We start from the raw sequence: 232360 nt of genomic DNA on the forward strand, positions 1-232360 counted from the left end.
AGTTTGTTGTATGGAAGGAAATCCAGCAAAGTATTAACTCTGTACTAAGTACAAACCAATTCTATGTATTGTGTTACTTATTGGTATTGATTATTGTTAGTTTTGTTGACGACTAGATTGTAGTGCAAATTTTCAATGTGTGGAAAAAACTATTCACACCTCTGTTTATATGGCAGTTTAGTAGAAGCACGCACCTTTCATTCAACACACAATCCAACAGTGTGTGTTACATGTGCGTTACATGATGGTTTTGTTAGCTACGACGCCATCCAATATATGGCAAACACGGTGGGAGAATATTTTGGTGGGACAATATTTATCAGGTGTGAGTCTATTGGAGGGCAGAATCCCCAATAATGAAAATATATAATTGTATCATCAACACTAGCAGTACAAATAATCCGAAATGCCTTTCTGCTAATCTGCTAATATCAACGCACCCCCTAGCCATGGCCAATCTGCGTTGTTTACACAAACATCCCTATAAACCCCATGCTGGGAAATACGTTTACCGAAAAAGGCGTTATGAGGTTCTGCACTGCATTCTTGTATTGGATTTACTTTAATGGCATTGTTGTTAGCAATTCACAAAAAAAAGTGAAAGAGAAAGAAAACATGATTTGTGCAGGCAGAGCCCCATAGGCCATGCTATACCAGTTAGCACGCCCGACGCCCACCGATGACAGAGTGGATAGGCTCGCACCATCGTCCCGCCCTTCTACCTATTTTTGAGATAGGCAGTTCTGTCAGGGTGTAAATAGTTTTTAAGTCTGAACCAAATTAGGCTGTTATATTGGATACTTCTCTCATTTAGCTGGAGGTTGCTGCAATCCTTCGTTGGTCCGTTGGTTCCGACGATCGTTCCCGTATCCGCGTTTCCTCGGCCATTACGTTGTTTACATTGCATTGTTGCTCGTGGTAGTGGCGGGTTAAATATGAAAACAAGGATAGGGAGAGAAGAAATGTTAGTGATTGTAACATGCTTTATTGCAGTATTGGCCTACACTGAAGTCATACAAAATTCGCTCTTTGGATTCCCACGATAACAATCCCTGAAACTGATTATGAACCACATAAAATTTATCCGATAGAGCAAAAATCTTAATGTTTCAATGTAGGACAATCCAGCTTTATTGCATGTGAGAAGTTCTTGATGATATTCTCACAACGGCCATTCAGAATGGATCGACGAATGTAGATAAAAGATCATTATGATAAAATTAACGCGACGACATGTTAGTTAGCTCAAAAAGATTATTGTATTTGCAACTGATAATATAAATAGTTAAGCTAAGGGTCGGTTATTGTATATAATGTTATATATATGGAGAAGTATACTGCCCATAAACACATAATTGTCCCATGTGAATAGGAAATCCAGCAGACATGGGACTGATATGCTTTTATGGGCAGTATAGCACGAACGCGAAGTAATGAGCTTCCACTCCATCTTCAAGTGCTCCCCACAAGCCCAACACTTCATTCTGGCACTTTAGAACGTCCATGTTGTAACTTGTTCACACAAGAAATCTGCCTCTGTTCTGCCGAGTTGGCAGAACGCGCCCGTACCCCATTCTGAACCAAAGGACAGGATTCAACTAATATCATGGTACCTTAACTACAAATACAAAAGCTACTTCTATGTTATTTCCACTACTACGCTCACGTGTTGGTGTGGATGCAAGGTAGTGCAAAAATGTTTAGAGATTGAAATAAGTTATAAATTACAGCATTCTGTTCAAAAATATTATATTATTTTATAAAAGACAGTAAAGAATGAAACATTTCAGTAACAACAGCGCCATTAGTTTTCTAATTATTATACATATATCAGTAATACTTCTCTAATTCCGCTACAACCTTACTAGATAACGCAATATTGTAAAATGCCGTAAATCAGCACATTTTGGAATATTTCTCAAACATTGGAAATTATTGTTTATGATGTTTTTAATTGCAATTATGAGTATACAAAAAACAAATAGCGGTATGGGCATCGGATTTAGGCGATGCGCTGAATTAGGGCAACCCACAGTATTGGTCTTATACCAAGGTAAGTATTACTACGTTGTTAGTAAACCTAATATAAAAGTCTATTTTCAATGTGTGAGACACAGAGACCACCCGCACCCACTCTTGCGCCTCCTGGACTATTGAAAACGACTTGTGTATATTGAACTAATACTACTATTAGAAATAGTGCTACTGATGAAGGTGATCGTTAGTTTCCCAGTCTTGTTGTGTGATTTGAGTGTTAGTAGAGACTGGTAGTAGGCCCTGCCGGTCCCTCCAGCATTACGCGTACACGGTGCTCCAATTACCGTTATTATCAAATAAAATATACCATTCAAACGGCAGTCAGCAGTTGATTCCTAACGTTGTTCTGCACCTCTGGCCCGATTTTGAAAAAAATCCTTAGGCAGAATTTTGAGTTACGCCCTTTTGAAGTTTATATGATAGAAATCACTGAAAATATGCCATTTTTACTTGTTTAAACAAAGAGATGATACAAAAAATGTAGTTTTGATTTTTTATCTGGTTTTATATATTGAAAAACATTTTCATAAAAAAAAATCTAGACCGACATTTGGAAAGGGCCAATGCTATGATAAGTTATTACTTATCAACCAATAAACGAACAATTATATCTAACAATCTAACGCCTGAAAGTGATTTTGGGAAATTGTCCAAAGCATTCAAATATGAATGAATAATTCTTGGACAGGATATGCAGATACGCCCTTTTGAAGTGTATAGAAATAATATTGCATGGTGAATCCCGTTTCATCTATAATCAACGGTTAGGTGCATACATAATCATTATACCTCTGCGGTTGTTCTTATTTCATTTAATTCAGCAAGTTGCACAAAATTTACACGTACACATATTGTCTAGATTGACATTATAAAAGGGCCAAAGTATAATTGAAATATATACACATCAAAATAGCTGAACATCAAAGTTGATCGCAACATTCGAACATTACATATCTGTATCTACATAATTCTATATTCTATATTCTATTCAATTCTATTTAATTCTCTTCTATTCTAATCTGTTCTATTCTATTCAATTTTACTCTACTTATATTTATTGTATTCTGATCCACCCTACTTGTTCTTATACATATTTTTACAAATGCCAATGTTGTAATCAAAAACTGCGCGCAAAAGAATTGAACGATACACTGTCGATGTTTGTTCGGCTTTATAGCGCAGACAGGTCTGTGAAACAGCGTTATGCACAGCGTTATCCGACGCCAGCTCATTATGTCAGCCTAGTCCTCGACCAGTTGCATTGCAGAAGTCTTTTACATTAAACATGGTGATATATTTCGAAGATTTTGTCAGACTCTGCTCTTCCCAGCTCTCGACAAACTTGTTCAAATTACCTTTAAAACGAGGATCCAGCTCAAATGAAAATCATTTAATACAAAAAGCTTAAATTCCTTAAAATACATAAAAACTATCATATATAAGTTGAAACCCTTGTGAAATAATAATTAAAATCTTCATTTTTATGGATCATATGAGAAGCACGCATTAGGAGTCAGAATCTGTGCATAGCATTTTTTTACAGAGCTGGGAGCGCTAAAAAGCCGTACAAATATCGAAAGAGTACCGTTCAAATCTTTTGCGCGCAGTTGGTAATTTGTACAGTGTCTATTTGTAAAAATATGTATAAGAACAAGTAGGATTGATCAGAGTAGAATAAATTTAAGTAGAGTATAATTGAATAGAATAGAACAGATTAGAATAGAAATATATATGTATGAATATATAATATAGATAAAGATAAGTGATGTTCGAGTGTTCCGGTCAACTTTGATACAGTCATTGTTCAGCTATATTGAAATGTGTATATTTCAATTATACTTTTATCCTTTTTCAATGTCAGTATAGACAACATGTGTACGTGTAAATTTGGAATCGTTCAAATGTTACGTAACGAGGAGGTTCGGTAGTGTTACGGTTCATACATTTTCCATACAAAAGCTGTAACGTGGGGGAGGAAAGGAGGTCTCAAATTGGAAAATTCTGCGTTACATTTGAATACAATTTGAATCATTCCATCTATGCAACTTGCTAAATTGAATGAAATAAGAACAACCGCAAATGTGTAATGATTATGTATGCACCTAGCTAACCGTTGATTACAGATGGAGCAGAATCCACCATATCCCATATTCCATATTCTTTCCATACATTTCAAAAGGGCGTATCTGCATATCCTGTCCAAGAATTTTTCATACAAATTTGAATGCTTTGGACAATTTCCTAAAATAACTAAAAGGCGTTAATTTGGTAGATATCATTTTTCGTGTATTGGCTTATTAGTAATAATCAAACAAAACATTGGCCCTTTTCAAATGTCGGTCGAGAAAAATTTTAGAAAAATTTATTTTTCAATATCTAAAACCATATAAAAAATTAAAACTACAAAATTTTATTATAATCTCTTTGTTTAAACAAGTTAAAGTGGCATATTTCGTGTGATTTCCATCATATAAACTTCAAAAGGGCGTAACTCAAAATTCTGCCTAAGGATTTTTTTTAAAATCGGCCCAGAGGTGCAGAACAACGTCAGGAATCAACTGCTGACTGCCGTTTGAATGGTATATTTTATTTGATAATAACGGTGATTGGAGCACCGTGCGTAGTTATCTGGTGTTAGATCATGCGACAGTAACTAAACTCATGCTGAAGGTGTGATAAATCAAGTGTAAAATATATTTAAGCATTGCAACACATGTCATTATATAACTTAAACTGCTAGATTAACTTACATTTTATAAGTTATAATTACGATTAATTATCGCGATCAATAAACATTAGAGTAATTTCACAATATCAACAATATGTAATGCCAACTTGATTAATCACCGTCAATCCCATCACCCAAGGGCAGGGACAAATAATCCGAAATGCCTTTCACTATTAAATTACGCAAAATAACTTCACCGAAGTAATGGTATAGTCAAACGTTTAAACAGTTTAATGTTCACTATCGCAAAATCGTCGTTTGAGATAGAGATTACTGCTTGGATTGGGTATCGTCCTGTTGCCCCTATAGCTGCTAACTGTTGAGACCAATCCGCCACACAGTTCCCGCTGTTGGTTGGTCGTCAGTCCTCGTTTCCGAAGCTGAATGCCAAAGCACCTGCTGGGCTGCATCACAGTGGTTTGAATTCAACTATGTTACTTCCGTGTTGGCTGCATTGATACTCCGCTTGTGCCCGAACATTTGGGTCTACCCGTTAGGTGTCCGTTGTTTGCTCTGTCGACACATATGGGGCACTTAGCGATTTGCTCACAATCGCTTGCCCTATGGCATTCGCTGCCGCATTTTCTGCACATTCTGTACTTCTGTCGGGACTATTGCAATTCCACGAAACACTTCAAGCAAAAATCAGGAGGCTGTTGTATGCTCAGTCGGCAAACCGACCAGCCTCCCTTGAGGTGTGTATGCCCAAGATCTTCGCTTTGTTGGCCTCTGCAACCGGCAGCCTGATCGCCGCCACCTGGGTGCCCTGCGGGTCTTTTCTAAGATGGATGGCCTTACGGGCTACGTCGATGTCACACTGCTCTTTGAGGGCAGCCGAAACCTCCGCGGCATCGGTGATTTCATGCAGATTTTTACATTGGAGAGTCGATTCTGTAGTCAGGGATCTTCGTCGCCAACTACTTCTTGTGCCAATTGCTTATAAACTGCACCCTTATCAAAGACAAATTAAAGACCCCTCATGTCCCTTGCAGTCGCTCAAAATTTTATGGCTCATAAGGTAATCTAGAATACCGTTCAAAGTGTACTACGATCTGTCAAACTTGGGTACCTTTTGCACTACCGAGGGACCAAATGCAGTACTAGAAGTGGTACCCAATCTGAGCCCGAGTGGGACGGACCTGCCCTTATCCTTGGCGTCCTTCTTTAAGTCTAGGATCATTTCACCAATCCAAGTCCGCCTTATACTCCGCACATCGGCGACCAATGGCAATAGCTTCTCCGTGCTTCGCATCGCCTTCAGAATCTCGGCGATTTGATAACGAGGACCTCGCTCAAATTCCTACGTTTCGCTGTTTCCGGTTTAACATTCTCCTTGGGCTCCGTTTTCGGTTTTCTCCTTTCTTTCTTTTTTCCAACTCGTATCCACGGGTTGCTATTGCTTTGAGCCCGTTGTTGTTGTGGAAACACTGCCTGGTTCGGGCTATCCCGTGGCCTTCTTTTCTTGGCTTACTTGGTTTTCGTGAGGGCCGATCAACGACGGCCAAATGTATACCTTACGACAAATCCTTGATATGTTCCGGGAATACAACTTGTAGACTCTGTCGGCGTAAGACAATCACCAATCCCTGGATCCGCCCCTGTACGGGCGAAACAGCGAGAACACCATTATCATCGGGCAACACTACTTCGCTCGTTCCGTTCGTAGCTGGGTAGAGAGAGAAATCATTACCAGTCTTTTTTCGACCGCGCCAGTGTAAAGAAGTGCGAATAAAGTTACGTTTCTTTTGTTAGTTTGAATACCGCGTGTTTTAGATCAGCCGTAATATCCGATTGCCCACTGTCCTCCCACAGACTCACCATCTGTTCATTGAATTCAAGGCGGCGTACGATTCAGTAAAGAGAAATGAGTTATGCATGGCAGATAATGGTAGAACACGGTTTTCCGGCGAAACTGATTCGTGCAACGTTGAATGGATCGTAATCAAGTGTGCGGGTTGCGGATGAGACTTCAACCTCCTTCGCAACCTTAGATGGATTGAAGCAAGGAGATGCGCTTTCGATCATTTTGTTCAACATTGCTCTTGAAGGAGCTATTAGGAGAGCGGGTGTGCAAAGAAGCGATCCCATCGTCACCCGGTCGCATATGCTCCTGGGTTTTGCGGACGATATCGATATAATCGGAATTGATCGTCGAGCCGTAGAAGAGGCATTCGTGCTTTTTTAAAAGGGAGACAGCGAGGATTGGACTTACCGTCAACACCAGCAAAACAAAGTACATGATCGCTGGTAGACAGCGTAGTTCCAATCGTGACGTTGGTAGTGAAGTGGTGAAAAATTTGAAGTAGTGGAAGAATTTGTGTATCTTGGTACTTTAGTGACGTGCGATAATGATGTTACCCGCTAGGTGAAAAAGCGCCTTGCAGCTGCGAATAGGACTTTTTACGGGCTCCGTAACCAGCTTAAGTCCCGTAGCCTGCAGACGAAAACAAAATTCGCGCTATATAGGACACTAATCCTTCCGGTTGCATCAATACGGCCATGAATCTTGGACGTTAAAAGAGGTCGACCGGAAAGCGTTTGGAGTTTTTGAGCGTAAAGTGCTGCGAACAATACTCGGCGGTAAACAAGAAAATGGCATCTGGCGGCGTCGCATGAATCATGAGTTGTATCAAGTATATAAAGAAGTGGATATTATCAAGCTCATAAAACATGGTAGGTTGCGTTGGGCTGGTCACATGGTACGAATGCCGGAAGAACGACAAGCAAAAATAATATTAAGTAGTGAACCCGGACGAGGCCGTCGGCTTCGTGGTAGACCGCGCACAGGTTGGCTTTTTGCAGATGAAGAGGACTTAAGGGCACTTAACGTTCTTCTGAGTTCCTCCTAGAATTCTACCGTTCCTCCAGCGATTCCTCGAATTTCCTCCAGAAATTTCTCCGAGCTCCTAGGAATATCTTTGGAGCATTTCCTCCAGGATTCTCTCCATGGTTCCATCAGGAATATCTCCGGAGTTTCTTTAAAAATTATTCCTCCGGCAATTCCTTCGAAGTCCTTGCAGGAACTTCTTTGAAAGTCCTTCAAGAATTTATTCCGAATTCCTCATGGAATTTCTTCGGATTTCCTCCAGGGTCTCCTGGCTTTTTCCCGGAATTTCTCCAGGAGTTCTTCAGACTTCTAGTAATACCTCGGAAATACTCCGGATTTCCACTACAAATACCTTACGATTGTCTTCGAAAAATTCCCTACATTTCCTAACAAAATTCCTCACAAAATTCTCAAGATTTTTTCCGGGAATTTCTTACAGATTTTCTCCAGAGTTCCTCGTGTAATTCCTCCGGAGTTCCTCTAGGATTTTTCTTAAGTTCTTCCGGAAATTCTTCCTAATTTTCTCCGGAAATTTCTCTGGATTTCATCCAGCAATTTCTCGGAACTACTTCTAAATTTCCTCCAGGAATTCTTACAGAGTTCTTCCAGAAATTTATCTAGCGTTTGCTCTGGATTTCATCCTGTAATTCCTGAAAATCCTCTTCCGGGGATCCATCGGGAATTCTTTCGAATATCCTCATAGCTTCTCCAGGAATTTCTCCGGAGTTCCTCTAGGATTTTTCTACAAAGTCTACAAGTCCTACAAGTTCTACAAGTCCTTGCAGGAACTTCTTTGAAAGTCCTTCAAGAATTTATTCCGAATTCCTCATGGAATTTCTTCGGATTTCCTCCAGGGTCTCCTGGCTTTTTCCCGGAATTTCTCCAGGAGTTCTTCAGACTTCTAGTAATACCTCGGAAATACTCCGGATTTCCACTACAAATACCTTACGATTGTCTTCGAAAAATTCCCTACATTTCCTAACAAAATTCCTCACAAAATTCTCAAGATTTTTTCCGGGAATTTCTTACAGATTTTCTCCAGAGTTCCTCGTGTAATTCCTCCGGAGTTCCTCTAGGATTTTTCTTAAGTTCTTCCGGAAATTCTTCCTAATTTTCTCCGGAAATTTCTCTGGATTTCATCCAGCAATTTCTCGTGACTACTTCTAAATTTCCACCAGGAATTCTTACAGAAATTTATCTAGCGTTTGCTCTGGATTTCATCCTGTAATTCCTGAAAATCCTCTTCCGGGGATCCATCGGGAATTCTTTCGAATATCCTCATAGCTTCTCCAGGAATTTCTCCGGAGTTCCTCAAGCAATAATCCCGGAGTTCCACCAGAAACGCCTCCGGAGTTCTTTCAGTAACGCATCCGGAGTTTCTCCAGGAATTCCTTTGGAGTTTCTCTAGGATCAGAGTTCCTCCTGGAATTCCTTCAGAGTTCCTCTGGGAATTCTTTCGGAGCTTCACCGGTAATTCCTCCTGTGTTCCTCCTCCGGAGTTCTTTCAGCAATTCTTCTAGTTTTTATATGGCATTTGCTCCGAAGTTTCTCCAACGCTCCACCAGGAATCTTTTTGGATTTCCTTCGTAGTTGCTTTTGGAATTTTTCCGTGGTTTTTCAGGAATTCCTCCAGAGTTCCACGAGGATTTTTTTTTCGGTTTTCCCCCATGAATTTCTTCGCAATTCTTCCACAGTTCTTTCAGCAATTGCTCCGGAGTTTCTCGAGGGATGCCTTCAGAGTTGCCTCGGACATTCCTCCAAGAATATTTTCAGAGTTCCTCTTGCATTTCTCCCAGACTGCCTCTGGATATCCTCCAGAGTTCCTGCGAGAAATCCTCGGAGCTTCTTCAGGAGTTCCTTCGGAGATTCTCCAGGAATATTTTTGAGGTTTTTATTCTTCTAGCAATTCTTTAAAGAAAATTGCCTGGAGTTCTTTTGAATATGCTCCAGAAATTTCTGCAGAGTTCTTCAGGTATTTCTCCGAAGTTTATCAAAAAAATATTCAGAAAATCCTTTGGAGTTCCCCTAGGATTTTTTTTTAGAGGTCCTCCAAGAATTTCCTCAGAGTTTCTCATGAATTTTCTTAGGAGTTTTTCCGGAAAATCCTTTGGAGCTCCACCGATAATTCCTTCAAATTTCCGCCATTGTTCCTCCAGGAATTTTATCGCATTTTTTTAGGAGTTCTTCAGGGTTTCTCCAGTAATTCATCAGAAATATTCCGGAGTCTCCTAGGAATTCTTCTGGAGTTACTCCGAGAATTTTCCTAGATCCTGCGAGAAATCCTCCTGAGTTCCTCCTCGCCACAATTCCAGAAGAGTCCTAGAATTTCTTCGGAATTCCTTCAGAGTTCCTACTGGAAACCCTCCGGATTTCCTCCAGGAATTCCTTTCTTCCAGAAATTCTCCTTGATTCCATCAAGCAATTCGTCAAGCCCCTGCACTTTCGTCTCTGCTGCCCCGGTAGTACATCGTAAAGCGCCACGTAAAGGTGATCTATCTGTTTTACGGATTATGCATGGGCGGCCTAAAATGGACTCAAGAGCAACGTTTCTGAGAAAAGGCCCAATACCTCTTGAGCCCCCTATTGTTTAGTGCTTGCAACTAATATCGGATGCGGCATTTTTTTTAAAGATGTAGGTATATGAATTCAATTTAAAGTTGTTTAGTTCAAATGGCAGTAGTTACATTAATCAATGGCATTTATTGAGGACTGGTCAAACAAAAATCACACGTATCACTTACCGTAATACAGGATCATATAGCATACACGCCCCACAATGAATTTTCTTTCAAACATTAAAATCATTTAGGATAGTTTCTTTCGATGTCCACTACACGTTGAGATGGTATGGGTGCAGTCCAAGCGGGACTACGATTCGGGAGTCTTCCTAGCTGCAGCGGCATTCTGGAAATTCTCCAGGATACACTTCTCCCTTTTCGTGATGGTTATGTTCGGACTCGGGTACTAATTCGGCGCGCCTGCCACTGTTTCTTATCCTTTCCAGGTATTTCTCTATTCGGCTTCGGATTTATTTCTGCTTTCGGAGTGATTTTTGAAGCAACAGTATTGGCCGGAGTTTCGTCACTTTTATCGGTGAGCACAATCAAGTCGTCCTTGACGTGAGCGAGATTCGGTGTCGCTGAACTTAGGAGAGACTTTCCATGGCCTGCTTTCTCTGACTTCTTTTCGTTTTCGAATATCGGAGTCCTTCCATACACGAATGCTTTTTGTTGTCGGCAGTAATTGACGAGTGCCTTCCAATTGGCATCGTTTTGCAATGTGTAGCCATCCCCAATGATGATCATTAAAGCTCTGGCTCGGGTAATCGTAACGTTCAGGCGCTTGGCGTTTGTTAAGAATCCAAGATGTTTGCTGCGCGATCGCACGGTGGACATGATAATGATTGCCTTTTCACGCCCCTGGTACTGCTCGGCCGATCCAATCTCAATGTCTTCCCACCCGCGGGCTATACACAGTGTTCTCAAGTGCAATATCTGGGAAGCGTACGGCGAAATTAGACCGATATCGCATTGCCGTACCTGGCGTCCGTTGATTCCGTGATGCAAAATGTCAGTTAGATAACAAAGAACGAGCTCACCTTCTACGACGTTGAACAAACTGGTACTGTTTTCATGTTGTTGCATGTTTCCGAAAATGGAGTGAAAGATGAGGGGACATTTTGGATTCGGCAGACGATGCCATCCCAAGGCCCAGTTGGTCAGTTCTGGAGAGGCTTTTGCACGTAGTTGACCAGCGTAAAATGTTTTGTTCGGGAAATTCAGCAACATAGAGTGAGATCGAAAGTTATCACGAAGCTGCGTTATATACCGGTTGTTGTATTCCTTAGTGGTTCGATTCATCTCGTATAAATCCAGCTTCATGATACGTTCCAGTAGGGACACGTTATGGTTGGTCTGCTTCAAATAGTTATGCTGGATTACAGGACCCAACTGCTTAGGATCCCCGGCAAGCACAATACTGGCGTGAATTTCATCGCCACAAGTGGCGAGCCCTCCAATGGGCACCAAAGATGATATTTCCTTGGCGCTGCCACATTCATCAACAATCACGTAACGGAAATGTTTTGCCCTAATGTTGGCCTGGACCAAACGACCCGCAGTGGCCAAAGTGGTCACCACAATCCGAGCCAAGTAGATATCCTGGTAGTATGGTAAATCGTACTTCTTGTCGGCCATGTTGGAGATCTGCAGTATGTTCTCGTCGATATCGTTCACTGTGCGGATACTACTCCGAGAAAAGTATCGGAAAACGTGCTTCTCGGGAACGACGTTCAGTATACGACTGGTTATTTCGTTGGCAGCGAAGTTTGACGGTGCCACCACTAGCATGTTTGCTTCCGGGTGCAGCTTGTATATTTGACCGATGACTTCCACAAGCGTGGAAGATTTTCCGGTTCCCGGCGGGCCAAAAAGCACATACGGAGCAGGGAAGGACGTGCGGTTGACTATGTTCCGAACGGCCACCATCTGCTCCTCGTTGGTCGAAATGCCAATGTTGATCCACTGGAACCTGAAATGATCGAATTCGTGTGTGAAACTATTATTTAAAATAAATCCCAGATAATCGTAATACCAATATATACAGTGGCCCAATTTCTTATTCGTACAGGATACTGTTTTCACATCAAATAAGTAAAAAACTGTGAAATGATGTATTGAATTTAAAATACTTTATCCACATTGAAGGTCATAGGTGTCATCTATTATTTGCCAATCACAAACTGTTTCCATTTACGTTCATCTTTGGATTAATGAAAAAGTATTGAATTGATGTCTAAAATTCACCCAATACTCCACTGCACTGTGACGTCACGCATCAATTTTGACAGGTACTGGTCCTGTTGTTTACAGTTTGGACTTAGTACTTTTTTCGAATCATTCTTAATTTCGTGAAAGTTTGCTGCGAGGAGAGGTCAAATCCACTGCTGATACCCACGGATCGTATTATTCTATCTTCCTACCGTGAAAAATCGTCACCATCAGCATGCTGGTGATAGAAATGCGAAGATGAAAAAATGATGGAAAAAACGACTAAGTCCGAAACGTAAACAACAGGACCAACAGCTGTCAAATAAGTGAGGTTAGGCTCGTCATATGCAGCGCTCTATTCCATATTCGTACACCTATCAAAATTCAAGCGTATAACATTAAAAACTAAATTTAAAAGCTCTAATTGATTGCTGAAGTGCTTTATTATGATGTTCAAATGTAGTAAAGTTAGCGGACATATATAAAATTTAGGTAAAATTATGAGAAATGCCAGTTTTCTAATTATTTTTGCTTTAAAATCCAATAATTCGAACAAGAACTTTCATTCTATTAATTATATTCGTGAGCTCTGATAGAAATATAGTTAAAATGTAAACAGTTTACAGAAATCATAAAGTGATTTTATCCCTTTTGAGTTCAGAAAATTGTTTTGCCATAACTTCAAAACTCTTCTAAAATGATATTTTTAATCAATGTAAACCAAATTTCCATTCTAAACAACAGGTAGATATTCATTTTGAACTTGTCTGTAAAAAGAATTTGAATAACGAACTTCGTTTTACACTAAAGTACCCTAAACTACACTGTACATATCTCCACATATTGATGGTATGGGAATATTCAATTATCTTTGAATTTCGAATTTCAAATTATATTCAAAATAGCACCCTATTTTGCAATTTATTGATTTTATAAGGAAAATACAAAATAACTTGAACGAGCAGAGAGCATTGATATACATATAAAAAAAAAACATTTGTGTTGCGGTTATGGCAATAATATTTATTCTATATATCTCTATAAACATGTTTGGTAGTGAAATGTAAATTTAATATAATAATTACGCAATGTTTTGATAGGAACATTACCTATGGATTATGTATATCGATTAAGGAGCCAAATTGAGAGAAGTTTACTAAAATTTTTGGTTTTGGATTTGTTATAATTGTTATATTACCTAAGATCCAAAAGTATAAGTTGTCGATATACACTCCTAGCTACTCTAAAACTGATTATATATTTTTGAAACTTGTGAAATATTCGCAGTAATCATTCTTGAAAAAAAAAGGTAAGTTATTGTTCGACTTACCGAAAATTTTACCAAAAAACATGGAAAAAGTGGTATTTTTCTTAAATTTACTTAAGTTTCAAATATGTCCGCTTATAAATTTTCCAAATGTACTCTACTACATCTGAACAATACAACGAAGAACTTAAGCAATCATCTAGTCCATTTAAAATTAGTTTTAAATGTTGTATATTTCTTTTTTGTTATGTGTACGAATATGAAATTGAGTCAATTATAGACACAAACTCAATACTTTTCCATTATTCCAAAGATTTAAGGTGAAGGTTCATTGAGCACGTAAACATAATGTTGCCACCCACTCGAGCCACCCGCTAAAGCACCCTCTCGAGCCACCCAACAAGGCGGAGCACAATGTTATGTGCGTCGGCCAAAAATAAATCATCATGTTTCATGTATACCTCCACCAACAAAATTATGTAGGTAATGTTACTTGCACACGTTTCATACAAAGGTATTATTGTCGATTTGAATTCATCAACAACTTCATAAAAACTCAAAATCACAATTTATTTCATTTGGTCGTGAAAACATGTTTTTTGACCAAAATTAGAAGCATTTTTCACACCATGCGTGTGTTGTTTACTATTTTTGGCAGTTTTCTCCTCTCTTCTCTCGGAAAAAGTTGCCATCAGTATGCATTTGAATTCTACAGTCAATTGTACTGAATAATATCTTATATTCATTTTTGCTGTTAAATTGCGTTGTACATTGTTTTTCTCACGCATAAAAATTTTTTGCAACACTTGTGACATTGTACACCTTTTGAGTATTATGAAATTGTAAAATACGTGGTTGTAGCAAGTGTATGAATATCCAAACCTGGGAGGGAGAAACCAATACAAAATTTCTGTACGTCATAGTGAGCCGGGATTCCGCTGTCACGAACTGTCACTGTGAGCCCAGATCTTAAACATTGGACTAACATGAAAAAAGCGCGTAACTGATTAAAACACATTTTCGCATTTCATCAAAAGTGACAAAAATTGAATGAAAATCAATTCATGCACATAATGCAAGTAATGTCACGTGAGCACCTTCCAACTGATTGAATATAAAGTATTGAAAAACGCATGGTTTTACTTTTTCCAATAAAAATTAATATTTGGTGCATAGAAAACTGTGGCCCTTTTTCCATGTTTGTCAGGAAAGATCGAAAGTACACTACACTCAAAATAATCCAAACGTCATTGTTACGTGAAAACATACGTGATTTTTTTCCATCGCACTTTTCACGTAGCTCTTACGTTAATCATAGGTAGCCCAGAATGAACGCATGAACTTTTGAACTTCGTCCATTCCACCGTCGCTGAACGTAAGAGCTACGTGGATTTTCCGGTAGCCTTTACGAAGCGTTTCAATAGGACCTAGATGGTTTTGCATTAAATTTAACTGTAATAAAGACCAATCTTATTTCTAATAGGCTTTGGAAGAAATCTAATTCCCAATTGGAAAATGTAAACAAACTTAAAAGATTGTGATATTTTTTATTGTCAATCTGAGCATTTTGATTCCTGTTCGTTTCCCCAATGTTGTAAGTTTGGTCTGTCTTGTTGTAGCCTTCGCGTGCTATAATTGATAGACGTTATAAATCACGTATAAAATATGAAGTAATGCACGGATTCTTCGGTATTCAAAGCATATTTACCTTGAAATCAATCTTACACAGGGTTTAAAGCAGCAGCAGCTTCTGAAGTTCTTCTAAAATCAAGCGGGCGCCATCTTAGGATTTGAGCTCAACACCGAATGTACGTACACTATGCAGATGTCAAAATGAACTCAGGCACCTACGTGAATTCCACGTAAGCGCGATAGGTAACCTCAGTAAACATTACCGAGTCACTATTTGATGGTTATGAATGGTTTAGTGATCTTTATCTTAGTCAGGTGAAGTGGAGGTAAAATGAATTTGGAATGATCTACGTGATTTTTCACGTAGCAATGACGTTTGGATTTTTTTGAGTGTACAAAAGAAAACTAGCGATTTTTCCCAAGCCTGCCTTGATTGTTGTTGGCAAGCTGGAGTTATCTTGCAGTTCAAACAAACTTTGTTTTATATTTCGTGTGTAGTATCGGTGCCTCCCTCCCAGATCCAAACCATTCTAATTGCAAACATAAAAACTGGCATCACTTCCAATCAGTGAGAGCGGCGCATCCGAATCACAAACAATGTTGGCTCAGTGAATTCGCGTTCCGGTGCTGTTTTCGAGCACCAATTGACTAATATAAGTGATTTATTGCTCCCAGGAGCATTGTGCGTGAATAATCAAAGTGTTTCAAGTATCGCATTAGATTTTTGAATTGCTACGGTGAGTAGAAATACGATTAAAAGTGAGTTTTAGAACGGCATGCGAGGCGGAGTATATGGCGCTCTCCCGGAGCGTTCAAGAAGCCATGTGGTGGAGCAATCTTCGGTCGGAATTCACCGACGTTGGACCGGTTCCGATGTTCTGCGACAACCAGTCAGCAATCAGCATCGCAGGCAACGGATCCTATAATCCCAGGACGAAGCATGTTAGCATCCGCTATCATTTCGTGCACGAGAGTTTAGAGAACGGCGTGGTCAAACTTGGCTACACGCCCACATCGAGCCAACCGGCAGATGGATTCACCAAACCGCTGGCTACACCAAACCAGCAGAAGTTTTGCCATTTTATAGGCGTCGCAGATTAGGGAGGAGTGATGTGTAGTAACCCGCGACTTATGTTAGCTACGCAATCAGATCCTTAGCTACGCCGTTAACCTTAGCAACCTAAGCTTGTTATTTGAAATAAATATTCATTAGTCTTCCAACCTTCGAACCAGAAGCACCTATTTTATTCATGCTCTGCTAGACAAACAATATCTTGGTGCGTGAAGAAGAAGTGATTCGGAAGTGCGTGGTATTTTACAACACAAATCACAGCAATAACAACGTATTTGCATTTAAAAACTGGTGATTTGTGAAAAACATATTATGGAATGCTTTCAGTTAAGAAACCACCGCTCTACAATAAGGTTAGTAACTTCAAATAATCATTTTTTGTGATCGCTCTCCAAAACACTGAGAGAAGTGTGGAATGAGGGAGCGGAAAGCGAAGGGGGAAGTAAGGTGCCATATTAGAGGCCATTTTGGTACTCATGGGGATATGTCCTTAAGCAAATGAATACAGTTTGTCATTGCCAAACAATAGATGACACCTATAACCTTCATTATTGATAAAGTATATCGAAGTCCATGCACCATTTAATAGTTTTATACCAACTTGATATGAAAACAGTGCCCCGTACGAAAATGAAATTGAGTCACTGTAGCTTGTTTCAGTACAATCAATACTCAATAAATGATAAAATCAAAATCGTTCACATTTGTAATTGCTCGTTTTTGCTTCGATGCGTATAGCAGATATTTAAAACATTACCGATTGTTTTTTTTTTTCAAAATTCATGATGATTTTCAGTACGTTTATGAAGTAACATCGAGAGACCGTTTTATTTGACCAACGTAGACTTTGTTGCAATGAGGACAACTGATTTTGTAAACGCCAGCCTTGTTCAGTATGTTAACCGGATCATTGGTAGAGCCTAACGAAGTCTTATAAAGGATCGCTACTGCACTGAGAAAAACCTACCCGTCAAGGTCGTGTGTTTTACTTACAGATTTGCGCAATAAGAAAAACCACATGACTCTTGACATGACATGACGTGAGAGTATGTTGTGAAAAATGAAGCAATTAGGTGCAGCCGTCTTTGAGTAATGAGCATTTAGGCAAGGTTTTTTTTAATGACAGGCTTACCGATCTAAGCAGTCAGTGGGTGCGCGGTGTGGTTAGCTGCGGGAAAGGTGAAAGCGACAGCTGGCGGGTTTGTGTACACTGTTTTTCACTCTGCCGTTTCTATGGGATTGTTGGGGAATGTCCACTTCAACAAGCATAAATACAGTGAAGCGAAAATTTTCTCCAGCATTGATGAGCATTTTTGTCGCCGAAGTTCCACCGATGAAAGAACATCCTGAATTCATCGGCGGAACCGATGAAATGGCGGAATGGGAAATTTGACATATTGGACTAACCCGCTTCTAGATACCTCGCATTCAAGTTTCTGGTACCAAGCTGGCCAAATAAAGATCTTGTAAACTTCAAAAAATATTATATGGTAAATTTCAGATATCTCCAAGAATATTTAATCGATTTGTATGATTTTTTCACAATAGCTTTTTATTACCTGGCATTGTATGGTCCACATTTTTTTTATAAATTGACCGAAAACAAAATGGCCGCAAAGACATTTTATATGAAGATTGTCGGTCTCCCAAGGAACATATGAATATCTTCAAAACCATATCACCAATTATTAATATCAACACAGATTCTTGAACTAGAAAAGTTTTTTGATAACTTGTGAAAAAATGGTGCAAAAATAATGAGAAACAAAAAGGTTATCGCGATTTGATTATTTTCTTTTTTGCTTTTTTATCTTTGGCGACTTTCAATAGATACCGATCTGGTTTTTTCGCTGCTGGTTTTTGTTCGTGGTGAAATTGCAAAAAGCTTAACGTTCAAGGATGGAAAAAAATCGCCTCTTAACAACATAGTATTTGAATGGTCTAAGAGGGCCGTCGCTCTTGCAGAAGCTCATCACGCGCGCATAGTAAGGATCTGAGAGAGACTCGCAAAGAGGAAAAATATCAACGTCATATGCAGCCCAGATTCCCCTCTCCCGAAACGTCAAATGCAGCCCACCGTTTTTATGGCTGAAAAAGTGAAAAGTATTGTGTTCAAAGTAAACTGTTATTAAAAACCTCAGTCGGCGGAGCAGTTTTTTCCATAGTTGCTGATAAATCTAAGCAGAAGATTAATTATTTCTATAGAAATTATAATGTCTGCTACGTTTGCTGGCATGAAATTCCACTCAAACGGCTATTTATGATTCGATGTGATGCAAACTCAATCATTTTTTGCTGAGAGGTTCATGTGAGGATTTGAACAGCATGCGCATAATTGGTATAAACACAAAGTGGAATAAGAAAAAAACTCAGCAATCACAGAAAAAGAAGACCGTCTTCGCGAGTCTCGTCTCAGGTAAGGATATATGGAGCATCCGATCCACTGATTGTCGCGGGACAAACCGTTTGTCGGATGTTGTTACAAGTCGCGATTAACATGAATCAGAACGCGTTCGCGTCATAATTTTTCTCCCACACCATATCCGATTGACTTTCGGATCAGAAATGGCATACCAAAGGGCAGATCGTGGAATACAAATTAAAAAATCCTCCAAAAGTTATGACTTTGGTTTGCGAACAATTGATCGTTAGCAAACATGCCGAGCGATTCATTTTTCGCGGAGGGGAGTTTGTTGTTTGACTTGACGACTAATGGTTTATCGTTGTTGCTATGCTCGCAACCGCGATGCATCATTTATTTTGTCATGATCACTAGATTTCCATCCTTGTTAACGTTTAACGCTCCGTCATAGTAATCATCGTCATCATCGAAACTTCAAGAGCAGTTTTTTTTCTGTTCAGAACTAAAAATCATCCGATGAAAATGGCTGTTCACTGTGTTTCGGTTGGAGAACAGAATACAATGAACACATTTTCCTATAAATTTTCTTTTCCGAAATCAATGACGGATCCTGCCCCCTTAATCCTGTCTAGTTTGGGAAGTGGCTACGATTAGGATAGCTCATATCAATCTCCAGCATAAAAAACAGCAACGATCACAGCAGACTAATGCAATGCAATGGTACAGCCCAAGTGGCGCTAGTTCAAGAACCTTACTTTCGTAAGGGGAACTTCTATCTAGGTAACCATGTGGACGCAGTTTTTGCTACTTTCAACAAACTTGAAATGGTAAACTCGCGCTCCATGCCCCGCGCGTGCGTGCTCGTTAATAACGCAATCGTTGCTACACTCATTTCTGAGTTAACTACCAGAGATGTTTGTGCTGTCACAATCGATGTTTCTGTTGGTGACCTCAATAGGAAATACGTCTATTGTTCGGTATATTGGTCCGCTGATTGTGGACAGTCATCATCACAGCTTAGATATCAATTTGAGCGGCTCCAGTAGTCTGATGGAATACTTAAGTAGTACAAACCTTGGATTACTTAACAACGGCAATCGCCCAACCTTTATATGGTACATATCTACTAGAGAAGAAGTGTTAGACATAACGCTCTGCTCGAATAGAATCAGTCACGAGTTGACGAATTGACAGACTTTGCGTTTTAGGAATCCCCGGTCAACAAACTGGGAACTTTATATTGAATTGGTTGCGACCAAATTTCATGTATATTCTCCGTCCATTGAAAATCCAAGTGATTTAGATGATGCCGTTGATACTACAACATCCTATACTATGGAAGCTTTTGAAGAAGCATGTCCCCTGCGGTCTGTGAAGACTACAAGAGGGAGCCCATGGTGGAATTCCGATCGGACTAGTCTCAGGAAACAATGTAGGAGTTGGAACAGACGCCGTTCAGATGGATCAGAGTCGCTCAAGTTGGCTCGCAAGGCTCACAAGAAGGCTCTTCGTTCTGCTGAACTATCCGGCTGGAAAACCCTTTGTACAAATGTATTGAAAGCTTGATGTTTGCTGTTTGAAGGTTTATTGAAGAATGAAGAAAGTATGACGATTACAGCTATTTATATCCTAAGATAGGTGGTTAACTGTTGCTTTGATTAGCAACTGCTACTATGATCTACACCGCTTCTGAGTTGCTTATTTCTAAACCTAATTTTCTTCGTAAAAAGGCAGGTTTGCTACTGACAAGAAAAGGAATCGCCTATCTCGATGCGTGGAAAATTTCTTCCAAGAAATGGTCCAGAAAATCACATTTTTCTGAATGCAGTACGCAGTTGAGAAGAAATGTCATTTCAATAATGGGAAATCACATGACATGTCTGCCTCTGATTTTAATTTTCTAACTGAACAATTGAATCTAATGATTGATGCAATGTTCAAAGCCACCACTATGACTGAAGCAGTCCAAGTAGGGAAAAAGCACCAATTTTCGACCCAGCACTAATTTTCGACCCATTCATACGATTTTGGCCTACTTTGTATGGAAATCCGAAAATTGGCACATAATTCTTGTGGGTCGAAAATTAGTGCTTTTCCCCTAGGTGTAAAATTTACAAATCAAATTGTTATTGGATTACGTTTTTCTAATGGATCCAAATAATAATTTAAATATTTTAAATTGGAATGCTCGTTCTCTGAATGGTAAAGAGGACGAGCTGTTCAATTTTCTTACAGTTAATAACGTGCATATAGCAGTTATTACCGAAACTTATTTGAAACCTGGATCTAAACTCAAAAGAGATCCTAACTTTTTTGTTTATCGTAATGATCGACTTGATGGGGCATGTGGGGGAGTTGCAATCATCATTCATAGGCGTATAAAACATCAACTGTTTTCATCATTTGAAACTAAAACTTTTGAAACTTTAGTTGTTTCTGTTGAAACACAGTTAGGTAAATAAACTTTCATAGCTGCCTATTTGCCTTTTCAATGCTCTGGACAGCAAGTTAATTTGCTCCAAACTGACTTGCGAAAATTGACTCGCAATAAGTCAAAATTTTTTTTATTTGTTGAGTGCTCTTCAGGATATTTCTCAATTCAATACCCTGATAGCCCTACATGTTTTTCCTCTTCTAGAAATCCATCTACGATTGAGTTGGTCTTAACCAACTCTAGTCATCTTTGTAGCCAACTGATTACTCATGCTGATTTTGATTCTGATCATGTCCCTGTTACATTTCAAATATCCCAAGAAGCGATTCTCAATCCTATCAGCTCCACTTTCAATTATTTACGAGCCGACTGGAATATATATATAAAACGTATGTTGACTCTAATCTTGATGTTAACATTTCTTTAGAAACTAAACTTGATATTGACAATGCTCTTGAAACTTTAACAAATTCCATTGTTGAAGCCCGGAGCATTGCAATTCCAAAATGTGAAGTAAAATTTGAATCCGTGATTATAGACGATGATCTTAAACTCTTGATCCGTCTTAAAAACGTGAGGAGTAATTTAGGACTTACTAGTCCAATTGAAAATCAAGTTACTCAGGACTTCAAAAATATTCTCAATTAAGAGAACGTTTTCGAAAATGCCTGGGAGACTGATTTGGAAGAAGTGAGAACTGTTATTAAAAAAATCAAAAATATGAAAGCTCCTGGCGATGATGGAATTTTCTACATCCTCATCAAGAAACTTCCAGAAAGTAGCTTATCATTTTTAGTTGATATATTTAACAAATGTTTTCAATTAGCATATTTTCCTAACAAAATGAAAAATGCTAAGGTTGTTCCAATTTTAAAACCAGACAAAAATCTTGCAGAAGCTTCTAGCTATCATCCAATCAGTTTGCTTTCTTCCATCAGTAAACTTTTTGAAAAGGTTATTTTGAACAGAATGATGGCCCACATCAATGAAAATTCAATTTTTGCCAATGAACAGTTCGGATTCCGCCATGGACATTCGACCACTCATCAACTTTTACGTGTAACAAATTTGATCCGTTCCAACAAATCTGAAGGCTATTGAAGGTCTTGCTCTTCTAGACATAGAAAAAGCATTCGACAGTGTTTGGCATGAAGGTTTGATTGTAAAATTAAAAAACTTTAATTTTCCAACATACATTGTTAGAATAATTCAAAGTTATCTGTCAAATCGTACACTTCAGGTTAATTATCAGAACTCCAGATCTGAAAGACTTCCTGTTAAAACTGGTGTTCCTCAAGGCAGCATTTTGGGACCAATATTATACAATATTTTCACATCTGACTTACCTGAGTTACCTCAGGCATGTCAAAAATTTTTGCTTGCGGACACTGAAAAAAATCCACACGCTTGATCCGTGTGTTTAAAATTATGGATCGATTCATGAACGTCTATGTCGATTTTTTGTGATTTTCTTACAAACTTCGTGTGTATTACACATTCAATTCTTCAGTTTTGCTTCATGGACTGATTCATCAACCGACAACATGAATTTCATAGTTTTCCACATAAGTTCCTAAAGCTTTCCATTTCAAATTCGTATGCGTCAACGTATGGGTGCTATGGATCATCACCCAACACGGATTCAGTGTGTTTAACTTATGATTATCTTGTGTCATGATCATCACGTTCAAGTTGGTCGATTTGAAATCGATGAGCTTGCTGTCGATTTCCGTGTTCCAAATTTCTAAATTATTAGTGATTAACCCATAGCGAACTAAATTGCGGATGGACCTCGTGTCGAACGACAGTCATCATCATGTTCCAAAGAGAAGAGGAAAATTCTGAAGCTGAAAGTGTTAGAGGAAAATTTGTGGATTAGTTTTTCTTTCTATTAGTGAAGATGTCCGAGTGAATATGAGGAGTTCATTCTAATTTTCTATAAATAAAATGCATTACTTCCAGCGTTGGATATAATGTATGGTGTTAGAGAAAAATCGGATTCCACTAACAGATTTTCCTAGCTTTCAGCTTCGAATAAAATGAATATGCTAATCCTTACGGTACAGATGACAGGCTTCGTCCTTTGGCGGAGAGGTCTGTGTCATCCACTGAGAAAAATCTACACGCCAAGGTCGTGTGTTTTACTTATAGATTTGCGCAATTAGGAAAACCACATGACTTGAGTGTGGTAGCCATATGGATTTCGTCATTGACTTCACGGTATAATAACATGTGTATCAACATTAGGTTGTCATGAGAAACAAACATGAATGTCTAAATATTAAATCATGAAAACCAAATGATTTGCTTATTGAATTCGAAATGTAGTGGCTTTAGATAGTCATGTGTGATAGAATATGAATGTCATGAGACTAAAAGAAGAAATTTGATATAAGAAATCTTGCTTCCCAAATTATGGATTTGCGGCGCCCCGCTTGCTGATTCAGTTGTTTGAAAAAAAAAATAAACATTCAAGTGAGCTTGCGACAAGCAGAAGTCAATGACGAAATCCATATGGCTACCACACTCAAGTCATGTGGTTTTCCTAATTGCGCAAAACTATAAGTAAAACACACGACCTTGGCGTGTAGATTTTTCTCAGTGGATGACACAGACCTCTCCGCCAAAGGACGAAGCCTGTCATCTGTACCGTAAGGATGCCATTCACCGCTCATTGAATTATTTTGAAAAATCTGAACAAATTTTCACAATAAAAGTCATCAGTATATATTAGTATACCAAAATGGATTGTGTCAGAATGGAATCCATATAATTTTATATTATATACTATTTATAAAAAATAAGGTTAGGCTTTTTAAGGCGGTAATCATGAGTTGAACAATGATTTTATTATGGCAGATCGAAAAATGCTTCTTAGCTGCCACGGTTCAATATGTTGTCGTACTATAGTACAAAGATATCAAGCAGCTAAAGAAAGTAAATCAATTCCAACTAGTGGTGTACATAGGGCATCATACTTAGGATGAGCGGTGAAAGGCACCCTACACATGTATCATTGGCATACATGTTATTCAGCACCATTATATGTGATTCACATTTCAACTTTTTTCCTACAAAAACAAAAGTTTTATCTTACGTCTAGCGCAAAAAGTTGCGAAAAATATCGAAAAACCGATTTTTGACAGAAATTAACGTGTTGAAATGCTGTTAAATGAGCGGTGAATGGCGTCCTTACGGTAGTCGATTGCAAAAAAGTTTGGATATTTTTTCTTCATACTTGCAAAAATGGAAGATTTCTCCTAATGCTTCCAAAACTCAACTAATAATATTCCAACATAAACCAAAAGCTCTTTATTTGAAACCTTCAAGTAGACATGTTGTCACGATGAGAGGGGTTCCAATAAATTGGTAAGATGAAGTTAAGTATCTAGGGCTCATGCTAGATAAGAATTTAACTTTCAAAAATCACATTGAGGGCATTCAAGCCAAATGTAATAAATATGTAAAATGTCTCTATCCCCCTATTAATAGAAAATCAAAACTTTGTCTTAAGAACAAGCTTTTGATATTCAAAACAAATTTTCAGACCAGCCATGTTGTATGCTGTACCAATATGGACTAGCTGTTGTAATACCAGGAAGAAAGCTCTGCAGAGAATTCAAAATAAAATTTTGAAAATGATTCTGAGACTTCCTCCCTGGTATAGTACCAATGAGTTACATAGAATATCCAATGTTGAAACATTGGAACAAATGTCAAATAAAATTATAAATAATTTCAGGCAAAAATCGTTACAATCTTCTATTGCCACGATTAATGCGTTATATGTTTAGGTTAAGTTAGCTTAAGTATATATAAAGCGTTTTTTTTCTCTTATAAGCAGGTGAAATCAACTCACCTGTAAACAATCTGAACTGCTACGACAAATGAAATGTAATATGTTGTTAACAAAATGTTAATAAAATCTTAAATTTGTTTTACCAAATTAGGATGATAGTGTTGTCTAATAACACAGAACACCTAGATATAAGAAATGAATGTAATGCTTGTAATGATACTAATAGAAATTAAAAAAAAATATCATTCCAAATGGAGCTCTCTGTAGGAAATTTCTTGACCCATTCAGTCAAGGAATTTCTTTACTCTCAAGAAAAGTAAAGAAATTCCTTGACTGAATGGGTCAAGAAATATCCTACAGAGAGCTCCATTTGAAATGTTTTTATTTTTAATTTTTTTTTAGTATCATTCCAAGCATTACATTCATTTCTTATTTCTAGGTGTTCTGTGTTATTAGACAACAGCATAACTTAGCTTAAAGCCTGATTTGCTACTAAAAAGGAATCGCAAAAGAAATATCTCGCCGATTTCTTGCACAAATTTTCTACAGCGACTCCCATTTGAACTGACATTGCTTTTCAACTGCGTACTACGATCAGAAAAAACCGCATTCTTGATCGATTCCTTGCGGAAATTTACCATGCATCAAGATAGGCCGAGAAATTACTTGTCAGCAGCGAATCAGGCTTAAAGCTAAGTATGCTGTTTCGCTCAAGAAAAGTAAAGAAATTCCTTGACTGAAAGGGTCAAGAAATTTCCTACAGAGAGCCCCCTTTGAAGTGACATTTCTTCTCAACTGCGTACTGCGATCAGAAAAAAGTGATTTTCTTGACCATTTCTTGGGAGAAATTTTCCACGCATCGAGATAGGCGATTCCTTTTCTTGTCAGTAGCAAACCGGCCTTAAGGCCGAGAATGGTTGGGCCGCTAGTGAGTTCGTCAGTATATCTGCTTCTTGTTGATCGGTGAGAGTGTATACTAACTGGATTCGTCCTGCTGTCACGGCATCTCGAATAAAATGGAATTTTACGTCGATATGTTTCGCTCTCTTTGTTTCCTCTTTCTGGTCCATTGCTATGGTGCCTTGGTTGTCCTCAAAAATCGGATCAGGGTAAATCAGTTTCACTTCTCCGAGGTCACCCATCAATCCGCTCAGCCAAATGGATTCACTGTTGCTGTGTAGTTTCCGGCTTATAGAATAGAACTACGGATGACCTGTTCCGGTGGTAAGAGTCCACCAAACAGGGTAACCCCAATTCAAGGTGTGAAGCGAAAAACCGTGCTGAGGAATGAATGGTCGAGGGGGTGCTAAAGATGTTCGGCCATTAACGGAGCCTGTGGGCACCTGCGCACCCCTCACAGTAATTTGTCCCTTACCGCGTGGTGGACCTTTTTTCCCGTGCTACTCGTGGGATCCAAAATGAGTACAATTTCAAATCAAAATAGCAGTAGTAGTGCAGGTAGTAGCAGTAGTAGGGAAGCGAACCCCTTCGCAAGAAGTGGGTTAGCTAGGTCTCCGTTGAGGAGAGCGGAAGCAGGATGAGGCAGCAGTGCACGTAGTGCCAGTGCTGGATACCATATTTCATCCCCGGCCAACGCATCGGGTGAGGTTATGGATGGAGCGTGGTTGATGAGGGCCATCAATAGAAGTAGAGATGGCTTTCTGTTAGCAGAGCGTATAATAAAAACTACTTGTCGCTACGGGTAGTAACAGTGGAATGAAAATTTATTAATCTTATTCATTTACAGGTTGCTGTGATTGCATATCAAGAATTTGAATTTCAGCTGATTGCTTCGATTGTGCTGTTTCGGTATCTCAACACTCCTCGAAACGCCCAGGAAGCCCACCAGCCGTGGTTCGATGTTTCATCAGCTTGATTTTGTTCAACGGTTTGGTGAGCATGTCCGCAACCATATTCTCCGACGGACAGTAGACTACGGTCAGCACACCTTGTTGAACTAGGTCCTTGATAAACTGGTATTTGGTGTCTACATGTTTGGATCGTCGTTCCAGTCGCTCCGACTCTAGTTATCGGATCGCACTTTGATTGTCCTCGTAGAGCAGAATTTTCTTCACGGGTTCACGCACGTCATCCATCAGTTTCCGGATCCAAAGCGATTCCTGACCAACTTCAGCAGCAGCAATGAACTCGGCTTCTGTCGACGACAATGCAACACAGGTTTGCTTTCACGCTGCCCAACTAATCGCACCACCGCCAAAAGTGAGGATGAAGCCGCTGTTGGATTTTCGGTCACGATGGTCTCCAGCCCAATCCGCGTCCACGAAAGCCTTCAGGTCAACAGTGTTGCCACCCAAGTTCAACCGGAAATGCTTCGTTGCTAACAGGTAACGCATCGTGCGCTTCGCTTCAGTCCAATCGACGGCATCCGGAGCGCTCACCTTCCGTCCAAGCAACGACACACTGATTGCTACATCTGGTCTCGTGTTGACTGCTATGTAGAGCAAACCACCAACTAAGCTAGAAATCGAAACGTTATTTGGTAACTTATTGGTTTCCTCCTCCTTTGCTTGTAGATAGCCCGGGTCCATCGGAATGAGTGATGGCTTCGCCATGTCAAGCCCGAATCGCGACGCAAGTCGCTGGATGTAGCACTGCAGATTTAGCGAAAATCGTCCATCGCTTGAACACTCCACTTGTATGCCAAGATACTGCCGTACGTCACCAAGGGGCATCATGTTGAACGGCAACGATTGCAGAATATCTTCATATTCCTCCTGACTTCCACAAACGATGAGCATGTCGTCCACATATAAGAGGATGAACACTTGCTTGTTTCCCCTAGTACGTAGGTACAGGCACGCGTCGGCGGTTGACTGTTGAAATCCGAGCTTCTTCAATCTGCTGTCGATCGTCTGATTCCAAATTCGTCCGGACTGCTTCAAGCCATAGATGCTTTTCTTCAGATGGCACACCTCACCAGATGCACCCGTCTCGTATCCTTTCGGTTGGCGCATGTACACAGTCTCGCTTAGAGTGCCGTACAAATAGGCCGTTTTTATGTCGACGTGCTTTACTAGAAGATTACGACGAGTGGCAATAGTAAGCAATGTTCGGAATGTTACCTGTTTTGCCACCGGGGCGAATACTTGGTCGTAGTCAGTGCCAAACTTCTGACTAAAGCCTTGCGCTACCAGTCTCGCCTTGTAACGCGTTACTTGTCCATGCTCGTCTAGCTTCCGCTTGTACAACCACTTGGAACCAACGGCCTTTCGTCCTTCCGGGAGAGCTTCAACGGTCCAGGTCGAATTCTTACGATGTGATTGCATCTCCTCCTCCATTGCTGCTATCCATGATTTACTTTCCGGACTATTCACCGCTTCATCGTAGGTGGTTGGTTCAGCAACTAGGGCCATGTTGCTTGTTTCACAGTACCGCCGAGGAGCGACACCCTTATTAGACCGCTCGGATCTCCGTACGATGGTTTCATTCAGGTCTTCCTGAACGGACTCGTTGCAAGAATCGAAATCGGTCGCAACCGACATTCCGTCCTCACTCTCTTCATCTTCAGGATCACTTGTTGTTGCTTCTACGGACTCTTGATGCACTGCTGCCATGGGTGGCAACGGGTGTAGGATGTCTTCGTATGACTCTTCCTCCAGATTTGGAACGTCGGTACCTGGTTGGACCAACTCCTCCTCAACGAATCTGACGTCTCGACTTATGATCAACTTGTTAGTGGCCCTATCGATGAACCGGTATTGTTGAAAATAACATTTCAATCTCACTGCATTGCAATACAGTGAAGAAAGAAATGTAGATAATAACAATTTGCCATTCATCAAATCACATATGGTCATCCGACATGTGGAACGAAGCTTAGGAAATTGTATCCAATAAAGTTGTTTTTCCTATTGCGTTCAATATTGCATGAAAAGCTTTCAAGGGGAACTTGGAGCTTTGCATTATTTAGGCAGTCATTAGATGAAAAATAGACGTGTGCTATAGTCAATATAAATGTGTGCAATAGGATGCGAACGTGAAACAAGAAATACGCATGTAAATATGATAGTGTATCGATAGAGTAGAATACTTACTGATAATGACCTGATGAGATTATGTTCAATAAAATTATCCTTAAACCGTGAAGTAAATCGAAGTGTTTTTCATTTGATTGAATTATGCACAACAGGTATGCCTTGTGGTTATTGGAATAGCCGACGAACGTCATTTCCTTCGCTTTGTCCTGTAGTTTGCTTCGCTTTTCCTTTAACACATGGACGAACGCTTTGCACCCAAACACCTTCAGATGTGATACGTTCGGTTTGCGTCCCCACCAGAGCTCATACGGCGTCGTCTCCACCGCACGAGAAGGAAGATGGTTCTGCAGATACACGGCCGTACAGCTAGCATCGGCCCAAAATATTGACGGCATCTTGGCATCCATCAGCATGCACCGACACATTTCGATAACGTATCGATTCCGGCGTTCCGCAACTCCATTTTGTTGTGGCGAATATCCAGCAGTAAACTCGGTATGGATTCCATGCTTGCGGTAGAACTTCATCAGCGCTTCGCTCGAATACTCCCCTCCCCTGTCAGACCTGATGCGCTTGGGAAATTTTCCAAACTGCGTGTGGACGTAATTGCAGTACTCCTCGATGCGATCGACGACCTCGGATTTTTTCTTCAAAAAATAAATCGTACAGTAGCGACTGTGGTCATCTACAAAAGTTATAAAATAACGATTTCCACTCACCGAGGGTGTTTCCAGCGGTCCATACACGTCCGAGTGGATGAGGTCTAACGGCATGCTCGTCTTCTTTTCGGTGGTCTTGGGGAAGGGAATTCGAGCTTGCTTTCCTCGCAGGCAGCATTCGCAACCTTCACGTATCCCGCAGTCGGCCACCGCCATTCCATCGACCAGCTTCTTCTTCATAAGCACATCCAACGCTTCCGGATCACGATGTCCAAACCGACGATGCCACGTGTGTTGGCAATCTCGCTTGTGAGATGTAGTCACCTTCGATGCTATCGCTTGCTCCGGTTTGTTGAGTCGATATAGGCCATTGCGCTTTGTTGCTATGGCGACCTCGTTGCCGTTGACAATGATTTTGCCTTTTACACCGTCAAATCGTACTTCCGCTTTTCGGGTGGTCATAGTAATCTCTGACAAAAGATTTGCTGACAGTTGCGGCACAAACATCACGTGGTGCAGCCGTATTTGATTCGTCCTTCCAGAACCGTCCACACATTCCATCACGCCGGTTCCAACCAGCTACAGCCACTATGCGGCCGTCGGCCAACTCCACCTCACCTGATGCTGGTTCCATTTCGTCGAAGCATCCTCTCGCACCAGAATCGATGATCCAATCGTCCGTTATGGATCCGTTTCCAATGGTCAGCGCATACATACCTCCGTCACGGGCAACTTTTGCATTTTGCTTCTTCGGTCCGCGTGGGTCTTTCTGTAGCTTGCAGTCACGTTGCTTTCGACCGGCAGCTTTCAGCGCCGATCCCCCAGATGAATTCCGGTTTTGCTTGCTTACCTCGTCCAGCAGCTTCTCTCGGATGAGGTTCACCGTGAGGGCATCATCGGCACGTGTCTCCAAGGCAGTAGTCAACGCGTTAAATGATTTTGGCAACCCTCGCAGAATGAAGGCCACCATGGTGTCTTCTCCCAGGTCCTTTGCTGCACTGCACAGTTTCGTGTACAGGTCCTCCATTTTCGTGAGATAGTCGTCCATATCCTCACCTTCCGTGTACCGGGTCACGCCGAACTGGTTTTCTTCCAGCAGTAGCAAAATCGTTGCACGTGATTTTTCGTCACCTTCGTTCCATTTTGCCAAGGCTGCCGCAGCTCCTTCCGCTTGATCTCCATCTACTGCCGGGGGGTCGTTCTTGACGTAGGTCCACAGACTTTCCCGGATCAGGAGCGCTTCAGTGCGGAGCTTCCAGGCTTCGTAATTCGAGTTGTTGAGCTTCGTGGAATTCTTCAGATCCATCCTATCGCAGGAGTGGCTCCAATCGTCGAACTTCTGGAAACTTCTTGAAAAAAAAACGACACGGTGCTAAAGGCTCATAACCTGTTAGCAGAGCGTATAATAAAAACTACTTGTCGCTACGGGTAGTAACAGTGGAATGAAAATGTATTAATCTTATTCATTTACAGGTTGCTGTGATTGCATATCAAGAATTTGAATTTCAGCTGATTGCTTCGATTGTGCTGTTTCGGTATCTCAACACTCTCTGCGATGGAAGTGGCTGCACAGCAGCTTGACTCCATCATTGACTTTGCGTCCTCGAAATCTAACATCAGCAAGGACCTCAAGCAGGCCCTGTTCAGACTTCGTAAGTCGATGTTGGCGGCCAAGCAGAACCATGCTGAATCCATGGCGGCTGTGGCAGCGGCAGAACCCGTGGAATTGAAGGTGTCGAAGTCTACCCAGACGGAGTCCTTCGTTTTCGCGGGTAGCCCCAAAAGTGCGGAAGCGAATGCTTACAACAAGCAATCGCAGAAGCGTGCGAGGCAGCCGTCAAGGGAGGAGCTACCCGGCGGCGCTCGCAAGGCCAGGCGAATATTAACCCCGAAAGTCGGCAGAAGTGCCGGAAAATCGGACCCCAGCCAGGCGTCCCGGAAAGCCGAGAAGGGTGGGCCCGAAAAGGCTGGCCCCTCATGGAGTGATGGGAACAGGGGGTTGCGACCTTTGAGAAGTCCTCAATCACCACAGGTTAGGGCGGATCAGGGGGGACGCCCCCTGGACAACCGTAGAGAGAAAGAAGAAGAAAAAGAAGCAGGAAGTGCAGGAGCGCAGGGACACCAGGCCAAAGAAAGGTAGGAGGGTAGGTGCCAAGCGCGAAAAGGGTGATGCGACAATCATTAAGACGGAAGAGTCCAAGTACTCGGAAGTCCTGAAGGCGATGCGCAGTGATGCGAAGCTCGCAGATCTAGGAGCCGATGTACGCAGTGTCAGACGCACTCGTACATGTGAAATGATCTTCGAGCTTAAGCGCGACAAGGAGCGCAAGGGCGCCGCCTACAAAAGTTTGGCGGAAGAGGTCCTTGGCGAGGGTGTCGAGGTGAGGGCTCTAACGCAGTCAGTGACTCTGAAGGTGATGAACCTTGACGAGATCACCAACGCAGAAGAGCTCGTCACGGCACTGCGGCAACAGTGCGAGATTCAGGTGCCCACCGCTGCCGTTCAGCTACGGAAAGGGCCGGCAGGTACTTAGTAGGTAGGTGGCCTTAGTACACCTACCTGTGGCGGACGCAAATAAGTCCGCTAAGGGCCCATTCACAAATTTCATAACGCTGGAGGGGGTGGGTGGGTGTCCTTGGCGTGTTACAGCTCATACAAAATTTGTTGAAAACTCATATAAAAAGCGTGGTGTCTAAAATTGTCATTTTTGGCGTTATGAAATTTGTGAATAAACCCTAAGGTAGGTAAGATCAAGGTTGGTTGGTCAGTATGCTCACTGAACATACACGAGCAACCGGTGATCTGCTTTAGGTGTAGGAAACCAGGACACAAGTCCTGGGGCTGTAAAGGCCCTGATAGGACCAAGTTGTGTAGGCGTTGTGGTGAGGAAGGTCATAAGGCACTAGGCTGCAAGAACCCTCCCAAGTGCTTGATTTGTTCCGGGAAGTCCGTGAACAACAAGCATCCAACGGGAGGCTCAAGGTGCCCGACCTTCAAAAGAGCCATAAACGAAAAGTCACAGTGGAGGTAACGCAGCTGAACCTGAACCATTGTGACGCAGCTCAGCAACTGCTGTATCAGTCAGTTGCTGAGTGGGGGACGGATATCGCCATCATATAGGACTCATACCGAGTACGCGCCGGCAACAGCAACTGGGTCGTGGATGGATCCGGAAAAATGCGGCGATACCCCGTCCAGGAGTTGGTGTCTACTACCTACGAGGGCTTCGTGATCGCCAAGGTAAACGGGGTCCTCTTCTGTAGCTGCTATGCGCCTCCGAGTTGGTCGACCGAGCGGTTCACGCAGATGCTGGACTGTATGACGATCGTGCTGACAGGGCGAAGGCCAGTAGTAATAGCGGGTGACTTCAATGCCTGGGCCGTGGAATGGGGAAGCCGTATCACGAACCAGCGCAAATCCTGCTATAGGCACTGGCCGTGCTAGATGTCGATCTGGCTAATGTTGATACCAAAAGTACCTTTAGCCGAAAAGGAGCGGAGTCGATTATCGACGTTACTTTTTGTAGTCCTGGCCTAACGAGTAGTTCGAACTGGAGGGTAGACAATGCCTACACACACAGCGACCACCTGGCGGTTCGCTACAGTATCGACTACAACAACAGCAAGCAGCGTGTAGAGGAAGCGGCTAGGTCAAGGCCAAGCCCTCGTAGGTGGAAGACATCGTACTTCAATGACGAAGTACTTAGAGAGGCGCTCCGTCGTGAGCGTAACCTACTCGGTCTAAGCGGGGACGAACTGGTAGCGGTGCTTTCGCGTGCATGCGATGTGACCATGCCTAGGAAAGTCCACCCTAGAAATGGGAGACCACCGACGTACTGGTGGACTCAAGCAATTGCGAACCTGCGCCCTTCCTGCCTACGGGACAGGAGGCGGATGCAGCGAGCACGTACCGAGCAGGAGCGTGAAGAACGACGGGCGGTGTTCACCGCTGCCAAAATCGCGCTGAAGTCCAAGATAAGGGCAAGCAAAAAGGCCTGCTTTGAGGGACTCTGTCAGACTGCCAACGCGAATCCGTGGGGCGATGCCTACAGAATCGTTATGGCGAAGACAAGAGGTGCAATGGCTCCTACAGAGCAATCTCCAGAGATGCTGGAGGGGATCATCGAGGAACTCTTTCCGCGCCACAACCCTAGCCCATGGCCTCCTTTTGTAGGACTGCCGGGGATTGGGGCTGGCGATGAGGAACCTTGTAGGCATTGCAAAATCCCTAAGTATGGGGAAGGCACCAGGTCCGGACGGAGTTCCAAACCTGGCCCTCAAAGTCGCAATCTTGGAGGCTCCCGGTATGTTCAGATCTGCTATACAGATATGCCTGGACGAGGGAGTATTTCCAGATGTGTGGAAGAGGCAGAGCCTGGTACTATTGCCAAAGGCGGGAAAACCACCCGGTGACCCGTCGGCGTATAGACCAATATGCTTGATTGACACGACGGGGAAGGTGCTCGAGAAGATCATCCTCAACAGACTGTTGAGGTACACTGAGGGTGTAAATGGTCTCTCAAGCAACCAGTTCGGCTTCCGGAAAGGGAAGTCCACCGTAGACGCTATTCTGACGGTTAAGAAAACCGCTGAGATAGCACTCCAGCGTAAGAGGAGGGGGATTCACTACTGCGCAGTAGTGACTCTGGATGTAAGGAACGCATTTAATAGTGCCAGCTGGGCGGCTATTGCTGATGCGCTCCTGCGTCTGGGGATACCCGAGTACCTGTACAAGATTCTCGGAAGTTACTTCCAGAATCGGGTATTAGTTTATGACACAGAGGTGGGTCGGAAGTGCTTTCACATAACCTCAGGAGTCCCGCAAGGTTCCATCCTGGGTCCGGTGTTATGGAATGTCATGTACGACGAGTTGTTGAGATTGAAATTCCCAGCGGGTGTGGTCATCGTTGGCTTTGCCGACGATATTACGCTGGCGGTCTATGGCGAAATGATCGAAGAAGTGGAATTGACTGCAGCCCACTCGATCGCAATTGTGGAGGAGTGGATGAGCTCCAGGAAACTGGAATTGGCTCACCACAAAACTGAGGCGGTTGTTGTCAACAATCGAAAGTCGGTGCAGCAAGCGGTGATCAGTGTAGGCGACTGCACGATCACTTCGAAGCGCTCCGTCAAACACTTGGGGGTGATGATCGACGATAAGCTTACCTTCGGTAGCCACGTTGATTATGCCTGCAAGAGAGCCTCCACAGCTATTGTGGCACTGTCCCGGATGATGTCCAATAGCTCTGCGGTGTACGCCAGTAAGCGTAAGCTTCTGGCCAGTGTCGCCTCGTCCATACTGAGGTATGGTGGCCCGGCTTTAAGTACCGATAGCTACCGTAGCAAGCTAGAGAGTACTTATAGGCTAATGTGCCTGAGGGTTGCGAGCGCGTACCGTACTGTGTCACACGATGCACTCTGCGTCATCACCGGTATGGTGCCTATTGGTATCCTTATCATGGAAGACATAGAGTGCTTCGAAAGGCGCGGCACAAGAGGCATACGCAGGACTGCCAGACTGGCCTCTATGGCCAAATGGCAGCGTGCGTGGGACAGTTGCACCAAGGTAGTGTGGACTCACAGGTTGATTCCGAGGTTAGATATCTGGGTCAATAGGCGCCATGGGGAACTAACATTCCACCTGACACAGGTCCTTTCGGGCCATGGTTGCTTTAGACAGTATCTACACCGTTTCGGTCATGCGGGTTCTCCCGAATGTCCAGTTTGTGCAGGTTTAGAGAAAACAGCGGAACACGTTTTGTTCGTGTGCCCGGGTTTTCGCACAATGCGTGACCGCATGTTTGCCACATGCGGTCGGGACACGACTCCGGACAATTTGGTTCAGAGGATGTGTGAAGACGAGTTTGGCCGTTTATCGGCTATCACCCATATCGTCTCGGAACTACAAAGGAGGTGGCGAGTGGACTCGAGGAGTGGCTAGTGCAGACGCTAAACAACAGGTGGTCCAAGGGTTCGCGGTCGGCTACGTAGGTCATACCGGTGCCCTACGGTCGAAATCGACCCCTACAGCGATTGAGTGGCCGCGGGGAGAATATCCTGGTAGCGCTACTGTCGTGGCGCCGGGGCAGGTGGAGGTCCCTTCGTCAGCAATCCCAGCTGGTGCTAGCTGATAGGGAAGGCATTTGAGTTCATCAATCATGTTTTGAAAAAAGCTACTTGCAAGCAGTTTTGCTACCGGGTATATTCCCTGATCCTGGCGTGATATTACTGTAAAGTTTATCCCGAATGGAGGACGTGCGTCGTATGAGGAAGCAGAGTTTTAGACCAATCAGTCTTAACTCTTTTCTTCTGAAATGTCTGGAACGCATTGTCGATCATCACATCCGTGAACATTTCTCTTCATGTGAATCAACTTGTTTAACAATCTGGAAAGTCCACTGTGACTCTTTTGCACAAAGTTGTATACGATATCGAGAAAGCACTCGCTTATTTAGTTGTGACCAGTGCTGTAAACATTCGACACTTTGCGCGACGTTCGTTTCGTTGCCATGGTCAGCAGTCACAGCACGAGCGGTAGAATGAACGTCGACAAACACAAAAAAGTGTCAATTGAATGTCGTCTGATATGATGAAATTTGCATAAATCATTAGTTTTGCAAAGAATACAGACATCGGATCATAAACAACATGGATAGTTTGATCTTGTCTGTTATGTCGAATGTGACACACATAAAGTGAAAGCAGAACAAAAACAAACAAAACCATAACGCTTCCAAGCGAAGCTATCGTGGTCAGTGGCATTCAATTGACATTTTTCTTTTCGACATTCGTTTGATCGCTCGTGTTGTGAATGTTTAAGGGAAGCGCTACCGAATATCAGCGAAAACGTGTCGACTACCGTGATTGCTTACAACACTGGTTGTGACTCCGATTATGGAACTTCGTATCACCTAATATGTAACTGTCCAGTTTTCGCACAACTGCGATTACGATTACTTGGTAAACACTCTTTAAGTGAAACTGAATTCAGAAGCCTGAATCTTCAGGACATTCTGTTATTCTTAACCCGCTGTGGTAATGAGCTGTAGGCTCTCTTTATGCTCAAGCCTTTTACAGTGCCCTTTCTAGGGCGTTGTTCGAATCCATTATGATATGGAACAACATGCTCTCATTGGGGAGGTCCCGTAGCTCCGAGGTTACGCTTTTGCTTCGCAAGCGGAAGGTCATGGGTTCGATTCCCAATCCCCCCACACAAAAAAAACTCCGTCCAGCCACCAGAAGACGCCGCACGAAGGACCGCGTTTGGGGAACACATCCATCCTTCGTCAGTATCGGATGGTGACTGAGACACACTGACCCTCTTTGTAGGCTGTTGCCTCATTAGACACATAAACATGGCAAAATGAACCACCGCACACCAATGGACTTCGATATGGATATGGATTGGACCAACGACAGCACTCTCCTCTACCTGCTCGGTATGAGAGAAATAGCAATAAGAACTATAAATAGATTCTGTATATGATACTCGGCATAGTAGTGGCCAAGTGCACGGAGTGCCTAACAAATAAAAGTAAGGAAAAAAACATGCTCTCATTGCGCTTATGCGATTTTCCCTTTTCAATAGACCCCTCTCCTATTTTCTGCCATCTTTCCCTTCCCTTTCCTCTCCCATCGGGTAGATGATGAAATAGGCTCAAATACGACGATAGTACAAAATCTCCCAACTGCTGGGAAACGCGTCTTTGAAGCCGGCCTTCTGATACCAAACGTCGACTGGAAGAATCGGAGCTCTAAGCGATGCAGCTGCTGTTCTCAAGAAACGGGACAGTCTTATCAGAAGTTCAACGCACCTCGTGAAATCTTCATGACGTGAGCCATTAGGTACTGATGTAAGGTGTTGTTTAAAATGCGGAAGCAAGATTACGGCAAACACCAGAATGACGCAGAAAATGCCACAGTACATAGTAATAATAGAGTACAAAAGCAAATCAGTAAAACTTACGATGTGATCTCATCCATTGTGTCTCGCTGCGCAGAATCGCCTCTGGTTGGAAACAGTATTTTCTCCTTCTGGCACTCAGCCAAACGATCAAGTGCCTGTTGTTCAAGTTGAAACGTTGAATTGTTGGGTGAAAACCTGATTCTTATAACGTTTTCGATAGGTAACGTATCGTCTAGCAAAAACAAGATTCCAGACGGCTCCACACACTCTACTGTGCCCGTATATTGCGTGAGCTTGTCATCGTTCATGACGTCTACTTCAACGATTTGATCTTCGCTGATCAACATTGGACGGTTTTCGAACTGATTCATCTGAAAAGGGGTAATTTGGATTACTCTATTGCTTTGCAATTAACAGCATTTGTAAACATACCGAGAGAACATACAAAATCTGCACATCATGAGGGCCATCCTTTCGTTTCTTAACTTTCTTTATCCGCTGTAGCTTCGGTCTTTCAATCGAGTAGCTATTATATTCACACCTCAAGTGTTCGACTTCGATACGGTTTAGCATATTAAGTTGCTTAGCATAGTTGTCCCTGTTGAGTGACGATGGATTCTTGGCTTCATTCAAACGACGCAATACGTCATATTCTGCGGGTCCATAGGCAGCATTTTGAAGTTTGTAATTGTTCTCATGTAAGGTACGGATCGAAGTTGGAATCCGATAGTGGGGAAGATTTGCCAATTTTAGCGGTGTCCTGAAAATATTATTGGTATTGTTATTGGTAACAAAAATGACATTTTTGCGTGTCTCAAAGATCAAATTATGAGTCCTTTGTAGATTTGGAGTTGCTGTATTTGATGCCGTTTTCAGAAATGTTCCAACACGTCACAATTTTTAGCCACATGTCGCCAAAGTTGTATAAAACACTGTTTTCATTGATGTATAAATGAAATTTAAAGTATGATGTCTCAAACTTTTTTGTGATCTTCTCAACCAAGCATGCAGTATATGACTTCAACTTTTATTTCAGATATAATTTGGTTGAAATTGCACGATTAAATATAAATTGAATCGATTTTTCCAACATGCTTGCAGTCTCCATACAAAATTCTTCGTTTCTCTTATATGGCAAAATACAATAATTTTCGAAGCCATCAAAAAATAACTTTTGATTATTACGGAAGTATTACGAACTTTGATGATAATAATTGTTGTACAAATATATTTTGAATTAAAAATTTGAATTTTGAGTACTTGTTGAAAATTCTTTGAATTTGTTTAGGCCAGCCTTCTCCGCCACACGAACTGCTCTAGTAGCGATTAATGATGCTATTGAGGGTTCAAAGGGAAGATGTCCGGCTTCAACGCAGCTAGATAGAGTTGACGAACTTGGAAGGAGTCCAGATGTCATACGAATCGAAGAATTATATACTGGGCCGAGAATTCGAATCAAGTTTTCGAAACCAGCATAAGAGAACTCGATCCCATATAATAATTTGCTGCAGATAAGCGCATTTGCAACGAGTTGTTGTGCATGACGGTTACTACACGTGTATCTGCTGCTATTCGTTGTTACCAGTTGAACACGACTCTTCACTTCTTGTTTTATTCTTTGGAAGTGTTGACAGAAATTTAAATTACGATCTAGTGACACTCCAATAAGTGCTTTACGGAATTTAATAGCGTTATCATTCATTTTCACTGGCTTCAGCATTGGATTGTGACGAATAGCAATAACAATGAATTATTTCACGCTGACTGGGCCGGTGATGCTTGGAGATTTTGCATCTTGTAGTCCAAAACTTGTCAAAAGTTTTTGGATGTACGCCTTCTGATTCAATGACACACCATCTTGCGAACGTATTACATGGATGCCAAAAAATGTGTTATATCTCCCAATGAAGTGACTATTCAAATGCTTGAAAATGGCCTCATGCTCCTTCTCGGACTCGCAAACAATGATTAGATCGTCCACATATACAGCAATGAAAGACATCGTACCATCATCATTGTGATTCGAATACAAACACGGATCGCTTTCAGAGGGCTCCAAGTTTTCGTAAAACTGAATCGAGCTTCTTGTTCCAAATATTTGCGGCTTGCTTCAATCCATATATTCCTTTCTGAAGATGACACACCAGACTTGGATCTTCATAATCACAACCAGGAGGTAGTTTCATATAGACAGTTTCCTGGAGTTCTCCGTTTAGGTAAGCCGTCTACACGTCCACGTGTTTGATTAGCATATTCCTTTGGTGAGCCACAGACAGCATAGTTTTAAACGTAGTTTGCTTCACCACGGGGGCAAAAACTTCATCGTAATCTGTTCCAAATTTTTGTGTAAAGCCTTGTGCCACCAATCTTGCCTTATAACGAACAACTTTCCAAATTTCATCTATCTTCCTTTTAAAAATCCATTTACAGCCGATTGCTTTACGACCATGTGGCAGGGATACAATATTTCAAGTGCAGTTTTATTTGTGCGACTGCAACTCCTCCTCAACCGCAGCTCTCCAAAGTTCGCTTTCCGGACTTGCTAGCGCTTCTTTGATTGTGCGTGGTTCAGGGATATTCTTCTTTATCATATCAGAAACTTCACAATAACGTGTGGGTGGTATTCCCTTCGTGCTTCTCTCCGAACGCCTTATATTCTCAGGTGGTGTTGGTAGGGTTACTAGTTCATCTTCCGTATCGATTCCTTGACTACAGTCCAGATTCGATTCATCCGACGTTGATTGATTATCTTCCGTTTCTTCAATCTTGATTACCTTCATCAATACTCAGATCGTTTGAAATACTTGGCTCTAGAATTGATTCGTACTCCACTAAGATGGAAGGCTTCGAAGAAATTTCTAACGATTTTCCTTCATTCACAAATCGTACATCTCTACTGTGTTAGACTTTGTTGGTTGCCAGATCCACGAAGCGGTATGCTTTTTGATTAAGGTACCGTGGGGCAAGTGGGTAATGAATTTCGCATAGTTGGGATTCTTCAAATTTTCGAGAGCTTAAATTAAAATTAAATTAAATCGTGACTCCCACGAAATATAAGCAGTATACTGAAATTGATTTTTATGTAAAATTGAAGAAAAAAGCACAGAAAAAGTTTTTGAAAAATGTCTCCTTACTTCTCATTTGCCCCACAGGTGGGGCAAGTGAAAAGTTTATCGTTTTGAACAATAAATCCAAAAACTAACAGTTACATTCACGATTTCTACTACCTTTAACATTTGTTAAGGCGTCCCAATGAACAATAAAATAAGTAACATGTAAACAAAGAAAACTTTTTTCTTGTTACTTGAATTTCCTTCTGTTCAGATATGTTTGTTGAAATGATTCGACAACATTTTTAACTGCAACATTTCCAATGTTAGTTCTTACATGATGGGACAGCAATTGCATTTCTGCTCTGTAGAATTTCCACCGCTCGTTGTTTGTTTTTAAGAAAATCGGATATGACGTCGGTTAACTCTTCAAGAGAAATCAAATGGAATCCTTCAAAAAAGTATTCAGAAACTGTTTTTATGTGGATACCTATTCTTCATTTTTTATGTTATGAACTAGCTTTACAAAGACATTCCACGAGATTTCCGTGCGTTCTCTTAAATTGAAACTTTTCAAACAACATCTTCCTTTTAATCGGTTGTCTGAAGTAAACATATTAATATTGTAATATTTGGCAATCTAATTTTTAAAAAAGTTCCATGATTTGGCCATGATAATAGCATTTAACGCTTCGAGTATAGTGTTTCTTGAATTATCAGCATGTTCTGTTGTTCTATGATAATTGCGAAACTTGTATACTTATAGCTACCTAAAGAGAAAACACAAATTCAATATCTATTGAGAAACTTTTCACTTGCCCCACGTGATTAGAAAATTTACGGTGTTTCAAATTAGTTATTTTTAGGTCTATGTCAAATTAATTCTAAAACTTTTTTTATTGCAGTTTAAAACTGTCAGAGGAGACAACTTAGAAGTGGTACTGAAAATTATTTTCCGCAACTTTTTTTCACTGAGAATATTAAAATAAGATTGCACACCGCCAACTCGTTACAGAGTGATAGTTGACAGGTTAACAATATTTCACTCTACTATGCAATAATGGCTGAAAATCTCAGAAATCTCTAACCTATCGTAATGTTCTCAATGGCCTCAAAGGTTTACGCATGAGCTTAAAACGTTAATTCACATATTCAGTAGAATATATCAATTATTTTCTCTTACCCCATTTACCCACTTGCCCCGCGGTACCTTATTAGAATATCCTACAAACGTAAGCTTCATTCCTTTTGGCTCCAGCTTAGTCCTCTTCTGGTCAGGAATATGGACGAACGCACTGCTCCCGAATATATGCAAATATTTCAAATCCGGCTTCTTCTTATACCAGGCTTCATATGGTGTTCTTGCAGTAGCTCTAGTTGGCAACAAATTTTGGATATGCGAGGCGGTATTGATAGCTTCTGCCCAGTATGTATTATCCATACCAGCATCGATTAGCATACATCGCGCCATTTCGACTAGACTTCGATTCTTACGTTCCGCATTTTGCTGAGGACTGTAGTCTGCTGTATTTTGCGGAATGATTCCCTTTTGGCGGTACAATATGTCGAGGTTGCTTGACTTATATTCTCCGCCGCAATCGGATCAAATGATAGGAGGTGTTTTTTTCCGAAACGTGTTTCAACTATCCGGATGTATTCCTCCATTCTTTCTGCAACTTCCGATTTCTTTCGAAGAAAATACACGGTACAGTATCGGGTAAAATAGTCTATAATCGTCATAATTATCGGGCGCCTCCTGGTGTGACGGTATTCAAAGGTATGCACGAGTTCCAACATTTTCGATTATTGGGGGCCAGCTTGTTTTGGGATAGGCAATCGCGTCATCTTACCCTCCAGGCAACACTCGCAGTCGGCGTCAACTTCACATTTCCGAATTGGAATACCAGTTACGAATGGCTCCTTCGTTTCGATGCCCCAGAATTCGATGGCATTTATGAATACAATTTTCGACATGCTTCGCTGACATAGCGGTTATCGATTGGCTGTTGTTCAATGTTTGCAGTTGATATGGGCCTGACTTCATCACTGCAATGGCGGCAACGTGTCCATGGTTCAAAACTTTGCATTTTTCTCCAGTGAAAATCACATCGGCATTCTTCTCATTTAGTTTACCGACTGATACCAGATTTGCGTCCAACTTCGGAACGTGGAGAACATCGGTGATTGTTACTTGCGTTTCACGGTTGTCTACAGTACATTGCAGTGTTCCAGAGCTTTTTCCAGCAACACTAACTTCACTGCCATCGGCTAACGTGACGGTTATCCCTGAGCATGTTTTATATTGCTTGAAAAAACGTTTTTCTGCGCACATGTGTGTACTGAATCTATGACAAAAGGTCGAAAGACAAAAGGTCGAAAGGACAAAAGGTCGAAGAACAAAAAAGAAAGGACAAAAGGTCGAAAACCTTTTTTCAAAGGAAAAATTTCCCACCATGCAAATCGTTTTCGACCTTTTGTCCTTTCGACCTTTTGTCTTTCGACCTTTTGTTCATAAACCGTGTGTACTTGTACCATAATCAATGACCCAGGAGTTCATCGTAGTTGGCTTGTTACGTACCGTGAAACAGAACATTGAACTTTCTTCTTCTTTCACAGTTCTTGCTTTAGGTTTGAACTTCCTGCGGGATTCTTCTACCTTTCGATAGGATTGCAGTCGACAGTCTTTCTTGACGCGACCAGGTTTTCCACAGTTATGGCAAAGAATCTGCTTCTTCGAGGATTCGACGCGCAATAAAGATTTTCCCCATGACGGATATTTTCTACGCTTCATGGAATCGTCCATCAATTAGCTCTTCACCAAATCCATAGTTAACACGCCATCTGAGCGACTCTCAAGAGCCGTTGTGAGAGTGTCGTATGATTCAGGTAGACTCCTCAATACCATCACGACCATCAACTGAGAATCTAGTTTCTGGCCAGCGTTTGATAGGCGAGAGAAGAGCCGTTCCAATTCTTGGAGATGTTGTTCCATGTCGTCATCATCCCGGAACTGTAACTGGCAAATCCGCTTCAATAACGTAACCCGAGATTCCCGAATTTTTCTCGAAGTCTTGTAATCCCGGATGATCGGATATTGGTTGTCCTCGACGGAAAGAACAATAGTCGCCCTGGCCTTTGATGTATCCTGTCAAATGACAGCTCTGAAAAAGAGACAACATCAACTGCTACACATCAAGCTATCTCATTATAAAGCTTTCCTGAAAATAAAAGAGCTATGAGCCGGTAGTTCTATTTCGGCTATCAACCAGACAACAACTCTCTACAAACCCTCCCTAATCCGAAGTGCCCCTAAACCAGGACATTACAGTTTGGCGACGAAGATAAATTTTCCTCTGTAGTTTTTCCTCAAGTGGCCGAAGATTCATAGTGACAGCCACACAAGTGAACTTGGTGTGGATATAATCACGTTTTTCATCTGGAAGACGACGGCCCGGCGCTGCAGGTGATAAAGATCATCCAAAGGTCAGCCACAATTGAGCATCTACATGGAATTTTGGATGGATGGATTTTGGAATAACACACGAATTGGTAAAATCTAAGCCACATCGGTGGATGCGGTAAGTTAAGGTGCTTAAGTGAGTATAATTGTGTGGATTGCACGATATAAGTGAAATTTAGTAATTGCTAGAATTGCAATCAATTTCCCATATTTTCCGCCATTGTTTTAATTGGCATCACCCTTTTGTTCTTAATTACAATATATCTGGCAGCCATTCTCTTACAGCAACGAAAAGGCCTTTTCGATTCGCAGGTGCGAACAAGACAACAATCTAGGATCGAACAAAACATTGTTTTGTTTGACAGCTTTTATCAAAGGAATCTTTTGATGTTTATTCTTTTATTTGCAAAGTTCTAAGAGTGTTTTATCTTTTCAAATTAAACTCTAGATTCGATAAGTGAGTTGTTGGCGATACTGTGGATCGAAGGTTTTCGAACAAGGCGTTTCGAAGTGGCTATCCAACACGGCCTGGAACGTGTGGAACAGTGGTGGCACAAGCGAAGATTTTTAACGAATCCGACCGGTAACTGCAACTCCGAATCTATCAGCAGGTTAGCAGGAAGTGGCCAACTTTTCGGATTAAACCGGACGTGACAGTGCGTTTTGGAAGCTGGCAAGGATCCATCACAATTCGTCGTTCCGTTTGCCCTACCGTTGGTTGGGGTGAGTTTGGACTGTTTCGGTGAGCCTTGCCTTTATTCTTTTTTATATTGTGCTGATTTGGGAAATTGTTCAGTGTTTGCAGAGTTATATTGCCATTGTTTTTTCTTTCAACATTTACTATTTCTCCGGTTGAGTATGTCCAAAGTGAACGTTACCACGACTATTGAGCCATACCGCAAAGGCACGCCATTTGGCGAATGGGTCGAGCGGTTGGAATTTTATTTTTCATTGAATAATGTCTCACCTGGAGACAAAAAAGCCTACTTTATAACCCTTAGTGGCCCTGTGATATACCATGAATTGAAGCTTTTATTCCCTACCAGTAATTTGACCGACGTGTCATATGATGACATGATTACTAAATTGCGTACACGGTTGGATAAAACGGAATCTGACATCATTCAGAGGTTGAAGTTTAACAACCGTGTACAGCAACCTGATGAAACGGTCGAGGACTTTGTTCTCTCTGTAAAATTGCAAGCAGAGTTTTGTTCTTTCGGGGATTTTAAAGACCTTGCCATAAGGGATCGGATTCTTGCGGGAGTCCGAGAAAAATCCCTTCGTGAAAGACTGCTAAATGAAGACAAACTCACACTTGCGATAGCAGAAAGGATAATTGCTACATGGGAATTGGCCGGGAAAAATGCCAAAAATTTAAACAATAATGACGACGACCAGTATGGTCGAATTGCTTCTCTGGCACCAGCTTCAAAAGTAGGAACTAGCATGAGGAAACTTTTAGCTGTTTACAATGGCGGAGAAATGGAAAGCTCTCCTAGGGTTCCTGTTAGGGACAGACTTGGTTATAGACCGTATTCCAGGAGAGTTGAAGATACCACACGATACAAAAAACAGAGCTGGAGAGAAACAGAAAAATTTAAGCCAGGACAATGGAGACAGAAACCAAGTTACGCAGATATGATCTGCAACTTTTGTGGAGCAAAGGGACACATCAAGAGGAAATGTTTTAAACTAAAAAACATGAGACGGGACACAGTCAACATGCTGAACGATTATGAGCCGGAGGCCAGTGAAGACGGACATATTGCGAACCTTCTTAGCCGGATGCGGACGGAGGAGTCGGATAGTGACGCCGATGATAGAGACTCAGGTGATTTGACTTGCATGATGGTATCTTCCATTAATAGGATTAGTGACCCCTGTCTTGTAGAGCTAATGGTTGAGGGCAAAATGTTGCAAATGGAGGTTGATTGCGGATCTTCCGTATCGGTGATTGGTAAAGACCATTATTTTTCTATGTTTAGTAAACCTTTAGAGAAATGCAATAAACAGTTGATTGTAGTAAATGGAGAAAAACTTAAAATTGAAGGTGAAGCGATAGTTTCGGTAAAGTTCAATGGAACTGAAGCAAAATTGAAACTTTTGGTTTTGAATACCAGTCATAAATTTATACCTTTATTTGGAAGGACATGGCTGGATGTATTTTTCTCTAAATGGAGACATTTTTTTTCAAGCACATTGACTATTAACAACATGATTGAAAGCGATAATAATGCGGAGGTTGAAAATATTAAACGTGTATACAAAGATGTTTTTATAAAAGATTTTTCGACCCCTATCAAAGGGTTTGAAGCCGAATTGGTACTAAAATCTGACGTTCCCATTTTTAAAAAAGCCTATGATGTTCCATACAGGTTAAGAGACAAAGTTGTGGATTATTTGAACAAACTAGAAAAGGAAAAAGTGATTACACCAATCAAGACCAGTGAGTGGGCGTCTCCCGTGGTCATAGTAATGAAAAAAAATAATGAAATTAGATTGGTTATAGATTGTAAGGTTTCAATAAATAAAGTAATTATTCCTAATACTTATCCTCTTCCTACAGCACAAGATTTGTTTGCTAAGCTGGCAGAATGTAAGATATTCTGTGCATTAGATTTGGAGGGAGCATACACTCAATTGGCTTTATCGGATAAGTCTAAACATTTTATGACCATAAACACAATCAAGGGACTATATACTTACAATAGATTACCACAAGGGGCTTCTTCGAGCGCATCGATTTTCCAAAATGTTATGGATCAAATTTTGAGAGATATTGATCATGTTCATTGCTATTTAGATGACGTCCTCATTGCAGGAAAAAATATAGATGAGTGTAAGGCAAAATTAAAACTTGTGCTTGAGAGATTGCGAGAAGCGAACATAAAGGTTAACTGGGAAAAATGTAAGTTTTTTGTTACACATTTAGATTATTTAGGACACGTATTGAGCGAGAATGGTTTACTGCCTTGCCAAAGCAAAGTTGCAACAATACAAAAGGCCAAAATTCCAAAGAACACGACAGAACTAAAATCATTTCTTGGAATGATAAATTATTATAACAAATTCATTCCCCATTTGTCAGCAAAACTTTCATATCTTTATAATTTATTAAAAAACGGTGTAAAATTTATTTGGGACAACAATTGTAATAAAGCGTTTGAAGAAAGTAAGCAAGCTTTGTTGAGTGCCCAGTTTTTAGAGTTTTACGATCCAAAGAAGCCAATAATTGTTGTATCTGATGCATCGGGATATGGTTTAGGGGGCGTAATTGCTCATATTGTCGATAATGTAGAGAAACCTATTTGTTTCACATCGTTTACATTGAACGACGCTCAAAAATCGTATCCCATTCTACATTTAGAGGCATTAGCTTTGGTTTGTACCATCAAAAAATTCCACAAATATTTGTATGGGCAAGAGTTTACTGTTTATACAGACCATAAGCCTTTAGTAGGTATTTTTGGCAAGAAAGGTCAACATTCAATATACGTAACAAGGCTTCAACGGTACATTTTAGAATTATCCATTTATGATTTCACTATTCAATACAGGCCGTCATCCAAAATGGGAAACGCGGATTTTTGTTCGAGATTTCCTTTAGAGCAGTCAGTACCTGATGAATTTGATATTGAACATATAAGGAGCATTAATTTTAGCAACGATTTTCCTATCGATTTTAAAGTGGTTGCGAAGGTGACAAAATCAGATGAATTCTTGCAGAATATTGTATTCTACATGAAAAATGGTTGGCCAGAAAATTTAAAAAAATGCTATGTCGATGTTTTTTTCGAACCAACATGATTTGGAGGTGGTTGATGAGTGTTTGTTATACCAGGATAGGGTAATAATACCACAAGTGATGCAAACTGATGTTTTGAAACTGTTACATGCCAATCATGCAGGCATGGTTAAAATGAAACAACTTGCTAGAAGATCAGTGTACTGATTTGGAATTAATAAGGATATAGAAAAGTTTGTATCACTATGTGAGGAGTGTAATAGTATGGCAATTGTCAACAAACCTGCGGAGAAATTTCAATGGATACCAACAAGCAGACCGTTTAGTAGAATACACATAGATTTTTTTCACTTCAACCACCACACATTTTTACTTATAGTTGACAGTTTTTCAAAGTGGATAGAGATTGAATGGATGAAAGGTGGTACTGATTGCAGTAAGGTTTTAAAAAGGTTGGTAGCATTTTTTGCTCGCTTCGGATTACCGGATGTTTTGGTATCCGATGGAGGCCCACCTTTCAACTCCCATACCTTTGTGAGCTTTTTGAGGAAGCAGGGCATTAATGTGCTTAAAAGTCCCCCATACAATCCCTCTAGTAACGGACAGGCTGAGCGTTCAGTGCGGACAGTAAAAGAAGTTTTGAAAAAGTTTCTTTTGGAACCTGAGATGTTAAAGTTGGAAATGGAGGATCAATTGAATTTGTTTTTAATAAACTATAGGAACAGTTGCTTGACGAATGACGGCGAGTTTCCGTCAGAGAAAATATTTTCTTTTAATCCAAAGACAATAATGGACTTACTTAATCCAAAAAAACAATACAAGAATCATCTAAAACCACAGCCAAGCGATGATAGAACTGTGTCAAATGACACCACAAGTACTAATACTAAGTTGCATGACTCTATAGATGATCTGATGGCGGGTGATGTGGTTTGGTACAAAAATAACAATCCACATCACCACGCACGCTGGGTTAAAGCCACATTTCTAAAACGTTTTTCGAAAAATATCTTCCAGGTGCAAACTGGAAGCGTTCGCCTAATGGCCCATCGAAACCAGCTAAGAGTAGCTTCTGAAGGGATGCGTTTAAGGCCGAACCTTACATTATCCTTTTCAAATCGTGATGGTGTGCTGCCAGTTGGCAGTGAGAACGAAGACCCTAGAGGTTTTGCGGAGTCGGTCCCAGACGCATCGGAGAAGAGCCGAAAACGAAATCGTCCAAAGGCATTACTCGATCTCACACCCGAGCTAAGAAGATCGAAAAGAAAACGCACGGCCAAAGCCGACAGTGATTTTGTTTATCATTGATCAATGCGCATAAAGTGTGATCTGAATTTTCAAAATGAATTTTCTGAATAGTTAGTCTTAAGTTTAAACTTTGGATTGTTTTATTAGTTTAAGTCAATAGCATGCATAGAATTCTAAATGGAATTTTCTGAAATATATCCCTTTCCTTAAAGGGGAAGAACTGATGTATCCTGTCAAATGACAGCTCTGAAAAAGAGACAACATCAACTGCTACACATCAAGCTATCTCATTATAAAGCTTTCCTGAAAATAAAAGAGCTATGAGCCGGTAGTTCTATTTCGGCTATCAACCAGACAACAACTCTCTACAAACCCTCCCTAATCCGAAGTGCCCCTAAACCAGGACATTACAGCCTTATCGTCCCCTTGCTTCCATTCGCTTGGGACCGGATTGGGTACCTCCTCCGAGATGTGCTTCCAGAATCCTTCACGAATCAGGAGCATTTTAATTCTGAATCTCCAAGCTTCATAATTGGCGTTATATTCAGACGTTCCATTATGACCTTGCCAGCGTCCATCTTGAAAACAGATCCAAAGTTCCGACCAATCTTCAAAATTCGGAGTTCTTCAGAATTTAAAATCCAAATTTCAGTTTCTTAAAGGCCCATAACCTCTTGGTAGGTTTAGATGTCGTAGATCGAATTAAAACAATTTTTAACTGTTCAATGGTCAAACAACGAATGAATAACTTTATTAAGCTCTCCTCTATTTATACTTATACATTAGGGTGCGGCTTATTTTTCAAAAGTTCTCAAAACCAAAAATTCGTATGCTCTACTGAATTCTAATCACATTAAAAAAAAACCTCAAAATTTGAGCCAAAAATATTAAAATTTAGAGGTGGCGCAAGCGTCTTGAAGGTAAATTTTCAAGTTATGAAAAATGACCTTCAGTGAAGTAAACATAACTTTGTTATTTTTCAACCGATTTTGAAACTTTTAGCATCAATACCTCCAAAATTAAATTTATGAAAACTCTATAGAACATCAAATTTGTCTAAAATCAAAAATAGTTTTAGTTATAAGTAATTTATTCAAAAATTTTCCTCATTTTTCTAAAAATTTCAACTTTGTTTGACCATAACTTCATGATTACTCAACCGATTCCAAATCTTTTTATATGATTTTGAAGCTATTTCAATTGGTTTCAAACCTTTCATACATCACATTTCACTAAAAAAAATGTCTAGACCAAGTTTTTCAGCAAAAACTGAACAAAAACATGATTTTTTAACGAAAAATGCCAGTTTTTTAAATTATTTGCCAGTTAAATATTATCTCTCAAGCTGAAAATGGTTTTTCTCATTTGTTTAACCTTTGTGAGTGACTTTGCAATAATTTTGAAATAATTCTGCAACAAATATATTTTTGCGTATGTTGAAATATATATGCACTATTCAACTCGTAATTGAGGCAAGATGCTTTAGAAATTTAAGTTTAATAGAAAAAATGCAATTTCTGGCGAAAAAAACTTAAATAATCAATAAAAATTTGATTTTTTCATTGAAAAATCATGTTTTTGGGTAGTTTTTGTTGAATTACTAAGTCAAAACCATTTTTAAGAAAAAAGTGTTGTATGAAAAATTTAAAAACAAATAAATTTGCTTCAAAGACATGAAGAAAGATTCGGAATCGATTGAGTAATAATGAAGTTATGGTCGAACAAAAATGATTTTTTTTATTAAAATGAGGAAAAATTTGGATAAAAGTATTTTTAACTAAGACTAGTTTTGATTTTAGATAAATTTGATGTTCTACAAAGTTTTTACAAATTCAATTTTGAAGGTATTTATGCTAAAAGTTTTAAAATCGGTTGAAAAATTACAAAGTTATGTTTATTTCACTGAAGGTCATTTTTCATAACTTGAAAATTCACCTTCAAGACGCTTGCGCCACCTCTAAATGTTAATCTTTTTGGCTCATATTTTAAGGTTTCTCTTTTAATGTGATAAAAATTCAGTAGAGCATACGAATTTTTAGTTTTGAGAACTTTTGAAAAATAAGCCGCACCCTATTATACATGACATTGTCAGTGTCTAGGACGTCAGTGTTAACTTGATCAACAAGACTTGGTTGCTAGGAGCAAGTTTATCGTCGCCTAGTCAACTCCTTCTACACTTTTCGCACTGGCGACTTCAAGCAACGCCCTAAACGTTACCTGTCGCACCACGAGGACAAACACCTCGTAGAAATCCGTGCCAAACTTTTGGAAAAATACTTGCGCAACCAGCCGAGCCATTCTCGTCGAGCTTGCGCTTAAAAATCCAGGTTTTTCAGCTTTCAGGTACCGTGCATCATCAACGACTTGATCTCATCATCCATTGCAGCACGCCACTGCGTTGCGTGTGGACCGTTGATTGCTTCAGAGAAACTTCTCGGTTCTGCCACAAACTTGCGCGCCATGCCGGTGGTCTCCCGGAATCGAACTGGCAGCTGCCCTTCGTGCTTCGATTTGAACGCCGAAGGGGCGTCTTTTCTTCTTAGTTGCCATCATCATCGAACACATCTTTAGACGATTAATCACAATATGAGGAGTTGGATTCGCACTCCTGAACCGTCGCGCCTTCGTCGGATTCATCTTTCCCAACTGATTGTGAATGCACTGACTCGTACTCCACCATCGTCGCTGATGGTGATCGCGACGTCGAATCTTCGTTCTCAGCGTCGTCTTCCATCTCTACGAAACGTACATCACGGACAATGGCCACTTTCTTCGTTGCTTGATCGATGAAGCGGAACGCCTTGTGGCAGTCCGGATAGCCGACGATAGTCATATAGCACATGTTCGATGTTGATCCTGAGTCGACGATCCACATTTGAATTTACGGTCGTAGCAGCAATGAACGCGCCAACCGTCGCCGTTTTCGATTTTATTTTTGACACGTGGCTCTGGCTAGCACCGCTATTGGTTGGCTCTCTTCCGGCTCTTGACGATGATGGGCACTCTCGTGACATATGTCTGGGCTTGGGGCAGACAATGGACTTTTTGTCTCCACCAGCTCGCAGAATGGACTCACCTCGATGGCTTCTTTCGGCTCGCTTTTGGGCTTCATCCAAGAGCTTGCGCTTCACCAGCTCACCATGGTCGGAACGGCTTTCCAATGCTGTCTTCACAGGGTATCGAACGAGTCGGGCACCATCGCTACCTTTAGGCTAGGGCCTCCAGGTTTTGTCCAGTATTCGCAAGACTCGCGAACAGCTCCTTCATGTGGAAAAGATGGCCCTCCATGTCCCTGTCGTCGGCGTACTCAGCTTTGCACAGGTTTTCCAGGCACGGGCTTTGGCGTCTCGTTCCTGCCACGCCCTCAGTTCTGGGGCGGCCTCCGCAACGTGTTTCCACAGGTTTTCGCGCACCAACAGCATCTCCACCATGAATTGCCAGCATTCGTAGCCGCCGCTCTTCAACTTTTCCAGGCCGAACTTGCTTCCATCCATACCGGGAACGTGGAAAAATCTTGATTACGGGGTGAAAATTTCACTTTCTCGAATTTTCTACGAAATGGTTCATAACCTATGGGATGTGGCCTTAGGTCGCACCGAAAGCAATAAAACTGACGGTTTGCTCGAAGGTCAAATTACAACTAACTCTGATATACTCAAATTTAAACTAAATTAGAAAAGTCGTGGCATGCCGGGCTTTTCAGTCGCATCAACTTCAACACAATTTCTTCATGATTCTACTAAAAATCTCACAAGAATCCCTGTGGGATTATCCCGAAAAACCCTACTGGTACTCTTCCAAAAATCTTTCGGGCATTCTTCGGAAATCCTTCAGATATCTCTCTGATCGCTTTGTGATTCTTCCGAAAATCTCCCTGGGACTTCCTCTTGAATCATCCCGGAATGTTATGGAAATCCTCCCGAAATTCTTTGTAATCGAAGTTACCATTTGTGGCGATCGTTCAGCAACTGTGATCAAAGTTACCTTTGAAGATCCGAGCTGCCAATCGTCATCGACCTGATTTATTCCTAATCAAGCCCTCATCAAGAGCAGACGTATTTTATTACAACTCTACAATAAACTGTTATTTGTTCATCAAGCTCTATTTACTACTTCCTTCCCATTTTTGAGATCCGAACGAGACCAAATTTCTTCAGGTTATGGGTCCCTCGGCGAAAGAGAATTACGGAATTCCTCAACTGAAAGGGGAGAACTTTGCGAACTGGCAGTTTAGAGACAAGTTGCATATGGAAGCCGCGGAAGTTTCAAAAGCGCTAGAAGAAGATGTTCCAGGTGCAGATCCTGAACGGAAGAGGTTTCTTCAAATGGACCGGAAGGCCAAATCCTTACTGGTCAGCTTCATCTCGGATGAGTGTCTCGAGATAGTTCGGGAAAAGCAAACGGCCAAGGCCATGTGGAAGGCGCTTGAAGATACGTTTGCCAAGAAGTCGGTGGCAAACCAAACGGTACTACGGAAGCAACTGGCAGGACTCCGGATGAGGGCAGGATCGTCAATGCGCAGTCATTTTCAAGCTTTCGATGACCTTGTACGGCAGCTCAAGACAGCAGGTGCTAAGTTAGAAGAGAACGATTTAGTATCGCAGCTGTTCCTGACATTGCCGGACAGCTACGATCTTGTTGTTACGGCGTTAGAAAACATGAATGAAACTGAACTTACGCTGGAAGTTGTGAAGCAAAGATTATTGGCTGAGGAAATGAAGCGCACGGATCGTTATGAAGACCCTATTCAAGAAAAGGGAGCAGCGTTTGTGGGAGGACGGAATAAGAAAGTCAAGAAGTTTACGGGAAAATGTCACCACTGTGGCAAAGTCGGGCATATGCAGAAGGACTGCCGGCTGAAGAAACATCAAGGTGAAGCGAACTCGGCATGTGAAGCGAAGGCAGTCTCCTTCATGGTGAACCGAACCACATCGTTGAAGAAATCCAATCAAATTGTGTTTTGCGTTGACTCGGGATGTAGTGACCACCTGGTCAACAACAAGGATTATCTTCAGTCCCTGCGGAAGTTGGAAAAACCGTTCGTTGTGGATGTAGCTAAGGATGGTGTGACGTTGATCGGAGAGTACGAAGGTGAGATACGAGGTTTCGCCAAAACTGGGATCCGGTTTGAGATGAAGAATGTGGTTTATCTGCCAGACCTCCGTGAGAATTGGGTCCTAAAATGTTTAATGAATTCTTGTTTTTATTTAATAATACGAAAGAGCATGTTCTTGCAACTACTTTAGCATTTTTTCTAACTCAAATAACGGCTATAACATTTTTAAACTTCAATTTTAAAAATGATTCCAAATATGAACCTTGACACTTGTGATCATGTTTGACATTCACAGTTTCGACAAAAATGCCACAGGGCATATAGTTTTAACACTGGGGTTGTTCCTATCTGACATTTAAGCAGGGACACGGAAAACAAAATATACCCAAAATTTGAGTTTAAACCAAAGGGTGGGACAAAATCTTAAAAATCATAAACAAATGTTTTTTGGACTTAAACAAATGAAAATCATTTTAAAATTGAGTAAACATGTGTTTTTGCCCTAAACTTAAGCGTTTGATACTAAAATTGGGACAGGGCTTTAGGACCCAATTTGTTGTCTGTGAAGAAGCTATCCGAAGCTGGCATCGAGCTGTCGTTTACCGATAAAACTGGAAGAAATTCAGCTGTAATGAAGCATGACGGTAAAGTAATTGCAGAAGCGTTCCTGAATAGAAATCTGTACGAGCTTGAATTGGTTGTTGACGAAGTTACACCGAAGGCCAACCTGTGTGGAGCTGAGGTGAGTTCAATAAGGCATCGCCGTCTGGGTCATGCCAGCCAAAATGCCATGGATAATCTTATGAAGCACGGAATGGTTACCGGAATCCAAGAAAAGCTGAAGAAAATCGATTTCTGTGAAACATGTGTCAAGGGAAAGCAGTGTAGAGATCCGTTTAATGGTTGCCGTGAACGAACAAGTCGTGCTTTGGAGCGGATACACTCGGATGTCTGTGGACCCATAGATCCTCCAGCGTGGGATGGATCCCGCTATTTTGTTTCATTCATAGACGACTGACTTCACCCACTTTGCTGTAATTTACACCATCAAGAGGAAATCACAGGTATTTGATTGCTTTAAGGCGAAGTAGGCCGTCATTGAAATTTGTATGCGTCGTTGATGATTGCTGCTAATTCATCTCACGATTTCGAATTAAATAAAATCAGTTGGTTTTGCACTGGCACATCTGAAAAAGTATCAGCATACTTAATGCATGTTAGCGCGTACAGTGATACTTTTTCAAGTCAATATAAATTTTAAGATTGAGTTCTATCACTTTGAAATCCAAGCTGAAAAATCATCATTGTTGCCAAAACGAATGACGGGCTACTTAGCCTTAAAGAATATGTGGCGATGGCGTCAGCCCATTGGAACCTCAAGATCAGCAAGTTGACTGTAGACCAAGGCACTGAATATTGTTCGAATGAGCAACGGAAGTTTTACAGGCAAAAGGGAATCCTGATCCAGCCAACGGTCGCTTACTCACCGCAGCAAAATGGTGTTGCGGAGCGATTCAATCGCACGTTGGTTGAGAAGGTAAGATGCATGCTAATCGACTCAAGAATGCCGAAAAATATGTGGTGTGAAGCTGCGTTTACTGCAACGTACCTGCTGAATAGAAGCCCGACCATGGCAATTCAAGAAAAGATTACCCCTGCTGAATGTTGGACCAGAACTAAACCAGATTTAGGGAAGCTACGAATATTTGGATGCAAAGCATTTGCATGGATACCTACCCAACTGAGGAAGAAGCTGAATGGAAAAAGCCGTGAAGGAGTCATGATCGGATATGCTCCGAACGGTTACCGTTTATGGGATAGGTCAGCAAGGAAAGTTTTCATTGCGAGAGATGTACGCTTCAATGAGTCCTGTATGCCGTTTGCAACAAATTCGGAGCCGGTTGATGATAGTCCGCTGGTGATTCCAATACGTTACGAGCAAGAGGGGGAGAATTAAGTTGATGATGCTGCAAACGATGTGGAAACCGGCCGTGAAAGTGGCACAGATAATGATGATGATGATGCTGATCAAGTTCCCGAAAATTTCCCCGAGGAACTGAGTACAGACGAGGACGAATCTCAAGTTGAAGACCGACACGATACATAACCTGAGGCGCTCCCTTCGCATTCAAGACGTGAAGACTGTATAGAGTCAACCACGAGGCGCAGCGAACGGGAGCGCAGACTCCCAAGTAAGTTCCTGGATTTTAGAGCAACCTCTGCTGTTAAAATTCCCAACCATGTAGATTCACCGACGAACTATGCGGAAATCACAGACCGTGATGATAGGGCGCTCTGGTATGCTGCTGTAAACGACGAGCTAAAATCCTTGAAGGACAATCAAGTTTGGAAGATCGTTCAATGCCCGGATGGTGTGAGACCGTTACAATCGAAATGGGTTTTCTGCACTAAACAAGACGAAAACGGCATTGTCATCAGACACAAGGCAAGACTTGTAATCAAGGGTTACCTGCAGAAACCTGGATTGGACTATCAAGAGACGTATGCTCCAGTGGCAAAACTCACGACGATACGGACAGTATTGGCAGTTGGCGTTCAAAAAGGGTATTACTTCCACCAGATGGATGTGAAAATAGCTTTTCTGCATGGCGAATTACGCGAGCAGATTTACATGGCGATTCCAGACGGAGTGAGGGCGAACCATGGTGAAGTATGCCAACTGAAGAAGTCCCTTTATGGCCTTAAGCAGTCGCCAAGATGTTGGAACGAGAAATTCAACAATGTCATTTTGAAGCTCGGATTCAAGAGGTCTAGACATGATTATTGTCTTTATGTGCGACTTAGAAAAACAGCCGGTGAAACCATATTCTTGGTACTTTACGTGCATGACCTACTTATAGCTGGAGCCCATTTGAGCGAAATTCAGGCCCTGAAACTGCAGCTGTCCCGTGTGTTCAATATGACCGACTGTGGAGTAGTGAAGCACTTTCTTGGGGTCAAGATCCAATACGATCAGCAAAACGGAAGAATGGAATTATCGCAGAAAGATAATATCGCGAAGATGCTTGAAAAATTCGGTATGGCTGAATGCAATTCATCACGTAGTTCTATGGAGAAAGGTCTACAACTAAATAAAACCCAAGGTGAGCGAACCCAAGAGCCGTATCGAGAGCTTCTAGGAAGTCTGATGTACACGATGATGTCGACAAGGCCGGATATCTGCTTCTCTGTTGGGTACCTTGGCAGATTTCAACAACAACCAAATCAACAGCACTGGATGGCACTCAAACGTGTCGTACGTTATTTAAAAGGAACTCAAAATATAGTGATGAAATTCAAACGGTACGACCACGCGAAGCCGCTTATTGGTTTTGCTGATGCGGACTGGGCTGGTGACCGAGAAGATCGCAAGTCAGTGAGCAGATACATTTTTCAAGTCTATGGAAACACCATATCGTGGTCTAGCAAGAAACAAACAAGTGTTGCAATGTCATCGAGCGAAGCCGAATACGTTGCCTTGAGTTGTGCTGCTGCCGAAGCTATATGGTTGACAGGTATTCTGGAGGATTTAGGAGTGAAGCAAATCGAACCTGTTACGATGTTCGAAGCCAATCACGGATGCATCGGTATGGCGAAAAATTTGGAGTACAAACGAGCTAAACATATAGACATCCGATATCATTTTGTCCGTGATCATGTTGCCGAAGGGAAGGACGTACGACCAATAGGAACAAAGGATCAATTGGCTGACATATGTACGAAGGCACTAGATGGTGATCGTTTTGCTACTCTCCGGAGGAATCTAGGGTTATACGATCGAGAGGGGGTGTAATCGAAGTTACCATTTGTGGCGATCGTTCAGCAACTGTGATCAAAGTTACCTTTGAAGATCTGAGCTGCCAATCGTCATCGACCTGATTTGTTATTCCTAATCAAGCCCTCATCAAGAGCAGACGTATTTTATTACAACTCTACAATAAACTGTTATTTGTTCATCAAGCTCTATTTACTACTTCCTTCCCATTTTTGAGATCCGAACAAGACCAAATTTCTTCATTCTTCCGTAAAATTTCTCTAGAATTCTGCCGAAAATGTTTCAATGATTGCTATGTTTTCACTATCAGATTACGTCTTTCAAATTCTTGGCATTCTTCTGGAAATTTATGAGATTTTTTCGTAACTCCTTATGGAACTCTTCCGGAAATTCCTTTGAAAATCCTGTTGAAATTCTTCCAGATATCTCTCGGTGATTTATTTGGAAATCTTTTCTATGAAAATCCCTCCAAATTGTTTCGGGAAAATTCTCAAAATTTGTTTGAAAAACTTCCAGGCAGTCTTTCATACATCCTTATTCAATTCGTGCGGAATTGCTTTAATTTTTTCATATTTTTTTTGGGTAATTTCGAAAATTCGTTAGGAATTTTTATGGCAATTCCTTTGTGATTCTTAAGAAAATATTTCTAAGATTCTAAGAAATGTTCATTTTTGTTGTAATTTATTAGTCAAATTCCTTGGATATTTTCTAAGATTTCACTTCAGAAAATCCCTCTTGAACTCAAATAGAAATCCTTTAAGAAAACTTCCGGACAGACCTTTGAGATTCTATGCAAGAATTCGTCGGGAATTTCCACAGAAGTTTTATCAAATCGATGGAAGAATCATAGAATAACTTCCTGGAGGATTTAGCAAATCGAAATCGATGGAAGAATCATAGAATAACTTCCTGGAGGATTTAGCAATTTGATCATCAGAAATAGAACCATGGAACGAGCTCACCAATTGATAAATCCATGCTTAACAGAGCAGCTCCAAATCACTTTCATGCATACGAACGAAACGAAAAACGAACCGTCTTACTTGGGCTTTACGAAGCACTCCAGAGGTATACCTCTCGGTTTTGGCCGAATATGAAAACTATCCGTTTAACCTTTACGTTACCGGCCTCCGACAAAGCATTTTCAAATGGCTGTCATTTGGTCAATTCCCATTCGATTTTTTTGAAACCACCGTCAGTTTACTTTAAAAAGGTTTCAGTTATTTGTCATAAATGGAGAATTCTGAATTCGGAACCATCCCGGAGATATTCTGGATTGTACTGGATGCTAAATTCGGGAAATGTGATTATTTTTTTATTTATTTCAGCTACAACACTAAAGTTTTTATGTAAACGTGAAATAATGGTCGATTGTCATCATTTCAACATAATTTGAATAAGTGGACCGTTTCCGGAACATCGTAGCCGGTTCCGCCATGGCCAGTTTGGGGACATTTCCGTTTTTTGTCGGAAACATACCGTGCGACGTATCAATCTTCGTGGATTCGAGAGAACATGTCAATAAAAGAAGAAAAACTCCGGTAAAAACAGATGTGGCCACTCCAGATCCTGGCATAGGTTCCACGAGGGCCTGTTTGGGGACATTTCCGTTTTATGTCCAAAACATACCGTGCGACGTCTCAATCTTCTTGAATTCAGAAGAACATGTCAATAAAGGAAGAATAAACTTAATATCCATAGATGTGGCCACTTCACAGCACCTGACACAGGTTCGGCCAAGGCCTCTTTGAGGACATTTCCGTTTTTTGTCGGAAACATATCGTGCGACGTATCAATCTTTGTGAATTCGAGAGAACTTGTCAACAAAAGAAGAAAAAGCTCGGTACGAACAGATGTGGCCACTCCAGATCTCCAGGCACAGGTTCCACGATGGTTTCTTGGGGAACATTTCCATTACTAGGTTTCTTGAGGAACATTTCCAGTACTTACCCAGCAATCCGAGTGCACTTGGTACACACTTTTTTGATGTGATACTGCTCAACGACGTCGTACGTTGCACGAAGCTCATCGATTGGGTTCACCGTCACCAGCAGCGATTGGACGCATTCGTCGCTCACTTGCAGCTGGAGTTCGTCCTCGTAAAAGAAACCGGGCTTCATTCGCAAAACCCCTTCCGCGCTGAAGATTGGACTCAGCGTTCCGATACCATCGAAAACGTAGATGGATTTGAGCAGGATTGTTACGGCGGCGATATTTGTGACTGTCAGTAGGAAATAGGACCCATTTCGGTGCGGGTCCTGTTTGAGTTTTACCTGAAGGACTTCTCGTGAAATGACATGGTTTCGTATGTCGGCGGTTAGTAGCGGTTCTAGTGAAAACTTCGCTCCATGGCAATTTACGAAGTGTTCCCTGATGGCACTCTCCAGAATTGAAGTAGTACACAAAGGGCATGTTCTTCGAAGTTCACACTCGGATGAGCTTTGATTCTGCTCAGACACGAATCGGATCAGTGTAGTAATTCGTTTAACATCCAAAACTATATCAACTTTATCGTATTTCTTCAAATGAGCTTTTTTCGGCTTGTTCGTTTTTCCATTTCGTGTTCTACACTTCTTTGGAGGTTTCTTTTTTAATTCTGCTCTAGCTTTCGCGTACGCGAGACTTCTGTTGTTTCGATTTTTCTCCGCTCTTCCTTCATTGGCGGTTTGCTGATTGAACATCCGCGTTTGGATGTGTTCGATGTCTGGAGATTTTGGAACGATCTGGTCAGACCGAATCTTTTCCCGGCATGCTGGAGGACTGTCGATCTTCGATGTCATAATGCAATCCGCCGGTAATATCGGCAAGTCCGGTGACTCATCGTTATTGTTTGTTTGCATCGGTGTGACATCTTCATCAGTAGAGCTTTTTTCCGTTTCGATCAACAGTTCAACGGCTAAAAGAAATGAAATTGTTTTACAAACACGTGATAGTGAAGGTGCAAATTAGGGGGCGACTTATTTATCTAAAGTTATCAAAATTAAAAATTCATGTGCTCTTTCGAATTCCAATCACATAAAAAGATAATCTTTTAAAGTTTGGGCGACGTGAAGGTGAACTTTCAAATTATAAATATGACCTTCAGTGAATTCTATTAATTTTGCAATTTTTAGCATAATAATCTTCAAAATTAAATTTTTGAAAAGTTTATAGAAAATCAAATTTGTTTAAAATTAAAACTAGTTTTAATAAGTAGTTTCCTTAAACAAATTTCCTCATTTCACTGAAAATATCAACTTTGTTTCAGTTTGACTATAACTTCATAAATACTCAACTGATTTCAAATATTTTTACATCATTCAAAGATAATTTTATTGTTTTTTTTCTTGTCAAATGTGAACCATAGTAAAACTTGGTTTTCATGGCTACCTCGATGGTTCCTTGGATCGTATTTGCACTGGTTTTGTGTTCTATAATTCGATACCTCTGGCACGGAAGGATAGCAGTAGGCAGCGCGCGCGAACGGATGTGTCACGTTTTAAACATCTCCGCAAATTATTAGATTCGTCGGATGAAACGGCTGGTGCAGTTTTGGAAAAATCTGTCTATAATTCAAATAAGTCGGTTTATTCTGCACGCATTCTGATGGGCAGTGCTTCGTTAATGCCCAAGCAGAGAAATTGTTTTTTTTGTCGTTGAAGTAATATTTTTTCGTTTTAGTTTGCACGCGTTCTGAGTGCAATCGAGTTCGGGGTTTCACGTCACCAGAGTGATATTTTGGTTTCGTGAAATGAGCATACTGATTGAAGTAGACTTTCAGCTGGTGCAGTTTTGGAAAAAAGTGTCTATATCAGAAATAAAGGAGGTTGTCTTCGGATAGGCAGATAATAAGGCTGTGAACCGTTTCAACGATTCGTTTAACTTATAGTTAAAATTTGACAATTCGATAGTTTTTTCCCCTCCGGTTGAATATAACCCTGCTCTAGAGCATGGTTAATCTTGACAGCTCAAAAGTTATTTTCTACTCCCGGTAATTTGAGAATAAGTAAGCATCTGCCAACTTTGTTCTGAATTACTACTCGACTGTTAAAACTCAAATGGATCGACCGCGAAGTTCAATTTAACTATTTGAGGGGAAAATAACTATCGAAATGTAAAATTTTAACTAAAAGTTAAACGAATCGGTGAAACGGTTCACAACCTAAGTGAGCTTCGAGGTAAACTAAAATAGCTTTATTGAAGTATTGTTTATTAAACACGTTTTGTCTGCTTGAAGGCTTGTTGGTTGTGGAAATTCCACATGGAATGATTAAAGTTTCTGACACGATCGGATGCCTTATATTTTCATGGCCACCTACGGTTTGGCCGATCGATCACGGCCTCCTATTTCTTCACCCCCTGCCAATCGTGGAGTCCGATAGTTTGACACAGTTTCTGGGAACGCCCGACATCCAACGACTTAGTACAAATGTCAGCGAGTTGGTTCTCAATCCCGATTATCTCCACCTTGACGTTACCGGCTGCTACATGGTCCCTTATAAAATGGTGCTTGATATCAATGTGCTTCGCAAGCTTGCTCTCCAAGTTCTTGGCCATTCCTATGCACCCACGATAGTCTTCATAAATTATTACCGGTGTTGTGCCTCGAATGCCAAGGTCGTCAAGGACTCCAGCCAACCATATAGCTTCCAGGGCTACCATCTTCTGCTTCTTACTTGACCAACAAACAGTGTTCCCGAATATCTGAAATAGAAAACCACTCACCGATTTTCTGTCCTGTTGTTCAGTTGCCCAATCAGCATCAGCATATCCGACAAAGGGTACCATTTGTTCATTGCGTGAGAATTTCAGGGACGTCTGCATGGTGCCTTTTAGGAACCGCACCACCCTCTTCAAAGCTGTTGTGAAGCATCAGGTCGCTGTTGAAAACGTCCAAGGTATCCTACTGAGAAGCATATGTCCGGTCGAGTAGTCATCATAATGTACATTAAACTCCCCAGTAATTCTCGTTATGGTGCTTCTGTTACTTCTGACGTAGCTTGGAATAGCTGCGGGCCCTTTTTCATCGGTGTTTTAATCGTATTACAGTCTTTCATAGAAAAGTTGCTCAGAATCTTCTTGATACTGGCCTCTTGTGACAGCTCTATTCGTTTTTGCTGCCTATCATAAGAAATCTTCATTCCGAGTAAATGCTTCGCTTCGCCGCAGTCAGTCATTTTGAAATGCTGGGATAACTTTTTCTTCACGTCCCCAATGATGTTTAGCTTCGTTCCAAAGATCGTCGACATACAGGATCACGTAAACTACGCCATTCCCCCTCTTGTCGATACAGGTGTACACACAATAGTCGTGTTGCGACCTCTTGAAAGCGAGCTTTAACAAAACTTAATTAAGCTTCTCGTTCCAGCATCGCGGGCTCTGCTTTAACCCATACAATGATTTTCGGAAAATGGAAAATGTTCTCTTTTAGTTCCCCGTGCCGGAAAGCCGTTTTCCTTCGGCAAAGCAGCTGCCAGAACCACTCGGATTGTCGTCAGCTTGGCCACTGGTGCGTAGGTTTCATGATAGTCTATTCCTGGCTTTTGGAGAAATCCCTTAACGACCAGTCTCGCTTTATGACGAACAACGTTTCCATCCACATCCTCCTTCACGCAGAACACCCATTTGGATTACAGTAGCTTCAATCCGACCGGACACGGGGCAAACTTCCATACGTTGTTGGCCTCAATGGATTGTAGCTCATCGCTAATCGCTGCCAACCAGGCGTCACGATGCTCGATTTCCTTGTACGTGGATGGTGGATCTGAAGATGCGGAAATCTCAGAAGCAGTGGATGCTCTAAATCCAGTGATAAAATCTAATAGCTTACCTGGGAGCTTGCGCTCCCGTTCGCTGCGCCTCGTGGTTGACTCTAAACAATCTTCACGTCTTTCTTGGGGAGCGCCCAGGATTTGATGTATCGGACATTTGTTCATCCGAATCAGCTTCTTCATATTTGCTGTTTGAATCGTTTCCCTCTTCAACCTCAACTTCATCTGCTCTTGTGGTTTCCAAGGGCTCCCCCTCTGGCTCATAGAACGTACGAATCACCAGCGGCTGTTTTGCAGGCAAATGGAAAACGGTGCATAGCCAATCATAATTGCTTCACGGCTCTTTGGATCTAGTTTCTTCCCCAGCTGGTTCGGGATCCACATCATGGCCTTGCAACCGAAAATTCAAAGCTTGCTCAGGTCCGGCTTTGTTTTCGTCCACATTTCCAGTGGGGTAACGTTTACATCAAACGCCACCGTGGGACTCCGATTCAGGATGTATGTTGCCGCCATGGCCGCTTCTGACCACATCCGCTTAGGCACCTGAGAATCAATTAACATAGACCTTACCTTCTCAACTAGGGTTGGATTAAAGCGTTCAGCAACTCCGTTCTTCTCCGCAGCAAAACGCCACTGTTGGCTGAATTTGGATGCCTCTCATCTGATAGTATCGCTTCTGCTCATTCGAAAATATTCGCGACCTTGATCCACCGTAAGCTTGCTGATCTTCGTTTCCCAGTGGGCGGTAACCAAATCTTTATACTGCTTGAAGCAACTGAAGACTTCACTCTTGCGCTTGATAGGCTAAATCATTTATAAACAGGTCCAATCATCGATGAAGGAAACGAAAAATCTTGATTCGTCCCAGGCCGGTGGATCTATCGACCCACACACGTCTGAGTGAATTCGCTCCAACGGACGAGTGGCTCTCTCACTAACTCCGTCAAACGGCTTACGACATTTGATTGCTCATCACTCACGTATCACAGAAGCCTATGCGGTCTACCTTGTAGGTAAAACCTGTCACCATTTCATGCTTCGCGATGGTTTTCATGGCCTGTTGACTAGCATGTCCCAATCGACATGCTTCCGCCGTGCTGATGTTAGCTTGACCGACGTATCCGACTTCCAGCTCTAGTTGATACAGATTACCTCTCAAGTATGCCACGCCAATGACTTCACCGTTATGCTTGAATTCCGCAAGCTCGATACCTCCTCGACGAACAGGACATCGATTCCGGCTCGAGAAAGCTTCTTTGCAGAAAGTAAATTTTCCCGCAAATCCGAAATGAATAGAACGTTCTTCATACGGAATTCCACGTTCTTGTTTGAAAATCCTGTCAGCTCTCCGGTAGACTTACCAACCAAGGACACGCCTTCCTTCGCAACTTCTACGACAAAGGCTTCCTTCAACTTCCGTAACGACTTCAGATAGCTTGCATCATGCACAAGGTGGTCAGTGCATCCCGGGTCCACACAGAACAGGATTTTACCGCCACTGGACGTCTTCGATGTAGTGACCTCCCATGGTTTTACTGGCAAACGGCCAACAAATAGACTCGATGAACTAGCGGACAGGATAAGCGGAACTTCAACGACGAACGGCAACTGCGACGGATCTTGACGAACGGACAAGCAAACCGTTTGATTGGACTATGGTGAGATTTACTAAACTTCAGATGCTAGACACCAACGTCGACGGAACTTGATTAACGGTTGGACAACGACAGGACTGATCGGACTTCAGACGACAGGTAGCGACAGTAACGAACTTCAGATGACACACAGGTGCTGAAATGAATCTTGATGACGGGACAAACGGCCAAATTGATGAAATGGGAACGAGTTTTTTAATCGTGCTTTCTCTCTAAGATCTCTGTTAAGACTGATTTATTAAATTTCGTTTCCTATACTCGACCCCTAAGATCATCTTTCTTTTCCGCGATTGCTGTGATCAATTGTAAATTGTTCAATAGTCATTAATTATATTCCCTACATTCGACTCATCAGATCTTCCCATAAAAGCGACTGCCTTCCCATTACCGATCGCATACCGAGCATTTCCATCGGACTTCTTCCAGGGCTGTCCTTCTTCATATGGCCGGTCTTCTTACACCGGTGGCATATTCTAGTAAATTCACGGATAACTTTCTTCCTTAGGGGGGGGGGGGGGGGGGTCTGTAGCCTTGAGGTTACGCTTTCGCTTCATAAGCGGAAGGTCATGGGTTCGATTCTCAGCCCCTTCACAAAAAACCCGTCCAGCCACCAGAAGACGCCTCACGGAGGACCGTGCTTTGGGGAGCACATCCATCCTCCGTCAGTATCAGATGGTGACTGAGACAAACTGACCCTCTTCACAGGCAGCTAGCCTCACTAACAGCAGAGCTCTCTCCTACCTGCTCGGTGTGAGAGTAAAAGAATAGGAGAGAGTGAAAGTAAGATGTACATATGGATAAGTTTTTTTTTTTTTTTTTCTATCTTTATTAACGAGATTTTTAGCCCTGGGCTAGTTCATCTCGGGACCAACGGCTTTACTTCCCTTCCGAAGGAAGTCGTCACTGAAATTTTTAGTGACTATCTCGGGGATGGGAATCGATCCCAGGTCCTCGGCGTGATAGGCGTGTGTTCTAACCACTACACCAGGTCCGTCCCCCATGGATAAGTTGAAAATAGATCTGTATCGGTAAAGAAGAAGCTACAGATCAACCGATTCCGGCACAGTAGTGGCCACAAGCACAGAGCGCCTTAAAAAAAAAACAAAAACTTTCTTCCTTTCATTTTTTTTCCCTCCGACAAATACTGCACCCTTGTCATCACTTGCGTAATCTTGACGATCGATTCGCTTCGACTCTGCAGCGAGCAGCCGCGGCTTCACTGTTTCCAGGTTCAAATTAGCCTCGTCCAGATTTTCAAGTGCGGTCACCAACGGGTCGAAGCTATCCGGTAGGGTCAAGAATAATTGTGACACCAAGTCACTCTCCTCCAGCTTTCCACCTGCAGACTTCAGTTGGCGAACAATATCATCGAAGGCCACGAAATGATTCCGCATTGGAGATCCCTCCGACATATGTAATCTTGCCAGTTGCTTCCTCGAAAGGGTTTGGCTGGTCATGGGTTTGCCTTACTGTCCAGCTGATCCCACTTCGGTCTTGTCGCATGTAGAGTTACATGTTTCTCAGGAGCACATAAATGTACTGACGAGCCTACCAAACCAAAACCAAATATGAACAAAATATGAACAGTTCGTCACAGTAAGTGCCGACTTTGACTTTTGCACATAAACATTTAGAACCCTATACCCTTACTTTTACCTGATTTTTATCATTATGAAAATTAACTTTTGAATGGTTAGATGCTAAGAGTGTCGACTTATCGTATGTCCACGTTGTCTTTACAGTACTGATAGTTGGGTGATTTATTGAACTGAGGTTGCATGAATCGCATCACTTACCAAGGTGAATCCTGATCATGCAGCCATGATCCCTCCTCACTAATAAAATCCTTCCCATTGTAACTCGCTGTTTTTCTTGTATCTCGCTCTCGCTCGACTGTATCTATAATATAACCCTTACGTGGACATCACAGTCCTTCACCCTTAAGTGAACACTCAATGCGTAACTTAAATATAACTAGTTCGACATTTCTATTTGAAACTTTTAAGCTTTATGCTTTTCATATAAAAATAATTCATGCTAATAATTTAATAGTAAACAAAACCCTCCTTCCGTCTCTTCTTTGTTTTTCTTGTCGAACTTCTTTTCGAAACCACTTTTGGTGGACCCTCTGCTGCTCTATTCGACGGTTCGCCATGCTCATCCGAAATGTCAGGAACACCATGGAAACTCTCGATATCTCCATGCAAATGGTCCGAATAGATGAAGGATTTCGCAGGAAATCCATAAAATTCGTTTTCGTCGGAGTCTTCATCATCCCTTCTTCTTTTCGAACTGCGACCGTCTTCTTCACACGGAGTGCTTTCTTCACGGGCAAGATACATCCTCCTGCGACGAGAGCGTTGCGATTGCGGCAAATTTAGTTGGCGTTTGTGTGCCAAAACGATTCTGCCGCCAAGCGAAATGTTTAATCTCGTCGACCAAATTGTCTGTATCAAGCGATCCGATGTTTGCAACCGGCAGTGTCATGCTCGTAAAAGTATATCGCCATACAACAAAAAAATTGTCCAACCACGAGCGGCCCATCAGGGGAATAAAATCATTTTGGCAGCGTAAAACCACCAAATCAAGGTGCTTCTGCATTCCATTTAGTTGAACTGCTACCAGGACTTTCCCCAAAACTGTCAGCTTGTTCCCATCAATGACTACTAGCCGTTTATTACATTTCCGCAATTCCAAATGTCGAAAATTTCTAGCAAAAAGTTCCTCTGGTATGACTGACTCCGCCGAACCGTAATCCACCTCTATAGTTAAACGTCGTTTTTCAATGTTGACTTCCACATAACATAATTCGTTTCTCTGATTTTTTGTAACGATATTCAAACAAGAAGTCTCCTCCTCATCTGAGCTTGTACTGATGTCGTCTTTCAGTCGTTTAAAAAATTCGGTTTTATCGGATTCCGATTTATTTGATTTTGGCGAATCAACGAACTTTACGCTATATCTTCCAGTGTCCGGGCTCTTCCTATTCAATCTGTAGCAATACTTCCTTGTATGACCCTTCATTCTACAAAACGAACAAAAGTATGAAGGCTTCCTAGTGTCATCTCTGTTTTTATTCTGGTATTTGTTATCACTCCTGCCTCTGGAGAAAGATCTAGACCTGCTGTTGCGTTCATAACTTCGGCTTCGGCTCCTGTATCTACCTCTTGGCGCTTCCGGCTTAGGACCTAATCTGTTTACGATGCTGGTTCTCTTGTCATCTTCGTTCAGCAATTGTGTTCTACTAGAAGACATTTCCTGATTAAGGATTATTTTTTCTGCTTTTGAGGCTGTCAAGTCCTCTTCGTTTTTGTAGATTAGAATCGTAAACACCGATCACTAACATGTCCCTTATCGCTCTATCCTTGAAGTCGCCAAATGCACATTTCTCTGCTAACACCTTGATTGCAATAACAAAATCCTCGTACTTCTCATACTTCCCTTGCCTCCTAGTCCAAAACTTGAAACTGTGTATTACCTCCGAGTCTGCCTTATCATATCTACTTTTTAACTTGTCGGTCATTTGTTTGTACGTTAATGCCTTCAAATCTTGCCCCGGAAAAAGCTTTTTTAGTTCGGTAAACACCTCAATGCCACATACTGCCAAGAATGATGTCTTATATCTCGCTACTGAATATTCATTGTGCTCGAACATGTATTCGAGCTGCTCGAGGTATTGCGAAAATGGTATGGATCCTGGTAGGTAAGGATCCGGAGCAGCAACCATAGACAGTCGTCACAACTAAGCGGGTCCGGATAACCTCCACACAATCAGCGTTCCCTCGGGTAGACGCTTTTCTTTCGGTCCAGCAGCAGCAGCAGCAACAGCGAATATTCAACAGCAGCAACAGCGATTTCCAAACACAGCAACAGCGATTTCCCAACAGCAGCAACAGTATTCGTCAAGACTCGTCGTTGCCCCGATGCACCGGGTTCTATAGCCTTCCTGATTGGATTGACCAACCGCACGATGCACCTCGATGTAGTTTTCTTCCCACCGCCGATGAGCGGTTTGTTTTCAATGGATGAACTCTTCAGGCACTCACTTTTCTGACGAGTGTCGGTTGCCACCAGGCTTCTTCCTTGCTCTTGACTTATCCTCTTTCTCCCCCTTTTAATGATCAACTACAAAAGAGAAGCGATTTTACCCACACACAAACTGAGCGTACGAGCTCTGCGGGATGAAGAGTTCACACGTTTGTGTTTTGTTATTTTCATTCCCACAGTGGTGAAGAGCTTGTTTTGACAACCTCAGTGCTTAAAAGAGAAGGAGATTATTTTCTCCCTTTCTCAGTTAGGGGGAGAGCATATTTTCCCATTTCTCAGTTCGGGGAAGAGCATTTCCAGACAGCTCTTCGTTGTCTCTTTGTAGCTCTTTGCCCAAAAGGGCAAAGAGGACAGCGAAATCATGCTCTTGTGTTGACGGAGAAACCAACCTCAGTTCATCCCAAAAGCAATGATGATGTGTTTGCAGAGCCTCGCAGTAAGCTAGAGCTTGTGCGTTTGGATAGAGCCAACGTTTCTCTCCACTCTCTCAGCCACGGATTATTCAACCAACAGCGAATGCAGGTTCATAATTGTTGTGAGCGTACGAGGTCGCTTCATCTATCAGATCAAGATGAGCAGAATAAAGCCTGGTTGCCACTATCACTGTTCCTTTTTCCGCCGCGTTCCCTTTCACAAGTGTAGGTGCAGGGGTGAACTGAGCGGTAGACCGACTGTGTGAACAGAGTTGAATATAATGAAATTAAAAAATGCTTTGTGTAATGGTGACTGTGTGAGAACCCAAGCCAACTGTTTTGTCAGAAGAGAAAAAAAATGGCTTTGGAACAATTGTTCTCTATTCCGAATTACAATTTGTAGCGACGATCACAATGGCTGAAAATTTCTATTATTCTGGAGAAATTGAAAGCTGAACTATGTCTCAGAACAATAGAAAATTACTAAGAAAACCCGACCAAAGAAATAAATCGGCGGTATTTTCTCAAATTCGTCACTTTTCGGAAAAAAACACTATGCTTACGCCGAGGTGTAAAATTCACTATTGAAGTGCACGCACTTACTGGAAACTGTTACAATTCACTAAAAATCACTTTTCCAGTTTGGATACCAAATTATCCTCGTCGGCCACTGTAACGTTTAGCTTATGGGGTATCAGACTACTTTCAGTCAGCGTAATAAAGAACACATCTTACCTTCTTGCTAGTCCAGACCAATCTACTTTATTCCATCAATCCCCGAATACCATCCAGCTTCGAACTTCTCTTTTTCCTACTCTACCTCTCTCATTCTCATTTCAGTTCTTCTTCATTCAGATCTCGCTCTCGCTCGACTGTATCTATAATATAACCCTTACGTGGACATCACACCCATGACAACCATGAAGATGCAGAGGTGATCTAGGACTCTAGCACAGACAAACAGACGTAACACTGACGAAATTTCCATCGACCACTCATTTAATGATCATTTCAAATTCGCTATGTTACAAATCTCACAAGCAGAGGCGCGCGCATCGTTTTTCTTCGCGTTTGACGTTTCACACTACCGCCATCTGCCGATCTTGTTGCACGAAACACCTTTTCGTGCAACATGCACACTAGATGCTGATGGTGTAAACTGGGCGATGGATTTTGAAGATATTTGTTCTAAGTGTTACGTATGTTTGCCTGTGACTCTAGTAACAATGGATGTCATACTAATATTGCCTCCCATCCCCGATGACCGTAAGGCGCCGTAATTGACTTTTTAATGTTTGGAGTTCTCGAAAGTGTACATTGAAGGTGTTAAGCTACTCCCAAACTACATCTCTTGATTCCTTGTGCAACTTCGATTATTCTGGTCAATCAAGGAGTAGCAACTACGAAATGTACTGTTATCAATGCTTATGGTTATGGTTTCGACAGATAGGCGTATTTTGAGCTCAACTGTAAGGTCGTCTATATAAAGGATAGAATTCTGGCTATGCTAAATGACCATCATGCCAAATAATCTTATACCAATAAATAAATCATATGTATGATTTGTTTATATTTTTCACGGGAAAACTATCCTAAAACATGAAATGATGATTTTCGCATTTTACTTATGGGTAATACTATAGAATCGATAATTATTTTATATTTGCTCTTTATTGTATTTTTATTATATACGACTGTTTGAGTAAGTTTTCAAAAATTGAAGATTTATGTGAAAACTTCAAATTTATTAATCGAATGCCGGAAGCTTCACTCTTGTGTATTAACACTCTAGACTCTTATGTCGTTTTCGTTTTTAGGAACTGGGTCGGTGATCAACACATAAATAAACCAATGTCAAACAAATTGTAGTTCGGTCAAACCCGAATCGGGTTGGGGTTGAAACTGTGATTCAGAACGGGTTGCGCCAGTTCCAACCTAGGTTCAAAAACGAATTCGACATTAGTATGTGTTTGCTTGTATTAGTCACGAAAAAGATGTAAACAAAACGATCAGCTGATGGTGACAAGGCTGCGCAAAATTTTGTTCGCAGCTTTCCATACGTGACGTCATCTTCGGCTACTTCGTGAACTTTCGGCTCGCCGAAGTTGGCATTGCACAACTAGGTACCACTTCAAAACTGATGTTATCACCAGTGCTGTTAAATGTCAAAATTTTGGAAAAATTAAAATGCTTATAGCATCCTCGCATGCGAAATATCGCATAAGCAAATATTGGCAATCGATAGTAATTCGGAAAAGGTCACCGGGAAAAACATTTTCCGATGACTTTTTCCACTAGGAGCGATGATATTAGCAATATTCAAATGTCAAAGTCACGTGAAATTCATGACATTTAACAGCCCTGGTTATCACAAATACTAATTTGATGTTTGACCGCATCTCTAAGATGAAGATAAATCGAAGGCAAGACTCAAATTTTCAAGAGCACAAATCTGGAGAACCGTTTATCCATATAAGCTGAAAATTTCATCGATTGGTCACCGCCAGCGAGGGGCCCAGATAGCCATAGCGGTAAACGCGCAGCTATTCAGCAAGACCAAGCTGAGGGTCGTGGGTTCGAATCCCACCGGTCGAGGATCTTTTCGGGTTGGAAATTTTCTCGATTTCCCAGGGCATAGAGTATCTTCGTACCTGCCACACGATATACACATGCAAAAATGGTCATTGGCATAGAAAGCTCTCAGTTAATAACTGTGGAAGTGCTCATAAGAACACTAAGCTGAGAAGCAGGCTCTGTCCCAGTGGGGACGTAACGCCAGAAAGAAGAAGAAGAAGCGAGTGATCGATCGATTAAGTTTTCAGCTCCAACGAATGTTTGGTTCTCCAGATTTGAGCTCTTGAAAATTTGAGGCTTGGCTTCGATTCATCTTCACCCTAAATATCCCACATCGGCAGGGGATGCTGTGCAATGGGGCTCAGCACAAAAATCAGTCTCTCTTTTTTTCCTCCTTCATTAAATTAGTAAACAACAAGGCCAGCAAACATCAAAATCTCATGCAAAATCAAAACAGTGCAGAGCCCCATATACTTTCGCGTTGAAAAATGCAGCTCACTGCTTAGTAGCCATGTTTTTGAAGTGAGCATTAAAATCAAGAGAAATTACTCACTTCGGCCAAATCATATCAATAAAAATTTTCCATTTTATCTAACTGTTTTCGAGGCTCACCATAAAAAAAACATTTTCGTTAAGAATCAAATATTTTAAACATTTGCTTAAAATTGAACACATTTTCTCCATATTTTTGTTTTCGCCGTTTTGGATTGTTCGTCCCGAAATGACTATTTGTTTACTTACATTGAACTGTCTTGGGGAACCACTTCCCACTGGAGGAATCGGAGACCGGAGATGATGGCTCGTTGTTTTCCCATGGGGCAGTATTATGGTGCCAGAAGCCTGAAAAAATGGGTTAATCAACGTGCGAAGTTCGAATTTTGACCAACTTCGCCGCGTCACAACGCGAGTTTCAATAGTGCTCCAGCGAAGCGAGTTGCGACGCGGCAGTCAGTCAAAAATAAAACTTCGCACGTTGGTTAACTTATTTCTTAACGCTAAATGTAGGATAAGATTAATTTTTATGCCCTGATGGTGTCAAAAGTTTCCAATTTTAGCGTTACGTAATAAAAGGATCTTGCCCTATCAAGTTCAAACTAACACGAGGCTCGCTCACAGCCCTGGATCACAGCTGGAAAAGCGCTTTACTTACCGGATCCTCCGGAATCATTATCCATTATCAGGTAATGAGAGATTCCCTCAAAAACACAATAAACAGTAACTGATAATCGATGTCACAACTTCCGATAAGCTAACCAAACACTTCAGAACAAAAGTTAAACATTACAACTCGGTGAAACAGGAATTAAATCACAAAAAAATCAAAAAATCATCTCTCTTCGCACTTTTCGCCGAAACGGAAATTTATCTGAATCGCACAGAAAAATCACAACCGCCTCACAGACCGACTGTTGCGCGAAGAATGGGATCGGGATCGATGAGGAAGAAACCTACGCTGTTCATCGTGCCCGACCGACGCCGAACGAACGCGAACCGAGTGCCTCGGTGACGACATCACATCAGCATGAGCAGCGTTGCCAACCTTCCTTCATCAGCTTGTGTACACGCAAACAAATTTTGTTGTATAATCTACCGAATCCATGGTAGAATCACAGACAAACAGACGTAACACTTAGAACAAATCCTGATCAAAATCATAGTCACGATGACATGTACGCCCAATGCTAAAATCTGTGTGTTTGGCCGATGGACCAACAGATGGCGGTAGTGTATAAACGTCAAACGCGAACAAAAACGATGCGAGCGCTGCGGGTGGTGGATTGGCCACCTACCATATATTTGAATCGGCCGTTAAAAAGGTGGTCGATGGACATCGGTGAGAGTGTGACGTCTGTTTGTCTGTGGTAGAATCAAGAACTGCACCAACGATTTTCAACCGACTACAAAAATCTGTTAAGTTTACTATTCGTCGTCAAACGCGAGGGGGGCGACTAGCGTTGGGCAAATTTGACCCGAACATCGATGTTACTGAATCGATTCAAATTTAATATGTCGAATCGATTCACCGATTTAATCAAATCATTTGAATCGATGTTTTCGAATCGATTCGATGTTTAAACTCATTGGAAAATTTACAAAACCATGGTCTCAAAATAAGACCAAAAACAATTTTATATGGTTTTTTGAATACTTTCAATTGAATTACGTTGGAGATTAAAAATTATATATTAAACAATTTAAGTCTGATTCAAAATAAGGTTTATAGTTCATCAACTCTTAAAAAATTCTAATCAATTTCATTCTTTTGAATCGAAACAAAAAATTGAATGCAGAAAATCGATTCACTCGATTTCGAGTGCTCTTAACATCGATTCAAAAAATCGATTAATCGGAACGAAAAAATCGATTTTTGGAACATCGATTTAAAATCGCCCATCGCTAGGGGCGACACTCGCAGATCACCGTTTAGATGCACTTATGGATAAAATCCGATTTTTTAGATCAGTGCATTATTCTAGATTTGACGTGATGCATGCGTTGACATCTTCTGTTGAACGATGCGCGTAGATTGATGAGATGCAAGAAGATGTGAATGGGTGGCGGGAGAATCAATCATGATGTTGATGATGGGGAGCGTAGAGCTACAGTTTTTTACAAACAGTTTCAATAATGCATAGGGTGCCGGTACCAATGGTTGTAATGTACCAGTAGATTGGACTATGGCATAAAACGTACATTTTTCGATAAAAACGACATGTGTTATTTTTGGTGGATAGATCGCCTCTAGTTTAGTCGATTTACCAAATTTCAGCTTTTTATTCTATCAAAAAGTCACATAAATAATTAAGTTTACGCAAAAATTTGCTCCCTTGCTCCAATAGTTGCCGTTGTGTTCCAGTAGTGGATCAATGGATGGAAGCAGTTTTTAAAATAAATGTATAAAAATGAAGAAAAGTCCCAGAGATGATCTTTATGATTCATTCGAAAGATATTTTTTGCTGTTCCGAGGGAAAAATGTTAAACCTATGTAAAAATTTACCATTTTGTTCAAAATTCCTTATATCTTTCCCGAACATCTACTACTGGACCACTAGCGCAACTACTGGAACACGTGTACCAATAGTGGCTCAAGGGATTTTATGTTAAAAAATCAGTTTTATCACTCTTTTTATATTTTTCCTATATAGTAGAGGTTGAAATCTTTCTGTTAATGCCAAAAGATCTTTGTTAAGGCTTTTCGTTATTTTGTTATGATTTTTTAAAGCTTAGGTAGTCCACTAAAGGCACCGGCACCCTACTTTTAATTTTCATTGTTGTTACTCTTATATTCAATACAAATCAAGCTAGGTGAAAAAAGAATCGTGAGCTAGGTGAAAAAGGATTGTGAGCCTTCACGTTCAATGTAAGTAACTGGTAGCTATTTGTTTCCAGAACTGCATGTAAAATGCTCTTTTCTGAGAAATTTTACTAATCACTATTCTGATCTTTAAGGAGCAGCACTGCACTACACAATTTCATCGTTAAAGTGAACCGAAAAATATAAGACGGAATCTCTACCTTCAAAAGGCAAAGAGCAATGAGTTTTGTTAATATATTGTTAAATTAAAACTCGATTCGATAATCAATAAAATATGTATTTTTGGGTAAGGGCGTTTACAGAGAATCTATCAATTCACAACATGCACCAAGACTGAAAATGGGTTAGAAAATATATTACTCGTATTTTCCGAGCTTCTTCCGCTGCCCTTTCTGATTCAATGCCACCAGGAACGCCAACTGTTTTAGGCCATCTCCACCCACAAAGCCTCTCGATCACCGAAATGATCCAGATCGTTTATCCTCCAGCCACATGCCTCTTCTCTCGGACCTGGTGTTTCTAGTAGATTTTGGGTCGCTGAATCTGATGCCGTTCTCAGAAATGTTCCAGCACGTCACAATTTTTAGCTACAAGTCGCCAAAGTTGTATGAAACACTGGTTTTATTGATGTTTACATGAAATTTAGAGTATGATTAACAAACTTTTTTTTGTGATGTAATCTACCAAACATGCTAAATAGGACTTGAACTTTCAATTTAGATACAACTCAGTGGAAATTTTACGATAAAATTTAGGTTAAATCGATTTTTTTCAACATGTTTGCAGTCTTCATATAAAATTCTTCATTTCTCTTATATGGCATAATACAATACTTTTCTGAACCACCAAAAATAACATTTTACCATCGAAAATATTATGAACTTCGTTGATAATTATTGTTTTATACATAAAGTTTGAATTCTGTGAAAAATTGAGCAAACAAATTGCCGTACAAGTTGGAAAACTTGCATGCAAGTTGGCTGAAACAGTCAAATTTAGCATTTTCAACAGACAATATCTCAAAAACTAGACGTGCCATGATATTTCTGAAAACGGCAATGGACTCAGCAACCCTTAATTTAGTAAACAGCGGTATTTTGGTTCTTGAGACAAAACCGTGTTCCGCAGTGTAATCTGGAGAAAATCACTGAGCAGTGCAGTAAATTTGACCATGTCCATAGTAGCATCCACTACAAAGCATTATATTTCAATCCGTGACACCCACCGTACAACACAGTGTGGTCAAAAGTATGATACTAAACTTCTCAAATCAAGATTTTTTCTAGTCAAAAATACTACAACTCTGGTTAAATCAACAGAAGAAATTTTCTTGTGTAGTGATGTTGACTATGTTTTAGTAGAGTTAACAGATTAATGTAGTCGGTTGAAAATCGTTGGTGCAGTTCTTAATTTTACCATGGATTCAGTAGTTTCTACAATAAAATTCATTTCAGTGTAGGAGTTGACTGCAATATTTAATTGGAAATTCTTTAGTGTAAACAAAAATATAGAAAGGATGGCCGAAACTTACAATAAACAGCTTAGATTATAGTTTATGGATACTCCGAAACTGTGATGAAACATCGATGACCTGAACTCCTTAAAAATCAATTTCCTGCATATTTTGCACTTTGGTCTAATTCAACGCACTAGTAATATCCACATTCTCGCCGTTTCCAATCAAAACACAAAAGGGCGGTCCAGTTTTTATGTTATTCGTGATCAAACGTCAACATCCCACCGCAAAATCGCTAGTGTTTGGAGGTGATTTTAACCTCCAAATTGCCAAATAACCCCCAAATCATCACCTCCAAGTTAGTTCTAATAACCTCCGTTATATAAAATATGGTGGCGCGTCGATCGTCGCAAGTTTATCGTTAAACAGTCAATAAGCATGATTAATTGAATCGACAATGAAAGAAATTGAAACAAATAACACTTCCATTTGATGTCAAGTTTTTCTTTTATTGTTTCAACAAATTTCTTGTTAGGATTGCTTCAACAATATGTGTGTTTTGTTCTGATAAAAATCATTGTTGTTTCAACGCATTTTTTCATTTGCAACAAATTGAAAAGGTTTAATGAAAACAACACTAATATTTATTATTTTAAATAGCTGTTATTGCGATTTTTTTACCACTTAGACTTTAGTGATCTGAATTTCGTCTTTCTCGGATTTCGCTGCCCTTAACTCCAGCTTGCCAACAACAATCAAGGCAGGCTTGGAGAAAACCGCTAGTTTTCTTTTGTTGTGTACCTTCGATCTTTCCTGACAAACATGGAAAAAGGGCCACTGTTTTCCATGCACTAAATATGAATTTTCATTGGAAAAAGTAATACGATGCGTTTTTTAATGCTTCATATTCAATCAGTTGAAAGGTGCTCACGTGACATTACTTACATTATGTGCTGATTTTTATTCAATTTTTGTCACATTTGATGAAATGCGAAATTGTGTTTCAATCAGTTACGCGCTTTTTCCATGTTAGTCCAATGTTTGAGATCTGGGCTCACAGTGACAGTTTGTGACAGCGGAATCCCGGCTCACTATGACGTACAGATATTTTGTATTGGTTTCTACCTCCCAGGTAAAAACAACTTGACTAAAGTGAAAAAATGCGAATTATCCAAAAATATGGAAGCTCTACACAAAATCCATCACAAGCAAATTTGTTCATCTCATTTAAACTCACAACTTTATTTTTTAATATGCCGATTACTCAAATTTGTAAAAAAAATCTGGCGGGGAATCGACTGTAACACTATCTCGTTTGGATTTAACGGCTACGCAGTCTTTTCGGGAATAAAACGAGGTTTATCACTTGCCCAACGTTTCGACAGGGGATTGGTGTCCCCCTGAAGAAGACACCAACCCCGTGTCGAAACGTTGGGCAAGTAATAAACCTCGTTTTATTCCCGAAAAGACTGCGTAGCCAATAAATCCGAACGTAAACAAAATTCTTTACGGTGAATTCGTGATTAGAAAAATTGCTCAAAAATATATGTTGCAATCTTGTACAAAGTACAACACGCGACTGCTCGCTGTACAAAATTTCGCGCGACGACCGAAAGGTTAAAAACTGTTGCATGCTGAGGCAGGCCCATGGCAAGGGACGACTTCCCTTGCACTGTAAACTCGCCATTACCCTTTAAAGAGTAAAAAATACCCATTTTTTCCTGATATATGCAGCTGTCAAAATAAGGGGTAATTAAAAATTTTCAATAAAGGGTAATATGTGCCCATTTACAAGTATGCTGAGGTTACCCTTTAATGGGTGAAAATTGTCTTACGCATGATTATTCATAAAACCAGCATCAGTGTAACCTGAAGCAGTTTGTTTATGTGGAGAGATGGTACGAATCATTAAAAACGAGTAAGTACTATACATTAATCTTCTTAATGATTTAAACACAAGCTTAACTTTGTGGTGTGATTGTAGGCTGTGTATAATCAACTTAAAATAACGGCCGGACACCTGATTCCCGAACAACTCGAATGAAGGATGAAACTACTGCGCCATGATTTTCCAGGGAGAAAAGATGTCTATTATGATCCAGCCAATGTCGTCAACTTTCTCCCGCCCCGAGATGGTGTGTTTGTTACGAGTATTATTATTTTCATTGATGAATAAAATTAAATTACGTGTCAATCAATCGATATTTTATTCCGTTACCATTTGTTGAATATTACTTTGAAATTTAATTCAGAAATCGCATAAAAAATAGAGTAAATTTTACCCTGTTTTCAAAATGATGTATTTCAGAAAGTGGGTAAAATTTACTCGTTGGTTTGACGTACAAGCCGTTTACTCTTTAAAGAGTACGGGCCCTTTACTCTTTTTATGAGTTAAACTAGTTTCTCTCATAGAGGGTACTTTTTTACCCTTTAAAGGGTACTTTGAGCTTACAGTGATGCCATGGGCCTGATTTCTAGCGTAGTCAACATCTCGATGTGTTTACCCATTTTCGGGTAAATTGAATCGAGAGTGCAATCATGTGCTGAGCTAGCGAGTGTACGAAGGTACGGTGCTGCCATCTGGGAAAAGTTTGCTCGATGCGTGAAGCGTCGAAAATTTTACCCGGCAAGGTATAGGAAGCGAAATTTCAAATGCTCATATAAAATTAACTACAATAGTTATTTAAAATCTTTTCAATATATGTTGATATACTTTTGATGGGCTACATTATAGGCATATAATTTTGAGTTTTATATTTTTTCTCAATATGCTGCTGATTCTATAGTTGATCAATAGTCTAACCCCGTACACTTGACAGAATTTAATTAACAAGTGTTTTGAATTTTTTAGAAGCATTTGAAAATTGACTCCCTATGCTTTGCCATGTAAAATAATCGGAGCTTCACGCATAGGGTCAACTGTGGTAATTACCTTCGTAGACGCGAATCACACGCATGTGATGTCGTCACCGACGCCGACGCTTGCACTCAGTTCGCGCTCGGTCGGCGTCGGACGCGACGACCAGAGTCGTTTTAATCCTCGCATTCTTCGTGCAACAGTCGGTCCGAAAGGAGGTTGTGACTCTTTTGTGCGATTTTATCTGAATCTCCGGTTATCCGTTACTGTTGCAGCAAAAAGTGCTGATTGTTTACTTTTTAGAGATTTAATTACTACTTCAACGAGTTGTGGAGTTATGGTGTATTGTTTAACTTTGTTCTGAAGTGTTTGATAATCTAGTTTATCGGAAGTCGTAAAATCTATTAGCAGTTACTGTTTATTGTGCTGGTTCGGCAATTGAACGAGGGAAAAACGTTGGAATTGCGTTGTCGAATATAATGGATAATGGTTCCGGAGGATTCGGTGAGTGTTCTCTTCCCGTTGTGATGGTCCAGGGCTGGTAGCGATTCTCGTGCTAATTTTAACTTGACAGTTACCAATTGAGAAGTTGATCGACCCATGGTGAATAGGTTTCAGGTGAATAGAACCCTCGGGTCGCCCATAAACCACGTGGCCATTTCTAGGGGGAGGTCACTATGGGCGATCAGGTTGTAAATGTTCGACAAAAAAGACATTCTAATATGTTTTTCTTGTATATCATTCCGTAGTCAACACTTCTATTAAGATATTCCTTGATCAGATCAAGATCGTTGATAGTATCAATAATGCAGTATGTTAAAATTGAAATTTTTGATAAAAAATAAAGAAATCAATACAAACGCGTTGAATGAAGTGTACTGCATAATCATGATAATTTATACAGATCTTTATACACTATTTGAAAGCTTACTTAAAATTCTATCTTAGAATACTGAAATGTTTAAAAAATGTGTACTTTAGTTGGGGTAAATGTGAGGACCACAATGAAAAAAAATATGTTCAATGTTTTATCGAAATTTTACACATGAGCGGTTCCATTTGAATTCGAATGTCGGTTTACTTTTGTATTTTTGATTTGGCTGAAATTTGGCATATGCTTTCTTTATACCCAAAAATGCCTATTTGCATCATCTGTTCGCCATTTTTACCCTAGCGTTACTTTTGAGAAGGGCCTAAGAAAAAAAGTCAACATTTTACAAAAAATTAAAACTCAGAAACTATTTGTCTGATCGGTTCGGTGTCTTCCGCAAAGTTTTAGATTATTGTTGGAACTATCTAAAAAAAATACATTGTAGAAAAATGTTGTAATTTTTTTTATTTCGAAAATAAAGCTTAAAAATCCATTTTCTCAGAAATCGTTTTTCTGATTTTTTATTTATATTTTAAAGTAGACACAAAATTGAGTCTTTTGCACAGTGGGTCAAGATGGAGAAATCATGGACAAAAAAGTTAAGATTTTAAAAAAGGTTGATTTTTCAATATGGTCTAAATAAACTTTTTGAATGCTTTTCGACCCGATTTTATGAAAGTGCGCAAAATTTGCAACAAAAAAGGTATATGAGAAAATTTTGCTACAGTCATCCCTCCATGAGTCGATGTTCCATTACTTGATATCGACTCATGGAACCATACTAAAAACATAAAATCATGGTTACTATGATGGTCCCTTCAAACAGCTTTCCAAAGAATAGCTGTTCCATGACTCGATATTTCCATGAGTCGATGGTCCCTTCAATATCGACTCATGGATGCTACCGTTTCCGAGATACAGCGATTTTAAAATTAAATTTACTGAAAATTCACAGCTTTTGGTTGTTTTCTGATGTTTTCCGAGTTGATAATATAAAGATTTTTTTTTGAAAGCATTTTATTTCATGTTCTTATACAATGATGGAGCGTCCTATTTTGATACAGATTTCTTACTTTTTCATAATGTTTACAATTTTTTTACTATCATTACAGTTTGCAAATTGCCTAACTTCTATTTTATCTACGGAAACTGGAATAAATGAATGGTATTTTTGTGTTCCCTGAATAGTTATTGCTTTCGAATATTGTTCATTAAGCTGCTCCTTGATATGTTCATACTCTGTTGAAGTTGCATAAGAAAAGAAAATTTGTGTTAGTTGCTCCTCCTTTCGCTTTTGAGCCCAATCAAATAATTCCTTGGCATTTTTGATGTGATGTTCACTAGAGTGATGCAAATTTTGAAATGTTGGCTCCCCTATGCTTAAACGACTTATATTATGGTATATAGCATCCTCCCAAAGTTTGAAATGAATCGGAAGAAATTTGACTGTGCACAGGCTATTTGAAGTTTATATGGAGATTACTATGGAAAACGCCATCCTTTTGTGTTCAGCACTCTATCTCTTCGTCATTATGTTTTATGGAAAAGTGAACACAATCTTCTCATATGAAATCCTTTCAGTTACAACTTTGCTGAAGACCTCATTTTGATTGGACGTCAGGATAAATCACTATTCGTAATCATAAACTGGGTATGCATTTTGCATGCTGAACCAACTGCCCGGCAGGCAACAGTGGTGCTCCTGGTGGGTAGAATAGATCAAAGTAATCCAGGCTACTATGTTCTACACTACAGCAAAAAAGCAGTGTTGCTCTGAAAGTAAGTGAATTATCATCTCAGCATGGTGTAGACTTTGTTATTAATAATAACAAATTATCCTTATGTTTATTAAATTAATCAATATGTGGTCTTCGGCAAAGTTGTAACTGGGAAGATTTCACATGAGAAGAGTTGGTTCACGTTTCCATAGATCATTATTTCGAGCAGTTAGAGGACTGAACACAAAAGCTTTGCCTCTTTCATAGTAATTTCCATATAAACATCAAATGGCGTGTGCACAACCAACTTTCTTCCAAATCACTTCAAATTTTGGGAGAATGATTTTTATCATAATTGACACCGTTTAAACATAGGGGAGCAAAAATTTCAAAATTTGCATCAGTCTAATGTTCACGTTCTTTAGCTACATGGGTACTTGAATCAACTATTAGGTACGTTTCTGTCCGACCACAAAAATATACCAACGTGCAGTACTTTAAGAAAACATCAGGTATATTTGTGCGAGACAGCTGGGCACGTTACTCCTCTACTCATAAAGCTTTTGTTTACGAATGGAAATACAGTAAGGACCCGATTTTGTCAGCCCCTCGATGAATTTTAGGCTGACAAAATGGGGAACCTGACAAAATCGGGTCATTTTATTTTGTTCCTGTTTTTCAAATTTTAACGTGTTTCATGGTTACATGGACTTTTAAGAGGGCAATGGACATGGGCGTAGCCAGTTTTTTTATCAGGGTCTCCCCACTTCCTTACATTGGTAATACAGTCATCTCTCCCTTACTCGATATTGAAGGGACCATCGAGTTAGGGAGGTATTGAGATACAGAACACAAATTTTTCAATTTTTGAAATTTTGATTATTTCGACAAAGTACATCCAAAATAGTAAATTCAATGTGAAAAATAGTAAATTTTTAGTACATTTAGTAACGTGACACTTTTTGCATAGTCTTCAAAAATTCAATTTTTGATCACCCTGAAATGACATGTCAACCTTCATTTTACTGTCACTATAATCATAATTATCAAATTTATAAAATTTATTAACATTTGAAAAATATTTGAAAATTTTCATGGAAATATCGAGTTAGAGAGGTAAACTTGTATAGGAAATTGAAACAGATCGCATCGAGTTAGGGAACATCGAGTTAGACAGGTATCGACTTACAGAGGGATCAAAGTATGCTATATTGAAGGGACCGCGCATTCCATCGAGTTAGGGGAAATATCGAGATACAGAATATCGAGTAAGGGAGAGTTAACTGTATCGATTTTTTCACTTTTAATAAAAGGCATTGCCATTGCCTCCTCTGGTTACGCCCATGCGTGCATCCCGGGTAGAGGAGAATTGCAAAAGAATAACAAAACTTAGAATGTTTGAATAGCAAAATTTGTTCTTTGTTTGTTTGAGATAAGATAACAAAAATAATAACTAAGTTTATATGGAACAAAGACTAAATAATATCATATTGTGCCATTGTAATAACAAAATAATAGCAAAAATATAGGCAACCGTAAATCCCTCCCCTTGGTTATGCGACCTTGCCGCGATGGGAGGGCATAATCCATTAGCCCATATGATGGAAACCAAAGGCGTAACCTGTAGTGGTGGTATCACATTTTGGCATTTTTTGCTTAAAGCCGCGTCATAAATCATATGGCATAGACGCAATAATATCTCGGATGTGATCCAACGGACATTCTGCGTCATTGATAGAATTGATGCCCATTTCAAATAATTAATCTATTCGAAGTGGACATTAATACTATTGGTGTCGTTCAGTTTGCCTTTTGCTAACCTGAATGATCCGTAGCCACTCTTACTATTAGCTAGCTAGACACATCGTTCTCATATACGACGTAGGGAATACTTAGGAACATTTAGGAAAATGACTAGTAGATTCACTGAGTAGAAATAAGTGGCGACAATCTTATTTTGATATGGTTTTTACATTGCCATAATCAGAAATACCTTATTTGTAACAGCGGTATAAATAACCTAATTCCAGCTTTATTTTCGCAAAATTTACTAGTAGAAAGTAGGCGTTGTGAAGCATTGCATTTGCCACCGAAAAGTGAATCTTGTAGGAGACTGTAATAGAAGCCTAAGGTAGCTTTACTCTTCAATATTTACTATAAAAATGACTATGGAAAGTAAGACGCTGAGATCGATCATTAGGGTACATTTGCTAGTTTCGAAAAATTGTTGAACAGACAAGGAAAGCGACTTTTCTCTTAAGGGATATATGAACGTAATGACCAATAAATACTTTAAACAACAAAAAACGAAATTAACTAGAACTACTACTAAACAGCCTAATTTTGTTAAGACTTGACGACAATTGACATTTAAGACTCTAATCTTACGTAAAAGACAGGAGTAATCAGAATAGCACTTGAATGACCAACTATTCAAAACCATTTCGACTAGACAGTATTAGTAATGTCACTACTACACTACTATTTCAAACAAATTCTGATGGAGCTGCTGATTTTCACAATGCTTCCTTTTCTCAGAAGCAAGGGAATATGGGTACTTTTCAAAAACTACCACGTCACAATACTAATAAAAAAGCAGTGTTCATGTGGGCGCCATTGCCTAGTCCGTCTGAGTATTGGTCCTGGTAGAGGGGAAACTTGGCAAAAGCCAGACCGGGGGTTCAGCCTTGACAAGTTAAGCTGTCAGGCAGCTCCAACTGAATACCATACAAAAAAAAAAAAAAAAAAAATATATATATATATATATATATTTTTTTTTTTTTTTTGTATGGTATTCAGTTGGAGCTGCCTGACAGCTTAACATGTCAAGGCTGAACCCTCGGTCTGGCTTTTGCCAAGTTTCCCCTCTACCAGGACCAATACTCAGACGGACTAGGCAATGGCGCCCACATGAACACTGCTTTTTTATTAGTATTGTGACGTGGTAGTTTTTGAAAAGTACCCATATTCCCTTGCTTCTGAGAAAAGGAAGCATTGTGAAAATCAGCAGTTCCATCAGAATTTGTTTGAAATAGTAGTGTAGTAGTGACATTACTAATACTGTCTAGTCGAAATGGTTTTGAATAGTTGGTCATTCAAGTGCTATTCTGATTACTCCTGTCTTTTACGTAAGATTAGAGTCTTAAATGTCAATTGTCGTCAAGTCTTAACAAAATTAGGCTGTTTAGTAGTAGTTCTAGTTAATTTCGTTTTTTGTTGTTTAAAGTATTTATTGGTCATTACGTTCATATATCCCTTAAGAGAAAAGTCGCTTTCCTTGTCTGTTCAACAATTTTTCGAAACTAGCAAATGTACCCTAATGATCGATCTCAGCGTCTTACTTTCCATAGTCATTTTATAGTGAATATTTAAGAGTAAAGTTACCTTAGGCTTCTATTACAGTCTCCTACAAGATTCACTTTTCGGTGGCAAATGCAATGCTTCACAACGCCTACTTTCTACTAGTAAATTTTGCGAAAATAAAGCTGGAATTAGGTTATTTATACCGCTGTTACAAATAAGGTATTTCTGATTATGGCAATGTAAAAACCATATCAAAATAAGATTGTCGCCACTTATTTCTACTCAGTGAATCTACTAGTCATTTTCCTAAATGTTCCTAAGTATTCCCTACGTCGTATATGAGAACGATGTGTCTAGCTAGCTAATAGTAAGAGTGGCTACGGATCATTCAGGTTAGCAAAAGGCAAACTGAACGACACCAATAGTATTAATGTCCACTTCGAATAGATTAATTATTTGAAATGGGCATCAATTCTATCAATGACGCAGAATGTCCGTTGGATCACATCCGAGATATTATTGCGTCTATGCCATATGATTTATGACGCGGCTTTAAGCAAAAAATGCCAAAATGTGATACCACCACTACAGGTTACGCCTTTGGTTTCCATCATATGGGCTAATGGATTATGCCCTCCCATCGCGGCAAGGTCGCATAACCAAGGGGAGGGATTTACGGTTGCCTATATTTTTGCTATTATTTTGTTATTACAATGGCAAAATATGATATTATTTAGTCTTTGTTCCATATAAACTTAGTTATTATTTTTGTTATCTTATCTCAAACAAACAAAGAACAAATTTTGCTATTCAAACATTCTAAGTTTTGTTATTCTTTTGCAATTCTCCTCTACCCGGGATGCACGCATGGGCGTAACCAGAGGAGGCAATGGCAATGCCTTTTATTAAAAGTGAAAAAATCGATACAGTTAACTCTCCCTTACTCGATATTCTGTATCTCGATATTTCCCCTAACTCGATGGAATGCGCGGTCCCTTCAATATAGCATACTTTGATTCCTCTGTAAGTCGATACCTGTCTAACTCGATGTTCCCTAACTCGATGCGATCTGTTTCAATTTCCTATACAAGTTTACCTCTCTAACTCGATATTTCCATGAAAATTTTCAAATATTCTTCAAATGTTAATAAATTTTATAAATTTGATAATTATGATTATAGTGACAGTAAAATGAAGGTTGACATGTCATTTCAGGGTGATCAAAAATTGAATTTTTGAAGACTATGCAAAAAGTGTCACGTTACTAAATGTACTAAAAATTTACTATTTTTCACATTGAATTTACTATTTTGGATGTACTTTGTCGAAATAATCAAAATTTCAAAAATTGAAAAATTTGTGTTCTGTATCTCAATACCTCCCTAACTCGATGGTCCCTTCAATATCGAGTAAGGGAGAGATGACTGTATTACCAATGTAAGGAAGTGGGGAGACCCTGATAAAAAAACTGGCTACGCCCATGTCCATTGCCCTCTTAAAAGTCCATGTAACCATGAAACACGTTAAAATTTGAAAAACAGGAACAAAATAAAATGACCCGATTTTGTCAGGTTCCCCATTTTGTCAGCCTAAAATTCATCGAGGGGCTGACAAAATCGGGTCCTTACTGTATTTCCATTCGTAAACAAAAGCTTTATGAGTAGAGGAGTAACGTGCCCAGCTGTCTCGCACAAATATACCTGATGTTTTCTTAAAGTACTGCACGTTGGTATATTTTTGTGGTCGGACAGAAACGTACCTAATAGTTGATTCAAGTACCCATGTAGCTAAAGAACGTGAACATTAGACTGATGCAAATTTTGAAATTTTTGCTCCCCTATGTTTAAACGGTGTCAATTACGATAAAAATCATTCTCCCAAAATTTGAAGTGATTTGGAAGAAAGTTGGTTGTGCACACGCCATTTGATGTTTATATGGAAATTACTATGAAAGAGGCAAAGCTTTTGTGTTCAGTCCTCTAACTGCTCGAAATAATGATCTATGGAAACGTGAACCAACTCTTCTCATGTGAAATCTTCCCAGTTACAACTTTGCCGAAGACCACATATTGATTAATTTAATAAACATAAGGATAATTTGTTATTATTAATAACAAAGTCTACACCATGCTGAGATGATAATTCACTTACTTTCAGAGCAACACTGCTTTTTTGCTGTAGTGTAGAACATAGTAGCCTGGATTACTTTGATCTATTCTACCCACCAGGAGCACCACTGTTGCCTGCCGGGCAGTTGGTTCAGCATGCAAAATGCATACCCAGTTTATGATTACGAATAGTGATTTATCCTGACGTCCAATCAAAATGAGGTCTTCAGCAAAGTTGTAACTGAAAGGATTTCATATGAGAAGATTGTGTTCACTTTTCCATAAAACATAATGACGAAGAGATAGAGTGCTGAACACAAAAGGATGGCGTTTTCCATAGTAATCTCCATATAAACTTCAAATAGCCTGTGCACAGTCAAATTTCTTCCGATTCATTTCAAACTTTGGGAGGATGCTATATACCATAATATAAGTCGTTTAAGCATAGGGGAGCCAAAATTTCAAAATTTGCATCACTCTAGTGAACATCACATCAAAAATGCCAAGGAATTATTTGATTGGGCTCAAAAGCGAAAGGAGGAGCAACTAACACAAATTTTCTTTTCTTATGCAACTTCAACAGAGTATGAACATATCAAGGAGCAGCTTAATGAACAATATTCGAAAGCAATAACTATTCAGGGAACACAAAAATACCATTCATTTATTCCAGTTTCCGTAGATAAAATAGAAGTTAGGCAATTTGCAAACTGTAATGATAGTAAAAAAATTGTAAACATTATGAAAAAGTAAGAAATCTGTATCAAAATAGGACGCTCCATCATTGTATAAGAACATGAAATAAAATGCTTTCAAAAAAAATTCTTTATTTTATCAACTCGAAAAACATCAGAAAACAATTAAAAGTTGTGAATTTTCAGTAAATTTAAATTTAAAATCGCTGTATCTCGCAAACGGTAGCAATTACAGTCAATTACGTCTGAGTATTGGTCCTGGTAGAGGGGAAACTTGGCAAAAGCCAGACCGAGGGTTCAGCCTTGACAAGTTAAGCTGTCAGGCAGCTCCAACTGAATACCATACAAAAAAAAAAAAAAAAAAATATATATATATATATATATATATATATATATATATATATATATATATATATATATATATATATATATATAGGCAACCGTAAATAACAAAATATGTTATTATTTAGATATTGATAACAAAATAATAACTAAATAAGCTATTCACGAGTAGATCGAAATAAGGGTAATTTTAGTTCTTTGACATTAATATACAAATTAATCATGATTGAAAAATGAACTTTTTGCTTTCCTGCCAAAAAACATTTTCTTTTTAAATCTTCAATCAATATCATACGAATAGTAAAATGAGCTATTATGGCAAAATTTGATGTTGGTTTGTTTTCATGAATTATTTAAATCAAGTTATCAAATCTCAAAATAATGACATATTTCACTGTGATGTTTGTTATTCTTTAGATATTTAGTATATTTTGTTATTGATTAATTATTACATGACTTTCAAGTATAACATACCAATGACAAATTTTGCTATGATTGTATGTTTTGCTATTGATGAGATATTTATGTCATATATTAATAACATAATAATGGTTAAACCAGATATGATTGCAAAATTTGTTCTTATTTTACCATTATTTTGTTATTCACCTCTACCCGGGATGACATCAAACATCATCATTAACTTTAATGTAAACGTGGTAAAACATGACGATTGCAATTTTTTGACAAATTTGAAATAGGCTGACAAAATCGGGTCAAAAAGCTGACAAAATCGGGGGTAGACAAAATCGGGGGCTGACAAAATCGGGTCAGTACTGTATTTCTTAAATCGATATAAATGCATTTCACGTACTGATTGCTTTTTTCTTGATCATTACATATCAAAATATCACAATGTTAAATGTTGAAGTTGTGTTTCGTTAAAAACAATAAATAAATCATTTTTACAGGGCACATTTTTTATTTCGCCTCATACCATGAACAATTACCAAATCTATATTTTTTCAAACATTTTAGTCAAAAATTATCTGCTCTTCCAGACAATGAACAAACTTCTAGGCTTATAGCCTCGAAAAACATTCGAAAATGATCGAAAATTGAAAATTATATCATAATTTTGTATTAAAATCGCTGTATCTTTAAAACGGTAAAAGTTAGCCTGATTTTCCCGTATACCTTTTTTGTTGTAAATTTTGCGTACTTTCATAAAATCGAGTTGAAAAACATTTAAAAAGTTTATTATGACCATTTTCAAAAATTCACCTTTTAAAAAATATCATAACTTTTTTGTCCATGATTTCTTCATCTTGACCCACTGTGCAAAAGACTTCATTTTTTGTCTACTTTAACATATATAAAAAAAATCAAAAATATGATTTTTGAGAAAATTGATTTTGAAGCTATATTTTCGAAGTATAAAAAATTTCAACATATTTTTTTTACAGTGTATATTTGTTTTTTCAGATAGTCCCAACAATAACCTAAAACTTTGCGGAAGACTCCAAACTGATCGGACAAACCGTTTCTAAGTTATAATTTGTTGAAAATTATTAAGGAATTTTTTCTTAGACCCTCCTCAAAAGTAAGGCTAGAGTCAAAATGACGAACCGATGATGCAAAAAGGCATTTTTGGGCATGTGCAAAATTTCATCCAAATCAAAAAATATAAAAATGAAATTTGGGAAAAAAGTCGTCATTTTCTGTGGAACCGCTCACATATACTTTTTTGTCTCAAGCTGCTGTTAGGTTTTTTTTTTATTTTTGCCCTTTGCTTGTACATGGTTTCAGTAAGGCCCTCCAGTTTGGCGAATTTAACATAGTCCGGTTAGTCCTTTTTGCAGTTCCCGGTTATGCCTTTTTTCAGTTCCCGGTTAGGCCTTTTTGCAGTTCCCGGCTAGGCCCTTTTGCAATTTATTAATATTATTGATTATTGAAGTGCTTTGCATGATTCTAACAAAATCGAACGCTTATGAAAGAAACACACAATATAATAAATAAAAATTAAAAAAAAATGTACGAAAAAACCAATCTGATCTTGATGGAAATGTTCTGTTAGGTTTTTTTTTAATTCTTTATTAGTATCATTCCAAACATTACATTCATTTCGTATATCTAGGTATTCTGTGTTAGACAACACTATCATCCTAAATTGGTAAAACAAAATTAAGCTTTTATTAACCTTTGGTTAACAACATAATACATTTCATTTGCCGTAGCAGTTAGGAATTTTGACAGTGAGATTTTATCTGCTTATTAGATTAAAAAAAAAAGTTTTCAATTTACTTTATTTTCTTTATTTTTTTTATTCTTATTTCTTCATTTGGTGACAGGTGAACCCGCCTAAGGCTGAAATCCTCAAGTGTCTTGGGACACTAGTGATAAAGGGCGTTGGTGTCATACTATTCATCCAGAAGTTAATCTTAATCCATGGTTTTTAAAATTTATCAGTTAGTAGAAATTTTATTTGCTGTATTTCAAGATTGATTTCAAACCATTATAATTGTAATAGTCATCTATATCGCACTAACATAAAAGATTCCAATTTATGTGACTGTGGTGAATACAATGAAGACATAGATCATATAATTTAATTGTACTCGATACATCTTACCAAGAAATTCATTTTTACAAGAAATTCAAAATACAGGTTATCCCATTCCAATATCTGTTCGAGAAATTTTAGGAAATATGTTTCTGCCAATTTTGAAACTTCTATTTCAGTTTTTAAATGAAATCTCATATTATGTTCGATATTTTCTTTTTTTTCGTATGTGTCTTTTCAGATTTGAAGAGTTTTTTTTACTGTGTGTGGTATCTCAATAATCCTGGATGTTTCCATTTTCAAGAAACTGGCTCTGCTATGGATCACTACCGTTTGAGCCTTTTATTGAGGGGCATCCATTTATTACGTAACGCTAAAATTGGAAATGTTTGACCCCCTCCCCCCGTCTGTAACGCTTTTTGTATGAAAAATTTCAAATTTGTGTATGAGCCGTAACGCTTGAGCCTACTCCCCCCCTCTAGAGCGTTACGTAATTTGTGGATGCCGCCTTATTAAGATTGTTGATTTTATAATGTGTTAAGAAAAGATAAAGAGGTTTTGTGCCTTTTTGAGAATGATTTTAAATAAAAATCACTCAAAGGGGCTTTTTCCTCTTTCAAAATTTGAAGTTAAAAAATAAAATAAATAAATAACTCAGGGTGTCTACTTCCTGGAAAAACCTGGAAAACCTGGAATTATCAGGGAATTTTATTCAACCTGGAATTCTCAGGGAATTTGAATTACAATCAGGGAAAATATTTTGAAGCAGTAATTCATGGTAGAATATGTTCACCTCAAAGGATTTTTGCGTCAAAATCCAGAGATTACCATTACTTTCCAGAATACTCTATTCAATAAAAAAAAATTCGGCTACGCCGCTATCACAACGTTACTTAAGTTATTTAGTGAGGATCTTTTCAGATATGGAACTTTATCGCCTTATCTAAACATCAAATATCTTCAGGTATATTTGATCAGTATTGGATTCACATATCTAGGACTGGGGGCAGGGTTTTTTTTTTAGAGACTCTATTTTTATTCAAATCTCTAATAAGTCTCTATTTATGATGAAAGGTCCCTATTTTAACCAATATGATCTCTAAAGGATCTTTTTCCCTAGCTTGCTTGTAGTGAATTCTGATGCAATATTCTATAAGGCCTCGAGAAACTTTCAGAGCCTGTTACGAGGCTATTCAACTAATTCTTTAAGAAATTCTTCACATATTTCTAGAGAAAATGTTCAAAGAATTTTCTTTGTGTTTTCTCCAGATATTTCATCTGGAATACTTTCAGGGACTAATGCAGGATTCTCTCCAGGAATTCTCCAAGAGATTCCTCTACCAATTCTACCAGCAATTTTTCAAAGGGAATGTCACCAGAATTTGATTCAGGACATCCTCAAGCAATTCAACGTTACTACCTCCAGTCATTTCCTTAGAGATTACTTAATTTTTTTTTCCAAAGACTATTCTAGGCTTTCCTCGAGATATTTTTCCAATAATTCTTCAACCGAATTTTCCAGCTGTAACTCTACCAGATCTTCCAAAGATTCCCACAGAATATCTTCCAAGAAGCCCGCAAAGGTTGATTCATAAGCTTTCAGGTTTTTTTAAGAATTTCTACGCCATTATGTCCACATTCACTCCAAAGAAATCCTCGAGTAATTAATCAGTAAATCTATTAGGAACATTTCATATTCGACTTGTGTTTCGTGGTTCAGTTACTCTACCCAAGTAACCAGTAAGCACGATAATGCGGCACAACAGCATAACAGCATTATATGCGCATATAAGGTAATCATTTGATGCATGTCAGTTTTATATACGCATATAATGCTATTATAATGCCAGAAAAGGCGAAATAGCGTGCCATTATAGTGCCAAGATATAAACGTGCTTCTCTGCACCACTAATGCTGATATAAGACCACGTGAGAAACGTCAGTTGTTTTCGCCAGGTTTTTAGGGCGAATATTTTGTGCTTTCGCGTACGCAGCCAGAGAGCTTTCGCGTATGCGGCCAAGCAACTGGTACACGAGGTAAATAAATGAATTAATAAAAACGGAATCCTCTAATAGTATGCAAAAAATGTAATAAAATGATACAGATAGTACGTCTCCGCATCAGACATATTCGTTTTGGTAGTTTTCATCCTTTTGAGGACTTGCAATTGTCACATTTTGATCCTCGTTTTATTTTATGATGATGAAATTCCTCATTTTGCGTCTCGAACCTGCGACACCCGTATTGTTGAGTTGTTGTCCTGCTCCTTTGCTCCTACGGCCACATAAGATGAATAGTATTGGAAAGAAAAGTGATCAATTTAAACCATCACTTTTCCCCGTCATAAAACCTGCAATTGTAGTAGTGAGAAGATTTATGTTTGACTCCCTCTTACCACTATATGCAAACACAAAGCACGTGGTATATCTGTCAAAACACTGGATGGCATTCAAACATGCCCTGTATTCGAATATAAAGCCAATATAGTGCTTATTTAATGCCTGTATGCATCAGGCTTAGAAGCATTAATGATGCTGTAATAGGGTTTCTATGCAGCGGAAGTGCTGTTATAAGGTGTGTAAGCATTTGTGGTGCTATTATAATGCATGTACGCATCTATGATGCAGATTAAGGGCTTATTATTAGTGCTTATGGTTACTTGGGTATTATTTATTTTTGGAATTTCCTCTGCATTTCAACCAAGGATTACAGTTGTCCCAAACATTCTTCAATGAATCAAAAAAAAAAAAATTACCATAGAATTCTCAAAAGTTCATCTAAGATTCCACATTAGTTACTACTACAACTATTTTTCCAAGAAATCCTTCGATCATTCCTACCAATTTCTTAGCGATTTCGTTTTTCAAGGAGTTTCTTCACAGGGATTCAATATTGATCTGTTTTTTTTTTTTCAATAATTTTTGCAATTACTCTTAAGTTTTGTCAAGAGTTTCCCTAAAAATCCCTATTTATCAAGAATGACTTAAGAACTTACACAAGTTTTTTTAGAGTTTACTCTAATATTTGCTTTGGAAATTCGTCATGAAAAACTTATGGAAGAATGCTGGGCAAAATCTGTGAAAATTTTATTGAGAAATTTCTTAATTTTACAGGAGGAGTTACTGATACTAGAATTTCCTGGATTTCTTGTTACTGTAATTTCCAAAGAAAACTTAGAAGCTATCTCTGGAGTAATTTCTCAAGATATCCTTAGAGAAATTCGTAGTCAAAATCTTAAAGAAATTCTGAAGGACAATTATGTAGGAAATCCTGAGAAATCCCTGAAGGCATTTCAGGTTGAATATTGCAACATGTTTAAAACGGGAGCCTTCGACGATGTTCTAGGAAACCGCTTCTTGACGATGTTCTAGAAAACCACTTCTTGAAAAATATCTGAAATTATACATGAAGTAATTCCTGATGGAATCTTCGAGGTAATTCCTGTGATTTTTTTGGAAAAATTCAGGTTATTTAAGATATCCAAAATTCTTAGCAAAATATCTCAGGAAAATTCTTGAAGTTAGTTTATGGGAAATAATTACTAAATGAACTCATGGAGAAAAAAATAAATCACTCAAATTAAAATATCTATCCATTTATCTAATTTGAAGAAATCTTCAAGGTTATATCTGGATAAAAAGCGCCACCTGGAAGAGTTGGATTGCGAAGAGATGAAGCAGTTGTATCGTTCTCAAGAAACACGTAAGTTCTACAAGAAACTAAATGCATCCCGCAAAGGCTTTGTGCCGCGAGCCGAAATGTGCCGGGATAAGGATGGAGGTGTCTTGACGGACGAACGTGAGGTGATTGAAAGGTGGAAGCAGCACTACGATGAACACCTAAACGACGCAGAGGAGGAAGATCAAGACAGCAGGAGGAATGGCTTCATCAGTACGGCGGATGAGGAGACGTCCCAACTCCCACAGTAGGTGAAGTTAAGGATGCTATCAAACAGCTCAAGAACAACAAAGCAGCTGGAAAGGATGGTATTGGAGCGGAACTTATTAAAATGGACCCGGACAGGTTGGCCACTTGTCTGCACCGATTGATAGCCAGGATCTGGGATACAGAACAGCTACCGGAGGAGTGGAAGGAGGGAATAATATACCCAATATACAAAAAGGGTGACAAGTTAGAATGTGAGAACTATCGAGCCTATAAAGTGCTTTCCCAGATCATCTTCCGCCGTCTATCGCCACTGGCAAGCAGATTTGTTGGAAGTTATCAAGCCGGATTTGTGGACGGGCGATCGACGACAGACCAAATCTTTATGTTGCGGCAGATCCTCCAAAAGTGTCGCGAATATCAAGTCCCTACGCACCACCTATTCATCGATTTCAAAGCGGCCTACGATACCATCGACCGCGAACAGCTATGGAAGATTATGGATGAGAACGGTTTTCCCGGGAAACTGACTAGACTGATCAAAGCTACGATGGATAGTGTACAGTGCTGTGTGAAGATATCGGGTGCTTTATCGGACCCGTTTGAAACACGCAAAAGACTTCGACAAGGCGATGGTCTTTCCTGCCTCCTGTTCAATATTGCGCTAGAAGGTGTTATGAAACGGACGGGCTTCAACATGCGGGGCACGATCTTCAATAAATCCAGCCAGTTCATTTGTTTCGCTGACGACGTGGACATTGTCGGAAGAACGTTCCAGGTGGTTGCTGAACAGTATACCAGGCTGAAACGTGAAGCAGATCGGGTTGGATTGAAGGTAAATACGTCGAAGACGAAATATCTGCTGGCTGGAGGAACCGAGCGCGATAGAGCTCGCATAGACAGACGCGTGACGATCGACGGGATGAGTTCGAGGTGGTGGACGAATTCGTCTACCTCGGATCATTGATAACGTCGGATAACAACTGCAGCAGAGAAATTCGAAGACGTATCATCGCCGGAAGTCGTGCTTACTATGGACTCCACAAGACCTTGCGGTCTGGTGAACTTCACTTTCGTACTAAGTGTACCATGTACAAGACGCTAATAAGACCGGTAGTCCTCTACGGGCATGAGACGTGGACAATGCTCAAAGAGGACCTGCAAGCGCTAGGAGTTTTTGAACGACGTGTGCTTAGGACGATCTTTGGCGGACTATGTGAGAACGGCGTATGGAGAAGAATGAACCACGAGCTTGTGCAACTCTACGGTGAACCCAGTATCACGAAAGTCGCCAAAGCTGGAAGGGTACGATGGGCGGGACACGTTGTGAGAATGCCGGACAACAATCCCGCAAAAATGGTGTTCAACTCAAATCCGGCCGGTACAAGACGAAGGGGAGCGCAACGAGCTAGGTGGTTTGACCAAGTGGAGCAGGATCTTGGAAGTGTGGGGCGATCGAGGAATTGGAGGTTAGCAGCCATGGACCGAGTTAGTTGGCGTAACATTGTGGCGCAGGTCATGTCTTGAAGGACGTAGAGCCAGCTAAAGTAAAGTAAAGTACACTACCCGCCATAAGTATGGAATCGCATCATCTAGTATTGCAACACCTCAATTGAATATTGCAGCACCCCCCAAAAAGTTTAGCATCACCCGTAAGCTATTACACTAATGACGCAATATCTTGGAAACCTTACTTTCTAGAAAGCTGCGGTCTTCAGCAAAGTTGTTCAGAAGCCTTACGGCGTTCATCAGCTGACATTTTTAATGCGCCATTTTGCCGCTACGTGGCGCTAGTGTGCATGTAAATTGGTCATATTTTAGACGGCTCTAGCTCATGAACCTGGCCACTTAGAATGTTCGTGTCTTCAGCAAAGTTGTTCAGAAGCTTAAAAGCAATGTGAAACAGCACTGATTGGTTAGCAATTTTGCCGCTACGTGGCGCTTGTGTGCATGTAAGTTGGTCATATTTTAGACGGCTCTAGCTCATGAACCTGACCACTTAGAATGTTCGTGTCTTCAGCAAAGTTGTTCAGAAGCTTAAAAGCAATCTGAGGCAGCACCGATTTGTTAGCAATTTAGCCGCTACGTGGCGCTAGTGTGCATGTCATTTGATCATATTCTAGCAGGCTCTAGCTCATGAACCTGATCACTTAGAATGTTCGTGTCTTCAGCAAAGTTGGTCAGAAGCTTAAAAGCAATCTGAGACAGCACTGATTGGTTAGCAATTTTGCCGCTACGTGGCGCTAGTGTGCATGTTAATTGGTCATATTTTAGACGGCTCTAGCTCATGAACCTGACCACTAAGAATGTTCGTGTCTTCAGCAAAGTTGTTCAGAAGCTTAAAAGTAATGTGAGGCAGCACTGATTGGTTAGCAATTTTGCCGCTATGTGGTGCTAGCGTACAGCTGAGAGAGGAGACAGCTCACTGACAGTTGGCATGTTTTCTTGCCTTCTTAGACTTCTTTCTTTAGTTCTTCCCGACTAAAGATACATAACAAAATTATATCAGCACATGTTATTATGTTATAAGTTTTTTTCGAACATAGGTTGTTCTAAACTTGATGCAGTATGTTGTTGAAATAACTAAAATGATAACAAAAAGTGTATGAATAGTAACATAAACATAACAAAATGTGTTTTAATTATATCAAAAACATATCAAACCAAGTTATAATATTTTATACAAAGTATCAAAATTATAATACTGTTTGATATAAGATAATATTGTAAATTATTGAAATACACAAATATCTATTAAATTTTGTTATAAAGTTGTTAAAATTGAACAAAAAAAATATCTTAAAAGGAAATAAAACACAACATGTTATATTTTTGTTTTTACAGAGGGATTCCGTTTTTGGCAACAAAGTCGAAATTTTCAGTTGCCAAAAACGGAACCGTGCCAAAATCGGAACCCTTATTTTAAATTTTATTTTTCAACTATTGGTTTTGAAAACATCATTAGAATGTTATTACATCATCCTTGTAGAACCATATGGCATCAAGACTTCAGAACGGTTCACTTCGAAGCAGTTTTCCGTAATATTGTACTATGCTAAGAATCTATAGCGCCGTGATGTTAATTGTGACAAACGTTCTACATACTTACTTTTTACGCCTCAATGTCTTTAAGGATTTTCAGAAGCTTTATGTACACTATTTGTATGAGTGGACCATGTAAAATCAATAATCGCAAAAGTGACCTTTATACAAGAACTGAGCATTTTCCTAAAACTGTGTAAGAATACGAAAAAAAAATCAATACTGTTTTCATACAAAGACGTATTTACAAAACAAATGCGCTGGGTATTGCAAAACGGCATGAGTTTTTTTATTCAATGAATATTGGAAATCAGTTTAACTTTAAGGCTTTAGCGTTAAATTTTACAATATTCGGTAAATTTAGAATACCCTCCTTTAATATATGTTTCTGATAAAGTAAAGCATTTCATAATTAATTATTGACTACAATCAAAAGAGCAAACATAAACAACTAATCAAAAAAAGTAATGTACAAGAAAACGCTAGGGCTATGAAGCATTTTGTTAGGAATATTGCTGCGATATTTCCGAAAATTCTCAAGTCTTCAATAAAAATTTTCAAAAATTCGTTATTCTTAGGCTACCACTAGCACTCCTCAAATCTCTCTGGAAAGCTTTCCAAAATCTACAAGATTTTGCCAGAAATATTCAAAATACCACTACAAATCCACATTATCCAGCTAGGAATTATCAGGATGCCATAGAAAACTTTAGAGCTTATTAGGAATCACACAATTTCGGACTTAATCCTCAATAACCAATTATATATTCTCAGGATCCCGCAAGAAACCCTCAGTGTTCGCTAGGAATCTGCAGACATTCTCAAGAATCCGTTAAAATTTCTGAGAAGTCCCTTATGAACTAAGAACTCCCTAAGGATTCTCCAGGGTTCAGTTAGGAAATTCATAGTCCCAGCTCGCAAGGAACATTTTAATTATATTGAGACCCGTATCCTTGATTAAAAATCTGGTATAAAACACATCTCTTAACAAATCTAACGTCTTCAAGAATCTCCAACAAATAGGGAAAGAAGCTCACAGAAAGATTAATATACAAATTAAAACCATAAACAAAATACTCTCAATCGCGTGCGCTTCAATGATATTTTTGAGAATAAAGTTTAGTTTGGACTGTGTTTGCATTCGTTTTGGTGTCGGTATTGAATGGAACATTGGAATTCTTAAAAAATAACATACAATATAATAATATATATATTTTTTTATGGATTATATGTTGACACTTCTGTAATTCACTAGAATAACGCAATTTATTTAATGAAATTCGTCAAAAATAATGAGCACGACATTTTGTTGTATTTGCATCTATTACTGCGGTTTGTTCTTCATACGCAATGTTTGTAACCCCATAATAATAAGAACAGTGAGCTGAAAAGGTGAGACAAAATTTAAAGTGTAAGTCATAGACTTTTTGTTGCCCTTATGTGCTTGTGTTTTGTTCAAACAAGCTATTCCAAATCTGAAGAGAAGTGTTTTTTAGTGTACCACCAACTGGCAGACTTAAGTGGGCTGGTCACTCAGTATGAATGCCTAAAATATTAATCTCTAGTTGAGATGCTGGTGGAGATTAATGGCCTCATGAAACGCTACCATTGCATGACCAATGACCATTCTGAAGTAAATTAGCACGTACGGGAGCTCCTAGTAGTTAATGATATTTGGAGGAATATCGACGAAAATACAGCTCTAGAATGTAATCGGTGCTTATTTTACCTGCCATTCAGATAAATTAAGCAACAGACACGATAAAATTTACAAAAAAATACAAATTTTTATGGTATTGAAAAATGTTGCCAAAAACGGATCCATTTTGTTGCCAAAATCGGGGGGTGCCAAAAATGGAGCATGCCAAAAACGGAGCATGCCAAAAACGGAATCCCACTGTATATGTTCTGTGGATAACGGAGCCTAAAAAAATGATATCATAATATAATATGCATATCATATTCTGATAAAATTTTATTATATTCTTGATACAAGCCTCTAGTCGGGTTGGGTTGTGCACAGCGGTCTAATGATCTTATTTTGGTCAAAATCATTCACTCATTGTTGTTCACTGTGAAAAAGGTATGAATAAAAAAATCAATAGCAGTTTGCCAACACACGACTTTATTTAAGTATTCAACTTTTTAAAATGTGCAGTCATCGAAAAACACCTAGAAAGTTTAATTACCTTTACCTAAATTCTGACGGTATTTTACGTTTTGTTCTTCAAATGTGTGGTTTTCCAGTGTCAGTTTATGACAGGTTTCCTTGTCTTTTGGGAACTCGCAATCTAAGCCATCTGTCTCCTCTCTCTCAGATGTGCAGGTAGATTTGGTTATATTTTCGCAGGCTCTAGCACATGATCTTGACCACCTAGAATGTTCGTATCTTCAGCAAATATTTGGAAGAAGGCATTTTCTAAGAACCTGTTTACTTAGACAAAATTCAAAACATTGTGGAATATAATACAGTGAGGACCCGATTTTGTCAGCCCCTTGATGAATTTTGGGCTGACAAAATGGGGAACCTGACAAAATCGGGTCATCCCGACTAGAGGCTTGTAACAAAAATATAATAAAATTTTATCAGAATATGATATGAATATCATATTATGATATAATTTTGTTAGGCTCCGTTATCCATAGAACATAATAAAACAGAAATATAACATAATGTGTTTTATTTTCCTTTAAGATATTTTTTTGTTCATTTTTAACAACTTTATAACAAAATAAATAGATAGTTATTCATTTCAATAATATACAATATTATCGTATATCGATCAGTATTATAATTTTGATACTTTGTATCAAACATAATAACTTGGTTTGATATGTTTTTGATAGAATTAAAACACATTTTGTTATGTTTATGTTACTATTCATACACTTTTTGTTATAATTTTAGATATTTTAACAACATCCTGCATCAAGTTTGTAACAAACTATGTTCGAAAAAAATTTATAACATAATAACATATGCTGATATAATTTTGTTATGTACCCTTAGTCGGGATTTTATTATGTTCCTGTTTTTCAAATTTCGACGTGTTAATGATTGCTTGTGAACCGCGTCAAGAACTTGCATGGACTTTTAAGAGTTCATTAAAAAATTACGTAAGCCAAAATTTGTCAATTTTAGACACCCTTTCACCTCCACGTAACAACTTTTGTATAAAAAAATTTTAAATTTTTCTTTGAACCGTAACACTATGTAAGACCCCCTCCCTCCCCTGTTGCGTTACGTAATATTTGAACGGTCCCTAAGGGGTCGATGACCACGACAAAACGATCATTATACATTACACTCTTTTTGCATGAAACATAAAACTATACAAGATACCCACCGTTTTTTTTTTTTTTTCAAAGTAAGCTAAGTAAAGTCCTAAACGCGTCTTATTTCAATGTTGAGTGACGGGTCTATTTAAAGTCTTGCAGATTTACCTATTGGAAAAATTCCAAAGATTCGATTTGTTGTGGTCCCTTTGATCGCCAATTTTGCTTTGTCCAGTAAAACAAATGGAATCAACCTGAGTTCCTAGTTATACATGATCGATGAATTATCTAAAAATTTCTCACAGGACACAGAAACTCCTAAAGAGGTTCATATTAAAATTCCTCTTGATTTAGAAACTCCTTCGAAATAGCATAAATAATTGCCTCGAAGCTCTTCTTGGAATTCATTTTAGTGTAATTCAAAGAATGTTTCATACGGAGTTTTCACATAATTTTTCCTAAATTTTGTTTTAAAACTCAATGTTTGGAAATGGAATGTGTGTAAAAATATTTCTTACTGTATGAACACCAAGAAATTTTCTTTAGTTTTCATGGTTTTTTTTTGCTGGGTTTTTAGCGCAGAAGTATTCATAAATTACATCACATGAAGTTGTGAATAAATCTCATAAATTATTCCTATACCTAAGGGATGATTTAATGCTTCAAAATGATTTTGGTAAAATTCCTAGTCAAGTTCCTTAAAATCTCGTGAGCAAATTTTGAAGTTTATCTCTAGACATACTGAAGATAAAAATGGAATGAATTCAACAAGGACTAAGAGAAGATAATTATTGGAGTAATTACTTGAAAAATAAAAATATTCTATTAGGTTATAATAAATCTTCGAGCTGTTTAGTAGAATACCTATAAGTAGATGAAAAAAAAACGAATTTAGTACTATACCATTTAATTCCACTAGAGTTTGTATCCTTTGACAGATACGCGTATTTCGACCTCAACTGTAAGGCCGTCTTCAGTGTCGTGTACTAGACTCGACTTGAAGGATACAAACTCTAGTGGAATTAAATGGTATAGTACTAAATTCTGTTTTTTTTTTCATCTACTTATTCTATTAGTATTTTGAGTAAAGTTTGTGGTCGAGTTCAAGTTCAAGCAAAAATCAATTTTAATTTAGACGCAAAACCCTTTCGGTGTACCCAGTATGTTTCTAGAACAATTTATGAAATTATTGTTTGGAAATTTTTGAAAGAAAAGTTTCAACAGGAATCCATAGATTAATTTTTGAAATAGTATTGAGAGAAATTCTCGGAGGAATTCATGAATGAACCTACACACATGTTTTTTTTTTGTCATAAACTCGGCTGTATGAATCCCGTTTTTTTTTAATTTTAAGAATGATTTAACTAGCGAGTTGCCAAGTTGCTTAGTAACGAAACACAGTTTTATGATACTTGAGATCGCTGTACATAACTCGTTTAATATTTGGCATATTAAATTGAGTTTTTATGGAAGAATTTTTAGAATCACCTCTAGAAAACACGTTTAAATTTTGTTGAGGAATCTCTGGAGAAATTCGAGGTACAGCCAGGTACGATTTATAGAATAATTTCAGGAATCATTGGAGAAACACGTTGGAGAAATATCTGGAGGATTATGAATGATATCTCGAGTGGAATTCCTGTGGGAAATACGAGGAGTCCGATTACTCTAATGATAATATTCTGCTGAAGACACAAACATTCTAAGTGGTCAGGTTCATGAGCTAGAGCCGTCTAAAATATGACCAATTTACATGCACACTAGCGCCACGTAGCGGCAAAATTGCTAACCAATCAATGCTGTTTCACATTGCTTTTAAGCTTCTGAACAACTTTGCTGAAGACACGAACATTTTAAGTTGTCAGGTTCATGAGCTAGAGCTGTCTAAAATATGACCAATTCACATGCACACTAGCGCCACGTAGCGGCAAAATTGCTTACCAATCAGTGCTGCCTCAGATTGCTTTTAAGCTCCTGAACAACTTTGCTGAAGACACGAACATTCTAAGTGGCCAGGTTCATGAGCTAGAGCCGTCTAAAATATGACCAATTTACATGCACACTAGCGCCACGTAGCGGCTAAATTGCTAACCAATCAATGCTGTTTCACATAGCTTTTAAGCTTTTGAACAACTTTGCTGAAGACACGAACATTCTAAGTGGTCAGGTTCATGAGCTAGAGCCGTCTAAAATATGACCAATTTACATGCACACTAGCGCCACGTAGCAGCAAAATTGCTAACCAATCAGTGCTGTTTCACATTGCTTTTAAGCTTCTGAACAACTTTGCTGAAGACACGAACATTCTAAGTGGTCAGGTTCATGAGCTAGAGCCGTCTAAAATATGACCAATTTACATGCACACTAGCGCCACGTAGCGGCTAAATTGCTAACCAATCAATGCTGTTTCACATTGCTTTTAAGCTTTTGAACAACTTTGCTGAAGACACGAACATTTTAAGTTGTCAGGTTCATGAGCTAGAGCCGTCTAAAATATGACCAATTTACATGCACACTAGCGCCACGTAGCAGCAAAATTGCTAACCAATCAGTGCTGTTTCACATTGCTTTTAAGCTTTTGAACAACTTTGCTGAAGACACGAACATTCTAAGTGGTCAGGTTCATGAGCTAGAGCCGTCTAAAATATGACCAATTTACATGCACACTAGCGCCACGTAGCAGCAAAATTGCTAACCAATCAGTGCTGTTTCACATTGCTTTTAAGCTTCTGAACAACTTTGCTGAAGACACGAACATTCTAAGTGGTCAGGTTCATGAGCTAGAGCCGTCTAAAATATTACCAATTTAGATACACACTAGCGCCACGTAGCGGCAAAATTGCTTACCAATCAGTGCTGCCTCAGATTGCTTTAAAGCTTCTGAACAACTTTGCTGAAGACACGAACATTCTAAGTGGCCAGGTTCATGAGCTAGAGCCGTCTAAAATATGACCAATTTACATGCACACTAGCGCCACGTAGCGGCAAAATGGCGCATTAAAAATGTCAGCTGATGAACGCCGTAAGGCTTCTGAACAACTTTGCTGAAGACCGCAACTTTCTAGAAAGTCAGGTTTCCAAGATATTGCGTCATTAGTGTAATAGCTTACGGGTGATGCTAAACTTTTTGGGGTGCTGCAATATTCAATTGAGGTGTTGCAATACTAGATGATGCGATTCCATACTTATGGCGGGTAGTGTATATCTGTATATTTGGGCAAATACCTGAGATTATTTCTGACGAATTTCCTTGAGAAAATCATTGAAAAAGCAGTAATACAAACACTATTATTTGTCGTAACATCTAGAGGAAGTTCAAACAAAAAAATATTCTCAGAGAAATGTCAGGTCTTTCCATAAAAAATCAAACTCTTTTCTCCTGGTTCCTGTTAGGTTTCGATTTGTTTTTTGGTTACTGTTAGGTCTCTTTTTTCAAACAAGAGGTTTCTGAATTTTCTATTTCCAAAACACTCAGACCCTATCAGCCATGCTTCATGAACAATTTTCAAAATTATTGGAATATATTCAATTTCGGAAAAACCGATTCCGGATAAGTTATCTGGAATTTAAACAACTTCGAATTATTTTTTTACAATCATGATTCATTCAGAGCTCTTGAAAGTTTTCGAATGAAATGCAATCAATTATTCATTTACCTAAATTACCACATTTGTTAATGTTATACAGGTCGGATTCGATTAAACGGGAAATTTATTATCCGTTTTCTAAACACTATGATAGACAGAACTTTTACAAACAAAATAAAAAACACCATCATTTTTAAATACAATTCACATGAATATTCGAATTAAGCTTTAATATTGTTAGCACATTGTTTTATAATGTCTAGAAGAGTGAATACACTTTAAAACACTTTTTAAAATTGTCATTAGTTTGTTTTGGTCATATAAAATTAGAGTATTTCTTGAACCTGGAACTAATTTATAAAACCTGGAAAAGACCTGGAAATATCAGGGAATTTCATTTCGGTAAACGAGTAGACACCCTGTAACTAGTCTCTCAGGAATTTTCGAAAACGTTCTCTTGACTGAGAATGTTTTCAAAGTCCTGAGTAACTTGGTTTTTTATTAGACTAGTAAGTCCTAAATTAAAATTGTGCGCGCTTTCAAACTGCATAGCAAGTTTTTGAGCTTTTTCGCAAATAGTTAGTAATTATTTATTACCCTCTTTCAAGGCCGGAATTGGCTTCTTTTCAGAAGAAACAAAACTTATTTGGGAAAATCGGTTTTTAATTTCTTTCTGCAGATCCTGCCATATAATTTTAATAGCTGGATCGCGAGTGCGTTTAAATTGCCTTCTTCTCACGTTTTTAAGACGGATTAAGAGTTTAAGATCATCGTCTATAATCACGGATTCAAATTTGACTTCACATTTTGGTATTGCAAGGACCCAGGCTTCAACAATGGAATTTGTTAAAGTTTCAAGAGCATTGTTAATATCAAGTTTTGTTTGTAAAGAAATGTTAACATCAAGATTAGAGTCAATATATGTTTCATATATATATATTCCAGTCGACTAGAAAATAATTTAAAGTGGAGCTGATAGGATTGAAAATCGCTTCATGGGATATTTGAAATGTAACAGGGACATGATCAGAATCAAAATCAACATGAGTAATCAGTTGGCTACAAAAGTGACTAGAATCGGTTAAGAACAAATCAATCGTAGATGGGTTTCTAGAAGAGGAAAAACACGTAGGGCTGTCAGGGTATTGAATAAAGTAAAGAAATATCCTGAAGAGCACTCATCAAATGTCTCTAGAGTCATTGTTCTCTATTTCTCTCAGCGAATTCTGTTGCAAAATTCTAAGGCTCCAGAGAAACCTTCGGAAATTCTTATGCTTTTATTCTTGATGATGTTTCTAGTGATTCTAGAGATTTCTTCTAGAATAAAATTGGGGACCCGTGTTCAGACATTATCTGCTATCTGTCGTTCTAGAAGACCATTTAATTTCATTGTCTACTTTCCTAATTTTCATTAAGATTATCTGTGCTGTCGACAAAGAATGAACTTGCAAAAAACCATTTCTGCATTGGAGTGCATTGATAATTTGTCCGATCAATTTAGCACACTTAAAAACTTCCACGTCACTCCCCGACGAGCACTTGCAAAAAAAGCGCAACCTCATGGATACAATCAAATCAGCTGTTATCGACTTGTGCATATCCGGTTGGCGTGGGGATTCTCCTTTTGTTTCGACAATTAAGTGTGAAATAATTACCATACTTCCATATTATTATTTTTTAGGTCTCGTCCTAATTTCAATTTGCGAACGTTATAAATGATTATCAGTTCTCTTATATGGCAAGACAGAAACAATACTTTTCTATACCATCAAAAAATAACTGTTGAGGCTCGAAAGGTGAACCCAAACTTTTGCACGATGACTTGAATGACTGTTCCATTGATTTTAGGTAGTTTTAAGATTTTTCCGCCAAAAGTGTTCTTCAAAGAATATAAGATTACGATACTAATGACAAATTGATTTAAAATTTTGGTCTATCCAATGACGAGGAAATTAGCCATGATTTTTAATTGTGTTTTCACCCTTCTTACAACCATAAGAAGGGTATAAAGATCGCTTGAAAAACCGACTTTTGATCCGAGGCCAAGAGGGCCAAGTCTCATATACCAATCGATAGAGCTCGACGATTTGAGCACATGTCCGTGTGTGTGTATGTGCGTGAAATATGAAATGAAAGCTACAACACTCCCATAGAACGCTATTAAATTTCATTGCGATTGGTCATTTCGTTGCAGAGTTACGATTCAAACAGTATCGTGAAGTACTAGAAAAAGCATATTCTAATATTTTCAACTGTCTGCATTTTGATCAATTTCTCAGCCATTTTTGAACCGATTCAAGTTCTTTTATCGGCTAATGGAAGCTAATGGAATTCATAACCCTTCAAATTTTAATTGAAATCGGATTACTAGTTACAGAGATATCAATAGAAGAATTTTGTAAAGTACTGGATAAAAATAATAAGTTTATTCTAAAATATTCATTTTTTTTTACATTTTGATCAATTTCTCAGCTGTTTTTAATCCGATTTGAGCTCTTTTTTCATCGATTGAGAGCTCTGACATCATTCACAATCATATTGCAATCGAATTATAAATTACAGAGATAAAAATCGATTTTTTTCAAAAATCTCCAAAATTCCCCTCTATTTAATTTAAATTTGCACATAAATCTTAAAAAAAAAATCGCTGGCAAAATCATTTTAGGACATCAATTTTTCGTTTTTCGATATTGTTTTACAGCTTTGCTGTTTTTGGCTTTGCTTTGTAGCAAACTGCACTGTTCATACAATACAAGGACCAGTTCGCATTATTGCTTGGAATCAAAGGGTTTTAAGCAAATCAATTAATGGTATCCACTAATGCCACGGGTAACTGAAACTTATTTTCTTAAGCAAAAAGAAACCTCAGAAGAACCTAAGGGTCATCCATAAATTACGTCACACAAAATATGGCCATTTTCAATCCCTCTCCCCCGTATTATCATACTTTTTGTATGTAAATTACGTAGAGATCGTAAATTTTCCGTGAATCATTTCCCGAGAGTGTGTCGTAATTTGTGGGGTCTTCTATAAATTACGACCTGTTGAACATGTGAACGATATGTTGTTTTTACAATAATTCTATATGGATTGTATAATATAAATAAGAATCATAAACAAGTATACATTGCCAATGTTATGTGTGGTTCATAAGGCTAAGTAAATTTTGTGCGCACAGATATACACACTTAATAGAGCTTAGTTACATTTGAACACACGTAGACGTTTTACTTGTCTGTTGTTATGCGAAGAACAGTGCGCGGAATTACACTGAAAATAATCCACACGTTCGATCCTAATTATTTTCAACGTGGATCTGTCGTGTCGAATTGCAAGGTGAAATGACGTGTAAAACTTGTGATTCTGTTAAGGATTGACTTTGGTTCGATAGCAAAGTATTTTTCACATTATTTGAACGTGTTTTACAAAGGCGATATCCATCACTAGTAGAACTAGTTTGCCTATCATGAGAAGGACTCACATTTGTCTAACACGCGTGGCTGGCATGTTAAACAACATGTTATTTTTCGATAAACCGGGCGCTCGTAATGGGTGCCTGGTACCAAAGTATCAAGGAATCGCTAACAAACAGTATACAAAAGCTTTCGATAATTTGTAAATTATCGTGTTTTACATTTTCCGCGCAATACTTTTTTGAATAAAACTCAATAATTCTGCTAATATTTGATAAGATTTCATAGAAGCACCATGAAACATATCTGTAGCAAGTAGTTCCATGGAATATTGCATAAAAAATAAAACATTTTTAATAAAGAAATCGCGTTTGTTGTTGTCCTACAGTCTTAGCGCGGACGCTAAGAAAATTAGAAAAATAACGTCTACTCCGACGGGCCTTCACTGATTATTTTTTTATGCCGCGAAATAATGCCTTATTTGCTTTTATTTTTGATTCAAACTTATTCTTAATCAAAGTAGCCTCGAATAGCATTAAAAGTTGCTGAAATATTAATGTGTATTTCCATATATAAATAATTTTGTATGAAATGCGCGGAATCAGGCACTGCGCTGAATTAGGGTACTTTACGGTACTGGTACCAGGTTCCAAATGAATGATGAATAATAATTATCTCAAACCTGTATGGAAATGTAAGAAGGGTTCAGTCTCACCATCGGTGGATTAAGTCAGGTTTTTGAAAAATGAACTTTAACCCCTCTACCGGCAGCTTCACTTTTTACCGCTAAAAAAATATTCAAATCCCGACAACTTTTTTGTTTCTCGATATTTTTGCTCCATTTTTTCACAAGATCTCAAAAAACTTTTCTAGTTCAAGAATCCGTGTCGATATTAATCATTGGTGATCTAGTTTTGAAGATATTCAGATATTCCTTGGGGGACCGACTTTCTCCATATAAAATGTCTTTGGCGGCCATTTTGTTTTTAGTCAATTTATCATAAAAATAAAATGTGTACAAGACAATGCCAGGTAATGAGGAGCTACTCTGAAAAAATCATACAAATCGGTTCAGTATTCTTGGAGAAATCTGAAAATTACGATATGAGGTTTTTTTAGAGTTTTCAAGATCTTTATTTGTCCAGCGTGTTACCAGTAATACAAATGCTCATTAATCAAAGACGGCTGCTCCAAATTGCTTCATTTTTTCACAACAAACTCGCATCAATGTATCATACCGAGGAGTGAATATCCGAATACGATTAAAATTCTGTAGCCTGAGAAATTAACGTGGGTTATGGTTACGCGTCGGAAATTTGGAATATCTCCGGAATTTTGGAATATCTCCGGATTCAGATGAACAATGATCAATTTAGACACAGATTCTCAAACTAGAAGAGTTTTTTGAGAACTTGTGAAAAAATGGTGCAAAAATATCGGAAAACAAAAAAGTTATCGCGATTCGAATTTTTTTGACGGTAAAAAATGAAGCTGCCGGTAGAGGGGTTAAGTAAAAATTTAGTACACAAAATTCAAGAAATGTGTTTGAAGAAATACATACGAAGTAAAAATAACTCATTGCCTTTTTAATGTGCCATAGAGAGTTTCTATTTGACGTGTAATCACAGAGATGTGGACAAAACACTTTTGTATGTGTTTTCGGGGGTGAACCCAAACTTTCAAATTAGCGAGGGTACACGGTATTTGAAAAAGTTAAAACATGGTTTAGGAGCTCTCTAGAAAAATCATTCATGAAGTTTTGTAACTTTAGTCATTATTTGGACAACATGTTGTGTATTTCTTTCACTACTGGACTGTGAAGTGCGGCTTCATAAGTGCGAAAATGTGAATAAAAGTGCGAGATTGCATCGAATCATGTTGGTGTCTTCAGAGCACTTATTCTTTGGACTGCGATGAATAACCCCGCTGAAGACACCGACTCGATTTGGTGCAATCACGCACTTTTATTAGCGTTCCCGCACTTGTAAAAACTTCTGCGATAGTCCAGTGGTGAATGAAATGCGCAATATTTGCATCTTTTTTTGTTTTGTATCAAATTTTAAAGACATTCAGTTATTTATAAACCGATTTACACAGCACCTCAGGTATAATTTGAGTTCTACTCTATATTTCTGAGCAGTTTATTCTTCCACGAATACGAAAATTATAACAGTTTGACCACCCCGATAAAAGTATTGTTAAAATACAAGAGAGTTTATTGTAATAATACCGTATTTTCGAACAGGTTACCCATAAAACAAAACGAAAACAAAACACGATACAATTCATTTCTAATTTGTTCTATTGTTTTTTGACCAATTAGTTGTAAATCACAGTTTAATAATACTAAACAGGGGTCTTTATGTATCATTACAATGGAGTTTTGGAAAATAAATCATGCTTAACTCAGGCCAAAACAATAGAATATATCATCATTTTTGCATGATTTCCAAGGTATTTGTCGCGCAAAACTGTAATATTTATTGTGTTTCCATAATTTTTTGTTTGCTCCACGTTGTGATAAGCATGCTAGCTTAAAATAAATAATAACGGTTAAAGATGTCCGCAGTTACTTAAAATATAATTAATGACATATGAGCTTGAACTTGATTGGCCGTCCGTGGTTGCTACTCCAGTATCACCAGATCAACTGCACTTACACAAGGAACCAATCAGATGACTGCTTGAGACAAACAGACACCCTCAGTGTATAAGTGCTGGTGATCTTCTATGTTTAGGTAATAATGGCGCCTGCCACGTAAGAATGCAGACAAATGAGGAAGGAATTGATGGTGTATTCAAAAATGCTTCACAGTATACCAGAAATACCCCTGAATCTACTCCAGTTCATGCGGGACGATGTAGGGGTGGTGAATTTATGGCAAAATACTTTCTGTTTGGTTAGCATACTACCTATTTATCCGGCGTAATAAAAGGCGTGCTATAATGATGCCATCCCGGGACAAAAAATCCCGGGATTTAACAAATTTTGGGATTTCCCGTTTCCCGGGATATTAGTTTTGACATCCCGGGAATCCCGGGATTCCCGAAATGTACGTAGAATTTGATGAAAACTACTAAATTTCCATGAAAAACAATGACATTTTTCTCTCTGTCAAGTCTTATTTGATAAAATAGAAAAGCATCATGAAAATAAGAATGAACGAGTAATTATTTTCATTAAAAGACCAATTTACCAAGTAAAAAACACATATTTTCATTTGTCTAGTTGCAAAACTTTGATGCTCTTTTCTTCGTTTTTATAAGCCAAGGCAGAGAAAGTAAATCTAAAAGAACACCTCCAGTCAATACTTTTCAGTAATTAACTTTTGGCATGATATTCTGTAATACCTTCTAAGATCTCTAAAAGTTTCTTTTGTTAGAATAACTTTTAAAATATTTGAGGCAAATTGCCCTATTTTGACCTACTTTTCACCATACTTCAATTCATAAGTGTTATAACGAATTCGATAGAAATCTCTAGCAAACCCGTAATTATTCTTAGCTTGATTTTTGTTAAGTTATTTCATCGGAATAAAAAAGTCATGAAATGTCATGAAAGTCATTATTGCATTAAAAAAAACATTGTACGTATTGTTGAATTTACCTAAACCTAACCTAAACTAAATACTAGTTTTATTGAAAATCTGCGGGAGAGCTCAGATTTTTGTCCCGAATTCCGGGACGAGCAAAATGGCCAGGAAATGGACACTCTAAATGCTATGAACTGTGATAGATGAAGAGTGGAAGATAGAAGCAAATGAAAGACACAACTATCAAGTATGAGTGTTTGGGTCGAACCGAACATTGACAAGAGGAAGTGGGTTATGGTGCTTTCGGATTTCAAGGACCGACTCACATGAGATGAAGCTAAGAACTAACTTTATTTCTTACCTAAGGTCTTATATACTACAATTTTCTGCCTGGGTCTTACTGTGCCATGACGCACTTGCATCTGTACCCGGCAATTTTACTTTCTCAGTCTGCTTATCGCAATTCTATTTTCTTAACTATCAACGACTCACCGTCGCCAAGATTTACGACCGCATCTTTGGGTCGCTCTATTATTATCGATTTTGGGTCTTTATTTTCTTAATGATTATTCGTGTCTGCTTACTTACTTTGTACGTACCCTTACTGTAGGGATGATAAACTAAACATAAAGTGACAAGAAAATGCCATGCGGCGCGCTGATAGTAGTTTTCAAAAGCCCAATGACGCACAAATGATTCATGTACATAATGATTGCTAATTCCGTCTACTGTAACTACATTGATTGATTTAATTAACAGCGCGTTCGTATCAATGAGGAAAGGGACGGGCCTGGATTGAACCCATGACCCTCTGTTCATGAAGTAGAAGCGATAGCCATTACACCACCAACCCCGTCTGTAAATACAATTGCTTTCCTATGATGTAAGAAATAGCATTGAAAATGTTGTAGTTTTAATGTTTACGAATAAAATTTTCTTTGTTCAAACGTTGAAGGAAATATAAATCGTAAATGTTACTGTTAGTTTTTCAATTTATTGTTCAAAATGAGGGGCTAGTGAAAATTAAAAATAGATTTTTTTAAAACTTTTGACGTTAACTACGTCTTACGGCAATATACTGGGTGTCAATTGAAAATCTAAAATTTTGCGACCGTCACGAAAAATAGCCGTAGCAGTAAACGCGCAATCATTCAGCAAGACCAAGCTGAGGGTCGTGGGTTCGAATCCCACCGGTCGAGGATCTTTTCGGGTTGGAAATTTTCTCGACTTCCCAGAGCATAGAGTATCTTCGTACCTGCCACACGATATACGCATGCAAAAATGGTCATTGGCACAGTAAGCTCTCAGTTAATAACTGTGGAAGTGCTCATAAGAACACTAAGCTGAGAAGCAGGCTCTGTCCCAGTGGGTACGTAATGCCAGAAAAAATAAGAAGAAGAACGAAATTATGTAAAATTTTCAACGCTAATAACTCAGTCGTTTATCGATAGATTTTCAATATTTTCCCATCAATCGGTCGGAAATGTATACAACAATTTCCTCGAATGGAGAAAACTATTTATTATCGACAATAAACTATTGAACATTGGGAAAATGTTGACCTCTTTCTTACGCAACCAATCACGTGCAAGCAGTTTTCCACGCTTCTTTTGCGTTCCGCTTCGTACTATAAAAGCAGACCGATTCCTGCTTCTTCGCTCATTCTTCTTTTTGCCGTCAGACTGTGAACATGGTCGGCGAGCAAGTCTCGAGTGCCTTTCGCATTCTCAGCTCAGTTGCAAATGAGACGTGAATGCAACAACAAAACGCCGCCGCGACTGAAGCCGCTTGTTGAAGCGCCCATCGTCATCGCCACCGCAAACCTCATCGGGCGAGGAGGATATTCACCAGTGCGCCGTCAGCTCCTCGCTACCTGTTGTACTTTTAAACTAGATGTTTATTGTTCGAATGGTAAGTACAGAATGACGGAGTAGCAATAGTTCGCCTTTTATATTGTCAGGTTGCTAGTGGTTGCTAAGGCAAGTTCGAGTGGTTACCCAAACAACACTGGCTTGGTAGTTGACTACTACGATTCTCCGACTTGGTCGTCGACTACTATGTTAGTCTACAACATTCCTCCCTTCTTATTTCCAGAATACCAGGAAAGGCTCTAATCTGGATGGCATCTGAATTATACGTTTGGGACGGCTTGTGGAGGGTTCCTCATCAGATTGTACTTCTGGCTGGGACCGCTGTGTTGATTCCAGAGGGTTAACATCAGGAGCTTCAATCTCGGGTTGAACTTCATTTTCCTCATCATCATCCTTTGTAATTTCTGGATTGTGTTCAGAATCTGGAGAAGCGTTAACATCGACCATATTTTGTTGAGTGTTTTCGGTATTCTCTTGTAATCCAAATTCATCCACAAATATGCTTAATGGAGATGGTACTGTTGAATTCCTAGGTACTGTTTGTTCATCAAAACGGTGCTTGATTTGATTGGCATGTGAACGAATCAATTTCCGTCTGCCATGCCAGTCGTCCAGTAGAACATTGTAATTCACCTGTCCAATAGCTTCAATGATGATTCCGGAAGCCCATTTCCATTTTGAATTGGTTTGGTAGACCTTTGCATAAACGGTATCACCTGCCTTTAGTTTCCGAGGTACTACGCCATGCTTCCGATTGAATTGGACATTCTGGTCGTGATTGATTATTGGTGTCACCGGTTGTCGTGGTTGAAGTAAGCTTAATACTGTTCGCATGTTTCTTCCAATCATTAGCTGGGATGGTGTTTTACCATTTAGGACACGACTTGGGGTTGTTCTGTAGGCTTGAAGAAAGATTTGCAATGATTCAGAGATATTCTCCCCCTTGTTGATTTTGAGCAACGCTGACTTCAAAGTTTCTACAAAACGTTCAGCCTGGCCATTACACTGCGGATGGTACGGAGATATTCGCAAATGTTGAACTCCATTCTTCTTGTAGAATGTTGCGAACTGCACCGATGAAAATTGTGTACCGTTGTCTGAAACGATGGTGGTTGGAATTCCAAAACGAGCGAATGATTCATCCAGGAAATTGATTACTGCTGCAGTAGTTGGCGATCGTTCAATGTTGATTTCCGGCCATTTGGAAAAAGCGTCGATTACTACCAAAAAGTGCAATCCGTTAACTGGACCAGCAAAATCTATATGAATGCGTTCCCAGGGAGACTGTGCGAGCGGCCACGATTGCAGAGGAACCTTCGGAAGTGTCTTCGAATGCATGGCACAGCTGTCGCATCGCTTGACGTAATCAGAAATGCTTTCATCGATTTTTGGCCAGTAGACGTGACTTCGTGCAAGCGCTTTCATTCTTTCCATTCCTGGATGTCCTTTGTGGAGCTGTTTTAGTATCCGTTTGCGTAGTGTTTCAGGAATCATCAACCGGCTTGAGAGCATTACACATCCCTTCACCAATTCTAGCGCGTCTTGATGAGTGTAAAATGCTCGAACATCGGGGTCTGTGATGTCTTTGGTGCTGGCTGGCCATCCAATCTCGATATGGCTGACTACTTGCTGGAGTACGGGACACTTGACTGTTGAGTTGCGAACCATGTCAAACGTAACAGGAAGGAACCCGACTGCTTCTTGGAGAGGTACTTCGATGTCGTCTTCCAGCTGGATTGAAGCAATGACAAAATCTTCCTCTGGTCTTGAATGCTTGCTGATCAGACGAGAAAGAACATCAGCATTTCCGAACTGGGTGGTGGATACATATTTGATCTCGAAGTCATAGCAAAGAAGCGTCAGTGCCCAACGTTGTAAGCGATTGGCGGTGTGGATTGGTATTCCCTTTTTTGATCCAAAAATTCTCAATAGTGGCTGATGATCCGTCTGAAGAGTGAATTTACGTCCAAGTAGCATTCGGTGGAACTTCGTGACTGCATACACCAAAGCTAGGCCTTCCTTTTCTACCTGTCCGTAACGTTTTTCAGCATCAGTAAGAGAACGGGATGCATGAGCAACTGCTTTGACAGAGCCATCGGGAAATTTATGCATTATGCATGCTCCAATTCCTGATTGAGATGCGTCTGCTGCAACAATTATTTCCAATGTTGGGTCGTAATGGGTGAGTAGAAGGTCTGACTGTAGTACTTCTTTGAATTTCTCGAAAGATTTCTGGCACTCGTTGCTCCAGACAAACTGAGCATCTTTCTTGAGAAGTGCATCAAGTGGTTTTCGTAGTTGGTGCATTTCCGATACAAACTTGCCATAAAAATTTACTGCACCGAGGAATGATCGAAGACTGGTGATGTCACTTGGAGGGGGCATCTTGACAATAGCTTCTATTTTCGCAGGATCCGGACGTAGACCAGATTCGTCAACGATATGTGCAAGATACTTGATTTGATGTTGAAGGAGATTTCACTTTTCTTCACGAAGAATGAAACCATATTCTTGCAGCCGTTGAAAAAGTGCAGTGAGAATTTCATGATGCTCCTTTTCGGTCTTGCTGAATACCATCAAGTCATCCAGGAACGATTCTACACCCTTGAGATCTGCGATCATAGTGTTCATAAGCTGTTGAAATGCTCCAGGAGCGGACTTCACCCCAGGTGCTAGCCGGTTGAAACGAAAAAGTCCTCGGTGGGTGTTGATTGTCAGTAAATTTTTTGAGTTGTCGTCTACTTCCACTTGCAGGTAAGCGTCGCTTAAATCGATTATGCTGAAATATTTGCAGCCATTCAGCTTGCTGAAAATGTCTTCTGGAACTGGCAATGGGTAGTTGCTTGATTCCAGGGCGGCGTTTAGTCCGGTCGAATAATCGGCACAGATCCGTATCTTTCCTCCTGGTTTCTTAACCACAACGATTGGTGCAGCCCACTGTAAAAAATCAACCGGAGTGATAATATCCAGTTTTTGTAGACGGTCCAGTTCAGCATCGACTTTTTCCACTGACGTGAATGGAACGGGGCGTTTCGGTTTGTAGACTGGCATAGCTTCGGGCTTCAGGAACAGACGTACCTTGGTTTTTGTGCAGTGTCCAAGACCTTGCCGGAAAACTTTGGGAAATCTTGCTTTGTAATGCTGTATTGCGTTCGACCTATCAGCGTGAACTTGATTGCAAATCGTCGACAATGGCATGTTCCAAAGTCCGAACAAGTCGATCCATTCCAGACCAAAGAGGTTGAGGTCGTTGTTGGCCACGTAAAGCTTTCCAATTTTGGTGACACCTCCAAAAGTGACTGAGCTTTGAAGTTCACCAAGAAGCTGGAGAGGCTTGCCAGACGCTGTTGTTGCTGCCCTTGTGGTAGGTAGTAGTTTGGGTGATCCGAGTTTTCTCCAGAGTTTCCGAGAGATAATCGTGATGTCCGAAGCCGTGTCGAATTGCAGCGTTACTTCAGAGCCATCGATCGTCACAGTCAGGAACTTCCGTCTGGACTCGCTACTAACCTGGTTGATTGCGAAAACACCGTTGACCTTGGAATTTTTCTTCTTCTTCGAAATGGATGTCTTCGCCGAATAGCAGCCACAGTAGCCCTCTTTGTGTCCGGTTTGCTTGCAGTCCTTACAAACATGGTTGGTAAACGAGCAATCACGAACGAAGTGCATACCGCCACACTGCCAACATGGTGTCTTCGGATTGGTTGATTTGCCGCTTGGTTTGTTTTTCGATCCAGATGAATTCGGCTGAGACTTCTTCTGTTTGATTGCGCAGACGGAGCTCACCGATGTTTGCTTCTGTTCCACCATCGCGGTATCAAGTTTGAGATTTTGAAGACGCTGACATTCTGCAATAAGCGATTCGAGCTTGCATTCGTCGTCTGCATTCGTTTCGAGTTTTGAGAGTAGCCGTGTTCGAATATCCGTGTCTTTCGAGGAACGAAGTCCGCAAATGAAGATTAAACTCTTGAACTGGTCTGCGGTTAACTTATTCAATTCGAAATCTTCACAGAACTTGTTGACTGTCCCCGCGTAAGTGACAAAATCGTCCGCATCGTTTTTCGTCAGCTGGAAGCACTGGTACCTTTTACTGAAGAGCGAAATCCGGATGCTGAATAATTCCTTGAGTCGCTTCACGGTTTCTTCGAATGTGAACTCTCGGGGATGTTTCGGAAGGACGAAATTGACGTAGCGATCGAAAACGTTGACGCTGAGGCTTCTTAGGAGCAAACGTACTTTCGCAGCATCGTCCAATTTCGCACCGTCCTTCAGGAAGAGATCTTCGTATTTGCGGTACCACCGGTCGAAAACCTGGCCATTGTCCGGATCGTAGGAGAACTCGCTGATGTTCGATGCCAAAGATTCAATAATGAATTCCGAGTTGCTTGAAGATCGGCCGGATGCGGAGCCCTCTTGAATGCCGAAGCGCTCCAGCAAGACCATCAATCGCGCGTTTTGCTCTGCCATCTGCTGGTTCTGCCGAACAATCTGCTGCATTAGAGTTTCGCTGTCGCCGCCAGGTGGTGCCATGATTCTTCCTCTTGAGCTTGAGTTCTTGATAACCTCGTCGCCAAATGTTGTACTTTTAAACTAGATGTTTATTGTTCGAATGGTAAGTACAGAATGACGGAGTAGCAATATTGTTCGCCTTTTATATTGTCAGGTTGCTAGTGGTTGCTAAGGCAAGTTCGAGTGGTTACCCAAACAACACTGGCTTGGTAGTTGACTACTACGATTCTCCGACTTGGTCGTCGACTACTATGTTAGTCTACAATACTACCTGAGGCACAAAGCTTGATCATCAAGCGGCTGCAAATCCAGCGTCTGGATTATGAAATCGCTCAAGATTTCAGAATGGACTCGCGCTTCCAGAATCGGCCCTGCAGGAATCGTGGCGCAAAGGCAGGTTTGTACGAGATGGCTGAAGAAAATCGACCAGAGCCGCTTGTTGAAGCACACATCGTCATCGCCACCGTAAAACTCATCGGGCGAGGAGGATTTCAACCAGTGCGCCATCAAAATGTGTCCGTGATTCGCGAATTCAACCATTCAATCGGCCCTTTCCAAGGCCAACAAATGTATTTTAAAGAGTTATTTGTGTAATATTCCCTAATGTGTTTACCACATACTTGCTGTAATCTCTTAATTCATCTCATAGCATCATACAATAACTGATTTATTACGAATAATTGACAATACGGCAATTTGAAGATGCTTCCGAGGACGCTGCTGCAGTGCCGTTGGGATGAGTGCTCAACATTTCACAACGATTGTAAAATAGAGTGGCATTTCAATCAGCGTCTTTGTTTTCCCATATTTTATGGGAAAACTTCGATGACGAAATTTATCGTATGTATCAAAATTGCACAGTCGAGTCTAGTACACGACACTGGGGACGGCCTTACAGTTAAATTGCACAATTGTAATATTTTTGGCATTTGTAATAATGGATCAGAAATGTACCTTCATAATAAATAAAACTAATGATTATCAATAACTAATTATTGAATATTTAGTAGATGTCAACCCTTCCAACAAATCATTCATTTCTTACGCATTAGCATTTTCTGAGATTTTCAAGTAATTCTCAGCCCAACACATCATTGGCACATACTCATTTCCCAGATTGGTCGATCAAAAAGAGAAGAACACGAAAGGGAGGGGCATCATTTGCTATTCTAAGGTTATAAAACATGCTTTCTACGTCGGATTCGGTTTCATTCCATTTTGGCTTTCGAGCTGGTAAGAGCTCCGAACCTGCTCAGCTACTCCTCGCTGCCAGAAGCCTGCTGAGATGTAGATTTTCAAGTTGCCAATCCAGCGTCTGGTTTGTGAAATCGAACAAGATTTCTAGATTGGCTCGCGCTTCCAAAATTGGCCCTGCAGGAATCAGTGCGTCAATGCAAGATTTGTACGAGATGACTGAAGAAAATCAGCCAAAGCCGCCTGTAGAAGCGCTCATCGTCATCGCCACCCCAAATCTCATCGGGCGAGGAGGATTTCAGCCTGTGCGCCGTCAAAATGTGTCTGTGTTACTCGAATCTAACAATTCAATCGGCCCTTTCCAGGGCCAACAAATGTGTACTAAAGAGTTAATTGTGTAATATTTCCTAATACCACCACATACTTGCTATAATCACTTAATTCTTCTCGTAACATTATACAATATCTGATATGTTATGAATAATTGCCAATAAGAGCCTTCCTTAGCCGAGTGGTTAGAGTCTGTGGCTACAAAGCAAAGTCATGCTGAATGTGTCTGGGTTTGATTCCCGGTCGGTAATTTCGTAATGGAAATTTCCTTGATTTCCCTGGGCATAAAGTATCATCGTACCTGCCACATGATGTACGAATGCGAAAATGGCAACTTTGGCAAAGAAAGCTCTTAGTTAATAACTGTGTAAGTGCTCATTGAACACTAAACTGAGAAGTAGGCTCTGTCACAGTGGGGACGTTATGCCAAGAAGAAGACGAATTAACAATACGACAAATTGAAATTTACGGTGGCGATGACGATATCGATGACTGGAGCACTTTTCCGAACGGAGAGCTTTTCACTGTTCTTAAATTCACAAACCGTTACATTCTGAATTATAACTCAAGGAAGGTTGCAAATATGACAATTGACTTAAATTCAAATGCAGCAAACCACATGGCGTAGTTAACGTCATGCGGTCGTGTCACAACCCCCACTGAGTTTTTGATATTGTTTTGTTTTTTTTTACATAAAAATCAATTTCAGCATACTGTTTAAATTTGGTAGGAGTCAAGCTTAAAAATATACACGATCTATTTTTTTTTCAATGTAATGTCTTTATAATTTGAAGAATCTCAACTATACGATTTACATTATCCACTTGCTTGACGCTTCCTTACTTTGTTTAGTATCGAGGGAGAATGTAATAATATGTAAGAGAAAAAAATAAACATGATTTTTCATATTTCATTTTATTATATTTCTTCAATATCGGCATCGATCAAGTTTTCAGTTTAAATGGAAGGTTGCTTCTCCAGAATTGTGCTCTTGAAAATTTGAGGATTTGCTTCGACTCATCTTCACCTTAAGGAATAGGCACAAGATTATCAGTTACTAACCAGTTTCCACTTGATTCCACAGTTCCGGTGCAGACGAGACGACCTCGCCCACCACCAGTACAACAACGTAACCCCCGACCACCTTTGGACCATTCAAAGTTCGCGGCCAAATATAGCAAGAATAAACCGAACCGGTCCACTGGATCAGGAACGAAGGGAACCGCTAGCAACGAGACTAATCGCCAGCACACGAACATCGTTGGCCGTGTGGAACGTCACCGGAATGCCGGTGGCCAAATGCGACGCTGCATCTGCCGGTGGGTCATGACCTACGGCCGCTGGCTTGATCCGTACGAATTTCTGACGAACTACAACGAAGGCCAGGGGTGCGCTGTTTGCCGTGTGAACTTCCACTCGGAGGAAAACCGATCGGAACACTTCGACGAGCACGGCAAGGAGTTCAACATCTTTGCGAAAAATGGCGATCGCCGCGTCACTCGCAATGCTTTTCGTCTGGAGATCAAGTATTTGCCGAAGTACTCGCGGATGATCATTCGTGTGGAGAACGATTCTAATGCGGTGCTGGTGTTGCGATCCGCTTATCTGCTGCGGTTGGACAAGCAGTTAGATGCGACCCTGGTAGGACCACTGAGAATGAATCCGGGATACACGTACGAAATTGAGTACACGATCGAGCACTGCATTCCGAACCATGTCTACACGGTCGTTCTGATGGCGATCGTTGCCGGAAGTCGAGTTGAACTGGTCGAACAGTACCACGTGCAGATGCTGAAGAGCACGAAGATCGTTGGGTAAGCTTGCCATCCGTGCAATGTATCCTAAGGCCCAAATTCTTGATCGAAAATGCTCTGCATCCGAAAAGTTGGGCCATTTGGCATAACCGGGATTATATCCCTTCCTTCTAATGATGCCTGTTCTTGATGGAAAAATGGTATGCCAAATGTCTTTGATGTCGAATGGCGTTATGCCAAATGACCCAGATCCGGTTTAGATGTATGATGTTTTCAGAGAAGTTTTTCGGGATATAGAGGCCCTTCTAAGAAAGCATTATTTGCAAATACATCTTACCTCTAAGAACAATTTTTCGAAAGCAAAGCATTTTCGATCACGAATTAGACCTCAGTACTGTGCATCGGAGTGAGGTTTTTTCGCAGTTAAATAACTCATAATACATTTTCGTACTGCAGAAAGCCTTTGAAGATGGATATTTTGGCGTACCACCACATTCCGGATTATCTTATAACCCTGTATAAGAACAATTTCGAGCACAGCAATAATTTCAACCGTTTGGCAATTCTTTGCCTGGAGAATCTCCGGTAAGTTTGTATGGATCCAACTTGTTTCGTTTCATTACTCCGCGTCCCTCTTCCCAAAAACAGCCAATTCATCAAGCAAGGTTTAACATCGGTCAACTACATAGAACAGCTTCGACTTCTGAACATGATCGAGGACTACGATCTGCAGACGATCTTTTCCACTTATACAATCCACAATGCCACGGTGACGCCGGCCGAGCAGCACCGGCGGTACATCATACGGGTGGATCAGTTCCAGGTCGCGCCGGCCATGCTGGAAATCGACGGCTACGTTCGGATTACCGTGCACCGTAGCACCGGTCCCCGCGGAACCAATCTGGAGTTCATCAACGGTTACATAGATCTGATCAACGAGGACGAGATCATCGTGACGATGCAGCAACCGGTCCGGTTCCATCTGCCGTGCAAGGTGGAGTTCCCGCTGAACCGCACCCAGTACAAGTTGGAGTACAACGCACTGAATCTGATCAGCCGGGTGGATTTGGAGAAGTTTCTCTTCCCAAAATCGCTGCCCAAGAAGAAGAAACCCGTTCGACAAACTGAGTAAGTACCTATTTATCATGTTGAGTGCAAAGCCCCCATTACTGGTGCATTGAATACCATTTGTCCCTTAGATGGAAAAATTCTCTATCCATGTTCCGTTTTCAATCGATTACTCCGCTTATTAGTTGAGTTGGGAACCTCTGGTCTACACTGTAACGAATTGTCATGTATATTTGATAAAAAAAATCGCACAATGTTCGAAAATTGATTTTTATCTGCATTACTCCTGCGATTTCTTCAGCATTCCATCTAGTGATACGTCCACTTTTCCCCCAGAAGTTTTTCCACGGTCGTTGTATAGGATTCCACCGAGATTTACTTCATATATGCCTCCACGGATTCTCTTAGGAATTTCTCGAGAGTTTACTCCAAAATTCTTAGAGAGGTATCTCCTAGAGCTTTTCACAAATTACTCCATGGGTTTCAGGAGGCAATCTTACAGGGTTCCCTGGAAAAATCGCTCCTAGAATCATTTGGAATACTACTGATTTTTCAAGAGTTATCATCCTTTTGTCTGCAGTCGCAAGAGAATGATATTACAATTGAATTCCTTTATAATGCAGCCCACAGACGCTCAGACGGTTTGACCAACATTGACTCTGCCCTCAAGTTAGTCAATCCGATTTATGTTGGTGCAACCGTTTGGCCGAGTGTCAGAGTTCGTTGCAGCAACACTATATTTCTTCGCACGTTTTAAATGTTCTTGGATGCTTAAAGGAATTACTCCAAAATTTGCTTCAGAGTATCCTTGAAAACTCGACGTTGCCACCTGCAGTAATTTTCTCAGGGATTACTTAAAAAAATCCAAAGACTATTCTAGGAATTCCTCCTGACATGTTTTTCACAAAGTTTTCAACCAAACTATCCAGCTAACGAATACGTAGAGTTTCCAAAGGTTTCCGCAACGATCAATTCATGAGTTTGTAATTAAATTCTATCAGAGATTTTTTTTCAAGAAACTCGACAAGTATTTCTAAGCCATTGTGTCATCTCCAAGGATTTCTGAAGTTCTTCCAAACGTTTCTCAATTATTTTGTCAAAAAAATCCAATTACTAAGGTGCCGGTACCAATGATTGCAATGGATCAGTAGATTGGACTATAGAATAAAACGTAATTTTTTCGATAAAAACGACCTGCGCTATTTTTGGTGGATAGCTCGCTTCTAGTTTAATCGATTTGTCAAATTTCAGCTTTTTATTTTACCAAAAGTCATATAAATAATTAAGTTTACTAAAAAAATGCTCCCTTGCTCCAGAAGTTGCCGTCGTGTTCCAATAGTGGATCAATTACGGAAGCAATTTTTTGAATAAATATTTAAAAATTAAGAAATGTCCCAGAGATAATCTTTATGCTTCATTCGAAAGATTTTAGTTACTGCTCCGAGGAAGAAAAATATTAAATCTATGTTAAAATCAGCTATTTTCTTTAAAATTCCTTGTATCATTCCCGAACGTCCACTACTGGAGCACTAGCGCAACTACTGGAACACGTGTACCAATAATGGCTCAAGCGATTTTATGCTCAAAACATAATTTTACCACTCTTTTTATATTTTCCCATATTGTAGAGGTTGAAATCTCTGTTAAGACTTTTCGTTATTATGTTATGATTTTTTATAGCTTAGGTGATCCACTAATGGTACAGGCACCCTATTACATCTATTTTTCCAAGAAATCCTCCGATCATCCCATCATTCCTACTCAATATTTTAGAGATTTCGTTTTCTCAGAGGTTCCTTCACAGAGATTCAATATTGATTTATTTTCCTTTTTTTTTTTAATTATCTTAGCAAATAATCTAGAAAATCTAGTTTCTCTAGAAATCTTCATATATCAAGTATGACTTAAGAACTTACACAAGTTTTATCAGAGGTCACTCTCAGATTTGCTTTATAAACTTTTCACGAAAAACTCCTGGAAGAATGCTTGCACAAATCTCTGAAGACTTCCCTGAGAAATCTCTTAGAATTAGGAAATTCCTACAGTTCCAGAGAAATCTTAGCAGCAATCTCTGGAGTAATTCCTGAAGGTATCCTTAGAAAAATTCTTAGTCAAAATCTTAAAGAAATTTTGAAGGACAATTCTGTAGAAAATCCTGAGAAATCCCTGGAGGTATTTCTGGAGAAGTTTCTGGCTGAATATTCCAACATGTTTAAAATGGGAGCCTTGGAGGACGTTCTAGGAAAACCGATGGGAGAATCACCGAAATAAAAACTTTGAGGACTAAATGCTTTCTTGAAAAATATCTAAAATTATAAAAAAAAGTAATTTCTGCAGGTCTCGTTAATAAAGGTCTCGTTAATAATATGAAGTAATTCCTGATGGAATCTCCGACGTAATTTCTGTGGTTATTTTTGGAAAAATCCAGGTTGTATTTTTGGATATCCAAAACAAAACTCTTGGAGGAATTCCTTAGGAAAATTCTTGAAGTTATTTTATGGGAAATAATCACTAAATAACTCCTGAAGAAAAATGCAAATCATTCATATTAAAAAATCTATCCATCTAAAATTGGAGTATATCTTGAACCTGGAATTATTTGATAAAACCTGAAAATATCAGGGAATTTCATTTCGGTAAACTAGTAGACACCCTGTATATGCTTCCACGGATTCTCTTAGGAATACCTCGAGAGTTTATTCCAAAAGTCTTAGAGAGGTATCTCATAGAGCTTTCCATAAATTACTCCATGTGTTTCAGGAGACAGTCTTACAGTATTCCCTGGAAAAATCGCTGCTAGAATGATTTGGAAAACTACTGAATTTTCAAGAGTTATCCTTTTGTCAAGTTAGTCAATCCGATTTATGTTGATGCAACCGTTTGATCGACTGTCAAAGTTCGTTGCAGCAACACTATATCCCTTTTGGGACGGACGATTTTTCAACTTTATGATCAAATTGCTCTTGCTATATGTTAACGCTTCAGAATGGATTGTACTCCATGGGATTTTTAAAAAGTATATTTGAAACTGGCCCTGAACGTTCCAAAAAAATATGCCCAGCACAATTGGTCGGTGTGCAGAAAGACTGGACCAAGTATTTTTTGATTCTAGAAAAAGGTGCACTAGGCGTTCGAAATATTAAAATATTTGCGTAATTCACTACAATAATGGAACTTATCTATTTGATGACACGTCTGTATCAAAATAGCATCAGAAAAATTAGAATTGATGAAGTTCTCATCGTATCTTTAGAACGCTAAAAAAACATCCAGTCTGGTCTGTCTGAACACCGACCAATTGTGCTGCTTCGTCCCGAAAGAGATATTTCTTCGCATGGTTTGCATGATCTTGGCAAGTCTAGTGGATATGTGATTTTTATTTTATTTTTTTGACAATAATTGTAGCAAGGGAGAGCGGAACTTTCAAAATTTAAGTATCGGAAGAAATGGATTCCCATGGCTATGGGAACTTCTCCAAACATTTTAATCAGAATCTTTCAGTGGTTTCCTCTAGTTATTCTACATTGGAGTTTATTCCAGGAATCCATTACTAGGAATTTCACCAGAAATTATGCCAGGGATTCTACCAGGAATTTCATCAATAATTTCTCTTAAAAAATATCTACAGATTAAACTAAAAATTCATCCGGGGAAATCCTTCAATCATATCTTCAGCAATTCATCCTGGCATTCGTCCAGATATTTTTTCAAAGGTTTTCCACAAATTTTTCAGGATTTCTGCTTCTGGTTCCTTCAACGATCACTCCAAAACAAACCTCAAGTGATTTGCTCGGTAATGATTCAGGGCTTACTCCAAAGCAGCCTCCAAGAATTCCTTCAGAGATTTCTATAACAATTGGATGAAATCCATGGAGGAACCTCTGGTAAAATCCTTGGAGGATTTATATAGAGGATTTTTAGTTGGAATCCTTAGAGAAAATGCTAGTGGAATTTTTGAAGGAATTATTAGAAGAATCCCCAAAGGAATGCCTTTTTTAAATTCCAGGAGGAACCCTTGATAGAGTCACTGAAGAATATACTGGTGGATTCCCTCATTACTGGTAAAATCGTAATGAGATATTTCTGATAAAATCCCTGGAGGAATTCCTGATCACCCATATGAAATATGGAGGAAGCATTTCATAATGAAATCTACGAAGTATTCCAAATAGTATCCAAAGTATTTCCTGATGGAATCCCTGCAGATACACCTAATGAAGAACTTCTGATGTAATCCCTATATAAATGTCTGTTCCCTGGAAGAACTCATGATAAAATCTCTAGAAGAAATCCTGTTGAAATCCCTAAAAGAACTCCTGCTGTAATTCTTAGAAAACCTTTCGATGTAATCCCTGGAATGGAATCCAATGGAATCTCTGGAGGGACTCTTGACGGAATCCCTATGGGACCTCCTGACGAAATCCCTGGATTCCTGATAATATGCCTGGCAGAACTCCTTATGAAGTCCTGATGGAATTTCTTGAGAAACCCTTGATATTATCTCTAGAGGAATTCCAGGTGAAATCTCCGAAGGAACTCCTTATGGAAACCCTAGAGACACTTCTGGAGGAACTCTTGCAGCAATTCCAGGTGAAATCTCTGAAGGAACTCCTGGTGGAATCCCTGGAGGAACTTCCAATGGAATCCCTGGATGATCTCCTGATGAAATCCATGAAGAAGTTTCTAATTAAATCCCTATAGCAACTCCTGATGGAATCCATTGAGGAACTCGTGATGGAATCCCTAGAGAAACTTTCAACAAAATTTCAGGTGGAACATCAAAAAGAACTGGTAATGAAATCTCCGGAGGAACTCATGATGAAATTCCTTAAAGAACTCCTGATATAATCTCCAGAAGAACTTTTGATATAATCTCTGAAGGAGTTCCAGCTGGAATCTCTAGAGGAACTCTTGATGGAATCCCTGTAGGAACTCCTATTGAAATTTCTGGTGGAATTCCTAGTAAGATTCCTGATAGAATCTCAGGAGGAACTTCTAATAAAATCCCAAAATAAATCTTCATGTATATCCTTGAAGAACTCCTGATATATTCTCTAGAGGAACTCCAAGTGCAATCTCTGAAAGAATTGCTGATGGAATCTCTAGAGGAACTCCTGATGTAATTCCTACAGGTACTCCTGATGAAATCCTTGGAGGGATTCCTGATAGAATCCCTATAGGAACTTCTTATGATATCCGTAGAATAAATCCTGATGGAATTCCTTGGTAGACTCCTGATATAATCTCTGTAGGAATTCCAGGTGGCCTCTCTGAACGACCTCTTGATGGAATCCCTGTGCTGTTGGACAAATGTTGCCTATGCTGTGGGCAAACGCTAAAACGGAACACAGCTAATTCCTTGAAAAAGGCAAAATACCGTAAGGACGCCGTTCACCGCTCATTTAACAGCATTTCAACATGTTAAATTCTGTCAAAAATCGGCTGTTCGATATTTTTCACAACTTTTTGCACTAGACGCAAGATAAAACATTTGTTTTTGCAGCAAAAAAGTTGAAATGTGAAAAATGTATAATGGTACCGAATGACATGTGTGCCAATGACACAGGTTTAGGGCACCATTCACCGCTCATCCGAAGTATGAGGCCCTGTATACAGCACTAGTCGGAATTAATTTACTTTCATTAGCTGGTTGTATTCTTTGTACTATAGTACGACAACATATTGAACCATGGCAGCTAAGAAGCACTTTACGATCTGCCATAATAAAATCATTGTTAAACTCATGTTTATCGCCTTAAACAGCCTAAAATTATGTTTTATAAATTATATATAATATAAAATCATATGAATTTCATTCTAATACAGTCCATTTTGGTATACTAATACATGCTAATAATTTTTATTGCGAAAATTTGTCCAGATTTTTTGAAATAATTCAACGAGCGGTGAATGGAGCATGAGCGGTGAATGGCGTCCTTTCGGTACATGTGTCCGAAACGTCGGATGTAAGCAAAAATCCGTTTTTGAGTTTTATTTAAGACTGAAAGCCATAACCTCAAACATCAACATAACAGTCGCTCTTCCTAGTAGATATATGTACTGGATAATTTATTACAGTTTACATTAATTACAGCGATCGCTCAAGGAATCCCGGGAAGTATCTTCTGGAATAACTCCCAAATAATTGCTGAAGAAATTCAAGGTTATTTTATGTAGGAAATTCCAAATGTAGGATGAATTCCTTGGGAATTAATGAAGAAATACCTGTAGGAGTCCTGGGAGTTTCCCTTGGAGGTAATCGTAAAGTTATATTCGAAACGATTCACCAAAGAATTCTTGGAAGAATCCTTAGAATAAATCATAGAATGAGAAACTTGTGGAAGTTTGGAAAAATCTCTGATGGAATGTTTAGAAGAATTCTTGTAGTTATAACAGCAAACAAAAACCCATAAGAATCGGCGCAGGAATTTCCGGAAGAATTCTTGTACGATTCCATGGTAAAATTTGCTATATATTAATTAAGAAATCATTAGAATAATGGCTGAGGGAATTCCTTGAAAACATCCTGCAAGAAATTTTGGAGGAAGTACCTACTCAGTGGAAGAATTGCTCTAGAAATCACTGAAAGGAACTGGGGTGGACTGGTTGGTTAACACCAAGCTTTCGAATTCTCACTCACTCTCACGATAATAGACTTCTCCATCACCACAATTTTCAGCGAAAAGCTGCCTTGCGAAATAATCCGTCTACAAAACAAAGCGAAAATAGATAATGGCACAACTCCACAGCCGTGAGAATTTTATTGTATCATTCTCCTCTCCACGGAGAACTTTTCATGTGTCCATCGCCACAAGCAGCAGTTGCTTTTATGCATCAAATTAACCGCTGCTTTCGTCAAGTTGATGTGGTAGCATGGATAGCGTGCACGCATCGCGGCTGTTTTTAGCAATGTTGTAGGTTCGAATCCCGTCGGCGGCACCAGTTTTTGTTTATCCACATAGTGATAATTCTCGGGAGAAGTTGGTGAGCGAAAATATGATGGGGTGAAAAAGAAATTATCCCCGGAGTGGAATGATTTTCGGTTATCCTCCATCGTAACTCTAGGGAAAATAAGTGTGAGCGAAAAAAGATATTCGCGTGAGGAAGCGAAAAAGCATTCTCCTTACGTGCGAAAAATCGTAGATTTCGCATCATTGATACGATAATTCAGAACCCTGGTTAACACTAGTTTGGCAGCATGCTTGGAGAAATTCCTTGTGGTACCCCTGGTGGAACTTCCAACGAAATCCCTGGACGTATTTTTTTCAAAAAACTAGAGGAAACATTTGTAGGTTATCCTAGAGGAGTTCCTGTATGATTCTGCGATTACTCTAGAAATTTCTTTCATTCCTGCCTCCTACGCGCTCAAAACCGGTCGGCAGAGGGTAATTTCGTTTTGACGATTGGCAAGAACATGTGTTGTCTAACGTCACGAAAAGAATTCACGTCTTGTGAAAGCTGCAGATATTTAATGCTAAATGAATATCGAATGCAAAAATGGGTACTTTAGTAAAAAGAGGCGGTATTTTGAATAGCCATCGTTGGAATCTGTTCTATCATTCAAAATGGCCGGCTTCTCCGGGCCCATCTTGATGATTTCAGCTCCGAAACCATCCCTGGAAGCAGCTTTATTGTTGGTGAACTGTTGAATGGCATCCATAAAATTCCTCAAACTGGGGATGTTGATCTTCACTGCCTGCGCTCTCAGCCTCAATCAGGTGTTCAGCGAAATACTACTTCCACCTTTCGATCACCTCCGGTTCATACTTATACCAGCACATTTCGTCTTGCGGCACAAGTCCTTTGCGGGATGTGGCGAGCTTTTGATAGAGCTTGCGTGACTTGAGTCCGGCTTAGCTGCTCCATCACTTCGCACTGCTCTCCCTGAAAGCGATGCTTTTTTTCTTAAATAGACAGGTCTGCTGCTTCCGCTTCTGTCTATGGGATTCCACGTTTTGCTGAGCATTATTTCCCGTACAATCCCACTGTCCCCAGACGGAATCCGACATGAAGTACATCTATAACCCATACTTACTTAATACCTTCGCAGGTTCCAGTGGTTCCAGCCGACAATCGCTGACAACCGCGAGCAGGTGACGGCCATCCGAAACATCGTTAACATGACGTCCTACCCTGCCCCGTACATTCTGTTCGGACCACCGGGAACAGGCAAAACATCCACCATCGTAGAGGCCGTTCTCCAGATATGGAAGAACCAACCGAAGGCCAACGTTCTGGTAGCCGCGTCGTCCAACCTGGCTTGCGACGAAGTCACCAAACGGCTGAAGCAATTCATACCGGAAGAGGACATCTTTCGCTTCTTCTCGCGATCCTGCGAACGCAATATCGACGGGATCGACATCGGAATCCTGGAGATATCGAACCTGGCTACGGGTATATACGAAGTGCCTTCCTACGAACATGTCTATCGGAGTCGCATAACCGTCAGCACCGTAACGAATTGTGGTAGATTTGCACAGGCTCGAATAACTCCGACATTTTTCGACTATATCTTCATTGACGAGTGTGGCAGTGCCAAGGAGATATCGGCCCTGGTTCCTGTAGCGGGAGTTTGCACCGAAGGACCCAAAATACACGCCAGCATTATCTTGGCCGGCGACCCGAAACAGCTTGGTCCCGTAGTCCGTACCGAGTATCTGAAACAAACCGTGCACAACACTTCTCTGCTGGACCGTCTCATGTCTCAGGGTATCTACAAACGCCAACAAGGACAATTCAACCCGCTGGTCATTACGAAACTTTTGGACAACTATAGATCACACGAGGCGTTGATCCACTACTCGAACCAATGGTTCTACGATGGCGAATTGCGAGCTCAGGCTGCCCCTGATCTCGCAAACTGGGCGATCGGTTGGGATTACCTGCCGAATCCGGCTTTCCCGATCATCATGCATTCCGTAGTCGGCGTAACGCGTATGGACCGGCAGTGTCTGAGTTCGTTCAACAAGGAGGAGGCCCGTTGTGTTCTGCACTACATTCAGAAAATTCTCTCCGATGGAATCAACGATCGCCAGATACGTGAGGAGGACATCGGTGTTGTGACGCCGTATTCGAAACAGGTTAGTAGAATTTACAGATGTAGCACAATGTAGCATTCACGGTGTGTCTAAAACCTTTATTAACGATGAAAATGACCATCTTTTGAGAGATATGGTATCTTCTCCGTGAATTTCAAAATGTTTCATCGAAGGGATTGTAGGGAAAGTAGGGGTTAAGCGGGTCAATATAGTAATACTTAACCAAACTAGAGCTTGTCATTGTAACTCACGGCTGTTCGCCGCCAGCTACAGTCAGCTTGAGGATCAAGAATCCGTCATTTAATCATCAGCAATCATTAAAAACTAAAAACCATTTTTTTTCGTTCATTTATAGAAATGTTGATGAAATTCTTTTTCGAAAACATTGCTTCGATTTTGAACGAAAAAAACTGGTTTTGAAAATTTGTAATTAATACGAAGGCGGTCATTTTCCTCAAGGAGATCTTCATACTGTAGACCTGTGCGCTGAAATATTTTTAATCAGCGGTGGCGTGAGGGTATATTTGCACCAGCGGCGTCACGCCGTTGATAGTTTTCAGCGGCGGCGACGGCGGCGTGGAGAAAATTTACTATAAAACTGAAATCGACAATATAAATTATGGAACCGTATGTGTACAAATACAATTATAAAAAAGTTTGGAATCCCACATCTTCCTTACAAATCTTATGATTAAAATAGAGATCAGTGCTTTATGGATCAAAAGATCTGAACCATCAAACCGAAAAAAATGGACTGTAAAATTTTCAGCTCTTTTGATAAGAATGTTATATGCAAAAATGGCCAATTTTAAACACTGGTAAAAAATTCAAGTTAATACTACTAAGATACATTCAACAATCTTATTATTCGAGCTTTTAAGAGCAAAGTAACAGAATTATTTATTTATCGCTGTGTGAAATTTTGTCCTAGCCATAACTCCCAAACATGAGAATGAATTCCTGCTGCAAACCCTGAAAAAATACTAGAAGTTAAGTAAAGTCCACCAAGAAGTTGGTAGAACCTCTATAAATTAGTGGGTTTTGTGGCCGTGTGGTTAGCGGCGTTAGTCGTTTAAGTGTATTGTTTATGCCACGAAGCGTGGGTTCAATTCCTGCATCAGTTTTCGTCGAACTAAAAATTCATCACTGCGCTACTGAGTGTTATGAGCCTATGCATGCTATAAAACGTTTGACTTTTACTGTGCGCCCTGTTTTCAAGTTGTCCGTGAGAGAGAGCGAGACAGCACCAACACACGGCGCACAGTAAAAGTCAAAAGAACAAAAGAATTTATGGCACGTACAGAGGCTCATACGTTGCTTAACCCCTCTACCAGCAGCTTCATTATTACCGCTAAAAAAATATTCAGAACGCGTTTTTTTTTTGTTTTCCGTTATTATTGGACCATTTTTTCACAAGCTCTTAAAAACTACTAGTTTTAGAATATATGTCGATATTGATCGTTGGTCATCTAGATCCGGAGATATTCCAAAATTCCTTGGGGGACCGACGCGTAGCCACAACCCACGTAAATATCTCAGCCTACAGAATTTTTATCATATTCGGATATTCACTCCTCGGAACAATACCGTAAAGTGCCGTAATTCAGCGCTTAATTAAAAATTAGTATTGCATCAACAAAAAAGCTTTATGGGTGGATCGCTAGCAAATCTGTTTTAGATTATGGCAAAAATATAAACTAGACTGTATTCACACGTTACAATTGTGATTTTTTTGAAATAGTTCACTCGTTGAAATTGCTTAATTCCGCGCATTTTTTTAACGCTTTTCCATATTTCGCGCAGAAGAATGCCTAATTCCGCGCACTTGCAAAACAATCAAATTAACATTAATTTTGTATAAGGCAGCATCCATTCATTACGTAACGCTGAAATTGAACATTTTCAACCCCCTACCCCCCTCCAAAACACTTTTTGTAAGAAAAAAAAGTAAAGTTTTGTATGAGCCGTAACGTAGACTTTTTATATTTTTTGACTATCACATGAAATAAGGATAACATTTGTTATAGTCTTTTCCTGAGACAAGACGGTCTTCTTATTCTGTAATTGCTGAGTTTTTTTACTTATTATATTGTATCAATCATGCGCAAACCGAGTTCTGTTTGATCTTTCGACCTTGACGCTTGCTTTTTCCGGAGCGAGCGACGAGGGCAGGATCAAACATGTCGCGCGTCGGTCTCGTAAGTGAAAAAGTGGCGTGATCGGGGAGTTCGGTTGGAGTAAGTTAAAAAGTGCCGCGATCGGTTCGTTCTTTTTGATCTTTCGACGACCTTGACGCTTGCTCCTGGGCAGTGCGTCAAAAAAGCCCGAGCTGTCGTCCGTGTTTTTTTTTGGGGCCCACCCCCTTTTTATTCTGGGGGCTAGCCGAGCAAACGAGTGAAGCTGAAAGTAGATTGTGGCTGCTCAGTCAAGGATAACGGATCAATTGGTGAGCTCGTTTCATGCTACTATTTCTAATCTATAAAATATGTATGACTGCACATTTAATCGTTACAATGGTGGGATGTAAATATGATGTTTCAACAAACTATGGATGGTTCGTCACTGTGAGTGTCGACACAAACTCTGATTCATGATTTATTTATGTTTAACATTTTTATTTTTTTTTTTTTCAGAACACCCCTTATATACCTTTATTTTTGTAATTAAAAAAACTTTGAATGGTTCGACACTACAAGTGTAGACTTGCGAAAGGTTCACTTTATTCAACAAACTTTGGATGGTTCGCCACTGTAAGTGTCGGCATAAGAATAAGAGTGTTCTATGATGTCCCAACCAATTGAGTCTTTTGTTTCTTTTCAAATGAGTAAAATATAATAACACATGCTTTCGTACTGACAGCTGTAGGAATGTTACATTTAGGTATTTGTTCAACAAATTTTGAATGGTTCGTCACCTCAAGTGTCGACATAATTTTCCTCTACATATGATCTAATCGCTTATCAAAGTGAATCCTTTGACCCAACGATCCTCCCCATTAACAAACATCCCTCCCAGTAACCTTTGTGGAGATGCAGAGGCAAACACGGTCTCCAAATAGCAAAGGTTACACACTAACATTCCTTCCCTCAATCCCACCTGACTGCAAGGACGTGGCCGGCGCCGTTATTGACCCTGTATAAATAGAGGCACTGAATTATGCACACTGAAGAAGATTATGGCCAATCCCAGCTGAACTTCTAGTTGATTCTTTGTGCATTTTCACTGACTTCGGTCAATCACGGAATAGCAATCATTGATATGTGTACACTGAACCAAGTAATCATGTCCGATTTATCTGAAAACACATATAGTTTTTTTCCATAGAGCTTTTCACATAACGCTCATCAACTCATCACATAAACTTATGAGCTATCGATTTAATTAGATTCATCTGATAAAACACATACATTTCATGAAAATTGAAGATATGAACCATTGTATGTTGCCAATGAATGTTATGTTATATTCAGATGACAAATATCAATATTGTCAATGGTTTTTATATGATAGTATAATAAGTTTGTGACGATTTCATTTCTGTTTTTTTTTTAAAGAATCAACAATATAATTATAATTAAAACACCATTTATTAAATTAACTATCAATTACATTGTATAGCCAATCACTTTAATTGATAACTTAAAAAATCACATCCCATACTTCTGGTTGTGCTGAACTTTCTGTCCCTTTCGTTCTTGTTCCAAAGTTTTTAATGTTTCCTGTAAATTCAATTCCATTTAATTACGTTCAATTTGTGTTTTGAATATTTTACTTACCCTTCTTTCACATATTCGTGGCCTATTTCACAGTTACAAATCATGGCGCTTACAATTACACTGATTTAAATCCATCACAATGAAATAACCAGAGCCAAATTCGCCATCACGAAAGTACAAATCAAATACCTACGAAAATAATAAGACAGAATTTTCACATCGGAAAATCACATAACATTCATCGTATGACATACATGACTTTATGTCATATATAATCCACAGTGTTGGTAAATGAATGGTATGAAATATCATAATGAGCTTTATGTGTTCTTTCAATGAATATCAATGGATACACATGAAATGAATCGGATTTCAATTATCGCAAGGGTATGTGAAATTTTTAATATTTTCTATGATATTTCTTGGTTCAGTGTAGTCAGTCTAAGCTAAGCTGTATCAATCATGCGCAAACCCTCACATGAACATCCCAGCAAATATGCAATTGCGATTGCATCACACCGAAACATAAAAAGCCTTTGAAGTGAAATTTTATGCCAGAAAAAGTTTCAGACATTTGAAATAACTATAGTCTTGTGTTTAGATTTATCAGCAGCTTTGGAAAAACTGCTCCGAACACTGAAGTTTTTATAACAGTTTATTCAGTTTATTTGTATTCAAACAATACTTTTCAATTTTTCAGCATTTGGACGTTTCGCGACTGCGGAGACGTTGATATTTTTTCCTTTTCCTTGTCAGCTTTGGGGTTGCATGTTATTCCAGAAGAAATTTCAAAAAAATATGCAGTTTGGCGAAATCGCCCCGGCTACCTCTACACACTTAAATTATTTTACCGTAATCCGTGATCGGTAAAATAAAACACCGTAATTCCGTCGAAATTCAACGGATTGCGATGAAATTTTACCGAAAACTGTAAAAATTTACCGTACTCCGTTAATTTATTTCACCGAAATTTTCAGCTGTTGGGATTACGTTGAATTTCACGGATTCCTGTAAAATAATTTAAGTCTGTATATTCGTATTCTGCACTGTTTATACAATAACAAATGTTTATGGACCTTGGTTTTGGACAAACTTTTCCTCCCACCATGAATGACCACGTGGTTTCTGAACGGCCGCTAGTTTCCCTGTAAGTGGGCTTTCCCGATATTCCGGTTGTTTGCGAAACGTATTTATGCATGAAAATACTTCCTCAGATAAATATTCAGCTGTGAAGACCAATATAGCATGTGTATAGCCAACAAACAAGTGTTGTTCTGTAAATAGCAGTGCGCGGAATTAGGGACTTATAAAAAATGACGTGCCCTAATGCCGCGCAATACTTTTTGGGATAAATCTCAATAATTATGCTAATATTTGATAAGATTTCATAGAAGCATCATGAACCACATCTGTAGCAAGTAGTTTCATAGAATATTACATAAATAACAAAACATTTTCAATATAGAAATCACGTTTGTTTGTGTCCTACAGTCTTAGCACGGACGCTAAGAAATTGAAAAAATGGCGTCTACTTAGACGGGCCTCCACTGATTATTTTTTTACGCCGCGAAAAAATTCTCTATTTGCTTCTATTTGTGATTCAAACTTATTTTAAATCAAAGTAGCATCAAATGGCGTTAAAAGTTGCTGCAGTATTGATGTGTATTTCCATATGTAAATAATTTTGTATGAAATTCGCGGAATTAGGCAATGCACTGAATTATGGCACTTTACGGTACATTAATGAGAGTATGTTGTGAAAAAATGAAACAATTTGGTGCAGCCGTCTTTGAGTGATGAGCAAGTATGTATCTGATACCACACTGGCCAAATGAAGATCTTGGGTGTCTATCGCACATAATGGAAGCAATTATCTTTCCCTAATTTGTCTTCAAAATTGTAACTAAATGTATTTTTTTGTGTATGGTATTCAGTTGGGGGTGCCTGACAGCTTAACTTATCAAGGCTGAACCAAGTTTTCCCTCTACCAGGATCAATACACAGACGGACTAGGCTATGCTGCCCACATGAACACTGTTTTTTATTCGTATTATGACGTGGTAGTTTTTGAAAAATACCCATATTACCTTGCTTCTGAGAAAAGGAAGCATTGTGAAAATCATCAACTCCATCAGAATTTGTATGACATAGAAGTGAAGTATTGTCATTACTAATATTGTCTAATCGAACAGTGATTTGAATAATTTGTCATTGAGGTGCTATTCTGATTACTCCTGTCTTTTACGTAAGATTAAAGTCTCAAATGTCAATTGTCGTCAAGTCTTAACAAAACTAGGTAGTTTAGTAGTAGTTCTAGTTAATTTCGTTTTTTGTTGTTAAAAGTATAGGTATATTGGTCATTACGTTCATATATCCTTAAATAAAAAAGACATTTTCCTTGTCTGTTCAACAATTTATCGAAACAAGCAAGTGTACCCTAATGATCGATTTCAGCGTCTTCCATAGTCATTATTATAGTGAATATTTAAGAGTAAAGTTACCTTAGGCTTCTATTACAGTCTCCTACAAGATTCACTTTTCGGTGGCAAATGCAAACCCTAACGCCTACTTTCTACTTGTAAATTTTGCGAAAATGAAGCTGGAATTAGATTATTTATACCAATGTTACAAAAGAGGTATTTCTTATTATGGCGATGTAAATACCATATTAAAATAAGATTGTAGCCACTTATTTCTACTCAGTGAATCTACCAGTCATATTTCCTACGTCGTATATGGTAACGATGTGTCTAGCTAGCTAATAGTAAGAGTGGCTACGGATCATTTTAATTAGCAAAATACAAACTGGACGTCACCAATAGTATTAATGTCCACTTCGAATAAATTAATTATTTGAAATGGGCATCAATTCTATCAACGACGCAGAATGTCCGTTGGATCACATCCGAGATATTATTGCGTCTATTCCATATGAATTATGACGCGGCTTTAAGCAAAATTACCAAAATGTGATACCACCACTACAGGTTACGCCTTTGGTTTCCATCATATGGGATAATGGATTATGCCCTCCTATCGCGGCAAGATCGCATAACCAAGGGGAGGGATCTTTCCCTATTTTGTCACCGAAATTGTAACTAAATGTACTTTTTATATGTTTAATTTTATAAATGATTATTTTAGCTTTTTAGCTGGTTAGACAATTTATTTGTTGTGTTTCTGCTGTAAGAATCGGTCCGAGTATGATATTCAACGCCTCCCGCAACAGAAGTATTCCATGGTATGATTAGTATGATTCGATGGTATTATATTCTTTTAACCTTCCAGTCGTCGCGCGGTTTGTCACCGTCAAAACCACTACGCTGCTGCTGTGAACGAACAGCGAGCTTTTTTTACTAATGTTGTACAAAATACAACCGCGCGACGACTGAAGTGTTAAGGAGTGGCCAGTAAGCGGAAATTGGGCAAGTGTGCCACCTTAAGCAAATTGATCTCTAACTTTGTCTAAAGCTTATAAAATCCACCAATTTAGCCTCATGATGTTAGTTTCACATCATTTCATTTTTTTCTCAAATATCATCCAAAATAACCTATTTTTCGACACTATGGGGCAAGACGGCCACCGAATGAACATCGCATGTAATTCTACTTGAAATGTAATTTTCTTTATTTCATGTTAATATTACTTACAAAGCAGACGCTAATCGATAGTTTAAAAAATAATTTTAAGTTTACCGTAATAAGGTGATGCTTTATAACAAGGTTTAAAACATGCGTAACTCCCTATTACTCAATTCGAATAACTAAAATGGTTATTTTTGTATCCATTTAATACAATATATGTATTACCCTAATATTACGGCGAATATGTATAATACTAAACTAGATCAGCACTAAATAACGGTAAAATATTGATGAAGTTTTATAAAACGGTACTTGATAAGCCGAAAAACATGTTATTATTGAATATTTTGAGAAAAAAATCACTTTAGGGGCAAAAATGTCAGTTATTCCCCTACTATACTTCAGAAACTACTACAGGTGCCTCATTTTGGTTTATTATTATGATTTTGTTGATGACGTTTACATTTTTATAAATTTCATTCCAACAATTTTTGTTTACCAAATAGGTGGCATACTTGCCCCAATAAGTATACATTTCAACCAAACTGGATTTCGTATGTAAAACTAAATAATTTTTTCGTTCAAATTCCACAATAGCTTACACATTTGAATAGTTTCACGATGTACAGAACGTTAGAAAAATCTGGTTTTAAGTTACCCTCCACCATGCTATTTTGAAACAACGAAATCTTATAAAAATTCACTCAAATATGGTTGTTAGAGTGGTTCAAAAAATCGTTTCTGCTCCACACCATTCATTCGATTCTAGATCAAATTCTGGGTGTCCTCCCAAAATTTGAGTTCATTTGGATGAAAATTGAGACTGCACAAGCCCTTTAAAGTTTGTATGGGAATTACTATGAGAAAAGCAACGAATTCATTCAATCGGTCATAGTGTTTGCCCATGTGCTCTTGGGGATTAGTGCTACTTTGATAATGTGAGATACATTCATCAGCTACAACTTTGCCGAAGACCGTTTTCAAATCGGACGCCTCAGTAATTATTTAGTTTTCATCTGAATGAGCTCAAATTTTGGGAGGACGCTCAAAATTTGATCTAGAATCGAATGAGCGGTGTGGAGCAGAAATGATTTTTTGAACCACTCTAATGGTTGTCTTTGCACAAGTCGATGTAAATACGTGAAAAATAGAGCAATTTTCATCATATTTTAATCATTGTATTGTGAACTATAAGGGAACATATTGTTAAGCTCAAAGAGAAAATAAATATTATAGTTTTTATAAAAAAAGCAGGGGTGGCACACTTGTCCCTATGGCACACTTGCCCCAAAGTCCGCAACTCGCTGATTTATGCAAATATTTCTGACAAAATTCAAAGGAACACTGAGATTCGTGAAATTTGCTTTGGTGGAATATCTGCAGAATTTGTTTGAATAATATTTGCATGGATCTTTGCAAAAAATAGGAAAAAATGCTTGGATTTTTTTTAATGGAAAACTGTTTTAATAATATCTGAATAAATTCTAGAAATAGTGCATGAAAAGATGCTTGAACAATCAAGGAAGAACCTGGATCCTCGGATATTTCTGGAGGATTCACTCAACAGATTCTTTAGGAAATAGTTGGAATTTTTTTGGAAAAAGTTTTGGATTCGTTTGCAGGAAGCTCTGTAGGAATTCTTGTACTGCCCATAAAAGCATAACTGTCCCAAATTGATTTTCGAGCCAACACCTTTTTTGGTCGCAATATATATGCTTTAATGTATATTTTATTATGCATATAAAAATTAACACACTTTGTTTAAAAATGTTGTGGAAAAATATGAAGTTGATGCAGTCCCATGTTGAAAAATAAAGGCATAACAGTCTCTATATGAACTTTCAACCCTAATACCAACTGCAAAATGGGAATTGCGTTCAAGTTTATATTTTTCGCTGATCAATAGAAGTAATATTAGTTATCTCAGCGATTGTGTTCAATGAATATGGTACGTATAAATGTACTATAAAATTATGAATATTTGTATGAGAAGACAAACATAAAACTTTGAGTGCCATTTTCTCAATGCCTGCTTTTTCCATATGGGACAGTTATGCCTTTATGGGCAGCTGTACAAATGTTAAAAAAAATCCTGAATGTTAAAAAAAATCAACAAATAATATGGAGTATTCTAGCAGGAAACCTATGTAGAAAATATTCAAACACTTGGGCTTATTCTACGAGTGGCGTGAGGTGACAATTGTCGGTGTCGTATAGCGAGGTGACAATTGTCGACTCGAGTGAAGTGACTCTCCATTTGATTTGCACGGCGAGTCACTTCACTCGAGTCGAGAATTGTCACCTCGCTATACTGCCCATAAAAGCATAACTGTCCCATATTGATTTTCGAACCAACACCTTTTTTCATCGCAACATTCATGTTTTTATATACACTTCACTAAGCATATGAAAATTTATACACTTTGTTTGAAAATGTTGTGGAAAAATATGAAGTTGGTGCAGTCCCATATTGAAAAAAAAGGCATAACAGTCTCTATATGAGCTTTGAACCCCGATAACAACTGCAAAACTGGAATAATGTTCAACTTTATATTTTTTACTGATCAATATTAGCAAAATGAATAGTTTGTGGGGTGGAGCTAAATGAATATTGCATTCAAAAATTTACCAGAAAATTATGTATATTTGTATGAAAATGCAAACTTTAAACTTTGAGCGCTGTTTTCTCAATGCCTACTAATTCCATATGGGACAGTTATGCCTTTACGGGCAGTATACGACACCGACAATTGTCACTTCACGCCACTCGTAAAATTAACCCGACTACCTCATAAGAGTTTCTGGAGAAATCATCGCCGAAATTCCCGAAGAAACTCTGAAACACTTAAATGCCCCTGAGAAATAACAATAGTGAACTGATTTTTGGACAATTTTTTAATGAATTTCTGCAATATTTTTTGACAGGACTCCTTAAGGAAAAAAATGGAGAAAAACTCAAATATCTAGAGGAAATCTCAGTAATTTAAGAATCATCATAGTTCATTGTGGCCATTTTGGGACAATTGCTAAGATAGGTGATAATTTTCTCATGCATTTGAAAGATTGAACAAATTTCTGCAAGAATCATAGAAATATTTTTGAAGAAGTGCGTGTAGGAAGAACTCCTACAAAAATTCATAGTACAGTTGTTCTAAAAATTCTTAATAAACGTTTTGAAAAAAAAATCCGGAAAAAAATACCAGAATGATTCCAAGAAGTAGGTATCTGTTAGACTATTTAGGAAGAAATTAATTCAGAAATCCTTCAAAAATTCAATAATAATCCTTGAACGATTTTTAATGAAAAATTGAGAAGGAATTCATGGCAAAATACCTGAAGCAATTCACAATTGACAGTTTCTTGGACGCACTCCTGAATAAATATTTGTTAAGATTAATAAAGAAACTCCAAAGAATTCATTGGGAATTCTCTGAGGATTCCTAGAGGTGTCCTTCCACATACATAAAATCCTCAATGAAAAACAAGTATCCTTTATTCACGTAATCAATGGAAAACTCTGCATAAATAAAAAAAAACAATCCATTGAATACTCTTGACAGAATCACCGAAGAGATATCAGGAGGAATCCCAGGCTTCATTGAAGATTCTTATGGGTAAATTGTGAACGAATCCCTAGAGGTACGTATGGAGTTATTTCTAGAGGAATTCTTAGACATGTGCATGCAGAAAATTATAGACATATTTAAAAATTCTTGGAGATTTTTCATTCAAGTTTTTGTGAGAATTCCTGCAGAATATGCGTTTAAGCAATTTTTGAAGAGGAATCTATGAACAACGTTTCGAAGAAATCCTTGAAAACAATTTCTCGAAAAAAAAGGCTGGATATCAACTCGGAGGAATTTTTAGAGGAACAATTTCTTGAAGAATCTGTATTCACCAGAAATATTTGAATTAATACAAGGAATTCTAGAAGAACTATATATTTCGAAATAAATTCCTGGTTGAACACCAAGAATTATTTTCCAATTAATCCACACTCCACAAAGTATCCTCAAGAGACTCTGAAATAATTCTCGATGGGATCACAAAAATAAATAATTCTCGATGAGAACACAGCATAAACATGCGATTAAAATTATGAGATATGTGATATTAACGTATCAGCCGACGTATTCACGATTAATTCAAAATGTCCCTGCAAAAATTCTTGCACCAATAATAGGAACACTGTAGACTCCACAGTGTGGAGGTATATTTTTTAGCATGGTTCCTTATAGAAGCTTATTCAGCTAAAATGCTGTTTATACAGCTCATTTCGGCTGAATCAACTGTTGTTCAACTTGCAATGCAATGTTACCTGGGTGGGTACTGATACACCACTATAGGAACGAAGGGGCAACATTTTTAAGCAAAATAATTGTTTGAAATAGCTTTGTAATTGAATTTTATGGATATTCGATTCATTTGTTTGTGCGCCACTATGAAACTTTAACTCGTTGTGCAAATCGAATATGGTCTAACTCAGTGGTTCTCAACCGGTGGTCCGCGGACCCCTAGGAGCCCGTGACGTTTGAAGCAAAAACTGGTTATCGTAACTGATACTTTCCGCTGACACTTATCTCGGAAACAAAACGAGGACGGAACATTAGGTCTACCTTTGGGTAACCCGATGACGTAACTTATCGGATTTTTTTCTCTTTTTGAGAGTCGATGCGCAACCGTACCAACTGCGCATGTAGTGACCAGCTTTCTTAAAGAGCCGATCTTCCTGCCATATCAGAACACATTTTCCCGATCACGATTTTCTTCAAATTTCAAATGAATTTTAATAAATAACTGACGCACTTGTTCGATCATTATCAAAACACATTTATTCGTCCCGAAATACATCAACAAACTGAATCCTTTGTCTACTATGATTTGAATTGCATTGCTTTTCTATACTGGTCTAACAGTTCGTTTACCCACGCACATATTTTGTTTCAACTATATTTTGCTTCTAGCCTTCCATACAATTCCATACAATTTTATTGTTTTTTTTCATACAGGTTTCCTATCTGCGCCACGGCTGTCGCAACTATGGCTGGGATAACGTCGAAGTGGGTTCCACGGAGCAGTACCAAGGTCGCGAGAAACCCATCATGATCCTGTCGACGGTGCGCTCACAACGCGATCACGTTGGCTTCCTGTCGAACAGCAAGCGCCTCAACGTGGCCATTACCCGTGCCCGGGCTCTGATGATCATCGTGGGCAATCCGGACACGCTGCAGCGTGATCCGCACTGGTATCGCCTGTTGCGATACATTTCGGACAATCAGGGCGTGCGGGGAGTGGACTTCCAGCTCAGGAAGCCCGACATTGACCTGTCCGGTCAACCGTTCTCGTACGCGCTCGAAGAAGCCGATTTTGCTTAATGTTCTGTGTAATTTGTTACCTTCTCACTCTTGAATTTGAATGTGAGTTTTTTTTTTCAAGGCTTCTGTGTGATTTTCTCAATGTACATTTATTTATCAACCAAAGTGCCATTAGTAACTGGTTTGCGAAACGCATTGTACGATGTAAGCGTTTCTGTGTTGAATTCGTTTTAGACCAAGAACAACGAGGGACTTCATTTTACTATCATAACCATTCCATTCAATAAATACATATATTTCTACTGTTATCAATCTTTTTTTCTCATTTTTATAAAGACACGCCATATTCATACATATGTATAGTCATAAAATGGCTTCCTTAGGCTCTATCATGTTCTTTCATTGATTAAATTTTAATAATGAACAAGTCATGCTATGATTAAACCTTGGAAATGTTCCTAAATTTAAAGAAACTTAATGGATTTACACTTGAAGAACTGGATTATCCATAGACTATGGAACGTTTAGAGATAATCATACCATCTACCAGAGCTGCGGCAACGCAAACGCTGCCGTCCAGTGCGGTTTGCCTGGATCGCTGCTAAACTTGATGACTGCATTCACGGCAAAACTTATGTCCGGGCGCGTGCAACACGCCAGCAACTGGAGTCCTCCTACCAGCTCACGGAACGGAACTTTCTGCATCTGCTTTCGTTTTTCCTCGCTGCTAAGGCACATTTGCTTCGACAGTTGTTAATTGTGGTCCGATGGGGCCGCAATTGGATAACATTCCCCTATGCCGAGCCGTTCGGGTAGCTGTTGAATGTACTGCTCTCGATCTAAACACACAGTCCCCTTCTGTCGCATTACTCGGATGCCAAGGACTTTGTCGGCTAATCCAAGATCCTTCATCGTGTAAGCTGCTTTTTAAAATGGTTTATTCAACGCTGGTTGTTGGAAAATACGAGAAGGTCTTCGACATACACCGCTACTATCAGGATCTGTCCGTTTTCAATCCGGTAATAGACACACGTGTCGAACTTCGATCGGTTCAGTCCTGAGCCCTTCAATTTGCCATCCAGCTTTTAGTTCCAAATTCTCCTAGCGTTCTTCAGTCCGTACATCGCTTTCATCAGCTTGCAGGTACTTCTCGGACGATCAGGGTTGACGAATCCTTTTGACTTCTCCATATAAATTTCTTACTCTTACTCTCTCAGTTCAAATGAAAATCTCTATACTTGCCTGGGGTTACGTGCTCCCTCGCAACGCGCCTTACCAACTATTGTGGGTCCTCTGGTTATGGAGGGAACGCAGCAGGTAGTAGTTCAGAGTCGATCAACGTCTTGTCGGCGTCTTCTGATTCCTCGAACTCGGGTTCACTGAGCTCGTCATCTTGCGCCTGCAAAGCATTTTCTTCACTATCAACGACTTGTTCCTCTACAACCTCCATTTCATTCTGCACAACCATTTCGTAAGGTGCCTCTAGAGTGGGATCTTCTTCTCTAGGTTTAACTTGACCTACCATCAGGAATATCACGTCACGACTAACTGCTACTTCCTGCGTCTTGAAGTTGTACACTCTGTACGGTTTCGAGTTCTCGATGTAGCCCATGAAGCCTCGTCCCATTTCCGTCTCTTCTCATTCGAAACATTCACCATGACCTCACTTCCGAAGACACGTAGGTGCGACAAATCGGGACGTATTCTCGTCTACTTTTTTTCAGATGTGACTTTAAGACTTTTTGTCGGTGAACGGTTGACGGCATTCGATGCAGTAGCTACCGCGGACTCCTTGCCGTTGTTCGTTACGATTCGCTCTCCCGTCTAGTTCTCGACAAATGATTTGAAATCTTCAAATGCTTCCAAACGTCCGTCTTCGATTTCAAAAAAAAAAAGATACAAACGCCTTCCTGCTCGAACCAACGATGAATGTCAGGAAGTTTCTGATTCCTTCTATGCCTGTAGCTATATTTTTCAACCCCTTCATGCATCGGCGGAGAGATATCCCAATCGACGATTCCACAGTTGAAAACTGTTCTGCTCACATGCCACATGAGCCGTCGGATCCTTGACCAGCTTCAGCTTGCACAGGCCATTCGAATACTGTCCAACCGTTACGATCTCCTTCGTGGCACTAACGACCTTGCATGATTGCTTCCGATCATCATCTGATAATATCAGGATATTATCCCCTCTGGCAAATCTTACCCACGGACAACAGATTCAAGGTTACATCGTGTTCCAGCACATGTTTCATGGTGATACCACATGACGAACCTCCAATGTCTGCTTCCAGACTGACGACGCCCTTCGAGACAATGGAGGCTTTTGCATTATTCACAACGTTGATGCTTGACTACACATTCTCAGCTTCTTCCAAGAGTTTCCTGTTCGGACAGAGATGCGTTGTTTCACCAGGATTGAAGATCCAGTAGAATGCAGCGTGATTACCACGGATTTCCTTCAAGATTTGTTTTCCAGATTCTGGTCTCGGATGACTGTAGAACTCACCTTCGCTTGACTTGCAATCGCTGCCGACCTTCACATCCTGCAAGATTTTCGCCTTGGCGATTTCTGCCGTAAGCTTCATACCCGACGACTCCTATCCCAGGATCATCGAATCGTACTGCTTCGCTAGGCCTTTCATCAGCAATCTCGCCAGCCAGGTGTCGTCCACTTCAAATCCTATCTCCGAAAGCTGGTGACTCGTCGTTAACTCTCTTCATCCCGTTCAGCGCCTACCAGTCGAATTACCGCCAGTCTTCTCAACAGACCAATCTTCAGGGTCGAGCCACTGTGCTCATAGATATTTTGCAAACTATCCCACGCTTCCTTCGCGGATTTGGCTTGCTCGGTAACATCGTCGCTTACCGCCAGATCATCGACCGTCCTGCCGATCCTTTACTGCGCACCATGTCCGTTCCTTGATCACGATCAGTCGCGAAAGACCACGAGCTGTAGTTTTCCGAACCACGAAGAACTTGCCGTACCGGCAACGATACCGCAGTCTTCCCAAACGAACATCGAACACGTTGGTTCAGGCGGTTTCGTACTCTCCTTGTACTCTGTTCTCGTGTGCAAACCGAAACGCTCGAAACTGAACCTAAACCCAAACATGTGTAAAGTGAACTTTGGTTCAAACGCCGGTTCGAAAACCGGTCCATTTATACCTCGGTTGCAACCGCGGTTCAAATTTTGGTGCACATCTTCGATTGCATTCGAGGTTCAGAACGATGACACAAACGGAGAGACAGAAAATTGTTGATATCCACGCTTATCAATTTCTACTTTATGCAAAAACCAAGGATTTTACTCTATCAAACAACAAGACACGGTTTGATAGAGTAAAATCCTTGGTTTTTTCATAAAGTTACCGCTAAATGTTATATAAAGTATTGATCTTAGTTGATCTGCTTAAATGAAACATTTATTCAAGCCTCAAAAGTCTTGCGATTTGAACCAAGAAGTTCCATATATGATTGTAGAAATTTATCCGCGTGGCTTTCAACCGTTCCCTGTCTGCCTGCTTTGTGCTTTGTGCTATTATTTGAAATCAAGACCAACATTTTTTTTTTAATTATTATTTTCTCGGGCCCCGAGCGTCGCAGCTAATATGTGAATAGTGCGCTGTGTTCATAGAAATCGTTAGAATGCAGCGCCACACGAAAAAACTGATTTCAAAATGTCGCGAGTTGAGGTGCGTCGCGAGTCACACTGGCGCGATCCGGTTTGGTGGCGGTGCGACAATACACTGGTACAGAGACGAAGCGCGTTTGCGGTTCAACACAAGTTGCAAGGATCAAACCGAAGTTGTACATCGGTTTCGAAACCGTGTTGCCCGGCAAACGATTTCCAACGGAGACTTCATTCCTGGAATCATTTTGAGCTCCATTTTCATCGGCCATTTCTTCAAAAATCTCGCCAAACAGAATCGTTTCCTTAGCAACTACCTGGATCCCATAACCTGAAGGACAATAAAATGAAACACGTCTGCTTGGTTCCAACTTGCGCGATCTGATTTATTATTCTTTGTACTTTGATTATTTAATTCAATTCGATCATTACTGCGCCAAAACTGTAAGACAAATCCTCCAAAAATGTTGTGAATACCAGGTCCTAACGCATCACCTTTTCATCAATTTCAATAATGGACGAGAATAGCTTTCCCGGGAAGCTCACTATAAGAGCAATGATGGAAGGTGTGCATAATTGTGTGAAGATTTTAGGCGAACACTCCATTTCGTTTGAATCCCACCGAACGCTTCGACAAGCTGAAGGACTTTCGTGCCTGTTGTTCAATATCGTGCTAGAAGATGTTATGCGTAAAGCCGCGCTTTACAGCCGGGGTATGAATTTCACAAGATCCATTCAATTTGTTTGCGAATGTCCACATATTGTCGGCCGAACATTTGAAAAGATGGTAAACCTGTACATCCGCTTGAAACGCGTGAAACCCACCAATTGAGCTATTGGGCAGCGGAATCTCCTCCTTTGGATGTACAGTGCTGTTCTGAATAATAGCAGCGCATGTCGATTTTCATACAAAATGCCCAACTTTGACATGCTGTAGTTTTGTTCCCTTTCAAGCAATCGAGTTGAAATTTTCTCCACAGAACTACAAATATGCCCAATTTTGTAAACACAAAATTTCAAAATTTTCTAAGCCCCTGCCGGAAAGTGAGATACTAGGTGAAATTGTTCGAAAAAATAGCAGTTTTAAAAATTTGAATTTCGGCTTGACATTATAGTTTTAAATTGTATATCACTTACCATTGGAACAATCTCCTCCTACTTATCAAACCTACACCTAAACCGAAAATGTTTAAAATATTTGTAGAAGAAAAATTTTAAAATGAAAAACTGCTATTTTTTCAAAAAATTTCACCTAGTGTCTCACTTTTCGGCAGGGACTCAGAAAAAACTGCAATTTTGTAGTTACAAAATTGATCATATTTGTAGTTCTGTGGAGAAAATTTCAGCTCGATTGCTTGAAAGGGAACAAAACTACAGCATGTCAAAGTTGAGCATTTTGTATGAAAATCGACATGCGCCGCTTATATTCAGAACAGCACTGTAGGTGGCCTGGATTCAATGGAAAGCTTGACGGTTTTGCATCTTCTAGACCGAACCTGGCCAGGAGCTTCTCGATAAACCTTTTCTGGTTCAGCGCAATATGCTTCTTCGAACGGGTCACTTGAATTCCGAGGAAGAATTTGATGTCCCCGAGCACCGTGAAAAATTCGTTCAATTTCTTGATGATGTCCTCGTATTCCCATTCGGTCTTACACACTATGACGAAATCATCGACGTAGACAGCAATATAGGACAGCTTACCTTTGCTCCTCCTGATGTAGAGACAACTGTCGTTCTTCGATGACTTGAACCCCATATTTTGCTTGAGCACGTCGTCCAATTTGTGATTCCAAATGCGAGCGGCCTGCTTTAGCCCATATAATCCCTTTCGCAGATGGCACACAACATTTTCTCCGTCGGCTGCACATCCAGGAGGTAGCCGCATATATACCGTCTCTTTCAGATCTCCGTTCAGGTAGCTGTTGAGTAATTTAAGAATCATCATAGTTCATTGTGGCCATTTTGGGACAATTGCAAACATGGTAAGATAGGTGATATTTTTCTCATGCATTTGAAAGATTGAACAAAATTCTGCAAGAATCATAGAAATATTTTTGAAGAAGTGCGTGCTAGGAAGAACTCCTACAAAAATTCATAGTACAGTTGTTCTAAAAATTCTTAATAAACTGAAAAAAAAAATCCGGAAAAAAATACCAGAATGATTCCAAGAAGTAGGAATCTGTTAGACTATTTAGGAAGAAAATAATTCAGAAATCCTTCAAAAATTCAATAATAATCCTTGAACGATTTTTAATCAAAAATTGAGGAGGAATTCATGGCAAAATACCTGAAGCAATTTGTGAACATTGACAGTTTCTTGGACGCACTCCTGAATTAATATTTGTTAAGATTAATAAAGAAACTCCAAAGAATTCATTGGAAATTCTCTGAGGATTCCTAGAGGTGTCGTTCCACATACATAAAATCCTCAATGAAAAACAAGTATCCTTTATTCAAGTAATCAATGGAAAACTCTGCATAAATAAAAAAAACAATCCATTGAATACTCTTGACAGAATCACCGAAGAGATCTCAGGAGGAATCCCAGGCTTCATTGAAGATTGTTTTGGGCAAATTGTGAACGAATCCCTAGAGGTACGTATGGAGTTATTTCTAGAGGGAATTCTTAGTGCATGCAGAAAATTATAGACATATTTAAAAATTCTTGGAAATTTTTCATTCAAGTTTTTGTGAGAATTCCTGCAGAATATGCGTTTAAGCATTTTTTTGAAGAGGAATCTATGAACAACGTTTCGAAGAAATCCTTGAAAACAATTTCCATTGATTTCTTATAGAACCTCATAGAAGCTTATTCAGCTAAAATGCTGTTTATACAGCTCATTTCGGCTGAATAAACTGTTGTTCAACTTGCAATGCAATGTTACCTGGGTGGGTACTGATACACCACTATAGGTACGAAGGGGCAACATTTTTAAGCAAAATAATTGTTTTAAATAGCTTTATGATTGAATTTTATGGATATTATTCGATTCATTTATTTGTGCGCCACTATGAAACTTTAACTCGTTGTGCAAATCGAATATGGTCTAACTCAGTGGATCTCAACCGGTGGTCCGCGGACCCCTAGGGGTCCGTGACGTTTGAAGCAAAAACTGGTTATCGGAACATTAGGTCTACCTTTGGGTAACCCGATGACGTAACTTATCGGATTTTTTTCTCTTTTTGAGAGTCGATGCGCAACCGTACCAACTGCGCCATGTAGTGACCAGCTTTCTTAAAGAGCCGATCTTTCTGCCATATCAGAACACATTTTCCCGATCACGATTTTCTTCAAATTTCAAATGAATTTTAATAAATAACTGACGCACTTGTTCGATCATTATCAAAACACATTTATTCGTCCCAAAATACATCAACAAACTGAATCCTTTTTCATTTGAAAATATCTGTCTACTATGATTTGAATTGCATTGCTTTTCTATACTGGTCTAACAGTTCGTTTACCCACGCACATATTTTGTTTCAACTATATTTTGCTTCTAGCCTCCCATATTCCATACAATTTTATTGTTTTTTTTTTCATACAGGTATCCTATCTGCGCCACGGCTGTCGCAACTATGGCTGGGATAACGTCGAAGTGGGTTCCACGGAGCAATACCAAGGTCGCGAAAAACCCATCATGATCCTGTCGACGGTGCGCTCACAACGCGATCACGTTGGATTCCTGTCGAACAGCAAGCGCCTCAACGTGGCCATTACCCGTGCCCGGGCTCTGATGATCATCGTGGGCAATCCGGACACGCTGCAGCGTGATCCGCACTGGTATCGCCTGTTGCGATACATTTCGGACAATCAGGGCGTGCGGGGAGTGGACTTCCAGCTCAGGAAGCCCGACATTGACCTGTCCGGTCAACCGTTCTCGTACGCGCTCGAAGAAGCCGATTTTGCTTAATGTTCTGTGTAATTTGTTACCTTCTCACTCTTGAATTTGAATGTGAGTTTTTTTTTTCAAGGCTTCTGTGTGATTTTCTCAATGTACATTTATTTATCAACCAAAGTGCCATTAGTAACTGGTTTGCGAAACGCATTCTACGATGTAAGCGTTTCTGTGTTGAATTCGTTTTAGACCAAGAACAACGAGGGACAACTTCATTTTACTATCATAACCATTCCATTCATTAAATACATATATTTCTACTGTTATCAATTTTCTTCTCATTTTAAAAAAGACACGCCATATTCATACATATGTATAGTCATAAAATGGCTTCCTTAGGCTCTATCATGCTCTTTCATTGATTAAATTTTAATAATGAACAAGTCATGCTGTGATCAAACCTTGGAAATGTTCCTAAATTTAAAGAAACTTAATGGATTTACACTTGAAGAACTGGATTATCCATAGACTATGGAACGTTTAGAGATAATCATACCATCTAGCAGAGCTGCGGCAACGCAAACGAGATGGGAACAACACAGCTATCACCATCCTAATCCTATTATACCGATTATACCACGCATAACATCTTCTGTTGTCTATCACCTGTAGTAAACGAGTTCGCGGGAAGTTATCAGACCGGCCTTCGTTGACGGCCGTTCGACTAGGAACCTGATTTTTACTGTATAATGAAAAATTGAACGAAACACGACTGTTTGGTTCGATATGTAAAGCGTATTTACTATAATAATTTAATTCAATTCGATAATTACTGCGCCAACATCCCCCTTAGTCGAGAATTCGTCCAATTCCAACCGCACGTCTTTCGGTTTCGAATCGGGAGGGTGCCGGAATACTCTTCGTTAGTAGATCTGCTACCTGTTGTTGACTGCCAACATGCTGTAAATCCTTCACATTCTCTTCGATCTTTTTCCGCACGATATACGCATTACTGAAGCCAGTCAAAGTTTCGTCTCCTTGCTTCCTGTGAATAGTTTTCATCTCTTTCAGGTACCGCAAAATGCGCTTTGCTGCCGTCCAGTGCGGTTTGCCTGGATCGCTGCTAAACTTGATGACTGCATTCACGGCAAAACTTATGTCCGGGCGCGTGCAACACGCCAGCAACTGGAGTCCTCCTACCAGCTCACGGAACGGAACTTTCTGCGTCTGCTTTCGTTTTTCCTCGCTGCTAAGGCACATTTAAAAGACAATTTACACCGTCTTCAGCCAAAGGCTGCACAGACTGAACGAACACTAACATTAGGCAACGGACAACACGAAACACCCAGAGGCCCAGTGATGAATTTTTCGTTTGACGAAAAGTTTCCACCGACTGGAGCGGGAATCGAACCCACACCTCGCGGCACTATACGCCTAAACGACTGACGCCGCTAACCGCAAGGCCACGAAGCCCTCCATCTCGATCTAAACACACAGCCCCCTTCTGTCGCATTACTCGGATGCCAAGGACTTTGTCGGCTAATCGATTTGAATTCCACTTCCGTTATCTCCGTTCAACAATGACTCGAATTACTCTTTCCACCTGGTGGCCGCACCATTGTTTTATCCGTCAGCTTCTAGCCAAGTTCTTCTCGTTCGTCATTCTCTGGTACTCCTCGTCGAACCAACCGTTCTTTGGTCTTCGTTGAGCAGTACCTACCACTTCTCGCGCTACTGTGCTCACCGCTCCGTGGACTGACTCCCACAGATCGCTGAGGTTGACGCTTTTGTCGATTTCGCTAATCCGCTGCTACACCATCTGCTGACAGGCGTTGGATATTGAAACGCAACGATTGTCGATTTCTAGAACTCGAAACGGTTGATAATCGCGCTCGAATTTTGCTTACAACGAGATAGTGGTCTGAGTCGATATTAGGACCCCTGAAAGTTCTAACATCGATGACATCGGAAAAATGTCGACCGTCTACCAGAACATGGTCGATTTGGTTGCAAAGTTCGCCATTTGGGTGTTGCCGTGCAAAGTAAGTGCTACTGATGACCATCCCCCTGGTGGCAGCAAAGTTCACTAAACGTAGGCCGTTGTCGTTGGAAGCAGAGTGAAGGCTCTCTTTACCAATGATAGGGCGGAAGAAGTCCTCTTTTCCGACCTGCGCATTAGCGTCGCCGATGACAATTTTCACGTCGTGTTTTGGGCATTCTCCATAGGGCTTGTCGAGACATTCGTAAAACGCGTCCTTTACGTCATCGGGTTTGTCGTTAGTCGGTGCATAGACATTGATCAGGCTGTAGTTGAAGAACTTGCCCCGAATTCTCAATACGCAGATCCGCTCGTTTGTCCACCTAAAAACGCGCTTCATCTGCTTCCCGATCAATGATCTCGAATGATAATGGAAAGAATAACGTTAATTTTCCATCTGCAGAAACCTCTTCGTTGTTATCTATCGGTGGCAGGAACCGAGCATCCTGGCTAATGGTCAACTTGTTCGTCTTCATATTGATGAACCGATTTGTTGCGGCGAGTATGCTGCTGTGAATTCTTGCTTGATGCCTTCACGTTTCAGGAAAGCAACCAAATTGAACCCACGGTATTCTCCTCCTTGATTGTACCTCAGCACTTTCAGCGGTTTGCCAAACTGTGTCTTCATCTTCTGCACGTAGTCATGGATTGCATCAAACGTTTCGGATGTCCTCTTCAACAAGTACACCGTTGTATACCGACTGTGATCATCGATGAGGGTCAAGAAAAACCGACGACCACCCGGTGTCACGGTGCGCATTGGTCCACAAAGGTCACTGTGAACCAGATCCATCACAGCACTGGTTTTCTTCTCTGCCTTCTTCGGGAATGGTAGCCGTGCCATCATACCTTGCATACACGTTTCACATGGCAAAACCAGTCCGCATTTCTTGATGCTTATACCGGTGGCCAGATGTCGGTTTTCCAGCTCCTGGATGGCCTTCACGTCCCGATGAACGAGTTTGCGATGCAAATCATGCAAACAGCTTTTCGAAACACATCGCTTGTTCACAGCACCCAAGCGCTCCACCATTTGCAGATGGTAGAGACCGTTGCTTCGCCTTGCCACAGCAGCAATTCGATCACCACTGGCAATGGTACATCCACCTACGTTGAACTTCACGTCAGCACCTTTCTGGACAAGCTTCCCAACCGAGACAAGGTTCATGTCCAGGTTCGGGACGTACAGCACTCCGCTCAGCACAATCTGTTTTTCTTCACCGGTCAGCGCATCGAACGTATTGGGTAAACTGCGGAAAACTAGGATTACCTGTAGGTCGTCATCGAGCATCATACCAGCGTTGGCCAACTTCTCGAACAGAGTTTCGAATTCGGTCAGGTGCTCCTCGATATCGTCACCTTCCTGGAACTTGAGATCACAAATCCGCTTTAGGAGATGTACTTTGGACGTCAATAACTTCTTCTCGTGTTGCTTCCGAAGGTTCTCCCACACGTCCTTGGCGGTCCACGTTGCCCGAATATGGCTGTGTTGAGACCTGGTTAGCAGCAGCCCGATGGTCGCACGTGCTTTCTGTTCACCTTCATCCCAGGCAGCCAGCTCCGCCACGTTCACTCCGTTTTCAGCCTCTTCCGGCTTCACTTCGGGTACGAAAAAAAAAGACTTTCTCGCACCAGCAGGAACTCAACTTCAAGCTTCCAGGTTTCGTAGTTTTCGTTCGTCAGTTTCGCGATTCCAGATCTTTCCATCTTGTACTTTGATGATGATGATGATGATATAAGCTGCCATCCTTTGTAGCAAGGTGTCCACCGATAGCAATGGCCTGTTCTAACAAAACAATTTGTTTAAGATTGATTCAATCATACTCCTGTCGTCGAACTATCTTACCGTTAGCTATAAAGTATCATTTATGCGAAACTGTTCAACAACCGAGAAAAAAAAAAACAAATAACAAACTTCCACTCCTCCGATAAAGCGATACGCAAATCAAATCCACTTGTTGGGCTTCTCGAAGTGCACTGCCTGAAAACCGAAAAAAAACAAACTTCCATTTCGACGAACCGAAAGCCGGAAAAAAACAACACTTCTGCTATGCGAAAACTGGACCCGCTTGCTGGGCTTCTCCAAATGAAGATCGAACGGCAAAGTTGCCAAAATCTGGCACTGTATTAAATTTGCAACACTCCAATTGAACACCACTGTACATGCCAAGTTTTCTTTTCGTACCGTCATCTTGCGCCCTTTCCATCTTGTACTTTTGCAGGGCCCAAAACCTCATGGAAGGTAAATGGCCGTAGACCGGGTATTCTGCTCTTGGTTGAAATAAGCTTCTTATCTTGACAAGGGACAAACTTGGGATGAATTTATTTAACAATCAACTAATCTATGTTTACTATGATTAATAGTCCCCAACTAGATCTCATCGCCAACAAGTTGGGCTGGTGGTGAATGCATCCAAGACAAAGCACATGCTAGCTGGTGGGGCCGAGCGCGAAAGGGCTCGCATAGGTAGCAGTGTTACGATAGACGGCGATACGTTCGAGGTGATCGACGAGTTCGTCTACCTTGAATCTTTGCTGACGGCTGACAATAACGTTAGCCGTGAAATACGGAGGCACATCATCAGTGGAAGTCGGGTCTATTATGGCCTCCACAAGAAGCTGCGGTCAAAAAAGATTCACCCCCGCATCAAATATACCATGTGCAAGACGCTTATAAGACCCGTAGTCTTTTACGGCCATGAAACGTGGACGATGCTCGAGAAGGACTTCTTTGGGGTTCTCAAACGTCGTGTACTTAGGACGATCCACAAGTTTGCCCAACTCTAAGGCGAACCCAACATCAATAAGGTGGTCGAAGCTGTAAGGATACGAGGGGCAGGGCATATTGAAAGATGTTGTCCGCTCCAGATTCGGTTGGTACAAGAAGGCGCTGATCACAACGAGCAAGATGGGCGGATCAAGTGCACATTTAGCGAGCATGGGGCAGAACCAAGGATGCGGTCACGAATCGAATATTGTGACGTGAAATTTTTGATACAGTGTTTTTTGTTTATTAATTAAATAAATGGAATATACGATGTTAAATTACAATTTTATTCATCAATATCACATACATTTGGGGACAAAAACAACAGTTATAAAATTATTACAAAATAAAACGATACCTCGGCACTTATAAAGACTTCAGAGTAAAACAATATCACAAATGCAAATCTGCTTACAATTTGACTACTCCCATATGCTGGATGATCTTGTCGAGCTGGTCCTGAATCAGCGTCATGTAAGCATCCTTGGCGGGGAGTTCCTTCACCATGTGGCGCTTCTCGTCCAGCTCGAACTTCACACCCCGGATGGCACCGTTGTCGTAGCAGTACCGAATGAACTCGAACCAGTTCGGATCCTGCTGCAGTGTTTCCGGATTACCGATCACGATCAGTAGCGCCTTGGCTCGCGTCAAGGCCACGTTCAGCCGCTTGACGTTGCTCAGGAAGCCGACGCCAGTGGCCCCGGAACGGACCGTGGTCAGAATCATGATCGGCTTCTCACGGCCCTGGAACGCCTCTACGGAACCGACGTCGATCTCGTTCCATCCATGTCGTTGGCACATTTGCTTCACCTTGATGCATTGCTTCTTGTAAGGGCTGATGACCCCAATGGCATTCTGCTCAATGGATCGCTCGTTTATTCCGTCGGAGAGAATCTTACGAATGTAGAACTCGACCAGTTCGATTTCCTTTTGATTGTAGTAGCTGGTGGAGTCTTGCTCGCGAGTCAGCTTACCCATGGTCGATTCGAAGATGATCGGGAACTGACTTGAGGGTAGTTCGGACCAACTGAGAGCCCAATCGACGTTATCCGAAGAGGCACAGGGTTGTAGTTCATTCTGATAGAATCGTTTGTTGGAGAAATTCAGGATGGTTTCGTGGGAACGATAGTTCTGAAGGAGTTTGATAATGACCCGGGTGTTGTAGGTTTCGGTCTTCGGATCTTTCTGATACAGTGGAAGATTCATAAGGCGTTCAAGCATCGAAATGCGTAAACCCATGGTAGCGGCGTATTCTGAGCGGATTACCGGACCAAGTTGCTTCGGATCGCCAGATAGGACAATGGTACCGTTGATCGATCTTTGTGTAGTGATGATCCCAGCGATTGGCACCAGGGCGGACGCTTCCGTAGCACTGCCACACTCATCTATGAAGACGAACGTGAAGTGGTTGGGTTTGACTCGGGCCTGGACGAGTTTACCGGCCGATGTTAGAGTGCTGATGACGATACGACTTCCGTACAATTCCTCCGGGGAAGGCAATCGATAGGTTCCGGTGTTCAAATTCGAACACTCGATCAAGCGAAACGACATTTCGGACATCATCCGTTCGACCTGTTTGGAGAAGAAGCGCAGGATGTCCTCCTTGGGAACGACGTTGAGTAGCCGTTCGGTAAGTTCGTTGCAAGCAAAGTTCGAAGATGCCGTCACGAGAACTCGGGCGTCCGGTTTGAGCTTCCAAATTTGGGCGATTGCTTCTACCAAGGTTGAGGTTTTACCCGTTCCCGGTGGTCCAAACAGAATAAACGGTGCAGGGCGAGCCGTCTCGTTGACAATGTTCACTACAGCCGTTTGCTGCTCGTCGTTACCGGCCAAATTGGCGTTGAACCACTCGAATCGGCCTCTTAACAGTGAAATGAATAGTTCTTTCAAATTCTACAACAATTTTTACCTGATTGCAAGTACGTACCTTTCGAACTGTTGGAACTTCTCTGCCACCTTCGTGGGGAAAAAGAACGAGCTCAAGTCATGTCTCTGGAGGACCTCCAAAGCTTGATATTCCATCCGAATGGGCGTCCGGTTGGGGTTGAATTTCATTCGCCACTTGATGTCGTATCGAAGGGGTTCTTCCGTTTCGAACAGAACCTTGTTGGCGCAAAGCTGCGAAATGACCCCAATGACGGTTTTGATCGACTTGTTCGGACGCGTGTAGGTCAGTTCTATGTAGTCGCCTTCCACTAACGACTTGGGTGCCGTACTGAATTGGTTGAGCTGAAAATATGTACATGAATCATTTACGGCTGAGTACTTTTGAACGGATTTTGGTTTTGGCGAATATCTGCTTTTAGGCAGTTCGAAGTTATGCCCCATATGATCATTTTGCAAAATGACCCTTCGAAATTACACCAAACGCCTCGTTCCCCCCTTCGAAACGCATCATACCCTCAGGCTGTAGAATCTTTTGGGGCCACACGGTTTGAGGTGGACATCGTCCATGTTATAGCGGGACAGCTCGTGCTGAACGTTGTAGTCCTCAATGTTGTTCATCAACTGCAGCATCTTCACATAGTTACTGGCATTAAGTCGACTGCCTTCATCCTTCTGCATGAATGTCCTGAAATGTCGAAACAAGGGGCAATTATTCTCGATTTTCAATTAATTGGAATTAGGGGTCGTCCATATACCACATGAACACAACAAAAAACACGATTTTGGACTCCCTCCCTGTGTACAAGCGTGGACATTTCGTCAACTCTTACCCTCCTCCACAAATCTCCACGTGGACATTTGAAAAAGTATTCCGGCAAATTTGTTCAAATGTTAATTAACATTCAAAATGAGCTGGAACATTTTGCGGAACGATCGTTGAGCATAAACGACAACTAAAAGAGGTAAAGTTGTCAACAGTTTGATGCCTATGGAATATTTGAAAATCGAGTTCAAACGCAAAATCCGTTGTTGAGCATAGCAGATTGAAAATCACAAACCATGAACGTAGTTTGTGTGATTGTGTGTTTTCATCTCGATTTTTACTGAGTTCTCAACAGCCGATTTAACTTGTTGAGCCGGTTATGAATTGAACAGAAAACATTGATAACCAAGCTAACCTAGTTACGTTTGCTGTTGAGAACTCAATGAAAAAATACTGAGTAGAAAAATGATAACTGTGTACATTGCAGGTTAAACATTTGGTATGCTTGATTCGATCATAAATTGATTTGTGCAGTCAACGGAATGATTGACGCAATCGTATTGATTTATTGATTTGGTTGATGTATACTACCTACTACTCCCGGGAATGAGAACATCCCAAGTAGTTACAAGTCCGCTGATTCGCATTTTTTGACTTATTGGGCTATTGTAAGGCCAGTTGTTAATAGCCCAATATTATCAAGAAGTTGGGACAAATTATTGAATATCGTAGTAATTCATAAATTTGTTACTTAATGAAGACTCACTCTGTTCTATCACCAGCTATACGCATATTTCATTAGGTTATGGGCCTACGTCAAGCTTCAAAGCAACTGATTCAACAAGTGGAATTTTATCCAAAAGAAGAATTTCGGAAGCTAGAAAATGAATCCATCGAATCAAGGTGGAGACGGTAGCAGTTCGATGAACCGACCCGGAGGAAGCAATTCTGGCGGAGGCGGTTCAAGAGGCCTGGGCACGAGTGGAAGCATTTCCTTACCGATGGTGGAACGTCTCAAGAGCCGAGAAAACTATTCGTCGTGGGCATTCGCTACTAAGATGATGCTCATCAGGGAAGGTTCTTGGGACACCGTGGAACAAGATCATCAAGATCCGGCTGATAGGTCTTCCCTTAGGGCGTTGGCTACCATTTGCCTGAGTATCGAATCCGTGAATTACAATGTGGTGCAGACAGCGAAAACGACAAAGGAAGTCTGGAACAACCTGAAGACCGTTTTTCAAGACGATGGTATGACGTGAAGAATTGGAGTGCTGCGGAAGCTGCGGAATGTTCATCTGTGGAGCAATACGTAAACGAGCTGATGTCAACTAGTCACAAGTTATCGGAGGTCGGCTTCAAAGTCAACGATACTTGGCTGGCTAGCGACGAGTAAAACGAACTGCTACAAGGAGTTGTGCCGGGAAGCTGACGCAAATCCCTGGGGCAACGCTGAAATGTGTCCCGACAAACTGAAGGCGATAGTGCACGGTCTCTTTCCTACACATGCTCCAACCGCGTGGCCGCCCACACCGTACGCTGACGTAGATGAAGAAAATGCCGGTATACAAGTGTCTAACGCCGAGCTGATAACGGTTGCGAAAGGATTGCAGCTGAACAAAGCTCCCGGACCAGATGGTATCCCTAATGTTGCGCTAAAGGGCAGCAATCTTGGCGTTCCCAGACATATTCAGGACAGCGTTGCAGAAGTGTCTAGCGGAAGGCTGCTTCCCAGACAGATGGAAGCTGCAGAAGCAGTTGGCTCATCATAAAACGGAGGTGGTGCTGGTCAGCAACTGCAAGACGGTTCAGCAGTTGGAGATCAACGTCGGAGGGCACGCAATCCCATCGAAGCGCTCTCTAAAGCATCTCGGAATAATGGTCGACGACAGGCTAAACTTCGGCAGCCACGTAGACTATGCCTGTGAAAAGGCAGCGAAAGCTGCTAACACCGTAGCCAGGATCATGCCCAACATTGGAGGACCAAGAAGCAGTACGAGGCGTCTTCTAGCGACCGTATCATCATCTATACTGAGGTATAGAGTCCCGGCTTGGGCTGCAGCGTTGGAAACCAAACGTAACCGAGATAAGCTGGCAGATACGTTCCGGCTCATGGCTATACGGACTACTCTAAGTAGTACGTAGCGTATCACCGGCTTGAGTCGTTGGAGCGCCAGTGAACCGGAAGCCACCCTGCAACCGGAATCGCTGGACCGACTTCGGCACTCCACCGGCTAGTATCGAATCATGAAGAAGCGCGTAGCCGGAGTAGGCTAGCTCCACCGTCGGGGACTAGGCCGAGTAGCATCGATCGTCACAAACCAGTTTTGGGTCGTCTGGGCGCAAGTGAACCGGAAGTCATCCTCCAACCGGAATCGCTGGACCGACCTCGGCATCCAACTGGTCAACCAGGAGAGCTCGAACAGCAGCAGCGGAGAACGAGTCGTCGTAGAGCAACGAACTGCACATGAGCGTCCAGTAGAAGTTTAACAGGGCTCTGACGCGAGGCCAGCCCAAAGGAAGTATGCGTCGTCGCACAGAAAGCTGTCCAAAGCCCCAGCGAGATGTTCAACCGCTAATTGGGCCAAACGAGTAGTCGCAGAGACACCGTAGAAATGTCGTAGTGAGCAGCGTTGTTGACGACATTAAGCTCTAACAGCGAACTAGCAGAACAGCTAGAGGCGAAGTGCATGAGCACAGCCCTCCCTCGATGAAGTTGCTTGATGTAGTTTCGGGGAGGATCGAGCTACCCATTTTTTATAAACTTAAAATTTAAGAGCTGTTAGGTACATTCCATCAATAGAAATAATAAACCATAGAAGAATAATGTCGCTGGTGTTCCCTTTGTTCTCGCTCAGAAACATGTTGGGTACATAAGTGTCAAACTGCATACATTTTCGCGTTGACATTTATAGCCCCGCCTATCTCCGCCAGCAAAAGATGTTCCTACTGCGACACCAGCGACATTCTTCTTCTATTGTTTATTACTTCTATTATTCCATCCCTCTTTTGTTGAAACTTTAAATTTAAGAACTGAAAGGTACATCACGGGAACGACGAGTTGGTATCAAGTTGAATAGCCATGTATTGCCGTTGCCTTGGTCTCTGTTGAGTAGCGTCGTAGGTACCTGTTTGCAAATTTCCAGACTCTCCGTCACATCCAATTTCCAAGGAGAAGAAACATTCCGCAAAATTTTGATATCGGCCGTCGTAATTGTATGACCCTCTGAAAAGACATGTTCTGCCACCTTAGATTTGAAATCGTATGTCATCCCCTTGTCTATCCTCTTCTGAGCTTTTCCTATTTCCGCTAAGTGTTCCTTGAATCTAACCTCGAGAGACCGGTTTGTTTGACCAACGTAGACCTTGCTGCAGTGAGAACAACTGATTTTGTAAACACCAGCCTTGTTTAGTGCGTTTACCGAATCCTTGGTAGAGTTTTAAGTTGGTTGTCTCTGCTGGAAAACTCCAAATCGATTCCGAAATTCCTTAGATTTGGGCGGAGCTGTTTGCTGATGTGTATGACCCTCTGTACGTGCCATAAATTCTTTTGACTTTTACTCTGCGCCGTGTGTTGGTGCTGTCTCACTCTCTCTCACGGGCCGCTTGATAACAGGGCCCACAGTAAAATTCAAACGTTTTATAGCATGTCGTATGGGATGGAGACTCTCTTCATGGGTTCAGTGATAGGGGTTAGTGTCGTCAAAGCACTCCGAATTTGCTGTCTTTCTTTTTGGTCGATGATGGATTTTATCGTCCTATGCTTGTATCCGTTTATTCTTGCCGTCTCGTAGATGTATTCCAGTTCCTTGGTCTTCCCGTCATCGCTGAGGGGTAGAGTTTGCATCCTGCGGACCATATGTGGTGAAATGCTGCAATCTTGTGCTGGAACGAATGATTCGATGTGTAGGGGATGACTCGCTGGGTGAACTTTCTTCCCTAGTGACAAGCAGATCCAAAAACGGTAGTTTTCCATCCCTCTCCTCCTCGTGGGTGAATTTGATATTCTTGTGTATGCTGTTGATTGTAGGCAAAAATCTTGCTAGATCGTTCCGCTTGATAACGCAGAAAATGTCGTCGACGTATCTCCACCATTTATCCGGTAATACTCCTTGTTTCTTTAAATTTTCCTCAAAATTCGCCATGAATAGTTCGCACAAAAACGGGGAGAGAGGGTTTCCCATGGGGGCTCCTTACGTCTGTTTGTGGAAATTTCCTCGAAATTGAAAGTAGTTTTCGTCCATGCACAATCTTGCCAACCTCATGTATGTCCTGACCTTTCCTTTCCATGCTGCATCCGTCCTTCAGGGTAATAGCCAGTCCTCAAGAAGATTTAGGGAATTCTTTACTGGAACGCTGGGAAAAAGAGACGCTACGTCGAAAGAAACCATCATCTCGTCATCCTCGATGTGTCATGTCTCTAATAGTTTCTGGGAGCACTCCTGGGTGTTTTTAACTGACCTAGTGGGGAATGGTTTCGGCATACTCTGGAATTTCTTGACAAACCATTTCGCCAGTTAATGAATGTGGGATCCGACGGCCGAAATGATTTCTCGCATCTCGCATTTCTTTTCCCGGCTTGTGAATCTTCGGAAGTCCTTTAATCCGTGGAAGAATGGGGTTTGACTCTTTCAAACGAGCCTCGCCAATGATCGCCTTGTAGTCCTTCGGGGTTTTGTCTGTGAGCTTGGACTCATCAAGCTAGGGTAGTGGATCCACTCTCAAATGTCGGTAGGGGCCTTCGTTTATTTTTTTTTCCATTTGTTCGTCGTAATCCGTCTTATCCATGATGACGACCGCGTTGCTTTTATCCGCCTTGATGTAGAACAATGGTTTATCCTTAAGTTCTTTCACGATCCTCGTCTCGTCCTTGTCTGCCCTGCTGCGTTGTCCTGTTGTCATTTATTGGTACGGTTTGGGTGATCGCTATTTCCATGTCTACGATGATTTTCTCCACGTCAGGCTTCGTAGTCACCGCATAAACCCTTGTTGAGATGTGTCAATTGTTCTACTGTGAGCTGCTGCGCAGAACGATTAACTACGAAATTTTCAATGGGTTCTACAATCGGAGTAGGAACGAGGTTACCTTCCGTCGCCTTGGATCGCCTGGTAGCTATTTTTTTTCCGGTGTAGCCTGTTCTTCCTGTAGATAAAAACCGAATTTAGTACTATACCATTTAATTCCACTAGAGTTGACTTTTGACAGATACGCATATTTCGACCTTAACTGTAAGGCCGTCTTCAAGTCGAGTCTAGTACACGACACTGAAGACGGCCTTACAGTTGAGGTATTCCACTAAACAGCTCGAAGATTTATTATCATAAAATGATGTTTGGAGTAAACTAATGACTTCGATTCAATGCACCCTAAACTGTTTAAAATAGGTATGCGAGGTGAAATTAAAAGATTTCATAACTGTTAGCAGGATTGAGTGACTGTTTTGTCATACCTTTGCATACACCTGAATATTAGAGTGCCTGTAAACAAGAGTGACGTCATGTTCCAGTTTTGACAGGTCTCCTGCTCGATTGGAACGCGGATTTGTATGGAAATGACAGTTCACCGCTGTTCCAATTTTGACATTGACGCCACTCTTATCTAGATCCACTCTGCTGAATATGTGTAACTACCTTCCCATACATATACCTTGCTCCGCACGTTTTGACAGTTCAGTACAGACAGCCATTATATAAATATTCTTCCCCGCGTGCGTGAGCATGTGCTCATTAAATTTCCTCAACTAAAGAACTAAGAATAAATATAGTAAGTGTTAAAACAAATAGCTGTTGTGTGTATTACTCGGCCAGTCACAATAGTTCTGGCGACGAGGATGCGGAATGCAGAAAACCCCGACCGAAATGCTGCTGCTGCTGCCGTTGCTGCCGCCGGAGAAGGAGAAGACCCTCCTGCCGCTGCTGGAGCTCCGCCACCAAACTTTACGATCGACCCCTTCGACAAGAAAAAGTTGAAGTGGATGCGGTGGGTGGAGCGGTTGGAGAATGCTTTTGCGATTTACGGAGTTGCCGACCCAGCGATGCGGAAAAACTTGCTGCTGCATCATATGGGAGCCGAGACGTACGACATTGCGTGCGATCGGATTGCACCCGAAACTCTCCGGCAGAAAAACTACGATGAAATCGTCGGTGTTTTGGAAGGATGCTTTAACCCCCAGCCGCTGGAAATCAGTGAGAATTTCCGGTTTAAGTGCCGCCGGCAAGGCGATAAAGATGCTGCTTCTGCTGATGAGACGGTTGATCAGTATTTGTGTGGCGTTGCGACGAATAGCCGTCACCTGTAACTTTGGTGCATATCTCGAGACAGCCCTGCGGAATCAGTTGGTATTCGGTATCAAGCGGAACGATATCCGAAGCCGGCTGTTAGAGAGGAGACAACTGACCCTTCAAGATGCCCGGGACATAGCCGTGAGTATGGAGCTATCCCGAAAAGGAGGTGCCGAAATCGAAGGGAGCTTGGGCAGACAAGAGGTAAACGCCGTGCATCGATCGACAGGACAAAAAGGTAACCCAGAGAAGAAAAATAAAATAAACACTGGGGGAAAGTCTTTCACTAAAGTGGGGCAAAGTGCAAGCGATTCTTCTTGTTTTCGCTGCGGGGAAAAGTCGCACTTTGCAAATACGTGCAGGCACAAAGATACAGTGTGTTCGTTCTGCAAACTGAAAGGACATCTTGCGAAAGTTTGCATGAAGAAGGCCGCCTCCGGGAAGTCCAGTACCAGCCGTGCCGGGAACAAATCGAATGCGGTGCAGACGAACTATTTGCATCAATCCGGTGACGGTGACGATCGCGGTAGTACGCAAGTGCGGGAAGTGTGTACCGTGGACACGAAGGGCGGTAGTGCTCGTTTTTGGCTGGACGTTCGCGTGAACGGTAAAAACATTCGTTTCGAAGTGGATACTGGATCGCCGGTCAGTATCATTAACGCGAAGTGCCGGGACAGATACTTTTCCGAATCACAAATGCGAAGTTGTAGTACAAATCTCGTGAGTTACTGCGGAACCAGTATCGATGTACTGGGAGTTCTCGACGCGCGTGTCGAGTATGGAAGTGGAAGTGTTACGTTACAACGGTGTCGTGGACTCTGAAAAACACCCACTTCTCGGGCGCGAGTGGCTTAATGCGGTTCCGGTCGATTGGAGTAGCGTGCTCCAGAATCCGGATGCGGTAAACGCGATTTCTGATACTGCTCTCTCCCACACTGCTGCTTTGAAGGAGGTTTTGGGACGGTTCCCGAAAGTGTTCGATGATTCCATCGGGAAAATTTGCGATGTTCAAGCCAGCCTGCCGTTGAAGAAGAATGCCGTACCGGTGTTCCTGAAGGCGAGGAAGATTCCGTTCAACTTGCAGAAAACTGTGGAGAACAAACTTGACAAGCTCGAAGCAGAAGGCGTCCTTACGAAGGTGAACCAGAGCAACTGGGCTACACCCATCGTTCCGGTGAAAAAGTCTCAAGGCCGTGTGCGGATTTGCGGGGACTATAAACAAACGGTCAATCCAAACCTGATTGTGGACAGGCATCCACTTCCTACGGTGGATGAACCTTTTGCGTTGTTGGCCGGAGGGAGAAAATTTACCAAAATCGACCTCGTTCAGGCCTACCTACAGCTGGAAGTAGCTCCGGATGACAGAGAGATATTAACGTTGAGTACGCACCGTGGCTTGTATCGTCCAAATCGGCTAATGTACGGCGTCGCATCGGCGCCAGCAATCTGGCAACGCCAGATGGAAGTGATCCTGCAAGGGATCGAAGGAGTCAGCGTATTTCTGGACGATATCAAGGTCACGGGCCCCGATGATGCCACGCATCTTCAACGATTAACAGAGGTTCTAAGAAGGCTAGACCACCATGGTATCCGGGTCAACAAGGGAAAATGCGAGTTTTTTGCGGATCAAATTGACTACTGTGGTTATCGCATCGATAAGCATGGTGTCCACAAAATGCCAAACAAGGTTGCAGCCATCCAGAATATGCCTCAGCCCAAGAACATGGATGAAGTCCGGTCGTTCATTGGACTGATCAACTATTACGCGAGATTTTTCCAGAACCTCAGTACAGTACTCTACCCTCTAAACAACCTTCTCAAGAACGATGTACCGTTCGAGTGGACTAGGCAGTGCGACCAATCGTTAAAGATTGTGAAGAGCCAGAGGCAGTCGGAGAAATGTCTTGTCCACTACTCGCCGGAGCTACCGTTGCTGCTTGCCACAGATGCGTCACCCTACGGTGTGGGTGCGGTGCTGAGTCACCTGATGCCGGACGGAACGGAGCGTCCGATACAATTTGCTTCTCAAACGCTTAGCCGAGTTCAACAAAAGTACATGCAGGTCGATAAGGAAGCATACGCGATCATTTTCGGCGTAAAGAAGTTTTTTCAGTTTTTGTACGGCCGGAAGTTCACGCTGATCACCGACAACCAGGCAATATCCAAAATATTCGGAGAGCACAAGGGACTGCCGGTGATGTCAGCCTTTGGAATGCAACATTATGCAACATACCTGCAGTCGTTCGACTACCAGATCCGTTTTAGAAAGTCTGCAGATCACGCAAACGCGGATGCAATGTCCCGTATTCCTCTGTCTCAAGCTGACCCGGAAAACATGATTGAAGAGGCCGACGTCGTCGAACTAAACCAGATCGAGACGTTGCCGTTGACTGCTGCAGAACTGGCTCAGGCCACGACTGAAGATCAGTCGGTGCGGAATCTCATCCAAGGAATTAAGCACGGTCAGCCAGTGGATCCCAGAGATCGCTTCGGGGTGGAACAAAACGAGTTTTCGCTCCAGAAAGGATGTTTGCTACGAGGAATACGAGTATACGTGCCACCGACTCTTCGGAGGAAAGTATTGCAAGAACTTCACTCTACCCATTTTGGAACTACCCGTACGAAGTCCTTGGCCAGAGGATACTGCTGGTGGGTAGGGTTGGATCGAGATATCGAGGAGATGGTTTCCAACTGTGCCGAGTGCCAATCGGTCAGACCGGAACCAGCGAAATCTAGATTCCACTGCTGGGAGACGCCGACGCAGCCATTCCAGAGGGTCCACGTTGACTTTGCGGGCCCATTCCATGACACGTATTTCTTCATTCTGGTCGACGCTTACAGCAAATGGCCGGAGATAAAGGTGTGCAAGTCGACCACAGCGGAGAACACCGTGAACATGTGCCGGGAGATATTTGCTACATTCGGAATACCATCGGTGCTGGTTAGTGACCATGGTGTTCAATTCACGTCGGAGACCTTCCAACAGTTCCTGCGAATAAACGGCATCGTCCATAAGATGGGAGCGCCGTATCATCCATCCACGAACGGGCAAGCATAACGCTACGTGCAAACGTTTAAGTAAAAGCTGAAGTCCATGAAGTGCCCAAAAACGGAGTTCAATCTGGAGATATCGAACATCTTGCTGACCTACCGGAAGATGCTGCACCCTTCCACGGGTCAATCGCCGTCCATGCTGATGCTCGGCCGTCAAATCCGGTCGAGAATTGATTTGATGCTGCCCAAGAACGAGCCGAAACCGATTGGAGATTTTGCTGTGCGAACGTTTTTGGACGGAGATCGTGTTCGAGTGCGAGACTTTCTTTCGCGCGACAAATGGAAGTTCGGGAAGATCATCGAGAAAGTGGGCAACACCGTCCGTCTAGATGACGGAAGAATATTTTTTTTTTTGTTTTTTTACAAGGGGGAAATCTGCAAACAGATCCCCTGAGAAGATAACTCAGGGAATGCGTGACTGACGCACCAACGACGACCCGCTAAAACCAGCCTATGCACTGTGCTTGAGCAATTCATTTAGAATTGCTCAAGTGGTGAACAGTGCATCGACATGACCCTTCACTCAAGATAATGTCCTCATTTGATGCATGTGCCAACCCATATGGATTTTTGCAATGGTGGTTTGCATATGAAGGGTATGTGCGAAATCAATGAATTGTCGTCAATCTTTATTTCCATTGAAAGTATAATTATTTCATATCCAATCCATAACCCATACACATACTTTACATGGGCGGCTTCAATGGAGTATATTGATTGGACAAATCATATTAATGAACGTTTTTAGTTTTCCTTGTTATATTCAATAATGATCAAAAATAAAGAAGAAAGGTTTGTTGTATAGATTAATAGACATATTACAACAGCCTCAATATGCGGTATGATAAAAAAAATAATAATTATAATAAGCGGTTGAAGCAGACGAAGCAAAAATTGCTTGTGTAGGCAACTCGTTTTGGTCTTTATTCTCATCACATCTCTGTGGGCAGTGAGGTGGGTAGTTCATCAGTCGGTTATCGTCCTGGTTATCGTTTATTGCTGTAATATTCTCTGCATAAAAGTAGAGTAAGTTATAACAATACCATAGAGTTGATTTTCAGTCATAATTACCTTCCAATAGGGTCCTAAAGCCCTGTCCCAATTTTAGTGCCAAACGCTTAAGTTTAGGCTAAAAACACATGTTTACTCAATTTTGTAATGTTTCTCGTTTGTTTAAGTCCAAAAAACATTTTTTTATGTTTCTTTAGATTTTGTCATCCCTTGCTTTAAACTCAAATTTTGGGGGTATTTTGTTTTCCGTGTCCCTTCCGCAATGTCAGATAGGAACAACCCCATAGTAGCTGTGTTCAATGACTTTGATCGAACTTGCTCGGGGTTGGTTGTACTAGCTCGTATTTTTGTCAACAAATAACTGTCAAAGCTACTTCGAGCAACTCCAAGCTGCTTTCTCAATGAACGCTCTTTTTACTCTTTTTACTAATTTACCGGAATTCCACGTGAAAAAAAATCGCGCACTTAACAATCCGTATCGCTTCGGAATTTTGCTTTTTCTTTCTCAATTTTTACGTTTTTAAAACCCCAAAAACACGAGCTACTGCGAGCTGGTTGAACTAGCTCGGACTCTAGCTTCCAACCTGTTTCGAGCGACTCGGAGTTGGTTGGACTCGGCTCAATGAACACAAACCCGAGCGACTCGAAGTAGGTTGGAGTGGCTCAATGAACACCAAAAGCTGACTCGCAAGTGGTTGCAACCAAGTCCGAGCAGCTCGTTGAACACAGCTAGTGTTAAAACTAAAAACCCTGTGGTGTTTTTGTCGACTATACGAACGTCAAACATGATCAAAAGTGTCAAGGTTCATTAATGGACCAAATTTTAAAATTGAGGTTAAAATATGATATAGCCGATATTTGAGCGGGGAAAATTGCTAAAATAGTTGCAGTTACATGCTCTTTCGTGTTATTAAATAAAAACAAGATTTCATTAAACATTTTAGGACCCTATTCAAACAAAATATCGCTAAACGAATGCAGCTTATGGTTGGTATCCACTTCGTAAGTACTTTGCAAAAGGATAGGACAAGTAATGGTCAAGAAATACTTCAGCTGTTCAAATTACTTGAGCTGTATCCAGTTGACAAGTAAAGCTGATTTCGTAACATTGGTAACGCCTGCTGTACAAATCAAATGGAGCTGTCACTATTCCGTACGGAAAAATGTGCCGCTCAATTATTCCGCAAGTAAAAGTGACATTTCGCTCATTCTGGATCAGCTGTGAAAATTACTTTGGTAATTAGCAACAAATTGTACTTGACCGCTCTACTTAGGATGTGGATACTAGGCTTTATTTAGATCACCACCGCGAAAACTTTTTACGGACGTCATGTTTTTACACAATGTGAATGTATACATTGCACATACTTTGAATACGTTTCAAATGGCGTATATGTGCTGCAAATAGTAGGTATTTATTACTATCATAGTGTGTATATGGCACATATAAAACAAATGATTTTGGAAATTTAAGCAACGTATGTGCAAATCCACATTAATTCAAGGGAGCCATTTTCTTGAGTGTTGGACTCAGACCCTCATCTCCCCGGAACCACCTTACGGTATTTCTTCGGGAAGGGACCAGTGCATATAGCACAACACGTGTAGCAGAAGTAGCCTAGGCTAAACTGCTTCTCCTAGCCGACTTAAACAATGTTACAAGGGACCAGCCTCGGCAGGGCTAATCCTCTGCAGCCAACTCTTGGTCGGCGCGCCATAGACGCTGCAATTCTAACATAATGTGAGTGACAGCCGTAGTTACTGCATTCCAGCACTCGGCATCCGCGAACACGACATGCTCCGCTGTTTCATCTACACCAGCACAATTGGGGCACGCAGGAGATTCTGAGTGCCCGAACCTATGCAGGTACTGTCTAAAGCAACCATGTCCTGACAGAAACTGCGTCAGGTGGAAGTTCACTTCCCCATGGCTTCTACCATACCAATCTGACACATTTGGTATTAGCCGATGGGTCCATCTACCCTTAGTGGAGTTATCCCATTCCTGCTGCCAGCTTCTGAGCGTTTCCTCTTTACACGTGTCGCGGACTCCTCTGGTACCCCTTTGGTTGAAGCATTGAACATCTTCCTTGATGATGAGCCCGATGGGCGTCATCCCGGCTATGATGCACACGGCCTCTTTAGATACCGTCCGGTATGCACTTGCTACTCTTAAGCACATTATCCTGTACGTGCTTTCCAACCGCTTTAGGTTGACGGAAGAATATGGGAGCGTCACATCGACCACATTATCGGAGTTGGTGCGAACTTACGTGAAGGTTTGGTGAACACCCCTAGAGAGGAGGTGGACACTGAACGAGATGTGCCAACAGTTCCTGTTCCTGTTTCGGTGGCAACCGCCGCTGAGCCTACTGGTGAGGTGGCTACTGGTGCAAGACCGGTGGTGCGCCCCCAACCTGCTACGCCATCAACGGAGACTTTCCCTGAGTCGAACCAGCCGTTTTCGACCCCAAGGACCCCGCAGTCGGTCCAAGAAGTGCCAACTCAGCCCCTCAGGCGTTCAAGTCGAGTGATCAAACCTCCCCAGAAATTGAATTTGTAACTTTATCCTTCGAACTCTTATTTCAAAAAGAGGGAGAGTTGTCATACCTTTGCATACACCTGAATATGTGTAACTACCTGCCCATACATATACCTTGCTCCGCACGTTTTGACAGTTCAGTACAGTCAGCCATTATATAAATATTCTTCCCTGCGTGCGTGAGCATGTGCTCATTAAATTTCCTCAACTAAAGAACTAAGAATAAAAGATAGTAAGTGTTAAAACAAATAGCTGTTGTGAGTATTACTCGGCCAGTCACAACATGTTTGATATTTGAAAAATTGATTTTAGTGTTTCCTCAATTCAATGAAAGATGTCCACGTGGACATTTAATTTAAACCTCCCCCCTCTCCGTGACCTAGTGTGAACTTTCTCATACCCCTTACCACCCTTTAAGTTGTCCACGTGGTATATGGACGGCCCCTTATCTACTCACTGAATACTGTTACACAGCTCGCGTTCCTTCCTAGAATACGAGTCGACCATCTCGAAATCGTTCTTGAAGACCGCCACCAGCTCGATTGGTGGAAGGTAATCTTTCAACTTGCCCAACACAATGGGTTCATGGGTCACAAGTAGTTCGACCGGTACCTTCAATACCCGAAAGTGGTACTGCTCCACGTATTCCAGTATCCGATTGAATTGCACCAGAATGGTGTAGTCATGCTCCGGCACGAGAAACATTCCCGTGGTGATGGAGAACTTGTAGCTATCGCCCGGATTGATCGTGATTGGCCACACGTCCCGATTGACCGGCATCAGTTGCTTCGTCGAGTGGTACAGATAGACACAATCGATATGCATGGCCGAGTGATGCGTGTTCCGGATTGTGAACAGCGTCACCGGACTCAAGGCGTCGTAATGATGGACCACGTTCAACCTTTGTCCCGTCTGAAGGCAGTCGTTAGCGGGGACAATCTTGAAGTTGTCCCCATGTACAGATTCGAAGTGTTTCGTATAGTTTTCGGGCGAGGGGAAACTTTTCCGGCAAACGAAGCAACTCCGGGACGATGATTCAAAGGTATACTTCAGCAAACGCTCAACGGTTGTTACGTACAGGATTTCCGCTAATGGACGCTGTGCTTCCATCATTTCCCGGATTTCCTTAAGGGCCAGATCGTTGGCAAGCAACGCTTTCTGAGCAAGCGAACGTTTGTCCTGGTTTTTAGTGGCTAGCTCTGGAATCCTCAAAAAATAAAAAATACGAATCACCCACCCTTTGCCCGCGGGTTTCCAACGAAAGGCTGAACACATAAGACTGAACGATCGAAATTCTGAATACAGTTGATTCTCCACAACTTGATGTTCTAAAACTCGAACATTTATATGAGAAAACAATCTTCTTTGAGCGTTATTTTCTCAATACCTCCTTATTCATATGTGACATTTATGCCTTTAAGGGAAGTGGAGTTCATTTTAATAATGTTCAGCCTTCCGTGTCCAACCTAATGTTGGAATCCCCTTCGCGCCCCACTTTCCACCATTTCCACTCACCGGCATGAAGTCGCTGTTCGTGCTTCTCCAGTAAATCTCGCAACCGTTCCATATTAAACCTAAACTGTTTCGGCCCCTCCTCGGACTCTTCCCGTTGTTCCTTCTGTTCCAGCTGCTGTTGCTTCAGGGCGGTCTTCGTTATCAACCCGTGGTTCATCAGAACCCACCCCAGTTCGTCTATTTTGACTCGGGTGATACGCCGGAGACGGATTTCCTCCAGCAGCTTTTCCCGGAGTTTCTTTTTGATGATTCCGCCGTCCTTGATGAGATTGTGCCGATAGATGCGCACCACAAACGATTCAATTTCGTGCTTCTGCCCTGAAAGTGAAGACATTGATTTTGCCTGTATCCCATAAAAATGGGAAAACTTACGATCGAATCGCTGCTGCATAAACTTATTCGAGATGATTTCCATTGTATCACTGAAGATTTTTGCAAGTTAATGATATCTAAAGTCTTTTAAAATAAAGATATCCAGTAAAAATTAACAGAAAAATATAACACACCAACGATAACGAAATTAAAGAGCGACCGTCAACAAACAACGAATGACAGTTCAGCCGCGGGAAAACAAAAAAGCCAAAAAAGGCGCTTAGAAACCGGATGTAAGAAATCGTTACAGCGGTTGTTATTACACGATTCGCTGAAATTACCCAAGTCACAAGCCCCAAGCCAGGCACCCACACTGAAATGAATTTTATTGTAGAAACAACTGAATTCATGGTAAAATTCTGGACAAACATTTCAAAAGGGCACATCGACATTGGTAAACATTGGCTTTGCAAGCCGCTGTTGAGCCCAATTCAACTCGATCACGCTCACCAATACCACTATCAGAAAGAGCTAACACCAATCTTTTTGATAGTGGTGTTAGTTTGCGTGGGCGGGCTAAAAAGGGCTCAACAGCAACGTTCCTAAAAAAGGCTCAAGACCTTTTGGGCCCTTTTCAAATGTTTATCCAGAATTAAGAACTGTACCAACGATTTTTAATCGACTACATCAATCTGTTAACTCTACCAAAACATAGTCAACATCACTACACAAGAAAATTTCTTCTGTAGATTTAACCAGAGTTGTAGTATTTTTGACTAGAAACATTCTAGATTTGAGAAGTTTAACATCATACTTTTGACCATACTGTGTTTTACGGTAGGTGTCACGGACTGAAATATTTACAATGCTTTGTAGTGGATCCTGCATATATGCATGATTTTATTGATTTTAAGTGTCACTCTGAATGGAATTTTCTTAACGTGCATGATCACTCTGCACTCTGAATAGAATTTTCTCAACGTGCAGCATCAGCCACTGCTCATGTTCGAAAGTATAGATACTACATGTTCGAAAGGTTTTTTATTCATACCAAAAGTGTAGTAAACTTTGCGGATTTTGTTTTTGAGTAGATGCTACATATAGTAAAGTTCAATGCTTTTTATTCATACCGCCTACTGTGTTGTACGGTAGGTGTCACGGACTGAAATATTGCAGGTTGTTTTGAAATATGGATTTTCGGTGTACTTCGTTGATCACACTTATTTTCTTGCTTGGAGGCGGTTGCCGATAATCATTTCACAAATTTATTCAAAAACAAACTTTTTCAATGGAATAAACGAAAAAGATCCAGGAGTTTTCCCATAGTAAATCCCTGGGAGGGAGGCACCTATACTACACACGAAATATAAGACAACGTTATTTTGAACTGCAAGATAACTCCAGCTTGCAAACAACAATCAAGGCAGGCTTCGAAACAATCGGTAGTTTCCTTTTGTTGTGCACCTTCGATCATTCCTGACAAACATGAAAAAAGGGCCACAGTTTTTTATGCACTAAATATTCATTTTCATTGGAAAAAGTAGAACGATGAGTTTTTCAATGCTTTATGTTCAATCAGATTAAATGGTGCTCACGTGACATTACTTGCGTTATGTGCATGAATTGATTATCATTCGATTTATATCACTTTTGAAGAAATACGAAAATGTGTTTTAATCAGTTACGCGCTTTTTTCAGGTTAGTCAAATGTTTGACCTCTGGGCTCACAGTGACAGTTCGTGACAGCGGAATCTCGGCTCACTATGACGTACAGAAATTTTGTATTGGTTTCTCCCTCCCAGGTAAATCCCATACAAACTTTGAACGGCTGGCGCTAAAATATAGTTTCACCGATCAAGCTGAAATTTTGCACAGTTGTTATAAGACCCAAATGCAATCCAAAAAGTGGACTGGAGCGAGAATCTAAATTTTGTCCCACGCTAATGGTCTGTAGGTGACTCAGGATTATCTGAGCATCTACTTAGCTTTTATCGCTTTATTCATACGGATTTGGATGTTCGAAAAGTAAATGCTCAAGTATTCAGTTTTGTGGGATTATGCAGTGATCGCCCCTCAATAATTAGATAAACTGGCAGCACTGCCATGAACGAGACGAAGTAAACACAGTCGAGTGTTTGTTTTTATACAATAACTTAGTATTAAGTGAACTGTTTCAAGAGAAACTTCGAATATATTTCATCCGTAGCACTATTTCGTGTGGTCTTTTCTTTTGCGATTGTGTAATTGATCTTCATTTTCGGTGGGCGGCCAACAGGTTTTGGGTCCAGTTACGTGGCGCGAGTTAGAAGAAAATTGCAGCAAATCGAAAAGAAAGAACATTTGTGTTGTTAGAATTATTGTGCCAGTGCAGAATGGCGGAAGCAAAAATTCAATTCGAGCGTCTGAACAACTTCAACTGGGCGAGTTGGAAGTTCCGAATGGAGTTGCTACTGGTCAAAGATGAAATTTATGAGGTGGTGATGCAGCAAAAGCCGGAAGAAATTCCTGCTGGTTGGATTGCGAAAGACGGCAAAGCTATCCCGAATAAAAAATACAATACAAAAACAATATAACATATTGAAACAGTACCATTCAATATATTGGAAATACAATACAGTATATGTAAAATGACAATACAATTACAGTACAATATATTGTTTTGAACAGTTCATTGTATGGTATATGAGATTTTTGCAATATAATGTATGGGTGGTTAAGTATCGTAACAATACAAATATAGATATTTTCTCATACAAACATTTTGAAAATACAATACGATATAATGTTCATGTATTGTCTTGATTAGCAATTCGTGTATTGTTGTACAATACAAAAACAATTCAACGAACTGTATCATGGTTGCATTCGTCGTTACAGCTAATGTCAAGTGACTTCTAAAAAACTACTTATTTTTACTTTTTGAATATTTTTCACTCAACATTTCTTGCTTTCTGAACTTGTTTTGTTTATTTCTTTCAGCAAAGCTACATAGAAAAAAGCAACAGCTGTTTTACGCGAAAATAGGAATTTGACCAAAATTGTAAGGTATAAAACCAATTAAAAACAATACAATGTTCTGTTACAATATATTATATTGTTTTTGAATTGTATATCCAAACAAGAATAATATTGCTTCGACATTCAATTACAATACGCTGTATTGTATCCAATACGTTATATTGTACATTAATGGTTTATTCCATTCACTGAATGATACGTTTTTATCCGGGTAGGGCGACGATCGGTTTGGCATTGGAGAACGACCAGCTGTGCCATGTAATGGGTGCCACAACGGCGTACAAGATGTGGGAAGCATTGAAAAGCTACCATGAGCGTGGTTCACTCACGAACAAAATATACGTTTTCCGGAAGCTTTGTTCGCTGAAGTTGGAGGAAGGTGGTAGTATGGCCGAGCACCTGACGAAAGTGGCTGAGTTGGTGCACCGTCTAGTGGCTTTGGGCGAAGGACTGCAGGAACATTGGATTGTTGCCATCATTTTGTCAAGCCTTCCGACAAGCTACGACGCGCTCATAACCACGTTGGAAAGTCGTCCAGTAGAAGAGCTGAAACAGGATTACGTAAAGGGTAAACTGCTTGACGAGTGGAAGCGAAAATATGAAAAAGTGGAAGCCGACACTGCGTTGAAAGTTTCATCCCACGCCCGTAGCGAATTCCGAGTATCCCGGACGAGAAGTGACAGCAATGACGACAGAATGAAGAAGAAGTGCTATTGCTGCCAGAAGTTGGGACATTTTTGGAGAAATTGTCCTAAATTGAGTGTGAGTGACGATGACGAAGAAGAAGACGCAAAAGCAGCTACGGAGCACTCAAAGATACGGCAGCTCAAACACGATAAGCGAAATGTCTGTTTCGTTGCTACTGGAGGCGAAGAGCGTAATAAGATGGCCCCGACAGAAGAAGACTGGTGTTTGGATTCCGGTTGCCTGATGCACTTGACCGGGAAAGCGGAGATTTTGGAAGATTTAGTGGCTTGCAAGAAGAAAATTGTTCTGGCAGATGGTAGGACGATGTTGGCTAGAGCAATGGGTACAGCGCGGTTGACAGTTGGCAGAGGAAAAGGAAAACAAGTGATTCCGTTGAAAAATGTACTGTTAGTACCAGGGCTAGTCGGGAATTTGTTATCCGTTAACCGAATAGTTGAAAGAGGATTCAATGGGCCGTATGAATAAAATGTAGTAAACTTGAGTTTACTACATTATCGGTAGTAAACGCTATATGTGGAACACGAGTGGAACATGTTTGTGTCATTTCTCTTTCTACACCTTTCGAAGATACTACAAACAACGCGTTGTTATGAATAAAGGTAGCATTTACTACAAAGCTACTGGTAGTTAGCTTCAGAGGATGCTACTCATGCTTTGAAATTGTTGAAATGAATGGAATAATTAAAATTTGAGTAAATATCATGGGAAAACGATGTCAGCTTTGATATTTCTAAAGGTATTTTGAGATTTCCGTAGAAATTTTAATATTTCGAAAAGAGTTTTGAGATTCCGGTAAGGAGTTTTGAATTTATTTGAGAGATCTGGTATTTTTTTTTGGCGTTATGTTCAACTCAATTGACCATTTTGCATGTGAATGTCGTGTGGTAGGTACGAAGATACTCATTACGATAATTATGTTCAATCTGGCATTACGATAATTATGTTGTTTCGTAGGAATTCTCGGATGTCGGATGTATTTCAGCTAATTATAAAGTAATTTAAATTTATGTAACAATTCTGACATCCCAGATTCCTTGATTGCCTTTGAAATTCTGGAATCCCTATAGTAATTCTGGGTTACCGATAGGCATTCTAGATTAGTTATAACAATTCTGGGATTCTGGAAGCCATTCTGGGTTTCTTTTGGGAATAATGTAAATCCGGTATTTGATCTGGCTATTAATCTTTTGAAATTATTCGGGTATCTTCAAGACGGTATTTCTGTAAAAATCTCTGAGATTTCAATGAGATTCCTGCAAACTCTGGTCCGAAACTTTGGAATTCTTGTAAACTTTAGATCTCTTTGATTTCCAGTTCCGTTGGGATTTCAGAGGAAATCTTCAATTATAGTATAAACCTTTGAATGCCTGAATGTAAAAATGTAAAAGAAAATCCTTAATTCAACCACTATTGTGAGAATATATTTTTATTTCTAAGAATTCCAGAGATACTACCTGGAAACCTACCGTACCTCATAACTAGAATACCACAGAAATACTAAGAATCCCATATCCATTATCGGAGTTCAACATGCTGTTTTTTTAAATTCACAGAGGAAGCTCAAAATTCTACCGCTATTTCATCAAATTCTCAGTACTGGAATCTTGAAAATGTTTGGAACTTTATAATTCCACAATTGCTGTAATATTAAAATTTCTTCATAGGATACAAATTTCTAGCTAAAATTCCAAAATTCTCAGAAAAATCCTTGTTTTTAAATCATTATAGAATTCACATGCATGTAAAGGGAATGGTTATCGCAAACTTACATTTTCAAATCGTGTAAAGTTACATAACCTACATGAATTATTGTTCATGCTCGATTACGCGATGTATTGCGGGATTGTAGTAATATTCATATTTTCACATGATTTGTCGTGTGAATAAGCGATAAATTTGGCATATATGCATGATTTTATTGATTTTAAGTGTCACTCTGAATGGAATTTTCTTAACGTACAGCATCACTCTGCACTCTGAATAGAATTTTCTTAACGTGCAGCATCAGTCACTGCTCATGTTCGAAAGTAGTAGATACTACATGTTCGAAAGGTTTTTTATTCATACCAAAAGTGTAGTAAACTTTGTGGATTTTGTTTTTGAGTAGATGCTACATGTAGTAAAGTTCAACGCTTTTTATCCATACCGCCCAATGTAATAGCAGTAGGCAACAAAAAGAATGGACTGTATTTTGTTCAGTAGGATCGGAAGTAGTGCAGGAAAGTTATCCAGAATTATTTGAAAGGACAGGAGGAGACATGTGGAAGAAAGGGAGAATGAGAGTCAAACTGTGAACGTGAAGGTTATAATGCGATAGATGTAGATGTTGATCGTTAGCTAGAAAGGACGGGGCTCACACTGAGGAGGAGTGTGGGATTATGCAGTGATCGCCCCTCAATAATTAGATAAACTGGCAGCACTGCCATGAACGAGACGAAGTAAACACAGTCGAGTGTTTGTTTTTATACAATAACTTAGTATTAAGTGAACTGTTTCAAGAGAAACTTCGAATATATTTCATCCGTAGCACTATTTCGTGTGGTCTTTTCTTTTGCGATTGTGTAATTGATCTTCATTTTCGGTGGGCGGCCAACAAGTTTCATCATATCAGCTTGAGTAAATGCTCAAGAAAATTATCTGACAGCTGGATTTGAGTAAAGTAAAAGCTTTCGCTCAGTTTGTTCATACGATCTATTCTCTGTTTTTATTTTTACCATGAGTATGGTAAAATCGAGAACATTTGTTGTTGCTTGTTACTGAACATGTGTTCATGTCAACTTCAAGAAGAATAGCTCTTCACTACATAAACATAGTTGAAATTACAGTGCTATAGTTTTGTGAACATGGTAACTTGAGCAACATTGATTTTATTAATATGATTATTTCATTCAATTTAACAATATTAATTTGGAATAGATGTAGTAACAACAATTTGTATGGAACACAGATTTTCTTTCAACAATTTTTGTATGGACAAAGATTTTTTGTATGGAACACAGATTTTCTAACCTGGCAGATACAGATTTTCTATCAAATCATCAGGCAGCTCTGCAACATTGTCGTGATTAAGGGGGCAGGATCCGTCATTGATTTCGGAATTTTCAAAAGCAGTTTTTTTTGTTCAAAATCAAGAAAATTTACATGAAAATGTGTTCACTGTATGCTACTCTCCAACCGAAACACAGTGAACACATTTTCATCGAATAATTTTCAGTTTTAGACCAGAAAACTGCTTTTGAAGTTTGGATGATGACGATGACGGAGCTTTAAAGTTACTACAACACGATGTGGGGTATTTAGAGGTGTGGGCGAACATCAAATCAGTATTTTTGATAATATCAGTTTTGAAGTGGTAATTGTGCAATGCCAACTTCGGCGAGCCGAAAGTTCACGAAGCAGCCGAAGATGACGTCACGTTGAGAAAACTGCGAACAAAATTTTTCGCAGCCTTGTCGTCACCATCAGCTGATCGTTTGTTTACATCTTTTTCGTGACTAATACAAGCATACACATACTAAGAGCCGGACCTGTTATATATGACATTGACTACAACATTATTTTCACTGTAGAATGGCTCATCAACGAGCTGAGGCTCGGCCCTGTTGAATTGTTACGCGAGTAGTGAGTTCCACCACCGGGGACATCGTTTGACGTTTCGTGTTTCAAAAACACTGGCGCAAGGTGCGTTTAGTGATTCCTCCCAGCAGCGCTGTGATGGTGCAAAATCATCCGTCATCAGCATCGCAATCGATGATCGTTATTTTCGACGTCGTCTTCGCGAAGGAAGCAAAGAGGTTGTAAGTTTTGAGCATTATCATTTTGGTGCGCGGTTTCTCGAAGCATTTAAATGCGTGAAAAGTTGTAGATTTTACAACGAAAAGTCTGTGAGTTCGATGGTGAAGTATATGAAACTGTAATCGAAGTGAAATCGAAGTGTTTAGCCAGTGGAATAGGTGCGAATCTTTGGGAGTTTTGTAACTCGTCTCGAGAGTGCACGGGATTGTGAAAAGATGGATGCGAACCATTAGTAAAGAGAGTGGCCTTTTTTCGTCGTGTGTCTGTGGAGCGAAAAACGAGATTTACGTTTGGGGTTTGAAGAGTTTCCTGGGGTTTACCTGGATTTCATAAAGATTGGTGGCTGCTGAATGGTTGAGATTGAGTAAATTCTCAAGTGAAAGTGCATCCTTTGTTGTCTGGCTGTTTTCTTTTTTTTTACCAATCCGTCATCAAAGTCTGGAAAAGAGAGGTGATTGACAGCCAAAAGAAGAAAAATCCGCTGCTTGAGGAAGAAGATTGCGACGATCAGCATCATCATCATCATAATCATCACCTTCAGTGTGAAATCAAAACAAAGGCATCTTCTTTCGGCTCTTATTGGTGCTGTTGTTTGCTCGAGTGTGTGGGAGGAGGATTTGCTGTTCTGGGAAGCAGCTGATACAAAAACAAACGCCAGAAAGCGAGCGAGAATGGAATCTTGCGCCGCAGTCGAGAAAGAAGTCGATAAAGTGATAACGAAATTTTCCGCCATCAATGATCACTCGCAGCGCATCATTGGCGATGTTATCGTCCTGATTGAGAAGCTGCGTTCGTCTATCGAGGAAGGTGAGTATAATCGTTAAGAGGTCCATTGCCATGAACCCAATCATTAGATTTCCTGTAGATTAGACCGTTGAACATCCACCGCGCATCGCACCGCTTTCTCCACAATAATGAATTATTCAATTGCGTTCCATAACTTGCACCCATTATCCAATAAAATAATAACCTACGCAATCGAAATTATTTTCGCACGCATGTCTGTCTAGTCTATGCGCGGCTCATCTGAGGTATCGTTTTCTTTTGCGTCCGTTCGTTTGTGCTCTTTTGGAATGTGTACACCTTCAGTTTCTTATATGTTCATTCGTTGGTAAAACTATGATTTTTTTTTCTGTTGACTTGGTCTCTATGTTAATACAAATCTCGAAAAAGTCTATTTGAACCGAAATGGTCTTAACAGTTACTTTTTCCATTTCTGCTTGCAATGAATCATGCTGCCAAGTTCCATTCCAGAGAAATCTTCAGAGACTATTATGCGATTATGTTGCAGGTTCTTCAGCAATATCTGCTTAAATTACTCGAAGAAACACTTCAAGAATTCATCTAAACATTTCTGCACAAGTTTCTTCTGGCATACATTCAAGGACTCCTACAGAGATCCCTCCAGAAATTCCTCTAGTATTCCTTCCACGAAATCTACCAGAAATTCTTTCAGGATGCTTAAAGGAATTTTCTCAAAATATGCTCCATGAAATTGTTGATCACTCCAACGTTACTACATTCTGACCTTTGAACTCCAAACGGTCTGAGTTGCATCATCGATAAAAGTACCGAAGAATCGACTTCCTCCAAGCGATGAAACTTCAATCGGACTGCAGACATTCGAATGCATTTTTGGCTATTCGGCCTCAATGGAAGTTGAGTCACAATATCAGCTTCTATACTCGAATAGCTTAGATAGCCGTGTAGTGTCGGTAGCCGATTGCAACAAGGCTAGAAATAACACTACGGATTGCCTATTCCGGCGGTATAAGTCCATCATACAGGTGGCCCCTAATTCATGGTGTCATGCGGCTAAAAGCATACCGTGCCTAGGAATGAATGGTTAGGGGGGTCAAAAGAAACCTAACGGTGAACGGTGCCTGTGGAGTATTATGCCCTTACTACGCTACCCGGAGCAATGGCGCAGTTGACCTTATACTTCTCCGAAATAATCGGCTATTCATATTTAGCCTCAAATCAGAGGCTTGATACGAGTGGGAGCATGTTATTGTTAATGTAATATGAATTGAATAAAAATTATCCAGGTTAACCTTCATCATGCAAAGGGCGCATCAGCAGTGCTCAGCAGACGTTCACCAAGGAAAATATCAATGTGGGACTGATTCAAGAGCCCTGGGTAAATAATGGTAGGTTGCCCTTCGAGCAGTTGTAGAGTTTTGTACGACGAATGTCAGTCCAAACCACGAACAGCTATTCTTGTAAATAGGGACATAAAATTTGTGTAATTACAGAATTCATCCGTAGCGACATTGTTGCGATCAAAGTAGAGGTGCAAATTATCCGGGGAAAAACAGAGGTATGTATTGCTTCTGCTTACTTTCTTTGTCAACTACTGTAAGAAAATTAATGCCCAATTTATAATAGGGTGCGATGCAAATACCCATCATACAATTTGGGACAGCAACGATATTAATAAAAGAGGAGAAGATCTTTTAAACTACATGTCGTCTAACAACATAGATATATGTAATAGAGGGGATTCTCCTACTTTTGTAAACTCTATCCGACAAGAGGTTCTTGATCTCACGATCTGTAGGGACCTGCTATTGGAGAAGATTGTGAACTGGCATGTTTCTGATGAAGAATCATTGTCAGATCACAAGCAAATCCAGTTCTAATTTAAAGCTGGATCAGAAATAACAGAAAGCTTTAGAATCCCAAAGAAAACCAATTGGGATCTCTATTGTTTTCATTAAAGGCCGCACGGGATGTCATCATAATCACCCTATCCATTTCAAGAAGCAAATCTCAAGAACCACTCCATATATCGATGTGAAAAATGTATCACTATGATTCTATATATGTAGTGCACAACCCGATACATTTTCAGCTTCATCGGTTCACTAAAACTTGAGATTTTCTTCCACAAAGTTTTGATGATAATTGTTAGAGTGAGACGAAAGATAGGGAAAAAAAAAACACAGTCTCCCGTGTCCCCTTAACTAATTAGAATTCGTATAACGGTGAACAGTTTACGACTGTTTCACAACTGGAAAATGCCTGTCATTGGTGACTTTAATGCCAAACATCGGTCATGGAATAATTCTCAAAGTAATTCCAACGGCAGAATTTTATTTGATGAGTGCTCTTCAGGATATTTCTCAATTCAATACCCTGATAGCCCTACATGTTTTTCCTCTTCTAGAAATCCATCTACGATTGACTTGGTCTTAACCGACTCTAGTCATCTTTGTAGCCAATTAGTTACTCATGCTGATTTTGATTCTGATCATGTCCCTGTTACATTTCAAATATCCCAAGAAGCGAATTTAAATCCTATCAGCTCCATTTTCAATTATTTACGAGCCGACTGGAATATATATAAAACGTATGTTGACTCTAATCTTGATGTTAACATTTCTTTAGAAACTAAACTTGATATTGACAATGCTTTTGAAACTTTAACAAATTCCATTGTTGAAGCCAGGAGCATTGCAATTCCAAAATGTGAAGTAAAATTTGAATCCGTGATTATATACGATGATCTTAAACTCTTGATCCGTCTTAAAAACGTGAGGAGAAGGCAATTTCAACGCACTCGCGATCCTGCTATGAAAATTATATGGCAGGATTTGCAGAAAGAAATCAAAAAGCGTTTTGCTCAATTAAGAAACAAAAATTTTGAAAATAAAATTTCTCAATTGGACCCTGGCTCTAAGCCCTTTTGGAAATTATCTAAAATCTTGAAAAAAACCTCAGAAGCCAATACCGGCATTGAAAGAGGAAAACAAATTATTACTAACAAATTGCGAAAAAGCTCAAAAACTTGCTATGCAGTTTGAAAGTGCGCACAATTTTAATTTAGGACTTACTAGTCCAATTGAAAATGAAGTTACTCAGGAGTTCGAAAATATTCTCAATCAAGAGAACGTTTTCGAAAATGCCTGGGAGACTGATTTGGAAGAAGTGAGAACTATTATTAAAAATTCAAAAACATGAAAGCTCCTGGCGATGATGGAATTTTCTACATCCTCATCAAGAAACTTCCAGAAAGTAGCTTAGCATTTTTAGTTGATATATTTAACAAATGTTTTCAATTTGCATATTTTCCTGACAAATGGAAAAATGCTAAGGTTGTTCCAATTTTAAAACCAGACAAAAATCCTGCAGAAGCTTCTAGTTATCGTCCAATCAGTTTGCTTTCCTCCATCAGTAAACTTTTTGAAAAGGTTATTTTGAACAGAATGATGGCCCACATCCAAGCTTGATAGAAACTCCTCTGCGATGCAAAGAGGAGGCGATTATGCCGTTTTTCTGAGGAGAAAAAAAATAAACTCAAAATTTTCAACAAGATCCTCAAGCGATTCGAGTGAGAGTGCAGAAAAATGCGAGGATTTTTTCAGACACTCTCTCTCTCTCTCGTTGCGATGCTCACCATCACTCACACTTCAAACGAACTCTCGAGTCTGCCGCCCGAACAGACAGTCCTCGGCGAGTTGTGAGAGCACCCTTTTTTGATAGAATTTAACTCGTTTTTTTTTGTGCTGCATCTTCCTCGCTCATTTTTTGTTGCCTCGCTGCTTAGCATATTTTGGCTCTCTCGCAAAGAGGCGCACTGGCAGCACGCTGCTCTAGAGTATGTCACCGAACTCTGATGATGTTGAGGAGAATTATCAAGCCTGCCCACATCAACGAAAATTCAATTTTTGCCAATGAACAGTTCGGATTCCGCCATGGACATTCGACCACTCATCAACTTTTACGTGTAACAAATTTGATCCGTTCCAACAAATCTGAAGGCTATTCTACTGGTCTTGCTCTTCTATACATAGAAAAAGCTTTCGACAGTGTTTGACATGAAGGTTTGATCGTAATATTAAAAAACTTTAATTTTCCAACATACATTGTTAGAATAATTCAAAGTTATCTGTCAAATCGTACACTTCAGGATAATCATTAGAACTCCAGATCTGAAAGACTTCCTGTAAGAGCTGGTGTTCCTCAAGGCAACATTTTGGGACCAATACTATACAATATTTTCACATCTGACTTACCTGAGTTAACTCAGGGATGTCAAAAATCTTTGTTTGCGGATGATACAGGCCTCTCCGCCAAAGGTCGAAGCCTGCGTATCATCTGTAGTCGATTGCAAAAAAGTTTGGATATTTTTTCTTCGTACTTGCAAAAATGGAAGATTTCTCCTAATGCTTCCAAAACTCAACTAATAATGTTCCCACATAAACCAAAAACTCTTTATTTGAAACCTTCAAGTAGACATGTTGTCACGATGAGAGGGGTTCCAATAAATTGGTCAGATGAAGTTAAGTATCTAGGGCTCATGTAATAAATATGTAAAATGTCTCTATCCCCTTATTAATAGAAAATCAAAACTTTGTCTTAAGAACAAGCTTTTGATATTCAAACAAATTTTCAGGCCAGCCATGTTGTATGCTGTACCAATATGGACTAGCTGTTGTAATACCAGGAAGAAAGCTCTGCAGAGAATTCAAAATAAAATTTTGAAAATGATTCTGAGGCTTCCTCCCTGGTATAGTACCAATGAGTTACATAGAATATCCAATGTTGAAACATTGGAACAAATGTCAAATAAAATAATAAATAATTTCAGGCAAAAATCGTTACAATCTTCTATTGCCACGATTAATGCGTTATATGTTGAGGTTAAGTTAGGTTAAGTATATTCAAAACGTTTTTTTTTCTCTTATAAGCAGGTGAAATCAACTCACCTGTAAAAAATCTGAACTGCTACGGCAAATGAAATGTTATATTTTGTTAACAAAATGTTAATAAAATCTTAAATTTGTTTTACCAAATTAGGATGATAGTGTTGTCTAATAACACAGAACACCTAGATATAAGAAATGAATGTAATGTTTGGAATGATACTAATAAAGAAATTAAAAAAAAAAATTAAAAAAAAAATAAAAAACAAAAATGGAAAATGCCTCTAATGGGATCATTGACCTAATGGTCTCATTTTATCATGCTAGCTGCTCTATTCAACAAAGGTCATCTAACAGGGATGTGCCTTGGTGGAATGACAAGCTGGCAGGATTGAGGAAGAAATCCAGGCGGTTGTTCAATAGAGCAAATATCACTTTAGATTGGGTTGAATACAAAAAAGCCCTAACAGAATACAACAGAGAACTAAGGCACGCCAAACGTAAGAACTGAAGACGGGTATGTGAAAGCATCAATAACGCTCCTGCAGCTGTAAGGCTGCACAAAGTCCTTTCAAAAGACCATTCAAATGGTCTAGGTAGTCTTAAAGAAGAAGACGGCAGTTTTACTGTTGACTCTTCTGAAACACTGGAAGTAATGATGAGAACTCATTTCCCTGAATCGATCCCATATTCGGATGAAGAAAAGGTCTCAGATAGGGCAAGACACGTATGGTCGATAAATGCCTATCAGAAAGCTTGATCATCATGGATGATGCTACTGAAGATTCATGTCTCACACGAGTTCTGCAAATGGTATGAGCAAGGCAAATGCGATTGCTGCTAAAAATGGCATCGCCGAAAACGATTCCGTTGTCAAATCTTCCATAAGTTTATTTAAGGTGATTATAAAACGAAGCCACATCTCAAATTTTCAGGAGCACAAGACTTGAGAACCAACCAGCGCTTCGCGTAGAAAATCTATCCCATTGGTCACCACCAGCAAGCAAGCAATTTGATTGGTTTTCAACGCGAACTGTTGTCAGATACTTTCGTCTTGTGCACTTGAAAATTCAAAGGTTGGCTTCGTTTTATAATCACCTTAAATAAGCAACATTAACAGACTACTACAAGGAATGCAGAATTTCCTTAGTAGATTGCCTATTACGTAGGCGTATTACGCGGTTCAAAGTGATTTTATTTTTGAAATAATTCAAAAAGTAATTGACTTGTAAGAATTTGGTCTCCAAATTCGGTTTCAGGGGCTATGATTTTAGTAAGCAACGACATTTTCAATATTACGGTACGATGTTTACATGGGTGATCAATGTTACCCCATATCAGCCAAATCAAAAAATCACTTAAAACATTTATTTAAACATACCATCAGTGCACCAGTATCCGCTTATGCCCCTATTTCCGCTCACTAGTGTAAAAATTGATTTTTCGTGTCAAAAACTAACATTTTTCGCACGGATATATTCTAGCAATATTAACAACTTTCAAATGAAGTCGTCTGACATTATTTTCATTTGAAAAAATATTTCTTTATATTGAAACCACAAGACCTCGTGAGCGGTTATTGGATCACTAGGTATTTTGGTGTGTTCCAATAACCGCTCATGCAAAAAATTAAACAAAATTTTAAAGAAATGTCGATTTTAGTATACAGCTTTCGTTATTGCAGCTATAGCTATGGTTTGGCCATAAAAAATATCAGTTCGTCACGAAATCTGTTTACAGTGAGCGGAAATAGGAACACTTAGATGCAGTAACAAATGCAATTAAATATTTTTTCGTGAAAGTTTTTCAAATTATTTTTATTTTGCCGCTGATTACTTATACTTGGAGCTGTATTGTGACATAAAAATAGTATTGATCGACACAATAGTTATTTCATAATAAACATTTGAACACATAACTTCCTTTAAATGAGCGGAATCTGGTGCACTGATGGTACTTACATCTTTTGAGAACCAATTTTAAATGAAAAAAATAAGAAATATCCCAAAAACTGATCAATGTTACCCCGGATTACGGTACTTCAGGAAATTTTTCGAAAAAATGTTAAAAACTTCTTTGACAATGCCCTAAAAGAATTTCTGGAGAAACTTCTTTAAAAAAAAATCAAAAAATAATATTTAGTTTCGATTTGGAGCCTATGTCTATTCACTATCTACAAGACAATGTTAAGTAGATGATTTTTAATCTAAAGATTGTTCCCAAGGACTAAATGCTGCAAACTCTCAATTACCAGAACGATAACACTAGGGTGAATACTAGGGTTCGGGTCGGATGATATCAGGATTCGGTTAACTTACCTCTTAACGCATCACGTAAAGGTGATCCACCTTCGCTAGAGACTTGAGGGTAATTAGAGAACTTTCTGATTAAAATCTGGCATACAACTAGGAAGAGTAACTAGAGTATCTTCGTACCTGCCACACGATATACACATGCAAAAATGGTCATTGGCATAGTAAGCTCTCAGTGAATAACTGTGGAAGTGCTTATAAGAACACTAAGCTGAGAAGCAGACTCGGTCCCAGTGGGGACGTAACGCCAGAAAGAAGAAGAAGATACAACTAGGAAATACACTCCGTTTTTTTTTGAACCCAGGATGATTTTCTATTATTTTGTCTATCTAAACGATTCTTAGTGAGTTATACAACGACATTCTTTTAGATATTTTCTCTAATCAAGATGTTCCCTCAGATATTCATATTACGAGCACAATCATGTAACACCAATCTTACCATACGAATGAAATTGACGTATATGAATATTCTATGTAAATTATAATATAGCATTTCATTTTCTTAAAAGCCTTCTATGGATAAAATACCACATAAAATTCTTGAAGAGGGAGAGGGTTTTAGACTGGCCACCTTTTCCTACGCCAATGCGTTCATTGCATGTTGATTGAACATCGTTTCATTCTTTTGTTTTCCAGTGCCAGCAGACGAACAGCTCACACCCGGTCAGATAGACGTCCTGAACGATGCGATTGCCAAAACCAAAGACAAACTGCAGCGCCTGACCACGGAGCACCGGGATCTGCACGGCACCGTCAGCAAGGTGGGCAAAGCGATCGACCGTAACTTCGTAGCGGACTTCACTGCCACTTCGCGGAATGACGTTTTCCAAACGGAGCGAAACGTGACCTTGCTGAACAAAATTATGGCGCAGCATTTCTACCGCCAGGGAATGGACGATGTGGCGCATGCACTGATCAAGGAATCTGGCCTGCCCGCCGAGGAAATCACACCGGAGCCGTATGCCGAGCTGCACCGGATATGGGAAGCGATCCACAATCACAATCTGGCACCGGCTCTCGAATGGGCTGCCCGTTACTCGAGCAAATTGGATGCTCGCAACAGCAGCCTGGAGTTCAAACTGCACCGGTTGGCATTCATGCAGATTCTGAACGGAGGAACCCACGCCCAGACCGAAGCGATCACCTATGCCCGAACCAATTTCTCCAAGTTTGTCGAGCGCTTCGAGAAAGAAATCCAAATACTGATGGGAACGTTGATCTACCTCCCGATTGGAGTTCAAAACTCACCGTACAAGTATTTGACCGCGCCGGAAATGTGGATCGAAGCCGCTGATGTGTTCCTAAAGGATGCCTGCTCCCTGCTGGGCATCAACAAAGATTCGCCCCTGTCGGTGATTGTGAACGCCGGATGCACCGCCTTGCCGGCGTTACTCAATCTCAAACAGGTCATGATGTCCCGTCAGGTGACCGGCATCTGGAGCGGTCGTGACGAACTGCCGGTAAGTCGTTGGACGCGTTGACTACTCAATCATTCATTTAGTGACGGACTAGTAGCAGGTCTCTTTTTAGAGACTTGGTCTCTTTTTTAACGCAAGTTTCCAAAAAGTCTCTATTTTTAATGTCTCTAAAGTCTCTGTTTTAGCCAAAGCCTCATTTCCAAGCCAAGTCACTATTTTCCTTCTCCTTCCAGTGAATTCTGATCCAAAATATCTAACCAGGAATTTTTTACCGAGATTACTCTCAAAAATTTATCATAGAGCAATTCTCGCTGAAACCAAGCCGCCATCGGCACACATGATTAGAATTCCAATTTTATGTTCTCTGAGGAATTAAACTTTTATCTCATGGTTCATGTTAAGCTTCGTTTTGTTTACTTGATTCCTAATTTATTCCTTTTTTGGTTCTCGTTTGATCTCTTTTTTTCATCCGAGAGGTCTCTAAAGTTCCTATTTCCAAAATACATAGTTGCTACCAGCTTTGATTAGTGACAAACTCGCCAAGGGCAAAAAGTCGCTTTGATGAAGATAAATCATAATAATAATAAATAATCATTCCACAACTAATACCATATCCATACATTTTCAGATTGAAATCGATCTCGACCCGGAAAACCGATTCCACTCGATCTTCGCCTGTCCGATTCTGCGGCAGCAGAGCTCCGACGACAATCCGCCGATGAAACTGATTTGCGGTCACGTCATTTCGCGTGATGCCCTGAGCAAGCTGAGCAACGGGCCAATGTAAGTATAGATTTAACAAATTTGTTTTGCTGTTGGGGAATTGTTATATACTTTAGGTAGTTTGGTGTGTTTCTTTGTTCCGATTGATTGCGCTTATAGCACGATCTTTAGCGTTAAATTGATATTTAACAATGAACGGTTCCGCGAAACAAGTTTACATTTTACATTGCAAGCTTATAAAGGGTTTGATTTCGGAATATTTTTGCCGAGAAATTATCAACTGAAAACTGTTTATTTCCAGAACAGCCAGATTGCTTCAAAGTCAAAGAGATCTTATGGAACATCATTGTGATCTTTGAGAAATTTCTATAAGGGTACATCTGATTCTGTATTTGCACGGATTTTTTTTTACACGGCCGCGCAAAAAACAGTTTCCATTCATTTTTTCCGCCAAAACCTCATTTTTGCATGAAACGTCGAGAAATTGTGTTACTTTTTTTGAAATTTTGAACTGACAACTTTTTTTTTTGCACGGTACGCATCCCCCATGCAAAAACACAATCGGGTGTACTTAGAAATTTCCAACAAGGTTTTTGATAGATTTCTATTAAGGCTAAGTAACCCGTCATTCGTTTTGGCAAGCCATGTTGACTTTCCTGCGCGAAACTTCAAGGTAAAAAAAATCTGTTGTCATAGTTAGTCCCCCTACTGGCGACATCATTTTTTACCACTAACATGTTTAAGTCGCAATAACTTTTTCGGGTTTTCAATATTTTTGCAAAGTTTTCAAAAAACAACTAGGGTAGGTGTACCAGTTATGGACATAGTGGTTCCCTATTTCGCCGTACATGATAACTTTAATGTCGTCAAGTTTTGGAATTTTTTGTGTGTTGTAGTATTCAAAGCATTCAATACTATTTAAAATGTTAAAGCTATCAAAATTTCACGTGGCCATACGTAGGAAACTACTATGGCCATAACTGGTACACTTTCCCTATGCTTTTATTTTTAGAATCTGAAACGATATTGACCATTAATTATCTGGATCCGAAGATATTCCGATATTTCTTGGGGGACCGACGCGTTGCCATAACCGACAACTGGAGACAATAGGGTCCTAAAGCCCTGTACCAATTTTAGTGCCAAACGCTTAAGTTTAGGCCAATAACACATGTTTACTCAATTTTCTAATGGTTTCCGTTGGTTTGAGTCCAAAAAAACATTTTTTTACGTTATGTTAGATTTTGTCACACCCCTTGGCTTAAACTCAAATTTTGGGTGTATTTTGTTTTCCGTGTCCCTTTCAAAATGTCAGACAGGAACAACCCCAGTGTTAAACTAAAACCCCTGTGGTGTTTTTGTCGACTAAGCGAACGTCAAACATGATCAAAAGTGTCAAGGTTCATTTATGAACCCAATTTTTAAATTTAAGTTTGAACATGATATAGCCGGTATTTGAGCGGGAAAAATTGCTAAAGTAGTTGCAGTCTTTCGTGTTATTGAATAAAAACAAGATTTCATTATAAATTTTAGGACCCAATTGAACCGAATTGTATAATTATTTTAGAGAAGCTTCTTATAACCTGACATTGTACATCCCACTTTTTTTATTTTTTGAGGAATTTACTAAAAACAAAATGTTGGCCTAGGAACTTCTGAATATCTTCAAAGTCAAATGACACTCAAAAAAATCCAAACGTCATTGCTACGTGAAAAATCACGTAGACCATTCCAAATTCATTTTACTTCCACTTCACCTGACTAAGATACAGATCACTAAACCATTCATAACCACCAAATAGTGACTCGGTAATGTTTACTGAGGTTACCTATCGCACTTACGTGGAATTCTCGTAGGTGCCTAAGTTCATTTTGACATCTACATAGTGTACGTACATTCGGTGTTGAGCTCAAATCCTAAGATGGCGCCCGCTTGATTTTTGAAGAACTTCAGAAGCTGTTGCTGCTTTAAACCCTGTGTAAGATTGATTTCAAGGTAAATATGCTTTGAAAACCGAAGAATCCCTGCATTACTTCATATTTTATACCTGATTTATAATCTCTATCAATTATAGCACGCGAAGGCTACAACAAGACAGACCAAACTCACAAAATTGGCGAAACAGGATTCAAAATGCTCAGATTGACAATAAAAATATCACAATATTTTAAGTTTGTTTACATTTTACAATTGGGAATAAGTTTTCTTGCAAAGCCTATTAGAAATAAGATTGGTCTTCATTACAGATAAATTTAATAAATTTAAAGCCATCTACGTTCAATTGAAACGCTTCGTAAAGGCTACCGGAAAATCCACGTAGCTCTTACGTTTAGCGACGGTGGAATGGACGAACTTCCAAAGTTCATGCGTTCATTCTGGGCTACCTATGATTTACGTAAGAGCTACGTGAAAAGTGCGATGGAAAAAAAATCACGTATGTTTTCACGTAACAATGACGTTTGGATTATTTTGAGTGGACCAATGATCAATATTGATATAGATTCTATAAAACGAAGAGTTTTTTGGGCTTGTGAATAAAATGGTACAAAACTATCAACAAACAAAAAAGTTATAACTGTTTGAATATTTTTTTGCAGTAGGGTAAAAGCACCGGTTTTGGCCATTCTAAGAGAAAATGACTTTGAAAAGTACAATCCAACCTCTTTTTACGACCGTTTTTTTACCGACGGTTCTTTTTCCGACCACTTTTTTACGACCGAAATTCAGATTAACGACCGTTTTTATAAATGATCATTATCTTAAAAAGTATTCAAAATAGAGGATCATGATGTTCAGCAAAATTGTTCAGTAGTTCAAGGGCTAACATATGGTGGTCAATTGCGGAATTCTGCCACTAGGCGGCGCTAGTAAGGATAGACCTTTTGTTTTGCGGATAGCTCACGATCCTGACCACTTAGAGAGATGGCGTCTTCGGCAAAGTTATTCAGTAGCTCAAGGACTATCATTATTCTAGCCAAGAGATTCGAGATTTTGCCACCAGGCGACGCTAGTGAGCATAGAATTTTTGTTTTCCGGATAGCTCAGGATCCTGACCACTTAGAAAAGTCGTCTTCAGCAAAGTTGTTCAGTAGCTCAAGGATTATCATTATAAAAGTTATGAGATTCAAAATTCTGCCACCAGGCGGGGCTAGTGAGCATGAATTTTTTGTTTTGGGTTATCTTAGGATCCTAGCCACTTAGAAAGATGTCGCCTTCGGCAGAGTTGTTGGACTATCATTATAAAAGCTATGAGATTCGAAATTTTGCCACCAGACGGCGCTAGTGAGCATAAAACTTTTGTTTTGCGGATATCTCAGGATCCTGACCACTTTTTTTTTCTCTGTTCGGATGCGCCACTGCGACCATTATTTAGATCTATTGTGGCATTACCCGTATCCTTAGTGTATAGTGCATGTCGCATAAATCCATTTCCATTGATAGGTAATGAAGCATCGATTTCTGTACAGTTTTTGTTTTAAATCCTCAGAGATTAATACAAATCGAATGTGATGAAAAGGTCCCGCTATTTACACCATTCATAGAGACTTACATGTCAGCGAAGGCGCGACCCTTAGCAATCATAATCGATTTCTGAGGAACCAAATCGGTACTACTGATATTTGACCATGCAACGGAACTCTAGTCTCATCCTTGTTTCGCTTTTAGTTCAGTCCCAAAATATACTAGAAAAAAGGGGCTTTGTACTAGCAACAAAACCGTATCAAGCTAGAAAATTTGTTTAGTAATCAGAATTCATGTGAGTCCTTGAATTACCAGTATTCAATAGTTCTTGTTGAGTTAATACTCATGATTATTATCCTGGCTTCAAGTGTAGTCTCGGGACTGATCAACTCCGAGTCTTTAACCATCTGCTAGGTAAAATAGATTCAATTTCAAAAAGTATTGTCAGTAACAAGGGCTTTGTACCGCGAATTCTTGAATTACCAGAACATATTACTCTAGCCCGACAAACAAGATGAGACTAGGGTTCAAATTGGTAGATCTTACCCCGTAACGCACCACGAAAAGGTGATCAACCGGCGTTATCCTGACCACTTAGAGAGATGGCGTCTTCGACAAAGTTGTTCAGTAGCTCAAGGCGGCGCTAGTGAGCATGAAACTTTTGTTTTGCGGTTATCTAAGGCTCCTAGCCACTTAGAAAGATGGCGCCTTCGGAAAAGTTGTTCAGTAGCTCAAGCGCTACCATTATAGAAGCTATGAGATTCAAAATTCCGCCACCAGGCGGCGCTAGTGAGCATAATACTTTTGTTTTGCGGATAGCTCCGGATCCTGACCACTTAGAAAGATAGCGTCTTCGGCAGAGTTGTTCAGTAGCTCAAGGACTATCATTATAAAAGCTATGAGATTTGAATTTCCGCCTTTGTTTTTCGGATAGCTCTAGATTATGACTATTCAGAAAGATGACGTCTTCGGCAAAGTTGTTCGGTAGCTCAAGCGCTATCATAATAGAAGCTATGAGATTCAAAATTCCGCCACCAGGTGGCGCAAGTGAGCATATTATTTTTGTTTTGCGGATAGCTCTGGATTATGACTATTCAGAAAGGTGGCGTCTTCGGCAAAGTTGTTCAGTAGCTCAAGCGCTGTCATTATAAAAGCTATGATATTCGAAATTCCGCCACCAGTGAGCCTTGCTAGTGAGCATAGAATTTTTTTTTTGCGGATAGCTCTTGATTATAACTATTCAAAAAGGTGACGTCTTGGGCAAAGTGGTTCATCAGCTCAAGGACTATTATTTTAAAAGCTATGAGATTCAAAATTTTGCCACCAGGTGGCGCTAGTGAGCATGAAACTTTTATTTTGCGGATATATCAGAATCCTGACATGGCGTCTTGAGCAAAGTTGAGCTACTCAACAAGTTTACCGAAGACTCCATCTTTTTTAGTGGTCAGGATCCTGAGATATCCGCAAAACAAAAGTTTCATACTCACTAGCGCCACCTGAGCTAGGGGCCTTCCTTAGCCGAGTGGTTAGAGTCCGCGGCTACAAAGCAAAGCCATGCTGAAGGTGTCTGGGTTCGAATCCCGGTCGGTCCAGGATCTTTTCGTAATGGAAATTTGCTTGACTTCCCTGGGCATAAAGTATCATCGTACCTGCCACACGATATACGAATGCGAAAATGGCAACTTTGGCAAAGAAAGCTCTCAGTTAATAACTGTGGAAGTGCTCATAAGAACACTACGCTGAGAAGCAGGCTTTGTCCCAGTGAGGACGTAATGCCAAAAAGAAGAAGAAGAAGCGCCACCTGGTGGCAAAATTTTGAGTCTCATAGCTCTTATAATGATAGTCCTTGAGCTACTGAACAACTTTGCCGAAGACGCCATTTTTCTAAGTGGTCAAGATCCTGAGCTATCCGGAAAACAAAAAATCTATGCTCACTAGCGCCGTCTGGTGGCAAAATCCCGAATCTCTTGGCTAGAATAATGATAATCCTTGAGCTACTGAACAACTTTACCGAAGGCGCCATCTTTCTAAGTGGCCAGGATCCTGAGCTATCCGCAAAACATAAATTCTATGCTCACTAGCGCCACCTGGTGGCAAAATTTCGAATCTCATAACTTTTATAATGCTAGCGCTTGAGCTACTGAACCACTTTGCCGAAGGCGCCATCTTTCTAAGTGGTCAGGATCCTAAGATAATCGGAAAACAAAAGTTTCATGCTCACTAGCGCCGCCTGGTGGCAAAATTTTGAATATCTTGGCTAGAATAATGATAGTCCTTGAGCTACTGAACAACTTTGCCGAATACGCCATCTTTTTAAGTGGCTAGGATTCTGAGCTATCCGCAAAACAAACATTCTATAACTTTTATAATGATACCGCTTGAGCTACTGAACAACTTTGCCGAAGGCGCCATCTTTCTAAGTGGCTCACTAGCGCCGCCTGATGGCAAAATTTTGAATCTCATAGCGTTTATAATGATAGTCCTTGAGCTACTGAACAACTTTGCCGAATACGCCATCTTTTTAAGTGGCTAGGATTCTGAGCTATCCGCAAAACAAACATTCTATAACTTTTATAATGATACCGCTTGAGCTACTGAACAACTTTGCCGAAGGCGCCATCTTTCTAAGTGGCTCACTAGCGCCGCCTGATGGCAAAATTTTGAATCTCATAGCGTTTATAATGATAGTCCTTGAGCTACTGAACAACTTTGCCGAATACGCCATCTTTTTAAGTGGCTAGGATTCTGAGCTATCCGCAAAACAAACATTCTATAACTTTTATAATGATACCGCTTGAGCTACTGAACAACTTTGCCGAAGGCGCCATCTTTCTAAGTGGCTCACTAGCGCCGCCTGATGGCAAAATTTTGAATCTCATAGCGTTTATAATGATAGTCCTTGAGCTACTGAACAACTTTGCCGAATACGCCATCTTTTTAAGTGGCTAGGATTCTGAGCTATCCGCAAAACAAACATTCTATAACTTTTATAATGATACCGCTTGAGCTACTGAACAACTTTGCCGAAGGCGCCATCTTTCTAAGTGGCTCACTAGCGCCGCCTGATGGCAAAATTTTGAATCTCATAGCGTTTATAATGATAGTCCTTGAGCTACTGAACAACTTTGCCGAAGACGCCATCTTTCTAAGTGGCTCACTAGCGCCGCCTGATGGCAAAATTTTGAATCTCATAGCGTTTATAATGATAGTCCTTGAGCTACTGAACAACTTTGCCGAAGACGCCATCTTTCTAAGTGGTCAGGATCCTGAGCTATCCGGAAAACAAAAATTTTGTGCTTACTAGCGCCGTCTGGTGGCAAAATCTGGAATCTCTTGGCTAGAATAATGATAGTCCTTGAGCTACTGAACAACTTTGCCGAATACGCCATCTTTTTAAGTGGCTAGGATTCTGAGCTATCCGCAAAACAAACATTCTATAACTTTTACAATGATACCGCTTGAGCTACTGAACAACTTTGCCGAAGGCGCCATCTTTCTAAGTGGCTCACTAGCGCCGCCTGATGGCAAAATTTTGAATCTCATAGCGTTTATAATGATAGTCCTTGAGCTACTGAACAACTTTGCCGAAGACGCCATCTTTCTAAGTGGTCAGGATCCTGAGCTATCCGGAAAACAAAAATTTTGTGCTCACTAGCGCCGTCTGGTGGCAAAATCTGGAATCTCTTGGCTAGAATAATGATAGTCCTTGAGCTACTGAACAACTTTGCCGAAGACGCCATCTTTCTAAGTGGCTCACTAGCGCCGCCTGATGGCAAAATTTTGAATCTCATAGCGTTTATAATGATAGTCCTTGAGCTACTGAACAACTTTGCCGAAGACGCCATCTTTCTAAGTGGTCAGGATCCTGAGCTATCCGGAAAACAAAAATTTTGTGCTTACTAGCGCCGTCTGGTGGCAAAATCTGGAATCTCTTGGCTAGAATAATGATAGTCCTTGAGCTACTGAACAACTTTGCCGAATACGCCATCTTTTTAAGTGGCTAGGATTCTGAGCTATCCGCAAAACAAACATTCTATAACTTTTATAATGATACCGCTTGAGCTACTGAACAACTTTGCCGAAGGCGCCATCTTTCTAAGTGGCTCACTAGCGCCGCCTGATGGCAAAATTTTGAATCTCATAGCGTTTATAATGATAGTCCTTGAGCTACTGAACAACTTTGCCGAAGACGCCATCTTTCTAAGTGGTCAGGATCCTGAGCTATCCGGAAAACAAAAATTTTGTGCTCACTAGCGCCGTCTGGTGGCAAAATCTGGAATCTCTTGGCTAGAATAATGATAGTCCTTGAGCTACTGAACAACTTTGCCGAAGACGCCATCTTTCTAAGTGGCTCACTAGCGCCGCCTGATGGCAAAATTTTGAATCTCATAGCGTTTATACACGGGAAAAAATTCTGTGGTAAAAAATACTATTGTAGCTGACTACGCCCATTCTTGAAACTACCATGGAATTTCAGACCAATTTACTATGTTTACGGTACATCCCACCACATTACTGGTACATTTGACAGAAATAATTTACAACAATCTGATTTCGACAACAGACATGGTAAAATCAAGCGCATTTCTGGTCTGCTGAAAATTGCCGGTGCGAGCGCTTAAGTTAACCCCCTAAAATGGTAGTTTTTACCGCACAATTTTTTTGCGTGTAATGATAGTCCTTGAGCTACTGAACAACTTTGCCGAAGACGCCATCTTTCTAAGTGGTCAGGATCCTGAGCTATCCGGAAAACAAAAATTTTGTGCTTACTAGCGCCGTCTGGTGGCAAAATCTGGAATCTCTTGGCTAGAATAATGATAGTCCTTGAGCTACTGAACAACTTTGCCGAATACGCCATCTTTTTAAGTGGCTAGGATTCTGAGCTATCCGCAAAACAAACATTCTATAACTTTTATAATGATACCGCTTGAGCTACTGAACAACTTTGCCGAAGGCGCCATCTTTCTAAGTGGCTCACTAGCGCCGCCTGGTGGCAAAATTTTGAATCTCATAGCGTTTATAATGATAGTCCTTGAGCTACTGAACAACTTTGCCGAAGACGCCATCTTTCTAAGTGGTCAGGATCCTGAGCTATCCGGAAAACAAAAATTTTGTGCTCACTAGCGCCGTCTGGTGGCAAAATCTGGAATCTCTTGGCTAGAATAATGATAGTCCTTGAGCTACTGAACAACTTTGCCGAATACGCCATCTTTTTAAGTGGCTAGGATTCTGAGCTATCCGCAAAACAAACATTCTATAACTTTTATAATGATACCGCTTGAGCTACTGAACAACTTTGCCGAAGGCGCCATCTTTCTAAGTGGCTCACTAGCGCCGCCTGATGGCAAAATTTTGAATCTCATAGCGTTTATAATGATAGTCCTTGAGCTACTGAACAACTTTGCCGAAGACGCCATCTTTCTAAGTGGTCAGGATCCTGAGCTATCCGGAAAACAAAAATTTTGTGCTCACTAGCGCCGTCTGGTGGCAAAATCTGGAATCTCTTGGCTAGAATAATGATAGTCCTTGAGCTACCGAACAACTTTGCCGAATACGCCATCTTTTTAAGTGGCTAGGATTCTGAGCTATCCGCAAAACAAACATTCTATAACTTTTATAATGATACCGCTTGAGCTACTGAACAACTTTGCCGAAGGCGCCATCTTTCTAAGTGGCTCACTAGCGCCGCCTGATGGCAAAATTTTGAATCTCATAGCGTTTATAATGATAGTCCTTGAGCTACTGAACAACTTTGCCGAAGACGCCATCTTTCTAAGTGGTCAGGATCCTGAGCTATCCGGAAAACAAAATTTTGTGCTCACTAGCGCCGTCTGGTGGCAAAATCTGGAATCTCTTGGCTAGAATAATGATAGTCCTTGAGCTACCGAACAACTTTGCCGAATACGCCATCTTTTTAAGTGGCTAGGATTCTGAGCTATCCGCAAAACAAACATTCTATAACTTTTATAATGATACCGCTTGAGCTACTGAACAACTTTGCCGAAGGCGCCATCTTTCTAAGTGGCTCACTAGCGCCGCCTGATGGCAAAATTTTGAATCTCATAGCGTTTATAATGATAGTCCTTGAGCTACTGAACAACTTTGCCGAAGACGCCATCTTTCTAAGTGGTCAGGATCCTGAGCTATCCGGAAAACAAAAATTTTGTGCTCACTAGCGCCGTCTGGTGGCAAAATCTGGAATCTCTTGGCTAGAATAATGATAGTCCTTGAGCTACTGAACAACTTTGCCGAAGACGCCATCTTTCTAAGTGGCCATGATCCTGAGCTATCCGCAAAACAAAAATTCTATGCTCACTAGCGCCGCCTGGTGGCAAAATTTTGAATCTCATAACTTTTATAATGAAAAACTTTGTCGAAGACGCCATCTCCATCCGGAAAACAAAGTATTTCCGCATCTAGACGTTGCATTTATCAACAACATAATTAAAACCCTGATTTTTACGACCGATTTTTTTCACGACCCCTCGATAACGGTCGTAAAAAGAGGTTGGGATGTATTCCCCATCCGAAACACAGTGAACATATTTTTAGCGAAGAAATTTCAGTATTCAGCAGAAAAACTGCTTTTGAAGCTTCGATGATGACAAAATCATTTTGGTTGAAGAATATAATACAAGTGAACACATTTTAACGTTCAAGGATCCGCCATCGTAATCATCGTCATTAACGAAACTTCAAAGGCAGTTTTTCTGTTCAAAACTGAAAATTATTCGATGAAAATGCCTTCCTCAGCCGAGTGGTTAGAGTCCGCGGTTACAAAGCAAAGCCATTCTGAAGGTGTCTGGGTTCGATGCCTGGTCGGTCCAGGATCTTTTCGTAATAGAAATTTCCTTGACTTCCCTGGGCATATAGTATAATCGTACCTGCCAAACGATATACGAATGCGAAAATGGCAACTTTGGCATAGAAAACTCTCAGTTAATAACTGTGGAAGTACTCATAAGAACACTAAGCTGAGAAGCAGGCTCTGTCCCAGTGAGGACGTTATTTTTTTAAGGCACTCCGTGCTCGTGGCCACTACTGTGCTGGAATCAGTTTATCTGTATCTTCCTTACCGATACAGTTCTATTTTAACTAATCTATATTTACATCTGCTTTCAATCTCTTCTGCTCTTTTGCTCTCACACCGAGCAGGTAGGAGAGTGCTCTGCTGTTGGTCCAATCGATTTCCATAAGTCATAGTCCATTGCTCTTGCGGTGGTTCGTTTTGCCGTGTTCCTGAGTCGTCTGAGGCTAGCTGCCTGCGAAGTGGGTCAGTTTGTCTCAGTCACCATCTGATACTGACGGAGGATGGATGTGCTCCCCGAAGCACGGTCCTCGATGCGGCGTCTTCTGGTGGCTGGACGTGTTATTTTTTGGAGGGGCTGGGAATTGAGTCCATGACCTTCCGCTTATGAAGCGAAAGCGTAACCTCAAGGCTACGGACCCCCCTTAGGACGGTAATGCCAAGAAGAAGAAGTGCTCACTGTGTTTCGGTTGAAAATAGAATACAGTGAACACATTTTCGTGTAAATTTTCCTGATTTTGAACGAAAAAACTGCTTCTGAGAATTCTGAAATCATTGACGGATGCTGTCCCCGGATCCTTAAGGTGAAGTAGGTCGTCATTGAAATTTGTATTGTGCATCGATGATTATGGCTAATTCGTCTCACGATTGCGAATTGAAGAAAATCACTCGGTTTTGCACCGACATAGCTGAAAAAGTATCAGCATACTTTTTGCATGTAAGCGCAACTAGTGATACTTTTTTGGATCAATATTACATAAGATAACTGAGTTTTATCGCTTTAAAATTGCAAGTTGCAAAATCAACATGGCTGCCAAAACGAATGACGGGTTACTAAGCCTTAACCGACAACAGGCTAGACTCAACATCACTACCTTGCTAGCACCATATTATAGACAGCGCCATATTCTGAACGATATATTCTATATACTGAATATTCATCATTTCCAAATCCAAAATAATAAACTGAAATTTCAAAGCAAGATATCATTGTAACATCTTAAAGCTAAATGACATGATTAAATTGACTTTTTTTTTAATTTTATAGGGAAAGTGTACCAGTTATGGCCATAGAAGTTCCCTATTTGGCCATACGTGAAATTTTGATACCTTCAACATTTTAAATGTTACTGAATGCTTTAACATCAAGATATATCTTAAATCTAACTACTACAACACACAAAAATTTCCAAAACTTGACGACATTAAAGTAATCATGCACGGCGAAATAGGGAACCACTATGTCCATAACTGGTACACCTACCCTACTTAAAGTTAGTTTGCTGTCCATAATAAGGAACAAAGTGTGTTCATAAATAGGATTAGGATGATTGATTGACGTCCTGTTTTATTCTATACGTTTATTTAGATAACGACAAGATTAATCAATATCCCAGCAGTTGAAATCCCTAATAATTTCAGTTAATTAATTAGGGTTTCCTTAAGCGTCCATGATATGGTGCTTACACTGTACTTAACATTATCTTGTAGGTAATGTCTAGCCTAAGCTAAACTTAGTACAAGTGATCAAATGGGTTATAGATATCAGAATGTACTAACTCGTAAAAGAATGGTGAACTATTTAAGAAGATTTCATGAAAAAAATCGTATTGATTTTGCTGGAGTCGATAATTTTACGGAAAATGTAGATTGAAAGTTACCTATTTCACTCGGAATTACGTTTTTAAGTAAGGATTTTGACTTCTGTGGTTTGGGCTTAAATATCTCAAAGGAAAATTGTGTAGAGTATTCAATCTTGGCATAGTTTTGATCGTATAGTTTTCATTCATAGCTTTAACATTCTATTTTGATTATAATTGCTTGGGCGTATACTAACTGCATATGGTCGGTGTTAAGTTTGATGGTTTTAGGAAAACGTATTCTTAATAACGAAAAAAAAAAACGTATTAGTTGCTGTAATATTGGAACTTACATATTTGATGGAACACCTCTATCGAATTAACTTTGGAGAATTCAGTATTGATGAAGTAATTTGCAAAGCAAAATTGAAACAATGCCCAAATCTGTCTTAATTCAATATGAGTAATAAGTATGAAAATAAAATAAAAATGATTGTAGGAGTGTTAATATAATTTTGATCGTACTGTTTTTTTTATTATTTAGATGATCATTACCTGGTGGGAGACTAACTACACATTACACCTAACTTAACTAACATTCCACACGTTCTTTCAGATATACAGCGCAATCATAAGCCCAATCATCTAATTTTGGCCTCTGTTTCTTCGTTTCTTTTTTCTCTTTCTTTTCTGGACGTTCTCTTGTTTCTCCTGCATGCCACACCATGCCATATGATCATCCTCGTTTGCTTCCTCCACAAAAAATGCGCGCGCTGTGTAAAAACAAAATGTGCTTTACCAAAATCAACCAACCACCGATGAATCAATCTGCTAATCGTGTTCAGAATGAACAATACTTTCAGATTGAAGTGTCCCTACTGCCCGATGGAGCAATGCCCGTCCGAGGCGAAGCTGATCTACTTCTAACCAGGTGGACCTGCACGGAGGCAGGCCCCCAAGCGCTGCTACGAACTGAACTGCTGACTGGCCGGTGTGAGCATCTCTATACTCTTTATATATACACATGAAGGTGGTATAACAGCAACGGCGAAATATTATTTGAATCCAGTTTTTTTTATTGATTACGAACTTCACCTTTCCATTACGACACACTCATCACATCGCAATAGAAGAAAAGTCAGTCATCTACCCAATGATTGGGTTGAAACTTCAGGAAGATCGTCTACATTTTATGAAAAGCTGTAAGCATGCGAATCAGTTTTTTTACTAAACGTAGATGATCTTAAGCCAAACACGTGAACCCGTTCAGAAATAGTTAAACTACATTTATCCAACATTTTCAAATCGAAATGACGAAAAGTTTTCAACTTCAATTAGATCAAGATTATAAAAATCAAATATAGTTATCTATATACTTGGGATGACAGGATTCGATTAGGGCTGCAATATGATGAAATGAGAAGAAACAAGAAAATGTTCAATTATGCAAAGCTTCCCTGAAGAATAGGGGTCGATACGGAATGTAGCATATTGATGAAATAAGCAGCGAATTTAAATGTACTTTACTGAAATATCACGAAACAACTATTGCTTCAGTGAGATCATCCTATCATTTATCATTAATGTTTTTTTCTCATTGTTACAAACGTAAATTCATTGCGTGGTAGAATACGATTTACAGCATTCATCGAACAGGCGAGAGGCGCAAGCCGTAAGAACAGATAGTTTTATTTTACTCCTATTTTGTTTGTTTTTGTTTGATAATAGATTCTACGATTATGAAAATGATTATATTATCTCGTTAATGCGTTTCTTTTTTTCTCTTGTAACGTCATCACCGGCGTATCCATATTGAAAGTGTGAATGTTTGTGTGACAACAGTGTCCGAAAGGGTGTAGGTATTAGGAAAATTAAGTAAGAATTTTAAAATGTGACGAAAAAAATACGTTAGAAGGCGTTAAATTAACTTGAATTGCAGTTTCTAATTCGTTTGAGGATATAACAAGATTAATATGCATAAACAATTAGCGTCAAATAAAAGTCCCAAAACTTATGAAATTATACACATTTTTACACTGAACACAGATTGAATCCGGTATCTACTGTATGACGCACGATGAAAGTGTATGAACGCAACCAGAGCAGGGAACGATTTTGAATCATCCCGGTATAAGATGTCTTCGCTAGGAAACAGAACGAACTTGTACATAGGAAACTTATGATGATTAACGGCAAAATATATGCGAAAAAGTGAATAAAAACAAAGACGTAGTGCTACGTCAAAACCAGTGTTACTCACGCTGGACTGGATAGGAACAAAAAAGAAATCCGAACTGTATAACAAGAAAAAAAATATGAACAATATTTCATGATCCAAGAACAACAACAATAACGGATCTGTATCTTGGTGGTCGTCCATAAACCACGTGGTCATTCAAGGGGGACGGCCAATGACCACGGTCCACACAAATTTTAAAAATTTTCAGAGTGTCTACTCGTTTACTAAAATGAAATTCCCTGATATTTCCAGGTCTTAAGAAATAATTCCAGGCTCAAGAAAAACTCTTAAATACTATTCATTATCGATTTATTAATTTTGAATGAATTTGAATTCATTTCTAACAGTAGGTAATAAATGGTTTCTAAACACTTGAACAAAAAACAGTTTTTTTTTAGTTCTTTGGTGATTATTTCCCAAGAATTCTCCCTACAATTTCATTTTAGAAACCTCAAGAATGAAATATGAATTTTTCGAACTTGAACCACACTTCAGAGATTCATTAGGAATTAATCCAAAGATTCTCCAACAAAGTCTTAAGTCATCCAGACTTTTATGCAACGATTCTTCCATCGCTTTTTTGGGCACTCTCCAAAATAGCCGTTTAGAACATCTAAAACACTATCTTTTCCAGAAAGCATCTCTGGTCCTTCCTTGGAATTCCCTACAACATTGTTTTTCAGGATATCTTTAACATTTCAACTTGAAATTTCTTTATGGATACTTTCTGGATGTACCCTAGAGATTCCTTCGAAGATTTCTTAAGGCCGCACGGGACGTCATCATAATCACCTTGTCCATTTCAAGAAGCAAATCCCAAGAACCACTTCATATATCGATGCGAAAAATGTATCACTATGATTCTATATATGTAGTGCACAACCCGATAAATTTTCAGCTTCATCGGTTCACTAAAACTCGAGATTTGCTTCCACAAAGTTTTGATGATGATTGTTGGAGTGAGACAAAAGATAGGGAAAATAACACGGTCTCCCGTGTCGCCTTAAGGACTTACTCCAGTAATTCTTCGAAATATTTCCCAAGTAAGTCTTCGAATATTTTTTCAGGTATTTTTAAAAGAATATCTCCAGAGAAATTTCATGTGAATTTTTCAAAATTTGTTAAATAAATCTTTGATAAAAATCTGGACGAGTAATATTTTAGAAGAAAACCTAAAGTAAACTCTGATGAAGCTTGTGTAAGGTTTGAAATACATAACTCTTGATGAACAAGGATCCCAGAAAGCACTCCTGGACACTTGAGGAAGTTTTAGAAGATTTCCTAGATCAATTGTTAAGGTATTGAAATCAAAAATTAATCGAATAGCTTATCCCGTAGGATTTTCTGAATTCAAATTCCTTGAATAACATCGGAAGGAATTCCCAAAGAAGTTTGTGTTAGAATGATCAGAGTAATTGCTGGAAAATGTGCAGTGGTGTTAACTGGTGTGGAACCTTAAATAAACTTTAGAAGAATTCAAGGGTATTTTATTCGAGAAATTCATTGGAAAACGTTTGGATGAAATGCTGAAGAAACTCATAGAAAAAAATCTATAGGAGCATTATGATGAATCGACGATTGAGTTTCATTCATAATGGATTTCCTTGAATAACTCCTCGAGAAACTGTTTGAGCAACTGGAGGAATCGTTTGAAGAATTAGTGCATAGTTTGAAAAAGTTTTGGAAAAATTAAATCAAAGAAATAAATGAAGAAATTACCGGAGCACAATCTGGAAAAATTCCTCTAAGCATCCTTAAAAAAGTTGCTGGATGAATTTCTGGGATAATTGGTAGAGAAACAATTCTAGAGAACATCTTTGAAAGTATTCCAGATCAAATCTCTTAGAATTACTCTAGATATTTCTTGAAGTTTTTTTCTGGAGGGATCTGAGAAAAAAAATCTAGATGAGCCTGTTGAATAGTCGCATTATTTAATTAGAATTTATACGAAAAACAGGAATGGTTAAAAATATTCTGAGAGTGGGCTCTTAACAGCTAGTCTGGTCTAATCAAAATGATCTATTCAGAAGTTCCATTAATAAGTATTCATTTTACTAGTGTATGCGTCAATCTTTTACATTAATCAATCAACATTTTCTTTGTTTCAAGCATCAAAATACTGCCATTTACTTATATTAGAGTTACTGAAACCATTGCCGATTTCATAAATATTTTCTAGTTTTTGAGATATTGGGTGTCTACAGTCAACTTACATGCAAGAACCAGCTTAATATAAATATATGCTTAGTTTACTACAGAATTCAAAGTTAATGTGTTAAGCCTGATTTGCTGCTGAACAGGAATCGCTAAAGAAATTTCTCGCCTTGCAGAAATTTTCTACAGCGACTCCCGTTTGAACTGACATATCTTTTCAACTGCTTACTGCGATCAGAAAAAAAGCTCTTCCTTGATCGATTGCTTGCAGGAATTTTCCATGCATCATGATAGGCCAAGACATTACTTGCCAGCAATTCGCTGCTGGCAAGTAATGTCTTGGCCTATCATGATGCATGGAAAATTCCTGCAAGCAATCGATCAAGGAAGAGCTTTTAGAGAATACTTTCCAACAAATTTCATAATATTTTCAAAGCTTAAGGCCGGTTTGCTACTGACAAGAAAAGGAATCGCCTATCTCGATGCGTGGAAAATTTCTCCCAAGAAATGGTCAAGAAAATCACTTTTTTTTCTGATCGCAGTACGCAGTTGAGAAGAAATGTCACTTCAAAGGGGGCTCTCTGTAGGAAATTTCTTGACCCTTTCAGTCAAGGAATTTCTTTACTTTTCTTGAGCGAAACAGCATACTTAGCTTTAAGCATGATCGCTGCTGACAAGTTATTTCTCGGCCTATTTTGGAAATTTCTGCAAGGAATTGATCAAGAATACGCTTTTTTCTGATGACAGTACGCAGCTGAGAAAAAATGTCAGTCAGTAGCAAACCAGGCTTTAAAAGTTATTTGTAAGTGTATTAGAAAAGTATGGTATCTTGCCATACAATAGGAACGAATAATTTTGTGTGACGATGGCGGCATGTTGAAAACATCGATTTATTCAATATTTATTCGTACATTCAAACCACATTGAATCCTACATAATCCTATTCTGATGAATATTCGTGGGCTTCATGGCCGTGCGGTTAGTGTCGTCAGGCATTTAATCGCATCGTGTCATGGGGTGCGGGTTCGATTCCCGCTTCAACCATTGAAACTTTTCGTCAGGAATGTTTCATGGCTGTGTCACTGGAGCATGCTTGTCCGTTGTCTAGTGTTAAGTTACAGTCTGTGCAGCTAAATGGCTGAAGACGGTGTCCGTGTCATTATTGGTAGGTGAGATATAGTGATCTATACCACTAATCGTAGTTTAACTTTCAACATTAAAAAAACAGCATTTTATACAACTTTGAGGACCCGTAGCTCAAAATTGTAATGTGCTGGAACATTTTCGAAATCAGCTTCAAATACACCAACCCCAAATTTACTAGGCACATGATTCGATTTTTGAGAAACGTAAAAATGTTATCTTTGTCAAGCTGTGAAGCAGTGTAATATTACTGCTACCTTTGAAAATTTTGAATCATGCAGATTCATAACCTGCAACAGACATTTTTTCCGGAACTACGAATAATCGATGATCTTAGTACTTTATGATAAATATATGGCGAATTATTTGAAAGCATTTCACGGAAAATGTCCAAGTTTATCAATGAACAGAATCTTTTCAAATAGCATTTTTCAGCGGCGAAATTTTTTATATTAAATATTGTGCAAAAATAGTTTCGAAATAGTTAATCGTGGACATATTCAACCATGAATTACTGTTTCAAAATTATTTCCCTGAGTGTGGCCAAAATTCCATGAGATTTTCAGGATTTTTCCAGGCTAAATAACATTCCCTGAGAATTCCAGGTTTTTCCAGGTAATAGACACCCTGATTTTTGTATTGACAATTGATCACGAGGAGAAAGGGGGGCGGTTTGGAATCCCAAAAAACTGACCACGTGGTTAATGGACAGCCCCTTGACTAGAGTTACATATTTCTCAGGAGCACAGAAATGTACTGACGAGCCTCCAACCAATCCGTCTCTCAGCTCATAGGAATCCTAGTGTGCTGCGCTAGAAGGAGGCTCACGAAAATTCTAAAAGCGCGCGCTAGGTGATGTGCTCTCGGGGAGACTCGTCTCATGCGCTGCTCGGCGCTACGGCGCACCATCGGTATCCAAGTTGTGAAACAACTGCTTAGTAACGAAAAGCCTCTACAACTATTTTCGCCTCATTATGCAGGTGTCTGGAAGATCTACATGATATGGTCGAAGACTCGCGATCCAAGACTTACAAATTCAGTTCTCATTGTAAACTTTTGTAATCACTTCAATTATTGCGCTGAATTTTAAACAGCACATGTGACGGAGCGCATGAGACCGCAGTGAGACACATCTCAAGAAAAATGAGGCGCACCAAAAAAGGTCTCACAATGTACAGCGCGCCCGTGAGCTTGCAAGCAAAGAGGCTCCTGCACCTAAGACTACAGCACGTGCACAGTAACTCTACCCTTGACAGATCTTGTGCATCCCTTCGCAAGGTCTAGGTCTGAATTGGTTCGGGTTTGAAAGTTTTTATTTTTTCGGGTTCGGGTTCGGGTCGGGTTTGAACGCTAAAAAATATCGGGTACGGGTCGGGTTCGGGCTTGAAAAAAGTCGGGTTTGGTGAGAATTGTTCACAACCCAAAAGCATCCCTATGTATCAGAAACGATGAATTTATCACCTTCTTTCAAACTCGGGTTTTTCTTAGAAAATATTTTCGGGTTTCGGGTCGGGTTCGGGTTTGAACAGCGGAAATTTTTCGGGTTCGGGTCGGGTCCGTGTTTGCTTTTCAATTTTTGTCTCGCGTTCGGGTCGGGTCCGGGTTTGAAGGAATAAAATAAGTCGCGTCGGGTTCGGGTTTGAAAAATGTGAAACCCGACCATCTCTAGTCTGAACGTTACCTTCTCTAATAAATTGAACTATGAGGTCGGGTAATATTGTAGGTACAATAAGACAAGAATACAAAACAATTTATTGTTCATCAATTCCTTTTCTTTCTACAATTAACTATTTTAACCACAACCTGCGCTTCCGGTTCCGTGCCTTGCGCCACCGAATACGGAAACTGCGTCAATCCGTGGCAAGCCGCGCCGTACTCTCCATCCTTGGTGGCAACCACTATCCCTCCCACAAAGTCCGGATAGTGCTTGGCTATACGCGCCAAAGCTGCCTCACCTGCCAGCATTGGGCTCAAGCCCTGTCGCAGACCCTCGACGGCCAGCAGCGAAGGCATGAATCGCATCATGATGTCCCCGTCTCCAGTGGCAGCCGCCGCACCAACCGTCGAATCCGCATAGGCACCCGATCCTACAATCGGCGAATCACCAACCCGGCCGGGAATTTTGTTTCGCGCCCCATTGGTCGATGTTCCAGCCACCACATGACCATTCGCATCAATCACAATCATTCCGATGGTGTCGTGGTTGTAGCGTCCAAACTCGGGTTCGACGGGTTCCAACTTCTGCGCAGCATCGTCAGCCTCCGGTAGGTAGTTTTCGGTGATAGAATTTCCGGAGATCGGTTCGTATGGTCCACAAGACATCGAAGGAGAAGGGATCACATTCTGGAATAGAATTCTTCAGGTAAGTCTATGAACAGCTTAGCACTCAATCAAGGCTGGTAGCAGGTCTGGTTTAGAGACACGGTCACTATTTCACACACTAATAAGCTATGATAAGGGCTCATTCACAAATTTCATAACGCTTTAGGGGGTGGGTGGGTGTCGAACGTTGTTACGGCTCATACAAAAATAGTAGAGTATCAATACAAAAAGCGTCACGAGGGGGTGGGTGGGTGTCCAAAATGGTCAATTCAAGCGTTATGAAATATATGAACAAACCCTAATAGCTTCTTTCTTGAGCTTCTGACGACGTTTTGTTGATTTATGCCAAAAAATCAAATTGGTCGTGGGACTGTTATGCGAATATGGACAGTATAAGTTGCGTTTGCGTGACATTTGTGAAAGAGGTCTTCTCAATGATTCTTTAGGCCTTTTGTATAATATCCTAAGAAAATTGATTGGCTCACTCGATGCATTCCTGGGGCACTTTCTTGAGAAATTTCTGTAAAAATCTTCTGGGGAATTCCCAGTGGAAACTCTGGAGTAATTTCAGGGGTTATCCTTGAAAAAAAAATGAGGTTTAATCCCTGAAAAACTAGATTGGGACTTGACTTCTTGGAGAAATTCCTGAGGAAGTCTGTTAAAGAATCACTGAATGAGGTTTAGTATGGCAATACTTGTCGTAAACCTTATGATCTTATCTCCTTCGTGTTTCTCTAAAGTTCCTCTGTTAAAGACCCTCAGTCGCCACCAATCCTAAGAGTAGCACTTAAAAGCTAAATCTTACCGTCCAAAAGTTCGGCTGGCAGTGATTGGTTTTCCACTGCTCCCACATCTCCCTGGAATGGTCGGTTTGCAACGTTTCTCGTTGGAATCCCATCATGACGGCGAAATCCGTTGCCTGACTCCCGACCAGCATGGTATGCTTCGTATTCTCCAGCACATGCTTGGCCACTGCGATGGCGTGTTTAATCTCGCGAAGTGCGGCCACCGCTCCGACATTCATCGTCGTCCCGTCCATGATCAAAGCATCCAGCGTTGACTCACCGTTTTCATCCGGACTTCCGCCGTAACCCACCGTCCCATCGCACTGTTCCCGCTCACAGACACTACATCCTTCCACCAGGGCATCGACTGCGCTGAACTCTCCCACCGTCAGCGATTGATGAGCTAAAAAATAATAAGGTACATTGAAAGGTGACGATCGAATCTTCAAGAGAGATGTGTGCGAGAGAAAGGTTCCAGCTGAAAGCTTGATCGATTGGTCCACCAATCGATCAAGTTTTAGCTTGAACGACCGGTTGGTTGTCTTCATTTGTGCTCTTGAAGATTTGAGATATGGCTTCGATTCATCTTTACCTTAACTAAATGGTTAAATTAAATATCCGAATGTCTTTAGATCTACATACCTCTCAAAGTAGCATTGGAAAAGTTCCAGGTGTTGATGACCAACGGTAGGGCTTGTCTACTGTAGTCGACTTGGAGGGCGACCAGCAAGAAAACTGCGACAACTTTTGGCACGATAGCTTCCAAGTTCATCCTGCTGCGAGGAATGCAACTCACCGAATAATTGAACGAGAACGACTACCTATACCTAATCTCCCCGATAATTATTGAACTGAACCACCGAAGTATCTACCCCACATATGTGGGTATTTGCAGGCTTATTGCTATATTGTTTTACTGTGGCAATCTTGCTAAAGAGAGTTGTCAGTCGCACCAGCACCAGTTGTAGGTAGTTATATTCATTATCATCGTCTCTTCGTCGTCCGTGTGAATATGAATTAGAGCGATTCAAAAACTAAACGTGGCTATGCTCCTCGTTTTTTCATTTGAAACTTCCTAAAAAGCTCAATCGACTGTGAAGTCGATTAAAGTCTTTTATCTTACAGAGCTTCGAATGTAAGTTTACGTTATATTTGCAACGCGAATAATGTGCAACGAATAATGTGTTCAGTATTACAGCAATTTTGAGTGCCTGTATTCATAATTTAGGAAATTTAATTGACGAACTGAGCTATAATACCTAAATACATCCATTATTTCATATTGACTGTCATAACTGCTTGCTTTCCAAATGATTCGTTGCGCCGAACGGGGTATTAGAGCTGATTATGGATGTGCAGAAAAACATAATTTTGTACCACCCTATAGTACATGTATTGGGTGATGGAAGCAATGAAAGCCGTCATTGTGCTTATTGATAATGACGAATAGTAAGCTGCATGCATAGATTGCTCTTCGTGAAATTGATATTGGAACTTCAAGTTAAACAATGTTTGAATTATGGATGTTATACTAAAACTATTATTTTCTTAATTATAGAAATATTTCACCATTGGATTTGACCGTTCACTAAGAAAACAATAAGGGAAGACGGGGTAATAGGCGACCCCTAATGAAAACCTCAATTTTAACTGTCAATTCGTCGAAAACGTTGTTCTAAATTCTAATGTGAACAGGAAAGTCGCATAAATAAGCACGCAATTACTAAAACAGTCATTAAATTGAGGCAATCTAAGAAATTAAATTCAAATGAAATGAAACCATAGTCAATGACTTTCAATACAGCGGGGTATAACGTGCCATCCAGCTTCTAACAAAATTTTCGTGGCAAAATCTAGCTGTTTCACAATTTTGTATGTGTACGCAGATGGAGTACCGTGTACCTTTTAATTCCGCTCCTAAATGCTTATCTTTGACAGATACGCGTATTTCGACTACCACTTGCAGTCTTCTTCAGTGTCAGTTACTCGTATCCACTAGTAACTAGGAGTGGATACGAGTAACTGACACTGAAGAAGACTGCAAGTGGTAGTCGAAATACGCGTATCTGTCAAAGATAAGCATTTAGGAGCGGAATTAAAAGGTACACGGTACTCCATCGACTTTTAAGTTTCTCTATTTGAGATTATGCTCAGAGGATTCGAACATTCATTAAAGAGATGTGTACGCAGTTCTATGTCTCGTTTGAGGTTGGGGTTTTGCGACACAATTTGAATTTCACCGACGGTTCCTTGTCATTTATTCTTAAGGTTACCAAACTCGGGTTTTAAAATTTCTAATTTGTTTGATGTCGTAATTGGGAAACGTTTTTTCGTGAGAGGTGTTAACGTTAATAGACATATCGTATGAAATGATCGAATTCGACTAAAATACCTTCTATCTTAGAGATCTTGAAAAATTAAGTATTTTCTTGAAATTCTAGAAATTGCTAAGAAATAAAAATTCTCGCATAATCTGGGATAACGCCCTAAAAGCCATTGGTAACCACGTGTGTAGCTCGTTGTTTCTGAACAAATTAATGAATAAGCATCCAAACCAACACTACTGTCAGGTAGAGAATCATTTTTTCTTCACCATAGCGCTGTTAAATAACGTTTAACTTCTTTCAAATGCACAGAAACAACGAGCTACACACATGGTTACCAATGGCTTTTAGGGCGAGATCATAAGTTATGCGAGAATTGTACTAGGCCCCCAATTGAACATTTCCGTTTTAACACCAAATTAAAGTAGGGAGGTCCAAGCTTCCATTTTGTATGTATCTCGAAGATATCTATTTTTATGTCCGAAGATTTGCACGATCAAAAGCTTTTACTTTACTGAGATATACCTGTCAGATAACACTTAAGCGTTTATTCAAGTCAATAGTGGTTTCTGCGCTCGTGTACATACACGTTACATGTCACTAACACTACTTGAAGAGTGCTGGTTGAAAATATAAACAAAGATCAGCTGTTCCCAGCAAAATCAAACGGCAGTATTTTCAACCAGCAAATCTGCGCATGTGTTCGTGACACCGCTCGGCGAGAGCTCAATATGATAAAACTGAGTAATTCGAGTGTACGAAGGTACGGTGCTGCCATCTGGGAAAAGTTTGCTCGATGCGTGAAGCGTCGAAAATTTTACCCGGCAAGGTATAGGAAGCGAAATTTCAAATGCTCATATAAAATTAACTACAATAGTTATTTAAAACCTTTTCAGTATATGTTGATATACTTTTGATGGGCTACATTATAGGCATATAATTTTGAGTTTTATATTTTTTTCTCAATATGCTGCTGATTCTATAGTTGATCAATAGTCTAACCCCGTACACTTAACAGAATTTAATTAACAAGTGTTTTTAATGTTTTAGAAGCATTTGAAAATTGACTTCCTATGCTTTGCCATGTAAAATAATCGGAGCTTCACGCATAGGGTCAACTGTGGTAATTACCTTCGTAGACGCGAATAGGGTAACGACTGTTTATTTTGTTCTCAAACGCTAACAGTTGGCGCCAGCGGCAAAAATTACAGACAACAACCTTTCGAACATTCAGTTTCTCTTCGGCCGCCGAGCGGCGACAATGATGTTTGTATTCCGCAGGGGACTGACACGACTGTCATTCTGCATACATTTCGGATCTTCCTCACATCGTTTTGGTACTTCGCGTTTTGGTACCCACTTTATGGTCGGTTTGCCCTAACCTTGCTCCTGATTTTCGACTATACGGCTCATACTCTGCTAGTGCTAGATTCTGACAATTAAACATATCGCATTAAATCGTCGTATTTTAATACGCTTTTCATTTGTTCATCATTTTGTTTATTGTTTTATGCATCAGCGAGGTATCATTGATGTCTCCTACCCATAAAAACTATGTTTTGTCCATCCCAAAATAATCAAAACAAGAATACTGGACGCCATGTTGAATTGATGTTGGGTTGGTAATTATTGGCTCTTGCCACCCCCTTCACGGAGAACCGAAACAACTCAAATATAAGTCTTTTTTTTTTTTCATCTTGACAGCTAAGTGGAATGATTCAAAATTGAGTTGTTTGCAAAGTACCTAATTATGAGTCATTCCACTAATACATTGAATTGAGTGATTTTAACTGTTTTACAAAGACTGTATTTTGGATTAAAAGTACCCAATAGCGAGAGTTGTGCAGAAGCTGATTTTTTAAAATAATTAAATAGGTGATTTCTTTATGTTGTTAATTGTTCCCTACACATATATACAACGGGGCCCAGATAGCCGTAGCGGTAAACGCGCAGCTATTCAGCAAGACCAAGCTGAGGGTCGTGGGTTCGAATCCCACCGGTCGAGGATCTTTTCGGGTTGGAAATTTTCTCGACTTCCCAGGGCATAGAGTATCATCGTACCTGCCACACGATATTACGCATGCAAAAATGGTCATTGGCATGGTAAGCTCTCAGTTAATAACTGTGGAAGTGCTCATAAGAACACTAAGCTGAGAAGCAGGCTCTGTCCCAGTAGGGACGTAACGCCAGAAAGAAGAAGAAGAATATATACAACACTGACAAAATACACTTTATTTGCTCTTAAATAAAACTGTACAAAAAATATGTCCAACAGTCTTGATTAAATGCACAGTTGTGCAAATCTGCTCCAGGTACTCCGTGTGCTTCCGTTGTTTAGGGTCTACCGGCAGGACATTCCTTCTTTACGTCCATCGTTCGGAGGCTGTAATGCTGGGAAAATTGAGGTTAAATATATCGTGGCGTAGATAAAATGAAATAACAAACTTACCAATGATCACTCCATACTGATCCTTAAATGATCCTTGCGTGCCAGGGTGGCAGTCTCGGTTTTGACCCATCTGTTGAATATTGATGATTAAGTGGTTATAATGGGAATTTAATTGATAAAATAGTTAAAAAATTACGTACCCGGATCGCACCTGCATTCATCCGATGACCAAACTTACTATAACGCAAAAATACAATTTTCATCCAAAACTAAGTACTGTATCAATACTTGCGTTTGGATACTTTCTCAGAATGCGAAACAAAACAAAATAAAAATTGAACGGTTTCAGAAACAACATCTATCAAACAACTCAAAAATAAGTAGTTTCAAATGTACCTCAAGTTTAAGTTAAAAGTACTTAAAAGTCAGAATAAAATAATATCCAAAACAGTAGTGTTGGAAAGATACTTCATTTTGAGTACTTTTTATCTTATGTTTGAGTTGTTTCGGTTCTCCGTGTTGGTATTCCGCTCACTGATCACGCTACGCTGGATTCTCAAATTTTCAACACAAGCGCATGGAAGAATGGTAGTCGGAGAACTGTCAAAACGTATGGAAAATAATTAAAATCGTAAATTGCTTGCAATTAGGAAACTGAATCAAAAAAGTAGTGATTAGAAATCAAGTGTAAAGTGAATACATAACTTTTTGTGTTTATTTCATCTTCCGTGGTGCTTTTTTTGCTTCAGGATTTCGTTTTTACTACCACTGAAAAAGAGCCATCTATTGGCTTTTCAGTTTTGAATATCGCCCTATTGAGTATCTATTTACTTCTTAAACTTGAAAAACCGTATGAACGAAGATGTTCTCGGCTACTGAACTACCTAAGATATGACTTCACTTTTTTTTTTAAATTTGGCTGTTTCTTTTTCCAGACAAAATTCTAACCCTTGTCTAAGAACTTTGTTTGAGAATTGCTTAAAGCCATTCCAAATAGATTTTTTTAAAAGAAATTGGTCTCGAAATTCTTAAACATATTTTTCCATCTTTCGACAATTCTTTATCATCGTGACTGGTAATTTATTTTAATTAATAATTTAGGATTCCGATATGAATTATCCCTACACGCAAAAAAAATTGTGCGGTAAAAACTACCATTTTAGGGGGTTACCTTAAGCGCTCGCACCGGCAATTTTCAGCAGACCAGAAATAAGCTTGATTTTACCATGTCTGTAGTTGGAAACAGATTGTTGTAAATTATTTCTGTCAAATGTACCAGTAATGCGGTGTGGTGTAGCGTAAACATAGTAAATTGGTCTGAATTTCCATGGTAGTTTTAAGAATGGGCGTAGTCAGCTAAAATAGTTATTTTAACCACAGATTTTTTTCCCGTGTAGTTTTTCTTCCCGAGGGATCTATCTAAGCATTCTTAACTTTTCGGCCACCGCGCGAATTTTTGTAACGCGATTAGTCGCGCGTTGTACTTTGCACAACATCCTTGGTTTTGCGAATATCCCAGGAGCCTAACCACTTAGGAAGATGGTGTCTGAAGTTTGAGATTAGGTAGAATAATGATAGCCCCCAAGCTTCTGAACAACTTTGCCGAAGATGCCATCTGTCTAAAAAGTCAGGATCCTGAAGTATCCGCAAAACAAAAGTTTCATACTCACTAGCGCGCCTGGTAGCAAAATATCATATTTCTTGGCTTAATTGCCATTGAGCTACTGAACTCCTTTGCCGAAGACGCTATCTTTCTAAGTGGTCAGGCTCCTGAGATATCTGCAAAAGAAAATTTTCATGCTCACCAGCGCCGCCTAGTGGCAAAATTTTGAAATTACTGGCTCGGACAATGATAGTCCTCAACTGTTTGCCGAAGACGCCATCTTTCTAAATGGTCAGAATCCTGAAATATCCGCAAAATAAAAGTAAAACTTCCATGCCCACTAGTGCCACCTAGCGGTCAAATTCCGAATTAAATGAGGTACCATCGAATAGCGCTTCACTTCCAGAACAACTTAACTGAAGAACCCAAGTTTCGAAATTATCTTGATTTTGAGATATACCGATTTCAAACTGTGGTCTACTCGAACAGTATATAGTGCGTCAATTTTTATGCGACTTATATGTACATTTGTTGATTTTACCGCATTGTAAAGGGCCAAACGGTAAACAAAAACTGTCGAGTATTGTTCTTAAGAAGTGTTTGCATGCAAATAATATGTGGTCGGCCGATATAGCACTCATCGAGCGATGCGACATCCCGAGTAGAAGCCAGATGTATCACCACCCCACGTGTCAACCTGGATGATACCCTGCTGCCTTAGTGGTCAAGCCATCCAACACCTCCATCGTGAGACCAGCAATGTATGCGAGTACGACGATGTAACGACGGAGCAACGTTGGCGCTATTACAAGGAGCAGATCAATCAAGAGCGGGAGAGCTGGAGCAAGAACGATCATTACCCGAACGAGATCTCACTTTATGGGTGGAAATCGGGGTCTACGAGCTGTCGGGAAACCCATCGGACGGCAGTGCGCCTTCTATACTTCGCCGGGATCGGACGTCTATTCCTAAGTTCAGTGCAGATATCAATCAATTATCTCTTTGCGTAGAATATGTGCAATAAAATAGATTTTAAGTCGTTTAAGTGGTAATACAACCGATTTGCATTAAATGATCACCAATAAACTGTGAGTTAGTGTTGCAAATCGCGATAATTTGCCTTTACATAACGTTTTGTACAACTACTCCGAAACTAACGGTGATTGGACCGCTCGCGCTAAGTGTCGTTGATGAGACGAGTGATTTTCAATTTGGATGTAAGTCTACTCCTCACCCTGATCGCTACAAGAAGATTCTTGCGAAAAATATTTTGGTTTGGTGCCGACAGATATCTTGTTCGCAAAATGATAGCATATAAATCACAACTGTTGTACAAAGTACAACAGCGCGACAGCCCGAAGGTTACGGTCATCCGTTCGCATTGAAATGTCTGCTTTTCAATGATGTTCTAGAATTCCGAAAAAACGAGGAATTTCGAGAGGCATACTCAGAGTTTCCGGAGCAATTTCTGGGTATATTCGCAAAAAAAATCTATATATCCTTATAGAAATATCTATAAGGAAGCTCTTAATAAAGTCCTGAAAAAAGCGGTATTATCTGAATAAACTGTTTTTAAAAACCATCCGAAAAAAAATCAGGAAATTAGAACTGAAAAATTGATCGATTGATCATCACCAGCGAGTAACCAATCGATAAGGTTTACTTTCAAAATGAATGATTGTTTGATTCACCAGACTTATGCTCTTGACATTTTGAGATACGCTTTTATTCGCCTTCCCTTAAATACGAGTATCTTTATTGGTTTTTCTCTATACATAGCTGGAGTGAACTCCAGTTTTTCAAGATTTTGAACAAAATGTGTGAAGCTAGACGGAGTTGATCTAGGAAGCTTTAGAACACAATATTATTAAAGCAATCCATGCTAACTACGAAGAAGTTGTTCGGATAGCACTGTTGATGCTTTTTATTCAAGAAAATTTGAATTCTGAGGATATATCACAGACAAACAGACGTAACACTGCCGAAATTTCCATCGACCACTCATTTAACGATCATTTCAAATTCGCTATGTTACAAATCTCACAACCAGAGGCACGTACATCGTTTTTGTTCGCGTTTGACGTTTCACACTACCGCCATCTGCCGGTCTTGTTGCACGAAACACCTTTTCGTGCAACATGCTCGCCAGATGATGATGGTGTAAACTGGGCGATGGATTTTGAAGATATTTGTTCTAAGTGTTACGTCTGTTTGTCTGTGGATATATCTACAGGGTGTCCATTCATCCGGGAAAAGCGAGAAAAACCCGGGAATTTCATATGACCGGGAAAAATACTGGAAATACCCGGGAAATTGTAGAACATATCGGGAAAATATGTATTTCGAATAGAGAATTAGTTTCAATATTAATTATTATGGACGAAACACAAAAAGTTTGAGTGGACGCCTGCCTGATGACTTGAACTTTGCATCCTGATTAACTATTGATGATATGTAAGATACCGTTTCCAGTATTTTTTTTTTCAAAATCCAAAAATTTTCCTAAGAGATCTTCAATATTTTTTCTTACAACTTATACAGATTTCTTATAAGATACTTGATAAATTTCTGGAAAGATGTGAAGCAAATTCGAATGAGATCTTATGAAACATTATTAAAATCCTCGAACAATTTCTAAAAGAGTACTTAGGTATTTCCGATTAGATTCTTGATGGTGCTTGATAGCCTTTTCTTTAGGATGCATAGTATGAGATTTTTGCGGAAATCCTAACGGGGATATAAGCGATAATTGACGATTTACTAGAGAATTCTTTAGAACATCGCTATAAAGGTAATTATTAGAGGATTGTTAATAACAAATTTAGTAAATTCTATAAAAGTGGTTGGTGAAAAGCTAAACAGGAAGGATTTTGGCAATTCTCTTGGGAGATCTTGGTGGTTTTCTACTGAAATCCTAGTCAGATTTATCAAGTATTCCTGTTCAACGGATTCTTTGTGATATTTGGTGGAGCTTAGTTAGAAATATTAGCTTGGCTAATCCTCTTGATGTATGACGTGGTCCTTATCAGGTCCCTGAAGAGATTTGCTATATATTTTTGAACATTAATAGTGAATCCTTCCGCCCAATGAATTTGATTTGAGATCGTTAATGAATTCATGTCGAGATCACTTGAGAATTCTTGGACAGATTTTTGTTTATATCTTGAGAAAATTTTTGATTGATTTCTGGTATGATGCTGTTTTGCGTCTTGCGCATTTCTTTCTCCACTGGACTATCGCAGAAGTTTTTACAAGTGCGGAAACGCTAATAAAAGTGCGCAATGACATCTAATCGGGTAGAAATCTTCGGGGGACTTATTCCTCACAAATCAGAGAATAAGTGCTCTGAAGACACCAACATGATTTGATGTAATCCCGCACTTTTATTTACACTTTTGCACTTATGAGGCCGCACTTCGCAGTCCAGTAGTGAAAGAAATACACAATATATGTTATTTATTTAGCAGGTTTAATATGAAAACCATTAAATAGTGTTTGACTATGCACCCGATTCTGTTTTTACACGGGAGATGGCCAAAATGATCCAAAAGATATAAATGATTTATCGACAAAAACAATTTGGATTGATAATTGAACATCAAAAAATAAGACATGTTCTAGAGGTAACTAAAGCAAATTTTCAGTTTTGAAGATTTATGAAAAATCGCTGAAAAAATCTCTAATGATTTGTATTTCAAAAATCCTTTGTATGTTTCCCCAACACTCCACAGTGAGAAAATCGGGCTCCAAAACGCGACTAAATGCAATATCTCAGCTGGGTAACGGTTCCAGGAAATGATTTTGGCCATTCTAGATCGGAAAAAGGCTGCTGAATCGATTGGTGGCGGTCCCATTGACCGCAGACTTCGCCCTGGCCACCTAGAGCCCTTAAATCATCCTGAGTTCCTTACAGCAAGTAGAATTAATGGAACTGAAATAAACTGTCATGATTACGTTTTGCTGCGAAGCCGCAATTTTTTTTTATTCTTACATGGGGGATTTAGTGAAATGAATGATTGACCGTTATGGCCATTTTATGGTTCCGGAGCAAACCCGGAACATCCGTAGAATTGGCAATATTAAAAAAATATATTCTGATAGTTCCTTTGTCTCTTGTTTGTTAGAAATAAGTTTTCTTACAAATCGTATTTAATAATCTGAATGTTTGCCCATTACGGCCATTTTATGGTTCCGGAACTAACCCGGAACATCCGTAAAAATGGAAATACTGAAAAAAAAAATTTTTTTCTGATAGTTCCTTTGTCTCTTGTTTGTTAGAAAGTAGTACTCTTACAATTCATATTTAGTAATCTGAATGTTTGACCATTACGGCCATTTTATGGTTCCGGAACTAACCCGGAACATCTGTAAAATTTTCCACATTGAAAAAAAAAGATTATTCATATGTTCCTTGTTGATTAAAATTAAGTATTCCAACATATTGGATTTAGTGATATGAATGTTTGATCACTTTGACCATCTTATGGTTCCGTAATTAACCCGGAACATCCGTAAAATTGAAAAAAAAAATGTTCTGATAGTTTCTATGTTCCATGTTAGTTTTAATTAAGTATTCTTAAATGTCGAATTAAGTTATATGAATGTTTGGCCATTATGGTAATTTTATGATTCCTAAACTAACCCGGAACAACCGTAAATATTCCATATTGGAAAAACAATCTGATAGTTCAGGGAGAATGCTAAGAGAAATCTTTGAAAGAACTCCTGGAAGTATTTCTGGAATAATTCCTGAAGAAACTTCAGGAGAATCTCTGAAGAAAAACAACTGGAGAAATCCATAAAGTAAAATCTCTGAAGGAACTTGAAGAAATCCTTTAAGGGATTCAAGGAAGAATTCCGGGAAGAACTCCTAAGGGATCTCTAGCGGAACTCCTTTAAGAATCTCTCGTGAAACGCTTGGAGGAATCGCTGGAGATTCTCCTGGAGGAATTTCTTAAGGGACTCCTGGAGTAATTCCCGAAGTAAATTCTGAAGGAAAATGACACTGAAGGAATTCCCGAAGGAACTCCTGTAGGAATATTTGGAGTAATGTTCAAAAGAATACTTGGAGGAACTCCTGGAGGAATTTCCGAAGAACCTCCTGGAGGAATTCCTGAACGAACTCCTAGAGAAATTCTTGAAAGAATTTCTGGAGGTATTACTGAAGGAATTTCTGGACAAAATCATGGAGATACTCCAGGAGGAAACTCCAGAAGGAACTCTAGAAAAAAAAACCTGAAGGAACTTCTGAGGAAATTTCTTGAGGAACGGGATTCATTCCTGAAAGAACTCTTGGAATAATTCCTGAAGGATATATATATATATATATATATATATATATATATATATATATATATATATATATATATATATATATTTTTTTTTTTTTTTTTTTGATTTAAACTCCTGGAGGAATTCCTTAAGGAACTGTTGGACGTGTTACTGCAGGAACACCTGGAGGAATCCCTTAAACAACTCTTGGTAAAATTCCTGAAAGAACTCCTGAAACCCTGTAGAAATCTCGTGGAGGAATTTCTGAATGCACTCTTAAAGAAATTCCTGAAGGATTATCCTGAAGGAACTCCTGAAGTAATTCCTGAAGAAACTCCTGGAAGAATCCCATAAGGGTTTCCTAGTGGAACTCATGTAGGAATTCCTGAAGGAACTTCTAGAACAATTCCTAAAGGAACTCCTGGAAAAATTCCTGAAAGAACCCCTGCAGAAATTCCTGAGAAATACCTGAAGAAACTCCAGTAGAAATTCCTGAAGCTACTATGGGAGGAATTCCTTCTGAAGTAAATCATCGAAGATTTCCTGAAAGATTTCCTGGAGTAAATCCTGAAGAAACTCCTGGAAAAATTCTTGAAGGAAATCATGGATGAATTCCTGAAGGAATTGGGAAACCCTGGAGGATTTCCTGAAAGATGTCCTGGAGGAAATCCTGAAGGAACTTCTGGAAGTATATTTCGAGGAATTCCAGGAGTATCTCCAGGAATTCATCACGGAGTTCCTTCAGTTATACCTTCAGGAGTTCCTCCAAGAATTCCTGAAAGAGTTTCTTCTGAGATTAGTCCAGGAGTTCCTCCAGGTATTCATCCAAGAATTCCTCCAAATATACTTCCAGAAGTTCCTTCAGGAATTCCTCCAGGACATCTTTCAAGAAATCCTCCAGGGTTTCCTTCAACAATTCCTCCAGGAATTCATCCATGATTTCCTTCGAGATTTTTTCCAGGAGTTCCTTCAGGATTTACTCCAGGAAATCTTTGAGGAAATCTTCGATGATTTACTTCAGGACATCCCAGTAAACACACCATCGTATATGATGATATATAAAAGTACAAATGTGGAGGCGATATGCAGCCTTATGGCGCATGTACGTATATCGCCTCCATATTTATACTCTTATGCGCTATCGTATACGAGTTTGTGTTTACTGGGATCCTACACGTATTCCATCAGGGAGTTCCTCCAAGAATTCCTGTAGGAAACCCTTCGGGAATTCCTCCGGAAGTTTCCTAGGGATTCCTCCAGGAATTCTTCAGGATTTTTTCCAGGAGTTCTTTCAGGAATTTCGTCTGGAGGTTGCTCGGAAATTCCTCCAGGAGTTCCTCCAAGTATTCTTTTGAACATTACTCCAAATATTCCTCCAGGAGTTCCTTCGGAAATTCCTTCAGAGTTATTTTTTCTTCAGGATTTACTTCGGGAATTACTCCAGGAGTCCCTTAAGAAATTCCTCCAGGAGAATCTCCAGCGATTCCTCCAAGCGTTTCACGAGAGATTCTTAAAGGAGTTCCGCTTGAGATCCCTTAGGAGTTCTTCCAGGAATTCTTCCTTGAATCCCTTAAAGGATTTCTTCAAGTTCCTTCAGAGATTTTACTTTATGGATTTCTCCAGTTGTTTTTCTTCAGAGATTCTCCTGAAGTTTCTTCAGAAATTATTCCAGAAATACTTCCAGGAGTTCTTTCAAAGATTTCTCTTAGCATTCTCCCTGAACTATCAGATTTTTTTTCCAATATGGAATATTTACGGTTGTTCCGGGTTAGTTTAGGAATCATAAAATTACCATAATAGTCAAACATTCATCTAACTTAATTCGACATTTAAGAATACTTAATTAAAACTAACATGGAACATAGAAACTATCAGAACATTTTTTTCAATTTCACGGATGTTCCGGGTTAATTACGGAACCATAAGATGGTCAAAGTGATCAAACATTCATATCACTAAATCCAATATGTTAGAATACTTAATTTTAATCAACAAGGAACATATGAATAATCTTTTTTTTTTTCAATATGGAAAATTTTACAGATGTTCCGGGTTAGTTCTGGAACCATAAAATGGCCGTAATGGTCAAACATTCAGATTACTAAATACGAATTGTAAGAGTATTTCTTTCTGACAAACAAGAGACAAAGGAACTATCAGAATATATTTTTTTCAGTATTTCCATTTTTTCGGATGTTCCGTGTTTGCTCCGGAACCATAAAATGGCCATAACGGTCAATCATTCATTTCACTAAATCCCCCATGTAAGAATATTTTCGTGTGCGGCTTCGCAGCAAAACGTAATCATGACAGTTTATTTCAGTTCCATTAATTCTACTTGCTGTAAGCAACTCAGGATGATTCCAGGGCTCTAGGTGGCCAGGGCGAAGTCTCCGGTCAATGGGATCGCCACCATTCGATTCAGCAGCCTTTTTCCGATCTAGAATGGCCAAAATCATTTCCTGGAACCGTTACCCAGCTGAGATATTGCATTTAGTCGCGTTTTGGAGCCCGATTTTCTCACTGTGCACTCTTTTGAAGTTCAAACCATTAACATTTTGAACCTACAATATTTTTAAAATAAGCATCAAAATTAATGCATGGATAACTTAGATCAAGTTCTCCGAATTGGGAAATGTTATATGGAAAAACTGTTAAGTTGCAAATGTTTCAAATAATTCTGTACTACTCAATAATTAAAGACAAAAGCAAGCACTGAGGAGCTGCAGCTGCATTGAAAATTGACATAATTTCCATCATATTGGTCTAAATTAGGTATTTTTTAAATGTTTTAGTATTGTATGAACACAAGCTTTGAACTTAATATCGAATATAAATAGATTTGAAAGAAAAAGTTTCCATGCAAAATTTCCAAACTTTTGATGCAAATTTTAATTTTTGTACTAGCAACACGGCCGAGCTAGCAACAAAGTGCCCTGTTGCATTTCAACTAAACGATGTGAAAGTAGGCTTTTGCCAAAACGACCAATGAGAAGTGGTCTTTTTTGACAGGCAATTGGTTTCGTTTTTGTACTTTGACCTGTCACGTCTTTTCTTAGTGTTGCACATTAATTAATTGAGAATTGCACCGCATGCTGGCGCTATCCCAGAAAATATTATTTTGATTCCTCGAATTCTGTTAGTTTTTGAATTTATTATTCAAAACGATAAACTTTTCAGCAAGAGAAAAATAATAAGATATTTTTCAAAAACTTTTTTTGTATTTTTTTCTTTGATTTCACATGAAAATCAATTTCAGCAATTTTGGTGGGAGTCAAGCTAAAAAATATACACGACCTCATTTGTTTCAATTTAAAGTCTCTAGAATTTGAAGAACCTCAACTATGCGAATTCCATTACCCACTTGCCCCACGGTACCTTATAAGAAAACAGTAGATAACCTACCAAATAGCTCGAAAACAACAAGGATGTCATCACTTTTGAGGAATGAACTATTTCCAACGTTTTCAACACAGCATTTTCATTAGGTTCAACAATATATTTCCGTAACCATTGGAAAGTGGAACAAAAATGGATTTCGGTAAGACTGAGAGCGTCTTCTTTACACTCGCTCTCTCGTATTGGTGATGTTTTCCCCTTCACACTTTCGTAGTGGTATGGGACAGTTGTAGTGGTTTTTAGATAGCATTATCATGATTTGCAACACGCGGTTCACTAGTGTAGCTATAGAGATAACTTTTTTTTCTGAATCAATTATAATAGTTTTAGCTGTTTAAGAAACATCGTTGTTCAAATTAAGTATATCGCGTAAGAATAGATTGTTCGTTTGCGGCTGGGATTGGATTGTAGGAAAGTTTTAATAAAAAGACGCTTTAGAAATGCAAAACAAATATACCTCAACTCATCTTTGAACCATTTATTCTGTTGCTTATTGGAATTGTAATTGTTTCGTCATAAATATGTGCCGTGTAGGCCACAGGCCCGATCACCTCTAAAAACTGTGGTTTATCTGACAGGGTTTTAAAGTCAAATCTATGGCACGACTAGCGTTGTAGGTATCAACAATGGATGGAATTTCTAAGTTACTGTGGAAAAATGGTTGAGCTGATGCGCTGTTTAAAAGTTCCTTCATCTGTTTCAGTATACTGTCTAGTGATCGATTATTTTCAGCTATGGCGACACACGAATACCAACACTCGATTATGATGGATTTAGATTTCATGACTTTTGTTTTAAAAATATATGTGTGTACCTATGTGAATGGAGCGTTCTATGTTAGCTGTGGTATGCTGATAGAAAACTTCTTAAACCATTAAGTTTCAGTGTTTGCATGCATGGATTTTTTATTGAACAACCTTGATCTCTTAATCTCTGTAATTTTTCAATTTATTGACATATGTAACAAATTCGGGACAGATTTGTTTGCTGTGTATTTGTCTCTATCGGAATTCAGTTCCTAAACTCCTCGGGACGCTACTGGTTGTATTTGATTATTTTGCATATAGTTATTGATCGTTATCGATGCCTATTACGGTTTTCTCGTTGTTTGGGATTATTAGAGCAACTAGTCCTAACTTCAATTCCGTGGAATTTCGTGTGCATGGTTTCTAGACTTATAAACTACTTGCATTGACAAGCTTAGTCTTTCGGCTGTCGCACGGTTTATTATCGCCAAAATTACCACGCTGATGCTGTGCACCACTAGCGAGGTAGTTCTTCTTGTGATGTACAGAACACATAATTGCGACCACTGGAGTATTAAATTCTTCAGCATCAGAATTCAGAACCAGACATTGACTACATATAGAAATTTACTGTAGAACATCTTACTTCAAAGAATGTCTTTGAAAAAAAAACAAGTAATTTCGAATTTGGTAGCTTAGCAATAGGAAACTTATGTTAGTCAGGAAGAGGAATTCAGACCAAAGACAGGAAGGTTCAGTGCCCAGCGGCAAATCGACAACGTTTTGATCGATGGACGGCACTCCTCCGCACTCCTGGCGCTAACATTGACTGGTGATGCTGTAGTATCCGACATCAACGATCTACGGTACCGACGCCCACCTCTATACTAGTGCGACTGGACCAACCAGATGTCGCAAATGCATACGCTTACGCCAGTGTCAAGAAATAGAGTCGCTGTACCGTTCTCAAGAAAAGCGGAAAATCTACAAGAAGCTCAACGCATCTCGTAAAGGCTTCTTGGCGCATGCAGAAATGTGCAGGGTTAAAGACGTAAGCATTTTAACGGATGGACGCGAGGTGACCGAAAGGTGGAAGCAGCACTAAGATGGACACCTGAATGGCACAGAGGACACAGGACAGCAAATGTGATAATGTTTGAGTTGGAACGACGGATAGTGGAAATCATCAATTTCACGATGAGGGAAGTTACGATCGCCACTCAACAGCTTGAAACCAACAAGGCCGCTAGTAAGGATGATATCGAAGCTGAACTCATCAAGATGTACCAGGAGAGAATGATCGGGTTTTACATGCCATACATACACAAAAGGCTACTAGCTGGAGTGTGAAAACTATTGTGCAATCACTATCCTGAACTAAAGTGTTATCCCAGATTACCTTACGTCGTATACTTATATCAAACGGTTTTGTTGGAAATTGTCAAGCGGGTTTCATCGACGGCCGCACAGCAAATCCTTAATAAAATCCATGAATACAAAGTCCTGTTCATCTATTTCAAGGAGGTATGCGACAGTATTGATTTGATCGTCGAGCCGTAGAAGAGGCATTCGTGCCTTTTCAAAGGGAGACAGCGAGGATTGGACTTACCGTCAACACTAGCAAAACTAAGTACATGATCGCTGGTAGACAGTGTGGTTCCAATCGTGACGTTGGTAGTGAAGTGGTGCTGAGTGGTGAAAAATTTGAAGTAGGGGAAGAATTTGTGTATCTTGATACTTTAGTGACGTGCGATAATGATGTTACCCGCGAGGTGAAAAGGCGTCTTGCAGCTGCGAATAGGGCTTTTTACGGGCTAACCAGTTTAAATCCCGTAGCCTGCAGACGAAAACAAAATTCGCGCTATATAAGACACTTATCCTTCCGGTTGCTCTATACGGCCATGAATCCTGGACGTTAAAAGAGGTCGACCGGAAGGCGTTTGGAGTTTTTGAGCGTAAAGTGCTGCGAACAATACTCGGCGGTAAACAAGAAAATGGCATCTGGCGGCGTCGCATGAATCATGAGTTGTACCAAGTATATAAAGAAGTGAGAGAACCCAGACGAGGCCGTCGGCTTCGTGGCCGCGCACACGTTGGCTTTTTGCAGTTGAAGAGGACTTAAGGGCACTTAACGTTCAGGGCGACTGGAAGCGATTGGCTCAGGACCGAGCCCAGTGGAGAAGAATTAGCCATTCGGCGTGGATTCAACGTAGAGGATTGTAGCCCATCAAGTATCAAGTATGTGAAGTATTGGCCATGTAGCACTATCGAAGAATATGGACGAGAACAGCTATCTCTAGAAGCTAACATAATTGATTAGAGCAACGATGGACGGTGTGCAAAACTGCATGAATATCTCGACCGAAAACTTCAGTTCGTATGGTGGAGCACAGTGATGGACTTTCGTACCATAAGCTCAATATTGCGCTTAACGAATCATGCGGAGAGCCGAGCTCAACAGTCGGGGTACGGTTTCACGAGATCCGGTCAGTTTGTTTGCTTCGCGGACGACATAGATATTATTGGAAGAAACTGTGGCAGATTCGTCAATGCGAAGCAACAAAAGACCGTACTGGTGGCACGCCTATGACATAGTTACATGATAGACGGGGATACTTTCGAGGTGATAGATGACTTTTTTGGGTTCTTGCTGAAGACTGATAACAGAGAAAGTAGAGCGCAGCCAAGAATGGAGGAAGCCCACTGTGCTTGGAGTGCTGTTATGGTTTAGAATTTTATAACCGACGAACATGAATTAAATGAACGAAGAACATGAAAAAACGGGTTGAAAGGTGAAAGTGGGTCTGGGTCATTTGGCATAAAGTCATTTGGCATAAGGTCATTTGGCATAACGCCATTTGGCATAAAGGACATTTGGCATAACAGCCATTTGGCATAACGGTCATTTGGCATAATTTTGAACAATGTGAAAATAAAGGGTCATTTGGCATAACGGACATTTGGCATAATATCAAGCCATATGTAAAGTAAGAATCAATTGGCATAATATCAAACCATATGTGAAGTAAAGGTCATTTGGCATGTCGGACATTTGGCATAATATCAAACCATCTGAAAAGTAAGGGTTATTTAGTATTTATGATTTATTGGTATTTTATATTTTATTCAGATACTCCTTCTTCTATGTGAAAAAACTGTTGTAATAAATATTACGCAAAAGAAAAAGTCATGTTAGAAAGAAGGGCAAATTCCTATATAATAAAATAACGCGTCGAATCGCTATAGCAATAACCCTCGAAAGAATACCTTATGTTTAAAAGAAGGGTAAATCTCTAGATAAATATCATGACTAAACAGGATAACAGAAGATGAGCTAGGGTGTCAATCAGTGACGCAATATTTCTTAATTTGAAATTAAAAACGAACCCGATCAAGCACTGCACACTGGTTCAGGAAGCTAGTTTAGGCGGACATGAGGTTTTCGTCTCGATTTATTGATTTTAGAGCCATAGTTGCTTCTGATAATATGTTCAGCATTTTCGGTTCCGGATCATTTGGCCGAATGCCGTTCGCCCGAAATTGAAAACAAAAGTGAACTACTGTTAGCATGGATTTATAATGAATTTCAACGAACTTATTCAGCTTATTCATGAAGAAAGTTACACCATCATTGATATACACATAATTAGCTTTTGAGTAGTAGCTCAAGAAACAGTTCGTGCTGAAAAAAGTACATCCTAAATGTAAGCACTTATTCACTTCTCTGCTAGCGGTGATAGCCACCTTCAGATGTTTGTAGTTAGATTTTGACAGTAACCAAAAAGGTTTAACACTTTTTCGTCCTTCTGCTAGATCGGGTTGCTTTGATCCCTCGGATCGTACTAAGTAATATATGTCATAGCTCTAGCAACCACAAGTCTTGGTTTCTTTGACTTAAATATTCCCCGAGTAGTTTATTGCTATACGCAAGCAACGATGCAGAGTTCAGTTCACAAGTTGCAATCTTAAACTTGGAGGAGAATGACATCTCACCCAAGTTGAGGAAAAACAAATTGAATAAGACGTAAGGCATTCTGGGGTAATATGCACTCTTGAGGCAAAACAACCCCACGGTGCCTTTTATGAGTATTTGTAAAACAAT

General features: G+C 39.9%; 5 protein-coding genes across 10 annotated transcripts; 2 read left to right on the forward strand and 3 right to left on the reverse strand.

Moving 5' to 3' along the window:
* Positions 1-10272: 10272 nt before the first annotated feature.
* On the reverse strand, positions 10273-73690 carry LOC5571917 (putative helicase MOV-10). Of its 3 annotated transcripts, XM_021852920.1 has the most exons (7): positions 73417-73690; positions 73008-73106; positions 59778-60723; positions 37923-38250; positions 37551-37861; positions 10807-12122; positions 10273-10755 (listed from the first exon to the last, which is right to left on the reverse strand). In XM_021852920.1, exons 1-7 carry the CDS (start codon positions 73439-73441, stop codon positions 10538-10540), a joined length of 3243 nt encoding a protein of 1080 aa, XP_021708612.1. In that variant the 5' UTR covers positions 73442-73690; the 3' UTR covers positions 10273-10537. The 3 variants fall into 3 exon arrangements, with proteins under 3 accessions (XP_021708612.1, XP_021708611.1, XP_021708613.1); XM_021852919.1 differs by having other exon boundaries at positions 10273-12122; XM_021852921.1 differs by lacking the exons at positions 37551-37861; positions 37923-38250 and having other exon boundaries at positions 10273-12122.
* Positions 73691-80044: 6354 nt separating this feature from the next.
* On the forward strand, positions 80045-152347 carry LOC5571918 (putative helicase MOV-10). Of its 2 annotated transcripts, none has more exons than XM_021852925.1 (6): positions 80045-80399; positions 121158-121887; positions 122284-122412; positions 122476-122955; positions 130946-131975; positions 151731-152347. In XM_021852925.1, exons 1-6 carry the CDS (start codon positions 80375-80377, stop codon positions 152094-152096), a joined length of 2760 nt encoding a protein of 919 aa, XP_021708617.1. In that variant the 5' UTR covers positions 80045-80374; the 3' UTR covers positions 152097-152347. The 2 variants fall into 2 exon arrangements, with proteins under 2 accessions (XP_021708617.1, XP_021708616.1); XM_021852924.1 differs by lacking the exon at positions 151731-152347 and adding an exon at positions 144244-144857 and having other exon boundaries at positions 80046-80399.
* A 4745-nt stretch (positions 152348-157092) lies between these two features.
* Positions 157093-174481, reverse strand: LOC5571920 (putative helicase mov-10-B.1). 2 transcript variants are annotated; one of them, XM_021852926.1, is made up of 6 exons: positions 174250-174481; positions 173878-174195; positions 172820-173561; positions 159227-159398; positions 158754-159055; positions 157093-158687 (listed from the first exon to the last, which is right to left on the reverse strand). In XM_021852926.1, the coding sequence occupies exons 1-6, from the start codon at positions 174290-174292 to the stop codon at positions 157238-157240; spliced, it is 3027 nt and encodes a 1008-aa protein (XP_021708618.1). In that variant the 5' UTR covers positions 174293-174481; the 3' UTR covers positions 157093-157237. The 2 variants fall into 2 exon arrangements, with proteins under 2 accessions (XP_021708618.1, XP_001660017.2); XM_001659967.2 differs by lacking the exon at positions 174250-174481 and having other exon boundaries at positions 172820-173569; positions 173878-173976.
* A 7171-nt stretch (positions 174482-181652) lies between these two features.
* On the forward strand, positions 181653-206129 carry LOC5571921 (protein RMD5 homolog A). Of its 2 annotated transcripts, none has more exons than XM_021852934.1 (4): positions 181653-182517; positions 190309-191132; positions 191719-191873; positions 204729-206129. In XM_021852934.1, exons 1-4 carry the CDS (start codon positions 182382-182384, stop codon positions 204808-204810), a joined length of 1197 nt encoding a protein of 398 aa, XP_021708626.1. In that variant the 5' UTR covers positions 181653-182381; the 3' UTR covers positions 204811-206129. The 2 variants fall into 2 exon arrangements, with proteins under 2 accessions (XP_021708626.1, XP_001660018.1); XM_001659968.2 differs by having other exon boundaries at positions 204747-206129.
* A 5014-nt stretch (positions 206130-211143) lies between these two features.
* On the reverse strand, positions 211144-213492 carry LOC5571922 (N(4)-(Beta-N-acetylglucosaminyl)-L-asparaginase). The gene is made up of 3 exons (XM_021852936.1): positions 213169-213492; positions 212547-212929; positions 211144-211762 (listed from the first exon to the last, which is right to left on the reverse strand). The coding sequence occupies exons 1-3, from the start codon at positions 213296-213298 to the stop codon at positions 211181-211183; spliced, it is 1095 nt and encodes a 364-aa protein (XP_021708628.1). The 5' UTR covers positions 213299-213492; the 3' UTR covers positions 211144-211180.
* Positions 213493-232360: the final 18868 nt, after the last annotated feature.

Source organism: Aedes aegypti, chromosome 3, assembly GCF_002204515.2.
Source record: "Aedes aegypti strain LVP_AGWG chromosome 3, AaegL5.0 Primary Assembly, whole genome shotgun sequence".
Taxonomy (NCBI): domain Eukaryota; kingdom Metazoa; phylum Arthropoda; class Insecta; order Diptera; family Culicidae; genus Aedes; species Aedes aegypti.

Bases quoted from the DNA above. Each gene is read 5' to 3' on its own strand.
- LOC5571917 (XM_021852919.1), bottom strand. From the start codon at position 73,441: ATGGATAATGATTCCGGAGGATCCG. The intron at 60,724-73,007 runs GTAAGTAAACAA...CATTTCTTTTAG, and splicing joins GTTCCCCAAGACAGTTCAAT to CCGTTGAACTGTTGATCGAA. The intron at 37,862-37,922 runs GTATGTTTACAA...ACCCCTTTTCAG, and splicing joins AGATTTTGTATGTTCTCTCG to ATGAATCAGTTCGAAAACCG.
- LOC5571918 (XM_021852925.1), top strand. From the start codon at position 80,375: ATGGATAATGGTTCCGGAGGATTCG. The intron at 121,888-122,283 runs GTAAGCTTGCCA...TTCGTACTGCAG, and splicing joins AAGAGCACGAAGATCGTTGG to AAAGCCTTTGAAGATGGATA. The intron at 122,413-122,475 runs GTAAGTTTGTAT...TCCCAAAAACAG, and splicing joins CTTTGCCTGGAGAATCTCCG to CCAATTCATCAAGCAAGGTT.
- LOC5571920 (XM_021852926.1), bottom strand. From the start codon at position 174,292: ATGGAAATCATCTCGAATAAGTTTATGCAGCAGCGATTCGATC. The intron at 174,196-174,249 runs GTAAGTTTTCCC...CTTCACTTTCAG, and splicing joins TATGCAGCAGCGATTCGATC to GGCAGAAGCACGAAATTGAA. The intron at 158,688-158,753 runs GTACGTACTTGC...TTCACTGTTAAG, and splicing joins AAGTTCCAACAGTTCGAAAG to AGGCCGATTCGAGTGGTTCA.
- LOC5571921 (XM_021852934.1), top strand. From the start codon at position 182,382: ATGGAATCTTGCGCCGCAGTCGAGAAAGAAGTCGATAAAGTGATAACG. The intron at 191,133-191,718 runs GTAAGTCGTTGG...ATACATTTTCAG, and splicing joins GCGGTCGTGACGAACTGCCG to ATTGAAATCGATCTCGACCC. The intron at 191,874-204,728 runs GTAAGTATAGAT...AATCGTGTTCAG, and splicing joins AAGCTGAGCAACGGGCCAAT to AATGAACAATACTTTCAGAT.
- LOC5571922 (XM_021852936.1), bottom strand. From the start codon at position 213,298: ATGAACTTGGAAGCTATCGTGCCAAAAGTTGTCGCAGTTTTCTTGCTG. The intron at 212,930-213,168 runs GTATGTAGATCT...ATTATTTTTTAG, and splicing joins TTCCAATGCTACTTTGAGAG to CTCATCAATCGCTGACGGTG. The intron at 211,763-212,546 runs GTAAGATTTAGC...ATTCTATTCCAG, and splicing joins GCCAGCCGAACTTTTGGACG to AATGTGATCCCTTCTCCTTC.